The sequence below is a fragment of the Colius striatus genome, chromosome Z, assembly GCF_028858725.1.
Source record: "Colius striatus isolate bColStr4 chromosome Z, bColStr4.1.hap1, whole genome shotgun sequence".
NCBI classification, from domain to species: domain Eukaryota; kingdom Metazoa; phylum Chordata; class Aves; order Coliiformes; family Coliidae; genus Colius; species Colius striatus.
Window position 1 is genome coordinate 72,159,087 of NC_084790.1, and position 272,734 is coordinate 72,431,820.

Sequence of the window (272,734 nt, forward strand, 5' to 3'; positions counted from 1 at the left end):
GAATCCAGGGATCTGGGAAGCAATAACCCCATGCACCAGCACAGGTTGGGGATTGACCTGCATAGAGCAGCTCTATGGAGAGAGACCTGGAAGTGCTGGTTGGTAATAAACTAACCATGAGCCAGCAATGTGACCTTGTGGCCAAGAAGGCCAATGGCATCCTGGGATGCATCAAGAAGAAAATGGCCAGCAGCTTGAGGAAGGTTCCGCTCCCCCTCTACTCTGCCCTGGTGAGGCCTCATCTGGAGTCCTGTGTCCAGTTCTGGGCTCCTCAGCTCAAGAGGGACAGAGAACTTCTCAAGAGAGTCCAGCACAGGGCCACCAACTTGATCAGGGGACTGAAGCATCTTCCTTATGAGGAAAGGCTGTGGGGACTGGGGCTATTTAGTCTACAAAAGAGGAGACTGAGGGGGGATCTCATTAATATTTACAAATATCTAAATGGTGAGTGTGAGGAAGCTGGAGCATCTCGTTTTTCTATTGTATCAAGCAACAGCATAAGGTCTAATGGGATGAAGCTGGAACACAAAAAGTTCCATTTAAATATAAAAAAAAGCTATTTAACTGTTCAGATGATGGAGTAGTGGCACAGGCTGCCCAGGGAGGGTATGGAGTCTCCTTCCTTGGAGGTCTTCAAGACCCACCTGGACATGATACTGTGTGACCTAATCTAGGTGAACCTACTTCTGCAAGGGGTTTGGACTAGATAATCTCTAAAGCTGTCTTCCAGTCCCTAGCATTCTATGACTCTATGGGCACAGGCTGCATATAAGAGAAAGGGCTCATGACACCAGGGCTCCTTTCTCCAATAGGTCTTTGCACACAACAGTCTGAGACAAGATCAGACACCTACACCTCATCAGAGCTGGACTTGAGGGCAGCTAAACAAGTTAGTATGGGCAGGGGAGGAGGACATATATGAGGTTCAGTATCATAAACAGGTGGAGATGGTGGAGAGGCAGTCTCTGTCAGCCACAACCTCCTTCATCATCTGTGAAATGCTGCAGATGCTACCAATGCTCAATCCACTTTTCCCATGGCCAGTCCTTGTCTTCTTAGGACTATCATACTGTCTGGAGCAGAGAGGCAAGATTAAAATTCTGAAACATCGCACAGGCTTCTGAAAAATTACTTCGCCCTCTCCCAGCCTTCAGACATGTATTTGTTGACTGCAAAATTTGTTCTGCCACCAGGGCAAACCCCAGCTTTGCTATTACAGGCAGGAAGGAGTAACTTTGCACACCTTTGTGAGCAGCACTGTGTTGGCTTTGCTGGGCCTCAGTCCAAACCTTTCCCTCCCCTGTTCCCACCTTAATACTTTGTCCCATCCACTTACCGCCACATTCCTTCCCTTCTCTTCCCTGACCTTGCTTCCAAATCTGGAGGAGGAAAGGCAGATCCTTACTCAGTCTGGTTCTTTGCAGTAGACATCATGGTGGGGAGTAGCCTGGGAAGTTGCAGAGCAGCAAGTTACAGCCAATGCATATGACAAACAGTAGCCAAATTGTACCCACATGTGTAGACATCCTCACCTGAGCTGCAGAGGATGTTTTTGCATACCATCATGGCTCTGATCGTGGCAGCTCAGGGAAGTGCATCCACATCAGCAAAGGAGAGAAAACTCCTCTGCAGTACTCTGTGTATCACCAAGGATGACCTAGAGAATTGTTTAACACTCCTCTACTGCCACTTGGAGAATGCATCCACATCTTAATGGGGATGGGAAAGTCAGAGTAAAAGCCTGTCTTATTTTTTCAGACTACGGTGGTTTATAGGCTTGAATTCATGAGACCTGAAGAAGAGAACTGGGAATTTCCCAGACTGCATCCGAAGCACCTAAAGTCATAATGCTTTTTAACTGTCAGAGATGGGCTGAACTTCAGACAATGCGGTACAGAGGCTTCCATTCACTGCCACTCATTCATTTATTATATCTCTTCTGTCTGTGAAGCATCTGTAGTGTAGCTGGACCACTTACTCTCCACTTGCCAGGCAGTAAGTTAGCAAAGGAAGCCAATGTAGCTGATTAATGAAGTTCATTAATCTGAGAGAACATGAAACCTAGAAGAAACTTAAAAGTAAATAAACTTCACATTTATTTATTCATTTCTCCTTTATTTAGTAATAGCACCCAAAGCTGCATTATATTAACACAAGTAATAAAGCTTTCATATTTTATTCCTACCAGTGCACTTCCAAATCCAGGTGAAATGCTGGAAATAAGTAATGCTGCCATACCATCAACACAGGGTGTAGATCACAATGATACATAACTTACAAGTGAATCCTAACACAGTAAAGAGTTGTATTTTAGCTATGAAACCTGTAACCCAAGGAACTGTGGCCATTTCTAGTTCCACAAAGTACCGTAACAAAACAGTGTCTACAGGAACTGTAAAGATAAAATACTTAATCACACTTTTTGCATCACTTTATTGAATACCCCATGTTGGATGTACTACTTATAGCTATAGTGTGTGTTGGCTAGAATGCTACAGTGAGAATGTGAATTGCTTGTATTACAGAAAGGGTTATGAAATGTACGGACCTGTCTGCTTGTTTAACACAATGAAATGACAATACAATAAAACTGCACCACATGTGAATATTGTAAATGGTTAAGTTATATAGTCATTCATTCAAAAATCCAAATATTTCAACAAAAAGAAGTATATAAAATGTAGTAAAACATAAATTACATCTAAAGGTCTGTACATGATTCATCCTGCAAATAGAAGCACAAAACCAACACTTTGTACAGTATTGCTTATTTCATTCTTCTCAAAGATTAATTTTCACCAAAGAGGCAGGAAAAAACATGGTTTCACATGCAATCCAGCAGTAATTGTGGTAGATCAAGTAGGTCCATAACCCCGCACAAAACCCAACACTCTCACAATGCAGGAATATAAATGTGGAGCCCTTTTCCGTACTTGATAACCTTTATGCAATTAAAGATGGATTGTGAAGTTAGTGCACACCTACAATATCCCCTACAATATCCCCATTTTTGGTTAACAGTGTATTAAGGCTGCTTGCTGCTGAAAATACACAGCAAAGAAGGAATACTTTCATCCATAAATGCAGTCAGATGATCTCATTTGGAAGCTTCTGTCACAGTTGTTCATTGGGAATGATGAAAGCAAGCCATCCTCTCTTGTCTCATGTTGTTCCACAGGATGTTGTGGGTTCAAAATCATTTGGATAAATTCATGGTAGAAAATTCCATTGAGGGCTATTAAACAAAACAAAAACAAAGAATCCACCTCTGACTTGGGAAGTTCCTAAGCCACAAACTGATAGAGGCTGGGGAAACACCCTGGGAAAATTCTACAAGGGAAATTGCCCTTGCAGTCTTCCCTAGGCAGATACTACCAATGGCTTTTCAAGACATGCTACTGGACTGGAGGGATGCCCGTGGTCTGACTCAGCACAATCAACTCTATGTTCAGGTTCTCTACTTATCTGCTTATCAATCATAAAACAAACACGGATTGGTATTCTCAACTTGTTGTTTTTTCAGTCTCAAAAACCCAGACAACAATTTCTTGTCCTTTACATCAAAGAGATAAATACTATGAACTGAGCTGTCCATCACATCCAGGGCACTTCTTTATGCTGAGAGCAATTCTTCATCCATAGCTGGATTCCTTTCTGTGTTATTGGTTTAAGCATAATTCACTAACATCACACTCACATATCATGATTTACATGATGCGCAATGCTACTCTGCAATATGTTGCACAGCAACAGTACATAACTGATAAGCAGCTTCCCTCAAGAACTGTAGGACAGTAAAAAAAAAGATTAAACCCAGCAACTCTACACCACCTTATCTGAAAAATCTTATGGTGGCAACGGTCAACAAACCTGGTATATCGTTACTGCTGCACTTTGTATGGGTGTAGGTTTTTACGTTTTGGTTTCCCTAGAACAAAATCACTGCTATTAAGCCTAAGGATCTAGATATGCCCAGTCTCCATTCACAGAAGTGACGTGAAATTCCTAGTAATGAGGCCAAATTCCTTAGGCTTCAGATTGAATTTCTGCTTCGTCCATCTGAAGTGTGTCATTATCACCCAGCAATTCTGTTTCAGGCACAGAGCCCTCCTCTTCCTCCTCCTCCTGGACAGGATTCTGGGCAATGTCTTCTGTTCCATGGTGTGTGTCATCTGTGCCCTCTGACAGCAGGGCAGCCCGGTCGGCCACCGATGCATTGGAAGGTGCCGTGGTCACGTAGCCTGTGCTGGTGGATCCGCTCCCACTGTGGTGGGAGCCTGGTTTGGGAATGATCTGGGGAGGCAGTTGCTGAGGAGCCATTTGCATTGGAATTTGGACAGGATAAAAATTTGGCAAGTAAGCACCATAGGCAGGCATTGGCTGGTAGCCATTGACTGGAATGTAGATCTGAGGAGGTGGGACCATGGGCCTCATCTGCCCTTTCATTTGTATGAACTGCGGTTGAGGGAAAGCTGGAGTTTTTTGCTTTGGTCCAATGTACCTAGCATTGCTGATGTTGCTAACAGGGCTTGTGCTGAGAGAACTCGTTTGTGTGGTGTTGCTTGCCCCAGAGGTTTGTGCTGAGCTGTTGTAATTAGAGAGGTTTCCCCATGTTCTTAGTCTGTTGTGTATATCTTTAAATCTCGGTCTTCTGTTGGGGAATTCATTCCAACACTCCAACATCAAAGTGTATATCCATGTGGGGCAGTCATCAGGACATGGCAAAACCTGTCGGTTCCTGATCATCTCGATGACATCCTGATTAGAGTAACCACAGTAAGGCTGCAGGCCATAGCTGAAAACCTCCCACAACACAACTCCGTATGACCATATATCTGAATCAATAGAAAACTTGCCATACATGATAGCCTCAGGGGACATCCACCGGATAGGAAGAAGGGAATTTCCCATCAGTTTGTAATAGTCAGCAGCGTAAACTTCCCTGAAAAGGCCTAAATCAGATATTTTCACATTCAGTTTGTCAAACACCAACACGTTTCTAGTGGCCAAGTCCTTATGGACAATGTGGTGGCTTGAAAGATATTCCATTCCTGCAGCTATCTGAGTCACGATGTGAAAAAAGTCTGCTGGTTCCAGAGTGGATTTTACTGTCTTGTCATCATCAGTGCTGCCGACATCTGAATGGGGAGATCTCATCACCAAGAACTCGTGCAGGTCACTGTGAGAACAATAACTAAATATCATGCTTATGGGTTGTTCCTTCGTTACTATTCCCAGCAAACAAACAATGTTTGGGTGCTGTAGTCGTGATCTCATCATTGCCTCATGCTTGAATTCCTCCCGAAGTGCCAATTCTGCTTTGTCTTTAAGTGTCTTGATAGCAACGGCTTGTGTCTGTTCACCTGGTGCTGTACCAAAGAGATGTCCCTTGTAGACTTTGCCAAATCTCTCCTCTCCTAGTTCCTCCATAAACCGCACAGAGGACAGATTGATTTCTTTAAGTTTAGCCTGAAATGAAGTAAAGGAAGTCAGTCAGTAAAACATCACAATGTTTTCTAAACAACAGAAAACTCTTACTAAAGGAAAATTCCCAGCAGTTAGATGTTCCAAATGGAAGATAAATCGGGCCAAAATGACTTTTCTGTTTTTTGTATACTCACATCAGTATACTGATTTTACAGTTAAACTTGAAATGAGTTATACTATTAACAGAAGTGTAAACTGAATTACCCTGCAAGACCATGAGTATAATTATTCTTACAAAGGAGCAACCATATTTCATGCAAGCTAAATAAATAATCAGTTCAGAGTAAACCTGGCAAATAATGACGTCTGTTAACTGCAGCAGGACTTGTCTCTTGTCAGAGGTACCCACTGGAGAGCTGTTCAAAACAATGTGTGGGCACTGACTGAGGAGGTGGCAGCCTCTGGGTGAAGCAAAACATCCTTTCTAGCAGAAAGAGGAACAAAATCTCTTTCTTTCGGTTCTGCAGTAGCAGATATGCCTTTTCTCCTCCACTGCCCTCCAGAAATAGGCCCTGTCTATGTGTAGCATTACAAAGTACCACTGCTGAGAAACCTCATGATGTGATCTCTGATGAAGAGGGTGGTGGAAGAGGAATAGAAGGAAGAATCTCTCTCTGGTATGTGAATGAAATGGTGGCCAACCCAAGAATGAGAAATCCCCAGAGCCTCCCTCCTGCATCTGGCACGGAAAGCAAGGGTGTTTGTGATGACGCTCGAATGAGTCCCTCCTGACCAGCATGGGCTGGAGGAGACCCTGAACAAGCCAGATGCAGCTGGCACAGCTTTACACACAGGGCATCGCAGCAGGACAGAGCAAAGAGGCTTCAATAGGTGATCGGGAACAAGCTCTGATTTTAATGGCCAGTGAGTTGTGGACTGGACCAGATAGTTTGCAGTCCAGCTCAGACTCAGCCACTAAGCCTCCCTTTTATGACACAAAATCAGTGCAAGTTGCTACAATCGATAATATCCCATAAATACTACAGTTTCATGAACAGATGTTGCCAATTGTTCCAAACTGAGCATTGTTTTTTAGAGCTTGCATCTTGTAAGCGTTGTGATTAAAAATTCAATATTAGGTCTGAACATGATTTTAGCACAGAGATTGGTTAGTTGACCCAGAAAATTGTGTGCAGAAGTGTGATCTGTAGAGGAAAGTTCAAATCCATTTGCATTTCACTGTCCTTTGTCATACACAGCCTTAGAAATATGTTCCACCCCATCTCAACTTCCTGCTTGGTGTGGTTCAGCGAACCAGCAGACTGAGCTGGGGGATTAGACATGAAACCAGTGTGCATTCTGCTTTAAAATAAGCAAAGCCAGCCATGTCATTACCAGGACCAAAAATGAGCTGAAGGATGAAGATGGGATCAGAAATAATCATATTTCCAGGCACTGGGAAAACAGGCAGGGTGGGCATTGATGGGCAAGGACAAAAGTCATAAAATGCTTTGTCCTGAAAGCAGTTGCCCAAGGCACAGATTCCTAGATGTAGCTTGTGAATGAAAGACCCAGTTTTCACTGAAGTAGATCGCCAGCAGAGTGTGAAAATTAGACTCCTGACAACATGGCTCAATTCAAACACTGGCAACCTGAGACATTGAAAATCACAACACTTTGGAAACACACAGCCTGAGCAAATTCTGGGAAAAAAATACCTGTTTGTGTTGATTAATGAGTGGCATTTCCATGTCCTGGCTAGGAGATGCCATCAGCTGGCGGCGCTGTGGTGTAGCAGCAGACGCCTTCTGCTTATTTCTGCACATACAGACAAGGAAGAAAAGGCAGGCAATAACCAGAGGGATAGCTATGCTGGGAACGAGAATGTAGAGGATTCCCATTTTACTGTTGTCACGTGGACCTGTCAGGAACAAAAACATTCATTTTTCACAATCAGTATTTTTAATGTACTCAACAGTGCAGGAAAATAACGCTACCCAAACCCAAACAACATCCACCCCCCTGATATTATTATTAATACTGTATTTTTAACAAAAAGTAAGCTCCTACAGCTTTACAATAGAAGTTACACCACCCTCTCCCCCTTCTCCGTTACATATTTCAAATACTTTTGAATGGACATAGCGAGTATTAGTATGAAGATAAAGCTACTCCCACATTTAACGTGTTGACTGTAACAGTAGGTGGCTTACTTCATTTTATTTTTTAGGCTATCAGTTGTTGAAACTGCAGAACATAGAACAGGATATCATTGCATTATCTTGTTCAGAGAAAAGTAAGTAGTCTTCATGACTTCTTCACTATGTAAAGCAGTGTACTCAATGTAATAAACCCCAGCAAAACACTGCAGTATGACCTTCTTGCCCAACTTCAGCCACTTCACCCTTGCTTTCCCCACTTTTTACATTCACTGCTACTACTTTTGTCCAGAATAAAATAAATTGTATTTCTTTCTGAAAGATATAAAGTCCCTTTACATTACAGTGAGACATCTGTGAAAGGGTCATCAATACACTCTGTAAGAGTGCTCTCGAACCTTCCTTAAAATGCTTTTTTCTTGGTACTTAGAGATTCTGGGAAAGCATAGAGATGTCTGAAGTGTTCATTGGAACTGGCTGGGATATTTTCTGCAATCCGTGGTTTTGCTATTTGTGGCTACTGCTTCACCACAACCACATCCCAGCCTTATCTTTACACTGTGTTATGTGCAATGTAGAAATTTATTATAAATGTCAATTCATGTTATTGTAAAAAAAGTGAACTAAGTAAAAAAACCTTCATATCAATTTTGAGCCCTCTCAAATATCCAGGCAATCTGTAATGAAATCACTTTTGTCTCTTCCATAATACATCTGTTGCTTCAGGAAACATGCTTTTCTTCCTAAACAACTACAGTATTAAGTTGCTTTACCGTGTCCAAGGGCTGTTACAACTCTAACATCTCTAGAGCAAGGTCTGTACCAATACAGGGACAGGAGTGGGACAGTATTAAGGTGTGATTTGTGGTTTTCTATATCTGTTATGCGGTACAGAGTCACTAGCAGGTCATGGAGGATTCTTCTGAAAAGATGGCCTATTTCATGACCTCTCTACTTCTGCCCTTTGCAGTGTTTCCTTCCGACTATGGTGCTCTATCTCCCTCTGCAGGATCTGAAACTCTTTGCTGCCTGCAAGATGCCAAGCAGAGAGAAAGTAACATGCCACTGAACAGCATGAGCAAACCAAACACATGTGGGTGATAACTAACACCAAATCTGCTGTTTGACAAGTTAGAACAGAAACTCCAGCAGTATTGTTAATTACTATTTCCATTTAAGCATGCAATACTTAATAACAAAGTGTCATGATATCTCAGCTGCAAGCTCTGATCTCCACAAAACATCAAATGTTTACAATACAAAACAAAACAAGGGTGACGCATTACAGCAGGTAAAACATTTGAAAGCATAACCTTCTGAAGTCATTCATACTTGTAAAACAGGGAACACCCAAAATGACACAGAATTCAGGATGGTAATCAGGAAAAAAAAGAAAGAGAATACATACTACAAGAAGGTATGTCACACAGTTCCATGCGTACGTTTTTGTTCTTTGTAAAACACCAGGGCCCATCCATCTGACCTCCAGGATTTCGGCAATACGCATGTCCTCCCCCTAGCTCTGGAAACTGTGTGCTTGTCAGATCATGGTTGTGGGGACTCTGGGAGTCCCAGAGTTGGCAAGTGTGGCCAGACTTGGTAACGCTGACTGTCCCTCTGTAGTCTGCTCCAGAACCGTTGTAGCACTGATGATCTGCAACACAAGGTTTGACAAAAGGTTTCAAGCAACAACACAATAGACAATCAGCAAGACTAAAAGATTTGAAGGGCATAGGCCATATATGCAAAAAGATAGGTACTTCAAGATTTAAATGAAAGCCATGGGGTTTGAAATTTCAGTTTGTCTGGTGTCTGTGCTCTTACACTCAATTTTTTTCTGGATTCTGTCCTGGAGAATCTCAGCTATATGAATACATACACTAATATCTGGTAACTCTGAATGCAAGCTGATGCTAAGGAGTATGTATGGATGTTTAGATATGGGATCAGTTAAACTAACTTAGTGACTTGAGTTTGATTTCAGGAGAAGTCTTCAGATGCCAACAGAGTAAACTTCCTGCCACCTTTATTTCGCACAGTCTTCCTGTCTTCCTCACACTGCTTGCTTCTTAAGAGAAGTTAGTGCTGCATTTTCTAACACTGCTTGCCAATTTTCCTTTTTTCTCTCTTTAGAAAGAAGGAATTTGGGCTCTTCTCTTTAGATACATCACTTTCACATCGGATGAACTCTTACTTTTTTCTCTATGTTCATACTTTTTGAGTGTTTGTTCCCACCTAAACTGAATCATGCATTTTTTCTGTATGTTTGCAACATTTCCGTCTCCACTTTCACAAGCTCCCCTCTTCAGCCCTCAGAAACCCAGGTCTGTCAAAGCCCTTTCTCCAAACCTTCAGGGTACTTAGGCTGCAGCTGTTCCACCTGAGGGAGCACTGCTGGTTCAGAGGATAACAGACAATTTCTTGTTGGTTTTAATTCTGATTCCTTTTGCCTGATACCTCTTTTCCTGGTTGATTTGTCTCTGTCATGGTTTTCTCAGTTATTTCTGCTTCTCAGTCATACTAGATTATTGCCTTACTAGCACACAGCTAGTGTTCCATGCCTGCTGTTATGCCATGATCCTTGCTCCTAACTATGGGTTCAGACAATGAATATTGAGAGTAATCTTATCACACTTTGAACTTTAAACATCTTTAATCTCTTGGAGCTTCCTTGTTGAACATTGTAGGGGGTGGTGATTAATTGCTAGGAAACGGAGTAGGCAGAAAAAATGTCAGCACATAATTACTGTCAAAGGAACAGCCCTTCTCTTCCTGGATGCAAATATAAATTCACAGAATTATCAATGTTTTCACTCTCCTGCTTGGGTGAGGAAAGACAATGCACTCCATGCTTGATTTATGGGATTAATACTTTTGTGGATTTCCACACAGAAAGAATGATCATTACATGTTTAATGTCTTAATGGATTTTTTTCCAGTGAAGGTTCCACAATCTGTTTGAGGTTTGCTGATAGGTAAACAAAACTCACAAATAGCTGTATGATGGGACTCATCCAGAAAGGCAAGGCCTGAGCCAGAGTTGGAGGCAGACATGTGGGAACACTCTGCTGCCTCTCACAAGTCTGAGTCAAATCGGTTACATAAACACAAGAGTTGTACAGCCCAGGATGGTTGACATAACCCTTTCAGTACTAAGCAGCATCCCTTAAACTTCCTTGCCATCATAACTATATCTTACTCGGTGCAAGACTACAGTCAATATTAACATTATAAAAAGCAGTAGCATCCAGTATAGCTATACTATCTTTACCAAAAAAGAGAACTTACAAAATAATACCTCTTAGAGGCAACCTAAGGAAGTAAAAACCCCTACTTTATCCAGACTTACATCGGCTGAGTCTCTCCACGGGGATCCCGATCCTTATGCAGTTGGCAGCTTCCAAGGTGTCAGGTCGTGGGAGATCCTCACACTTAGGCAGCTGTAGTTGCATCAAGATGAGGGGGTTTGACCTAGCGATGTTGTACTCCTGTCTACATAGATCGTTCTCCAGAACTTCACATTCATCTCGGCACAGCTCCCGTGGCTTAGGGGTCCGAGAGCGCTCATCACACAGGGGGAACACAAAGTGGCAGAATGACGGTATAGCAAACTGTGAGCACTGATCGGACAGATGTGTGGAAGTGCCAATCATGGTAAATGCAGCTGGAAAGGAATAAAAACATTGCTTCAGTAGTAGTTCACTGAAAGCACGAGAGACAACATAATTGTCATATCATTTGCCTTTTACAACTTTCATTTTTTCTTAGGGGTCTGAAAGCCTACTGAGCATCAGGGAAATAAAGTTATTTCTGCTGTAAAGGAGAGCTAACAAATGCAGAAAGCAAACCCAGCATCCCAGTGTCCCTGTGATGTCTGCACAGAGCTTGTGAGACTTCATTTCTCAGGAACTTACCCAAGTGACTAGCACTGAGCTAGCTGTTGGCGCTTGACTAACTTCAACTTGGAAAGAGAAAGAGCAAATATGGGATAACACCTGCCAGAATGTTGACATGTCTTTCCAGAGTTCTTAAGTAGGTAAAATCTGAATGAGGATCACCTGGCTTCTTTCTCCTGTAGATGTTCTAATCGATAAACAAGACAGGTGTTTTTCAAGTCCTGAATGGCAAAAGGAAGTATGCCATTGGCACTTGGGAGATCGTGCTATTAATAGACATGAGAAGCCTAAGGGAGTACTTTGGGGATAAATGAACATAAACAATCTCAGCATAGTGGTCACTTTAAGATGAATGTCATAATGAATTACAAACTTAACCCTTCCCTTTAGCTATCAATATCCACACACTAGTATTTATTGGAGTTTTCTTGTGCACTATAAAGACAAATGTGCATATGTGCCGTGTATCTGGGGATTAATCAAGCTTTAAATGCAGGACCATTCACTCCCACGGAGGAAAGCATCATTTTTTTTCTCTTGTATCTAGTAACAGGACAAGGGGTAATGGGATGAAGCTGGAATACAAAAAAAGTTGCATTTAAACATAAGAAAAATCTATTTCACTGTGAGAGTGAGGTACAGGCTGCCCAGGCTGTCCAGGGAGGGTGTGGAATCTCCTTCCTTGGAGGTCTTCAAGACTCTCCTGGACACGTTCCTCTGTGACCTGATCGAGGTGGACCTGCTTCTGCAGGGGGGGTTGGACTAGATGATCTCTAAAAGTCCCTTCCAATCCTTACCATTCTATGATTCTATGATTTGTGAGGCTAGCTAGACTGCAGATTGCATTAACACACAATATAAGATGGAAATGAGCAGTCCAAGTCACTCTATAGTATATTTACAACCTACAAATCAATTATTTCCCTCTTGTCCAGCTCCCTCCTTTCAACCACCTACCTTTTGTTGCCACTTGCTATCAGAGAATCTCCTATCTCTTCCTAAACATCACAGATGTAGCAAACGGCCTCGGCTCCAGCCTTTGCTTATTTTTATACACGAATATAACTGTTTATCAGTCATGTAGAGAACACTGCATGCAAGCATGATATTATGCTTCAAATGATAGGTGTGCTTTTCCTGAAGACCAAAAAGGGAGGATGTAAAGGGGAGTAAATATGGAGGAATCAAGTGGTCACTGTCAGCTTTTTGAAATGCCACATTATTTTTGTGAAGATGTTAAGGAATTTCAATTAGCATGAGGAAAGAGTGCAGAATTCACACATGGGAGGCTCAAAAGCCTACAAGATGATGTGGTGTCATCTAAGGGGGTTATTTTTCTTAGTTAATAAACAGATAATAAACAGCACACCAAACTCATTGCTAGTCATACATATCCACAGGTCAGAGGTCAGATCCACACACTATTTACTGTTGGTCTTCCAGTGTTTCAAGTCAGGTCTCAAGTCTTTTTTTCAGAAAAGTCCTTTTTCTAACAGAAAGCTGCAGTTCTCACCTAATTACATGGCCAGGACTGAACAGCACTGGGGGCCACAAAGATAAAGGGAATATATTTCACACATCATCACTGCAAGGCAATGAAAACCGTTGAAATGAAAATTGCTGGTGGATCTTGCCTGCAACCTTACTAACCCTTCTGGTTTCCGGGCAGTAGGTGTCACCACTTCCCAGGCACAGCCTCCTCTGAAGCCCTGCACTCACAGTACAGTCCTTCCACCAGAGAGCCGTGCTTAGGGAGTGTGGGCACAAGGATGGGCCAAGTCTCAGCAGTATCTAGACAGCATATTTCTAACAAGTTACTGCAATTTTAAAAATATGTTGTCGGTTGGACAGAGAACACTCAGTCTTGCAATACTTGTTCTACATGGAAGAAGGCTTATAAGAACCAAGTACACTGCGAAAACTTCAAGGTGGTGGTTTGTGGTTTTTGGTTGGGTTTTTTTTTTTGTTTGTTTTTTTAAAAATTCATTATGAAACTAATTCATGGAGTTACATATTTAATCTTTTGAGATAGCTGAACATTTCCATACTGCTGAAAACTTTCTAAACTGGGTATAGATTATGTGATAGAAAAAAATGGTATCAGTAGATGGTATTAATGTATGATGTAATGGTAAAAGGGATTGGAATTACAACAGAGTACAGGAGAAAGGAGGGAGAGGACTGAGTTGTAACAGCACAAGAAAAAGTCAGCATCTGGATTTTGTCAATCCCAGAATCTGATCAGCATCTCAAGAACAGTAGAAAAACAACTGCCCTGGCTTTCTGTCTTGACAGTGAGCCTTTAAGGTAATATCTTCAGGTAGACAAAACTGGCATATAAAACTCTTTTTGGTAACTGGTTATGCTAAAATTACAGAGTCAATTAGTTAGCCATATCTACACAAGATGCAAATAAGCTCCTGCTGATCTGAGTTAATTTGCCATACATTATCATAAACAGTTTCCTGCATTCCATGGACTCGTTTTCTTGCTCTGCTTCTGTATATCAGAGTCACAGCTGCTAGGGTCAGCTCATCAAAGTCCAATGATGAAAATCCATGTTGATGTACAACCCACTAAAAGTCATTAAGGTTTTGGATTCGTGTTTGTCAATCTGTACCAAAAGGATGATCAGACAAAGAATCATAGGAGCAGAGCACAGGAAAGTCAACTCTTGTTTTGTATAAATTAATGTGAAAGTCAGACTCTACTGGGATTATGTAATGGGGGAGGAAACCCAAGGAAAACTCACTATATGTTTTTCAAGAAAATAAAAAACCAGAAATTTTTTATTGTGTCATAAATGATTTTTTAAAAAAAAATCTTTTCTTTGGATCCATCATGCAAAAGCTCCAGTGTAAACTACAAAAAGTCAATGCTCTGACATTTTACTGAAAGACATGGAAGAAGCTTCTACACATGACGGCAGATACTGGTCTTTCTTGCTTCAGATTTTGCTAACTGCACAAGTGGGAAACTGGCTCACCTCCTCTAAACCTTAATATAAGGATGTCTTAGTCATTGGGCAACAAAACTGAAAAAGATGATAGTACTATTTACACCTGAACTGGATACTTTGACTAATTTTTTCTGCCCTGATGCGGAGATGTAGATGCTTACCAGTAATTCGATTTTCAATTTCCCCTTGCATCTGGAGGGAGTCCACATAAATGGTCCTGTTTCCAATAATTCGTGCACATGCAATTCCCCTGTATGGCTGACAGAACCCATCTTCATGGTAATCTTCCCTGAAAAAGACAGGTTAGGATTTTATAAGCAAATCTTTGGATGTCCTTAATTAATTTTGAAAAAAAATGTATTGTTATGAAAGGAGAAAACCCCAAAAGGCTGTAAATTTGAAATGTTTCCATTCTCCACGTTCAGCTTTCTTCTCCAACTGTCTCTATGCTACTTTAGAAGTATTAATGAGGTACTCTGTAAATAGCTCATTACAGAAATAAGTAATCCAAACCCATGATTAATTTAAAAATCATATACTAATAGTAATGGGATTTGACAGATGAATCTATTAAAAATCCCTTAGACTGTGAGAGCAACATAGATCTTGTTACATGTCCCCGTGCATTTTTGGCATCTAGCTGCACCTAGTACAATTAACCAAACCGCTGGTTCTCTTCTCACACTTCTCACTCCCTTTCTTTATTTCGTGTAGCAAACAGCAGAAGAGATCTTGCCAAGCTTTAATTAAAATACAGAATATTTCTGAACTCTGGATTAGGTAAATTGAATAAAAAGTCATCAGGTTTCTAACCTTTTTTCTCTGTAGTCAGAGTCAATACCAAACTTCTCTTCCAACATGTATTTTAACACATTTTTCAATTCAATGAGGCTTTGAGCCAAATTTTAATCCCTTACATCAACATAAATGTCTTGGCATAAAAGTATTAGTCCAAAAGCTCAGTGGATCAACATATCATACATTATAATATATTATATTATAGAATAATATAATACAGAGCTGATCAATAGATCACAACTGTCTCAGCACAGAAAAGGGGCTTCAGAGTGAGAGAACTTTCAGATTTTATATCAGGTATGCCATGTGTTTCCTCTGGCACAGCACAGTCCTCGTGCTAGGATTCACTAATCTGACAAATCCACATCATGCCGTCCACTGCACAATGGACCAAAGAAGGTATAAGATTTAATCTAGAAAACCATGACTCTAGAGTAAACCTAGGACACCCAAAAGCTTAAAATAACAAACATTACAAACAAAAGCTTTTGTAACTAAACAGTCTGTTCAAAAGTGTGAGATACTTCTCCAATACCACCTACTTTTGAGGCAGTGTTTCAATACTTTCCTACACTTTGTACTTTATTCTCTTTGGGTATCAACATCTGTTTCAATCACTCATGTTCCACTTCTTTTACAAACGTATTCAACTTTCCTTAGGGTGCCACACGAGCAGGACTAGCAGGACAAAACTGTCAGTGAATACACGCATAACTTCAAATGGGCCAAAACAGCACAAAAACCTGCTGTTTGACAACAGGAAACCATGATGAGCACAGCACCCAATCCCTACGCAGTCCTGAGTGCAGCCTGTCATTTCCAATCTCTTACTCTGTCTTAGGAACCTCTGATCATTTTCTCTGCAGTCTCTTTGATTAAGCTCATCTCTTCAGGGAAATGTCACCAATATTTATTAAAGTGTAAATTCTTTGCCAGTGGAAGGTTGGTAAGTATTTTTTACACAGTGTAGTCAAAAGCTGGAACCATCCATCATTACTCAATCAGCATCTCTCCCTTTCCTCCCAGAAAGTCGATGACTTAACAGGACTCGATCCACCACACAACTGCAAAATAGACTAAGGTGGTACGAAGTGGCCTGTGTAGTCACTGTCCAGATCTGGCCTTTATTTCTACCACGATATGACTGTGAAGTATTCATACAACATTTTATTTAAAAACTCTGAAATAAGTCCTGCTTCCACAAAGATATGTAAGTTTTTTATTATGGCGGGTGAAGTAAAGGAGGAGTCTTTCAGGGTCAATTAATTCCTGCAGCAAAATTCTTTCACTCTTGTAATAAAACCTCTAATTTTGCAACAATTGCATCATGCCTGAAGGGACAAAAATATCAAGACATTTTGTCTGTGCCTGTTTTATGATCCTTGACCACCTCAATAGGAAGTCAGCAATTCCCATAAGGAGCTGAATGAATATGAAACCTCTGTTTGACCTCTTTCTCAAGAGTAAAATCATACCCCTATCCTGTAGAACAAAGTCTGCAATGTATCTAACTGAAACCGTATCTCATACTTCAACGCTCAGTGTAGGGCTCTTTTGGCAGCACAATTAAAAAAACTCGAAAAAATCTATAAAAAAAAAATCACTCTGAACAGCACAGGTTTCATGAAAAAAACCCAATGTGATCTCTTACTTCACTCAGTTTATTTGTTTATGTCAAGAACTTCTAAATACAGCTTAGATACTATATATACACACATACTCTGCCCTCTTCCATGTTATAGTCAACTGCTGATTAAACTAAACTGGATATGACCATTACCATGGATGCAAGTAAAAGTAAACAGTAACCTGATGTCAGATACTCTGACAGAAGCTGGGCTGTTATCCTACATGTGTCTTTCCCAGGTCAGGACACTCACTGAATACCATTTGACCAATACTAGTGATCAAGGAGACAAAATCACATTAGTGTTAGGAAAACAGTTGATTTCAACAAAGTTGCTGAAGTGGCAGTCTTACAGATTACTTACAGATTACTCTTTCCCTTGAATACATGTATACCCAGCACATGGTAAAACACCTACAGCAAAAACCAACCTGTGGGGAATCGGATAAAAGAGCACAACAGCAGCGTCATGCTCCGTTCAAACAGGAGTCTTTGGAACCACATGCAGCTTTGATTCGTGCTCCAAACCATATGCCAGCAATTCAGTTGCTGATCAGAGCAAGAGTTAAAAGCAGCTGAAAATAGGCAGAAATACTGACTTCAATTTCCTGCTGCTTGAGCTGTAAAGTCTGCTCTGATCAAGAACCATGGTAAAAGCAGAAATCTGACTCCACAAGAGGAATCCAGAAGAGTTCAATTTGTTTCCCTTGAAGAAATCTTACAAGCTAACCACCATAGATTCTTTTTTTTTTTTACCTTTGTTCTTTATTGTTTCTTTCTGAATGTTTCAAGATGGCATTACCTTTTCTCACTAATGATTTTCTTTCATTTTTTATGTAACTCCCCCCTCTTCCCCTCCTGCTGCTCCAAATGGAGTCATGAAGATCCATAACTATTCCTGGAGGGCAGTCTCAAAGACGGTGCACCTGGAACATGTATTTTCTCAGCATTCAGAGTGTAGGTAAGATATATACTCCTCCTGAGAGAACTCTCCTTCCAATTACTTGTCAGATGTTTGACTGGCAGTTGGATTTAAAAATAAAATCATATACAATCGCACTAAATAGACCTGTTCCTAAACCCCATCTCTTAGGAAAAATGCCATTAGTTTTCCAGACCCACAAGGTGATCTTCTGACAGAACAATAAAGACTAGCCTTTCTAATATGAAAAGTAGGAGAACCTACTATTTCAGGCATGAACAAATAAAACCAAAATACTGATATTACTTTTATGTATAACATGCGGTGTCTGTAAGATACACCAGGCTTAGCTGATATGGATACATCTTGAAGAATTAAGCACTGATACACATTTAAAAATTCCTTATCCCACAGGCACTGCACCACCAGACTACACTCAGTCTGCCTTTAGGTTTGTGGCACAAGAAATGAAGAATTAACTAATCAAGCAGTGCAGAAGAAAGATGTGAGTTCAGTGGTACAATGGTATCTAGCAACAGGACAAGGGGTAAGGGGATGAAGCTGGAACATAAAATGTTCCATTTAAATATAAGAAAAAACTATTTTACTGTGAGAGTGAGGGAGCCCTGGCACAGGCTGCCCAGTGAGGGTGTAGAGTCTCTTTCCTCGGAGGTCTTCAAGACCTGGCTGGACATGTTCCTGTGTGACCTGATCTAGCTGGAACTGCTTCTACAGGGGGTTGGATGAGATGATCTCTAAAGGTCCCTTCCAACCCCTACCATTCTGTGATTCTATGAGTGACAATTGAATCTCCTTTCACTGACAGAAATCGTTAATTTGCAGGGACAGCTGGGTCTATAAAGGAAGCACTGGAAGAACCAAGTGAATCTGAATCAGAACAAAATCCAGCATGCATGACTAGGAATCCCTGTAGATGGAGGTCACGCAAATAGATATCTGCTCTAGGAGTATGGGGAGAAATTTCTAAGTGTACTACTGCATGTGCTACAGAAATTCCTGTTTAAGTACTGCTTTAATTACATGTGTGACACTGAAAGAACACCAAACAAAAGGCTACAAAATAAAGTAATAAGCACTCTTTTCTGAATGGAAAATATGAAATGCTGAAAGAATACATCTGGGCACGATACACTCTATGATATCTATGTAACACCATTTATTGTATACAATTGTCACAGCTGAACAGTCTGAAGGGACGTATAAGACAAAAAAGTCCCAGTAAATAAAAGGCAACCTTGGAAACTGTTCAATACTAAAATCACTCTGTGAAACAGCAAACTCTAATGAGAGCTTTCAGTATATATTTGATGCCCCTGAAGACACAGTGAGTACAGACCTAGTGGTTTAGCGAAAAAACCAAGAAAACACATGAAGGCATAACAATCTTTAGCAAGGTTTCACAAAGGGGATTCTGAAAGCAGAGTTGTGAGGTACAAGGTATTTAATTGCTATCTAGATATCTTTTTTCTGATTGCATCCCACAAACTTTATTTACAAAGACAACAGAAACTTGTTGTTTTAGTCCATCTTCCTGAAAAATAGAAGAGTCAATACTGTGCATCAGCCACAAAAGGAAACTCAGAAAATTGAGAAAGAAAAGCTTTTTTTTTAAGTACATTAAAACCCCAACTAATTTAATAATATTCTACAAACAAATTTGTAATAAAATTAACAAAAATATTATTTAAAATTACAATTTGATAACTATTTATTATAATAAAATCAGATAATAGATTTCAAATTTATTCGGAGTAACACATTCTCAGCTTACATTTTACCAAAGTGTAACAAGTCATAGAATAAAACAGGATATTCCAAATATTAGTTTTTAAAAATACAGTAGAAACTTTGTTACAGAAGTTTCCCATAGGCAAACTAGGTGTAGTTAACATTTCCTATAAATTTTCCCACAACAAATAGCAAACACTAAGTTTTGACCCTCTTTCATGTTGCTCAGGGATTAAATATTTACTTGCTAAAAACTGTTAAATACTAAGAGAACATATTAAGTCTCCTCATATTCTGAGTGAAGTGGCAAACCAGCAATAAAATGCACAGAAAATTACAGTTAAACAATGACAGACAAAGGGAAAGACAAGCTATATATGCCACTGTATTTGCTATATGTAGAGAAATACATAATTTGCAACACGGTCCTTCATTTTATTGGAAAGCCTCAGTGTTCTTCTTAGTTACAGTTTGAAAATTGATGGCAGAAGCCCTGTAAAGAGGACTATTATGATTGGCAGTAAGATCAGAGAGAAAAAGACAAGCACCATATTTCAGATTACAAGTTTACTTAACCCTGTCTGTGGCTACTTCATAAAGCACATAAGTTAAAATGACCTGCAATACAAAGAACTAAAGGAATAAAGGGTTTATGTATAATCAAAGAAAGACAAATAATTCTGACTTGTGGAAAGCACTTTGTAAAGTGCTGCACTAAAGAACCAGGAATTTCTGTTTTTAACATATGTATGTATTTGTGGTTTGTTTATATTGCATCTCAAAATCAAGACTTCTTATAATCTGGTACTATAGTCTTTGCAATTTGTTACCCTTCCTCTTGACATGTACCATATCCTAATGCCAGGGAACAAACTTTACTTGCAAGGGGATCACTTTCAAAAGCTAGAATGAGTTCATATCGACAATTATTCTTTCCCTCCCACTGAAGCAAGTCACAAGAAGATCTGAGAGAAAGGAAGTGTACTACTCATACCATGCACCATATCGTATCTATAAAATTTGCCTCCTGTCAAAAACATAGTTGACTTATATTGATGCTATATTTTAATCTATATTTTAATTTATATATTATTACTTGGTAGTTTCTGGTATTTTTGTGTTTGTTTGGTTTTGTATTTATTTGCTTTTTGTACTTATTTTTTTGGTTTTGTTTGTTTTTTTGGTATTTATTTTATGTTTATATCTTTCATGAAAAAAGATATAATTCATGAAAAAAGATAAAAGATATAAAATAGATATAGCTATTTTAATTCATAGCAAAACAAGAAACTGAGTGATTTATTTTATGTTTATATCTTTCATGAAAAACATAAAATAAATCACTCAGTTTCTTGTTTTGCTATGAATTAAAATTTTTCAAGAGTGTTGTCTTTTAAAGTAGTAGTTCCAATAGGCTGTAAAATTGCTCCTTCTCATAGGCATCCTTTTTATGCACAGGAGATCAATGTAAGTTTTACTACTGACATTGACGGCAACAGGATTGGGATATAAATATTTGATGGAGGAAAAGAAAAGGATTTTTCAAAACCATTATTGCATTAACTGCTACTACTACCCATTGAAAAGGGCTGAGATAATGCCAGGTGCTCCTGACATTGCCTGTAACTTCTGCCTACATAGGGCAGAAATTTGGTAACATGCACAACTGGGCTGCAGGCTTGATTGAAGTTTCAAAACGCAGGTGTACACGAAAACCTCAAAAAAAACAACCAACCTCATGAACCATAAAACCCTCAAATCCCCACATCTGCACATCTGTGTCCTACCTCCTGAAGCCAAGGAGTCAGAGGATGGTAGTGACAACTTTACTGCTGCATCAGGCCCCTGCCTAGATGGAGCTATCCTGAGCCCCATGTCACAGAAGAAGGGCACAAACTTCATGCCCTACCTGTTTCTATGCTCTGAACAAACAGTTTAATTCTCTGACGAAAAGTTTCTCGGCAAATAACCCACCTTTCTGATACCTAAAATCATTGTTTGCACATCTTCATCTATGCCTAAAGATCAGCACCCCTGGGATATCAGAAAATACTCGTCAAAACAATTACCATCTCAGAGACAGGCTTCACTAAAATACAAGAGGAGTGTAAAAACTTCTATACACTAAACAAATGTAATAAATGGTATCAAAAAAGAAAGGGAGTGTGATGCTAAAAAAGTAAAAAACTTAACAGACAGGGTAATTTGTATGAATAGTCATAGCTCAGTTGTAGTCAATGGACCTATGACAATTTACACTCACCAGTCATACAGCCTGTGAATTTTGCTACCAGATGCTTACAGAGTGTAACAACAGACGCCAAAAGTCAGATTCCCTTACATTTAGGATACAGCTTTGACATGTATTAGCGTTTAGTTTTGTTCATTTAATCTCCATAGTACATATAAGAATCCCTTAAAAAATGTACTTAAAGTCACATTAGTTCCTTAAAAAACACATTGTGAACAGAAACTCCAGACTCATTGCCTAAGATTAGTAAAAAAAACCAATTGATCTTTGCTGATTCTGCTAAACAATGAATTTGTTAATGTTAATCATATTATTTGAGACACCATTTTAAGAGAGGTCATAGATAAAGTAATTTATTGAAATCTCATTAATCAACACAGCTGCAAATGGACTTGGTGCTTGTGACCAACCAGAGAAAAGTAACATGTTGAACAGCAACTTGTGAAAAATAACCTTACTTTTAACCTATTGCAATGATTTCCACAATAAGTTATAGAATCCATATTTTTAAACAAAAAGGGTCCAAAGTCTGTCCCTAAAATATGGTCCAAATAATATTTTAAACATGTTAAAAATTACCATGAAAGGATAATGCTTTTAATGCAAAATATTTAATTTAATTTAAATTTAATTAAAATTAAAATTTTTAAACCATTTAAATGTCAGAAAGGGAGAACACACCAATAGGCTCTAAGCACATGCCTTCATTTAATCATAAATTAAATTGTTCCCTTTACTAGGCATTGCCTTAAGTGGGTTGCAGCATTCCTAGCTGAGCTGTGACCTTGCTGAAAGATACCACAGCCAATTATTTAGTTAGATAAAGTCAACTGAAAATGGTGTTGCCTTCCTTTCTTTCAAAGAATTATTCTTCGTCACTCTTACAACATAAAATCCCAAACAGCGCTCAATAACAACGATGTAGGTAGGAACTGAATGTATAAAACTCTGGCAGGATACTCAGTACATAACACTACATGCTGATATTGATTTGATGGTATCACAGACACTCACAGTAATCACGTACAGAAGTACAGACATGTGTGGCAGGATAGCTTTTATTACAGTAACTTGGGTAAAACAGCCAAAGAAATAAAGCTAAATATGGACATCTACAACCTGAGTTTCTACAAGGAACAGAGGATTGTTCCCTGGGGTACAATCATAAACCTCCAATTACCACGTATCACTTCAGATAGATGATCTGATATTACTTCCACCTACAAACTCTCTTTCCATTTACTCAAATGTCTTTCTTGTAAATTCTCCCTGTGGTTCCATAGGTGTCAGTATGTTGGGATGAGTCAGCTGGCTATCCAAGGAAAGCTGCAGGTCTGTTTTGCTGAGTGTCAGATGTTTTTGACAGAAACACCTTTGTTACAATCAGGATTAATGAAGAATTGGGGGGGGTGGGGGGGTGGGGGGGTGGGCAGGGGAATCTTCCAAAAACTAATCTTAATTCATATGAATATGGACCTGGCCATGCAGCACTCCAGTCGCTCCCTAAAGAAATCAATGAGTCACCCACCTCAACCCTTTGAGACAAGTTTTGCCTCTCAATGTGTTATGACTATCCAATAAATTGTCTCCCTCTGACAACCCCCAAGGAAATATTGCAGAGTCAACAAGCCCAAAGAGCCTCTAACAAGCAGCTCCCCATTCCCATCACTGCCAGAGGAAAGCAAAATTCTTCACTCCTGCTGTGATACCACCCTAAGTAGGCATACACAGTTCATCTCCAAAAAGGTCTTGGAAGAGCCCGTAAGCTGAAAATGCCTTAATGCTTGCTGCTGAATCCAGGTGGCAATCAAGCTGGTTTGAGGGCAAGCATCTATCTAGAGCTACTTTAGTGGTATTAGAGAGGTGACAAAATTAGTCAGACGAAAGCAGCAGGATTTCTACATGCAGGTCAGACTGCTAAGAGTGTCTCACTGAACTGAAGAGACTGATTTCTCAACTTTAAGGAAAGCATGGTGAGGTAGGGGTAAACAAACTCACTAGGTAAATTGAGCTGTTGGGAAAAGATGAGAGGGAGGCAAAGTTTGTGTGCACATATGTAAGAAGATCACGTTTCAGTGATACTTATTGTTAGAGTCCCACCTGAAGTAATCTTTTGCCTCTTCTGTGTTATTATCAGATCTAACAAAATGAGAAATGGCACACTGATGATCTTTTTGAGGAGCATGAGAGAGGCTGCTTGAGGAGACATGCGTCTTTCAACTTAATTTTTACGGTAGCATTACCTGAAATACTTCAGATTTTAATCGTATCAAAACAGTACTAATCGAAAAGAGTAGATTTCCTTACCACATTTTATTTGTCTTTTTTTAATACAATGCCTTTTATGACTTTTAATGTTATTTAGTTTTGAATGGGAGTGTTAAAATGTTATAATTTTGTACTATATGTTCACCTTTTCTCAAGTACATGAAATTAGCCTGACCTATAATTTGTTTAGATCTTTCAAACTTCAATGGAGAATAAAAAAATTAAAAAATAGGGGAAAGTTAACCATAAAGCCATAAAAATTCAAAGGATATTTATAGTGTTGTGTTACACTATCTCATTTTGTTAAATTACCTGCTTTTCTTTAGAATAGTGTTCCTTTATCTTTGTGCCTTACTACAACATTGACCCTTTCCTTGTATGCCCTTACAGGCTATTCAGCATCCTAAGGAACTCTAATTAAACTCAATGTGGTATCAAATGCTGACAGGAAGTCTCAGGGACATATAATTGTCCTTTTGTAGGACATACAATAAATACTTCAAAAGCCATTTAAGCTACAGAATGAAGAGGAGAAGGGGAGGGAGAGAGAGAGGAAGTAAACCAAAACAAACTAAAGATTGCTGGTTACATCAGAGACATCCAACAGCTGTAGAATCTATTTTCCAACAGCTCAAGGGGCCATTATATCTTTGAATATCAATTTACATCTATCCTTAAATGGATTAACAAATGTCTTATTTCACTTGCAGCTTCTTTGGTAGTTTGATACAAATTGTTTCTACAAGCAGCCCAAACATAGTGTTGGGGTACATATTAACAAAGGCAGATTTATTTGGCTTTTCACTGTACACTGCACATCTCAAGAGTTGCACCTCACAGCTTGTCTGATACAACAGGCTGTTGGCAATCAAAAACCTAATCACTGCTCTGCACAGTAGGAAGCAGGCTGTCCCAGCACACAGGCTGAGAGTGACTTCTCCCTTGCAGAAACTATCAGCTTCCTTTAATATCAACATACAAGCTAAACTTCTAAATTTTGGAAAGCAGAACTCTTAGGAAAGAATATGTTTGCATCCTCTGGTGTACTGTATGCTGCAGCTGCACATATAAATGTGAAGTGGTAAGCATTACATTCATTACACTGTCTGATCAAACCCATTTAGAAGTGTCTTGGCAGTACTGCTGATCACAAGTGGGAAAATGTTTCCTCACATTTAACCCTAGCTTAGCTTAACTGAGAGAGCAGATACAAGTCTAATTGCTGCCTCTTCCTAAGGTATCTGTAAATCTTACTAAACAGCAGGCAAGTCCCACTCAACTGTTTTCTTGTCTTTGCAACCAGGCTTTCTCACTAAAGTAATGCAAACTAGCTGCATTACACAGTTTAAGTCTCACAGGCATTTGATTTATATCTTAGCACAAAGAAGGTAAAGTTTCCCTGGAGGTCTGTTTTTAATTATCTTTGCATATGCTTGGCTTGCTTTTGTTTTTTGGGGGCATTCTGAACAATATGGATTAGTGACCATAACAGACTGAAATAAATGATTGTTCTTTATTCTGTATTTCCTGTCTTTTCTTTGGTCTTCCTTTCTTTTGAAGGAAAGGAAAAAACTACCACCTGCAATAGTATCCCCAGATAAGCTGCAGGAATACAGACAGTTGTGTCTACTTCAAGAAGCTATGCGTACTAGTTTAATTATGCATCTGGCTTTTAAAACTAGTCATTTTTTTAAACAGATACTGAATTTCTTCTATCACTGAATAATATGAAATGCAGTAGTTTATTCATAATTTATTCACTAGTGATTTAAGTGGAAAATGTCAGCTGAAGAAATAATGTCAGATGCAAAGAAACTAGGATCTGGTGTGTTGCAAAGCAACCCAAACCACCTCAACTGCTCTTTAATTCTGCCTTGAATTAGACATATTCTGGGGGTTTTAAGAGAAAAAAGGTATTTTTTGAAACACAAAAGTAATATTATGATTAAAGTTTGATAATTTCCATTACAAAATAGAGGGTCAGATTCTTCAGAGTGTACTTTACAGCTCTAGACATACCAGGGCATAATTTTTCATTACATATTATTTGTGACACAGTACACTTACAAGCTGTACTTCATCATATCCTACCTAGCTAGAATAAAAACCATCACCATACTGAAAAATTACATTTTAAAATAGATAAGGGAAAAAGTATGTAAAATAGTTTAATGTAGCCTTGGTTTCAGTTCTCTCCTTCCTCTACAAATTTCCTGTCTCAATCTGAGTGACTGTCCAAGGATATTTAAACTAATGGACCCAGAAACACATCTGAGATCAAGGATCAAAATTCCCTGAAAGGAGGTTCAATCCCACATGAGGGAGAAATGCAGCCTTACCCCTCCCCCAACCCTAAAAGAAAAATGGAAATTGACATATTGGGGCTAGGAGGGAACTGCAGCATGTTCCATCCAGATCCCCATAGTAGATTGTTGGGGAGCCAAGAAATCTACCAAAACAAACATACAGTTGAGTGTAGCCTGGCGTGAGAAAATATGTGCCTCAGTTCCTCATTCATAAAACTGGAATAACTTTCCGTGATTCATGGAGACAGAAGGCACCCTAAACACTTTGAAATTATCTGATCCTATAATAAAGGCAAAAATCTCCAAAGGTCAGCCATCTCAATTTGAAGTACAAAACATGGGGAAATCTTGTTAATGTTTACCAAAACACGAAGGGCAAATATCAGGATGATGGAGTCAGGCTGTTCTCACTGATGTCCAATGAGACAACATGGGGCAACAGGTACAAGCTGGAACATAAGATGTTCCAAAGAAATATAGGGAAAAACTTCTTTACTGTGAGGATGACAAAGCACTGGAACAGACTGCCCAGATGGGTTGTGGAGTCTCCTTCTCTGGAGACATTCAAAACCCGCTTGGATGAGTTCTTGTGTGACCTACTCTAGGTGACCTGCTCAAGGGGGTTGGACTAGATGATCTTTCGAGGTCCCTTCACACCTTTAAGATTCTCCAATTCTGTAACTTGCTGCAATCACATATGGCAACAGAAGCACCATTAGAAATTTAATCCAGACCTCTAAAACTACAGTCCAGTGTTTTAACCACAAAGTGCTTTTTCTTCCTTGATTAAAACAGGAAACTATGACACAAAGCATGCGCTTATTCTGCAGCTTCAATATGTTACCACAAATGTCTTAGAAAAAAATACATGTACTTCAAATAGAGTCATCTCATCCAAATGTATATTTTGATGAAACAAAAGGTATGCATGTCATTCTGTTGGAGGTCCATCATTAAACACCTGGTCCTGAATAAACATTGTAACTGCTGAGTTGAGACAACTTTGTACTGGTTATAAAAACATCTGTGTATGTGAATTTTAAGATAATCTTTTATAACTTACAAGGTTAAAAGTGTTATCAGTGGCTGAACTGCAGTGAGATTAGAGTATGTGTAATGTCACCAAGAAAAAGCAGAAGATAGGAGTGGTGCTGCTGTTTGACAGTATGGAAAGCGTTCTTCATTTTTAATGTGATGTTAGGTATCTCTACTTTGCCAGAAAGATCCAGTTTACAAAACTATTTGCTTTTACACATACTGGCTTTTACCTGGAAGACACCAGATAGGGGAAGGTATTTGGCCTCATGGTGAAGTGCTCTGATGATCTACTCCTTTCCACTCTCTTTTCCAAGGGCCTATATTCCCTTTTCCAGCTAATATGGAGATTTGTCACATGACTAAAACATGCTTGGCCCCATTATGAAGCTGTACAAATTCCCATCAATCACATCATGTGGAAGGTTCCCCTTGGGGTCACAGAAGAGATATGCTTTACCTACATGGTAGAAGTCATGGGATATACAGAAAGGGAATAAATTGCCCACAAACGCCTCAGGGTTCCTTATCTGAGCTTTAACTCAGATATATTACTAGTTTTAAAAGATATTTTTGTTTCCATTGCTTGAAAGAACTATTTTTTTCTAAAACAACTTTCATTGCTTTTTTTCAATGGATTTAACATATTTACCATTGTCCCAAACTACTTGAAGACAATTGAGGCATATTATTCTCAGTGATTAATACCTCAAAGACTCATCCCCAAAGCAATGATGATTTCTACTTGACAAGTGTTTCTTCTCACTTTCTCTTTCTAAAGGTCCAGCACAGAGGCATCAATGGCTACAAACTCAGAAGTGATCTTAGTCATAGTTCAGTAAGACAAGGATAAGTTTCTTAGAAAGCCCAATTGTCCTGTGCAGTGGTCTGGAAGAAGACTTTCCACCTCCTGGCATTCTGAGCAGACTGATGAAAGGTCATCTGAGGAAAAGTGCAGCACTGGAAACATAGTCAGTTCTGTTCACCCACACTTGGCAAAGGCTGAGTTTAGAACTACCTCCTTCTGGTTGTACTCTGTTGTGCTTTTTTCACTTCCTTGAATGTCTTATCAGATTTTCCAGAAGCCCTTAGATCCAACAAACTGTCAGACATCTTCCAGCCTAAGTTCCTCTCAAGGTGACACCACTGCAGTCATAGCCTTAATGAGTAATCAAAACAGCTTCAAAACTGGCATCTACCCAAGGGTAGATGTAACTACCCTAATTCAATCTAACTGTTCAATTCAAAAGACTATAGAAATCATATAGTCTCTTAGAATGCTGTTGTCTTGTAAAAGTAACACCTCTACAAGGGAAGGCAAGGTAACAGTTTCTGCTCTCCTACTCTTAGACTCCAAGAGATCAACAACCATTGAGTATTTTTAAAGTTACACTAAAAAAACTCCATTCTCTGGTATTAGCTACCCATTTTGTTTATTTCCATGTGCTCATGCCTTTATGAACCACCAGGACATCTCTATTTAGAAGAGAAAGATTAGTAATGTTAATGATAACAGAAGGTTAATGATAACAGAAGCATTATGCAGTGAGGGAAAAGATTCAACCTGATGGCTTGGCCTCTAGGAGAACAGTCTTCTAGTAGCACAGTCCTTTGAACAGCAAAGGCTGGTCCAAGACTATTATTCTGTGTTTTGATATTACTTCCTTTGTAAATTGATTTGTACTATCTATTAATGCTTCCAGCAATTTTAACACTTTGGATAAATAAAGTACTTTGGGTAGATTGTATTTTTCTAATTTTACAAATATGGACATTCACAGAAAATAATGACCTTTACACACTCTCAAAAAAATCCACACAAGTTGAAGAATATGGATTTGGCTGAAAATTTTTACTTTGGGATTTTCATGGAAATGTCTCAACTTCACTATCTGAAGGTCGGGACCCTTTTGTGCACTGTCAAGTCTGACTGAATAATGCACATCTGATCTCTAGCAATCTTTAATCATAGATAATTTCTAGAAATCCACAGTAGAACACATGGACTGCATGAAATACCTTGTTAGATGGTATCTTTATAGGTAATGGTTTTTATCCCTTAATAATTCATTAGGCATAGTTTTAAACCAAGTTACAATGGTTTTAAGTTTCAGCACTTCCACTGAAGCATGTCTTTCTGGAAGTGTTAACACCAGGAGAAACAGCTCTCAGGTGACTCAACCACAAAAGAGATTCTGCTGTGCAGCCAGCAAATAGAAAGAACTCTTTGTTTTATGTGGACTCTTTCCAAGCAATTAGGTATTTCTTTCACCTTTTTTCCCTTTTCTCTTTTTTGGTTTGCAAATTGATCTGCATAATTTTAGTATGAAATATTCTATTTCTGAGAAGAAAAAAAAATTCTGTCAAATTTTGGCATTTTATATGAAAGACTAGTTAAGAGGCACAGAGCAGAGGAAGATGGGAACAATTGTGAGGCATAAGAAGAGGTAAAAAAAAAGAAAGACAGCATCAAAAGGAAGGATAACATCTTTGGAAAGGTGGGCAAAACCTGGTTAAGTAGGAAAGAGGAAAAAAATTAAACAGGAGAAAGCATACAATCAGGCAAAGATCTGTAATGCCTGAAGGCTCCCGGACCTCATATGATAACTCCCTCATGACTTCTCACCAGACCTTTGACCTGAGGTTGTTCTTCTCAAGTTTCAATTTTCTCTTCAATCTAGTGGTTATTAAAAAAAAAAACCAAACCAAATCTCCACTTCACCTTTTAACAGTAGGTCCAAAACAATAATAGCATGTTACTGCTTCCAAATCTATCACCAATTCAATTGGTATGAGACTGCTTTAGAGGTATCATAATCCAAATAACAGGATTGTTTTGTTTTGTTATTTCTGTTTTTAAGTTAAAGTTCAAAATATGCAAATGTTGAATAGTGACACATTCAAACCCTAGGCAAAACCAGAATGAAAGATGTCTGGGGAATCTTAACTCACTTCCACTTTAGGAGGAGGGTGTAATTAAGAAATATCTGCCACACAGTAATTAGTTTCATTTTATAAGTTGGATTTTTTTTATTTCTATTGATATCTGTGAAATATTAAGTTAGTGCTCAATACAGGAGAAGAGTCTGGGAAAACCAAAGAAATAACATTATTTGCTCAATAACAAAAAAATCAATGTGAAACTTTGTTCCCAAATTTTCAACTTGTGCTCAGGGCTTATCTCTTCCCAGTTGCTTTTGAGAACTGTTCTTTCAACTTTGGTTAGTAATCACTATGAATATTTTAGTTTGCTGTCTCTTATACCAGTCTCTGCCTCTTGATTTCATAAAAGATCGGACAGTTTCCTGATATCTCATAGTTTTTCTGCTTTGTAGAATAAATGCATAACAGTTTTCTGAATTACTGTAAGGTCTGAAGTAGGATTTCAGTGCTTACAAAAATGATCACTTCTTTTTGTGCTCTGTCATGAACAGCTGGTTTTAAACTTTAATAGTTAACCATCCTTTTTAAGGAAAATACAAGAACTTGCTAAATTCCTGAAATGTTTAAATCCTTTTAAATTAATTAACACTCTCTTTTTTTTAAATTTCACTTACAGCGGACGTCATCTACCTTGACTTCAGCAAGGCTTTTGATACTGTCTCCCATAACATACTCATCAGAAAGCTCAGGCAGTGTGGCTTGAATGAGTGGACAGTGAGGTGGATTGAGAGCTGTCTGAATGACAGAGCCCAGAGGGTGGTGATCCATGGCACAGAGTCGAGTTGGAGGCCTGTGGCCAGTGGAGTTCCACAAGGATGGGTTCTGGGGCCAGTCTTGTTCAACATCTTCATCAATGACCTGGATGAGGGGACAGAGTGTACCCTCAGCAAGTTGGCTGATGACACCAAGCTGGGAGGACTGGCTGATTCCCAGAAGGCTGTGCTGCCATTCAGCGGGATTGTGACCTGCTTGAGAGTTGGGCAGAGAGGAACCTCATGAGGTTCAATAAGGACAAGTGCAGAGTCCTGCACCTGGGAAGGAACAACCCCATGCACCAGTACAGGCTGGTGGTTAAACTGCTGAAGAGCAGCTCTGCAGAGAGAGACCTGGGAGTCCTGATTGATAATAAGCTAAATATGAGCCAGCAATGTGCGCTCGTGGCCAAGAAGGCCAGTGGCATCCTGGGATGCATCAAGAAGAGTGTGGCCAGCAGGTCAAGGGAGGTTCTTCTCCCCCTCTACTCTGCCCTGGTGAGGCCTCATCTGGAGTCCTGTGTCCACTTCTGGGCTCCTCAGTTCAAGAGGGACAGGGAAGTGCTGGAGAGAGTCCAGTACAGGGCCACCAAGATGATCAGGGGACTGGAACATCTTTCATATGAGAAAAGGCTGCGGGAACTGGGGCTGTTTAGTCTGGAGAAGAGGAGACTGAGGGGAGATCTTATTCACATTTATAAATATGTAAAGGGTAAGTGTCAGGAGGTTGGGACAACCCTTTTTTCTGTTGTATCTAGCAACGGGACAAGGGGTAATGGGATGAAGCTGGAACACAAAAAGTTCCACTTAAACATAAGAAAGAACTGTTTCACTGTTCAGGTGATGGAGCAGTGGCACAGGCTGCCCAGAGGGGTTGTGGAGTCTCCTTCCTTGGAGGTCTTCAAGATCCGCCTGGACATGTTTCTGTGTGACCTGATCTAGGTGAACCTGCTTCTGCAGGGGGGTTGGACTATATGATCTCTAAAGGTCCCTTCCAACCCCTACCATTCTATGATTCTATGATTCTGTGCACATAAAATACAAGAATATATACCATGCGGTATTATTTTAACAGTTGTAAGAAGTTTGAGAGAGGTACATGCAACATGGACAGATTAGTGGTCAGCCCATTGCAATCGTTTCAAGTGTTTCCATTAAAGCCGTTGGGAGTTTAGAGATCTCAAACACTGACCAATAATGTACTTCTCAAAAGCATCCAAGTATCTTTCTAAGAGACATTTGCATCTACTCTTATTTTTAATTAGTCCCTCACCAACACTAATTTATGCTATTAACTTAACACATTAATTGATCAGCTACAGAATCTATTTTAAGAAACTATACAATATGCAGTATTTAAATTTAACACACAAAGCAGTGATGATGAAACAGTTGATCTACTTTCATGTTGATGACCGGATCAGTAAGACAGACCAAACAACTAATACAATTCACCAAATCACCACCAAAGTCAAAATGACACTAACAAGTAGAGGCTTTACCTAGCTACTCAAAGGCCAGAATTCTAGCCTTGTTTTACCTGACTTTCCAAATTATAATAATATAATATGGGTAAATTTACAACCACAGAAACATAAGCATTTTGTCCATTCATTTTTAACCACTTTTCCAGCCCATACTTGCCCTGTAAACAATTACTGTTCAACCATCATGGCTTTGTGGTGTTTCACTTGTCCAAAATATTAAATAAGCAAAAAGTTGCTCAAGAAAATTCAATCAAACTAAAACCCACTGTAACACAGATTATCCCTGTCTGAAAAATTTTCATTCATTCCATGAGTTTTTGACCAAACTAGGTATTTTTAGCACATCCACAATGGCTTCAGACAACGTTTAATGAGTGTATGAACTAAATTCTTACAGAACAAAATTAAAATTGGTCAGGCTGTATTAAGTAATTTTCAAAAAAAGTACTTACTGAAGATTATGATTTGGGCTGTTTGTTGGACCTGTAAACATAAATGAAATAAATATTGTTGGCAAGTTTGGTTCAAGGACAACAGCAAAAAAAAAAGTCAATAATTATCTGAAGGAAACTGTCTCTTTAAGTAAGGTTTGTCTCAAGATTCTAACAAAACCCTCTGTGTTCCTGCACATAATTATATATTGCTATTCTCAAAGCCACAAATAAAGATCACATGAATCTTCTGACTGCTCAGGCAGCAACTTGAGTGGACCGAATTTTGTTAGAAAATATCTCCCATCATAAAAACACTAGCTGTTTAAAAGACAGTGTGCTATCTTGACACATCACTTACCTCTTAATAAGCCTCACCTGAGTCTTACTATCAGAGTTTATGGTATAACAAGGGCATACTCTTAACCTTTGTCACAGTGGGTCCAATACCCAGCACTTAATGAATCACTACAAACTGAACTGTGGAGTCAGCTGGTTTCATTACAAAATTAGAGAAAAGTTTTAGGAAGGCGTCTCTAGATCTTTTTTCCCGATTGCCTCAGAAGAAAACCAAATAAAAGCTTGCCTTCCAGGCTGGATGATTAAGTCTCCAAAATGAGCCACAAGTACTTCTTGAAAGGTGTGGTGTACCTTCAGCTGTCAAAGGGTAGAATTTGAGGTCAGGCTTCATGCAGCAGTACAGATGTGGTATTTCACAAGGATGAGCCAAGTATTGTGAACATCACGTAAAAAACTGCTTCTCTAGGGTTTTTTGCATTTTTTTAGTGACTGAACTCAGCAGCAGACTGAAGACTCCAGGCAACAAAACATTATCTTTTATTCACTTTATACTGGCATATCATTAAATTTTATTCTTTCCTATGTCTCTACACACATTTCCATCTGTATTTAGTTTCTAAATTGGTATCTAGTTCAACTGAGATGCTCTGTGCTGGGAAAGAACATCCAGGTAATGGCTTTATTTACTTCCTTTCATGTTGAAGATTATTCTTAAAACATCAAATCCATTTCTCATTACGCTATTGTGAAAATTAATACCTAGTCTATAAAGCAGTCTGAATAATTATAGAAGTCAGAAACTCACCGAGCCTTACAAACAACACTCCTGTGGCAGTTATCGTCTTCATCCCGTTTGAAGCCACACACTGGTAGTATCCTGTGTCTGTGGTATCAAGATCCTGTATTCTCAGACGCGAACCATAATCTGTTTTTCTGATTATGATCCGTCTTGGCTCCTGAACCACCGGAGCATCGTTTTTTAGCCATCGGACATTTGGAGATGGATTTCCTGCTACCTTGCAGTGGAGGATTGCTGTTTGCCCTTGGACTACAGTGATATTGTTTACTGGTTCCAGAAAGGTCAGGAAGTAACCTAAGAGGGTAAAAGGTCATAAAAGATCAAATTTCACTTGGGTTGTGATAAAAGACTGCCCAAAGGCACATTTTTAAGAGAGGATCTTGGAAACAGTTTCAGTTTTCTTCTGAATATATACTCAAAAAAACCCCAAACCAGCTATTCGCTGTCCTAGGGACATCATGGCATCACACTTCAATTTGTCTTCCCTGTTTGTCGGTACATAGGTATGTAGATTAGAAGTTCTAGTATGAATATCTTTACAATTTTAACTCCCTTTGTAGATACATATTCTGAAGCAATAATGACTTTTTCTGTTTAGCTTCTAGGTCTCTTGGATCATAGTTAGTGCTACAACAGGATACACCTTATTCCGTAAAAGAGTAATCCTAGTTGCAACCATATTAGAATATCATTATAATTTTACCACTTAAAATTCTTACATGATCATATGTTTGTATTAAAAATAAATAAAACTGGAACGGTTACTTTTGGATATTAATTCCACTTGACAGATATTCATCTGAAAAAAAGGACTCTGAAGATGTGCCTCATTTGTATAAATTTACCTTACAATTGAATTTTAAAGATAAGTCTCACATTCCATTTAAAGAAAGAATATCTCAAGTACAGAAGTAACATGTAATAGACATCACTTTAAAATTGATTATATGCTGACATTTTTTATATCAAGTCTTAAATAGCGCTAAATTAGACAAAGAAAGGTCTGTGTGGATATCGAGTAATCGAGTTTCACGGGTTTAGTTTTATGAATGGAAACTAAATGCACTAATTTGTGGTTTGTTGAAAGCAAAAGGCTTGTCAAGAAGTATGTGTGCTCTACTGGTGATCTCAAGTGACAAAAAAAAAAAAGGAAATAAGGAACATTGCAAAAGCTTGACAGTTGAAACTTCTGTAGGTTATTTTAAAATTTAATCTAGTCTTAGGAGTCTTGCAACTGACATACATCACATGTTGAAACCTTGAAAGCATGGTAATCATATGATTGTCAAAAGAAGTAAGAAAAGTTTCTATCTGTCACACACATATGTTTATTTTGGTGAATTTACACCATCTAGACACAGAGTATGAAAAATACTCCATATTGGAGTAAATTTTTTGTCAGTTGGATCCTAATATCATGTAACTTTGATGGATGTCCACATGTGCCATCTCCTATCAGTTAGATTATTTGGCACTTGTTTAATCACAAAATACTCTATTACTGTGCAGGAATCTAACATCAGTAATGCGATGGTCAACATTCACAGTCTAATTGATAAAATACCCTAAGAAAATTGATGCTCTGCTTTGATTTACATTTGGCATGACCGTGAAAATCAGTTCCTTTGTAACAGCTAGGGACAGCACTGAAGAGGGGAACAGTAGAAACACCAGAATATAATGAATTTGCAAAGTCGTATTTTTCTGGAAAACTGGGTTGTCCTAAGTGTGACACTGTTCTCTACCACTGGCATTTAAAAAAAAAATCTTGTTTTAATGAATAACATGAAAATACAATGTAGGCAAGCAAATTTACTAAAGTCACTAAATAGAAAATGCAGTAAACCCAAATATATATAATCTCCCCATTACATTGGAAACTTACAGGAAAATTATTTTGTCATCCTTTTCTCTTCATCAAATTATTCTATATGTAATTTTACTTTACTTTTCCATATTGTTAGTCTACATATCTTTAGTAGTCTTTTAAAAACATTTTGACAGAATACAAAAAATATTTCTTTTCAAATGTCTGATGAAAAGAAAGATTAAAAGTACATGAATGCTTTCTGCAGTGACATGCCACAATTGTAATTGTTGTGGTTTCCAGTTACATCTCATAGCTGAAGAATAAGAATTACAAGCATGTCTGGTAGGGAACAGACAAACAGTAAATTAAGCCAACAGTTTACATATATAAGCATTTCTAGCTGCTATCACAAGTTAGGAAAAGCATTTCCATGGCTATTTCACTCTAGCTCCTTATTTAGGGAAAATCACCACTTATTTTGCCATATTTTCTATATGGCAAAATATTCTCATCAGCAGCATTGAAATAGTTGACAGGAAGAAGAGAAGCAAGTTTGCATTTATTTGGAATATGTTTTAAAAAGGGTAGTTGTACTTAAAATTAAAGTTTGAATCAGAAGAATCAATTTCTGAAAAGAGGAAAAGCTGAAAAACTATTCTAATCCTAGCAAAATAATAGGGGCAATCAAGAAAATCTTGTCATGGTGTCACAGTTTGACATGACAGCCTTTTCTGGTATGGGGGAAGGGGCTGCAAAGATGGCTCCTGCAAGAAGTTGCTCACAACTCTCCCCAGCTCAGAAAAGCCTCACTTCTGGGGCTGAGCCAATTAGACGCCTCCACGATCACTTTTTAAGAAGAAGCCGGAAGGGGAGGTGTCTTCCTCCATCTTTTTTTCTTTCTTCTGACCCTTCTTCTCTTCTTCTGGCTGGTGGTGGTGCAAGGAGTAGGAACAATGAGAGAGACAACCATGCGGACTCCAAGGTCAGTGATGAAAGAGAGGAGGAGGTGTGCTGGAGCAGAGACTCCCCTGCATTCTATGGAGAGAACTGGTGAAGCTGAGGTTTATTTTCATTTCTTTAAAGACCCCCACATCAGCGGTACAGACTCATTTTGATAATGAGCCCGCATCAGGGGCAGAGACTCATTTTGCTAAAGCTGACCCCGGACCAGGGGCAGCGATTCACTTCATTAAAGGCCCCGAGCCAGGGACAGTGATTTTGGCCGGAGGAGGCCTTGTCCCGAAGGAGGGGCCCTTTATCACTATGGCCGGAGCAGGCCCTGTCCCGAGGAAGGGACCCAATATCCACAGCTGCAACTGTGGGGAGGAACCCACGACAAAGCAGCTCATTAAACTTATGCCCAGAAGAGGCCTTGTCCCGAGAGAGGGACCTTGCAACTGCAGAAACTGCAACCGCGGTGAAGAATCCACGTCAGAGATATTCACCAAGGACTGCGTCCCGTGTGAGGGAACCTGTATCGGCAGAAGCCGCAGCTGCTGGGAACAACCCACACCAGAGAAGTTTGTTAAGGACTGTGTTCCGGGGGAGGAACCCCGTGTTGGAGCAGGGGAAGAATGTCAGGAGTCATCCTCATCTGAGAAGAGAGAAGCGGCAGAGCCCATCTGTGAGAGACTGACCACATTCCCCATTCCCTGCCCCACTGAGCTGTTGCGGGGGGAGGAGGTAGAGATATCGGGAGCAGTGAGCTGGGCCCGGGAAGAAAGGAGGGATGGGGGAGGGAGATCTTAAAGTGCTGGTCGTAATTTTCTCATCATCCTACTCCCTCTTTGCTTTTATTCTGTTCTGTTTCTTGTAGAATAAACTTTTCTACTTTCCTCTCTAAGTCGAGTACTAGAGTCTGTTTTGCCCAGAACCATAATTGGCAGTGAGCCCTCCCTGCCCTTGTCTCAATCCACAACAATCTTGCTTATCTTTTTACTCCCATTTCACTGGGTCCTCCGCCATCTTAATGAGGGTGGGGGTGAATGGGGGCATCGAGCGAGAAGCTGTCGTGGTGCTGTTGTGCTAGCTGGGCCAAACCACGACACATGGTAATAGTGTTGAGCTGTTGAGTGGAAAAGGAATGAATCCATAACATTGTGAAACTGTGAAAGCACCAACTCAAGGAATAGTTCTGTCAAGACACAGATTGGATGTGTGGTCTGCAAGACAGGTGAGAAACTGGCTCAAAGGCCATACTCACAGGATGGTGCTGAATGTTTTTTACTCAGACTGGCAGCCTGTTACAAGTGGTGTTCTCCAGGGACTGATACCAAGCCTACATTTTTCAACCTCTTCACAAATGTCTTGCAAGATGAGACTGAAAGCACCCTCATCAAGTTTGCTCATGGACTAAACTACCCGATGACATGGGCAGAAGGGAAAGCCATCTTAGAGAGAGAGCAGGACAGGTTGAAAGTAGAGGCAAGAAAAAACTGCACAGAGTCTAACACGGACACTTCTAAAGTCTTGGACCTGGAGTCAGAATAACCAGAGAGCCCAGCAGAAGTTAGATCTGTGTAGCTGAGGAGCATTGTGCTAAAAGGGAGCTGGGGCTCCTGATGGACTTAATGTGAGTAAGCTGAGGTATGCTATGAGAACAAAAGCAAATCAGATCCAGGGATGCATTCACAGAGGCATAACCAGTAGAGATGGAGATGTGATCATCCAAATCTACTTAATGCTTGTCAGGCTACACCTGGAGTTCTGTGTCCAGCAATAGTACACAAAACAACACAAAAAGACTGGAGAGTATCCAAAGGAGGGCCAAGAAGATGACCTTGAAGATTCTCAGACTGGAGAATCTGTCCTATGAAAATACACTTAAAGGAGTTAAGTCAATTCTCCTTGGAGAACAGAAGGCTCAGGGGGAACTTCATCACAGTTTTCCAGTATTTAAAAAGGCATTTACAAAGAGGATGGAGACTCTGTCTTCACAAGGAGCCACATGGAGGAGACATGGGGCAATGGGTGCAAGTTGCATCCAGAGATGCTTCACCTCAATAGAGGAAGGAAATTTTTGCAATGAGAACAATCATTCACTGGAAAGTGACCTTCCCAGAGATGTGGTGAAGTCCCTATCACCAGAGGTTGTCAGAATGCAGTCAGGGTGCTAAACGATCTCATATAAATTCTCTTTCCCAATAAAGATCTGATCACATGATTTTCTGAGGTCTCTTCCCAGCTTGGGCTGTTCTGTGGTTCCATGAGTCTGTGATTCAGCAGTCATGGGGGTGGTCTGAATGTGCTTACACAAGGAAAGCAAAAGAGACAGTTTAATGTGTTTTTTTCTGAAGAAGCATGGCCACTTCTATCATGGAGCTACCACAGAGGTACAACCATCAGGCTTAGAGATGTTCCTGATTCCTAAGAATTGAAAAAGGAAGAGAAGATGCTTTCTATAAAGGTGAAGTCAATTCAAGCACTCTAAGTTGAGAACCAGGGAGTGTGGTGTTTCTACCTCTTCAATATACTTTTGGTTCTTAATACGAACTGTATGATACATCACATTGTTCTTCCACCATTGGTTAGCTTATAGCTTGCTCAAACACTTACCACTATTTCACTTTTCATGATTTAACATGAGACAAGTTGAGTCTTCACTTGGGGTAATATTCACTAGTCGTGGATATTACATTCAAATAAATTTGGATTAAAACAGATACTAAATTTACTTATTAAGATGAATGAACATTATTAACTCAAGACTAAATCTATGTTAGACCTTTTTGTTTTACCAGTTAAATCAGAGTTACCCTAGGAAGTAGTTTAATTTATAGCTTTTAAGCAACCCAAAGTATTTGATATGAATTTATGAACCAGATCTTATTAACAACTAGAATAAAACTATTACCACCAAGAGCAATGCCAATGATTTATGGGTTAATTCAGACCCAGTGTGATTAGATACACTTCCCCTGAAGTCAGTGTAAATGAATCAATTTCCTGCAGGTCAGAATTTGGCTTTAGTTCGTTATTTCTCCTGCCAATTTTACAGGCATTTTTTGCAGTCTTTTCTATTACTCTGTTATTACAAATCAAGTAATAACAGAGTAATATAACCTCCTGAACTTTGAAGCACTTGTGCTTTCTTCAAAGTTCTGCAGAGCAGCTTAGGAACAGCAGGGCAACTCACTGCCTAGCTGTTGTCTCTGTTCATACCCTGAAGTGTGTACTCTCCATCTGCTAGCATCATGTCCTCTTTGAGAAAGGGTGCTGAAGTCTGGTGTTTACACACTTCTTGAATCTGCAGTAAGTGGGCAGGCATTTGTCGTGCTACTCTGTTATTTGATGTCCACTTTAGATAACCCATAATTGCAAATCTTTCAAACAAAGTGGAAAATTTAACCACTCGAGTTCTTAAGAATGTTTTCCTTATTTAATTTCTGTGGTGGTAATTAGCAGTTACTTTTTGTGATGTACGTCACACCATACACACTGTGTGGATGCCAGTTTAATGTAGTGATTTGGGGAATAAACAGTCTCCTAGGATAAATTAAGACCTCAACCAAGTGCAAAGCAATTTTTTTTACAGTGTAGTTATCTTTCTCTCTTAATAAATATTCATTTAGACAGTTAGAGAAGAAAATGAAATGTGAAGTCATTTGAACTTGTATTAACTTATATCTTATACTTTATGTTATGCATTGGTGTACCACATTTAAAAAAAAACCCCTCTAATATCTGGTAATATTTGTTTTAATACTGACATAACCTTGAAACAAAGAATAAATATTTTCTAACAAATATTTTCATATTATAGACAATTATATTTCACTTGTGATATTGATATCAAATAGATTTTTTATATATATATATTTGACAGTATAATGGCCAGCAGTTTTCTGTGTTACAGAAATATTGTTGCAATATACTGTTTTCTACCATCTGGCTTGGTTCCAAGGCTCATTTGAAGAGAGGAAAATGTTTACTTGCCTTCAGTGACCCTTAGCTTGGCTTAAAGCACTTGAAAAGGAAAAGCTATCTGGTAGATATTTCTGCATTTGCTATAGGCAAAGATGCTCTAAATCAAATTTCTCTTTTATTATAGTTTCTTTTTAAAATGTTTTCATGGTACACACAACACGGTGTACAACTAATACTAATATTTATTCTGCTTGAACAGGGTAAAAACTGTTCTGTCAAGAAGTTATGAGAGGATAATGAAACTTAATCTTCACTTTATGTTACACTATCATACTGTACATATTTTATGAACAAGATAGCTTAAGGAAATGACTGACATGAATTCTGGCAAAGCTTTCATATTTTGAAATACATTTGTTAGGCTGCCAGAACTTCATATTTTTAAATACAATAGATTTGATATAAATATATCAAACAGAACCTCACAGAAAATCAAACCTCAGGTGACAGGTCTATTTTAGGTGTGTTGGCAAGAACATAAAAATAAACTTTTCCTATGTGTGTCAAGTTGTTGTCAAGATATGCACAAGAACAGATACTAAGCTACAAACATAAAGGGTGCAGCCATCAATGAGACCTCACATGCATATTATTTTTCTTAGTTTTATTTATATTATTCTGGCACTTAGAGGTCTAAGTTATTGGCTCAAACCATATGTGCTATTCTTGGCATAAACAAAATACAAAATGATTGCTCTGTTTCTGTTATTGTAAGATCTTATCCGTGATTTTAAAGTTCATTCTAAAAAATTATTTTAAACCTCTTTAGGTACTTTAGATCAAGTTAATACTGGCCTAGCTGTTTTTGAGTTTTGTTTTCTATTGTTTTTTTTGGTTTGTTGTTCCTTTTCCCCTGTATGACATTTAAAAATAATTATGCATTCATGATTTTCAAACAAGTTTCATAATATTCTCCATGAATAGTTATTATTAAAAACTTGTGACTTCTTATTTCAGAACATTAAAATCTGTTTCAAATATTGAATCTCATGACATGGGAAGACACCATCACACTTTCTCTCCAAATTCAGAAATTAAAGCAAAAGGAGTTTAAATAGCTTTCCAAATACACAAATGGACTAAGTGGTAATATGTGTGATACCATACTGAGTTTCACATCTTTATCTGTTCCTGAGATAATGGGAATATGAGATAATGAGATAATTTCCATTTTTGTGGAAGAGTCAATTCCCTTTTCTTCCTGCACCTTTGACTCATAAATTACTTGATACTTGAACATACAATATTCTCTTCAGAAGAAGTAGTAATAATCATATAAAAGGTTTATCACCTTTTAGAATATGAATTTCCTGATAAGACATATATACATATTTAAACATCTTTAGATCCAAAGGTCAAAAAAGTCCATAAACACATCAGTATTGAAGAACACACTATAACTTACAGCAGTGTTGGCTTTAGATACTCAAAATTTAAAATCAAGTCTCCCCAAAAAAGGAAACATTTTGTTTGCATAAGAGCATACAACCAAAGCATTTTGCCCTTCATGTCATACAATTTTCCAACGTTCAAAACTAAAAATGTGCATAATATGATTTATTTAGAAAGTTATATGGGAATGGGTTTTTTTTCCTCTTATCCTCTTGTTTGTTTGGATTTTTTTTCTTCCTCCCCATATTTATTTTTGTTTTCAAATAACTCTTTGATCACTTTCTTAGATAGAAATAAAAGACTATGATCTCTCTCACCATAATTCTCAAATGACAACCATCTGCAATGGAGTTTTAAGATTACTCTAATTTTACATCCAACACAAAAGGGTTTTTTGGGAAAATCATAGAATCATAGGTTTGGAAGAGAGCTTTAGAGATCATCTAGTCTAACCCCCCTGCAGAAGCAGGTTCACCTAGATCAGGTCACACAGAAACATGTCCAGGCGGATCTTGAAGACCTCCAAGGAAGGAGACTCCACACCTTCCCTGGGCAGCCTGTGCCAGGGCTCCCTCACCTGAACAGTGAAACAGTTTTTTATTATATTTAAATGGAACTTTTTGTGTTCCAGCTTCATCCCATTACCCCTTGTCTCATTGCTAGATACAACAGAAAAAAGGGATGTCCCAACTTCCTGACACTTACTCTTTACATATTTATGAATGTTAATAAGATCTCCCCTCAGTCTCCTCTTCTCCAGACTAAACAGCCCCAGTTCCTGCAGCCTTTCCTCATAAGGAAGATGCTCCAGTCCCCCAGTCATCCTGGTGGCCCTGTGCTGGACGTTATCCAGAAGTTCTCTGTCCATCTTGAGCTGAGGAGCCCAGAACTGGACACATCACTCCAGAGTAGAGGGGGAGCAGAACCTCCCTTGACCTGCTGGCCACACTCTTCTTCTCTGCATCCCAGGATGCCATTGGCTTTCTTGGCCATGAGGACACATTGCTAGCTCATATTCAGTTTATTATAAACCAGGACTCCCAGGCCTCTCACTGCTCTTCAGCAGGTCGACCTCTAGCCTATGCTAGTGCATGGAGTATGAATATGAGTGTTAATCATTATACATTAGTCATCACAAATTAAATGTATGAGTATTAATCTAACGATATTTCCATTAGAAGCTAAATCATAAAAACTATAATAAGATGTAATTTTTTTACATAGGAAACATACTTTAGCTTATGGAATGGCTGATTACTAACAAGAAATGTCTTGAGGAAGATAACACTGTTCCCAGATTTACTGTGTTATGAATACAGAAATTATTAGTATAAAGTGTTTATAGAATTGACAGGTTATCTATAAAGAATACAAAAAAGTTGCAGAGTATTCTGGGATCATAAAGAACCAAACACTACCGTAAGAGAAAGCAAATACGAAAGTTGCTGAAATTCAAAACATTTCTTTCAAGAGGTGTGTAAAGTAACATTTTGCTGTAAGTACAAGAGTTTATGGGTCGTGGATCATAATGTCACACATTACTAGGTGCTGGTAATCCAGTAAAATGACTATTTCCACAAGTAAATCTGGACTGGAAATACACTGAGAAATAACATTCTAATAGAGACAGAAGATTGAAGTCTAAGACTCATGATTTCTTACATAGTCCATTTTCCTATATACAAAGCTATTTTCCCAGTTCTCCACACCTCTGATTTGCTTAATCACAATATGAAGACGAGTGATCCATAACATACTGGTACCAGGTTAGGAAATGCAAGGTGTGCTGGCAGTTCTCCCAAACTACAGCGTTACATACTGCCACGTAATATCTCCAGATAAACTCATGCAGAAACCACAGTTATGGGAGAGGCTTGAGGCATCACATCTCTTGAAACAACCCAACTGACTCAGTGTCTCAGCTACTACAGGATGCCTTTACACATGCGTTTCTTTAACTATTAACGTGTATTGCTGTAACATTCTCAACCACCAGATATCATTTATGATGTAAGATTTCGCTGACAGATAATGTACGCAAGAGTTGGCATTATACTCTTTAATACCTTCCCTAGGCCTGTTTTAAGAGTACAAGACTGTGAGCAGTAAGCCTTTCTGTGACGATGCACCAACAGTCCTCAGTACCAAAGAAAAACATGTTTTCAGCTTATGCCACAATTTTTGCATTTATGTGTTGTTAATAGGTACGTTCCTTTTCTCCTCTGGGTTTCAGAAAGGAAAGATCCCTGTTGGCTTTCTCTTGGCTAACCCTCTGCTGTAGTGAGAGAGAGAACATACTCCACTCTTTCCTCAGCAACACCAGCAGCAAAAGCCGAGTGTGGAAAGCTAGATAGAGAGCAGCTAAGACCTGGCAGGTAGTGAGCCTGTTTCCAGAGAGCAGCATAGAGTGGTGACTCTTCTGCTTCTGGCACAGGGGAAAGAGACTTTTTTTCAGGAACCAGGGGAGGTTTGTTATAGTGTTTGTCACAAAACAGAAAGACATTAAGAGATGCTCAGCTGAAATCAAGATTAGGAAAAGGATCATCTTTGCAAAGTCTCATTGAACTGGGAGATTTTCTTTCAAATCTTTTACTTTTATTACAAAGCAAACCTAACTGCTTCTACAGCAAAAGCTCACTGTTCTGTTCTGCAGAAGAACACTATTCAGAGTCAGTACTATTATAGTGGTTATCTCACTTATAGGAAATAGGAAAATAAATTATCCACAAAACCCTAGCTGAGTCATGGTTAGCTTCACTTGTTAGAGAAGACTTGCAACTTTTAAAAAGTGCACGTTGTGAATAACACGTTGTTTATTTTTTTTTTCTGTGGAACCAGAATCATTCTTCAAGATTTCTGGAGGATTTTGAGAAGAGGGTGACCAATTCAGTACTTCTACAGTCGTTTTAACTTTGTGCACTAGTAAAGCCTGTTTGCTATTATTTTCAAGCCTGATGTCAGTCTAGTGTACAATCAGAAAAAAAGAATGGAGATCTTAAATAGACCAGAAAAACTAACGTTTCTCAAGGAAGTTAAGAAATTCAACATGCTGGAAGAAGCTGAAGGACTCTTACTACCAGTCTCAACAGTATGCACAAACTCTGGAGCAGAAGTGTCCAACAGTTTTTTTGAAACAAAACCTGCTACTTTGCTATAATGCAGAAACATATGGGTTAGCATCTGAAACAAAGAAATAAAATTTCAACCAAGGAATTTTTTGCTTATTTTTAGAGTTTTGTAGCCACAAAAATAAAAAGGGAGCAAAAGGAGGTATTTCCAGACCAGGCATCCTGGAAACTAGAAACTGATTCTATACCAATGAGTCATATAAGAACAAGGGTCTCTTTTTTTTTTTTTTTCAGAAGGAAATACAAAATCCTTATGATGTAGAAACGTTTGAGATGTGATTAATTACTTCCTTAGACAGGTACTGCCTGTGGCCCTAAAAAAAAGGGAAATAACTGCAACTTCTTTCTTAGCAAGAATTTAACCAAGTAATGTGACATCAAAAAACACATTTTCTTTTATGTCTGTAGCCTCAAAAGCTCAGACATAACAAAAGAGTAAAATGGGACCAACTTGCCAAGTAAACAAGTCTGTCAGAAGCTGTTAAAGATTAAACATAGAACTTTATCCATCAAAACTAGTGAGTACGTGAGTGTGTAGCGAATATAACTGTAGTATACAGTACTGATGACAGGAATGACTGTTACCAAAATTTATGTCCATAACAGAGGACAAAGTTTAATCCTCTCAAATAACTTGGGAGCTTCAGGAAGTAGAAAAAGTTGAGGGGTGCACCAAATTTTCCTCCCAAATGGGAGGGACACAATCCCACACTGATTATCAGTTGAACTGTGGTTAGTTATGCAAACATAAACAAATACATTTTATCCAATTTAGGATAGAAGTTAATGGAGGAGTTCAGGGGAAAAAAAAAAAAAAAGGCTTCTAATAAGCATAGTCAAGGTAAGAAAATTGTTATTCAGATGAAGCCCAAAAAGTCTTACATGACGTTGAATATCTATAAGAACAAAGACTATATTCCAAGGTACTCTCAAAATTTCTGTTTCTCTTAATGAGAAGCTCCAAGAACATCTGACCATCTGACCACCTCAGAGCTTCATAGCCTTCAAAACATGCTCATCTTACTAAAAATGCTATTGGTATAGCCAAAACCAGTCTGAGTTCTTCATGCTAAAAAGATTATCTGTCAGTTTTTCTAAGCATAATGGTTGACTTCACTACAACAATACATCCATATTCTAAGCGTAAGGGTTGACTTTACTACAACAATACATCCATATAAAGAAAAAAATCCATACAAGTGAGAAGACAGGGTAGAACACTGAAAAATATCCTTCTCTAGGAAGTTGTCCCAGATTGTAATTGCAGTCTCAATTTGCAGTAAATATATGCATTTTCAGATTCAAGAACAGCAGTTCCATCTATAGTTTAAGTGATCATAAAAATTTATACTAACAAGTTACTAGACATTCTGTCATTACAGTCCATTTCAAAGTATAGTCATTAATAATCAGAGCTACTTAAAAAGTAAGCATTCTTCTGTTGCCATGAGCTAGACCTAATTATCTCAAATGAAACGTACTTAGAGATAACAATACTTAAGATTAATCTATAGATGCCAGTGAGGCATTGTACAAAATTAAATCATTTTCATGGCACTAACATGACACAAATATGCTAGGAAGGTAATAAGAGCCCTCTGTGTTTGGGTCAAACATCCAATCCCTCAGTGTGGGGTGACTGGAACATGCTTAAAAATTAATTTTTATAGACTTCTGTAACCTTGTTATCCCCACTTGGAATGAGAAGTATTGTCACACAAGGCTGCCTTTCTTACAGATTTGTATTCAGAGGTAAATCACGTGAACTTATAATAACAGGATTTTGCTGGTTCTTTCTAAAATATGCTTATATTTGGGTAGGTGGGAAGAATACTAATTTTACCTTTAGGTGTTGGGATTGGTCTCTCCAGTCCATCTGCATGACCTAAGGGGTCATTTGAATCTGGAATTTCCATTTCACCTAAGAAGAAAAAAAAAGACTTTGTTAAATTGAGTTTCTGGGTTAATCTTTCTCTTAAACAGCATTGTGAATTCCACAGACTCATTCGGTCCAGATAGTGGTTCCAGAGTAGCACACTAGAAACGTCTACTAACAAGGTCAGGATTTATCCATCACAGATTGGAACACTTTACAGTAATTGGCAAATACAGGCAGCATCAAAACTGCTTTCTAGTTCTTACCAGAATGTAATTCATACAGTTTTAAAAAGAACAGAAACTTTTCCTGAAAGTAGTGCTGGCCCTGCAAATTAAGCAGTACCCCAGTTTCATTGACAATCTCTGCTACAAATTGGTATAAAATTTCTTTTGAAGTTACATTACAGTAATTCAGATTCTATTTCCAGAGGTCAGACTCATCATCTCTACTAAATTTCTTAACCTTTTCTCAGCAACAAAATCTCCAAGAAATGAATGCAATAACCACTAGCCAAGTATTTCAAAGACTGATAAAAGATACAGACCTCTTTCTGTGTGCCCTCCTTGTTCATATCTAACATATATCAGAACAAGCTAAAACAATATTTAGCCAGCATTTGCTGCAGCTAGCAGACAGTACCTTACATGTTCCTTTGCTTTTGCAGGCCTTAAAAAACCTTGACCATTATAAAATAGCGTCCACCTGTCTGCTCTCCCTTTTGAAAGTACGATGCTGTGAGGAACAGACCTGAACTTACAAATCAGTAAAGCTATAGGGATGTTTTTACTAAAACAACTTTTCCAAATTACATCTCCTATATTTTTATTTACTTTCAGTCACACAAATTCCTTATCATCTTGGCATACCACAAAGACAGCAGGCAAACCTAAGGCCATCAAAATCTAAAGTGAAAGATATGGGTTTTGTTGTAGATTTGCTAGGGGTGTCCATGGTAATGTTTTGGGTAAAATAAAACTGATTGCAAGTCACAATAATGAAACACAATTGACCCCATCCCTATCTTTCACCACATTATAAAAAAAGAAAATAACCAAGACAGTGGTTATTTTTTTTCCTCTTTATGTTTTTTATCCATTACTTGTAACTGAAGTTTTAGCTAATTTGACTTAAATACTACCAGGTGAAACACAGAATTCAGAGACATGCTATACCTCAGGCTGGGTCCTGAAAGCATTTGTGTTGCCACCTTATCACTACGTCTTCATGTCCCACTGCTTGAGATTCCTAGCCTGGTAGAACTGCTGTCAGTAGCTCCCTGTGAATTGTGCGCTTATTCCCAGACTCCTCCCTCAATCAGACGATGATGACAGCAATCCTGTACCCCTAGCAAGACATTCTTTCAAATTGGAACAGCTAAAGTTTGGGCAGACATCACCTGCTGCCACTTTCATCACTGGCCAATGGAAATGACATAGTCCTCATCTGCAGACTGAAGAAATTGTAACAGGTGGCCAAGGTGGTAGCATCTACATTGCCATTGTAAATCCTGCTCCACTGTGACTTCACACCCTTGAGGACGTGATGCAGGCTCAGTGCCTGATTTTCAACTGTACAGACGTTTTGTTTCTTTGTTTGATTCAGAGTGAATGCTGGATAGGGATATTCTGTCAAAATTTCAGCAGAGATACATGACATCTAATTTTTACCAAGAAGCAGCAAAACAAATTCTCCTTTTTTTTTTTTTTTATTGTGCTTGACCTGCTCCATGTTGTATGGGATTATAAAACATGACAGCAACATCTACCAGACACAGAGAAAATAAATCCTCAAACATCTGCACTTACCTTGTCCTGGTGATCATAACCCACCAGTATTCAAAGGATGGAACATTATTGTAAAATTCATCTTAGTGATGCTTGGTTGCTTATCCCTTAGATCTCTAGGCTTCAAACTGCCCAAGATCCAGTTGGCATTTTTGCCTTAACAGCCAAAAGATTTTCAGCTTTAAAATAGTTGTTTAAATTTCTTCAGTATTTTTTTAGGATTCATCAACAGGAAAAAAACATTGAAAGCTCACATAAATCAACAGTTCCTCCTTCCCAGAATCCTACCTCTCAATCTTTTTAAAGTTTTTCAAAACAAAGATGAAAAGAAACAAAAGCATTTGCTGATCTGAATAGTTGTATTCTGTATGTTTATGTCTGGAAAATACATTAATCTCCAGATGCGCTTTGCTAGAGAACAATTATGAACCATGGGCACTACCCACCAGTAACGTCTCCATAATCAAGTAAAGTTATAATTGAAAATTCTTTCTGTACTTTGTAAATTGCAAATACAAAACAGATCTGTCCCTTAAACTTGCATTTCTGAAAGAAATGTGTCTTTTCCGTGATATGCAAAATGTAACTTCAACCACATTTATTATAAATTCCAAGTTTTGACTGTAAAGTTTATTTACCATGACTGAGAACCCACAAAAAAGGTTATTATAAACATAAAAAAATTAAGGTTTTTTTACACCATGCTTTTGGATCAGATGACCAACACATCACTACAATCACTTTTCCTCTTGAGTTAGAGTTTAAAAATTGCACAGTCACAAACTTAAAGGAAAGAGTATTCCTATTGAATATTATTCTCAGTGCTTTCTGATTTTACATTAATACTTTAGAACATTTTCCCTGCTAGGAGTAAATCTATGATATCTTCTTCAATTGATACTAATAATTGTTTTCTTCAATTCCTCTCACTGTAGTGCAGATTCACCCCTGATTTCTGCACTTTTATTTTTCCTTGAAGACCCCTACACAACTATTCTCCTGTCTACATTCAATTTTTAATTTATGTCACTTTTCCCACTTTTGTTATTCATTATTTCAGTAAGGTTATTCTGTTTTGCTTTTCTTCTTTCTGTGTCTTTTCCTAGCAGCATGTTTACACTTTTTTTTCCACTGCCCAAAGGGAAGAAAAATCAACAAGGTAATTTTAGGTGTTCAATTTTCAGTCAGTCTTGATGAGTAAGCAGCTACTGCTAGAAAAGATATAATTGTACATTTAACTGAATATAAATCTAAACATTTCAGTTTTTATTTTAATGCAACAAGGAAATTAGATAGTCACATCTTTTTTTTTTTCTGTTACAAACAGAGCATTTTCATAAAATGACAAGAACAAGGTAGACTTTCAAAACAGAAAACTAGTACAACAACAGCAACCTACAAAACAATTGTTAGTATAAATTGGTAAGAAGATAAATGCTCAATATTTGAACCTTACATGTGACGTTATCAACTGACACTGGCAAGTAGTGCTCTAACTAGCATGATACTACATAAATATATAGCTAATTGAAGACAAATTAATCATTATAGCAACTCGATGAACATTTCCACAGCAGGCTGGACAACTGTGCAGATATGCACACGAAAAGAGCTGCCCAGGCTTGTGAAGTCCAAGCCTGAGAGACTTCTTGGCAGAGACCTTTGAGTGGCCCAGATGTTACTAGAACAGAAACAGCTAAAGGCTACACATCCTATCAAACTCTCTAAAGAAAATGAAGTAGACAGGAAATGGGACTAAAGACGGACTGAGAATAATGGAGGCAAATGGAAAGATGTCTACATATGAAAGCTTATTCTTAACACAATTTTTTTCAGAACTGACTACAGACTACCAAGGATAAAAATCTTGTATTCAGAATAGTTCAGTCAAAATCTAGTTCCTTTCTCATAATTGGTAAGAAAAGCAAATCCAGTAATGAGTAGTACCCATTACAGGGTACTTCCAGGAAATGAATAAAAAACTGAAAGCATTATTATGATGCTATGTAAATCTATGACTTGCTCTCATATACTGAACATTGCATGCTATTGAGAGCCTCTTGTCTTGAAAAGGGTACTGAAGAGTTGGAAGCATTTCACAGAAAAGCAGTAATGATAATTAAGGTTATAAGTCAGGTTTCATACAGCTGCTAGGATTTGTTACTCTGGGAAGGAAATAGCAGAAGTCAGTAACAGTAAATGTTTATGGAATCAAGTTAAAGAGGATGGACCAATCTCTCAGTAAAAAAAAAAAAAAGTCAATATGAGGAGAAAAACAGCCAAAAAAAAGAGAAAAAAAGTAAGCTTTCTCAAACAAGATGTAGTCAGGCTGTGGAAGAGTTCACATGGGCTACAGGTGAGAAAGGGCAAATTCAATACATTCAAGAATAATCCTATATAGGCAAAGAAGTCCCTGAGTTCAAAAGATCTGCTAGGTAAATACCCAGCATAATGTAGTATATGTACACCAGGCCTCTTCTTACATTTTTATTTCAGTATCTCTGTTTTGCTTACCATCAGGGCCAAGACACAGAGTTGCCATGTATTTCTCATCTGCTCCAGTATGGTTACTCTCGTATTTTTCACTTGCTTCTGTTCTCTACTCAGATTTTAAATGTATCATGGCTTATTTCTAAACACCCACGTCTTCAATTTACATTTGCAGGGACAATGTCAGGTAGAAAATATCATCAGTATCTGTCTTCCTTGCCCACTGCATGACCAGACAACTTCAACATAAACAGAATTCAGTCTGAATGCAACTGCCAGTACAGTACAAGGCACATGCCAGATGTGCCACACGTCAGTCCCTTCAGGAATACCCTTCTTTTCAAGGTATTCTTACCAATCAAGTAAAATGCACATGGCTCTAAATAGTACCTCTTTTAAACTACTCACCCATACAAAAATGATTTTTTAACTTTTCAGGGGAATAAAAGAAGCTATATCAAATGAAGGAAAAGCCAAAAGAGAAATTATATTTAAAGGCAGTGTGTCGTATTTCTTATGTACAAAATACAGTCAGGGTTTTTTTTTTTTCTTATTGTAGCAAATTGCAGCAAGGAAACAAGCACTATAGAAAATCCTTTTCCAAATGGAATAGAAATAATTGTTGCCTCTTATGTCAATTCCCTTCTGAAAATATGAGGAAGACTTGTTTACCAACAAGGTTAGGCAGAGGTAGCCCTACTGCTCAGTTTTGAGCACCAATGACCAAAAAAACACACAAGAAAACATGCTTTATTATTGAGATAGGAATGCCCTTTCCGATGTTCAAAAAAGAAATTGTCCAGCTGATCACATTGTCAACTCACAAGGCCTACATCATTCAACACAGAAGACCTAAATTTTTCCCTCTGAAATGGTTATGACTTCACAGATCATTCATTACTTGGGAGGTATTTGTAATAAACAGATTTCAACGCTCATGGCCATAAGCAGACATCAAAATAATGCACTAATCTTCATCAAAAAGCTAGTCAAAAAGAGGTAGTTATCATAACTGATACCAGGGATAAACCAAGGCCTCAGCCTCACAGAGGAAGAGAATAACAAAGTCAAGTATTTTCAACCAAAGTGGGACTGAGTAATTTACAGTTAAGGGCTGGCTGATGCAAAGCCATGCAATGTTAATAACTATCTTTCAGTTCTGGCAGAGAGTAGATGAGATCTTAAAAGATAGAAATTGCACAAATAGTTCTTATTATTCATTAAAAAGGGTAAAAAGGAGTGCCAGAGAATTATAGACCCATCGGCTTAACTTCAATTCCTGGAAAAAGAATGGAACAAAGAGGTTATTTTTAAGCATTTACAATAAAGCACAGGGATGAGTAATAACTGATATCGAAGCCAACATTGACTTGGCTTACATGGATTAGAATTGAACATAAGTCAACAATCTCAAGCTATTGCAAACAAGACAAACATCATACCAGGGCACATAAAACAGTGGTAATCCTTCCAGCCTAGTCAATGCTAGTACAGTCCTGGAGTGCTCTCTTCAGTTTTTTGTGTTCTGTTTCAAGATGGATGTGAGTAAAACTGAACAACCAGTCAATGCTAGTACAGTCCTGGAGTGTTCTCTTCAGTTTTTTGTGTTCTGTTTCAAGATGGATGTGTGTAAAACTGAACAACTACCAACAGTGCCACAAGAATGGCCTACAAAACACAGCTAACAAAAAATGACTACTCTGACTGCTTCGTCTGGAGGAGATTAGGCATGGACTGAGAGATAGCATTTTTTTCAAACACACAGGTCTCAGTGAATGAAATTTTCAACTGTGGCAGATTAGGCAAGCATCTATTGCATATGATACTGCACAGACCCAGCTACTGATTCTTCTCCGAGGGTGAAACAAGACCTCTTATGATCTTTTCTCATCTCAGGATTCTATGAGAAAAACAACCATCCTTCTACCACTGTATGTTGAGTTCCAAAACTTAAAAATAAATTCTTCAACACTAACAATTGCACATAGCTACAATTAGGGAAACTGCAAATTTTTGGTCAGCCATTCCTTCTACTCATCAATAAACCTGCTTCTGGAGCTGAAACTATTTTCAGATTCAAACAGCAATATCCAGCCTTTGCTTCCTGCTCCTGTAGCCTTTGACTCAGGGTCTAACTTTCTTCCAATAACATAAAAACTTCCAAACCTTCTCTCTTCAGCCTAATACCCTCTAATGTTCTGTTCTTTTCTTCATAAAACTTTGTTGACCTTCTGTCAATTACTAACCTCTGGAGCTCTAAACAAAGGGCTCACTGTACGCTTTGATTCAGCTGCCAATCTGATTACTTTAGCTGGGGGAGGCTGGCTGCTTGGGTTGCTGAATCAGAGCCTTTCATTGAAATTTCTCTTTTCTAACATCTGCAGCCCCTGGCAACCAGTTGCAGAGTGGGCTTGGCAGACCTGTAAAGGGTGATGAATGGTCTACAAAAGATGCAGTTTGCAGCATAAAATTAGTGCACCTCTTTCATAGTGATGTCAGATTAGAACCTCCTCAGCACAGGCTGCTTAACTGCTGCAGCTTCACACAAAAATGGGTGAAGGTGGGGTAAAGAATTTGTACTTTTTGTTGCAGTTGCTCTGTTCGTACAAGTGGGAAGTCTGAAAGACTCTTCTATCAGCTCGCAAAGCCTGCTATTCAGAGGATATTATGTTAACTAGTTAACTTTCTTCTTTAGCCTTCCAAAATTCTTTAAAATTACTTCCTACTAAATTCTTAGTAATAAAAAGCTCTCACTACGAGACCATTAGAAAAGGAGTAAGCTTTTCTAAGCCTGCTCTGGTGTAGTGTCAAATTTACTTTAAATTTACATTTAAAGTAAAACTAACACTAGACTACAAGTCACAGAACCTTCGGAGTGCTGGTAGAAAACACAGACAAGAAGCCTTTTACAAGAGCCACGGTTAAGCTATATAGAATAAATTTCCACAGTTTATAAGCATTCCTTATTGGAGCAAATTTCTTGCTGCATTAGTGTGAATTTCACTCTCTTTAGATTTTTTTTTTTCCTATTCTACCTGGTATCTATATTAAAAAGTCTTGAATTCAGTATCAGGAAAAACATTCTGTTGCAAAACATAGGAACTTCACCAGACAACAAAGTCAGACTTGAGGTTTATGATCTGTAGCAATGAAAAGAGCTTCATTACTTGTTTTGGATAGAAAATATATAATTGATTTACAAACATTAGAAACAAACACAAATGTTAAATCACCTTCATTATGCATGGTGAGACCACATTTTTCATACACGTCTTCATGATGCATCCCAGGATGCCATTGGCCTTCTTGGCCAGGAGAGCACATTACTGGCTCATGTTTACTTTATTATCAATCAGATCTTCCTTATTTAAGACCACAATCCTTATTAACCTGCCACTAAATCATTCTAAAGGACAACAAAAGAAAGCCGTTGGCCATCAGTACATAACTTCAGAGAATGAATGATTCTTGATTCCCAATGAAAAGGAATCTCCCAAACAGGAAAAATGTATATTGAAGATGCAGTTTATCTTCTTAGTCATCAGCCAGACACCTCACCAAATACTATGAAGTCAGTGTGAAATGAACTAAGTCAGATTAAGTCTTTTAAAATATTATTATCAATGATTCAAATGGAGATCTCAAGGAATACTTTGATTTATTTAAATGCCTTATACTGTTAATGCATATTTACATTAACCAAACAGCTGCAATTTTCAACTGCACTGTCAGTCATTCCCCTTTCATTGTACAACCCTCATAATTGAGTTTATCCATTAAGTAACTTAAATTCTTTCTCCTGCAACTCAGATTTGCCACTTAAGACAAGAATTCAGAATTGTTAGTAAGATGATTTCATTCACATAGGAATCCTTATTAGCAACTGGCACAGCATTACAGTAAAACAGCACTCCATGGCAAAGATGGTACTCATTTTAAGACCCCATTTTCAATGCAGAACCAAGTTCTGAACGTGATAAACTTTTGATTACAAATTATTCTATCTATTCATAGTAAAAATACTTTTTTTATAAAGTTACAATAAAGTCCAGCTCCTCTTGTTTCACAACAGTGCATGGAGATCATTAAATAGGAACCCAGTCTACATAGAGGAATATCCAAATCCTATTTTCAACTCTTAGGACTTCCTGCAAAGTCCTCGCCAAGTCACCTTAGGCCAGATTGCTAAAAATATTTGATGCCAAAAGATGCAGACAGATGTCTACCAGGCTTTTCAAAAGCATTTGGGCACCCAAATCTCACCTTTGCAGTAAATACCCCTTAATCTTTTGTACCTTTTGTGCCCAGGGGGTGAGAAGGGGAAAGGTTAGCTCACTGATGTGGTTCCCAGTGCAGCTGCAAGAGTGAGTGAATACAAGGAAAGGAGCAGCACGGAAGCAAGAAGCTGGGGCAGAGAAAAGACAGGAGGGAATGTTTTAATGACTGATTTACGTCAGTTTCAACTGGTGATGGAATTCCAGACTTATCCATACACACTACACACACTCTAATCTGCAGAGGGCTAGCATTGCTCCTAGCAAAGAAAGGCAAAGAAATAAAGCATTATTTGGAAACAAATTAAGGTGCAATCATGCTAATAAAATGGTCCTGAATGTTTAATACATAAGAATGAATTCCACAGTATTTACAGTGTAAAATACTTGAGGCTTTTAAAACCACAAATGCATTTCAATACCATTTCTAATTTGGCAACAATGGAACTAGGTCTACTAGCTATAACAAGCATAGTTTTTCTGTACAACTATATTTTGAGCAGTCCAACTCAATATACTGAGCATAAAAAAGACTTGAAACATAAAAAAACCACAAGTCGTTCTGGATTTCACAACAAATGGTCTTTGTTGGTAATGCATGATGCTGAAAAAAAGTTAAAAAAAAAAAAGTAAAGTAATTGTGGGTACATTCCAAAGCTCTTCACCACCTCTTCTGTAAAATCACAGTTTAAACACAACCAATAGAGGCTGTGAACACACCTGCAGTAGCTCAAAGAACACCAAGCAACACGGTAATTATCCATGGCATTATTACATGATTGATTATTTTACTGCTTCGGGCTGTGAAAACAAAATAGTCTCAACCAAAAGGTTGAAAATAGTCATGATTTATGAGTATAACACTCCATCAACTGGGATAAACAACTATTTTCACAGTCCTCTTTTTTTCTGAAAAATAATTTAGAATCCAAAAATGCCAGTCCTGTCTGCAGCCTTAGGCTCAAATCTTGAAGACTGCAATTCAGAAAAACACTCCCAGTCAGACAGAGGTTTGAAAATGGGCTTATTTCTAAGTACACTCTTAAATGCTTTCCTATATTTGAAACAAAATAACAACATTAATCTCCCCTAGTCTAGGTGGTAATATAAAAACAGCCTAGATCCAACTGAGTGTAACAAAATATGGTGGAGGCTGCTATTTTACCTATCCTAATGGTTATTCTAACTGGGTTGACAAGTACAGGTAGTTGAACTACTGTAAAAAAAAAAAAAAAAGCTTCCTATAGTCTGTTTAGTTTTCACTCACTAATAAAATACTCTTTGTATTTCAAAAGAAGGAACTGTAGCACCAGTCTTGGAAGATTAGAGTGGTTACAGCCAGCCACTCTGCTCTCCGGAAAAGAGTGAGAGTAAATAGCATGTCTATACTATTACACATTAAAGTAACACTTTAATGCTTGAAAAGAGATGGGATATTATTTCCTTAAACTCTTCTCAAAAACAATAATAAAGAAAGAATAGAGTCCTGAGGTGGAAAACAGAGTAAGTAGAGTGCTTCCAGATGTGGATACATGCTGTTTTCAGTGGGTGGACAACGAAAAAAGAAAAGAAAATCTGGCCAGTCTCACTGACATTAGTGAACACAGTTGCTTCCAAATGACAAAACAATGCACAGGAGGCCCTTTCTGTAACATCTGTCCATATGCAAAGCAAGGAGCAGCTTTCCTAACCCAGCAGTGTAGGCTCAAAACACTTTGCAGTTTCTACCCAACTGCGACAGACTTCCTCCAGACAGGCAAAGATTTCTTTGAGCTCCCAACATCCTATCCTCAATATCCAGTTTAATAATTGTAACAGATGCTAATCATAGGATCAGTCAACGATTTTATTATGTTTTTATTTCATCAGCAATTTTTAAGGCTGCCATTTTAATGAGCTCTGAAAGCAACACTTGAGTAGTGTACTTTCAAAGTTGCATCTTCCCACTGAGAAGCTCTGAATCCTGCATGTAGAAAATCCTGTTTTGCAAACTCTATACTTTCCTACATTTACGTTCCTGTGATGGCAGGATTGACATAGTTCACTACATGGGCCAGTTTTGCTTCTACACCATCAAAAATAGCGTGGCTGTAAAACACCTGTTTTCAGGATATATAAGGAAGAAACAACACATACAATCTAATTTTAGATTGCAAGGTTAACTCATGGTGTTCAGCCAAGAACTCATTCTCACTTAGATATCAAACAAATCTTGTCTAACAGCTGAGATTTCATAGATGTATTTTTAAAAAAGCAAAGAAAGATGCCATTGGGTCACTATACCATGTCCTCTATCACTCCTGTAGCCCCCCCACTAGCAAAACCTGACCCAGACAAAACCGCTACAGAGTGATAGCCTCTTATTTATAACAAATATAACAAAAAGCTCACATCTGTGAGTAAACTACTGAACTTATAATCACAGATAAGAAGGGAACAAGCTGTGTGGAACCTGCAGCATCTACTGCTGGAAAATTGATTGGTTCCATCCTGAAGTGCAAAGCACACAAAAGCCAACAGCTACTTGAACATGCTGGCCTCCGTTCTTAAAACTACTGAGCCATATGCAGATCCTTTAGTTTTGGGATTGAAAAAAGGTTGTCTTTAAAGGAAGAAGAATGCTTTTCATAATGAGAATTAAAATTGAGACATACTTGTACTCTGTTTTCATGCATTTTATTATGATTCAACATTTCAAAATATACATAGCAGGTATTCTGCTCAGATCCAAATGTTACTTTTATATTTAATACATTCTCTTGCAACCACTGTTTGCTTAACCAAAGTGGACAGCTGTGGTTTTCATTATCCTTAAGCAAACATTTGAACAGGTATTACTTACTTGTGTTACACTTTACCATAAAGTTTTGCTAGCAAAAGCCAACTGTGCCAATCTAAACGTCCTCACATCTGAACTTTTTGTAACAAGCATGAGCAGTCGCCAAATAAATTTTTCCAAGTGTATAAGCACTTGCCTTTCTTTCATTTTACTTACAAGCAACTTTAAAACTGCTTTAGCTTCAAAGTATAGAAGAAGACCATAATGTCCAGTAAGAGGAGAGGATGGTAGGACCAGAATATATTTGTATGCACAGCAATCAAAGCAGCCATTATAGCATTAACAATTAGCATGATTTTAGGTACTTGAAGGAATCTAAGACTTTAGTCAATCATGAAGCTTCCATGGAAATGTCCAATGTTGTGTGAGGTACATGGAAACAACATATGCTCAGTTGGCACTTAGTGCACAACAGAAAGACAGAAACCGCGAAGATTAACAGGTAACTTTTTAATTGCAAGTGCTCTTATTTATTCTCAATGCTGCACGTATTCTAAAATACCAACTGGTTTTCCTTTAGTTTTAAAAAAGAAGCAGAATCAAATATTTCCATCCTAGTTTGTACATGCAGTCAAACTACTTTCCCTGCACTATGAGAATTTCCCAGGTTTGGCTGGTACAGAGCCCATCAGATAATTATCATCTTGTTCTGCACTATTGCACAGGCTATGATCTGTGGTATTTGGCACAGCACCATATTCAGAGAGAGAACTGCCAGAAATGGAGAAGACAGCGGTTTGAGCTTAGCATGAATGGATCAAGAGCTCAATTAAGATTGAAAGGAACCAAGCTGCAGGTGTGACAGCGTCATGATCAGTCAAAGCAGAGTGGAGAATGGAAACTCACAACAGTACAAGACAGCTAGATGCCAAGAGGACTTCAAAACTGACTGCACTTCTTATTAGTTGTCTGACCATTCTGCTGACCACACCAGTCAACATTAACATAGGCAAACAGTTTGTTTGTCATCAAAAGTATAGGTTTTCTGTTATGAAGTAAGCACAGTTCTTTGAGTTTTACCTGACAAAGCTTCACATCAATAGAAATAGTTATCTGATGGCTGCTGGAAGGCTCAGCTTCATTTTTAGTAAATACCATTTATATGACAAAAAGACTACCATGAAAATTCACAACCATTAGCTATCTTTGCCAGCAGTCAGAGAGACGCAATAACTGAAGTGGTCAGAGGACTGGGAAAGTTTATTATTTCTACCATCCATTTCATGAAAAGAGAGCTTTTTCTTCTCTATTACTATCAGACATTACAGTCTTCATGTTTACCTTTTAAAAATGTGGGTTATTTACAATTTTTCTCTTTTTTTTTTGTAGCATCCAATCATTTCCTCCTTACTCTTTGAGGGTATTTCAGAATCTATATTTTCCTATATTAAAATTCAACTACAGCCAAACTTTTAAATCTTAGCAGAGTACCTGCATTAGGTTGCAGTTACTGTGTTACTAAAGGCAGGGGAGGTTATCTTTCCTTGTATGTATGCATGTTCCCATGCTTCTGGAAAACACTGAGGGAAGTCTACTCAAAGCACCAAGTGATATGTTAAACACAATCTAACCATTAGCTGTCTGCTGTGGCACTGAAGAAATGCATCTTTGAAATGACTGGAGTGGTTATTAGCATGAGCTGCACTTTCTATCACCAGACATGAAATTAAGAGTACACTGGGAAAAACTTTCTCTGGATCTTCTACTACATCCACTACTTGCTGCCTCTCAGGTTTCCAACATGAAAGAGACCTGGTGATTTACAGTCTGGCTATATAGTGTAGATAAGATCTGGTCAGAGATCTAAAACAAAACAAAGAACTCTGTATTACTCTTGGAATGGCTTCTCAAATATTTAAAAGTACTATGACCCAGAAACCCAGCCAATTAACATATTGCCCTCAACCTTGTCAGTCTTGGCTGGTCTGTTTTTCTCTCCTCTGTCTCTATATTCTGTCTTCTATATATTAATCTGCAATATATAATCTCACTTATTTGACAAAGTAAGTACTGTACAGATAAGAGGTTATTATCTGCTCTGCTCTGTACTTTGCTGTCCATAAGAATCTCCTGACTGTGCAATACAGCACAGACATTATTTTTACTACTATGACTGTTCAGAGGGAAAATATCATTAGATATGTCTATTAAGATGCCCCCTAGGAAAATGAAAGTACCTGAAACACATTCTAAAAATATTTCTGGATTATTTATTGAATAAAATTAGAAATAATTTGCATTTTCTCATACTTGGAAACTAGTGAACAGTAAATACATTTATTCCTCAAAAAGGCAAATTCTATATGTATTTATAAACATACCTATCACCACTAAAACTAAAAGCCAGTCAAACTGCTAATTCAGGAAACCTTAGTTATAACATAAGGTAAATGAACTTGGTTTTTCCTTATTCTTCCCTCACTAACACAACATGTATCAGACTTCATAACAGAGAGCAGCACTGGTAAACTTGAACATGATAATAGGATGTGTCAATCTAAATATAATAAATTAAGAGTAAAAAAAAATATATTGTGCCTACACAGGAAACAAAACTAGCTGTGCTACAACATATACATCTTTCTCCTATTTTTCTCCTATTCTGCACAAAAAATGCAATTTCTCACTCTAAAACATGTAAAAGAGTCTAAATTTCACAGCCCATGCAGAAATTGAAAGAGAAGTCAACTGAGTATCTGGCACTTCAATTCTCGCATGCTTACAGTTGCTAATAGAAATTTGAGAAAAGAATAATAATAGACAGAGTTCTTTTCCAGGAACAAGTCTACAAAGTAGCAAAAGTAAAATTAAATTATAATGACATAGAAAGAGATTCATAGACTGCAAAAAAAGTCAGCTTTTAATAACATATATCCTTGCCACAGGACAACAACTCAACTTTCAGTAGTCAAAGAAGGTTTAAACTCCCCTAGCATATAATCCACCTTTCTACCTACCACCTTTCATGATACAAAGGGTATTGCACGCTATCAGTCACCTAGTTTGGCAGGACTTTGTGAAACTAACTCATAAGCAAAAGACGCAATGTATATACTGTATTATATTACTGTAATAAGGCTTTTAAGTAGACTTGAAGTGACCTTTTTGGCCCAAGTCATAAAACGCTAATTCTTAGTGGACTTAGAATTTATGGTAAAATTTGGCTCAAGCAACACCTCTTGCTGTTTTATTTAGTAGAGCAGACTATATCACATTCTGATTTATTGCATTCTGATTGCTGTGCCTTTAATTTGTTTTTTAAAACATATTTATAATAGTGCTATTAATACAGCTCCAGTACAATTACAACAAGCCAGTTAATAATCAGTTTCATATGCATTTTGTTTTTACAATAAAGAATCTAACAGTCAACATCAATCTCAAAGTGCTAGCACATCAACTGCAACCATCAGTTAAGCTAGCGTAAGATCCAATTGTGTCAGTTCACTGCAAAATTGTTTAATGAGGTATGTTGAGCAAAATCATTTACAGACTACAAGTATTACTGAAATTCTGCATTTTTTCCACATTACAGTAACTAAGCATTTGAAAGAAGCTGCTTAGGTGTAGTAATGTTTAATACAAGAATAACAAAGTATGACGAAGCCTTTATTTTAACTTGACATTTTCCTACACAGGCTTTCTAGCCAAGATTTGCAACAGAAAGATCTCAGAGAGTCAAGTACAGGTTGGCAAACATCAGTGGGAACAAAGCCTTTAATTACTACTCATCCCACTTCAGTCAACTAGAATGTAAAAAAGACTGATTAAATTAAGACTTGCTTGGAGAATTGTAATTCAGTATGAACTATTCAATTCAGCATTTCTTCATCCTTTTTTTGTAGTATTAGACACTGCAAATTTCTGAGAGTTTCTGCTATTTCAGTAGTGGGAAATCTCAACAATAAAAAGTATAACCTATTTGAAGACTCAAGGATAGAAACAAATAGGTTTATGTCATAAACTCATGTGTTAATCCATTGCTATACCGTGTGTCTACAGAACTATGTCTTTGGGATAGGAGAATAAAGTGTTACACTAGTTGTACAAGCAAAAGCCCTTTAAAATTTGAAGTAATTTAAAAAATTCAAATACAACTAGAAAAAGATGCATTAGGAAAAAAAAATTCTTTCAAAGTTTCAAAAGCATGTGTATTTATATTCCCTTTCAAATTCTGTTGGCCAGAAGTGATTAAGACTTAAATGTTTACAAGCACCACACAGTTGAAAATGTGGGCTTTTTTAGTACTTTCTACACCTAAGAAAGTGTTCAGGGTTTTGTTAGTAATGTTTTTTTTCTCTTCTTCGTCATGGGGAGAATAGGAGCACTAATTAGCATCCATGCATTCACCTCAAGCTGCAGCTTGTCAGGAAACACAGTGTTGTAATTGTTTCACCTTTAAGTCTTGATTTCATTCCAGATAAATGAAGACAAAAACGCCTTACGTCATGCTTTCACCTGTGATCCCCTAGCTACAGTTGAGATCATTAGACATTTTTATATGCATCAAAATTATTAAGAAATTCAAATAATGAAAGTAATTCCCGGGACCAGTTCCTTAGAAGGTGCCACACTAACACACACATTGGGTAACACTTTTGAATAATCTGGGAGAGTTTATGAGACACAATATACAATGCAAGAATACACAATCTTCACAACCTGTGTTATAAGGTGCATCCTGAATTCTAAAGACAGTAGAGAAGAAAGCCCAAGTGACAAGTCACTGCCTGCAGGCAGGGTAGCAATATTGCAGACATAACTCTTGGCACCTTCCACTGCCGCTGACTGGAGCTGCAGCTTCCTGAGGCAGCCTACAGAAGGCTTCCCAACAGCAGATGTAAGGGAGAGACATTGTACCAGATAGATTTGTCTCTTCTGTGTGTACCCTCCTAAGGCTTACTGCTGTTGGAAACACAACATTGAAAGAGCCATGGTGATCATCACTTTGTCCACTGCTTATGCAAAGAAGCTCTGAAGTTGCTACTTAAAATTCAGTAGTACTTGCAAAATCCCTGATACTGCTAGAATTAAGACAGACATTAATAAGCTTAGTGTTTTCTTCCCACTTGTATTTCTCCACTTAGGTGTGCTTTTCCTAGAGAGGTGAACACCTAGGCAACAAACCTTACACTGACAAACACAGGTTGACAGTCTATTCAGACACAGCAGAGTTGCTTACTGTGAGACATGACACTGATGTTTTGCAATAAATTTAAGTTTCAGTAGTCTAATTAAAATAGATAGAATTTGGGGTTTTTTGTTTAAAAAAATGCACATTTATGGAGGAACACACCCCCAGCATCACCTCCTGTAAACTAACAGAGCTTCTCACTGTGTTTCAAAACAGGCAACTAAGAAGAGCACCATGCTTTAATTCTGTATCTTCACTCAGTAACGTAGCATGGCATCTGGGTAGTTGATGATTGCTTGTGCTTTCATATTCTCAGACTAACTGATAGTATAGACTACAGTGTTTCTGTAAATATTCTGGACAACAGCCATAAAATATGAACCATTCTCTGTTTACTTAAAAAATTCCCTGAATCAAGGATACATTTCACCTTGGTGTGCTTATGGTCAATCTACTCCCTCTCTTTCCGTCCAACCAGCTTTCCCTCTTTTTCTCCCCCCTTCTCCCTCACCCCAAGGAAAGTTCCTAACTCTCTCCATGTCTTCACTCATTTAAACTAAAGGATTTGTGCAAATGCTAGCGAAAATATTTAAATTTGCTGGGTTACAGTTAGGTCTTTAAATGTTATGTTCTCACCAAAACTGAACGAATTTCTGAGGTGTTGGTTAAGACATTTTCCACTGTACTTCTCTGAATTTACAGGTGTGTGGTTACTTTAGGATAGAGGGGAGAACTGAGCTGCTTCTATTTCCTTCTTTAGACATGCGGACTCAATGGCTCAGATCCAAAGATCTTGCACCTTTTCAGCTAGCTAAGCGTAAGAAAGAGTAAACATTTTAGATTATGATCTAATTAAGATCTCACTTAAGCTTCTGACTCAACCAGCTTTTTGTATTGAATTAACTTTAAATCTTAACCTTCGGAATAAATAAATTTCTTCCCCCCCCCCCCCCCCATATTCTTCTTCTCAGTTTTATGCAGAGGTGTTTACAGCCAGACTTCTCTCGACTGTTGACTCATCACTATCATGCAATACAGCACTATGCTCTGTTTACAGCATTGCAAAGCTTAAGACATTTTGTGGATTTTTTTTTCTGCCAGATGTTGCCCTATTCAAAATTTGTACACAGCAAAAGAAATATAACAGTGAAGTCCTGCCTTTTGGCAGAATGACAAAATAGACATACATTAAATGTCAGCTTTCCCGAGTTTACATCACTCACACCCCTCAAGTCTACAAGGACCTACAAATTACAGCTGTCAAAGTTTTTGCATAACCTAAACTTTCAGCTCTAGAGAACCCTTACTTGTCTACATTTATTTATACTCTTGGTAATGGAGTGGTTCATTATTTATACTAGCTGTTTAAACAGTAACTGGGTTGTTTTAGGAATTGTGCATTTGTGCAGAGATGGGGTATGCATTTCATGAATCGGAAGAAAATCAATGTTCAGTGACAAAAGTAACTTGGCTTAAATGTGTATAATTGTAACAGTGAAAATATTTTTCCCTAAAATCTTTTGCAATAATTTTGCAAGCAAACAATGTAGGTTAAGTTACTTCTCACATCTACTAGTCCTGCTGATTGACTGTTAGGATTTAATGTTGCTAAATCTATAAACAGATATTGCTACATTTTCAAGCTTCCTTTCATTTTTAAAAATGTGTAACTTCGCTCATATGTAAACAGCAGCTCTGGAGACGTCTTATGGGACACTTATTACCTACATACTAAAGAATCTCCTTACTGAACTTAAAACCGAGACTGGTACTGTGCAGACTTTCAAAAATAAAAATGAGCTAACCTTTTCAAATAAGGATTCTTTTGATCTTGGAGATTCATAGCATCCACAGAGGTAGCAGGAACTGTTGCATCTCTTATCGCCAGCATTTTGAATGCGTGTTTCCTTTCAAAACTGACTACAGTCAGGCAGGCAATTGGAAACCTGGCCTGTGTATGAATGACAGACAGCCTGCAGTATACTGCAGAGAGTCTTAACATAGGTAGGATTATGCTGTATGTGCATAAATATGCACACAGTAAATATTTAATGAGTATTTTTTTTCTCTCTTTAGTCCTATTCCTTCAGTAACTTTGAAGCACATAGCTTTCAAGACATATTCAACAACACAGAAATACAAAAAAAAACAGGAAATGAGTTTAAAAAGTTCATAAAACAGCATCCCGGATCCCACATTTGAGATTTAAAAGACATTTAAGAAAGAAGTTAAGAGTTCTATGCTGAAACATTGGTAGTGACCATATACCTAGCACAAAGGTGAGTGTTTATGACCTTGGTGAGATGGGATTTCCATTTCTTTTAATGAGCCAAGACATCAGGTCTGAACTCTTAACGCATGCTTACACAGAAGCTGCCCCTGGGACAATACGTCTGTTTCTACAGAAGCAAAGGAAAGTAGGTGTGGAGAAGAGGTGGGGGGAGAGGGGATGGGAACTTGGAGAAAGATCTGCATAACTAGATCAAAGACAATGATGGTTTCTGCAGTGTAGCGGACCTTTGGGCCAGAAAGGACAGGAAGAAAGAACAACAAGGAAGTTTTCACCGGGAGTCGCTGCTGACTCCCATATTTCCCAGCCCTGGGTAGCACTGTATGCATTTTTGTTCCAAAGACTCAGACTATTAGAAGCTCTGGTCGCCAAAAAATACTCATTTTTAACTTACTGTCTATGGAACAATGGCTCTTGCTCACAGAAAACTGGGGTTTTTTTCAGAGACATTTCAATTTTGAGTTTGATGAGATGGCAGAAATGCATGTTGTTCCATCTTCTCTGTCATAACATTCAATACTAGCAAAGACAGTAAATTCAAAGTTCCAACTATACAAGAAATGATACATGGTATTTAAAGGCATCTTGTTTACTCCTGTTATTCACTATTTCTTTGTTAAGTAAACAGACACGTTTCAGACCTTAAACACGTGTGGGCCACAAAGTTAAAACTCTGCCTTACCACAACTGAGAAGCATGCTGTGGTGTTTAGCCCAAAGTTCTCAAAGCAGGCAGGTCTATTGCCTGGTGAGTTAAGAAGGGCCTATTTGCTAGCTGGATGATCCACCACACTCTTTGTCAAGCAGCATGTACTGCAACTTCTCTCTGGAAAACCAAACAATAAAAGTGAGGGAACTTCCAGATGGGGTGAGTGAAAAGGAGGAAGGTAAAGTGGAAGCTGGGAGACTAGAGAAGTCTTCAGAAGGGAATGAGGTGCTGCAGAACTCTAGGAGAAAAGCTTAAATGTTGTGGTATACCTGTAGAGAGAGAAGAGATCCCAGTGGGGAAAAACAGAAAGCCAGCTGGTAAATGAAGTAGAATACCTACCCACATGTCTAATATAAGCATAACCTCTTTTAACCTTATCATCTAAACATATAGTTTTGGCCTATGTGGTCTCCGTAATATAAACTCACTCTCACAGATCAGAAAAGTAAAAGGTAAAAGTAATCCATGTCTTGGAAAGATCTTTAGAAGATCTATGAAAAAGGGTTAAAAAGGAAAATCCATGGTATTTGAAATATAATTTGATGTCTCAATTAGAAAGCCATCAATGGATTAGACAACCTCAAGTGCATAACTACCTTGCTCAAGGACACTCATAATATGAAGTGGTACATTGCTTTATTTTTAATCCCAGACTGAAAAGATCAAGTTTGCATAAGCACTAGCATTGACTTTATTTTTAGAAGCATATACTAATAGCTTAGCTTACAGGCAAGAATGAGAGATGTTTGGGTAAAATACCTTTTTAACTACAAGAATAATTAAATGTTGGATGGCTAATTCTTTTCCCAGAGCTTTTCAATTTCTTAATTAATATCTAGGAAAAGCTATTGGCTGCAACTCATTTGTTGCAGCTGTGAAGTGCTGCAAAGTGCTACACTGAAGTCATTTCATTAACTGCTTTTTTTGAAAGAACAGATTACAAGCCAACTCTATAAAGTCTGTCAACCTCCTGGTAGTGTATGTGAGGAAACAGAAGCCAACCCAAAGCCTCTTCAGTCACTGTTTCTAAGCACAGACTGACAGTAACAGAACCAAAACCAGAGGACTGGGAAAGTGTACATGGTTTATATCTAATCTATTAGCCTTTATCACCAGGAAATTTAATCTGCACATACAATGAATTATGCCCCTGTCAGAGTACTTGTGTAGGTATCTGCCTAAGCTTCATGTAGGTTTTTATCTGTAATGTACAAGCTCATAAGACCTATGTAACCCAGTTTCTCCGTCATTAGAATAATGAAGCTTCTGTCATTATGGAAGAAGAGAACATAACTTTGGAAAAAACAGACATACAGGTAACTATGGGTGTTTACAGTCTTGCTTGTGCTGCACAATCAAAGTGCCAGCACAGAGCAGAAAGCCCCAAGGATTTTAAAGAAGTAAAAATCTTTGATTCTTAGCAGCCTATACTTTTCACTTAACATGCTAAGGTATCAAGTAGATGAGAGAGCTCTGACTGATGTAAGAAACAGGATATTAAAGACAGGTGTCTACTCTTCAACCAGTCCAGATTTTTAATGCTATGTATGCTAGTTTCTTTGTGAAAAAGTACTACAGATCTTCATCATTCATTATAATGACTGTTTAGTCCAAATAGTAATTTCATTTGAAAAAGAACATTATAATAAGTAAGTAGTACATTTTAACCTCATAGCAACACGTCTCAAAGCATCTTCTTTCATTAATATGATTTGTCATTTTACAAAAATGTATAGTAAGGCCGTTTACATTCTACACAGAGCTAGAATGTAGGACTTGAAACAGGACACTCAACATTTAAGATAAAATATGTACATTTCGATTCTGAATGAGGCATTAAATCAGCCAAAACTTGCTTCTGACAGGCTAGTGATGAATTATAGGATTTTCAGTAATCCTCCAATAAACAAAGCAAACCCTGTTCTTCATGCAGAAACTGCTGGCTAAATCACACATGACATAGATCTGGTATTCTTGCTGGAAAGATATTACCTTGATTGTTAGACAGTCTTCTAGAAACACTTCATTTTCTAGCTTCTCTCTATGTAGATAAACAGTTTAAAAGAAAAATTGTGTGATCGAAATCATAAACATACAAAAAACCTTGCCTAGCAATGTATATCTTGACAGAGTTTCCCATGCTCCCAATCAAAGGAGAAGAATACTTTCAAAAATATGCTTGGAAGGAAGAAGTATTACATGATGCTGAAATTATTTTGCAAAAGAAAATGAAGCCTGTCATCCATCTCCAACAGGCTGTAAAGATGCCTAACATAAAAATCGATTGTCACCTGTAAGAGGTAGAGTTCTGCATGGGACTTGGAATAAGACCTGCCATGCAATGGTAAATTCCCCTTATGTTTGGCAGGGAAACTATCATCTTGCACTATATGGCAAAAATTGTGTACACAAGGTCACAAACACATTCCTTGATGAAACATATCTGTTTCAAACAAACTTGTGGAGCAAAAATTCAGTGTATGTACCACTCTTTACTTTAAAGTGAAAGTTTTCCACATCAGAAATTGTTCACAGAGTAATTTCAACTAAAGCATCTCTTCTTACTCTTGAACAAAACAGTTAACTTGTATAACTAGATGGTTAACAGAATGAAATTACATCACGCCCCCAGTATCTGCTTTGGAAGTGATGAGCAAAAAACTCTGTTTAGCAAAGTAGGAAAATATGTCAAGTCTCTACCAAATTTCCTTTCTTAAAACAGCTAGATTCTCAGATACAAGCAAGATTGATAAAAATGAAAGATTTTTTAATACCTGGCTTTCAGATCTTGCTCTATTTAAAGATACGCTTCTTTTCAAAGTCAATATTTATATTTAAATATGAAATTATTATATCCTGTGCAAAATACTAATGTACTAAACATGACTAATTTCAACTACAAAGTTATTCAATAATAGTGAAAGTGTTCATGAAAAATCAAATCTCTTAAGAAGCAGAAGATAAAGGCAAAGCAACTAGAGCTGGAATAAGCCAAAATGTTAAACCAGCGTTTCAGAGAAAGAGCCTATTCTGCAGGTGCATAGTATTTGCTTCATTCCAAACTTCAATTACTTCATTCAAAGCTGAAAAACCAACTGGGATTTTAAAAGCCAGAAGACCTTATTTTCTTCTTGCAATCCATGAATAAAAATGAGGTGAAAGGCTGAGATCCAGTTTTAAAATCCTGAAGCCCACAGTAACGAGAAACAATCAGTTCAATTCACTACTATAGATAAAATTATATTTACTCAGTCAATATATTTCAAATTTAAAACTTTTTTAAAGTTGTTTGTTCTTCCATATTCATGTTAAAGAGATTTTACTTTACTATTTTCCAAGGTTTGTTTAATGAACAAACATCATGACCACACGTAATGAGTGCTCACACTAACATTTTGTAAATTTTGTGAAAATGAAAAACATAATAAAGGTATATTAAACCACACTATTGGTAAAACATATTACCCTGTTAGAAAAATGGGATATCAGTAAAATACTTATGAATGTTAAAACTGTTTTAATTGTCAAAGACAACCAACATTTCCTCACGAAAAATCCACAACCAAACAAAGGATTAAAAGAAGATTGGAAACAATGATTTTCCTATTTTCCAACTTAAATTATAGTCAGAACTATTTAAATTATTTTAATTTTTTTCTACCCTGCTCTTCTTTGTGTAGAATCTGGAGGAAAAGGGAGATCAGTTGCAGTCCTTGGAAACAACTTAGTTGCTTTACTAAGCACATTTGAAGTTTCTTTCTTAGTAGCAGGAGAGTTCGGATGCAAAGCTGAAACTGCTGTTGAAAAAGAGCACAAAATTTTAGTTTTCTCTTTATAAAATCAAAGTTCTGTGGTAAAGAGCTGACAGTGTTGTTTGCTGGTTGGCACCACACTTTCCTATTATCTGAAGTTTAAAAAAATATACAAATATGTTATTTCTGGTCCAAGCAAATTTCCTCCCTTTCTCATAGCACAGAAGCAGTATTTTCCCCTTCACCTTTTAATAGCAAAGTACAGTCAGTTTCTGTGGGAAAGAATAGAAGGAACTCCTCCTCAAAATAGGAGGCATCAACCTACTCTGTCTGAGGCCAGAGAATGTCATTGCTTTAAAGTCTCAAGGTGAAAGCATAATTATCATTTTGATAGATGACAACACCTCCATAATTACTGAGAGTACAGTGAGAAAACGTCATCAAGTTGCTCTCAATGAAGTCTTTATAAATTTATTTTCACTTTCTCATGAGACAGAAATAAACAGGATGTTGAAAGAGTCCATTTAGGCTACAAGGTGGTGGTTCCTGCACTGGTCAAGTTGCGCAGATGATGTCAGACCACTTCAAATCCCTAATAGAGGCCAGGTGTCTGGTGCAGTCTGCACTCAGATTCAAAGAATTTGTTATTAAACAATGTTGTTAAACAAGTTGAAGAAAATTTCATGCAAAATAAAGATATAATTTAATGTTACCTCTTTTTTTTTATCAACAGAAGCAGAACTAGCTCAGCCAGCTTTGTAATTACCTAAAAACTCGTACCACTGGCTCAGTTAATTTGATGCATCTCTGATCCCAGTTTGAAGGTCTATAGTGTAATCAGGTGGTTTCATCATTTAAGCAAAATCTAAATTGTTTAAGAATGAAAATAGCAGGCTGTGATATAACTTAGGTGTTCTGAAGCAAAATCACAGTACTAAGGTACTGTTTTTTCCCCTATCGCTCTGCCAATTTCCCTCCCCAAGAGTGACTTCCTTGCTAATACTGCTTCCCATAAAATTCAAACCTATTTTTTTCTTATATTGTTATTGACATATGTTTAACAAGAGGTTTTCCTCTCACTTTTGATCATAGCACTGCAAATAGCATGTGATATTACATAATTTATTAAAAATATTACTACTTCCACTGAACATCTTCCAACTCTTTTTTAAAATTGAGTATTGTTATGAAGAAAATCCATTCAGACAGATACCTGGTGATGCAGAAGAAGAAACACTGTAGGTATATCATATAGATATATTGTTGGGTTATAAATATATATAACATACATAATTGTTTATTACAATCATATAAGTATAAATTTTAACAACTCTTTCATTTATCAGAGAAAAGCAAACAACTTATTTTGTGAAACTCAATTTGCGCACAAATCATAATCAGTTACATGAAAGGTATGAAGCTGATCCAATTTAGCTATGCTTATATAACTTTGAAGTTGTCTGAGCTTTGATACCAGTAAAAATGCGGCAAAATGGATAAAACTGGCCTGTTGTAAACACATTTGTATCCGTGATCTCCTCAGGTATAGGTGTGGCCCCACAGACATTCTGGTTGTCAGTGGGCAGTCATCCGTGTCCTCCAGCTGTTTGCTCACCAGATCATCAAAAGAGAAACTGAGGACATAAGAACTGTATTGAACACAAACATAGTCTGATAGCAGTTAAAATTATTCTTTTGATTAGCTTTTTGGCATTCCAAGACATTTTTCAGCACCAATATGAGACCTCCATGCACACTCAAACGGCTCTCACTACTCTCAATATCAGGCACTTTGCAGACACAGCACAGCATCAAACATTAACCTTTACTCTGTCAGGAGATGGGTCAGTGGTAAAGATTGTACTTGGCAGATGAAGGAAAGAAAGAACATAGCAAAGATCTGAGTGCTGCTCTCTGTGGACTCCAACTGCTCACCTGCTCCCCCCAAAGCTTCCTGTCCACTCAAAACCATCTTTCCCTTCATCTTCCTTTACGGGACTCTTTGGCCCATCACAGGCTGAAGGCTGAGCAGGTGAAATATCTAAACCAGTAAACTCAGGCTTTAGACTAGGGTTCGAAGACCAAGAACTTTAGGCAATGTAAGAGCTTCACTCCCCCATTCACAATCAGTACCATGCATGGTAGCTACCTACACCATAGGGTTTCAGAAGTTGTAAAGACTGTGTAATAGTCAAAAATCTAATCAATTTGCTGGAGAAGCAGTTGTCCAGTCATTCCCCAGAACATCTTAATGGTCATAGCACTGAAGAGTTAGTGGTAGGTGAAAAGATATCTGACCTAAAATCATTTAACTGAACATAGCTGTTTGGAGTACTGGTACATGCAAGTGAACAAACAACAGTTTTCTTTCCTGGTACCCAGAGAGGGATTCTTTTCCTTCAGTATCCATCAGAGAACAGTATAAATGGTTTTCAGTTAGGCCATAAAAAGGACATAAGCAGCAGCAGTACCTGGGAACACAGAGGTGAGAAGGGCAAAATCACCTCCAGCTCAGTACAAAAGAAATGAGCCCTACACACTCAGTTCTGAAGTACAGCAAAATGTTTGTTAAACACATATCAGAAGTAATAGCAATATTGTCTTGATACCTGAATGTATGTACTCAGAGCAGCTAAAGCCAGCTAATGGTGGTTACATTTAAGACAATAAGAGTTCTTCCACCATTCCCAGATAAAACAAGTCACTTTGGACCTGAAATAAAAATATCTGTGACATGTTATTCCAATTAATATGGTTAATCATCTCTTTATTTTAAATGTGTTACTTTTCTGCATTATCATTGCCAAACATGGCTACACATGTCCCACAGTTGTGGACAGTGTCCACAACTCATGTCATGCTGGTCTAACAGTCATGAGCCAACACACTTCAATTTTCAATGTTTTCCCAAGCACCTAAGTACTAATCATATAAACCCTGCAGCATCGTAACTATGCAGTAGCTACAATATAATTATAATTATACTGACCAAATAGAGACAGTTCTGGGGAAGAAAAGGAATGGCAAAGAAACATTAGTAAGCAATAAACCAGAAATACTGGACTCAGCAACTTCAGTGCAACACGCAGTATCTATCATCTTCTGACATTCAAGCAGAATATACAATAGTAGTACAGAAGACTTAATTCAATCGATTTTAAATACACTCAGTTCAACGTATTTAACATGTATTCAGAGTATTTGCTTAAGCAGATACTACATAGAAAAGAAAAATATTAAGAGATAAAAGTGAAAAGTTGAACCTTGCTAAAGTTACCATTGCAAAAGCTAAAGGATGGATTTTGAAAAGAAGTCACCATCCCTAAACTCTTTCATAGAACATTTTCTTCACACCTGCTGAGTATTGGGCATATAGGAATCTTACCACAAAGATTTTATTGCCAATTGTATGATTGTAAGTGTGCATCTGTGTATAATGCAACAATTACAAAAGCAAAACAATAGCTTTAGGGAATTACATCAATCAAACTCTTATAAGATACTATTTACTAAGGATACACTTGAAGCTCATAGGGTCTACATGTAATAACCCAGTGTGAAATAATTGGTTTTCTAAAATGAATACAAATTTTATACTGTCCATGTCTGAGATACACCAGAGAGAAGTAAGTTAGATAGTGTGTTAGATGAGGTTAAGAACTCACGCACTGCCTCCATTCCTGCATCGATTTCTGAGGGCTGGATGACCCAATGATGCTGTGCAATACGGACTTATTGTACAGCATCATTAGTGCCACTAGTCTCTCTCTGATTTGTATTTTTTATTTATGTTTCTATAATTTGAACAAACCTTTTTCCAAATTCTTGAAACCTCTCTCTTTAGCACATATAACTAATAATTAGAAACTTTGTAAACTTTAACACTATCACCTCAGGAAATTTCCATCAACAAAGGAAAGAGTTGTAGTGGTAAAAATGTATTTTCACTGACATTCAACAATTTTAGAAGATTTAGTAGAGATCTTTTGAAAATATTTCATAGTTTAATAGATGAACATATTCTAAAAAGTATCAATCTAGCTAAACAAAAAAGTCATTAAACATTTATTCTGTTATTTTATCTTTTAATTAGAGTTTTCAGCACATTTTTCTCATTTGTTTTCTAAAGACTTAACAAAACATGAATCTTACACTACCTCTGTGAGTTGAAGGCAAACAAATCAGCTCTCATGCTCCTAAGCAAACATTTCCAGAGAGCTCCTCTCAAACATACATTAGAAACGTTCTTCAGAAGCCAAAGGCAAGTCCCTAGAGTCACATGAGGAAAAGACAGACTTGTCATGCCATTAATCCATCTCCTTCTCCTTACTTCATTAGCTATGTCTCAGAAACAGTGATTTAATTAAATTTGCAGTGCCCATCAGCAATAGTTGTGGACTTCGGTGGAAAAGGGACCTTGAGTTAAAGAAAAAGTAATGGAAAATATATGTCATCATATTGAGGACTTTCAGTTCTGTTCCATACCCCTGTTAGCAGAATTGCCTGAAACAAAGAAAACCAATGGCTCTACATGGCAAGTAGGTGAGGGCTTGAGCAGAGTCAAGTGAATATAGAGACAGTGCTTTAAGAAAATCCTTCTGGGAAAGTGGAGTTTTTTGCTCAGCTGGTGACTTAGTCATCCCAGAGACATCTCCTGTTCCACTGCATTCAGACGGGGGATATTTGACAAGAAGAGCTCAATTCCTGCAGTGAAGAGTAGAATTCAGTTGCCATCATTTACAGGGACCAAAAAGAAGTCCTTCTAGACCAACCAACTGAGGCCAGGGCCAGGTCTGTGAGGCTTATCTCTTTCTTATCAGCTGCTGGAGACACAGTATGAACGCCCAACAAAAGGCAGACAAATCCCATCAGAAATGAAGGATACTGGAGCCAGGTCTTGAATAAGGAACAATAGTTAAAGATCATCGTGTAACTCAAAATAATTATGTAAGATCTGAGAAGATGCTGGGGTCAGGAAAACAGAGGTAGAGCCTACAGATGCAGAAGACCACTCCTCTTACTTGTGAACCCCCAGCTAGTAGGTTAAAGGGATGTCTCACACTTACTCAATGGATATGCCCTGCTCTTAAAATATGTCTATATACTATGTTGTGGCCCCATTTTCCAGTACTCTGTCAACTTTTCCAGTACTCTGTCAACTATCTGCGACCTTATGCAATTACAGAAATCCAGAACACATTTGTAAGGCAAGCACAAGCCACGCCATCACAAAATGTCGCTCAGAGATGCAGAAAAGTTCTTTTAGACTTTTATATCCAAAATTTGGATTGTAAGACAGAGGATAGCTGTCTAATGCAACTATTTTTCACTAGCTTTTGGGTCTGTTCTGCTTCCATAAAGCTGTGAAAAAATACACTATGTATGCTTTCTTCCCTCATTTCTCTTGTTTCCTATATTAAATGCTTTTTAAAACAAAATAAATAAAGGTGGTGAGAGGAAGGCAGAAAAAGGTAAAAGTAGAAAGAAGTACCCAAAATACTGTAGTCCACCAAGAAAACAACTGTCTCACAATAAACCTGGACTAGTACCAGCTGAAGGGTTAAAAAATTGGTTTCTAGCCTTACTTTTATAAAACAGATGTTCCACACAAGATTAAACAGGAGCTAAAGCGAGGGGGTAGGCAGAGAATCAACTTTGGTGGAATATGGAATTTTTAAAGGCATTTCCTTCTCCCTAAGAGCCAAAAGCTGTGATCACTTAAGTCTTTGCTTTTCTAAATACATATTAATTTTGTAGCTTTTGCCAAACTAAATGAATCCAGTCTTTGAAAACTTAAAAAAAAAAAAAAAAATCATAATTTTCTCAGTCATACTTGAAGTCTGACCTCTTTCAAAGAATGTCAACAAAAATGTATATGAATTTCTCCCTTTACAATGAACTCCTCTTAGCTGTTCAGATGCAACAGTAAGTTAGTGTTATAGATCTTAATTTTACTCAATAATCTGGAAAACAGGCATTCATTTATTTTGGAATGATCCTCTATAATTCTTATTCTGCTTTTTCTTATTGTTGTTGAGTTGGACACTCCTGTGCTGGTTTATTTTTCACTTGCCATAGACAATATCAAGTAATGATAATATAGCTGTTGGCCCTGGAATTCAAATTCTGCTTAGCAGTATAGAATAATATTAATATATTTAATAAAATACTTTTTAAAACTGGAATTGGGAATGTTTTTCTTAATGAATAACTTACAGTTGATCATGTTTTCAAAGAACATTCTGATTTTCCAGGTAGGCAAATATTTGATATACCTTACTCTTCCTTTATGTGAAGTCCTGAATGGAAGCAAAAATGATTCAGGAACATGGATTCCCAAATCAGATATTTCTTTCACTCCTTAAGAGTTATAAATATCTTTTGAAATCAGATTACGTTAAAAATGTTTTACAAAACCCACGTATGTTGGACATGTTAAAAAATCAGAATGTTTTTACTTCCCAAATGAGAGTGTAGCTCAGAAGGGCTTGCATTACAAACAGGAGAAATTTCTCATCCACTGCAACAGTTATACATCTGCTGAACTCCATGAACTATGGAAGTAGAAGGAAAATGAAAAATCGATTTCACCAAAAAAAGTTTCACAAAAGCTTTTTTTGTTGCTTAAGTTTCAGACTAATCTACTTCTATATATGCACATTGTACATCAACAGTATTTTCGCACTACACTTTCCTACCTCCAACTTCATGCCATTTACATATAAGAAAAACAATCTTGAAAACCATTTTTACCAGGCACAAAGGAAGGCAGGTGGGAAATGAAAACAGCAGAACACCGATAAATTATGAGTGAAGTGGTAAAAAATTCCTGTTTGGCTAGGCCTCACATTTATGTGTGTGTTAACAGTGTTCACTGTAGAAATGACCTTTATTAAACTATCAATACCAGTCAACTAGACTGCAACGACAAAAAAAAACAGCCAATTGAGTTAAATAGTCTGAAGAAAAGGACATACTTAGGCATTCAAAACATCCAAAATTAAAGTAGTGTTAGATGATCCCCTTTCAGTACTGATCGGGATCCTCACAGAGCTGAGAATTCCTGATGCAGATGCCACATATGCAGAGGAATAAAGTCGTGCATTAATTCGTGGTTTTACCACAGGAAACATCCAGGAAGACAAACAGGAATTTCTTTTTTGCAGTGTGTATTGCAATGTCCAATCTTTTTTCTGGCAGCTTTCTCAGCTCACTTTAATTCCAAACACTAACAGAACAAAAATTACTGTTTATTGTTTTCCCTTAGTCATTGGCCTAGAAATTATGCTTCCATTTGCTTTTTAGCCAATATTTGCTGTGTGTTGAGAATTTCAGTTGTGTCCCAAGCTCCTGTTTCAAAAATGCAGTGTTTTATCTGTTTTACAAGCTTAAATAGAAATGATATTTGGTTTTGTTTTTTTCTGTTCTATGCCTGATTTGTTTAATCAGTGTATATCTAATGGTAAAAGTCAAAATAAACATAAGAAAATTTATCACATTCTCAGTAAATTGAGTAAATTGTGTCTTCTTGAAGGCTGGACAGTCCAGCACTCCAATAAAAGCTCTGTTACACTACAACAGCTTCCAACATGTTTTTTTAATACAAACTTTTATCAGAAACTAAGGTTCTGAAGCTACTGAGGAACTTCCTGGCAATAAACAGTAAATCATTGCAATTATAAATAATAGCAGTGATTAATAAAATGAATTTAAATAACCACTATGGACTTGGCAATATATGACTCACTAAAGGTCCTGATACTGTAGTGCTGATTCAAACACTGTAGGAAAAATAAGTACAAAGCACAGACTGGACATATAGTGAAAAAAAACGTTCTTAACCTCAGATATTCCTATGGCTTAAAATGATGTGCTTTCCAGAGCTTTTGAAACGTGAGCATACTCTGCAAACAGACGCTATTTGACTGCAGTAGAAATAAGTACCAAGCCTAAAGCAATGATCTAACTTGGCCCATACACACAACAGGGAAACTTTCAAAGTTCTTCTCTTAGGAAAGCTGGCAGTATAAAGCCAGGATTTCTGTGAGTTATCTTAATACCTACAGACACAGTTGTATTCTCTTCTTTCCAAGCTCTTGCATGCCATTTTTCTTTCAGTCCCTCAAACTTGTAGGAAATGTGTCCTCCACTATGTCATGTGCATCACACACAGAATTAATAATAACAGCAAGCAGAAGCAAAACACAATTCATAGACCATTCGTATTTCTGACTGGAAATGTTGCATCACATCTTCAGCAAAACAAGAAACATACTACTTACTTTTTAGCTATACAGAAAATCAATGATAGCCCAAAAAATACCAGATTTTTCTGTAGAGATAAAATAAAATGGCCCTCACTGAAACAACGGCTTGAATCTCTCTCTCAAAACCCTTCTTGCTGTTAAGCATATGAAAGTAACTTTGTACTTTCTGGTGATGACAGAGGTAGCTGAACACGTGCCAAATACCATTAAGAGTTGTCTCAAAATCTCCAGTCCTCCTGAGATTTCAGAAGTAGTTCTCTAGACAAGAAAAGACTTTGTGAAGCTGGAGTGTTGCTCATGACAGTACATCAAATTCTGGTCACTTGGTTAAAAAATACTCATTGGTAAAGGACCATGATATTTTCCCAAAAATGAATGAAAATGGTATTCATAATTGAACATCACTAAAAATAGTCACATTCCATTTTCAACAGTGATGTTGGAAAGGAATCATAATTATACATTTTTATTGTACTCATCAGTTTACATTTTAACTTTTTTTTTGGGGTGGGGGGAGACAGGAACGGGGACGGGACACACACACACATCCCTCCCCCCCAAAATCCCACAATCAAAAAAACCCAGTCCTTGCACAGTGGATAAACATGAACACAACTAGAAATTCGACAGCTTTTTTTTTCTCTTCTTTAAACATTATCCTTTTGGAGGAGAAAGCAAATTCTGTGTTCAATACTTTAAGGCTATAAGACGTCAGAGCCCTGCTCTGCAGAGGCACTGATAGATGATAAAAACTAAAAGTAGCTTTTTTAATTCCTAGCAAGGTAAGAGTGTTTTAACAATCTGTTCCCTATATTATAAACTATTTTCATTGAAATATTTTGGGGTGCTCACTGTCTGCAGAGCAGCTGTATTTTGTCACAGTTTGATGAAGCAGACCTGCTTTGACAGGGAACAGGGTTACTAAGGGCTGTCATTCATATATGCTGAACCAGAGCAGGGGATCAGTCACTTCCGGAGCCCATGCCTTACTCTTTATAAATATTCCCATATGGTTGCAATTAGTGGGCTATTCTGGCAGCAAAGGTTATTGAAGGCTGCTTTCCAGACACAGGGATTTTTTTTCCTTCCCTTTGCACAACTAAGACTCAATCTTAGCATGTTTAATAACAACACAGCCAAACAGTAGGCTCCTGTACATATGTATCAAAACCCACCTTAAATGGAAGAGTTTCTGCATTGCCTTGCAAAATATTGGATGTGCTGCAGGTCTAGAGGGCTGCAGAATGTAATTTTGTAGCTTTTAGCAACCTTTGACAAGCAACAGAAGCCTTGCAAGGCACAAATTTCTGAAATCTGGTTTTAGCTGCTCTAGTATTTAGAGTGTGCTGAATATTGGGAAGGATTCAATCCCTGCTGGTCTGAAATTTCAGTGCAATAACGGTTTAATTAAGAAATTAAGTTAGCTAAGAATTCCCTTCCAATGCCTGTAAGTATTTACCCAATTAATGCACTATCAGTTGCATCTCAATAAATTAATTTGTGCATGACAGAGTTGCAACCTACATGATACTGAAGGAAATCATCATGGCTTTCAGGAACATGTGACATGACATACCACGCACACATCAAAATAGCACATTTATGTTTGCTCTTTCATATCTGATACTAACTTGGGTACCAACCTAACTGCCTAAATCTCAAAATTACAAGTATAGAATCATGATTGGAGAGAGATTGGAATGAAATCCAACCCCCCTGCTGAACAGAATCATCTGCTCGTTTCATGAACTACAGCTCATTTTATGAACAATAGTGGAACAACTGTACATAGCAAATATCCTCAACTAGATACACCACTGAGGACTATTCACCATACGCCACTACAATGCTAGAAAATATGTTGGCTTCAGGACTAGCATTGCATGAAGAAATATAGCAAGACTAAGTAACTTGGTAAACAATGCTTGCACTTCAGTAGATTCTCTTGATTGCTCATTGAATTTAAAACTGTAGTGCTTACTGTGAAACCCTTGGATACAAAAAGGAAAAAAATAAACAAAGTGCAGAGTAAAGTGGGTCCAAGAGAAAGGTATTTTGAGACTAGTAATTCCCTAACCAGACCATCCTTTATGGTCTATGTGGCTCATGAACTCAAAGTAAAGTAAGCATTGAAGTTGTAGTATAAAATGTGGATTCTGCAATGTAATCTAGCCAGGTGACTCTGACACCTTCATGATACTGTCCTGGGATGGCCAAGGGCATTCAAAGAGCACAATAAACCTAACTTCTGCTACTAACATAAGCCACTATTTCTTGTCCAAGTAATTTTATTGTTAAAGTCTACCTGTTCATTGCATTACAGAAAAAGGCACCTGTGTCAGTACTAGACATCAGATGCACAGTCAATAGTAGCAGAAATTAACTCACATAATTTTCTTTGTAGTAAGAACAACTTAAATACAAAAAAAACCCCTGCCATTTTAATTTCTTATGGAAATTGGAGAGAATGTAAAATACATCAGACTGGGAAACACTATGCTGGTGCAGCTACTGAAGTCAGGACAAGTCCAACACCTTTCATCCTTCTACATACAAACTAGACTAGCAACGTGTAACCATAATCTAGATTGTTCTTATACAGCATCCTGATACATTGTGTTTTAAAAAAGATCAGGAGAAAACACAGTCAAAAGAATTGACATTGCAAAAGGGCTTTCACACTGAGTTGCAATCAGTAAGACTATTCACAAGACTAAATACAACACATGATGAATTAGACTTTAAGTTAAGAAAATGTCAGGATTAGCTAAAACAGAGAAAGGAGGAATCAAGTGAGGAATCAAAAATCATATAGTCTTCAAGGAACATAGTACGCCATGTTGGTACTTTTAAAAGTCTGTTTAAAGGGAAAAGTATTAGATGATTCTCAGATTCCAAAGCTACACATAAACCATAACCAATTGCATTCAAGAAAGGAAATAAGTTTCATTCAAAAATCAAATGCAATCTAATATTTCCAGTACTGAGTCAAATATAGATGTAACTTTACAAGATAATTTGATTTCATTATATTTTTACCATTTGGAAATGAAACAGTCTGATAGCAGCTTCCAGGAATTTGACATAATTAAAGCCAGACACAATCAGAACCAGGATTTGGACATTAGCCCAAAGTATAGGTGAAATTTTGCTCAGATCTGCCCTTCAAGATCATGTCCAATACTTATATTAAGATGAACAGATCTGAATAGAAACCTAAGGACATTAAATTGTTGTTAATGATGTTTAGTGTTGCAAATGAAAACCAAAACTAATACTTGGATTACATAAGGAAGGAAAACAAAAGAGAATCAAAATGAGATCCTTACATATACTGCTTGAAAATGTCAACGTTTATCAGTTATTTACAGCCCTAGAGTATGAAAATGGAGAAGTATCTATACTATATAGAGGGGTGAAAATCTGTATTGCTGGTTCAGCATAGATTTATATTCTTCTGCATCCACTCTATTGTGAACCACAGAAAGACTACAAATCATTTCACCATTGTCCAGGAAAGTAGTGGAAAATTCCTGTCTCAATTTTTTCCAATCACCAGCGTCTCTGTTTAAACACAGCAGTTCCCTTTATAAGCAGATACTGCAGTTTCACATTGTTACAACATGCTGACCTCCAATGTCAGTTGTTCTCCAGATATTACAAGACTCACTGGAATCCACCACAGTATCTCATTCACAGTTCCTTCATAGTGAAGGAGTGCTTGTAAATATCAAGGAACAAGCAAGCAGACAAAAAATAATAGGCATGGCCAATAGCACGATTGCAAGGCATACTCTGCATTTATTTTGAATTTCCCATCTGAGATTCAGTTATGGTCTTCAGTGGTATTTGTCACCTATGATTCACACTTCCTAAGAGATGTAAATATGTAACATCCATCATTCATCTCTCTGACAACAGAAAATTATTACATAAAATGTTTTATACTAGAGTATTTATCCAGCTCAGTTTTATGAGTTTCAAGAAATGGAACCACCATGAGAAACTATTTATGACAGTGTCAGAAATCTTTTGCTGATACAGTACATTACGTTAACAATTTAAAAGGAAAAAAAAGAGCTTCCTTAAGTTTACTGACATTTATCTTTTTACCATACCCCTTACTATCAGTGATGCTTACGCTGTGTACTTCTCTGTTTGCATCTTTCCGTGTCATCAGCACTTCCTCAAAACTCTCACTTCTAGCCAATCCTCTTCATGTACACACATTCACGGTCTATTTTTGGCATTTTTCTCCAAGCTCCTTTTAGTTCAATAATATCTATCTATTAATGGAAAATTAACATCTGCAACAACCTAGCAAAATATTTCCCATTTCACAGCAAAGATTGTTTTGCACAAAACTGGTTATGTGCAGGCTACACCTTTTCAAGCTTGTTCAGTCACTTCATATTCAGACACCACGCTGTCTTAAACAATCTTTATGTCCCCTGACCTGATCCCTTTTTCTCAGTATGTCTATGGTAGCCGCACATCTGTTTATCCAGCCCTGCTAAGATTTGAATCAAGCAGCTAACTGTCTTAAAAATAACCCAGGAAAAGGGGAAATTAAAAGGTTTTCTTAACGTTAATCAATTTTCCAATCCAGTTCACTACAGGAGTACACATCCTGTCATATCAGTTGGTTGATGGACTCTAAAGATTTTAACAAGCAGGAAAAACCAATGGCTGCAGTGCAGAACAGCATTGCCAGAAAAGGATATGGCCATGAAACTGCATGTTCTTCCCAGGAAGAGTATCTTGCCAGAGTGCCTTGAACTGCACTTCATCGCCTGCCCTGAGAGCCCTGTGCTGTGATGAAGTGCAAAGAAACACTCATTGGTGTGAGACACAGGCGAAATCAGGTGAGAGGGTCTATTTTTATTCTGTATTCCAAATAAAGCAATGTATATCTGTCTTTAAAAGTAGAACCAGGCAGTATATTTTTGCCATCTGTGAAGTTAGCATAAAGATTTCAACCCTTCCTCTCCTCAGAACATTTTCCTGTCACTTCAGCTATGCTCACACAAGTAAGACTATTGATATGATGGCTTAGAAACATCCCAGCCTTTAGAAAAGAGAGTCTTCATTTAAAATATCTTTCAATAACTATGATCTTCAAAATAAAACAAAAACTTTGAAGGGAATAAATACTTCCCATGGATTCATTGAAATAGGTATATGTTAACTGGGATCCAGTTGTCTATACATTGTGTTGGATAAAGCAAACTTCTGACAAAGATTATCTTTTCCAGTGACAAGACACCAAAACTATAATAAATCACATTGCTTTTATTAACATTGTGTTAATAAAAGAGAACCTAGACTGAGAAAAGCCTGAGAATCCCCACCTCTTCACTTTTCTGTCATCATTGTAAAGTTAAAGGAGCAACCTGAAGAAACACAAAATGCAAATTTACTCCCAGAAGTTCCAGTTATACATACTGTCCTTTGGGACATGACCAGTTGCCCTCTCCCTCTCCACCTCATGCTCTCTCTCCAATGGGAAGGCAGCTACCCTGTTCACACTGGCCACTCAAGCCTCTCGTTCCTTATGCTGGACTTCTCTCTTCCCTTTAACAACTCACTAGCCACTATACTCTCCCTTTATGTTGTCTCTTTCTGTTTTGATATCACTCTTTGCAATACCCTGTTCTGGATTCTCATAGATTCTTGACTACAGTGCCCTAACACTAATTCTTCCTCATGGTCTGTGGTCCTTTCTCCACAGCATTCAAAATGAAGATCAATATTGAGAGACAACTTAATCATCCTCATATCCTTACCAGGGTCTTCGTAAATAGATATTAGTTCCAAAAGAGGTAATTAAAAGTAAATTTGAACAAATACTGATTTTACATCTTGCAGTGGGACCAAATGCCTTGCTTTAGTCAGACATACAATCCAGTAATATCCAAAGCAGAGATATAATAAATGTTCAAAGATAAATGACTACATTACATGAACTGGCAGCTTGAAGAAAAAACAGACATCAACTTAATGAAACACATATAAAAGATTGATTAAAAGACTATGTTCTTCAGTTTCAATCTAAGTACAGCATATGGAAATCACTTACCCTCTATGTAGTAAAGGCATGAAATACATCCTCATATTCCCAGAGACCAAAGAATATTATGGAAAGTTTTGTGATTTTTCACAAGGAAGCAGTTTATATCACAAAAGTGTCTGTGCTGCTTGTAAAACCTTTTATGTATTATTTGAAAGGCAAACACTGTGAGCCTAACACTGTGGCACTGAATCATCCAGTACAGATCTAATGTACCATACTGCTGACAATTTTGGATAAAAAAGACTACAAAAGCTTCATTACTGGTCCTGCAAAGATAGTTTTATCACTTTCTTTTGTGCTTCTTGTCCCATGTTTTGACAGCGCTCTTAAGAAAATATTAAAGATCTCACAGTATGTGGCTCCATACCCATGCCTCACAATCCTGGCTTTTCTAGGATAATATTTGCCTTAATATAGTAAGTGAAAATTCAGTTTGCAGTTTTGGCAGTTACCCACACTCTAGGCACTTTCCTTATATTCTCTAGAGGATGGGGGAAAGGAAAACACCTGTTCAAGAAATAGCAGATTGAGTCATTGAAGCACTATCTCTAGAGACAAAACAAAGGTAATGCAACAGTGCATCAAAACCCTTATCATAATCAAATTTATTTTGGTAATTATTACTGTTCTTCTTCCTTTTCTGAACGGGAGGAATGATACAGAAGCCTTACAATTACCCTTGCTATACAAACTTGGATAACATAGGAAAGGGAAGCTGTGTTTCCTCTATAATTTGGATTTATCTTTGTCTTTATAGGATGCCAGACATGAAAAGCTAAGTGCAATGTAATGACAAGCAGAACAAGAACCTTGGCAGTGTTAGCTTAGTGGTTAGACTCAATGATCTTAAAGGTCTTTTCCAACCAAAATGTTTCTATGATTCTACTTCAGCTTTACTTGATAATTTGGGGAAACAGCTTTCTCTTAGTAAGGCTTATGTGACTGATAAGTCCTATACTGAGCAGAAGGGAAAACATTGAGATACTTCTGAAATTTCTATACTTAACACACAAGAGGAATCAGGCAGGTGGAAGTATATCAATAGGTAAATAAAAATCAGTAAGCAGAAGATGGAAAGCAAGGGGAATGTCCTAATATGAACAAGAAAGGTATGCAAAAGAAGTAACTGACAGATTGTACCTTTATATAGCTAGAATTTAGACCAGTACCTCATTAATAGACAAGGCTTCAGAGAAGTTTCTTAAAGAAAGAATAACTAATATGCACATAAATTGCCAACAAAACAAATTGCAACATAAGATCTATAATAATTCTACCTGTTTTACCCAATAGTCTTCTCTAATGACAACACTGATTTTAAAGACAGTATAGTCTAGCTCAGCTGAAGTAAAACATTTGATATGTGGAAATATACACTGTGTCAGATGAATGATATGCCAAAAAAGAAATGGCAGTAAGTACTGACAAAATAAGTTTCAGACTGACAGGATACCATTAGAATGGTCCAACACTGACTGGTGCTTGGACCAATTTCCTTAATATTTTTACTGATAATGCTGGAACGAATATCAGAAGTTTGATGGTGAAGAGACTTAATCACAAGGGATAGCGATGTTACTGTAAAATGCATACAAAGATCTTGAGGTCGGGATCAGAAAAACTTAATGAATCAACATCAAAATGATGATGTCGTGGAGTTAGGGACTAACATAAAATTCTCTAATATACTGCGAGTTTATCATTTAATTGAGGTGAAGATGGGTCTAAATACACTAATAGAACACAGACGTGAAACAGGAAAATAAAATACTTAAATACATCAGGTAAGACACTGCAACACCACAAAATATAACTCATACAGAACCTTGAATTAATATCACATGTATTAGAAAATGAAAGAGAAAACAGGATACGGAAAAAGGAACTGAAAACCAGTACTCACAGAACAAATGGAAACAAGGTTCGTCACCCATAGTGAAATCGAGTCAAAGAGAATTCATGTCTGCTTTCCATGGAAAGTTCAAGGAAAGTAAGCCCAGAATGAAAAATAACTTCTTGCACAAAAGTAAATAGATGTAAATAAGCAGTGGATAAACTTATGTTCAAAAGTGAAGATTCTTACCTGTTAAAGTAATCAAGTTCCTGGAACAGCCTTTCCAATAGGAGTAGTAGAAGCAAGAAAACATTAGCTGTTTTTCATAGAGAGTTAGATAAGTTTAAGAAAGTGCCTATATGGCACAGTGCCTTCAACAGAAGAAAGCTGCTCAGTGAAGCAGAAGGTTTCTTACAGTCCTTGGAAACCTGTTTTTTTCCCCATGGGTTGAACAGCTCATAAAGAATTTGGACTTCCACTCCTTCCAGCTGATTCCTGTTACAACTTATTGGCTGTGAAAAAGGAGTCCCTGAAACAGTGCAGAATATGACCACCAAGAGCCATAGTGATTAACACCAGAACGAGGGGGAAATAAGAAGTCAGTAACGTGTTTTGCACTTCATCCTACAGATGTGGGCTGGCTCAAGCAGGATATATCCCAGATGGATCTTGCCTGACAGAGAAAGTGACAGGCATGTCACTCCAGCCATAAGGTTTTGTCTTGACTAAGTTTCACGTGAGACTCTGGAAAAAATACTGGTCCACAAACAGCATCAGAGGAATACAACAAGCAACAGAGGGAAATGTGATTGCCTCTTTTAACACCAACAATGTTACATCAGCTTAACTGCAACATCAAATCTAAATGTGTGTCGACTGAGCTAATTCCATCCAATACCAGCTTGGGTGGCTCTGTTTAATGCTTATAGAACTGGATCTCTGGGGAGTATTGTCTGGAGACACCTAACCACTGCTCCAAAAAGTCACAGCTCAGTCCACCTGAAGTTATTAGTTGATCTTAGTACTGTTGGTACAGATCTAGCTACAGTGAAGACACACTTGCAGATGAAAATCCTTGGCTGGGTGTGACAGATTTGGGCCACAGGGGTGAAAGAGTTAAAGATGAAGAGCTCTTGTGGCTCTCAAACATCACCTTTTTTTTTTTTTTTTAATTTCTGTTGGGCCACAGCAACATTAAACCACCACTCCAGAGCACACATATCACAGTTTTTAGTATTGTAGTAAACCCTGTATATAGCGCCTTTTTCTGTCTAAAACCATGCAGCTTACTTTTCAGTTACATGCATCACCTAGTTTTTAAGTCCAGCTATCAAATCAGTGGGCTTCTCAAAAAGAATTACTCTTCCTTTTCCCCTTCTCCACTTTTTCACACATTGTTTTGACAAGAGACAATTTCTGAATTGAAAAGAAAGTGATTCCAAAATTAAATAAAACATTTCTCCCTAGTCCCGTACTTCATAAAGGCATAAACCTTCAGATGTAGCATGAGGGTTTACCTAAAATTTCCATTTCTCTTTACTCCCACAAGGCTCAAGATAAACAGTACCCTAATAAAAGTTGATAGCATGGGCTCTGTTCAAGTGAAACCACTTTATAACTTGACCAAGTGTGTTCTCTGCCAGGAAATGATTGCTTTTCCAGTTCAACCCAAGAATGTTGCTCTGCCTTATGTCTGCTGGCAACAACTTCTCTGTTTATGGGTGGGCTAAAAAAGGAGGACTCAAAGGCTAAGTTTAGGCCTCAGATAATGTTGCTAGGATTAAGATTTGGTCCTAGATTTTACCATACGTATCATACTGGTTTGCAAGTATGAGTAGTCAAACAAGAAAGGTACCATAACATATTACACAATATAGTAAACTTTTGTTTTTCCTCTCATACTTGCTCACTAAATCTCCATTCAAATAAAAATTAGATCTACAATAAAGAAACCACAAGCAGGTATGAGTACATCATGTTAATACTATCACATACAGTCCTGTCAAAGACACTCTACCCTCAGTGATTTCTTGAAAGTCCTTTTGCCTTACTGCAGAAGATCCTTCCTGATCAATGCAATACAAAACCAGTGCTGTAAGTGGTAAATGTCTTGCAGTATACCACAGCACTACCCATTAATGGAGAAAAGGAAATTGGTTCCTCCCAAAAGAGAAAGACATTCAAGCTACTAGAGAGGTACTGTTGCAGGACACCATGTAGCACTTTCACTGGGAAGACTTGTCATTGTAACCCATGGCTAACATTTCCTGCACCTCTGTCACAGAGACCAAAAACTAAATTCAAACCATTCCCTTAGCCCACACCCAAAAGCAAAGTGCTTCACCATTTAGATCCATACTTCAAATGCATTCATGGGAATTTCCCAGGCTTGAGGAATTATTAAAGAGTTAAAGAGTTACCCTTCACACACTGAAATTTTCTGTAATCATCGAACAGTCTAGATTATAAACTGGATTGTGCTATGATTGTTCTAGTTATACATTGACTTCTTCACTTGGAGAAAAACTGTATATTTTTTTGGAACAAAATCCTGTTGCCAGTAACAGTGCCTAGAGTTGAAGAATTTTACTTTAGTTAATTTATTGCCATGCAATACAAATCTCTAATCACTATTTAGAGCTTTGAGAAAAAGGATATAAACTATTAAGCAAACACTTACATAAAGAAATATTATCTTCCTTCCTCTGCCTCAATTTACCTAATTTTCACCACAGATTAAACTCAATCCATGCACATGGTGCTGGTGAGGTGACAGGTAGTACAGGAGGTTGAAGTGGTGCTCATAGTGGATTTTACGTGCTACCCTGTGTTTAGGATTTCTACTATCACACACTTAATAGTTTGCTGTGGCTTCACACAGTGCTTTCTACCCTTCTGTTCTCTGATGCCCCTACCACATCATGGGCCACCTGTGGGCTGCTGTCCCTCAGGGCTCTTCCTGGCCTGGGCTGCCTGTGGGATGTGATCTTTTAGGGATGTCCAGCGCAATTGTGGTCCACCCACAGTTGCCCCAAGAGTGGTCCTGCATCACTGTTGCTTCTTCCTTCTTACAGCTTGTAACACATCTGTGTTTAACCTACTCTCCCTGCCTCAGTAGAGAACATCTTTAACACTAGATTAGAGGAGTTAATGCCACTAACAGTCTGTATGTATTTTCATTAGAGACCCTTCAGAGCAGAACTATTTCAGCAGGAAAAGGCAGAACTGGAAGAACAGTGACAGATGAAAGTCACCCCACAATGCAGCTACATTAAATTTAGATTGATACATCTAAGCCAGAAGGGTAGAGGAGAAGGAAAACAAGTTAAATGAGCTTCCACAAAGAGCAAATTGTGAACATCTAAAGTGAAATGTCCCTATTGCTATCAGGAAAATAGTTTTCTCACAGAACCTCTTATATACAAGGTATAATTGTTAAATAACTACATGGAAGTAAGGCTTACTTTCACACTCTGAGCAAAAAAAAATCCCAACACTAAGCATAATTACAGACCTTTCAACAACTTCCAATAGCTTCAGCAGGAAAAGCTGAATCCAATGAACAAGCTCTTCAAGTCACACTTTCGACTGTTCATAGATAAAGCTGATGTGCAAGTCTGTCCCTGGAAAGAAGCACTTCCTACAGCCTAATACAGCTGCAGAAAGACATGTAAAACTGTACTTCATTAAAAATTTACCCAGAACTAAGAACTATTAGAACTAGCCCAGAGCTGTACTAAATCAAAAAGGACCATTATGCCAAATCTGTATGAAGATATAGAATTGATCTGGTTTATGACAATTGTGTTTACAATGACATAGCAGCAGAAAAAAAACCCTGGATTCTTGAAGTATTAACACAAAGAATGTAACAGACATTTGGGAGATGAATGTCTAACACACAATCCAAACAAACATCAGCCTTCTTAAATTGATACTTGGAGACCTTCATTTAGTTTAAACAGTTTACTTCCAAGTCCTTCTGCTTTACTCAACTTAGTAATACAGACTACTCCTGAGAAACCGCCCTCATACAGGCTTAGGAGGACTTTTTTTTTTAAATCAAACTCTTCTTGGACACACTTCTGTCAGTATCTTGTCTCAGTTGTCGTTGAAAATTTTTATTTGTTTGCAACATAATGCTTCTTATCGCAAATGAAGAACAGTGAAAATGGGTAAAAAGATTAATTTGTAGATGCAGAAATATTAGTCTTAACCTAAGGAGCTCAGGACTTAGTAGTAGACAATAGATAGACTATAAAAATAGCTTCAGAGAAAGGAAGATAGAGACCTAAGGAAGAATAAATGTCAGGGGAATTGTATTTTTCTAGTAGGCTTTACATACAGGGTAACTCGGCAAAATGAAATGGGAGTCTCATACAAAGGACACAAATACGTCAAAAAGCATACTTGAGGGGGAGAGAAAACAGCAGAGTGGTAATATAAAAGTGAGATTTTAGCAACAGGAAGATAAAATCAGAAGAAATAACATCTCTGGTGCATGAAGGCTTTTTAAAATTAAGAGAATATTCAACTTTGTTTGTTTTTAAAAGCCACACAAAGGTCTCAGGAAAAGATGGAACTATATAATTCTAAGGTCGGTATCTTACAGAGAAAATGTGGCAGTGTCCCTGGAATGTGATGTGGAGGAGGACCAGAAAAAATTTAAAGCTAAAATTGGAGACAGGAAAGAGAAGGGAGAAGAGAAAGACAGTGTGAAGATAAATTACAAGGTCTTAAGAAGGAAAAATGAGGCCTTAGACAGTTGAAAAGGTCAGCAGGTTAACCCTAAGAGACATCAGAAACTCCTTTCTGGGAACAGGCAATCTGATCTGATGACCATACCATTAATACTGGAGAACAAAAATACTTTGAAAATAGGTACGTTTTTTATCCAGACAAATAAGTTAGTATTTCAATAGTATTTAAACATAGACTTTGGAGGTATGAGGACTTTTAGTTTAATCATTTTTTTAAAAGCCATTGACATTGTGACTAGGTTACTTGTTGAAAAAGTGGACGTTACTGCTTCAGATCTACCCACACTTGAGTCACAGGCAACTTCAGTGAAGTACGAATTAGTATACAAGCCTGGTTTTATATGCATCCCGTCTCTAATTTCAGCTTCTTACTGATACATCACTAGAGCCTGCTGGTTGTGGCAGTAAAGCATCACATGTATGCAGCTCTGATTTCTGCAGCAAGTAATTGTGTAAAGATTTTGCTGCCTGTACATCTAAAAGACTTCTCAAAAGTGGAAGGAACAATAATTAACATCTCCTGCAAGAGTATGTATATGCCATATTAATGACTAGGTAGTCATCATGCTCATGTACTCCTCTCACCTAAAGGATGCTCAGCTTCCTCAGGTGCATCATTCTACGAAAGCAGATTATTATCTCTCAAATTAATGAGTATAGAACTATTCCCAAGGTAAAAATTTGTGCTCAGCCTGAGCAATATCCTGAGGATGATCAGATTCATATTTCAGCCAACAACATAGTAAAAATCCAACTATGTCACAGAGGCCATAAACACTAGCCTATGAGCCACTACTCAAAGTATAGGAAGGAAAGTAGAAAAGAAAAAAAAAATACCATGATTGGAAGAAAAACCCATCCAATACATTTGCTGAAGTATTGCCTGTGCGTTTGAGAGAGTCCAAAGAAGTGCAATGAAGCTTACGAGGAGGGGCTGAGGGAGCTGGGGGTATTCACTCTGGAGCAGAGGAGGCCGAGGGGGAGACCTTATTGCTCTCTACAACTACCTGCAAGGAAGTTTTGGTGAGGTGATGGTCAGTTTGGTTCCCCAAGTAACGAGCGAGATTACAAGAGGAGAGGGCACCAGGGGAAATTTAGATTGGAGATTCTAAACTTCTTCACTGAAAGGGTTATCGGGCTTTAGTACAGGCTACTGAGGTAAGTGGCTGAGTCACTATCCCTGGAAGTATTTAAAAAACACGTAGATGTGACACATAGGGAGATAGTTTAATGGTGGTCATGGCAGTGTTTAGTCTTAATGATCTCAGTGGACTCAGTGATCTTAAAACTCTTGACTAAGTTCTTGTTAAATCTTGCTAAAAAACATATGGATTTCAGAAAGGTACATTTCTTATTCCTTTCCTGATAGAAAATAAAAAAATATCCATTGTTCTGAAATTAAGAAACTATCCCCAAATCCATTCTTTTTTTCAATTCTAGCATGCCTTATTTAAATCTACTTAGAAATGATAGTTCCACTGGTGAAATTAATTTCTGGATGAATTTAAAATTCTGATTTACACTGCTCTCAGTAGTTGAGTGGGAGTTTAATGCAAAGAAAAATCATAAGCCCATTTACCAACTCTTAAACACCATTTCTAAAACTGTCACATGAGGTCATGTAGTTTATTGTATTCAGATCTAAATACAAGAGTAATCTCTTTGATAGAACTTTCCCACACAATGGCATATTAACACAAGTAAGAAAAGTCAAATGAAAACAGTAAAGAAGGAGACGGTAAAGAAATATGATGGAAATACCACACACATCACTTGACATGATTCATAATTACTTCACCTGTGGGACAACAATTAGCTACCAGATAATAGGCACCACTTTGGGACCTATAATACACTGATGGACAATTGGCTCTTTTGTAGGGTGGAGTGCATTTGTATCAAAGAACTGATTTGGGAAGCATAAGGTACAGAATGCATTCTCTGTTTTCCAGACAGTGTACACTGAAGTACATCCACTACCTTCAGCAAGGCTTTATGCAAAACTCATACAGCCTCAGGATCTGTTCTGGACACAGATCATCCTCAATAATCTCTCCAATCAGAGTCTTACTGTTAAGCTGTAACACAGAGATGTCCAAGACATGTTTATGACAGGATCACAGATTAAGCCTCTGAACACACATCATTAAGCAGCACTGAAAGAAAATATGACCTTTGCTTTTCTTACTAAGGCAGATTTCTTAAAAGAGATAAGCAAATTCTTGAAAAAAGCCTAGGACAAAACCAGTTTATCTTCCTACGCAAAAATACTGTTTGTACTACAGTAGCTAAATTATTTCTCCAGAGTTTTTTAGTAATGCCTGTTGATGCTTAGAAGCAGAAACTTAAAACTCGTAATAGGACTCAAGTTTGTGTGGGATACCATTTCACAAATTTAAAATAAGAACCAGAGCAACACTAATTCATAACAACATCAAGCAATTGAACAACAGTTAATTTATATGTCTTTAAATGTCAACTATTTCAAGATATGTGATGTAAGCCTTCCACCAATATCTGTTTTCCAGTATTTCCTGGTCCCTGGGCCAGATATTCCATAAATAATCAGGTCTCAAACAAAATAAAGCCCTATAATAAGACCCTGTAAATCTAAATTCTTAGTTGCAAACAAACTAAAGTAGAAAATTTTTTTTTCCTATTTTTGGGGTTTTTTTTTTCTTCCTTTCTAAAAAGGTAACAAACATCGTAATCTGGGACAAAAGAAAAAACTTTTTTTTTAAATCTTTAAAAAATTCTTTTTTAAAGCATGAGACTCAGATAAAAATTTCAGTCATGTTACAGTAACATAAAAAAACCCTCATATTCCTAAAACTCTTTTTATTGTGGTGAGAGGATATGAAAGAGACTAAATGTGTGAATAATTTTTAAAACTTGACTTACTGTAAACAGCTTATTATAATTTCATGATCCTCCATAATGAGGCCCTTCTCCTGAAATATCTGTTCACAATGCAAAATTAATAAAAGCAACTGTTTGCAAGATTGAGACCTAAATTATTCCAACAACTTTTTGTACTGTTAGTTACATTCATGTTTACATCTTTATATCATAAAGGTTTTCAGAACCGAGTAATAAGAAAAAAAAACAACAGTAAAAAGGAAAGAACTCACACAAAATGGTTATTTACACATACCATACCAATAGCTGCTAAATTTAACTTTCTATTGATAACTTCCATCTGTACCAGTCAAAAGTAAAAACACAAGCAATCCAGAATGAAGTAATTACATATCTGGCAAAAGGATTCAAGTCACCCATAACCCGGTAGAAAGTATTCAAGAAGAGTTGCCTTTTGAATTAAATCTATTTTTTTTAAAAAAACAGACTTTTGCTTGAAGGAAAATGTGGAATCCTTAATAGAAAATCCCTTTTATCCTTCTCCCATAGAAACGTGGATGATTTTAAAATGTTTCTTCATTCTACCTCTTCTCACTAACTAAAGTTGAGAAACACAACACCTAAAACTAAGATGGAAACTGCTACCTCATTTCTGTCTCCTTCCTGTCATTGGTCTGTGACTGCCAGGTTTTGCACATGTTCAGCAGAGCTGTACAGTATGAAGAGGAGACTCACTAGGTATTAGGGCACTCTTGCCACAATAATAGACCCCACTTGATGCACAACCTACAGCAAGCTATGGGCTTCTTTCCTTTAAGAGGCAATTACCATTTGTGAATCACCACAAAGAACTGAAGAAACACCCTAATTCCTCTTTCTCATCTAAAATAGATTGGTTCCGGGTGGACTAGGGGAATGATGTAGCAACATTAAGTACCTTCAGGATACAGGGATTTATTCTTCTGTTTGTCTTGTAAAGGAGGCAAGAAAAAGGTAAGCATCACTGCTCTCCACACTTCATTTGTACCTGTGCAAGAGCAGAAAATATTCTTGAACTTGCGTTCAAGATATAAATATTTAACTTTAAAAATGCACAGCCCTCTGGAAAGATAAAATATACTTTTCTGTAGCACGAGAAAAATTATTTAACTGTAAAAATTCTACAGTAAAACTGTCTGGCTGATATAGCTAATTCCACTACACTTTGAGGGTTTTTTCCCATGTAGATTGTAAAACTGTTGCCTGAATCTTTCTTTATGGTGATGCGCACTCTATCAGCAGCAAGGATTTAAGCATGGCTGTATTCTAAACTTTAAGAGAAAAGTGCTTGTGACTTTCTTTACAGATCAGGGGACATTGTAATTGAATTGTTTAGTTCTTAGAGTGATAAAAGATGTCTATGAGACAACACAGCACAGTGGCTAGTATACAAGCCAGCATGGCATTGCTCACATTGGTGGTGGGGGAAAGCAACTGGAAGGCTTCCCTTGCCCACGGCCATCACAGCTGCCTAGGGTGTTTCTGTATGGCACTGCAAGAGGTTGTGCTTTGCGGGCATGTAATCATAGCCTTGTTCCCTCACACTGGTAAGGAACATAAAACCTGTTGTTCTGAGCTCAGGCTATGCCTGAAAGCCAAGTCAGGAGACGAATTTTGTTCCTGCTGCCCACCAGACATTTATTGACTACCTGGTAATAAGTAAAAGCTGGATCAAACATTAAAGGCAGTTGGGTTATATGGATGTAGTTGTAACAAAATGCACCATTCTCAATAGCACACAAAATGCAGAGTCTGTTTCTCAAACTATATCCAGACCTAATTTACAGAGCTGAAAGATATATGATGGGATGCACATATGTGTTTTGGTGGGGGGTGAAGTGTTTCTGAATGGATGTAGTTGTGTATGTAGGGTGGGTTTGTGTGTGGGTCGGTATGTGCACAGGGGTATAGAAGAATATTTGCAGATATGTATGTGCAAGTATGTGTGGGTATAGGGGCACATGACTATAGGATTGTACATGTTGAAGTCCCTGGGAAGTGACATATGTGTCAGGTGCATGTGTGTGTAGGTGCATACATGTGAAACTACACGTAGGTTTGTACAAGTGTGTGATGGGATTTGTGTGCAGTGTTGCACAGGTGCACAGGAATGTAGGTGAGTGTGTGTGGAGTGTGTAACAGGGTGTGTGCAGAGGTCTGTGTTTCTGTGTCTGGCCAGGGGTGTGTAGGAAACTTGTCCCTCTGTAAGTATCTAGTTGTTGAGTGTCATAGAGAGGGTGTAGCTGTGTAAATGTGTGCAGGTGGGGAAGTATAGGGCTGTGAATTTGTGCAGAAGTTTGTCCTGATGAGTCCTTGTAGGTAAGTGTGCAGATGTGTGTAAATGTGTTTGTGTATGTGTGTGTGTGTGTGTGTACATGCACAACATAATCCAACATATGCAACATAGTGCACAGAATGCAGACTTTTCAATACAAGAGTTCAAGGAAGCCCTTTTGACCTAACTTAACACTGATTTAAAGTTAAATTAAAGTTTATTGTGGTTTCTGTGCATTTTACTTTACTAAAATCTGGAGAATTAAGTATGCATTTGGAGAAGCAGTGAGTATACAAGCTGAATGTTCACAGATTATCTGTCCATTGACTTACTCAATTCCACAAGAAAACTGTGAGCAGTAAATTTTTTTGAGTCTTCATAGTCATAGTCTTCATAGCCCTGGTGTCTCTAGTTTGGTGTGCTGTATAAGTCGTAGGTTTATCCAGAAAGGAGGATCCTCTACATTTTCCCACACTGATGTCATTTTATAGCTCAGTATTTTGTAATATATTATCACGTTCAAGGGAGACCATGCTTTCTGAGAAACTGTCACGTTGTTGTGTCTTCTATCACGTAACTGAGACCCCACTATAAAATAGGTTAAACTATGCTTGTCACCATTAATACACAGTAAAATAAATACCTGCATTTTAATTCACCTGATGCTACAATTAAACCTCATTTTCAGGCTTCAAACATGGTGACTGTGCTGTAACTCTCAGCAGCTACTTCTATTTGCATCGCTTTGGGAATTATCAAAACATATACACATCTTAATCAAAAAGTGCAAAGAATTATGGACCTGAGTGTGACATGGCAGAAAATTCACCCTATCTTGCTTTATCCTGTAAAAGTTTCCTGTTGTCAGGAAGTTGCTGTTAAGTCATGACAAGAACAAGGACAGGGTATTTACCACAGATCATACGTAGCCACTTCAACTAGGGTTACTTCATAGGTTTATCTCAAAGAGTTCTAGGTGCAAAAACATCTACTCTGCAAGAAGTACAATGTTGTGAAATCTCCACACTATACAAACTCCAAATGCTCTCTAATAAAGACACAGAAATTAGACATTCTTTTATACGTGTGACATCTAGACATAAAAATATTAACTAGTCAGTTTTCCCATGTTGCTGATTTTCTCACTACTGAGCAATGGCAAGTGTTCTAAAGTAAATAGTGCATATATATTCTATTTTGCCTTACATTGAGGATCATGGATCTGATAACCTGAAATAGAGCAAAGGCTTACTCAAGATCATTTTTTCTTAATTGACACCCAGCCTTCACAAGGGTTTGTTTAATGACAAACAAGGAAATGAAGCAACGAAACATCCATAAGGCAATTTTGATGAAATAAAGAAACATAGGAACATAAGGACACTCCAGACCTTCTAAATCAATAATGGAGGAAAGGGCAGATAAGCATCACTCCTCCCTTTTACAAATGTGCTTCTCTAGACAAGCATTGTTTATGAGATTATGTCTCCAAGCTTGAGGGAAAAATAAAACTTCAATAGGAATACAAAGAACTCCTCTTTATTCTTGTCAAAATGTTCTTATTCTTCAGCCCCATGAATGAACAGTTACAATGGGTGTTAAGAAATGAATTGTTTACAGTGAAGACTAACAGATCTAACGCTGAAAAAAAGGATATCAGTAGATAACACTGCAACTGCTTTCACATGGGAGGTAGGTAGCAACTGCATACCCACAGAAGGTTTTTTTTCATCAGAAAGTGAAATTTTCAAGTTAGAAATGTAAGATATATATTTTTAAATAACATGAATTACTATCTCTCTGAAATCACTTATTCCAAAGAATTTTAAAACCACACATTGTTGAGAAGAATTCTTTATTTTCTCATCACTCTGGTACACACCATGCAGCTCCTGACACACTCTTATCCTTGCTGTGGAAGAGCTTAAAATGTGTTACATGTTTTTCAGTCAAAAAGGAAAGCTACAAATTCTTAGCTGAGGAAAACAACTAAGAGTTACTGCTGAACACACCTGAAACCCTGAAACCCATGCAATTGTCACCACCGAGGCACCAATCAGGTACATTCTAATAGGAAAGGCAAGACTGTGTCAAACAGAGGACCCACCTCCTCAAGTACTCAGTTTGCCGTTATGTTCTAAGGCAATTGTCTTGAAAAAAGTGTTAAAAAATAGAGGGTGAGTTTATAATATAGTCTCTTCAATGTATACTCACACCTTTTAGCTGCCCACGTTTCCTTAGCCAAAGGTGGTTTCTTGTAACAGCTTCTGGAAATTCTAACGATCCCTTACCATGCAGGCCTGGAACATGACTTATTCCACTTAATATCTTTGAGAGATAATTGTAAGAAAGACACGCACAACTGGCCACATTGCTGCATCAGATCAAAGGATCATTTAAGCCCAGTGTCCTGTCTCCAAGAACAGCTCAAACCACATTCGTATTTGACACTTTCTCTTAATAGTATCCCAGCCTCAAACTCTTTGGAAGCACAGAAAGTTCCTCAGCTGCATATATGCTCAGTAACTCTCAACAGGTATCTCTTCCGTGATCTTGGCCCCTTGAAACAACATGCTTTAGCAATTAGTTCCACACCTCTATTCCTAGATGCATGAAGACTCATCTCTTACTTGCTCTGAATTGATTCCTAACAGCTTTATTTGATGCTTCTTAGATATTGAGCTTGGAATGAACCACTGTACCTTATAAAAAGTGAAATATGGACATGAAAACTTTCAGGAAGAAAAATAAAAATCAATAAAGTGGATACGTGACCAATGCCATCTTGGTACTATAATTACAGAAATCGTAACTCTACATTTTTTTTGCAAATGTTCACAAATATCACATTCTCAAACAAAAGATGTGTATAAAAGATGACGCCACTTTTGCTATGTGCTCTACAACAGCACTTCACTAAAATTAGAGAGAAGATGAGGTGTCTTTATGTGCTTTGAAATGAAAACTAGATTAACTTCTGTTTCAGCAGAGAGGAAAATCTAGTAGCTAAATCCTGGGCAGACAGTCAAGAAATATATTAAAAGATAGATATAGGAAAGACACATTGTACAGGACCTTGATGATATCCGTACTTCTCAAGAGCAAAGCATACCTCAAAACCCATAATGATTCATATATGGAATAAATATCTTAAAACTTTAATTTAATAAAATATCAAGTAATTTTTAAGGGGAAAAAAAGAAACAAAAGCCCTCCCCCCTTTTGGACTGATTCCTGGCGCCACTGGTTGAGCAAGGAACCACAAATATAGCATATTTACAGCAAGTTTTCCAGACTGTGCTGCAAGAGCCAAGAACCTTCTCTGTAAACTGAGGCCTCAATGCACCCCACACACTTCACATTGCAGCTATGTGCATTTAATAAAGCTTCACATTCACGTTTTTATTTTTCTCGTTACATTGTTTATATTACTCTGCATTAATTTCCTCTTTGTAAAATCCCCTAAACTCCTCATAAAACTGTCTTAAAAAGATGTAAAATGATCCAGCTTTGAGATCAAGGAAGAGAAATGAGGCCATTTTTCACTAGAGATGTAAAGAACAGAAAAGAAAAAAATGTTATCACTGATTGCTGTATGCAGCTTGCCAGCAGATATAATTGTGGACAGACAGCAGATATAATAAATCCCGCATTCCAGGATTTGTCCCAAAATGGTACAGGATGGTATTTGAGAAAAGGCATCTATAGTTGTATTTTATTCTAAGCATAGAAATATAAATATGCATGATCTTCATGAAAGTTTAACTGGAATAGTGAAATAATTTAGAACCTAAATTTGATAAACTTCTCAAGTTTGAAAATTGAGTAGAACATTGGTAGCTCTGAAGATGTATTTCTGTTCAACCTGAGACAAAGACAAACCTAGGTAAAGTGTAAGTAAGTAACGAGTTGAAAATTAACTGCTATAATCAAAAATCAAGGCGAAAAACCTTAAAACTTAGATGTATCATAAAGGAATATACAGAGGCAATACTGTTCAAATTGCTATTTCATATAGAGCTCTATCCTTGAGTCCCTATTCTCATAAATCTTCTATAGTTGAAAAAAAAAAAAAAGGAAAGGAAAAAAAGCTTAGTCTGATGACAAGCCCATTTGGCATGAGATCCTATAAATATTGCAAAGTTTCCATTTCTTTCTCTTTAAAAAAGGGACAAATATAGTCCATTTGTGTTCCTATTTAAGTAATCACTTCCAGGTTCCATACAGATCCATCCCCTTGAGTAAGACTCAAAGTCTGTTATTACGAGCAGAAAGAATAAAACTGCCCTTTGGCTGAAGTATTATTTGTGTGCAGTTAAGACTTTTGGATTTTTACCACTTCCCTTCTTGGCTTACATTTTTCCACCCATCCCTACTTGCATACATACCGGACCTTAAACTTCTGCCAAACAACCTCCCTCCAAAGAGCACATCGGGGAGAGGAAAAAAGAGCAGTAAAAAAAACCCAAAAAACACAGTTTTGCTTTCCAATGTTGTGTAACAAATAAGCCACAGAAGGCCTTTGAGTCAGCAGAAAACAGCAGGAGAATTACTGTTTATCCCCTAGAAATATTCTATCTCTGCCCAGAAGGGAAGCTAGCTCAACCACTGGACTTCTACCTATGCTGCTCTGGCTTCAGTGATTCTCCTTAGATGGCAAGTCACCATATGAGTGAAAATCATACCCCAGAAAACTGTTCATTGAAAACTTCTCATAGGACACAAGCCATTCAATTTGAACCATGGCAGATAATCAAAAGACAATATTCACTCAAATAAATGACTATTAAATTCCTATCTTTTGCCTCCATGCTGACTCACACTAACTCATGCTGTTAGGTTCTGAAACTATAATTGTTTACAGGAAATGAAGATACCATTTTTAAAATGGAGTTCACTCTAGATTTGTAGTTTTCTGGATTTCTAGTTTTTTCAAAACTAATGGTGTTGCACACCTCCACTTTTGAATAATCAACAGGACATACTCTAAGGAGGCCTGAGTTTTGACAGAGAGAACTCAGCAATTTCATAAAATTGAGTTTCTTTGAAATGTTCCTATCTGAGTATTAAAAATAACTAGATTTTTTAATTAAAAAAAAAAAATTCTAAAGGCCATAGGAGAGACAATGGGGAGAAAAACAACAGCATGCCGAACATCTGAGAAATAAGGAGAATAAACAGGAAGAACTTTCAAATCTTTGGGATCAACAAAAATTACCACTGAACTCACATCACAAAAAATGGGGATAAATCACAGGAGTAGAAAAAGTGCAAAGAACTTGCTGATGAAATAGACCAGGGTGAAAAAAATAAGATAAGATCTTGTATTGTAAATTGAGAATGCATACACTTGCTCTGAAGTTCAGGAAAAGTTAAGAAGAAGACTTTTAAATATCTCTGAGGGACTATAAAATGTGAAGAGGAAGGACAGACATGTATTGCTGCAGATCAGATACAGATCACTCAATCAGAGAAAAAAAATACATAATGATTTTCCATTAAGTAACTAATAGAGGTATCCAAATAAGAGACTGGACAGTAATGGGAACTTGATCAAGAAATCCACAGACAAAGTAGAGAACATCTAAAAAAGAATAAATTCCAGACAGTTCAATAAGAGTTTTGGGAAGATTTCTTAGGTGAGGTTGATTTATATACAACTCTAATAAAAGCAGAGATGGGTCAAGAAACAGAAAACTAATCACTGGTCACAAAATCATAAGTTGTTTATTCTGTGAAAAAAAAGAAACAAGGTTGACAGATCAAAACAAAAAAAAAACCCAAATGCCTGATAAAATAACAAATGTTATATTCAGAAAAGGATATAATAACATGTTAATACTGGTAAAAAGAAGTGAAGAGAGAATTTGTCACAACACAGAATAAATGAGAAGCACAGCAAGGGACCAGTGCAGCTGTGTAAGGGCCTCTTTGTAATCAGGAAATATAGAAGGATTTTTTTTTAAATCCTAGAAATAAGGATCTATGAGGAATTATTAGTCATAATAAAAAGGAATTACAGAAACACATATGGGTAAAATCAGAAAGGCCAAAGCATGCAATGAGTTACAGTCAGAATGGATACAAAAGACAGTAAAAACATGTTCTCTATAAACCATATGTTTCAAGAAAATATCAAAAGTAAGGTCTGTACTTAACTGGGAAAGAAAACAAACTAAAGAAGAAAGAGGCCGAAGCTGTCTTCCCAAACATGTTTTTTAAAATTGATTAATTGTGACTTGAGCTTAAACGGCCATAAGCTTGAATGGAGGTAGAACAAGCAAATGGTGTATAAACTGAAGTTACTATTTGGATCATCATCAGGGTCTGATCTGTGATCCTCTATCCTACCAAATGCCTCTCATCATACTCTTTCTCAAGGAACTTTCAGATACAGGCATTGTCTCCAGGTTCCCACCTCGTACGATGGATATGTCATCCCAAGGCAGGACCACATTTGTGCATGCAAGATTAGATGATCAACAGCTGTTTGTCTGTAGGCTTATGCCACTGTCAGAACTGGGCAGGCGTGTCTGAATGGCAATCATGCAATAGATCTTGACTAGCTGCAGCTTCTGACCTCTTCAAAATAGGGAACTGGAACATAGCCGAAAAGGTTAGTTAGATGGGCTCATAATAACTAAAAAAATCCACCTGCAGAATAATTCATAGAATCATAGAATGATAGGGTTAGAAGGGACCTTTAGAGATCATCTAGTTCAACCTCCCTGCAGAAGTAGGTTCACCTCGATCAGGTCACATAGGAATGTGTCCAGGCAGGTCTTGAAGACCTCCAAGGAGGGAGACATCACAGCCTTCCTAGGCAGCCTGTGCCAGGGCTCCCTCACCTGAACAGTAAAATAGTTTTTTCTTATGTTTAAAGGGAACTTTTCGTGTTCCAGTTTCATCCTGTTACCCAGAAACATTTGATATGTGAAATTTAATAACACTTAAAAACTACAATAGTACAAAATGAACCTGATTCTGCAGGGGGGTTGGACTAGATGATCTCTAAAGGTCCCTTCCAACCCCTACCATTCTATGATTCTGTGAAATGAGGAAAAACTACTCAGGTTGCCATACAGGAGAAAAACTTATAGCTGCTGCAGATAACAAAAAAATAGGCTGTGGATGGTTATAACTTAAAGCCCAAGAAAATCTTATTGGGACTATGATACTGAGATACCAGAGAGGATTATTTTGCTCTACTAGATAATGATGAGGACTGGAAATAATTATTCTGATGACAAAGTGCCAAGGTCATTGTTGAACTTTGGCCGTCACTGACAAAACTATCAACAGACAGTTCCAAAAGCAACAGGAAACATTAGTCATAAAGAAAAATTGTGCAATCAGGTTTAAGCGTAAAAAGACATAGGTAAGCATTTGTCCAATATACAAAATGTTGTTATAAAGAACAGGGAGCATCTGTTTTAATTTCTAGTACACGATAAAGGAGAAATCAGTTTAATTTGCAGCACAGAGGATTTGAGTTAGAAACCAGGAGAAAATGATCTTATTCTGAGGGTAGGTAAGCAAAGAAATACGCAATATATTCACTGCAGATTTTAAGAAGGATAAACATCTGTCAGATCTGTCTTGAAGTACAAATAGCCTGCTTTACAGCATGAACTTGAACAGCACCACTTCTTGTTCAAACATTTTTTCCCAAACCTTTAACTTACTTCATTGTGTTTTTTATCCCACAACTGAAATACCTGCAAGGAACTGACACTTTTTTGTTTATTTGTTTTAATTTTAAAAGAAAGTGTTTAAGCTCCTGATATTTTAAAGTTCACTCTTAAAAAGTTCCTTCCTTGAAAATTCCTAGATAATTATTATAACAATCTCCTCTCTCCAGGTAGATACAAGCTCAATAGAAATGAAATAGCTACCAAGGTTATCTTGAAGTTGGTGGGAGAGGAAGGAGAAAAGACACAGATAAAACTTGCCGGACACAAAGTAACCATCCTATGGGTGAAAGAAAGGTAAAATTAAGATAACAGAATAGGACTGAGCTCTAGCTAATTCAAGGGACTTGTAGTACTGGCAGGTCCGAGGTACCATTCCCCAGGTCCTGGAGGAAAGCACACACACAAAGTAAGTTTTCATTCAAAGGACACAAGCAAAGCAATGAGTAAAACTTCTTTGTGTGGCCTAAGTAGACATAAAGCAAAAACAACAGAACAAGTAAGGAGAACCTGGATTTCATTCTTTTCATGTTTGAAGCCAATAATCTTCTTCTAAAGCCCTTCCTGATTTAACATGTTTCAATTTGGCTTTAACAACTGTTAAAGAGGTGCTGTCAAGAGATGTCTTCTCCAATAAACAATACTTTGTTGTCTCATCCACTCCCTCTTCCTACCTAAAAGAGCAAAACTAATAAGCATTGTCACCTCTAGATACCCACTGAGTCTAGAATAGACTTGAAGACGTACTGGCAGAAGATGAAAGTAAATTCTGATCACAGTCCAGAGGCTGATTTAATGTGGGAGAAGGAGATAATTAGGTGCGTCAGTTCCTGAATTTAGTTTTTTTCTGTTCATCTTTGCACTGGAAAACTGGTGAAGATGGAAATCTTTTAAAGATGAGTAAATATACTGCGAAACAAGTTTAAGCACATGAGCCAAATTTCAGAAAACATATTTAGCCTCAAAATGGAGAAAGGTGAAAACACTACTAAGTGTCTTCTTACCAAAAAATGTAAGGGCACAATATTACTACCTCTAATATTTTACAGAATAATTTTTCCACTAATGAATACAGATGATTGACCAAGACAACGCAAACCAGTAGTAAAGCAGAAATATAGTGTGTTTTTCTTCTCTGTAGGTAGTTATAAATTTGCAACGTTAGATGTTATGTAATTAAATAACCAAATGTTAACATCTGAAAGCACTTAACCTACACTCATATTAATAAGCGTGATTCTGATGTTTTACTTCCCTCCCCAAACAATGTTAAATAACCAGAATAAATTAACTTTGACTACAGCACAAATTCTGTGGTCATTAACTCAGGCATTATCTTCAAAAAAAAAGGTTAAACCTGAGCCTATTTCTGTTCTGTCTTACCGTCCTGTTAACTGCAGTGCTCTTTCATCAGTACTATTCTATTAAACTACCTGTTTTGTAGATCAGATTCCTCCACAATCTAGTTTAAAATTTTGATATTTTCCATAGTAACAACAAAATATATCATCAACTCTAAGAAAAACGCAGTCCCAGAAGTAAATCAATCTGTTTCAGTTTCTGAACTGAAATTAGCTTTAGGTGACTTTCAGTTAGAATTATTAATCTCAATTTAAACCTCCACGAAAAATTTGCCATGCTGCTAAGAAGCTTCTTCGAAGTGATTCAAACAGAAAGAAATCCATACACTCCTCTGCTCCCACAGCATGCTTTCTGCACATATACTTGATCGTTGGGTGGTCCAGCTACACGATAGCAGATTCACAACTGTCTGGAAAGTGGACAGCCAGAATGGAGAGGACATGACCTGACTCCTACCATTCACTATTTTTAATACCTTTTATTTGCCCCAGTTGCTGACATAACTTTTGTAATGCTTTCCCATAGTCTTCTTTGGGAAAAAAATGAGATTTCTAAAGAGGGCATATATCTCAGTCTGAAAACACTTCATTGAAAGCAGATTGATTTCTAAGAAACACAGGTTGAAACACAAACCTTGTATAAATCTGAGGACAGGAACTTTTCTTCCTGCTTGAAAATTTTTTATTATTCTCATATGAACAGCTACCCACCCTTCATCCATTTAATATTTAATGTCTGTAGGATAATTTCAATACAGATCTCATTTCTTATGAAGGAAAAGTTCTGTAGGGAAATGATACTCTTCATCAGGGTGGGGTGGAGGGGGGGATGGGGGGATGTTACATGGAAATAATAATTAAGTTTTGCTTTGTTTCAAGTTACTGGCTGTTAGCCCAAATTTGCTCCCCACTGAATTTGTCAAAGTGTGTAACTGTCTCACTGCCGTGAGCACTTAATAAACATTGGAATAATTACCCTCTGCAGTGAGGGTAACCCTGAAATTATGACATACTCTTTTCCCTCCTCCAACATGAATCCCTTACTTATCTGATCATTTTGCCTGCTTAGAGGTGATTACATCATAAAGTTCCTGTTCCAAACCACAGAGTCCCTGCTAGACAGTGTGTAAGCATAATCCCCTTCTTAAGAAAGAAATTAACTCTGCAGACTGATTATGCATTGTAAAAAATCAGAACAAATTGGGACTTCTTTCAAATTGTCTCTATATTTAGTACCCACACATTTTTAGCTTTCTCATTTTTTGATGCTGTAAGGATGAAAAAGGTTGCTAAGAATGTCCACTACAATAATTGTGCTATAAAAGAATTATGCCAACAAAAGAACATAAATAAGTAATCCAACCTTAAAAATCCACATTCTTCAGCCAAACTACCTAATCATGAAAGTGTATACAGCCATATGAATGTTACTGTTAGGCAGAGATGCTATAAGTGGCTACTCTGCCACTTGTCTTGGCTTCTGTAGCCACCTCAAGACGGGTAGGAATTGAAGACACCTATGTCTCACCAGAAAAGATTCTCCTCTCTGCAGCAAAGAGCCAGAGAAGTGAAGAAGACATCAAACAGGTTTTCCAGTCCTGGCAACAAACAGGTTTATGGTGAACTGTGGAATTCCACAGCCCATAGGACAGAAACCACATTCAGAAGACTCTGGCAGAACATCTATGGGAAGAAGACAACTTTTCAGAGGGAATTATAGTTGTCAGAGACAACTATTCAGAGGGAATCAGTCTACTAGGTTATGAGAAACACTGAACAAGGGATATAGGAGGAAGAAAAAAGTAAGACTTATCATCCTATCCACCTCCTTCCAGAACCTCATTCACATCTGAGCAAAAGGTATAATAGAATAACAATTGTTTTCATATATATTATGAAAAGTCCAAACAGTGTTTCCATTTACTTATTTTGTTCTCATTTCTATGTCAAATGGTACTCTACTGTAATGGGAAGAAGAAAGTTATCTTTCTAACCACCTTTGAACATAACCAAGCTCCTTTGTTGTTGTTGTTGTTAGGAGATTTATGTCCTTACAGATAGATGAGTGAAAGATGTGCCAGAAGAGAGTTTTTTCTTTCCAAATTGACTTACTGTATGTGATTGTGACAGTGACTGAGAAAACACATTCAAAAAGAAACCCCAAATCTTTAATTTGAACATGTGAAGATAAAGACTACCAGCAGGATACTACCTCTCATTGTTGAAGAACCAGTTATATCAATATACAACCTGAGTAGCCCTCAATGGGTCAGAGTTCCTTTGATGTTGACAGAAATCTGCCTTTCAATTAGTTTACAAGAAGGGAAGCACCAATAATGCCATTGCAAATCCCAAGCCAAAACCTCGTGACAGTATATGAACTCTTTGCTAAATGTAGAATAGATGAACTTTAAAAGAAAGTTATCTATATCATGGAATCTTTCAGTCAAATTGGTAACTAATGTTTACTTATCATTTATGACACCTGACAACGAATAATAAAATTCTGCACACGTTGGGGAGAAAGGAGGGGGGAAAGAAAAAAAAAGTAGTATTATTTAATGACAGAAGTCTTAAAAATCCTAATGACACTTCTGATCTGTAAATTTTGAAGAGAATTTAACAAGAACAACAACAAATCAATTTTAAAAGAGTTGGAAGTCAAGAACAGGTTTGCTTAAGTCGTCCCATTTTTATATTAATTATGACTCCTCTGTGAGCAGTCTCATAAGAGGCATTGCTGCATTCCAGTGTTATTGCCTCATTGATTTCTAAAGCAATGTGCTCAGTTTACATTCCAGTTCTGCAAATTTGACTTGAAACTCAATCATCAATCTGAGATACTGCCTCATTTTATAAAAATCAAAATGGGCAAAATTCTGCCATAAGTGATACTTCAGAAAATGTATTATCTCCGTCAGCATAGCAGACATTGCACTGCTGCCTTGTCAGTAACCAGGTGAAAGACGACCCATAGTGAAAAAAGATAAAATCAACTCAGACAGATCACAGAATTACAAGTTTAGTATGGTATTGCTATCATCTGTGCATATTTCAGTGTGTTAGATGTCTTCTATCTTTAGCTGAAACACCAACATACCCAACTCTTAACTGAAGTTCACCAGTTTGTCTCATTTGCCATGCTGCAAATGGAGCCACTGACATGATTATAGATTGCTTACAGGACACTAAATTCAGTCGGGTTCTCTCAGACTGATTTCACTAGCAATACATGCTAAACTGGATGACTTCACACAAAACAGACAGGGAATGTCAACATGTTCAGTTCCTTGAATCTCCCTGGCAGAAGGTAGCTGAAGATAATAGTACACAGTGCAGATACCTAAATTATTTCTCCGTGCAAAATATATAGCAAATTCTGTGCTTAATAAAGAAAATGTCCATGTCCCTTAATTTTTTTAAAAAGTAGATTATGATACCTACAAAATTTCTGCATTTTATACTATTCCAGGTTAATGGCTTGGAAGCTGGTGTGTAACATCTGCTTGGCAATCAGCATAAACACTAAATCAAATGGGCCAACTGAAAAAAAAATTGTTATTTTCCAACTGTTGTTTTCCTATACTGATAACATTTCTGTATTCATGAGAACAGGAATAATTACTAAATATATTATTGTTATTGCTTTTATTTGGCAGATTTTTCCCAATCTAAAAGTAGTGTGCTAGCACTGGTCAACATCACATCTTTTTTTTTTTTTTTTCTCTAGATATCTAGCTAACCAGATGGCGAAACAGAGTTCTCTGTCTAAGAACAAACACAGTTCCTAACATGTGAAAGACGAGAATATGAGACTGTCCCATTCCATGGTCAGAAGAGATGGTTGTCACTGCCTCGACCATCTCTGATAGATTTTTAGAGATGATGTGACAGTTGTACAACTGCAATTAAATTCTTATATGTGCAACTAGATCAGTTCATCTTACCTCCAAACAAGACTCAATCGTATACCTTCTCAGGAGCAATTTCAACTTAAAATAGTAATAGTTTGCTGCTACTGTTATATGAAAAGCTGAGATGTATCAAGAGTCTTATCTAAAACTGAAGATAGAGTTTCAACAATCTTGAGGAAACACTTTTTATCTCATCCATACTTTTTGGACAAACTCTCCTGATCTGGTCATGAATTGGGAACTGGAATGTCCCTTCATTACATGTGTAACAAACACCTATGACAGAGTACAAAGGGCAACAACTAAGAGAGAAGTATCAACATCAGTCCTTACAACTGGGCTTGAAGTACTTTGTTTCAAATGCCTAAAGATCCAGACTGGCACATTCACAAGTAGACACACAGCTTGTTATATCTTAAAGTAATTTTAGGGCGATGCTTACAATATGATCTCAGACTCAATCTGCAGTTTCTAATAAATTAGCTCATATTATGTTGAGAAACATCGTGTAGTCTTCACAATATTAGGAATCCATAAAACCATGACAGACTAACAGTCCTTCATAGTGTAGGCCAGAATGCTTCTAACACTAGATGCAAATACATACAAAGAGAGCAAAAGCAGATCAGATTTATCTGTTTGTATTTGTGTTTTCATGAACTATAATTACAAAAAATCACAGACTCTCAAGTGCTGGAAGAGACCTCGAAAGATCATCTAGTTCAACTTCCCTTCCAGAGCAGGGCCTCCTAGAGTAGGTCACACAGGAACCCATCCAGGTGGGTTTTGAATGTCTCCAGAGAAGGAGACTCTACAACCCATCTGGGCAGTCTGTTCCAGTGCTCCGTTACTCTGACAGTAAAGAAAGTCTTACTTGTATTTCTTTGGAACCTCTTATGTTCCAGCTTGGAACCACTGCCCCTTGTCTTAAAACTGGACATCACTGAGAATGACCTGGCTCCATCCTCCTGACACTCACCATTTACTTATTAATTAATGAGATTACCCCTCAATTTCCTCTTCTCCAAGCTGAAGAGCCCCAGCTCCCTAAGCCTTTCATCATAAGGGACCACTCCCTTCATCATCTTAGTGTCCCTGTGCTGAAATCTCTGCAGCAGCTCCCTGTCCTTCTTGAACTGAAGGGCCCAGAACTGGACACAATATTCCAAATGTGGTCTCATGACAAATCTGCATTCAAAAGTACTTTAAAATCTGTAATTTATTCAAATTGTCCCTGATTTGATACTTGGAGACAGTTTTTCTTGAGCAGAACTAGAACTTGAGTTGAAACTTTAAGAAACATCAAGACACAAATTATTTTCTGTTACCATAACAAATTATATTCAGCTACAAAAGTTCTATTACAGTTTGTCAGATTAAAAGTGGGTAGACTGTTTTCCCAGAAAGACTGAATAATCCAATAGTGACGAGCTTGTATTTTCTTTTCACTGTTTAATGTTCTCTTCTAAATTTCTATCTGTTGTGTTATTGCCTGGAAGTAATTTCAAATAGGTGAGAGCTGACAGCAACACTGGAGTTTTCTCTGCCAAAAGTGTACATTAAAAAAACAAAACAAAACAAAACCAATAAAAAAAGAGCAAGTTATTCTATTTAAATCAGACTCTAAGGCACCACAAGAAGGAACCCTTTATAAATCAAGGGCACACTGTATACAGTAATTCACTTACAGTACTGAAGAGAGATGTTGTTAAAATCTACTAATCCTTTTTTGGCATGAACTGCAAACAGGCAAGATAGTTTACAAATGCAGGTTATAAGTACTGTTGCTAGACCTGCCATTCCTGTGATCTCAGGCAACCTCTGAAGCATGTTGCTTAGTTTCTGAAAAGCTTAAACATGCTTCCTCCACCCCCACAGCCTTAGCTCTGGACAGTTGAATCGTTCTCACAGCAGATAAATCTTTCTGACTGCTGATTATTCTGACGGGAGAAAAAAGGCACTGTGTGTGACAGGGTCTCTTTTGTTTCATTACAGGCACAACAATCTGTTTTCCATTGAAGAGAGTTTTTAGTTCTCCATCCACAACATTTTTCTTTAATTATGATAAAAGACAGTAACTTAATCAGGCATAAATCCTGTTCAAGCGAACATAAGAAAATAAGGGGGTTAACTTTGGAGGCAAAAAGTTAGACATGTGACCTCTTAATTGCAACTCTAGATAATACACCAGTAAAGCACTGACAAGTGAAAAATTGTTCGTTCCTCAGATTTGCACTAGTATCACTAGAAAAAAAATCATTAAAGAAACACAGTCACATTTATTTTAATTACATGCTTTGCCTAGAATGTAACAATTCAGTTACAAAACCATCTTAACTTTTACTCCAACAGCATACCCATATGCACAGCTGCTCCCACAGCAAAACATTTTCTTTGTAATACGCTGTTTATTTCAGAAACTCAGGAGACCAGCACCTCAATTTGCCAAACAAGCTGGGAAAAAAAATTAAGAGGTTGGGACTGATACCAGAAAGGAAAGGCACTACTTTCATTGCTGGGCTACCTGACACATCTAAGCACAGGAGAGACATGAAGACAAGGATCAGTATCCTCAGAGTGCAATTAGTATTCTCATTGACTGTCAAGTCCAGGAACTGGCACAACAAATTGCAGTTTTAACTCAGTTTAGTTGTTGGAACCAAAACTCATCTTGACCAGATAAATGCAGCAGAACTGGTTGTCAATAGGCTGGCTGTAGTTTAATCCACTCCCAAGAAGCATATACAAGCAGGACCTCTCCTCCACCCATCTTCTCAGGGAGCTGAATGTGCCAATATCCCAAATGACTTGCCTCTTAGAAAACTGGAAACGGCGGAAGAAGAGTGAGACTATGGATGCAGTGGAGAGGATGCACTAGCAGACTTATGTGTGAGGGAGCCTAGAAAAAGGGACAGGTGAAGGCATAAGATGTTCTTAGACATGAACAGAGACAGTAGAAAGAAAATTGAGGAATTAAGTTTGGGAGTCAATGGAAATGTGGACAGGGCATTCAAAATGTGTTCTAACTGAACAGGTATTGAGTCTTCCTGAGCAGACAAGACCAGAGGCAGTTTGTTAGCCCTGAGGACAGCTGACACAGCATGGGTTGTGCACACATACCTGCAATCTCTCGTCCTCCAAAGAAGCTGGGAACATGCCTTGCCACATGCTTCTCCTCTACATTTTACTTCGGCACTGACAGAATTACTTACAGGCTAAAGGTATGGCAGAAAGCATTGTCTGGAGGCTGACATCCCAGCTTCAACCTAGATTCTGTTTATAGTAAGGATGTAGCTCAAGCTACTGGAGTGAAAAAGATGACAGACATTTGGGAAAGGCAATAGGGACAAAAATTTTGCCATTAAAGATAAGCTAACGGAGTCATAGGAAGTCCCTTAAACATGGAGGAATGGGAGGATCAGACACAAAGATCTCAGTGGGCAGAAAGTGGATTGCATAGGTCTATGCCACAAGGACAGTGTGCAGATCCTGCACACAAGTGCTCCATTCCTCCCACAAGTAGCAGTAGCTGCCATTACCAATAACGAGGTCCATCAGTCATCACAAATGAGCTTCCCCACTGAGTCTTTCCAGTACTGTCTGGTTAATAGTTAATACTTTCTTCCCATTACTAGCACCAAGATAGTTTTTAAGACTGCAACATAACTACATGAAAAAGACAGGTTTGGTGAATTGGTTAAAGACATTTCTTTGGTTACTAAAGCTAAAGCTGCTTTTTAAAGCTGAATAAAATGTGGACATTCAAACTACAGACGTCAAAAGGAAGAGAAATCTCTTGGGTTGTTTTGTTGGGGTTTTTTTTGGACAGTCTGGAGTGCATTATTTCAGGCAGTGTGGAACTGCCTCTGGCTATAGTTACAGAGTATACTTTAAATGAAAACCAGTGTTGGTCTGCATAATATTTTGTGCACCTGGGGAAAATATTTATCCAAGGAACAGCTATATCTGTGGCCACTAAATATGTTGAGGACTCACTTGTATTATGTTAATGGAATCTTTGAAAGTACTAGCAGACATCTATTGTGTTTAAGCTAACATCTCATCCAAAATTCATGAACAAAACTTAGCAAAGGAAATATAATATTGGATTTGCAACTAGGATAGGCACACAATGTGGTCAAATTTGCTACACAATTATTCTCATATTATGTATTTGCAATATGATTTTCACAATGACAACTTAAGATTTACATGCCACACATGTCTAATTAGTTTTTCTCTCTAATTAGTTTTTGCAACTTCAAAATGTAAGCATACACGTAGAGGTTTAGTATCTTTAATATAAATCTGCTCTTTTAAAAAGTCATATACAGACACACACACCAATGTTTTATCCAGAATAAACATTCATGGTATGCCATACCAGCTTTGCAGAAATTCAACATCCAAATGCTGGACTTTTAGGGTATGTGATGCTGTGCAAAATCAAGAGTAGAACCAGCAGTGCGTTCTTATCAAGAAAACAGACATATTAACATACCAACATTGTAATTTATATGGAAAGCTTAAACCTACAAACAAACATACACTCATATGCTACCATTTAGTCCAGATCTCTCCCTGTTCATATCAGTGTGCTCCTGCAGTTAACTACTAGATTATCTGAGACACTGGGGCAATTTTAGTTAATGCAAACTAAATCTCAACTATTTTAGAGTACAGATTGCTATCTATTTTTCTTTCCAGGAATAAAATAAAAGATAACAGCCACTTCAAATACATCCAGAGCTAAATTACAGTTTACATTCTCAATCCCATCACATGTTAAAAGAGTTCTCTTTGTAAAATAACTCTACTGAAGAACATCTCTATTGCAGGAGTGCATTTAGGTACCTTCCTAATCCTGAGATAATTAAAATCTGCTAAAGTAGTAAGGAATTACGTCTGTAAAGAGTTTATTGAAAAAAATACTCTCTTCATTCTGAATGGAATCTATAAAGTTTCCATTGATATACCCAAGCATTTTTCCTAACCAAGTAAAAGTATTTCTTCCTAACAAAAGTAAAAGCAGAATTGTTGATGAATTCACAATTTACCCACTGGAGCACAGCTGCCTCAAGCCACGTCAAAAAGCATCCTCAGCACATCATCAGCACTGTGCTTTTCTTTAGCCAAACACTCCTTGGAGTAACTGCGTTTTGAAAGCACTCAGACTATAAATTACCTCCGGCAAATCAACTTTCATTTTGTCTTCTAATGGAAGAAGACCAGAGACTCCACTCAAAATTACATTAGAAAGTATTTCTTGTCCCCCAGTGACCATATTGCCTGGACTATGCCAAATCCAGTAGCCATCCTTTACTATTGAAGACCAGCAATTCTTGTTACATAGATAAACCAAACTGACACAGACGAAAATTGCAGTGGCCACCTGGAAAAGTGGTCTAACAATGACTCTGAAGCGAAAACCATCATAAAGTCTATTAAAAACATGCCATGCATGTGGGGGACAAATTTGAAAATAAAAATCGTACTTATGTCTGAGGAGAACTGGAACAGAAGCAGGTCTACTCTAAGATCATCTTAATGGGCATGTAACTTTCCAACACATGTAATGTTAGGAATGAAAAAGCTGTCTAACTTAATTATCTAAAATCATTTTACAACTGTATACACAACTAACTGAAACACATCGTCTGTCCCAGAAATTACACTGTCATGAGAATACAAAATTGTATTTAATGCAAATCTCAGTTCTAATTTATAAAAAATTGTGTAAGCTATTAAATTTATAGAAATCATTTCAGACCAGTGCATCTTGAAGTATTTTCTCCATTTAGATATAGTCAGAGTTGTTTTTAAAAGCCCAAAGTAAACCAAACGTGGAATACTAGACCTTGGTTTATTTTTTTAAGGTGACTTTTTTGGACAATGATTCACCAAGAAGTAGTTTTCAATATGAGGGAGGTGCAGGGCTAGACATTGTATCCTTTTTTCAGTTCCATTCACTGAATTTACATTACTGGATCACAAATGAAATAATTAAATGTAAAACCTGATAGATAAAAGAAATATTTTGTCCCTATACTTGATTTTCCACATAACAGGATGAAGATCACATAATTACTTTTACAAAAAAACCCAAGAGTATGTTGGCTTCTAACAGAAAAGTGGTATTATAGCATCTAAATGTACAGTAATAAGTGAGGAGAAGATGCCAGTGAACACTCTTTGATAACTCACGAGGCTAAACAAGTATTAGCAGACTAACACAGCAGACACATGGAAATATCAAACTCCACACTGTCTTGCCACCACATCCATTGAACAGAAGCTGTGTATCCATACGATGTAATTATTTTACAGGAATGCTGCAGAAAGAACAAGAACTGTAAAGTGAGAGTGAACAGGATATTCACTTCTTAACCAGCTAACCTGACCTCTCAATTCTGCATGAAGACACCAGATAGGTAGCTAAGTTAGTGATTTAACAGCCAAGAAGTTGATCCAGCCACTTTCTGAGAAAACTGTCAGCCATCAGATTTATCAGATATCAGGTGTTTTTACCTGAAACATCACTATAGCAGAGCCTGATGCATAAAAAGTGCTATTTACAGCACACAGATGAAATACTAGATTTAAAGCAAAAAGGAGCAATAGCTAAAAACCGGCAAATCTGAACCAGTAGTTACTGAGGATATGTTCTCAAAAACAGTCAGGAGTTAAATGCTTTTGACCATATCTAATGTTTTAATTATCCAACCTCTTTGAAACATATTCCTATAACTGTTTCTGAAATGTCAGCTAAGAACCACCCAATATTAACAGATTGTTTAATTATTTCTCCATATAAATTCCTGTGTGCCACCTTTTGAATTTGTTGCTTGATTTGTCGAGAAGAAATAATAAAGATTACAATAACATTTAAATCTGGTACTACTCTTGCTTCTTGAGAAGTTGTTGAATTAGAAGTAAGCAAAGATTTTTTTTTTTTTTTAATGCTTTAACAATCCATTTGGCAGATGAAATAAGTCTTGATTGTTGGCAGTGAGAAACACACTCAGAAATGTGTGGTTGGACCAAAAAAGTCACTTCTAAGTAAAATAATGGAAAACATAAACCCACCATCCAAAAAACGCAACCAAGAAAGAAAAACAGGCGTCTTTCTCTTAAACCGGTGAATCATATATATCTTCAGTCCTGGAGATTCTTTAAATCAATTTAAAAAGGAAGACTTACCTATATCTTATCCAAGTATGGAAAATATGATGTCATTTGGCTTTTTATTGAAGCTATATTCCTTAATTTTAAAGTCCATTATCTGTTCCTTCTTCCACTTTCAAAATGACATCCTCATGGTTGCAAAGATAACATTCAAAAGAACAAATGCTGTGTTTTCATCCCAAATTCACAGCTAGTGTAATACAGTATTAGAAGTCTGAGTAAGTTTATAATTGCTGTCTGCAACCTCACAGGCAGTAAAACTACCATGAATCAAACTTATAAAAGCTGCAAAGAAGTGTGAAATTAAGAGCTCAAGTTTTATCTAAGGAGAAACACCCAAAAGATGAAGTCTGGAGCAGTAAGGTTTTTTTCTGCATGATATCATCAGAATTCCACATGAACCAGAGACATATGACGAGTTGTACAACTTTACACTCAGATGAATACACAGTTTCTCCCCAAAAACCTACAGCCACAAGTACTGTTTACAGTTTTTCTAGGAAACCAACATCCAATAGAAGTGACCAAATCATATGGAAACACATGGAATAGAAACACATGAGGCTTACGGGAGAGAGAAAGAAGAAATCGCCATCTCTCACAGCCACCCTTCAAAATGTGTCTTCTGCACCTTCAGATACATAAGGGAGATTCCCCATCAAACTCAACCCATTCAGCTTTTCACAGATGCAATTCAAGATTTCTCTTGAACTGCACATAAAGAAAATGGATTTGAAGTACAAGCTGGCTGTTCCTGCTCTTTGTTAGGCTTTCAAGACTGAGTTGCTCTTCTGGGGAAAAAAGAAATCCAAACAAACAAACAAAAAACCCCAAACCCAACAAACAAAAAAGTGTCAATACCCAAAAAACACACACCACAAGCAAAAAACCTTATTACTTGATTCTCATTAGATGCAGGAATGATAAGCCCTATGGCAATCACATCAGATAGGCAATTTTTTTTTGTATTTATAGTTGTAGTCCACAGGTGTTCAGAAAGAAATGTTCATATAAAAAAAAATCAGTAGTGTGGTGGAGGGCTGAGGAATTAAAGAAATAGACACCATAGAAGAATACAATGCCAACTGATTCAGTGTAACTTTCAAAAACCATTAACTCATATTGGGGAACAAATTTATAAATTCTTTAATAAAGAAAACACTGCATATCTATACAAATATACTCCTTGCTTCATCTTCTGCTATGAAAGCAGACCCCTATTATTACAAATTCAACAAGCTAAATTTACATCAGAATACATATCAGGTGAACAAATTAAAAAAATGAAGATAAAAGAAAGATTTGGTATAAAGCATTATTTTAAATATAGTCAAGATGTTAGTTATAAGTGACAAAATCACAAGCACCCTTATTGTTCCTTCAGATGACTGTATGCAGCAGTTTCTGAAACATTGTTCCCTTCATTTCTTCAGTGCTGCTCCTGCTTGTCTTCCCAACTTAGTTGTCAGACTGACTTAGGTAGTCAGCATATGTATATTCAGAATTGAAGCTAATGCCAGACTCATTATTAACTTATTTCTCTGTATGTAGGTCTCTCACTAAATGAATTTAACTTTTTTTTTATACCATACTTGGGCATTTTTCTACCATACTCAGGTGATTGCCTTTTTTTTTTTCTTCACTTATCTGTGTATTCTCTTTTCCCTGAAATAATTGTAATGTCTTTCAAATACCATGTGATATTCCGATCTTGTAACTTTTAACGTATTTCTTTCATCTTGAAATATTTTTTATTATCAGTTCAATATGAACTGTTATGAAATATTTAACATGAAGTAATATTTTATTACACTTTGCACTACATTTGTATCATGTTGGCAAGTATTCCTAAATATGAACACTGTGGAGGTAAATACATGCTTGCGATCTTCCATGTGTACATGGGAAAATGTGGTAGGTACAGATGGTTAGAAGAAAACAGTTTGATATTTTGAAATCTAGAAGTTGCAAAATGAAGGAAAATAAAAATCATTAAAACTGCAAGTATTCTCTGTGTGTAAAATCTTGCTGAAGCTTTTACAGTCATGCAGCTAGACTTTCAAGAGAACAAGCAATTTTTGTCAAGTACTTAAAACCAACACATTTAACTAGTCTCAGCCCAATAAAAATAAAATTCTTGTGCAAGTAAACACTGTATGAAAAAATAACACACATTGTTTTCCTAAACTGTGTTCAAAACCAGGCTGGCAGTTTTATGTTAGAAAATATCTTAATACCCCAAGACATTTGCATCATGATTTCTGTGACTTCATAGGATCTCAGTTTAAAGAAATGAAATGTTTTCAACAAGTTTTTAAAATATTGTACACATGGAAGATTGTAAGTACATTTGTTACCTTCATCTCAGACAGCATTTAAAACAAAAAGACATTACAAAAACTTGTGCTCTTTTCAGTTGATACAGTAATTGCATGCAAACTACAGGAGGTTTATAAATTCATTTTCCCAGACCCAGTTAATTTTCTGAAATAGCCTGCAAGGTGTAGCAGAGCTTTCCAGGAATGCACCTTCTAACTCCATTTCCTGTTGTATTTTAAACCCTGCCAAATGAACATTTCAAAGCAGAACATAGAACGTTAGCATGTGACTAAAGTCTTCCAAAATCACAAAAGCTGACATGATAATTTTGAAATGAGATGTGGGGTTTTTTTGATTGAAGAAATATGGATTATGATATCCAAGAGGGTCTAAGAAATAATTCTAGTAGTATTGCAGCCCCTGTAGAATTTGCTTTTAATTTCCATAAAATGTTGGTATTGAAATAAAGTACAACTGCTCCTGTAATTGTCTTCCTATTACTTTGCTCCTTCTAATTCTTGGAGTGAAACAGGACTTGAAGAAACTTCCTTTAAATACTGTTTGCTGCATGCTTCAGATGGAGGGAGATTTTGAGCCCTCCTTGCAAAGGGATGCCTGACCCAGTCCTCTTCAGTGGAGCCAACACAGAGCTCTGCCATTGACCCAAGAGGATGCAGAGCCCCAGGCTGGCCTCCTCCAGGCTCAGCACCCAGCATCCAGTGACTTCACAAGCCAGTGCTTCTTGGCTGGCCCTGTAACTCGCGGCCTATGACTCATAAGCTGTAACAACAGCACCACACTGTATCAGTCAACCTTGTTCCTGACCCCCTACTCTGTCCTGGTGTGGCCACATCTGGAGTACTGTGTCTGATTTTGGAATTCCTAGCTCAAGAATGATGATAGAGAACTTCTGTAGACAGTCCAGAGGAAGGAAACCAAGATGATTAGGGGAGCAGAATGTCTCTCTGATGAGGAAACTGTGTGGGACTTGGGTCTGTTTAGCCTGCAGAACACTGAGCAGCCACCTCAGAAATGCTTAAAAGTACCTAAAAGGTGAGTGTCAAGAGGATGAGGCTACTCTTTTTCTCTTCTTTCTGTAGTGCCCAGAGACGGGACAAGGGGTAATGGACACAAGCTGGAAGAAAGGAAGTTCTACTTGAATATGGGGAAAAACTTCTTTCCTGTGAGGGAGCCCTTGCATTGGCTGTCCAGAGAGGTTGTGGAGTCTCCTTCTCTGCAGATTTTCAAAATCTGCATAGACATGCTCCTGTGCCACCTGATCAAGGTGAATCTGTTGTAGCAGGGGGGTTGTACTTCATGATTTCTAGAGGTCCCTTCCAATACCTGGCATTCTGTGATTGTGTTCCTTTGGTCCATTAAATAAGCAACACAAAGAACAACTAAAAACTCTGATTTCAGTGGCATTGTTTGACAAATGATCTGAAAAAGATATCTGAGGTGCCTACAAGGTATTTGCAGTGAGAATGTACTAGCAGTTCTCCAACGGCATCTGCCATTCTTGGACATGTCATAATTGCTATATACAGAAAAAGAAAAAAAGTTTTTGGCCACACAGTACCAGTGAGCAATAACTGTCCCTGTTGTACAGCTGTCAGCAACAGCTTCTGAAACTGACAGCATTTTCTCTCAAAAAGGCAACACAAAAAAAATAATAGCTCAAAATCATGCACACCGTGATTCTGCAATGTGTGAGACTCCCTTCCTAATAAAATAACTAAACACCTGCATTTATACAGCTAGGAAAAGAAAATTCCATATTATCATTTGCTTTACCAGTACCATTTCCTCCAGAAACCTGTAAACTCACTGGGAGAAGCAACATAGATGGACTGTATTTCGAAAACTTGGTTTTCTGAGTGATTGTGAGATGAAAGTTGCACTTGGATCTTTGATTCATTGAGTAACATTTGCATGAGTCAAATGTATGAATGCAAGAAGCTGTTATGCTTCAGAGGCACAGACACAGAGCAGTCTTCAAGGCACACAAAAATAGAAGGAAATTACATAGGCTGACATGAACATATAACTAACTTCTGCAAGTAACAGACTTGACTTAACTGAGTGTATTGGCTATCTTAGTCAGAAAGATAACATGCAAAAAGCATTTAACTGGTTGGGGGGGGGGGTCCCCATGTTATGCTATTTTCTCAGGAATACATACTTTTCCCAAGACTTTTAACAACGGTCTTTTATTTGGCAAAAAAAAGAAAGAACATCCAGAGATCTAAATATCTGATTCTGGACTTGCTGCAACCCTTCTGAATGATTGTCACAAAATTTAGTATTTTTTGTAGTGAATAAAAATGCCTTCACGTTTTTGTTGGTTTTGGTTTGGTTGGGTTGGAGTGGGTGGACAGTGTTGGGTTTAAGAGATCTTTTTAAGTTGGTCGTTACCTGTACTTAAGAAACAAATTTTAAATGAAGGGAAAAAAAATGTCCATAATTGTTACAAAATTGAATGCAGATGTCAAATCAGAGCTAACACTTCTATTGTAATCACAGGTCAGTGCTAGTTCTCTTAAGTTTCCTATGAAAAGTATGTTTCTCATGACTCCTTTTAAAGAGACACTTATTTCTAACACCTGCTTTCGTTCTACACACAGACTGAAGTGTGTGATTACTACTGAGAACGTATGATTACAAAAAATTTAACACTTACTTTCAGATGGTCCCCATATTTCCCTCACCCATTCCAGTCATCTCCATTGCCATGTATTTTTCATGTAAGAAGCAAAGAAATATCACACCATATTATTTCAAGATTGTTTAAATTATGTTACCTTGGAAGTATGCCTCTTTTTAAAAAAAAAAAAAAACAGTTATTTTAATACCTCTGCAATTCTGTTTTTCTTTAGACTTATAATTGATCAAACCAAAATAATTCTCTGTCCAAATCTGCATTCTTTTAATAATTTTCCCATTCTTTCATTATCATCCTAAAATACTGCACTCTTACAATGTGGAATTCTTTAATCAGTTCTGACACGCACCTACTTTTTACTTGGCCCAACCTCAGCAAACACAGTCGTGCTCTACCACACATCATTTCTCTCCACAACCTCTCTTTTCCTTTGGGTAACATACTTCATTTCAAAACATACCTTTTGCTACAAAGCAAGAATCCAGGTTTCTGTAAGAGTAAATTAGAAGCTGAATAATTAATCCACAAGCAGAATTCTGGTTTAATTCACAAATACTGTTCTCATTCCATCTGAATTTTGGCCAAACCAGATGCAAAACTTAGCTTCAGTCTGCCTAATCAATTGCCATTACTGAAATCTTCATTTTTTTAAAAAGAGACTTAAACTTGAGACTAATGTTCCAGGATCAATGATTCTTCAGGTTCATCAACTCTTATGTGGTATTTAACAATTACAAAATAAATATGTAAAACACCAAGTCATAGAATCATAGAATCAGAGAAGTCAAAATATTAAATCTGCTACAACTATCACCATTTGGGAACTCAGCCCAACACCACCAGAATTATGCTAGAGAACAGACAGATAATTTACAAGACCACACAAAGGAGGAAGCAAAAGATACATATATACTTTTCTAATAATAAGTTGCAGAAGCATATCCTTTCAGAGAGCAAGGCTTCTGCCATCAAAAAAACACCCCAAATCGGAGAACAGGGATACTTAAAACTATCTATAGGTTTCCTAGGACAATAGGTTTGATTCAAAAACGATAGAGTTACCCTACCACCTGCTTTAGATAAAGTGTCACTAGTGTTAATAACATACTAAATGATGTGCAGTTTTGGGGGTCTGCTTTTCATTCATCATGCTGAAACGCTGCAGATGAAACTTTAACTTCATGTCACAGCTCTCTTTCTTGAGAAGAATATTGACTGTACATCTCATCTGGTTTGTACACAGAGTTCTCATAATTAACGGAAATGTCTTCTTCAACCATCTCCTCCTCTTTCTGGAAAGCCGTTCCACTGCAGGAGAGACAGCATCAACTAGTTCTAGGAGTGGGAGGAGGTGTTGTAGTGGGTCTGGGACGATAGTGATTTTCCACAGCAGCTCCTGCAGTGCTGTGCTTACTGTTGATATCAATATTATGACTACCGCTTGCACAACATCAGGGCTGTCCCTCCAGCATTCCTTCCCCCACCTTCACCAATAGCTGTGAGTGGGCATGATCTTGGGAGGGACTATGGCCAGGACAGCTGACCCAGGCTGACCAAGGAGATATTCCATACCATATGACGTCAGCTCAGTAATATAAACTGGGGGAGAGGAGCAGGAAGGGGAGGCGAGATTCATTTCTGGCCTTCCCAAAGCAACCGCTACGCGTACTGAAGCCCTGCTTCTCGGGAGGTGGCCGGACATCGCTGCTGATGGGAAGTAGAGAGTAACAGCTTATCTGCTTCTGCTTTGCTTCCCGCACGCGCGGCTTTGCTGCTTATTTATTAAACTGCTTTTATCTCAACCCACGAGACTCCCATCTTATTTTCTCCCCTTCCCTGGCTTGCTGAGGAGGTGGGGGATAAAGCGGTGTGGTGGGCACCTGGCATCCAGCCAGGCTCAAACTACCACAGGTGTATAGACACTGGAAGAAAGCTTCCCCTGTAAACTGTGCTGAAGACTACGGTGAGGCAGCTGTGCCCCTGCAGTCCATGGAGGCCACCGGGGCACAGAGATCTACTCACAGACCATGGAGGACCACACGCCGGAGCGAATGGATGTCTGAAGTAGGCTGTGACTCTGTGGGAAGCCCACACTGGTCCAAGTTCCTGGCAGGACCTGGGAACTCGTGAAGAGAAGAATACACACTGGATCAGGTTTGAAGTCACGACCTGTTTGATCCTGTGAGGGCCTCAGGCTGGAGCAATCAGATCCTGAGGGACTGTTTTCCCCATGGTTGACCCGTGTTGGGGCAGGGTGTGAAGAACAGCACCCCATGGGAAGGCCCCATGGGAAGGCCCCATGTCAGAGCAGTTCATGAGGAACTACAGCCCATGGGAAGGATCTAAGTGGAAAAAGTTCATGAAGGACCATCTCCCATGGGAGAGACCTCACACTACAGCAGTGGGAAGTGTGATGAGGCCACCAGCTAAGAAGCAGTGGCAAAGTTCTTCTATAATGAAGTGACCATAACCTCCACCCTCCTGTGCTGCTGGGAGGGAAGGAGGGAGAGTCCCAGAAAGAAGGGAGGGTGGGGGGAGGTGTTTTAAGATTCAGTTTTATTTATTATTTTCCCTACTCTGTTCTGTTTTCTCATTAATAAGTCAAAACTTTTCTCCCCAGGCTGAGTCAATTTTGCCCATGACGCTGACTGCTGAGGAATCTCCCTGTCCTCATCTCAACTCGTGAACCTTGTGTTGTTTTTCTCTCTCCTCTGTCCAGTTTAGGAGGGGAGTGATAGAACGACTTGGTGGGCATCTGACACCCAGTCAGGGGTAATTTACCACAGTAAGAACAGCCCGAGACAACTGCTTTGGTGGCAGGAGTACCAGCGAAATAAACAAACAAACAAATAAATAAGGAACATAAAGTACTATCAACCAACTACAAAGAAATTAAGCTTATCGCTTCTTTAGGAAGTTGTACAGGAACAGAATATGACATGACCCTGGGCGTTATTCCACGGCAGCACTCCAGTTTGGAACACATAAACAACCCATACCTTCAGCAGGTCACATGTTGGGAGCTCAAGAAGAAAAAAACTGGTTGCAACATCACTTGGAACTGAAGAGTTTTAGAGAGTACTGCAAAATGAAATGCATGTTCCTAGATGTGAATACAAAATATGCTATTAATCCTTCCTTTCTTTACACCAGACCATCTTTATGGTTATACTAGACAAATTTACACAGGAGCTCCAAATTTCACAAACAATGCATCTGTAATCCTATTTCTGTATAACAACAATTTTAAAAATACATATACTTGACATTTTCATACAGTCACACTGGGCACCAAATTTACACAGGAGTTTAAATGTTTCCAAACAATGTATCCATAATTCTATTTCTGTCTTACAATAATTTTTAAAATAGACATATCTGAAATCTTCACAAGGTCTTAATCCACCCATGAGTAGTCTTGCTGTTTAGAAAAAAAGTGGCATACTTGACAAGACAATGAGTCTACTCAGACTAACATGTACTTAACACATTGCTCCTGTGATGCAGAGCCAAGAGAATAAATTTAATAATCCCCTTAAGAATTTTTAGACATCTATAAATTAGATGCCTCATATACAATTGTATTTTTAGCTGTGTTTTTCCAACAAAAAATATGTGAAACACAAGAGAAAACTAAATCCTTTTGCCAAGACTTTGGAGCCTCAAGCCCTTAAAGCATGTGGCTAATGTGCTTAGGACCATATGAGAAAAAGATAACATGCATTAGCCACAGGAATGAGCACACACATCTTATGAATAATGCAACAAACAGGTAAAATTAACATCACAAGCTGTTGACAGGCCAGGCAGAAACTCCCTACAGGCAACTGGGACTGAAATGAGGAACTCTTTATTTTTGAGTGTCTCATATCCTTCCCGTCCAAATTCATATTCCTCAAGACAAACTGGCAACCGCACAGTGCCGTGTAAAGTTGGTACTTCACTTGCACATTAGACACAGTAGCTGGCTGAACAAACATAGTAATGTTGAGTCAGCATTTCAGACAGCCTTGTCAGACCGGGACACATTCATCACTTTTTTTTAACCAAGTAAGATTTGCACAAGAATAGAAGACAGGGTTGACTGCTCTTTACAAAGACAGCATTACTTGTAACATTTTGCAAAATAAAGTAGCTTTCATATTTGGCTTGACAAACTTTAGTCTGATGCCTAACAGAAATCACTTTTGATCACAGCCTTTCCACCAGTAAATGACATGTTATGGGTTCTCATTAAGAAAATTAAAATAATGGTGTCTTTATTGACTACTCAAGGCAAAAAGCAATCTTCTTGTCAATATTAGTAAACAACTGTAAATACTTAGGAACCTAAGAAAAAAGGGATTATTTTTTTTCATTCCATTACATAATCTTCTCTGGGCATATGTCCACATGAGTGGATGGAAGGCAGAGATGGGGGACAGAATGAGGCCCCCTTTGTACAAGGGGAAATGGTGCAAGACCTGCTGTTCCACCTTTACACATGCAAGTAGAATGGAATCCACCCAAGGGTGCTCAGGGAGCTGGCAGAAGTGCTCGCTGGGCATTCTCCATCATCTACCAGCAATCTTGGCTCACTGGGGAGGTCCCAGCAGACTGGAGGATGGCAAATGTGACATCCATCTGCAAGAAAGTTCAGAAGGAGGATCCCAGGAACTACAGGCCCGTCAGCCTGACCTCAGTATTGGAGAAGATTATGGAGCAGATCATCCTGAGTGCCACTGTGAGGCACATACAGGATATGCAAGGGTTCAGGCCAGGCAACATGGCTTCATGAAGGACAGGTCCTGTTAGACCAATCTGATCTCCATCTATGACAAGATGACCCATGTAGTGGATGAGGGAAAGGCTGTGGATGTGGTCTTCCTGGACTTCAGTAAGGCCTTTGACATAGTCTTCCACAGCATTCTTCTGGAGAAACTGGCTGTCCATGGCTTGAATCCTACTCTGATCTGGGTGCAAACCTGCTGGGTGGTTGAGCCCAGAGACTTGTAGTGATTAGAGTTAAATCCAGTTGGTGGTCATTCACCAGTGGTGTTCCCCAGGGCTCAGTGCTGGGGTCTATTCTGTTTAATATCTTTATCGATGACCTGGATGAGGGGATTGAGTGCATCCTCAGTAAGTTTGCTGATGACACTAAGCTGAGCAGGAGTGTAAACTCTCCCTCTTCAGAGGGACCTTGGCAGGCTGGAGAGATGGGCCGAGGCCAACTGCATGAGATTTAACAAGGCCAAGTGTCAGGTCCTGCACTTGGGCCACAACAACCCCAGGTAATGGTACAGGCGTTGGGCAGAGTGACTGAAAAGCTTTCTGGCAGAAAAGTATCTGGGAGTGTAAATTGACAGCCAGCTGAACACAAGCCAGCATGGTGCCCAAGTGGCCAAGAAGGCCAATGGCATCCTGGTTTGTATCAGAAATAGTGTGGACAGCAGAGTCAAGGAAGTCATTGTTCCCTTGTACTGGTGAGGTCACAACTCGAATACTGTGTTCAGTTCTGGACCACTCATTACAAGAAGGACATTGAAGTACTGAAGTGTGTCCAGAGACGGGTAATGAATCTGGTGAAGGATCTAGAGAACAGGTCTCATAAGGAGTGGCATGAGGACCTGGGAATGCTGAGTCTTTTCCAACCTCAATGATCAAGGCATACTTCAATTATTTTGTTTAGAAAAATCTTTAAGACTTTGTTTGCTTTGTTGTCATAGGTAACATTTTTTTTTCACTCAGATTAAAGATAAACCTTATGGCTCTTGTTCAGATAAGCTGTCAAAATTCCAAGCCTGATGTTTGAGCTTGATCGGTAGGACCTGCTAAAGGACTTGGATATATCATTTTCTTGTGCTACTAACTTTTTCTAAAGGGTTTATAACAAAACAAATGTAAATAAAGGCAAGAATAAAAGCTCTATTATATTTACTCTGAAGAACATGAATCTTGCTAAAAATCCTAACTGGAACATCATTAATGCAGAGCAAGAAAACTTAAAATGCATAAAAACATAAAACACAACAGAAATTTAAATTTTTTGAATAGGTTATCATCATGGATAAAACACAGAAAACCTACCAATATTAAGTAAAAAAAAAGTTTTTCTGTTCCTATAAACACCTCTTGTACTACAGTCATAATGGATTAAGCAAACTATGCTCCGAAACATGTCTTCCTGTAGCATTTAAATCCCAGAAGAGTTTGGTCTCTGGTACTCAGTGAATCATCACTGACTCCAAACATCTATCTTGAAGATCAAATTTTGCTTCCACATTTTGACAACAAGCTTTTTTACTTTGTTTTTTAGCCACCATGACTGAACTGAAAAGACTGAAATAAGCTCATATTGTCCTTCAATGAGTATGTACCCGATAAATTAACAGCAAAGCTCCTTATACTAGATGAAATATGTTGTACAATGACTGCCACGAAGATTTTGCACAGTTCAAGATTTGCTTTCCACTTAAGAGGGAAAATACATTAATATTGAAGTGTTATTTTCAAACAAGATGAAGTAACACTATGGGGATTGTTGGAGTAAAATATATCAGGCTGTGGTTGAAACTGTAAAGGGCTAGCAATCTCACAGACTATCCATAGCTCATCACTTACAGAAATGTAAACCTATTTGTCACAACAAACACATCAACTTTTCCATGTTCTGAACCTAAGCCGAATTACACTTCTATTGCAGAATGATAAAGGTTGAATATACCTTTCAAACAGCTCCCATGGGCCACCGGTTACCATGGACTTTAGTGTTATCTACTGACACAGGAAATCTCCATGTGGGTGTTGCATCATGCACTCTTTGGGCAAGCGGTTTCTCTCCTTGTTGGGCACAGATTCTGCAGTCAAATCATCAGACACTGCAGTACATAATGCCCTAGAGAGCTGCATCAAGTACACAACCACAGAGGCAGACTGTGAGGTGCTCAGCTTCAACTGTGTAGGTTTTGAAAGCAAGGTGATTGTCATGACCTAAAGGTTCAGGTAGACCTTCAGAAGAACCCAGAGGAGTCCCATGACACACCCATGCATTAAGCATACTTGACACATGTCTACCTACATTCTCTTTTTCCATTTCCAAGTGATCCTCAGAATAATAAAAAAAAAAACAACCAAAAAAAACCCAAAACACCCAGACTCCATTTAGACCTAATTCTAGAAAACCACAAATCTACTTCATTCCCTCTTGACCATATCAGCACGTGTGCTGCCTCATTAACTTCATCAACTACGCTCTAACCAAGAGATGACAGAAGACTCTTATGCTTCAAAAGCATCTATTTCAGTATATGTACTCCTAAAACCAAGACAATACTCATGGAAACAGTAAACGTCTGACAAAATTATGGTAGCTGACCTGCCAGAAGTCAAGTAGTTCTAAATGTTTTCCTTGGAGGCTTTTTTTAGAAGATAAAGAGCTGTCACATTGACATCTAAACATTCCCATGTTCTCACAACTTCAATAACAACACTAATAACTGATCTGTAATCATTAAAAAAAAAAAAAAACTTTAAAAAAAAATATCTGTCTCCACATCACAGGTGATGTCAGCAGAGCAAGCAATATAACTAGTTCACCCCAAGTAAAACTCAGCCTGAAAAAACAATCAGATAGTGTCACAGTAACCTGAGAACCCCAGGAAATGCCAGAGTTGTCAGGCCACCACCTTCTCAGTAACATTTACCCCAGATTAGAAACTGGATACACCAGGTCAGTAGTTGGCAACACTCCCAGGCTCAAACGATGGCCAGTCAAACAAGAGAGAAGGGTACTCTTCCACCTCCTGCACTACTAACAAGAGGGCCTGAGAGTCTCTGGAGAACCAAAACAGCACTTCACAGAAAAATGACAAGTTATGCTTTTACCTTCTGTAGAGTACTGCATTTCTCAGCAAAATAATTTCCTCAAAATTAACAAAGAAGTCTTCTCTTTAAAATGCTTTGCTTCAAGGCAGTGGGTAACTTGATCTACTGCTATGGAATGTGCTTCACTGAAATTAGAAATTGCAGCTGGGAGTTCATTAAGACTGGAGCAATCTGATTACCGAGGTGATAAGAACCTCACAATAATTCTGTTGCTACTTATCTTTTAAGTGTTGAGCGCATAACTGGCTGGCTGGATGAGGGAAGAGCAGTGGATGTCATCTACCTTGATTTCAGCAAGGCTTTTGACACCATCTCCCATTACATCCTCATCAGAAAGCTCAGGCAGTGTGGACTGGATGAGTGAATGGTGAGGTGGATCGAGAACTGGCTGAATGACAGAGCCCAGAGGGTGGTGATCAATGGCACAGAGTCGAGTTGGAGGCCTGTGGCCAGTGGAGCTCCACAGGAATGGCTTCTGGGGCCAGTCTTGTTCAGCATCTTCATCAATGACCTGGATGAGGGGACAGAGTGCTCAGCAAGTTGGCTGATGACACCAAGCTGGGAGGACTGGCTGATTCCCCAGAAGGCTGTGCTGCCATTCAGCGGGATCTCGACTGGCTTGAGAGTTGGGCAGAGAGGAACTTCATGAGGTTCAACAAGGACAAGTGCAGAGTCCTGCATCTGGGAAGGAACAACCCCCTGCACCAGTACAGGCTGGGAGTCAAACTGCTGGAGAACAGCTCTGCAGAGAGAGACCTGGGAGTCCTGATTGATAATAAACTAACCATGAGCCAGCAATGTGCCCTCGTGGCCAAGAAGGCCAATGGCATCCTGGATGCATCAAGAAGAGTGTGGCCAGCAGATTGAGGGAGGTTTTTCTCCCCCTCTACTCTGCCTTGGTGAGGCCTCATCTGGAGTCCTGTGCCCAGTTCTGGGCTCCACAGCTCAAGAGGGACAGGGAACTGCTGGAGACAGCCAGGAGCAGGGCCACTAGGATGACCAGGGGACTGGAACATCTTTCATAAGAGGAAAGGCTGTGGGAACTGGGGCTGTTTAGTCTGGAGAAGAGGAGACTGAGGGGGGCTCTTATTAATATTTACAAATATCTAAATGGTGGTGTCAAGAGGCTGGGACATCCCTTTTTTCTATTGTATCTAGCAACAGGATAAGGGGTAATGGGATGAAGCTGGAACATAAAAAGTTCCATTTAAATATAAGAAAAAACTATTTCATTGTGAGGGTGATGCAACCCTGGCAACAGGCTGCCCAGGGCAGGTGTGGAGTCTCCTTCCTTGGAGGTCTTCAAGACCCACCTGGATATGTTCCTATATGTCCTGATCTACATAGACCTACTTCTGCAGGGCAGTTGGACTAGATGATTGGTCCCTTCCAATCCTACCATTCTATGATCTCTTCATAATGATTGGGATGGGGGAAGGTGGTGGAAGACAGAGCATCAATAAATGGTCAGTAAAGCTTTGACTAACAGATTTTCATGGAACAAGAAATACAGCTGTTTCTAAATCAGATTACAGTGTAAAAAAATCCTTTGCTCACTTACTTCCCTTTCTTTCCCAACCTTGAAGATGGCCCACTGCTACAAGAGCTCCATCCCCACACATCACGATAAACAGTCACACAGTCAAACGTAGACATCCTGTATGTGTTTATTTTAATCAATCTGTATTTTTTACACAAATGTCCAACCCCTATAAGGACACAGATTCACTGGAAGATGATGTGATCTCTGTCTGCCTCATGGGGAATGAATGGTCTGCAGAACACCTTGTGGCTGTGAGCACCCTGAGTCTCCAGAGCACAGAACTTGATGTACATCTCCATTTCTTCCCTACCCAAGCGCCCAAGTATCTCTCCAAAGGAAACTAAGTATGTAGGACCAGTGCATGACCAGTCTCATTCTGACATAGAATCAGAACACCCTGGCATGTATATTGAGAGACAAGAATGAGGAGGCATGTCTTCAAATGTATCTGTCCACAACATAGAACAGATTATCATTAAAGACACTAATGTAAAAAGAAAAAGGCATGAAACTAACTGACTAAAAAAAAATTCAAATAACCTTAACTAAGAACAGTCCTTTTTTATTTACAGAAACTAAGATGTCAAATTTAACTTCAGGTGAGGCTATAAAGCTTTTTTGGAACAGAGATTCTCCTGAAATGCCGTTTTACAGAGACATATTGTGCCAGTATACTTCAAGTTAAATATTTACTAGACACTTGAGAGCTACAAGACACTAACGTAACTTATATTCTCTACAAAAATCACACACATAGAATAAAAGTCAATCAAACCATTCTTCTGAAAAGCAGAAGTATCAGGATCATCAGAAGGGAAAAAAAAAGATAAAAAACCAAGATTCTAATTTACTTTTCAAAATGAAATAAAATCAACAGAAAACTCCCACTCCTGTTCTTAAGGAAGGACTAGTAGTTGAAATCTATCACATTGAATCAATTTGAAAACTTTTTTTTTTTTTACAGAATTGCTAGTAATTTTTTCCCAACCAAGCTGAAATTATCACCTAGTATCAAATTGGCAGGAAATAACGTGTAACAAAAATAACATTTTTGAAATTCCACTAGCTATGTAGAAATTTTTGGCTTTTGGATAAAAGCATAGTATCTAATAGAGACTACACATAAAACAGAATTCATAGAATTACAGGACAGATTTACATGAAAGCATGCATGATTAATTCTTTTAAGTATTACTATGATGTCAAAAACTCCTGACTTATAAAAAAAATAACATAAAACTCTTACTTATTCAAATGGGAAAATAATTTGTACTAAATCTCAGTGAAATTTACAGGAATGGTACCAGCTCAGGTGTAGTTTTTGGCATATACAGATCTGTGTTTTGGGGTAAACTACCTTCACTGAAGCAGAACTGGAAGCCAAGTCTTTATCTCACACAAGCTGATTGAGGAGACAGGAGCATTATTCTGGTAAACTTAAAAGCTAGCTTTTGACGAGTGAAAGCAGGCTGCTGGAGGAAGGGAAGGGCAGGAGAGGTAGACAGGACTACATTAAAATGTCACCAGGCTGAGCAGTTCTGCTAGGCAGAATGTATGTACACATTGACCTTCTGCCTTAAAATCACCTGTTTGTCATCACAAGGGCATCAGTGGGGCATGGGAATACATCTTCTTAGCTAAATCTGAAACATGTACAGCACCAAGAATAGTTATCAGAGAAGCAAATACTAAACCATACTTGAGAATCTAGCTCATGAATGAATATGAGCATACCCAGTGAGAGGTTGGGAACAGTCTTACTGCAAAACAGACCATTCCTTCTCCAAGAGGAGAGGATCAAGGCTTGTGAGTATGAAGAGTTTGCATCATGGTATTGAAATGTGGAGCTGAAAATGGAGGAACGGGATGCCCAGACAGAATGCATTAGGACAACCAGGTACACAGGCTGGTGAAATCCTTGAGGCAGAGGGAGCCAGTACATCACAGGCCACTTGCACCCACCACAGTTCACCACCTCACTGGAGAAACTAGCCACCCATACAGGCATGGACCATGCAGGTACAGCCAGCTACAGGGCTGTGGGCATCATTCGCACCCTGCCCCACATGGGAGACAGACACAACATCACCTCTTCAAGGAAGAGTGCAATTTGGACAAGGTGTTCAGGAATTGCTGTGAGGACAGCAAGCAAAACCCAGACAAAACTGGGATGGTCACTTTCCCCTCTCTGCAAGGCAGCTCACTGGCGTCAGTGCATGGCTCAGTAGGTGCAATTCACCTTCTGCTTCCTCGGCAGCTACTCCCAGGCAACGCCCACAGCATGGGGAGAAGCATTTCAAATCCTCACATCTCATCTCACAACCTACCTCTTCAACCTTTCTGGTTTATATAACACAGATGTCAGTCCAGCAAAAAAGAGGCATCAATCAGAAATAATCTGGATGGCAGCTAAAGCATTATAACACACGGAAAGACTGAAGGGCAGGCACCCAGGCTATGCAGGCAAAAGACTCCTCCAAATTTAAAACAAATTTGTCAAGCATTTGCACCTTCATACAACATGAACAAACTTTCCACTCAGCATTTTGCAAGCTTCACAAGAGATAAATTCAAGCAGCATGACTCCTTGTTATCATTACAAAATCAAACATAAATACAGTCAATTAACAGACCACAGGCTTCAGCACAGCACTTCCATCTCAGCAAAAGTTGAGCAGTTTTGAATTTCTGTAACATCTCTTGTCACCCTTCGATAACTGAATGTGCTGTTGAGGCCAGCAGAGAAACACAGAGCATCATCCATGGAGGCCTCAGAGCCATGAAATAATTTCACTTTTGAAATGTGCTTAAATAATATTTCAGTGTGAAGAAACAGACATCTTTACTGTGCACTACATTCCTGCCATTCCAACCTGTCCACAGGTTCCTATTCATGTTCTCTTTCCTCTGTATACAGAAAGCCTTCTTTCTCGAAGGACACATTGCCCAGGGAAATTTCAGAGCATACTACATTTTCAGAGAACATGCTTGGAAGTTTAAATTATTGAAAATATACTATCTTTTAAGAAAGAAATTAAAAAAAAAAAAAGAGCAGGAGAGAGACATAGACCAGATGGTGTGGGAGGTAACTCAAAACAGCATAAGGGTTATTAAATTGCATACACTTGGAACCATTAACTGGCCGACAATCATGAAGACATGTTTCCAAGTCTGAATATTCAGGGCTAAAATTCTAGGACTAAAACTAGCAGCAAAATCAATATCAAAATAATGACACTGTAAATTTAATGGGGCAAGGGGGAGGGGGGAAGAAGAGATAATTTATTTGGTGTTTAATTTATGTTTACCACAGTTACAACTGTATATTTGAACCGAGCCATCTTTCTGATGGGAGAATACAAACACTGACTTCTAGGTAGGGTATAGTTCTCTACCAAAAATATTCTTCTTGTACATGGTGTCACAACAAAAGAAAAAGCCACAAAGAATACATCAGAATTTCAAAAGCATATGCATTTTCCAATGAAAGATGCAGATACACTATAATTCTGAAAAGGGAATCATAAATTTAATAAGCAACTTTAAACATCCAAGTTAGAAAATTGTGGACAAACTGCATAGCATACCAGCATAAATGTTTCCCAAATTTGCAAAACACAGCATAAATTACAACAGGTAATGTTTACTGGAATGCAAAAAATTAGTTTTTCCCTTTTGCTCTTACACTCTGAACTGCATAACTTTAACACTATCCTCTGATAACAGAAAAAAGGGAGAAAAAAATCTCATATGAAAGGTTGAGCACTAAAGTAATACACCTGAACCATTATCAAATTTGTGAACCATTCAAAGAAACAGATAGGCTAGGAGGCCATTTGCCTAAGTTATATAAGGCAAACAGAATGGCACCTTGGTTCTTGAGGTTAGACAACACTTTAACAACCCTTTCTGAAATGCAGTTAAAGCATACAATGCAAATAAAAGAAATCACAGAAGGATATAGGTTGCCTGTTAAAGGGAAAGGGCTTAGGGTAGGTATTGTTAGTAATTACAGCTATATAACCTCATCTTCAAAGCATTAAGCAAAGAGAATTCTCAACTCCCCACTGACTCAGAGTAGTGTTCCTATTATGCATAGAGAGACATTAAAGTCTGAATGGCAACCTCAGGCTGTCAAGTCCGTCCACATGAACCCAAGCAATAAAGGCAGAAGTTTGGCTCACACTTTATTTTAATTCAACTATTCAACAAATTTGTATGATTCTGGCAAGGTCATAAAAAAGGAAAGACACTGTAAAACAGAACTGCTGAAAGAAATGAACAATGTTTTAGTAAAATATGTTTTTTTCTTTAGGTCCTTAACTTAAAAGGCAGAGTAGTCATAGGGCAAGATGTTCAAGGCTGAGAGGAAAGCTTTTAATATCTCAGGCCTCTAAAACCAAAAGGCAGATGAGAAACAATGTATATTTTCAATATTTCATTTATTTTCTGCCAAAAATCCAAGAAGCTGTGGGAAAAGGCAAGGTTAAGAGACTGCCTTAGAATTCAGGCCATCTTTAAGCTTCTAGAAATCAGATTATATTTCTGCTGTCAGTCGTAACCAACTGATTTGTGTAAGAAAAGGTGTCTGGGAAAGGGAATCTGAAATAATGCTCTGAAGAATATTTATCATATAATGTTCTTAGCCCTGCTCTAAGCAGGGCCTGGAGCTCTTCCAACCTTAATTATCCCAGATGGCACATATTTCCACTTCCTTTGTCTGCTCAGTGTCCAGCCTAACTAATACTCTATTGTTTTAACTTTCTGTCATTTCTTTCACTATCAGATTTAGTCACTAGTTCATCTCACAACTGAACATCTGCCTCTTCAGGTTGATCACCACTGTAAATCCAACCTGTCAAGAATAATCTTACATGTGGCAATTGGCCAGGCTATGCATTTGAGTACTCTCTCAGAAAGACTTTCCTCAACAGATTTTAGCTTTAGATTTTGGATCCACAAGCCTCACACTGATGGGTGAACCTAAGACCAAGAGGTATAGAACAATTCACACTATTAAACTAAGCCAGAGAAATATCCATTTAGAAAAACTATCAAACTTCAGAGCAGCCTGCACATACCCTACACATATCTGCCAGGATAGCAGAACTTAAGAGGCACAAAGCCAAAATTTTAAACTCTTTCATTTCAGTTTGTCTGAATTTAGAGTCAAAAAGGAATCTCTGTTCTTTTAGTAATCTAGAATACTTTACTTTTCTGATTTACACTTACAAAAAAACAAATAATGAATGGTTATAAACTGTAATCAAGTAACACAAACAATAGCATTTAGGCACCTCTTAACTAAATGTTAATAGGAAGACAAACAACAGGTCTTTTGAAACCAAATAATAAGCAATTGCAAAGACATAGAAAAGTCCAAGATTAAGTTAATTCCTGTATCCTGATTAGCAGCCAGAGGAATGTTATTTACCACATCTATATTGCTTCAAGGGGAGGCTAGTTTGCTTGAACATAGACTTTCTAATCTAAAACATCTTCAGCAACTAGAAACATCATCTGTCAAGTCTAAGAGACTCTAAATTTAATCTTGGTTTTAATGTTTATTAACATCCTCAGTGTGACTTCTTTGACTGTAATAGAATCAGGCCAACTTAGAACAGCTGAAGACAGGCATTATACTTTTTGCAGTATTGCCTTGTAGCCTGTACATTCTGTAGAATGTATTGCCCTGTAGAATGTACAGTCTGTACATTCTGCAACCATATAAACAGAATAAAGGATGAGAGGAGAGAAACCAATTGCAGACAAGATGCCCTGGTAGTGTATGGCATTCCTTCTGTAGTCAACAGTATGCAAAATTCTACTTGGAGAAGACAAATTGGCCTACCACTTCCTTTAAAGATGTGCATGCACTTCCTCCTGTAAATTAAAAAAACATTACACACACTTACTGTGAGCAAGCTTGTATCTTCACAGCTACCAGGTGCTGCTTCCTTTTGACAGTCACAGGATGATGCCTGGATAACATTTTATCTTTCCAGTCCAATAATGCTCTTGACTGCTCGATATCTTCTGTCAGAACAAATTCTTGCCCCTATGCCCATAAAAATTTCAACTTCTTCCCAAGCCTGAAACTCTGTCCTCCACAGAAAGACTTTAGAAGCTTTCTTTTTACTGAGTGAATGATGACATATTGAAATAATGGAATCACGAAGGTCAAGTACTTTAACTTCACCTTTGTGAGGATGCCAAGAAAAAAAAGTAGCTTTGCCAAATTTGCATTTTCCTGTTCCCCAAAGTATGTCAAGTAACTATTTCTGTATCTTCCAAATCACTTGATGTATCGACTTGAAAAACACTTTTTCTCTAAACATATACTACATCTATATGTTAACAACGATTCCATAATTCTTCTGTTTTCCAACTGTACATGTACATTTTTGTATTTTCTAATAAATCTATTTTAACCAGAGAAGATCTTAGACTCCATGATTTCAGAAAAATTGTTCATTTTTTTCCAGCTGTAACACATCTACTTTTCTCTGTGCTTCTGCAGGGGAGTTGGATTAGATGATCTCTAAAGGTTCCTTCCAACCCTTACCATTCTATTATTCTATGACTGTTTTAACCTGCAAACAGACTTTTATATGTCTCTTTACAGTACTGGTTAGTATTGACTTATTGATGACCCTGCTCTAGGAATCCAGTAAGTTTTTGCTATTTATGCTATGTTATCTGTCCTCTTTTTTAACCAGTAATCATGCAGAATGAACTATGGCAGCCAGCCAAAGTTACTTAAATACAGGAGGGTACACACATGCCAACACACACACACACACACACACACACACAGACACTCTCTATCCAGGTAAAATATTATTGTATATTCACCAACAGAATCTTATGTCATCACTGTCCAAAGAAACATAAGAAAAACTATTTTATTGTTCAGGTGAGGGAGCCCTGGCACAGGCTGCCAAGGCAGGGTGTGGAGTCTCCCTCCGTGGAGATCTTCAAGACGTGCCTGGACATGTTCCTGTGGAACCTGATCTAGGTGCTTCTGCTTCTGCAGGTGGGTTGGACTAGATGATCTCTAAAGGTCTCTTCCAACCCTTAACATTCTGAGACTCTACAATACAGGAGGTAGAGAATGTCTGCAGAACAGCACTGCTCCTCACCAATTCAGAATACCATTACATGAAAGACAGATGAATATCTGTTCTCACCTACTCCAGATTTACATAGCACCGCTTTAGTAATTGCTAGACTCCTATACAGACAGAGGCTTCTAACTTGTCATACAATCTGTATACATGTGTGAACTTTGCTAGCCACTGGCAAAACTGCTTTATTTGTGGCACTACGTGATACTTAGGACAGTGTTGGCCATTTAAGATAACTGGTTTACAAGTGAAACAAGATGCAAAACATGTTTTGAAAAACAATTATTTTAAAGTTCACCTCAGTAGATTTTCCAAAAATAGTTTTGTAGGGTATTAGTTGAGAACAACTCATAATTCATGTACCTCTTTCACTGCCCATTCTTGTGGAGACACAGGCAAGCTTGGCTTTAGATAGAAAAGGTTCACTCATACTGCCAGGTCAATAAAACTGTATAGTAAACTAGAAACCATCGTAATGAGAAAACATGCTTAAATAATCTGGGAAAATAAAAACCAGAAAATATTCCTGAAGATATCTTCTCAGTCACAACAAACAAGTGAAATCATAAAACAAGAATGGAGATCAAAGCAAGTGTTTTACTCTACACAAAGGTCTGTCCACCTAGACCAAGACAGAAAAAGGGACTCTACAGAAATGGCTGTTCAGTAAACTAAGTTCAAGTAAAATCAAGCCTCTGAGAATCCAATAAAAATATTTCTGCAGAGCTGGGCTCTGTCTCTCTAGAGTGAATTAAACAGGACCAATGAACTAATGACACAGTTCACTAATTACTTACCATGTAATCTGTATCACAAAATGCAATACATCACAAATCATGCCCAATAAAGTCTGCTGATATGCAACTGGGAAGAGAAAGAGCTCATGTAACATTTTTTGAGAACACGTTAAGAGATACAGAAGCAAATCACTAGTGGTTAATAGGTACAACTGAAATCACAGACAATGCTGTCTTTAAAACTTTTGATGGTGAAACAGTGGTGCACACAGAATTCCCTTAAAAACAACTTTATTTGCATTGAATGTCTGGGGAACACCTAGAACATGAAGGCTTCTACTGCTTGGATCTTAACTACTACATCTGTAATCATGTTAAACACAAAAAAAAACTGTGCAAAAATGAGGGATGTGTCTTCTGACAACACTGTTGCTACATGACAGGCAACACACTCCCAAGGGAATACCACAAATGCCAGCTTCAAATACTTACAGGGTTTTAGCACATTATTTGGCAATTCAGTCAAATGAGTCTTGAGTACTGAAAAAATCAGCTCAGGAATAGGTTCTTAAGTCTTCAGCTGTATTTTACAGTCTACTTGGAGAATAAAACCATGAATTTAACTTGGTTTGTAAAACCAAAATTTTCCTTCCTTTGATAGCTACTTGAAATACTAATTTATCCAAAATGCTTTTCCTATAATAGAGGTAAAGTTTTGAGCAGTTCCAGATAGTCTACATATTTAAGTTAGAGGGTTACTAAAAGATTAAAATTGTTGCATTTAATTTCAACATATAATTTGAAGCTAAACTACTTTATTTGCTAGTTAAATAACATTTTGCCGCACTCCAGGGACTAAACTCTCTAACAGAGCAGAGATGCCTTACCACTTCATAAATATATTGTTAACAGCCAAACTGTAACCTACCTAAGACACTTCATCATGAAACAGAACATTAAATCAACTAAACTCCATTTTCTTGAAGTAGCAACACAAACTGTAGCCTTTTCAAGAAGGGAGGAGAACCCTAATGGTGGAGGCATAATGACTAATGGTATAAATGAAAGTACTGGGTTTTTTTCTCTTGGGACTCAAGAAGGATCCTTTCCAAATTATAGTTTTAAATTAAAGACATTTGGAGGTCTGAATTCTTGGTCCCCTTTCGACATTCATCCAAATCCCTAAACCACTACATATTTAGAAAAACTTGGCATTCTCTGCACAGAAAAGCCCAGGACTGACCTAACTGCCTCAGAATTGCCAAAGAGAGTGGTTTCATCAGTTCAAAAAGGAAAGCAAAAATCGTTAGGAAAAACAACACAGGAAAAAAAACAAAAAACAAACACAAAGGGGTTGCATTTTCAGTATCTCATAACTGTCATTATTAAATTACCTTAAGACAAAATGCATATTTTCCTAAATAAGCAGAGTCCACTGTTGTTTCTACACTATCATGGCTTTCAAGTGAAAGGATCTGTTGATAACTTCCTTCGTGTCTCTATTCACCCTGAATGTTTCAAACTGGGCAAGGTATTCGAAGTATTCAACCACTGCAGCAGACAGAGCTTCACCTCCCTTCTTTTTCTTAAGTAAAACTTGATGTACAAGTTAGAAAGACGTGAACATAGCTTACCTAAAATGTTATGAAGAAACAAGAAGTAACCACAGTATAGGGCAGGACTTTCCTAAGCACACTGTGGTGTTGTGTTCGGTACTCATACCCCAGCCACCTGGGCAAGGCAGCAATAGTAGTTTCTATTTCTCTGCCAGTCTGCTCTCATGAGTAGGTTAACTCTGCAATGGCTGAAAAACTAGCTGGATGGCGAGGCCCAGACAATTATAGTGAGCGGAGTTGAATCCAGTTGGTGGCCAGTCACCACTGGGGTTGCCCAGGGATTGGTTGGCTCTCTGGATTGGTTGTCTGACCTCCTGACACCCATCATTTAGACATTTGTAAATATTAATAAGATCCTCCCTCAGTCTCCTCTTCTCCAGACTAAACAGCCCCGTCCTGCAGCCTTTCCTCATAAGGAAGCTGCTCCAGTCCCCTGATCATCTTGATGTCCCTGCACTGGACTCTCTCCAGAAATTATCTATCCCTCTTGAGCTAGACACAGCTGAAAAAGGTTCAAAGTTCAACAAGGCCAAGTGCCAGGTCCTGCACTTGGGCCACAACAACTCCAGGCAATGTTACAGGCTTGGGGCAGAGTGGCTCAAAAGTTGTCATATGGAAAAGAATCTGGGCATGTTAATTGACAGTCAACTGAACATGAACCAGCAGTGTGCCCAGGTGGGCAAGAAGTCCAATAGCATCCTGTCTTGTATCAGAAACAGTGTGGCCAGTAGGACCAATGAGGTGATTGTTCCCTTGATTTGGCACTGGTGAGGCCGTATCTCAATACTGTGTGCAATCCTGGGCCCCTCACTACAAGAAGGGCGTTGAGGTGCTGGAGCACGTCCAGAGATGGGCAACAAAGCTAGTGAAGGATCTAGATAATGGGTCTTATGAGGAGCAGCTGAGGGAATTGAGGATGTTTAGCCTAGAGGACACTAAGAAGAGACATGATCATTTTCTAAACTACCTGAAAGGGAGCTGTAGTGAGGTGTGGGTCGATTTCTTTTCTCCAGTAACGAATAATAGAACACAGGTTTAAGTTGCACCAGGGGAGGTTTAGATTGGCCATCAGGAAAAACTTTTTCATTGAGAGGGTTTTTAAGCATTGGAACGAGCTGCCCAGGGAGGTGGTGGAGTCACCATTTCTAGAGGTATGCAAACGATGCATAGGTGAAGTACTGAGGGATATGGTTTAGCTTAGTAATAGGCCTCTCAGTGTGAGGTTAGTGGTTGGACCCAATGACTTTAAAATCCTTTTTCCACTGTAACAATTCTATGATTCTACAGCATATACATGAAATCCTTACATAATGGGAAAAAAAAAATAGCCATAAAAAAGTGTCAACATGAAATAAAATCATAGGGGCAAAAAAGTAAAATGAAGGAAAAGAGTCAGAGTTACAGGAACTGAGACAACCCCTGTAGAGACAATGACAGGTGCACATATTTATTCTTCCATTGTGTCCACAACTGTAAGCCCATAACTTATATCAGATTTTAATTAGTTAAAGTTGAAATTATATCATATGCTCCCAAAAGTACAGCAATTTTAGTTAATTGACTTGGAACATGCAACTACTCACACAATAAGATTTTAAAGGGAAAAAAAAGCAGGAACATATTAAACAGTATGAGATTAATGGATACTATTTTAATCAGTTAAATTGAAACAGATGATATTAAGAAAAAAAAAAAAAGAGAAACTACCATTCACAAAAATTTTTCTATGAACTTTGTCTGAACTCAGAAAATAAAAAACTCAACTGAATCATCTTTGAAAATAGTCAGGTCTGACCTCTGCCTTTCAAAATGATGAATCTCAATTTCCAGTACAGTATGGTAACATAACTTACTAGAGTTACAGAAAGAAAAATTATTTAAGAAGAAACCACAGAAGCAGAGAGTTAGACAAGAGTTTCTGCTGAGGAGTTTGGCTCTAAAGGACTGTAACATGACAGTCCTCCACTGAATGATGGCAAGAAGCTGAGAAGCAAGTGGGAAATGAAGGTAACAATTAGTTTGGGGAGGAACTATCCAAGATGATTTTCTCATAGGTAAAACATGACAAAATCATATAAAGGTGAATGACAAGTCATTGGAAAACTGTAATGAGAGTTAACTGTCAGTGGTTAACTGATACAATAGAGGTCCATAAATTTCAGTGCTATGGATACTTCCCTTAGTGAATCACACAGGCAACATCAAGGCTTTAGGTTTTGCTAACATTCTGATCTTGACAAATGAAATAAAATGTCAGAAAAAAATGGTGTGGAGTGGCTGGGAAGAAAGATGAGTGAAGACAGTTTTGTCCCTAAACTATTACATTCATACCAAATGAGGACTTGGCAACAATTCTACATGACAAATCTGAATTAAATCAGAACTTGAGCAATGCCATCCTGCCACAAAATAGTCAGACATCACTTAGGAAAATAAAACCCACGTCATCTGGTAAATATAGGAAACAATTTTCCTTTAGCCAGTGCTGGTGCAGTCTGAGCTGGAATATGTCAGTTTTGGTTAGCACACTTCAAGAAAGATGTTTTGAAGTAAGCCCAGTGAGGAGGAATGAGAACAGAAAACATGATGTCAGAAGAAAGGCTGAGAAAACGGGAGAGGAAAGGGTGCTCAAGGAGAGATGTCTACAAGGAAATAAAACAATTTTTAAAAACCGTTTCAAAGTTTGAGGAACTGTTTTGGAAGTCAGAAAAGAAAAAATAAAGTACAATTACAGAGAGCAAAGGAATGAACTGCAAGAGGAAGCAACAAACTTGAATTGGAATGAAGAGCAAGTAAGCACTCAGCCTGCGTGCTTGCCTGTGGAAGTCACTGAAACTCTTTCTGTTACCTCTTTGAGAATAGTTATGCCAGGTACAGGTGATTCTCTCTTGAAAAAGAGATAATCTGACCTCTAGAGGTCCTTTACAATCCTTTTTCCTCCAAATCACACTGTGATTACAGAAGATCTTGAGCCATCTACAAAATTGAAGAATTTCTACAGAGCCTAACACTGCAGCACTGACATTTGATTTCTCTTTATTTCTAGAAATGATAAATCACATGCCAATGGCTGTCACAAAAAACTATGACTTCTCAAGTATTTCACTGATCACTAAAACTTGTCTACTGGACAAAGTTACTATATCTAATTTACTTTGTGGCTTCATATCAAACTACTACATTCTAATAACTACCTCTTCAGACATCTTAAGTGTTCAGTAAATGTGAGGTAATACTTTCCACTTTTTGTCATTTTAAAAATGTGCTGGAAGTTGACACTTTTGCTTTTTTAAGTCCTTTCCTGTGTTAATACATACTCCACAAGTTCCAGAATAAAAAATGCTCCTAGCTTTAAATTTTGCCTTTAGGTTACAATACAGGGCAACTTCTGAAATCTGCCTTTCCTAACTCTCATACTCCTGTCTTTGACTGGCATGATCATCTTCAAACCATTTTCTATGCTTGATATATTCTTAAACAACACGTTGACAAAAATATGTGCATTTTTGTCAAGAGTAACATTATCCAAAATATACATCTCCAGATATAAAATTGAAAAAGAAGTGTTTGGGTTTTTTTTCCTTCTTGCTTTGAAAATCATAGTATCATAAACTTTTTAACAGTTAGATTCTCTGTTACTTCTGCTAGGGAACAGATTTCTGAATTGTGTTTCTACATTGACACAGAGACAACAAGATAAGCGTGAGATCAGCTCCAGTTTTAGAAAAACAGGTTGAATTACCATCTACAATTTCAGGTATTAATATTCAGATTCACTGAGTTTGCAGAACCAAGCATAAAGAACAGACTCAGTCTCTGAATATATTTATTAGCTACTGCTGGAAATACTTTTTTAAAAAAATCAATTTGTTGGGTTAAATTGCTTCCAGGCAGAGCTATGAAGCACAGCTATTTTTAAAATTAAAACAACAGTAGATATATTTTCCTTATGTAGGTTTGGTTTAGATTCTGTTCAAGTTTGTAATTTTATCTACATAATATTGCTTTCCCCTTTGTAAGGGATTCTGGTCTATCATGAAAGAAGTCATCATTAACCACCACTATAACTATGATTTTTAAAAAAACTTACTGTTTAAGCTCACCCTTCAGCTATTGAGATCCTTGGGTACCACAATTTCTGTTTCCCATTCCTCAGTAAAGGAATTTCTTATAATTCTCTGGTTTCTCTCTCTTAGACTCTTTCCCTTTCTTGCTTTTCAACTTTATGAAAAACAAGTTTCACATCTGTTCTAGAGAAGAGTGATTTGTGTTTCTCAACAGAAAGTTCTAAGATTTAAAAGAACCACTACAGCTAAATGCTACAAGATCCTTGTTCTTTTCAACTTTGAATAGCAGACCAAAAGCTTTGAGAGATCCTTAGAACCTTAGCAAAACTCTACTTTTTTCCACTTCTTTGTTTATTGTATCAAAAAATCTCTATTGTTTTATTTTGTTTATATACACATATAATAGACATTTCATTTCAAAAGATCATTCATTCTTACCTAGTACAATGTGATACAAAACTCATCAGAACCCTTAAATTCAGCCTAAGCAATAACTGCTGGAGGTTCAGCTGCTTAGAGTCCACCAGAAATGAGAAAGAGCATTTGAGGTGAGAACAACAACCTGACAACTAATGAAACACTTTTTTGCAGACCAGATTTTTGAAGCAGGTGAGATTTTTTTTTTTTTTTAAACCTCACACACTCAGTTTAGCTCTGCAGAATCCAAATCTTGGTCATCAGTAATAACAATATTGTGAAAGTGTGTCTAAAATGTCATCTACACAATTATGTTAATATTTCTACATAGCACATCTTCTATCTCCAAGAGTAAGATCTCACAGCAATTTAAGCTCCTTTGTGCTAGGGCTGCCATATGCTTCCCCTCTCAGGCCTCCAGACACCCAGGTCTGGCCTCTTCCCTGTGCTGGTGCTCCTGGGTACAGACGAGAAGTCAATTCAGGCAGCCTAGACAGCACTGAGTTGGATTTTGCAGTGTTAGTTTTTGTCTAGTCAGCTCTCTGATATAGAGTTTGCGTAGCTTTATGTTACTTGGCAATTACACCTTGAGGCAGACATACCCCAAGGCAACTTTTAATAAAGAAAAATGCTTCTCCAACGTATCAGAAAAATGTGAAAACTTATACACATTTAGAATTCCAACAGAACTGACACTGCCTGAAATAAAAGAGTACATGATATCATATTTGGGTTACCTCTGTTTGCATATCCTTCAGTTGTTTTTTTTATGCTTTGGTTTTTCTTGAAAGAGATAAAAGTTTACTATATACCAAAACGTGACTGACAAGTTATTAGCTCTAGTATTGGGATTTTCCCACAACAGGATTCTGCCATGCCACTTTTCTAAACTAGAAACAGCCACACTAAAATAATTTGTTAACTTATCTCCCAGAATAAGCAGTCTCTCATATTTAAACACTCAGGATGAAATCTCAGCATTCTGCATGTTGCACAACTTCTTGCTAAAACTTTACTAAGATCAAGTAAACAGAAAATTTTATACAATGCCAGGGCCTCCTAAGTTTTCAAGCAGTTTTGTTTATTAACGGCTCATATAAGGGACTCACAACCCATTTTAAAGTAACTCAGCTGCTGTATTCCTGGGCTGTCAAGTAATACCATTATCTTTTTTTTCTTCCTCATTTTCTGGCCTTTCTTTATTCAGCAAGATTTTTGATACACTCATAAGAGTATTTTTTCATACAAATCCAGACAATTCCAATGATTGTTTCTAGAACTGTCTTTCTTCACTTTTTTAAACTTTCAGAGATGCCTCATTCTTCCAGTGTCATTCATTTGCTCTACATCCCAAACCAGTGAGGTCCCACTATACCACCTTCATGTGGAATTTATCCTCTCTTTATACAACCACTCAAGTTATTCTACTTATATACAAATAACACGGAAAAAAAAATATGTTAAGGTATTTAACTACCAAAAGCAAGAAAAATCATTTATAGGAGTCACTTTATCTTGAAGTAATGCTTACCAGATGAACTGTTAAATGAACAGCCCAGAGCAGCATTGGTAAGGACAACGGGCAATAATCTGGAGGTACAGAATTAAACATTTATGCTGCTCGTGTAAAAGAAAGTGTCCAAACAGGACAATTAGAAGAGAGAAATCTAAGATCAATAGAGTTTTCATAGAGAAGGCAATATACAATTGGGGATTCCTCTTTCAAGCAAGAATATGAAACGTGTGTTTACTTCTTCTCTTCACAAGTTCACATCACCTCAAGTGGAAGTATCAAATCTAAAAGTTACTTAGACACACGTTTCCCATGTGAAATCAATGGAGAGCTCAGTGACAAAATATCTATTGGGATTCAACCCAATTTCCTGACTGCACTGATCACAATTCTAAAGCAAGACACTGGGTAAACTGAGGTCCAAAACGCTTCCTCATTGGTTTCATTTTGCTATTCCTGCAAGTGATACCCTCAACAATGTTAGAGGTTGGAAAGAACCACTACAGATCATCTAGTCCAATCCTCTTGCTAAATCAGGTTCTCCTAGATCAGGTCACACAGGAACGCATACAGGCATGTTTTGAAAACCTCCAGAGAAGGAGACTCCACACCCTCCCTGGGCAGTCTGTGCCAGGACTCCCTCACCCTTAGAGTAAAGAAGTTTTTCCTTGTGTTTAAGTGGAACTGTTTGTGTTCCAGCTTTTGTTCATTACCCCTAGTCCTAAAATATCTTATCTCTTTTCATTGTCTTGTCTCTTAGGCTAGGATTCTAGACAGTAAGGAAAGATGGTTAATCTTCAAGTGCCACTTCCTCTAAGCCCAAGATCGGTGTATCTCCAAGAGTAAAAAAGTCAGATAAAGTAGCTAAGAGGCCTGCACAGATGAACAGGGGGTTACTGGAACAACTCAAATGGAAAAAAGAAGTCTATGCAGTGTGAAAAAAAGAGGCTAGTTGCTTGAGAAGAGTATACAAATATCATCAGAGTATGCAGGGATGAAACAAGGAAAGCTAAGAACCTCTTGGAACTGAATCTGGCAAAGCATGTAAAGGAGAGAGCTGGTCAGTCTCCAAGACCAGGATCGCTGTGTCCCAACACGCCAGAAAGGAGGAAAAGGGTCAACTCAGACAGAAAGTAGCCATCTATGGCCATCTATGTTTCCACCTCTCTATGAGAGGTGGAAACAGGAGCTAACTTCTTGGGAAGAGTGTAGGAACATTGTCAGGGTGCAACTAGGAAGGCTAAAGTCCTTCTAGAATGAAATTTAGCCAGGGAAGTCAAGGACAGCAATAAGGCATTTTTCAAGTACGTCAGCAGCAGAAGGATGACGAGCGGGAAAGTGGGCCCGCTGCTAAACACTGAGGGTGCCCTGGTATCTGAGGATGGAGAGAAGGCTGAAGTACTGAATGCCTTCTTTGCTTCAGCCTTTATGGCCAAGGCTGACCCTCGGGAAGCCCAGTCCAGCAAGGATAACAGGATGGCCAGGACAGAAGAGGAGTTGCCTTGGGTGGAAGAGGAAGAGGTTAAAGACTTGTTGGACAAGATTAAGGCTCATAAGTCAATGGGTCCTGATGGGATGCATCCTAGAGTGCTGAGAGAGCTGGCTGATGTGATTGCTAAGCCTCTCTCCATCATCTTTGAACAATCATGAAGGACAGGCAAGGTACCTGAGGACCGGAGAAAGGCCAATGTCAAAAAGGGCAGGAAGGACTACCCAGGGAACTACAGGCCAGTCAGCCTCACCTCCATCCCTGGAAAGGTAGTGGAACAACTCATCCTGAATGTAGTCACTAAACACATGAAGGAATAGGTGGTTATCAGAGGGAGTTGACATGAACTCACCAAGGGGAAATCCTGCTTGACCAACCTGACAGCCTTCTACGAGTGCTTAACCGGCTGGCTAAATGAGGGGAGAGCAGTGGGTGTCATCTACCTTATCAGCAAGGCTTTTGACACCATCTCCCACAACATTCTCATCAGAAAGCTCAGGCAGTGTGGCTTGGATGAGTGGACAGTGAGGTGGATCAAGAGCTGTCTGAATGACAGAACCCAGAGGGTGGTGATCAATGGCATAGAATTGACTTGAAGGCCTGTGGCCTGTGCAGTGCCACAGGGATGGGTTCTGGAGCCAGTCTTGTTCAACATCTTCATCAACGACCTGGAGAGTGTACCCTCAGCAAGTTGGCTGATGACACCAAACTGGGAGGACTGGCTGATTCCCCAGAAGGCTGTGCTGCCATTCAGCGGGATCTGGACCGACTTGAGAGCTGGACAGAGAAAAACCTCATGAGGTTCAACAAGGGCAAGTGCAGAGTCCTGTGTCTGGGAAGGAACAGCTCCATGCACCAGCACATGCTGGGGGTTGACCTGCTGGAGAGCAGCTCTGTGAAGTCTCGGGAGTCTTGGTTGATAATAAACTAACCATGAGCCAGCAATGTGTCCTCATGGCCAAGAAGGCCAATAGCATTCTGGGATGCATCAAGAAGAGTGTGGCCAGCAGGTCAACAGAGGTTCTTCTCCCTCTCTACTCTGCCCTGTTGAGATCTCAGCTGGAGTTGCAGACTCCTCAGCTCAAGAGGGACAGAGAACTTCTGGAGAGAGTCTAGCGCAGGGACACCAAGATAATCAGGGGACTGGAACATCTTTCTTAAGAGGAAAGGCTGTGTGACCTGAGACTATTCAGCCTAGAAAAGAGAAGACTGAGGGGAGGATCTTACAACACTTATCAATTTGTAAAAGGTAAATGTCCAGAGGTTGGGGCTAGTCTTTTTTCTGCAGTGTCCAATGTTAGGGGAAGTGGGAAGTCAGTGTCCAATGTCAGGCACAAGCTGGAACACAAGAAGTTCCTCTTGAACCTGAGGAAAAATGTCTTGTGGGAGTGGCAGAGTACTGGCACAGGCTGTCCAGGAAGGATATGGAGCTTCCTTCTCTCTCGACACATTCCTGTGCAATCTGATGAAGGTGAACCTGCTTTAGCAGGCAGTGGATTGGATGATCTCTGGAGGTCCCTTCAAACCCCTACCATTCTGTGATTCTGTGTTCGTGGTAGTTCTCTGTTCATCTCTGCCCACACATTCTTTCTACTCCTGCAGAAGCCTTTTTGCCCTATGGTAACTTTCCAGCAGTAAGCTTGCCAATTTAACTAAATAAACAAAAGGCTTCAGGTGCCCATAAAACTGTACTCTCAAAACCAATCAACCTTCAGGGGATGTCAGTTGGCCCTGCACAGGATTCAAGAAGAAAGAGGTACATAGGACCACGCTAATTCTTCACACACCTACTGAAGCAGTAATACTTTTATCCCTCCTCTCCCTTTGGCTATTGTGTATCACACCCATCAGAGACAGGTATGCATTGTGACAGTTTATGTAGCAAAATCAGAAAGCATCCCTACGGACACAGACAAATTCAATCAGGAGGCAACAGTATAACCCCTTTGTTTCACAAGTCAGCGCACACCATCGATACATGTGCAAAACAGCTCATGCAGATAGGCACAAACTAAATTAAAACCAGCTCAGAAGGATAGAACTGTCTGTAAGATACCCACCATTCTTCAACAGGCCTTGCAAACTATTTAAGACCAGCGCTACTGCCCTGAGAGCTGGCTAAGCCTAAGATAGGTGGAATAAATCTACTGTTCCTCATCATAATAACAGTGTACCACTAGTGAAATGCATTTCTGCTGCCTTTTCTCCTTTTCACTGAAGTTACGATGCAGATGTTTGGGTTCTTAAATGAAAACTTTTGTCCACTGCCAGTTAAATGACAAAGTCATACTTTATAGTTGACTTTTTTGAAAGTCTTTTACTGCCAACAGAAAACTCACATCCAGCTATTCTTCATTTCAAAACTAGCCAGCATTGCTTGGATAAGAAAGTGGAAATCCTTTCCTAAACTAGCCGAGGAGGACAAATTGATGTAAAAAGAAATCATGTTGGTTGTGAGTCAAGTCTGTGGAGAACACCAGAAGAACCACCTAGCAGGATGTTTGCAAATGAATACTGGTGCATGGCAAAGGCTTGTAAAAAAATCAAAGGCAAAAAAAAGCTGGTAAGGGATGTTTCACTTTAAACTACTAACAGGTTTAGACAAAACCAAGAGGAAAGGCAATAATTTAAGTTAAAGGATTGTTTGTCCTGAATAGATACTAGCAATACTGCAGCAGCCTGCAGAAAGAGTAACAATTAAAAGCAGGATTAATAAACAATGCATCTTCTTTCAGTGGAGCAAAATACCTACATTCCTTTTCTTTGAAGCTTTAACTACCTTGTAGTCACTGTATTAGAAGACTGGAGGACTTGCATACTTTCCAGAAGTGCTGAGCCTAATGACAACTTCCTTTACAAAGCAACAGCCTCACAATGAATAAACAAAACTTAAATAGCAAGCCATCCTTTGCAGACTACATAGTGACAGATGCTATAAATTAGAAGGAATACTGTAAGTAGCATTTCTTCCCTCTGAGCAACCGCACAACGAAACACAGAACATCTATGGAAAGATTTATGTATTAAAACTAAAGGAAGTTTGTTCAACATTCTTCTCTTTGCTGGTAATGTCCAAAATAATACAAAGAGGCTCTTCAAAATAAATTATCTTAATCAAAGATATTATTAAAAACTTCATATGCTGATTGCTTCTAGTTGACATTTTTATTGAACATAAAACATGAATTTAAGACTCTGAAGATGAGCCACCAAGAGGACTCCACAAGTCTTTGATATAGGAGACTTAGTAGTTAAACAAAAATGAATATTTACTACCCTTCTTTCCCTTTACATTTCATTCTCATTGGCTAGCGGGTTAAGACTGACAGTTTTCTAATTAGAGGTCAAATATATTTCCATGCCAATGACAGTGTGACCTTACACAAAGTGCAGTGAGTTTAGGGGGAAAAAAAAAAAAAAAAAAAATAATCTGCTCTGATCAGCTCTCCTGCAAACAACTGGAAGTTCTCTAAACAGGATTAATTAACTGGTCCTTTTCTTTCTGAATCTTGCATTTCTATGCTGTTTACAGCACAGAAAGGAGATTAAGGAGAAAACTGCAATTCCATTACAAATGCTTAACATAATCAGCACACTCAAGCAAAAAAAACCCATTCAGTGGCAACCCTTGACCCAAGGATAAACTTCACCATTAAACTACCTAATGATTTAATTAATGCTAGAAAACATTTGATTAAGGTTTGATCTAAATCTAGTTAAGGTAGTCAATGTCATTTGTGAAAAGTTATGTGAAGACTTCATGTCTTGGAAGCCACATTGACTTTTTACTAGGTGACCTACGTACAACTTACAGAGCTGAATTTCATTTATTAAAGTCAAGAGGGAGCTATAGCAAAATCTCATGCAACTGTAAAGATTCAAGCATTTTCAACTTTTTGCAGTTAGGCATTTAGAGGCATTCACAAGGAATCTGTACCAGTACTCATTTCTCCACTAACGTTATAGTCTTAAGAAATTAGGGGTTTGTCATTATAAAATTAGGTGAAAATTTACAAACTTGAGGGCTTTCAAAATCATAGCACTGCATCGTTATGTTTTTGTTGCCAGACATACAAGATATTCTGCGTACTATGCTAGCAAGGTGAGTGTTAATTTCAGGTCGATCAAGAGCTTCTTACTATTTAATGGTAAGGGGGCAAAAGTCGATAAGCCAAGGGCATCACCAGTTTCAAGAAACGACCATCCAACTTTCTGTTGCCTCTCCTTTGGTACTCTTGTAAAGCAAAAGGCTGAAACAACGTTTTTAAAATTAAGTGTTTAAATGAAGAGTAGGTCAGTGCAGACTCTGTTTGCCATTAAGCAAGTCTAATTAAACAGAAGAATACCACTTAACAACATCAGCGCGGAAGTATTTATTGCTGTGATTAAGAGCTCTCAATCATTGTGGTGTACCCTCAGCAAAGAAAATGGAGTCTCGAACTTCATGCGTCTCGTGGTACAGCGAGCCCACGCTTTCCACAGGTGGCTGCGATGAGCGTCACAAGCTCGTTTACTGAGCGGCGTTGAAAGAAATAACAACACTAATAAAAGGAAAATCTCCAAATCCTCTTTCAATGGTAGTTTGTGATTCTATACCGCCTCACCGAACCCGAAATGTCCCCTTATGCCGGCGCAGACAGCCGCGGCACTGCCCAGGAACGAGGAGCGCACACGAGGCCCGGCGCTCCGCCAAGCAGCCCAAGGCCCGGAGTGGGCAGCCGTGGAGGGGGCAGGGGCACTAGCGCCCGTGCTCGCGGGGTGCACCGGGGGCAGGGAAGGAAGGAAGGAAGAAAGGAAGGAAGGAAAGCAGTCTCACGACACCCTTGCCGCCTCTCTCCCACTGCGTCCGAAAAACCAGATCCAGCTGCTCAGGGGGGTTGGGGGGGAGGGGGGAAGGGAAGAAAGCGTCGGGGACGGGGACTGAAAGTCCCGCATCTCCTTTCACACCCCGCAGAGGCAGATGTCATCCTCCCCGAGGCTCTGAGAGTAGGCACTGTCTTCGCCTAGCTTCTCACCCCCCGGCCTCTATCCACCCGGCCGGGAGATCCCCGGAGCCCGGGACCCCGCAGGAGGGGCAGGGCGCGCAATTTGTTAGCGGGACCCCCTTCAAAGGGAGCAATAAAGGAACTAGGAAAAATAAACGCGACGGGAACTGACCCTAGATCCGCGAGCTGTTAGCGGCTCGCCTCCTGCGCTCCCCCCGGAAAACCCCCAGACCTCGGGCTTTCTGCTGACCCTCTGCCTTCACGGTAATGCAACAAATGGCAAGACCTCGGACCTCAGAGCTGAATAACAGGAAATATAGGCATCTGTCACCTCCCGGGGAGAGGTAAATGGATTAGCGAAAGCAACAAAGGCAAGAAAAGCCCTTTCAAACGTGCGATTGATTAACAAGTCCCCTCTAATCTGCACCATCGCCGTTTTTCCTTAAAGACATCATCGGTCTCCTCCTTTACTTCGGTGCAGTTCAGTGAAAGCCAGGCAAGGCGGGGGAGGCAGGGGCTGCCTGCCCGGCGCGCACAGCACGGGAAGGGTTACAAATCTGGCATGAAAGTGGTGCTGCCTGTCACCTCCTCCCTCGGTCCCCGGGCAAAGCGCCCCGGGAAGGGGCTGGTGAGCAAGGTTTATCTACTGTGGAGGGAGAGAGGGCAATTTTCCAGAGAATGGTTTCACGAAAGATCAAAGAGCCAAATCTGGGCAGCTCCTACCTCCCCGGTACATTTCTCGTCCCAGGGAAAACGAAAACTTTAAACCTGTCGTTTTTTCTGCTCTGAAAGCACGACGCATCTTAAGGGGAAGGAAAAATGGGGAGGGAAAAAAAAAAAAAAGGATGAAAAAGTTTTTTACAGGAACTGTAACTCCCCACACTCTCCCCCGGGTCCCTGTGCAGCTCGGTGCTCGCCTCGGAGATGCCACACAAAAGGGCAACTCCGCGGCGGCCGCACCGCAGCTGCCACGGTGCAAAGTCAGATGTTAATTAGGGCAGTTTATTCAATTCTAAAAACAATCGCGGAGATCGTCGAATCGAGTCTTAAGTGTTTCCTGAGTCCAAAGGCTCCTGCGTCTCCCAGAGTCGGCCAGGTACACAGAGGGAATGGGATCCTCTAAAGCTCAGCACACAGAAAGAGACCCCGCTGAGCTTCCATCAGCTGCAAGCACGGCGGCTGCTCCCTTGCCCACTCAACTTTAATCTACCCCTCCTCCGCCTTCCTCCTGGTTCCTGCTGAGATTCTGGCAACACTCAACGGCCCAAATAATAACACATTATTATAACCATTCCGAGGGGAGGGCTGGAGGGCGGGCGGAGTGAAGGAGGAGACTCCGCGCACTGCTATCCTCTCTCGCCAACAACAAAACCCCCAACTTTTCCTTTGTTTTCTCCTTCGTTCCCCCTCCCCCCGTAGTCGCCACCAACCAGCGTCGGAGCACCGAACTGGCCGAGGTGAGGCCCGAAGAGTCCTCCGCCCAAACGGGGCAGGGGTGCCAGGATGCTCTCGGCGAAAAAATCTTTTGGTGATCCTTCCCCTTCTCAGCTCAGCCATCGCTGCTGCTCTCGTCTACTGCCAACTCCCGCCCCCTCGTAAAATTAAAAAGAAAAAAAAAAACAACCCCACACAAAAAAGCCGCACAAAAAGCACGCAACATCAGGTTTTCATTTTGCTAAGAAAAAAAAAAAAAAAAAAAGACCAGCAAGAAAGAAGAAGAAAAAAAAAAGTAACCAACACCATCGACCGGCTGGGGATGCTGGCGGCCCCGCCGGTTCCAAACGGATAGGCTCCGCTCTAGAAACGCGCGCAACTTTCCCCGCCTGCGCTCTCCCCGAAAGCCAGCAGCGTCCCCCGTGCCCCAGGCGCGAGCGCCGGTCCTTACCTGCGGCGCGGAGGCGGAGGAGCGCGGCGGCAGCCAGCAGGGCCAGGAGCCGCCCGGCCGCCCGCCGCTCCGCCGCCCCGGGGTGCATTCTGCCGCCCGCCTGCCCGCCCGCCGCCGCGGCTGGCAGCCCGCGGGGAGCAGCGCACACGGCCCGAGAGCGATCGGCTGCTGCTGCCGAAGCTGCTGCCGAGGGGGTTCGGAGCTGCCGCAAACTTCTCCTCAGCACTGCCGCTGCGCTCCCGCTAACGGACTGTCCCTGACTGTGGGCGGAGGAAACCGCTCTCCTTTCCCCTCCTCCTCCTCCCCCAGCTTCCCAACGTCACCCCGGACAAACCCGACACATGGGAGGGGAGAGGCGCTGAGGGGTGGACGGGGCTGGGACGGTCCCTGCGCTGCTGCACCCTCTGCCGGGGGCAGCCCCCGCCTCCGCCGCAGGGGTCCCACACCCGACCTTCCCAGTCTTACGTGGGTGGGGAGGGTCCTCGACGACCCCCCAGGAACAGTAGTGCCAGGGCACCCACCGAAAGGTGAACCCTTCCAACAAGAAGCCTCAGGAGCCTCCACGCATCCTCGGAAAAATCCCTAGTGAAACCAAAAATACAGGGGCAGGGGACACATGGGCCAAACAGACCACTGCTGCTCTCCCCTGCCTCCTCCCTCCCAGCTCCACAGTCTACGCCTTATTTGCACCCACGCGGCATGAAATGATCGGAAACAGTTACTCCTGCCCCCAAAACTACCAGCACGCAGCCCCGCAGCGCGAACGCCTAAGAAGCAAGGACCACCACCACTGGAATATCCCTCTACGTCCTCTAGCGCTTGTCTCCTGTTAGACTGCCAGAACTAAATCTTACTTTCTGTCTTTATCAGGCAGAAAACTATTCCGCTCCCACTAAAGCTTCAAAATACTTTGAAGTTATTCACTGCTAGAAAGAAGGTCATTCCAAGTAGAATGTAAATACTATTTTAAAAATTATTTTTAGTTTCTGTTTGAGATTTTTTCAGCTCAAAGAACTCAATACTCTAAGATCTTAAGCACAGAACTGTGAGCAGGCAGCTGTTAACTACATCATCCCAGTTCTAAGAACATCTGAATATCTGCTGTGCTTTAAAAATTATAATTTAACTGCAAACTTAATCAGATGTCGTCTCTATAAATGCAGCCATCCTATTGTTTTAGACTTAATTTCTGATGACTTGATGCTGAATAGTGCTGAACACATACAAATCCCTGAAAGTTCTTTCCCAAATCAAGCTCCAAACACAAAATAGTTTCAGTGAAATTTAGTTTCAATTAAATTTACTTCTTGTTGTAAACAAAGGTAAACACTACAACACAGTCTTTCTCCCATTTTTGCTTTTGCGACCTGTTTCTTTCCTCTCAGCTCTCCAGTTCCATCTTGAAAATTCTTCTGGCACCTAAGGATGACAAAGGGAGGTCCTGATCCCTCTTTAGCAGGAGTGTAGGACTGACTGAATTAATTTTCTTGCCATCACAACACCACATTTTATAATCCCTTTCATAAACATATGAATCAATGTAAAATAGTAAGGTTCTTTTTTATAAGCTCCACTCTTTGGATGAAAGGCTGCTCCAGACCTTTCCTCTTTGATGCTTAGAAACCTACTTCTAATTTCTAGCCTATATATATTCACAACCAATTTATACTCCTTATCTCTTGCACCACTATTATCCTTTCACATAAATACCTTCCCACTTCCACTCTCCATGTTACAAAATGATCAAAGCCACACCTCGACCTTTATTTTGTTACAGTAAAAAAAGCCTAAATTTTACATTTTTTTCTGAAATTACCAGTTCTGCATTCCCTGACCACCATAATCCTTTTTCTGGCCACTTTACTTACTCTCCTCACTCCCCCATGTATTTTTGGTAGTCTGATTTACTCTTTCTGCAGACAAGTGACTCAAGCTTGGCATAGTGTTGAAGATGTTTTCTCTGCTAGAGCACTGCTACTTTTCTTTCTGTGCCGAAAAGACTGATCCATGGTGATAATTACAGTATCCTTCTAGTTATAGATGCTCTATGATGATCTACAAAACCTAGATCCTCCCCTTCTTTTCCATTTCCAGTGTATACCTAATAGCAGAGAACTGTATAAGAGTTCTACATGTCTGGCCTCACAAATCTCCACCACTACCACCGCTTTGTTTTGTTTTTTTTTAATGTCCAGTCATCAAGACGAGTTCTTTCTGTAAGATATCCTGCTCCATCTTTTACCAAGAATACCTCTTGGCTCTGCATCAGAAAAAAAAAAAAAAAAGACATTAGCTGCCCATGGGTAAGATATTTTTTGAATACATTAAACTAATATTAAATATCAGAGATCAATAGTGAAGAGCATCTCTCCACCTAAGAGTCTGCAATTCAAAAATTCTCATTTTCTTCTCTTGAGCCAACTGATCATCCACCTTAAATCTGTCAAGGAATACCCATAAGCTCCAACTTAACCCACAACCTCCCATACAGAGGGAAGGAAATATTCATACAATGTTCATCTCAAGTCCAATTGTATGAGATCTGGGATGCCCTTAGTTTTGAAAATCACTGAAAGGAAGCTAGTAAGGTCACTTGACAGAACATCTCTTTAGTAAATAAGTTTTATTCCATTAACTTTCATGATGTTTTTCTTTTCTTCCAAATTCCATTCCAGAGCTTTGTAAATTCCCAAGGCAAAACTAGTAGATCTGTGAGTATCAAGATGACTTTTTCTTAGTCTTCATGACTGTTATCTACAGAGCCTAACAAAGCCTCGATCTCTGGGGAAATGGATAAGATGACACAGCTACATGAGGTAGTACAGGAAGTGTATGCAGCACGATCCAAAGATAATAAAAAGACTATACTCTCACATCTGCTTCCTTCCAAAAGGATTCTTACCATTGACTGCAACTAGTCACTGTGTTTGTTACTTTACAGTTACATGATACCACACATTCTTCAGGAGAATACATGGGAGAGGTGGAAAAAAAAAGACAAAAAAAAGTGGAACTGGACCTGCAGTTGAATGTGGTCCTTCTCCTTTCCTCCATTTTTATTTCATTTCACAATTCTGGCAATATCTACTCTTTGATTGTGATGATAAACACACTTCTTAATAGGTGATTGCTGTGCAGTTGCTAAGCTGCAGCAGCAGCAGAAGGGAGTGAGAATGTGAAAACAACATCTCCACAGACACCAAGGTCAGTAGAGAAGGGGGGGGAGGAGGCACATAGACACTGGACATAGATTCTAATGTGACCATGGTGAGGCAGCTGTGCCCCTGCAGCCCACGGAGGCCACTGGGAAGCGGAGATCCACTCACAGCCCATGGAGGATCCCACACTGGAGTGAGTGGATGCCTGAAGGAGGCTGTGACTCCACTGGGAAGCCCACATTGGATCAAGTTCCTGGCAGGACCTGTGAGCTTGTGGTGAGACAGGAGCCCACGCCAGAGCAGATTTGCTGTCAAGATTTGTGATCCTGTGAGAGACTCAGGCTGGAGCAGTTGGTACCTGAAGGACTGTTCTCCTGGTGAGTAACCCATGTTGGGACAAGATGTGAGGAGCTGCCCCTGTGAGAAGCCCCATGCTGGAGCAGTTAATGAGGAACTGTAGCCCACGGGAAGGACTAAGTGTTGAAGAAGTTCTTGAAGAACTGTCTCCTGTGGGGAGGAAACCCACAGTGTAGCAGTGGGAAGTGTGAGGAGGCCTCCCCCTGAGAAAAAAGAGCAGCACAGTCCACCTGTAATGAACTGACCACAACCCACAACCCCCATCCCCTGCACTGATGGGTGGGAAGGAAAGAGTGTCCTGGGAAGAGGGAGGGATGGGAAGAGGTGTTTTAAGGTTAAGTTTTATTTCTTATCTCCCTGTTCTGATTGTTCATTAATAAAGCAAAACTTTTTCTCCCCAAGTTGAGTCCATTTTGCTCAGGACACTAATTGCTGAGTGATCTCCCTGTCCTTATCTTGGCACACAAACCTCTTGTTATATTTTTCTCTCCCCTGTGCAGTTTAAGAGGTTGTGTAACACTATGACTTGGTGGGCGTCTGGCACCCAACCAAGGCTAAATCACTACAGTCATGAGACTAGTGGTCTAATGTAGAGTAATAGATGAACTAAGCTCCAAGAAGTGTGCCCAAGAAACTAAAGCAGAGACAGTGCTGTGACTCTGATGTAAAAGTTTAATTGGTTAAAGCCTGTAGCAGTTACCTGCCTAAAATCTTACAAACTCTGAGTCTATGTTCCACTGGAGGTTATGATTGTTCAGCTGTGTTTCTTACCTTCCAAATACACGAGAGGAATAAACTTGCTTGCATAAATTAGTCCATGTTTTGTATAAATCTCTCAAGAAATAATATTTTGCTTTTTTTTTCCTCTGATGTTTTCAAAAAAAATCTCACAGAATATCTAGCCTAGAGAAGTGAAGGCTGAGAGATGTGGTCATTTTCTGCAGCTATAGTGAGGTGGGTGTTGATCTCTTCTCTCTAGTCATGAATGATAGGACCTGAGGAAACGAATTCAAGTTGTGCCAGGGAAGGTTTAGGTTGGACATTAGGAAAAACTTTTCCATTGAGAGAGTTTTTCAGCATTGGAACAGGCTGCCCAGGGAGGTAGTGGAGTCATCATTCTGAAGATATTTAAAAGATGCATAGAGGAGTTTCTGAGGAATATGTTTTACTTTAGTGATGGGCCTGGCAGTGTGAAGTTAGTGGTTTGACTTTATGACCTTAAAGGTCTTTTCCAAGCATAATGATTCTTATTTTATAACTAGGATATGGTTCCAAATATTTTTTGCATTTGGGAATAAATTAATATTTGATTGAAGCTTCAGTTGTGAATTATTGTTCTGGCTTAGCAGGAGAAACTGGTTATATTATGAAGGCTAAACTACTAGACCAATTTAGCTATTAAGAATTCAAGTGCCTTTCACAGCCACAAATTATTTTGCCACTGACTACAGAAACTGCCATTTCATATTTCACATTTGCAGGGAGGATCATTTGGCAGAATTGAGATGAAGTAACTGCAGCAAAGAACTGCAGTACAAATTCTTGCTCTGCACTGTAGAAAAATACGTACAGCAGGCAAAGAAGCATGGGCAACTGCACAGATCTTCTGAGTTTGTTCACTCATGTGAGCCATTGGAGTGCTTACTTGCATTCTGCAGCATATGGTCCCAAACTGTTTTGACCCTATATGACAAGGAAAAAGCTGTGCATGTATTTGTTTGCATGACCATATGGTACATGCCTGATAGCAGTAGTCGAGAGCAGCGGGCAAAGCTGCAAGTCAGCCTGTGAACTTACTTGGAAATCCCTCACAGAATTTGGATAGATTCCCTTTGTCATATGTGTCTGCTTTCACAATAAATATAACAAAAGTAACTACAGAAAATGTAAGATCCGATGTGGTTCAAACTTCAAGGTCTTAGTTTTCCTATAACTAAGTTTTAATTGACAATACTATCATTGTTCAAAAAATTAATTCCACACCTGGTCTTTCTACTCCTATGATGAAAGCAACACAGAAAACATCATTGCATGTGTTACCCACGTGCTTCACTTTGCAGGATCATCTCTTGGGCTTCTTTCTGCAGTGGTAAAATACATCTCACAGAATTCCGCTCTTGGTCAAAACTGAAAAGGAGATTTTGGCATCCAAAATAGGATTCAGACAGGTTTCAGACATCCAAGTTTGAATTTCTAATCCCCAAATACACCTCTTTAATCTCGAACACCTCATTAGCTGTCTCCTGTTTGGTGTAAACATTCCTTGCACATACAGGTATTTCTACATTGCCAGAGCTGCCACAGCCATTGCAACCAAATGCCCAGTTCCACAGAGGTCCACAAACTCCCCTGGCATAATGCTTGAGGCGCTTGACAACCCATGTCTGATTCTGACCACTCAAACAGATTTAGTTGCTGTCTTATGACAAGCACAGCTTGAAAGGAAACTGTGGTGATAGTACTCAGTGTTGCACATTGGTCCAGCAAACACCAGTTGAACATATAAAGAGCTGGGCTCTTGACCTTTCCCAACATTTACGTCCTCAGGGAGTGGCCTGGCCACAGTGCACTAAGCAGAAGAGTGGGACATGTTCTACCCCTCTTACTGAGGCTGTGCCGTTACCTGTAAACAAACATGAGAGTCTTGGGAGGTAACTGAGAAGGCACATGGGAAAGCCCAGCTGTGTGTCCTGGGTACTGAGCAAGCTGTAGGCAGTCTATGAGGCTGATCATGCTGATCAGATAGTGTATCACTGAATAAAACCAAAAATAGTTGTAGACCAGCCTCTCAGAGAACTGCGTGTTCACAGTCTAACTGCGCAGTGCTGATTTTTTTTTTTTAAATGAAACTTGTGACTGTTGAAATAAAAAACAAATTAAAAATACTCATCAGAAACATTTTCCTCTACTGGAAGCAAAATAGCATCTGGTTTTCATCTACACTTTCAGATCATTAGGCTTTAAATAGACATGACATTTACATACATATATGTATATTCAAACTGCCACAACAAATATTTTGAAAGAAATATTTTACCTCTAGAAGGTAAAGCCCATTTCTAAATGGCTTCAGGAGTCATCTCCCTTCTCACTTTTGTTTCCAGCCCTACACATGCATACGTATCAAGCAGTATCACCGCAGAACTCGGACCACCACAGAATAAATAATTCTGACAAGTATTCACATCCTCAACACTCTTTTAAATAAAGATGACCATCAAGGGTATTTCTCCTGTCTAGAGTCACAGGAAATAATAAAAACAGCTTTTCATGTATTTCCTAAGTTAGGAAAACACTCAAAAAAAGAGCTGATTCCCCTAACTTATAAAGTCATACTCTCCCAATGGTCTGAACAACATACAGCATCTTCAGACTGATGACTTCTCAATCCTCTCAGTCTTAAACACTGAAATGGAGAGAAAGCTGCATCCCTCTTCTCCATCCGTTATTCCTGCACATAAAATAATTAGGGAAATACTTACTGAAAGCAGAATCTCAACAGAATTTAGGTTTCTATTATATAAACTACATCAGAATATGAACGTCTAAATTAATTTAGTTTAGAGCTAAACTAATCCTTGAATTTGTTATTATACTAAAGTACAATCTTGGCATTTAGTCTCTCTCACATACTCCAAAAAATAAAACCAATGTTCTTTTTGCATGCAATTTTTTTTATCATGTGTTGTTAGTTGTACTGAAGTGCTTATGTGTATTTATGTGAGCCATCACCATGGCACTAGAACACTATGGTTTTGGAAATAACAATGACCAATTAAAATTTTAACTATGTAACTTATGTAAACTCCAAAACAAGTTCTGTCTGTCAAGCTGGCACATCAACATTCAAATATTTGATGGGTTTCAAAGTGGAAAAAAAAAAAAGGTGTCTATATGCCCTTAACACGCTAAGTTACTTAATAAGTTTATATAGAACTATAAATCCGTTGCCCAGGCTCTCAGTATTAGGATCTATGTTAAGTACTGCAGTTTTACAAGGCAACACTAAAACAACAACATTCTCCTAGTGCAGCAGACATAGAAATGCCAGTGGATGTGGTCACCAGGGAATGGTATGCTATGAAGAATAAAATTACAGTTCAGTTTCAACATGCATCAGATCTTTGCAAATCACTTCAAAACAGTATTGTTTTATTTTGAAAGATCATCGTCTAGACATGAGGTGTCAGAAGAAACACCGAACTGAACCAAAAGTTTAAAAGGCAGCACTCAACTGCTACTGACTACAGAGAATTCTCTTTTGAGAACCAGATGTACATGCCAGTGTCTGAAGAACACTTATGAGGGAAATTGGAAGAGGGGAAAAAAGAAAAGGTGAGGAATTTTTTGTGTATGATAATAGATTTTTGCTTTGGACTGGAGTTTTGTGGGGTTATGGTCTTGGTGGTGCTTTTTAAAGCCAACCTTAGCTAGAGAACAAGTAATCTTCAATATTGGCACATGAGGATTCAAGGCCACAAACAGGAATCAGAAATTGTATGCTCTGTTCCCAAGAGCATTTCAAAGCAGTCTGGATGGGAGGCATCTCATTATAAGCTTGGAAAAAGTGCCTGAAAGAATGCCTTGGATTTAGGAGGGAAAAAAGCAAAATCCTAAAATCCAAACACAAAGTTGAGAAAGAAGTAAAAACTGGTAGAAAACTAGAAGCAGTCAGCACAAGCTATTATTTCTTATGTCACAGACAAAGTTTCTTGCAACTCCTCTGCCTTGCTGCCCCTAAGTTCAGGGGTAGATATGGTGGACACACATAAAAGATGAAGAGCAACCATAGGAACACTTCAAAGATCACACAGAAACAATAGTGGGAACACCAATACAGCTAAAATCCATGCTATGTGTCTGTGTTCCGTGGCACAGAGAAAGTGACCACTGTTGGGTCTCAGCATATCTTCCCAGTGTTTTGCCTTTGGTCTAGAACACCAAGGAAGACAGTGTGCCACACTTTTCCCTTCTTTCATCCACAGTCTGAACTTTAAGACTTATGAAAGCTCAGGCTATCGAATATTAAAATGTTAGGGATAGTGAAAGTGAACAATTTATTCTACAGCATTCACAGAGCATTATGCTTAAAGAATGGGAAACTGCGGGAGTGACATGGACCTGATTAGGTGTATGAGAATGAATAAAACTGCCTAACACACACACACACAAAACTAGTCAATAGTATAGACAGAAACTTCAACTGAAGTACAGCAAAGAAAGGTGTGATTACATTGGATTCTACTTCTGAAACATTCCAAAGTCTGCATAAAACCTTTTCTCCCCAGAGAGATTTATAAAGCCAGCTGAAAAGAAAGAATGAGGTTCCCAGTTCCCATATTGATCCTTGAGGTTCTTCTTCTATTAAAAGTAGCTTAGCGCTAATAAGTAAAATTACTTCAAAATACTTTTTTCTTATATACAAGGTTTCATTGTGTCTGAATTGTCTAGCAAATTAGTTTGATCTTGCAGTGCTGATATTATATAGTATTTTTTCCTTCTTTGTTTCACTATCTCTTTGTCTTATAAATACATACTTTATAAAAATTAGAAAAGTTAGACACTTCCATTTCAATTAAAGATACTCTCTACCTCTCATCATTCCCTTTACTGGAACAATCCAAACAGTTAATTGCTACACAACTACAAAAAAATGAGTCTATGTTTTTTTTTGTCGCACTTTTAGAACTTTTGTCTTCATTAGAGTGGATTTTTAAATGTCTAGTTATTTAATCTCTTTTGTGCAGTTATGATCTTTAAATTCAACATGTATAAAAACCTCATCTAAATATATTTTGCCCTTCAAGATCTTATCATCGTCCCTCTTACATTCTACGCCTTTCATTCACAAACGAGACGCAAATAGATTGGAGACTAACAATAATTAGAAAGATGATTCATGTTTTGTCTTAGGTTTAAATTGCAAGCTCAGTCTGATCTGCCAAGGCAGATAAGTATTCAACTCAGCCTAGGGGCAGATTAGGTAACTATCCTGAGTGACAAGGACTTATCTCCATACACAACACAGAAAAGGGACGGAAGGCAAGCACACTGTTTCACCTTTCATTAGAGAACCTAAGTTTTGTACCAAGTCAGCTACTTCGCTGGCACTACATCATCTTCAGGAATTGTCTGAGAATATATATACTTACTGATTTGAGTTTCATTTATGCAACTGAACTTCTGTCTAATCTGAGGCTCTGCTTACAGGGATCAGTACCCTCTGGCATCAGTCAGCATTACCCACTGAGAGTAAACAGCCGAGTGTGGATTATCAGATCAGTCACTACTGTTGTCCCCCAGCAGCTGTAATCTGACCAAGATAAAACGTGAGAGAAAACTTAGTTTGGTTTCTATTCTGTTCAGAAATTGCTGAACCAGAGGTTTTGAAGGAGGTTTATCTCACTTGCATAACATCAGCTGCTGTGCTACACAAGTATCTACCTGCTTTTTGTGAAAGCCTCTTAAATGAACACTTCTTGATACCTTTCTTTCCCAACCAACCATAGCAGCAGCAGCCATCAACTTCTTACAACAAATCTCTAATTAAATTAAACAGCACAATTAAATTAGACTCAGATGCTCTGAGCTATTGCACAGACTTGATGATATCTGAGAAACCAGTGTCATTTTTGTGGAGAAGAGTTCATCTAAAAAGCCCCAGCATGTGCCAGTTGCTGCCTTGTGCAACAGCTAACATTGTGCAATGCTGGCCCGGCAAAACTTGTCCCCGAGCACAACTGTCCTCTGTCAGGTTCTCAGCAACTACTGAGCAGCATGAAAATCAATCCAGCTATGAAAAATAGGAAGTGGAGAAATGGCACAGCTCATTTCCAACTCTGAGCTCAAGCACCTTGAGAATATCAAGGATAAATGGGGAAGTCTGAACAGCACTTTTTCTCTTGCCTGTAAGTTGTGGATAATAAGGAGAGCAAATACAAGGGAGGAGAATATTTTTTTCTATCTCTATGTTGGTTCTGAAGTACTCAGTGTTTAATAGCAGTTAAGTCAGACAACAAAACAGAAAAGCTGTTCTTCAGTCTGTAACATTAAACAACGGTGGTCTAGACTTTGCCTTTCCACACTTACAATATTTTTAACTCATCAGGAAGTAGGAAAAGACAGCATAGATAATTGTACTTTTGAGAGGGCAGCAGATCAATCAGAAGACATTGTTATATTGTGACTTACAGTGTATGGGGCTGCTTGCACTGAAACGAACAAGAACAGAGTAAACTGCTTCTGAGCCACACACTGCGTTACAAACAAACAAAAAAAATCACGCCTAAATAAATACATCTGGGTGGAAATAAACACTTTCTCCACTTTAAAATGGGAGGAAAAAAATGGATTTTTTTTTTTTCTGCAGAACTGTTGGCAGAGGGGTCCACTGTGAAACCACCACGATGCTAACATCCTTGAGGAAGTTTCTTTGTGAACAAGAGCTTGAGTTCCTTGAACAGGGAGACTGGATATTATGTACATGTATATTTTATTAATGGTGTACTACAGACATGGTTTTATACTGATGTGTGTACATTATTGAAATAACCTTACACAATCTTCTAATGCAACAAACCACCAGTATCCCAACCCCAGATTTTTTTGTTTAAATTCTATGGAAAAATTGCCATTAAAGTACAAGCAGATGACAAAACTAGCAGTGCTATAAGGAGAAGATAACACAGAGTTCTGCATATGTTCACTCTACTTTCAGTTTCTGTTTCCGTTAATATTCTCAGGCAATAAAATTCCAATAAAAATTTAGCCAAAATACAAATGTATTCCTCATAAGCAAGATGACTGAGTCAATGATAATGCTTCTCCTGGAATATTTTTTTTGTTGTTTACTTTTAGTTTACACTTTCAATACTTTAAATAGCAGAAAAGCAGCAACTGTTACTAGGAATTCCAGGCCAAAAACTAACAAAAAAAATCTTGTCTTTGGTAGTGATGGAGCACTGTGAGGTTTAAGACCTTAAAGTTAGCCTTCCTGTTACCTACAATAAACTCCATGGGGTTCATTTAGTTTATTTAGCACTATATGAGATTGCTGGCTGCATGACAGAGCCCAGACGGTGGTGATCAATGGCACAGAGTCGAGTTGGAGACCTGTAGCGTTCCACGGGGATCAGTTCTGGAGCCAGTCTTGTTCAGCATCTTCATCAATGACCTGGTTGAGGGGACAGAGTGTACCCACAGCAAGTTGGCTGATGACACCAAGCTGGGAGGACTGGTTGATTCCCCAGAAGGCTGTGCTGCCATTCAGCAGCATCTTGACTGACTGGAGAGTTGGGCAGAGAGGAACCTCCTGAGCTTCAACAAGGACAAGTGCAGAGTCCTGCATCTGGGAACAACCCCACGCACCAGTACAGGCTGGGGGTTGAACAGCTGGAGAGCAGCTCTGCAGAGAGAGACCTGAGAGTTCTGATTGATAATAAACTGAACATGAGCCAGTAATGTGGCCTTGTGCCCAAGATGGCCAATGGCATCCTGGATGCATCAAGAGGAGTGTGGCCAGCAGGTCAAGGGAGGTTCTTCTTCCTCTCTACTCTGCCCTGGTGAGGCCTCATCTGGAGTCCTGTGTCCAGTTCTGGGTTCCCCAGCTCAAGAGGGACAGGGAAGTGCTGGAGAGAGTCCAGTGCAGGGCCATCAAGATGATCAGGGGAATGGAACATCTTCCTTGTGAGGAAAGGCTGCAGGAACTGGGGCTGTTTAGTCTACAAAAGAGGAGACTGAGGGCAGATCTTATTAACATTTATAAATATCTAAACGGTGGGTGTCAGAAGGTTGGGACATCTCTTCTTTCTATAGTAGCTAGCAACAGGACAAGTGGTAATGGGATGAAGCTGGAACACAAAGTTCCACTTAAACATAAGAAAAAACTATTTCACTGTGAGGGTGACGGAGCAGTGGAACAGACTGCCCAGAGGGGTTGTGGAGTCTCCTTCCTGAGAAGGAAGCCATAGCTTTTTCAACTTTCATTCATAGACTCACAGGATCATAAAATGGTAGAGTAAAAGAGTTTTTCATTACATTTAAATGGAACTTTTTGTGTTCCAGCTTCATCCCATTACCCCTTGTCCTGTTGCTCTACAACAGAAAGATGTCCCAACCTCTTGACATTCATCATTTAGATATTTGTAAATATTAATATGATCCCCCCTCAGTCTCCTCTTTTGTAGACTAAACAGCCCCAGTTCCCGCAGTCTTTCTTCTTATGAAAGATGTTCCATACCCCTGATCATCTTGTTGGCACTGTGCTGGACTCTCTCCAGCACTTCCCTGTCCCTCTTGAGCTGAGGAATCATAGAGGAGTTCAGAACTGGACACAGTATCCCAGATGAGGTCTCACCAGGGCAGAGGAGAGGGGGAGAAGAACCTCCCTTGACCTGCTGGCCACACTCTTCTTGATGCATCCCAGGATGCCATTGGCCTTCTTGGCCATGAGGGCACATTGCTGGCTCATGTTCAGTTTATTATCAATCAGAACTCCCAGGTCTCTCTCTGCAGAGCTGCTCTTCAGCAGGTCAATCCCCAGCCTGTGCTGGTGCATGGGGTTGTTCCTTTCCAGGTGCAGGACTCTGCACTTGTCCTTGTTGAAGCTCAGGAGGTTCCTCTCTGCCCAACTCTCAAGCCGGTTGAGATCCCACTGAATGGCAGCACAGCCTTCTGGGGAATCAGCCAGTCCTCCCAGTTTGGTGTCATCAGGGAACTTGCTGAGGTTACACTCTGTCCCCTCATCCAGGTCATTGATGAAGATGTTGAACAAGACTGGCCCCAGAAGCCATCCCTGTGGAACTCCACTGGCCACAGGCCTCCAACTCGACTCTGTGCCATTGATCACCACCCTCTGGGCTCTGTCGTTCACCCAGCTCTCGATCCACCTCTCCATCGAGTCATCCAATCTACACTATCTGAGCTTTCTGATGAGGATGTAATGGGAGACGGTGTAAAAAGCCTTGCTGAAGTCAAGGTAGATGACATTTGCATTAGTGGAAGTCACATACATGCATCAGTGGCAGGATAAACTCTAAAATAATCCATTTAAATATAAAAAAGCAGATCTAAAGACAGATTTCTATCAGTGCATTTTGTATGACTATGCAAGAATTTTAATTTGATCCACACTCAGCAGGAGTGCCTGTTATTCAAACCATGTGGCATCCCCTTGGTACGCAGAGTATAATACTGCCGCTGTCAGCATTTGCTTTAAAATCTGATGAAATATATTACAAAGAAGATTTGAACAATCATAACTAAAATTTGTTGAGGAGACTTGAAACAAAAGATTGAATGAAGTTGAAAAGTTATGGAAACAATAAAATCTGAAATGTTTTAAAAAGATACTCAGTATCCACATCGGAACTATTCTACAACCTTCTTCACAAATTTTAATCCGACATGTCTAACAAAAGTAATAACACTAAGTTTTATATAAACAAAAACATGCATACCTTCCAACAAAGGGATTAAGCTTTACATTTAAACTTTTCCAGGACTACAATACATAGGAAAAATTGTTGCAATCTGATGGCATTGATCTTTGAGATAAAAAAAGCACAGCCAATTAGGAAAATTCCCAATACACATCTGTTGATCTTTCACTATTTTCCCTTCTAAAGAGTATATTTTACATTAACATTTATACTATGTAATTCTACTGGTTTTACTCCATCTAGCTTTATTTGTTCTTATTAAACCTTAGGAGACGGTCTTCTGATGGAAATACATACACTGATAACCATAACCTTCAAAACCTGACGTGTTTAAACTTAAAGCTTTACTGTCAATGTGGCTATAATTTGGTATTTACACAGGTCTGTCAGAAGTTATGGAGTTCAGACAAAATAGTTGTTTCCCAAAGACCTCTAAAGCTTTAATTATGTGGCACACAGGCGGAAGACACAAGAGCTGAAAATAAAGATCTATGTCACAATAAATACTTTTGTACTACACAACTTACTGGTTCAGAGGTTTTCAAAATCTCATGGAAACGTTAACATATGCCAACCAAAGTGAAAGAAGCTGTGTTAACAACTGTTTAGAGGTGAAGAAACTAAAACCATGAGGAGATTGACCAAAATTTTATAGAAATTGTGTCAGCATGGGAAATAAAAGCTGTACCTGAGATCACGATATGGAAATTCATACCACTGACTTTCAGGTCTTCATGTAAAAATCCTTCCATTCTAATCGAGCAGTGAAGTCTTCTCTGAAAAATTTTGCTTGCATTACTTCTAACATTTTGAGAGCCAAAAAGTGATGTGGAAGCCTAAGAGCAAACCTTAGTATTTAACATAGTTTCCAAACACAGAAGAAGGAGGTTTCAGACAATAAGATGTGTTTTGCATTGCTTACAGTGACAGTGACATATAGAAATAAGATGAGCACTACACAATCTGAGTGTTAAAGCTGTCTGGTGTTGAGTCCTTTGCATGTTTAAGACCAAGATGTTCAACAGAAAGTATGCTCAATTGTTCTGCTGGAAAAAGAAAAACATATCTGAATTGTGTCTTTGAGACTTTATTAGACTGACTGACATGCCCTTACTTATTTCTTCTTCTATCTTCAGCATAGCCACTTGTACTTGTCCAGTCTGTGGACAAGTGTATGGAGAGGTACACAAAAGAAATATATCAAAATAGAAAACCCAAATATCTTCCTCTGTTTTAACTAGTACACATTTTCTTTCGATTCAGAGCCCTCAAGAAGCTAGGGTGCTGATGGTGGAAGTTGCTCTTTAGTTTTGTTTAAATCACAAGGACTGGGAAGAAACTACAGCTGAAGCCATAGTTTGGATATAAATAATGACTCAGACAACTGTTTTTTATTTTCATTTTTGTTTTCACTGACTGAGAATGTAAATGGAACTTTAGTGCTATTGTACTTTGTTCTCTCTCTCTGTGAAAATGTGTTATGCATTAAATTGCATGGATAAACTAGAACAGCTCCAAATATCGCCCTTCAGGTTTTGTGTAACACAAGAGCCAAGGAAAGATAGAGAATGTGTTTTTATGACCAACAGATGGTGTAGCTGGTATCATAGATGATTTTATGTCAAGGGGTCATAGGTTCACCCTCCATCTGGAACCTTCTCAGATCTGCTGTGTAGCTAAATGATTAAAGAAGATATTGGGTCAAAAACACAACTACCTGCCTGAGGGTAAAAGTATTGTTTTCTTGATCTAGCTGTTATACCACAGTTGCCTCCCATATTACAGTTCTGAAGTCAACCAACACAGCAGTTAATACTAACAGGATTCAACATAATATTCAACAGCAACTTGCTCATAGCCTTCAAGATTCAAGAGTAACTTTTGATTAATCTCATAAGTCTAGTTTTGCTTATTTGAGTGAAAAGCTATTCTAACCCATATTAATAAATAGTTGCAACAGGCCAAAACCCAAGGAAAAGGAAACAAGTAACCTGGGTAGACCCTTAAAAGTTCAGTCAGACAAGACAGCTTAAAGTCTCCCAATCACAATTAGACACATTGGTGTTCCAACGGTAAAAAAGTAACATTAATATCCAAAACAATTGGTCTTTGATCCAGGTTCTGGATTAGGATCAGAACGGCAACACAAATGCTCTGATCCTACAGCTTTTAGGGTTATAAATGGCTTACCTTGCTAAAAAGGGTGTACAGGCAGATCAAAACCAGTAATTTATAGACACCACGAGGTGACCAGTTTCCCTTATTGGGGGAGTATTAGCAGTAACAAATGCATGAAGTCAGTGGAATCATAACTTCAATGGAAATAAATACTCTCAAGAGGTAGGGATTCTCCATACTCTTACTGTTATTATTGTTATTACATGATGCATCAAACTTAACTGGGAGGTATCCCAGTTAAAGTGCTCTCTGAAGTACTGATGCCAGAGAGCTTATCTAGCTAAACAGTGAAAACAAGTAGAATGTTTCTGTAGAAAAAGGTTACCATGTAAGTTACCACAGTTTTATGCAGTTTTATGCCACAAGGCATCCTGTTACTCTTCGCAGTCTCTGGGTAGCAGTAGTCCTATGGCAGACAGAAACAGGGGTGCAGGACAATGACACAGGTTTGAGCCAAATGCTTTCCACTTCTGCATTTCTCATGCTTGTATGTTACAGACAACACTGTCAAGCTCTTTCAAAATTCTCCCTCAAGGATTCTCCCATATTAATGAAAACCCTGGTATTTGTACTTAAAATAAACTTTAGCACAAATTAAAGGCTACATAGATTGGCTTGTCTTCAAAATTGAAACACAAACCCTGTAATTCTAAGTGAACATGAATGTGAAGAAAACAACATGTGATCTCATTGCTAACTTTAAAAGTTTTTCTTTCCCTGTATGACTGAACTGACAGCCTGTCAAGTCTGCAAACACTTGCTTAAGATTTCCGTGACAAACCTACATACCTGAGGCTCAGCTTCAAAAATTAAAGTTTCAGCTGGTGATAACATACAAGATTATGTGCTTCCCTAAGTAAAATGTACTTCCACATCTGCCATCAGAAAACAGTGACTCCATTAACAGCAGGTGAAGTTTTAACTGCACTTTCTTCAAGCGTAGGGGGTCATTCGTATTCTAAATGTTTACTGGTATACAAAAAACATGAGAAACAAGTGAGGGAAAATGAAGACACATTTTCTCTCTTACATGCACAAATCCCCTAAATTTCTATTTTAATTACCAGAAGCAGTGAAATATTTTCCTTTAACAAAGGAAACATTCTGTCTGTTCCAGAGCACTTTTTCTAATCAAAGTAATAACATGTATTTCCATTCATCTCTGAATTGAGACATTTCAAGTGGATGCAGGATTTATGAAAATGAGTAACTGCAACTGACCACACCAAAATATTTCTGCCAGCTGCAGAGCACATTGCTTTGCTATTTGTGTGCCTCTAACTGGGAAAAAACATCATCAACATAATTTTCAGCAGGCAAGAAAACAAGTTTGTTAATTTAACTACTTCTATGTGAATTTATGTAGGCCTGTCTTCATGGGTCTATCATATCCCATTACTGCACAGGAACATCCCACAGTTTTACACCGTTCTCGGAAAAACGTCTATACTGAAAACACTTCACAAAAACAAATAGGCAGAGAATAAATAGGCAAGAAACAAGGTCATACATCCTAAGCCTGTTGTGAAAGTGTGATGCTTCTATGCTCTCTGAGAAGCCTAGCTTATTCTTGCATGAACTTCAGGAATTAATTCATAGTGGCAAGGCAGAGGAAAATTTCACAGGAAAAGTGACAATGACACAATAGGATCCACATCTGGATCTTCCAAGAAAACCTGAAAATTAAGCCCTTTTTACCTCTAGGTTCTTTGGGTAAACTGATGAGCACCTAAATTTATCCATTGGTCTAGAAGTTGTTGCAGCATCACCTGTAACACAGATGTTTCTAACTTTGCCATTAATGCCTGTCAAAAGCAATAGCATGATGTCTGAGGAGGGCACAGGATTAACCAATAGCCTTTTGGGCTATGTTCTACTGAAGAGACATACAGTAGCTAGAACAGCCTGCTTCCACAGTTAGATGCTCTTCTTCCACTTGTCTCCTCATCAATACCACTTTAAGGGACAATAAACAAACACACAAACCTGCCTACTAGTAGCTTAAGACTCTTCTGTGAGTACTCCTGTTTTCTGGAAATAAAGGGCTGTGTCAGTCTCTTCGGTTCCCAAATAAGATACTCAAAAGTTGAATAGATTTGGCATTGTGCAAGTTTCATGCTGCCCATCAACAGTTTCACAGTAAACTACCCTAAAGGTATACATTGCTGCTGTTTTTCCATCCGTGACAAGAACTCCTTCACTCATGAGTTCTACACCTTTCTTCTGTACTGCTGCTGCATAGACCATCTCTGTGGCCAATGCAGCATACAGATGCTTAACTTTTCAACTTAAGGGCCGGAGTAGCCAAAACTTGTTCAAACCTTGCCACCATTTCTTAGCTCTGCTCAGAAGTTTTAAGAGGTTGGGTTTTTTTTTCATCTATCTGTTTACAATTCCTTCCTTAGCCCAGCATGTATTTATAGAAAGATGTACAGAGACATAATAAATTCCCTTTGTTATTGTATATCAAATTCTTCCCCGAAGCACCAAAGGGTATGTAAAACTTCATCCACTTGCTTGTTTCTATGATTTTGCACTTGTATGTAATTTTGCTGCAGGGTTCACCACTGTCACTTTTATTTGCTTGCAAACAAAAACAGTTTCTGATACACAACAATTTCCAGTGCTCAGAACCAAGCTCACCATTTTCCAACACGTATTGTTACTCCTTTAACTTGGGTGGAACAACACAGGTGAGCAATGATTCTGGTAGCAATTAAGTTCTGTAACCTAGTCTCATTACTAATGATAGCTGGGATCCTGCTGTCTTATCTTCTCCACTGCAGCACTTTGTATTCCTATAGCTTGTTACTCTTAACCAGCACTTAATCACAGAATCATGGAATGGTTTAGACTGGAAGAAATCTTAAAGATCATCTGGTTCCAAACCCCCTGCCATGGGCAGGAACATCTTCCACTAGGCATGGCTGCTCAAAGCCCCATCCAACCTTGCCTTGAACATTGCCAGGAATGGGAAAAACCTCTTGAGACAACCTGTTCCTGTGCCTCACCATCCTTGTCCATTTTCCCTTGTCCTGTCACTACTTACCCTTGTAAGAAGTCCCTGTCTGGTTTCCTTGCAGACTTCCTTTAGGTCCTGGCAGGATGTGTCCCTGCAGCCTGCCCTTCTCCATGCTGAACTTCGCTATTCTGCTGCCTTCACTTTGTAACATTCAAAAAATGTTTCCATTTTTTACTTGTAATGCCAGCATGTCTGACACTGCAGCTGTGATATCTTATTTGCACTTAATTCCATGGTTTCAAACAGTAAAAACTTACTAAAATGGCAAAACTGGCCTTCTGTACAGAGGTGATCACTGACAAGAGTTATTATGTATTTCTACACACTCCTACTTATGCTCATACCTCAAGTACATGTGCATTGTGAATTGAACAGCATTCCTCAGCTCTATGCAGCAAAAACAGATAGGCACCAGAACTAGATTGAAACCAAGTCATGTTTTCAATGGAATCCTCCCCTAATAAATCCAATTCATTTTATCATTATATTAAACTCCCAATATCATGCAAATCCCTTGCCTCCTGTCGGTCAGACAACAGCAACTTGCCTCCACATTTAGGAAATGTGGACATAATCACTAAAACAATGTCTTCTGTGTACCAAACGTTCACCACTTAAGTAATTTTCAAGGAATTAACAATGGGTTTTTTTGGTGGCTATCCTGGAAAACAGGGAAAAAAAGCAGGAAGATGACTAGAAAACAGAGGTAGAGAAAATAGTAAAAGCTTCAAGAAACAAAAGTTCTGATCTTTTAAAATCCTTAAATATTTTAAAATTCTTAAGACAGCACTTTAGGAATAGTCAATTAAAGTACTTAAAATTATTACTGAAGTTTGAAAACCAACACATTTCAGTAAAACAATCTGCATACAGTAATGCCTATGGCTTAACTTCTTCCATGTAGTTCTTTTATTCATGAAGAAGACAGGAATATTATTATTGCAAATGCTGACTTCTGTTTGCTGGTAACTCTATGTGTGCACATGGACCATGGAAATCTACAGATGGATCAAACTTGGATCTACAGTCTTTTACCAATAAACTGTTCCATCTGAACAGTTGTAATTAAGAATTCAGCTACTAAAGTATTCCATGATACCAAGTACTTTAAAGACCACTTAAATACACCCAGATTTTAAACCTAAACGTTGCCTAGAAAGGTAAGGAGTACTATAGTCTGTTTAGACTCTAACTAAAGCTTACATTCACAACTGACACCAAGGCAAAGCTTTACTCAGTACAAACACGACAAACACAACAGAAGCTAGCTTCTTAAAAAAACATCATCCTAGACAAAGGTAAACCAAAGAAGTTAATATTTGATATTTCAGCAATTAACTTCACATAGCAGCCATTTCATTATCTTGTTTTAGAAAATAATTTATCAGAAAAAGCCCAAACCACTGAAAACTGATAGTCAAAAGTGCCTCTTGCATCACTGTGAAGTGCTGCTGTTCTGTAACCTTTTGCATCACCTCTCTATAGCATCAGTCTAACATGTACTTGCTGTAATGCACTTAATGCTTATGCTTGCATTCACCCCATCATGTCCTGTGACACTTTGGTAATCAAAGGGCTTGGTCCAAAAGAAACCCCATTGCACAGGTACCAAAAATTGTTGCCATTTCCTGTCTTGAGATATGATCATAGAACTACAGAACAGCCTAGGTTGGAAAGGACCTTGAGAACTTTTTGTGAGAAAGGGAGCCTAGATGAGATTGACCAGCACCCTGCCCAGTCTTGATTTGAAAACTCCTGTGATGAGGACTCCACTATAACCCAGGGGAGGTTGTTTTCCAGTGACTGTCTGTTCTTCTCCGCGTAAAGTATTTTTATGTCAAAGTAAAACCTTTCCTGGCCTAACTGTACCTATTGCCCTTCTCTAAGTGGCTCCCTGTGAAGGGAGCACCTCTGCCCTCTTCATAGATGCCCTTTAAGTACTGGAAAACTATGATGCAGTCTCCTCAAGCCTTCGTTTCTCCAAGGAGAAGAGACTTGAATCCTTCAGTCCTCCTTCCAGCCCTTTGGAGATCTTCGTGGCCCTCCCTTGGACCCCTTCCAGCATGTCCTCATCTTTCTGAAATTGTGAGGACCAGAAATGGACACAGGACTCCACACGCACTCTGACAAGCACTTAGCAGAGTGGGAGATTATCATCTTCTCACTTTTGGCCTGCATCAAACAAAAATTAATCACTGGATTATACATTTCCAATTTTACTTAAGTTTTTTTCTCTGACTCCAATACTTCCTGCTTTTTGCCAACATTGGGTCCCCTGGAAAATGTAGCTACGTTATCCAAAGAGCATGCAAAGACTGGTCTAACACCTCCAATAGCAGAGGTAAACAGAGACATCTTATCCATGTAACACAGAGGGCAAAAATGTGGTATTTTCTTCCACAAATGTCTTTCAAAGCTGAAGCATATTTCATCTGGACTCAAGAGTGTGTTGACACATCAGAAATTCTATACTGAGTCACTGCAAAACTTTATCTGGCCAGTGTCTAGTTTCCAATAGCAGTTTTCCATAAGTATCTGCTACCTAAGTATTGTAAATTGGTGACATAGAGAACTGCCCTTCCATGATCTTCCCTGGGCTTTCCTTCCACCAGTCTGCAGCTTTGCTGATTTATTAGTTCATGTGACTTTTATTATGCATATTTTGCAATGACCTAGCACACACTGGACAGGAAATTAAAATCTGAAAAAAATCCGTCAACAGCAAGACAGAGTAAGTCCATTATCTTATTAGCATGAAAACTGCCAAAGAATATAAAATCACAACAAGAAATGTTATCCATACACTTCCTTTTATTAGGACACTGAAAGAGTTTAGTGTACAAATGCTTTGTGTTAGTTGCAAGTATTTCCTCTGTTTAAACATTTACAGCTCATATACACTTTTTGAGTCATCTCAGGATGCAAGACACTCTTGTGGTAGCAACTTCATAGATCAGTGAATGCCAAAACTCCACAATCCCGTTTAAAATAATAATAAAGTCCAGATGGACTGATAAAAAGGAGACAGTATGCTATTCTGTTCAGTGACTGAGATCACATTTCAAAAGTGAAAAAAAAATTAAAATCAACATTATTTAGCCATATCTCTCCTTTCTTAATACTCTCCTTATGCATTTCATCAACCCAATGAATGATTACTGTAATAACCAGAAAAGGCATCTGTAGGTTCTCCTATAAAAATAATGAACCTACAGAAGTAACAATCAATTATTTTTAATTATTCAAGGAAAACAGATACCCTTAAGAATATATATATATATTCTTTTTATATATGTGAAAAAGAATATATATAATACATATATTCTATCACAAAGACATGTTTGTTCAAGCTAAAATACCTTCAAAGCATAAATTCTTACCAGTTCATCCCAGCCCTCACACATTGCAAACGATTGCTCTCACCAGGACAATTAAAAAAAATGGCACTTTATTACTATTAAAATATACTCCTTCTCAACTAGCAGATATGAATCTTCAGTAAAATAAATTAAAAAAAAATTCTTTTATCACTATTTAGTATCCTGGTACTTCCACTCAGCTGAAATTCTGTTCCAAATACCTGTCAGGGCAAAATATGTAAATAAGTTGAATAAAAGTTAAGAATCTAGATATTTATTTTCAATACAAACTTTGAAGTTCAGGATGAGGCCCTTACATGTTTGATTCACCTCACAGTATCCTGCTGCTTTCCATTTATTCACCAAGACCTCAGCTTAGCCCCTACACCTGAAGAAAGCGATGAAAAAGTTCTACTTCATCCAAACATAATCACAAAGCAACTAAAACAGGTTTGTTCATAAATTTATCAGCCTAGAGCACTGAGAATATTAGGCACTTTAACAGGGTCCTGATTTTTTAATGTCAGAAGTTTAACCAGAATCACCTGTTCTGTCCCTAACCCCAAGCATCATTTCCCTTCACAAGAGTCACCCTTCCCTTCATATCTTCTTGCCATGTCTGAGACATTTATCAAAAAAGCCAAAATGAAGAGAGCCAGATGTGCTTAAACTGACCAGGGATATCTCTCTTCACCACCTACATCTCCTAAGTGTCTTAATTTCTCAGAGACAATCTATATAACCTGTCTGTAACACACACAATGTAACAGTACCCTAAGGTAGTCACTTTAGTGTGATCTGAATGCTTCTTTTCTACATGCTCGTAAACAACCAAAATGGGCAAAGGCAGTTGCTCTAATGCTGTTCTATTGCTGGGCATGTGCATTCCAAAACAAGCAGATGACAGTATCTCTTAGCAGCATACTTAAATTTTTATTTCATTAGAACTACTCAGTCACTGCTTTGAAATTGCCAGAAATTTCACCATGCTTCCTGACAATTTAGGTGTTATTACCAAAAAGGAAAAATAAAAGCAACAAAACAAACCCATGTGTCTGAAGAACGTTGCTCATTCTCAAAAGTGCATTAAAAAAACAAATTCCCCCTATTTGCAGTCAACTTAAACCAAAATGCAAGTAGTTACAGATTCTGCAAGTATTTTAGTGCTAAGTGGCAATTTGCTTATCTTCACAGTTTTACCTTCAACTCTGAAACCATTTATTATGCTGCAGGGGAATCAAAGAACCTCATTTGTTCCCATCTTATACATCAAATACTTGAGTTTATGTGAATATTTAGGTTTCAATTGTGAAATCAAAAACAGCTCAAAAGCTCAAAGCATAGTGGTAAGTTTTAATTTCCATTTCCCACAATCTCTGAGGGTCTTGAGAAAGTTGACTGTTCTACATTCCAGTTCCAATCTCTGAAATAGCTCTCTTCCCCACATTTTTTCTCTTTTAAATTGTTGGCTTCCCACAGGCTTTTACTCAAAATTAGAGCAAAATGGAAGTGTCAGGGAAAGCGGAATACTCTTTCATATTAGGATAAGGGTTCCTCTAAGGTAACAGAAAGAGGCAACACAGACTACGCTCATCTGACTCAGAACACTCAACAAAACACAATTGATTGTGCTACAAAAATCTAACCATATACAAGACAGTAAAAATCTGAACCAAACAATTAGCTTTCCATTTAAACAATGACAGTTCTCAAAAATGGTCCCATAGTCCTTGTAGCAGCAACCAAAAAGGCACATAAGTATAAAACAACCCAGAATACAGATCAGGCAGAATACAAAATTTTAAAATGGGCATTCTTAAAGCAAACCCTGAAATATAAGCTATAGTTTTTATTTTACAAAAAGGTACACCTTACTGCCATCCTTCTTTCCTGATTTCCTCTGACTGGTGTAAAGTGTCCATCCATGTAGCACCTGTCTGTGCTTTAGAACTACACAGGGATTTTATGTGCAGGTGTTGAGTTGTTTCAGTAGTATTTGTACTATTTATACTCTTAGCAGCTGAGAGTCTTCCCGTCTAGAGATGAAGATAGAGTTTTATCTAGAGATAAAACAACACACACCACTTTTCAGTGCTTCAGAGCACTTTGACTGTTTCAGTTTTCATGCTGCACATGAATCCCCTTCAGGAGTGGTGCACAGTTCCCCTTCCTGAACACAGAAATACAGCAGTTTCACCATTCAGAGGTTTCAGTTCAGATGTTTTAAAAGTTAATAATACCAAAATCCTTACCCATAATTATTAAACATGCATAAAGTTACCTATGAAATGCAGGAAGCAGAGAGTATTTAATCTGACTTTATCTTTTAGATCGTGGAATTCTCTGGCCAGACATTCTTAAAAACTGGCTTTCAAAAATGGTTAGGGAAAGATATACACAAAAGAGAACTGAAGTTCCTCCTATAATTCAATAATAAATGATGTAATATAGCACAAAATTGTCTCTTAATGTGGCATTTTCTCCCTTTTGTCAGTATTAGGAACAGCCTACCTTCACTCAGGGGCAGGAAGGTATAATTATTTGAAATTTCTTTAAATAAAGTTCCTACACTCTGAGGGTATGCAGAGAAAACAACACATTTTACATGTTTTTAGGGAAAAAAGAATGTTCATATACATCTTTTAAACATTTATACATTGAAGAAATAAATTTAAAACTTAAGATGCAACTTATGACAGTCTTGTATGAAACAGTGATATCCCCTTCTAAGAAATGGTTAGCAAACATCACAGTTTAAATTGCAAGTAGACTGTGTCATTCACCAGTTACCAAATGCAGCATTCTTTCCCTCATTGCATTTGTACCATTCTAGAACAATTCTGTTAGTCAGGTTTCAATGCCATCAGTGGAAGAATTTGAATATCTAAAGTGAAGTCACTATACAGTGTAAATCAGTTATTCTGATCACTTGAGAAAAGAATCCAAAAAGCAGTCTAATTCAGTACAGACTGTGCAGCTTCCTTCAGGAGTGATGCAGCTTTGTCCAGTTCTTGTTCTGTTTGTTCCACTGTTATCACTACTCGAATACTAGAAAAAACACAAGCCCAGAACACACAGAGTAAATGTTACTCCTTGCTTTTAGCTTTAGATTTATCTTGAACTAATTTCAACACATTAAGATCATTGTCTCTACAGAAATTACTATGAATTAAAATTCAACCAGACAAAAGACTAAAGCGAATTTACCAGACTGCTTTTTTTCTCCCCTCGATACACAACAGAAATTTTATGCGTATCTTTTTCAATTCTGCAGATGTGTAGCTCACAGAAACATGCCTGGTAACAGACACTGAGATTCAGGTAGCTTTGATAGGGTTAGGTATTAACTAATACTAATACTTTGAGGTATTAGTATCCTGTAACAGTCACTGAAAATACACCTCAAAATGAATCACAGAATGGTATGGAAAGGACCTCTAGAGATCATCTAGTCCAATTCCCCTGCTAAAGCAGGATCACCCTGACCAGTTCACTCAGGAACATGTTCAGACAAGTTTGGAAATTTGCAGAGAAGGAGATTCCACAAACTCTCAGGAGAGCCTGTGGCAGGGCTCCCTCACTCTTACAGTAAATTAAGCCTTTCCCATTTTTTTTTTTACAGGGCCAACTATTTAATCCAGTCGACTGAACATTATCTCTTTTCATACAATGGTGAGGTTGAGTCATATCCAAGAAAGAGGAACAATGTATCGGCTTTCTACTAACCTGGGGGGTGGAAGACATTTTTCCTCTTTCTCCAGATAGCGGGCCTGGGTTAACGCAATGCCACTACTCATGCACTACAAATAAAAGAAAACACAGCAGTTGTCAATCTGGGAATGACTGATGGCATATCCCTTTGATCACCAAATACATATAACTAACTTTTATGAGTTTGGTATCAGAATAATTAAGTTATTTCCTAAACGCAGGTTTTGAAGGGTGTGAAAAATCATCTCTAATTTTAATACAGAACAAACATGTTAAACAAGTTAGTGTGTAGCTTCTTTAGCTTTCATCTCCAAGTAGTTAAACCAAAATGCTGTATTAAGTTGGCTATTAAATAATATTTAAGTATATTTTCAAGGAATTCAACTTCAGGTTTTCTTTTTTGTTCTGTAGTCTTGTTTACTTGCCATCTCAAACAGAGAACTTCCTCATTAACATTCATCTCCTTCATATGGGAAAAAGATAATCAATGTATATTGAAGATAAAAAAGAAAGATGACATACGAAACATGAGATTCTTCACACAAACAAGCAAGTTCATGGACTCAAACTAAGAAAATTACAGAAAACTAGACCTCAAATTGTTAAAACACACAATAACTCTGTCCAAATGAGAGCCTTTATTCTCATAAACATCATAAAATTTTTCTAAGCTCTTGAGTTTAACTTGAGTTTTTAAGTACATAACAAGAAATAATTCTTAAGTAAAAGGTCTTATATTTTTATCCAGTCCTATATACATAAACAAACATTCTCAGGAAGAACTGGTTAGATGTTCTATAACATAGCCCTACCTTTGGCAAAGAAACTGACTTTCTTAGAGCATTCCTGCAAGACATTCCAACAAGTTACCCAACAGGCCTCCCCACACATATGCACTTCATTCATTATTCACATTCAAAAGGCAATAATATATTTTAATTGCTATGGAGACACTTACATAATCCACAACTCTTTTGAGTAACTTCACATCATTTTCTCGAGACCCACAGCTTTCTTCCAACTGTAGGTGCAATGCTGGAGAAAAAGATTCTCCCACTACTTTTAAGCCAGAAATCCTAAAACAAACAAAAAGCATTTAATGCACATCCTACTTGAACACACATGTTACAGTTCCAGACGCTAAATGCTTCCCCTTTCTAGGTGGCAAGTGAGAAGAGAGGGACATTTCACTTTACTGGTACCAATTCAGACAAAACATATGAGTATTTCAGCTTAGAATAGGTAAAGATAACAAAACTTATCAAGTTAATGTCTTTCCTAAGGAGTTTCAGCAAGTTTGCATAACAAAAGTGACTCTTCCATTAACAAAAAGGAGAAATTCAGATATTTTGAAAATATTCTTATGAAGATGTTGGAGAAATGTTAGCATTAGGTCTGCCATGTTACCGATAAAAAAAACCAGCCAGCTAAGTCAAGTCTTTGGATTCTTTATTGAGAAATAAAATAATAATAAAACCTTACTCACTTATGTGATAAGAAGAAACAAGAGTTATTTCTTTGGCAAGACGTCTGATTTTTCCTGTAGAAAATCTTTACACCACCATCTATCATTTAGAAGCAGCTCATCTAAAACTAGTTGTATTACTAGAATTGCTCCCACATCAGTATGTGGGGATAGTTGTGAATTGGGTTCCTAGAATTTGATTGAATGATCAACATTTGGTTGTCACTGTCCTGAGATATAATATCATTATATTCAGGACTGAGTTACTCCTCTCAAAAAACCTGTATCCAACACCCACGCAAGACCTCTGGTCTTCAGAACTACAGGTCCCATAAACACATGCCTACCATCATCTGTAATTTTGATTTTCTGAATTTGATAAGCTTGCTGCATACACATATTAAGTTTATACTCTCATTTTCTAATAAGTTTTTCATTTATACAAAGTTCAAGACCCAGACCAGAAATCCATAAACACTAGAGCTGAGGCCCATAGGAGAGAGAACTGGCACTACAAACACACTGAATCAATTACAACCTTGGGAAAAAAAATACACTCCAATATGGAAAACATCTTGCATGACTTCTAAAAATGCTATTTCAATTCATAGTTCATTCCAGAAAGACAAAGCAAACTGATATTCTTCTTCAGCCACAAAACTGCAAATATTCTGGTGTCACTCACCTACACTTGCAAGCTAACCAAACACAGGCAATTTCTTTAATACAGAAGCACATACACTGCATTTGTCTCACTACTGCACATATATCTAGGGATCAGCAAATGCTCTACAAGTAGAGGGATGAGAACAGTCAGATAAAGTTTCGCTGTCATTCAAATCTATTTCCTGGAGAACAGAGTTTAAGACAAACTACAAAAACAATCAGGTTTTGCTTAGAGAGCATTAGTCCTAATAATAAAATAGACCTAACTCTTTAATTGAAACAGATAATTATAAAGTATTTACCTCCAAAGAGTAAACAAGAAAAGATGAGTAGGAAGCAAGCTTTGTATCACTTCCATCCAAACTCAGACTTTGACTGAATAACATGCTTTGTACTTGGTATATATTTCCTCATAGGCTGCTGACAAGTTTGAAACTTGATCTTCATCTTACAGTTTTATGTCAGTGACAACTGTAGTAAACTGAACTACACAATTCATCTTGCCCAACTATTTGAAGACACTTAGGAGTTCAACATGAGGTCTTCTGATGGCAATACTTTAACTTTACATGAAAGTATTAACTGTGTTTCTGAGCCTCTGCCAAATTAAGATTCAACAAGTATTTGAAAATCCAATGCATGCACACTAGCTTTCCTGATATCAGGATTCAGTTTCCAAAGAAATGCTGGGAAAGTTTCAAACAAATGTACAGCTTCTACAAAAAGAGAGAAGTCTGAAAGAAAATGCAATTTTGAAGCAACAAAAGAACAAAACTTACCTCCTGAACAACAATGCTACTTTTAAGGCTCGTTCTATATCAGTAGTAAATTAAGTACCCCTTGGACTGTTTTCTGACCCTGTGGTGAATGCATATGCAATGACTCACATCCATACTTTTAAAAATCTGAGTCTCCACATCAGGGTGGCCACATCTAAACTGACCATCTAGAAGTTCTGAACTGCATCTAGAAGTCCTTTCAAAGAGTGCTGCTTGGCCTTGGCCAAAGCCATGCCACAGATCAACAATTTGACAGTGCAGACAATGGAGATCCAGTGTGTAGGAATGCTTCCTGATGTTTTGTGACCAGTATGGAGGCAGAACTTCAGAACTCCTTGCACACAGCTCTCCAACACCCCAGCTATGATGCTGGGCTGCTAAAACGAGGGACAGGATTAGTCTCTTGGCAGTAGGGAATACTGTGTGGCCAGGCAGTCTTGAATGCCATAAGCATTTCTATCCATTTTTGCCAACAAAAAACTAAAATGAGGTCGTACTATTAAATGTCTAGTTTCTCTGGAAGGGGAAAATATTAAAAATAAATCTGCTCTTCCAAAACGAAGACTTCCTTTATTGCAAAATTCTCAGGCAGATGTAGGATATGCAATAAATCACAGAATCATAGAATAGTAGGAGCTGGAATGGACCTTCATCTAGTCCAACCCCCCTGCAGAAGCAGGACCACCTATATCAGGTCGCATAGCAACATGTCCAGGTGGGTCCTGAAGACCCCCAAGGAAGGAGACTCCACTGCTTGTTCCACTGCTCCCTCACCCTCACAGTGAAATACTTTTTTCTTATGTTTAAGTAGAACTTTTTGTGTTCCAGCTTCATCCCATTACCCCTTGTCCTGTTGCAAGCTACTATAGAAAAAAGGGATATCCCAACCTCCCGACACTCACCCTTTAGATATTTATAAATGTTAATAATATCTCCCCTCAATTTCCTCTTCTCCAGACTAAACAGCCCCAGTTCCCGCAGCCTTTCCTCGTATGAAAGATGTTCCATTCCCCTGATCATCTTGGTGGCCCTGCGCTGGACTCTCTCCAGCACTGCCCTGTCCCTCTTGAGCTGAGGAGCCCAGAACTGGGCACAGGACTCCAGATGAGGCCTCACCAGGGCAGAGGAGAGGGGGAGAAGAACCTCCCTTGACCTGCTGGCCACACTCCTCTTGATGCATCACAGGATGCCATTGGCCATCTTGGCCACAAGGGCACATTGCTGGCTCACGGTTAGTTTATTATCAATCAGGATTCCCAGGTCTCTCTGCAGAGCTGCTCTTCAGCAGTTCGACCCCCAGCCTGTGCTGGTGCATGGGGTTCTTCCTCCCTAGATGCAGGAATCTGCACTTGTCCTTGTTGAACCTCAGGAGGTTCCTCTCTGCCCAATTCTCAAGTCAGTTGCGCTTGATTGGGCATAAATAATGAACTGTTTAAGTGACACCACTTACTACTGCCATGCTTTTCAAAAAAAAAAAAAAAAAAGCAAAATTCTGTTTCATTCATCCTGTCTCACTGCCACAGAGATTCTTTTATTTACCAAGACTCGAGAGATTTTTAAATATAGGACAAAAATTTACTTGATTGTTAAGAAAATTAAGAATATTTTTATGTTAATCATCTCTTACTGCATTTTCTTATGCTTTATAAACTGTCAGAGACAATAACAAATCAGTTCTATTCAAGATTCAGAAGAATTCTTCCACATCCTCCACAAATCAGCACATGGCTGATAGCCAGGACAGGAATATTGCCACTCATTGCTCTGGCTTACAACACTGCAATTCACGTGCTGTAGCCCATATAAAGACCAACATTTTTTTTGAATACTAAATCTTGTCCTGGTCCTTACATACCAAATCCTAAACATCGTGGGTTAGTCATACTTTGTCCAAAAGAAAGACTTCCTTTACTTTTAATTTGTTCCTCTCACTCTGTTTTATTTTAAGAAAGGAGGAAAGCTGTGTATTCTTCCACACTTTGTGTACAGTCTTACACTCTTAAACCAACAGTTCCACTTTATCATAGTGAGAGTATCACAACGAATTGAAGCAGCCACAGTTAAAGCAGGGAAAATAAATGCCTTTAACATAACACCATTCAAAAAACCCTTCTTTTTCTGAAAACTTTCCCTTTTCTTTGAACCATCACACACTTTTTTCTAGTGGGGTTACTAATTTAAAAAAAATTAAAATACTGGACCCTGCAAATATTACTTCAAATCATCTCCTGATATTGCTTCATCCAACTGTTAGGATAGTTTTCCTGCTACAATGCTGCCTAGTTCCCTGGTGGTGTTAAATCTTTCAAGTTCTTTCCCACTATTACCTACAAGAACTAACATACCTATTCTGCACATAAATAGTCTTAAATAGTCTTTAATTTTAATTTTTCAGTACCAAAACCTGTCAGGAAAAAGACAATTACTCAGTATAGCCATCTTTTATAATAGGGTGGTATGGGAAATTTTAAACACAATTCTGATTTTTCAGATAAATTCTGGCCATTTTCTACATGCCACCCGAATAATATTTCTACTACATATTGCACTTGAACGTTAAATAGTAAGAACAATATTTTATAAAAGGTGATTGCAAAGTGTACCTGCCAAGCTACATCCCAAATGCTTTTACTTGTTTGTTTGTTTTTTTTTTCTTCAAAATGCTTAGCAACTCTTCGTGCCATTGAAAGCTATCACACTCTCCTAAAGACTTAAATGTGTAAGGAGTTCTTCACTAGCATTAAGGTATAACCTCATTTCATTACCTGTAAAGGGATTTTAAAAACTTAGGACTGTTTCTTAGTAGCATAACAGACAGATAGAAAAGGATGACTTTCGTCCTTCAATACATACATAACCTAGTGTACATACCTCAGTCTAAGCATCTGCAAAACCAGAAACAGATTTGAGAAAGAGGAGTTCTTTCAAGTTGGCATTGTAACGTATGGATAAAGCAACCACAGTCAAACCCAACATGCACTTACCCCTGCAAAGCTTTGTGAATTTGTTCGCATTTAGCATGGAGAGTCCGAAAAATGTCTACACACATAAAAAAAACACAAAACCCAATCATCTTAGATATCCTGTTTCTATTTCACATTTCTGTAACCCTAAGATTTCAGAAAAAGCATTTGAAAGGAAAAGTACGATATACACATCTCTTGGAATAAATACTAAGCCTCTTTACTACTCTTTATAATGTTCCTGATACTCATTTCTGCCAGGAAATGACAGGCTCTTAAGATTTGACAAATGCATTACTTCCCTTTATCTCATTACTCCAGCTGCATTTTTTCACATTCATATGGAAAGGATGACACGAACACTTGGTAATGGGATTGAAATGGCAGGTCCAACTTATTTATATCTATAAAATATCCACAGCCATGCAGACTTCACTCCTTGGTCCTTTCACCAACTCACTCTGGATTCCTCAACAGGAAACTTTTACTCCTGTATCTGCAAGCCTTAGTTCTTTTCCTGGTAAAGGTTAACCCTCAACTACATCTAACAGTTCCATAACTTATTATTTTCTTGCTTTTGTTCTGAGGACTAGGTATATGCTACTTAGGAGATTTTATTTATATGTGGCAAATTATATACTGCATCTCTCTGCAGATATCCTCCCATCCATTAACACTAATGAAGGTTAAAAAATAAACCATATAGATTTGGACAATTTTTCCTTATTATATGCCTCTCACCTCCTTCCCTCCCTGTGGAAAAAAGTCAATCTTTCTTAGGTTCTAGCAACAAAGTCAATTCTCTGACTCTTAAAGCACAAAGTCTTGCTTGTAAGTTTATCCAAATTCCCTGTACTTGATCCTAACAAAGCTGTAAGTGTTTGCACCATGATCATTCTTGAGATTCTTGCCTGGATGCTTACTTGGAGAAGAAAAAAACAACAAAAAAAATCAGGTAGTGCAACTGGAAAGTGTTGTTCAGTCCTGAGGAATTACATTTCCATTTGTTTCTGTTTTATCTTCCCTTCCTATATTTGTCTTGAAGGAATTTGTTCAAGGATGAAGCATATCACTAGTCTATTAAACAAAATAATAATTTTTCATCTGCTTAGCGAAAACCATCTATTTCCCTCCCAGCCTCAAATCATTTGCTCATTTTCAGCTGGAAGAAGGAAAGATGAGGAAACACTGAAGAGCAGGATGCAAAATTATATATGAGAAAAACTCCTCCACACATATAAATTAATTAGCTGAAAAAGATAGAAGACTTAAAAGGGTAAGGAATAAAGTAGGGAGAAGAAGTACTTAGCATTTTTAGGTGAAGAAAGACTGAAGAATAAATCTTCCTGAATTAAGTACCTGGATTATCTTCCATAATATTCAGAGCCTCTATAGCAGCAGCAGCTAGCAAAGGAGGCAGGGATGCAGAAAAGCAGTAGCCTTGACCAGATAATCGCTGTGCAAAAAAAAGAAAAAGCACTTTTCTGTTTATTGCAGTACAGGCAATGGTTTAGAAATTAATTATCATAATCAATCTCTCCTCCACACTTACATGTTCATAGAAGGATTTTAAAGTATGTCTCCAGTCACCTACAGCATTTCACAGAACAATACTGTTTCTGTGTAGAATCAAATGTTGCAAAATAATTTGTATCATAACATTCCTTGCAAACCTGATACTAGTAACTAACTCTCATTTCTAAGTAACTATCACCAGAGTACTGTATAGAATAGCCAATGGTATCCTGGGGCGTATTAGAAGAGGTGTGGGCGAGAGAGGTTCTCCTCTCCCTGTACTCTGCCTTCGTGAGACTGCATTTGGAATATTGTGTCCAGTTCTGGGCCTCCCGGTTCAGGAAGGACAGGGAGCTGCTGGAGAGAGTTCAACGCAGGGCCACAAAGATGATGAAGGTAGTGGAGCATCTCCCTTATGATGACAGGCTGAGGGAGCTGAGGCTCTTCAGCTTGGAGAAGACTGAGGGGTGATCTCATTAATGTTTACAAGTATGTAAAGGGCAGGAGGATGGAGCCAGGCTGTTCTCAGTGATGTCCAATGATAGGACAAGGGGTAACAGGTACAAGCTGGAACACAAGAGGTTCCAAAGAAACATAAGGAAAAACTTCTTGACTGTAAGGGTGATGGAGCACTGGAATGGGCTGCCCAGAAGGGCTGTGGAGTCTTCTCCTTTGAAGACATTCAAAACCCACCTGGACACATTCCGGTGTGACCTACTCTAGGTGGTCCTGTTCTGGCAGGGGGGTTAGACTAAATGATCTTTCAAGGTCCCTTCCAGTCTTTCATGTTCTGTGATTCTGTGAAAATAAGACCTGGCTTACCTGATGGTCAATAATAAAAGATCTTCCACAGCAAAATCCTCCAATAGAAGCCAGTGAATTTTCCATATTTGCACTAATGAGATCTATATCATCAATCTGCCAGTTAAATTAACAGGTTATTAAAGAGATATTTTGGATTACATAAGGACTATCTAGAAGATAAATCTTTTGAAAATATATCTTGTTCCATATTAGCATAAATACTACAGAGGATCCACCAAACTATCACATATTAAAGCAACAATGAAAATATCAACTTTAAGCAATACAGAAGGACTTTAAAAACTGAGATTTGTGTATCTGTAGATAATTTACTTAGGATCACTCTCTTCCAGGCATTGCAATGGGAAGAACATAAAAAATAAGGTATGTAGACACTATTAACAGTTCCTCAAAGCACTCAGTGTGAGTATGTCCTTTAATGTGGTCTCACTGCAGTCAGCAGGGCTTAGAGTATGATTAAAGTTGAGCATAAGCCTAGTTAAATTAGAATTTGGACTTCAGAGACACAGTTGTCTTATTTCACTTGTAAGTTGCAAGTATATTTTTTGACAGGCTCTGTAACGCATGCTTATGACAATTGTTGCAAATTCCCATTCTGAACAGACCAAACTGAAAGGTTATATTCAGAAAATAATTTAAAACAGAAGGCAATTAATCAGATGGCAGTAGCACAGTTTGTTTCCTTTTATTTTGTCTTTTCTACATTTGGTATTAAAATGATGAAAGTAAAAACAATAGGAGATAGAGGAAAATAGAATTTGGAATTTTGCTTCCAAGCTTAGCTCAGACACTGCTGGAATGTAGTGAGAGATGCTACACACTGTAAGACACAGAGCAACCAAAAAAGCAACCAAAGGACCACTTCTTCCTTCTCCAGCTCAGGTGGCTCTGGCAACAACCAACCATGAGAACAATGATCTGGATTTCCAAACTAATCCACAGTTGAACAAACATCAAAAAGGTAGACTTAGTTTGGCTTAATATGTCAGTAAAGTAGTAAGACAATATCTTTGAAATGATCATCAAACGCTTAATTCTATTTTTTCCCCACATGAGTAAAAGGCAATGGAGCAAAGTGACTATATACTGAGAAGATTTTTTTTTTTTACTTATACTTATCCATCAAATACTTAGTATGACACTTAAGTGCATGTGGCTGGAAAATACTGCAATAATGATCTCACTAAGTGTCCAAAAGAGGATGAAATTATGCACTTTAAAAACTTTCTTATCTTTCTCACTGAAGTAAAATTATTTCAGGTCAGCAGGTGAAAGAAAAATCTAAAGATCTGAATGCTTTAAGACTAATAAAAGTATGTTTACATTTACATAATACGCTACTAAACATTGTTAATGATATAAATATGAGAAGTCAATCATGCAATTCATTTCTGTACAAGTCTTCTGTTCACAACAGAACTCACAAAAAATGGCACTTACATTTATTCCAAAGTGTTCAGTAATTCCTCTTCCGTGTTCTCCAAGGACTCCAAAGGAAAGGCTCTCCTCCAAAAATATTCTAACTTTGTATTTATACTTCAATTTTACCTAAAACAGAGCAAGTGACATAAAATCTAAGTCAAGTCCATGAAAATTTGGTAATAAAATGGGTGAGGAGGATTAAAAGACAGACAAGGACAGTATCCTGAATACCGCAAAAGTGTCAGTTCTAGAAGAGTGGTGTTCTGTCATTAAGATATTTTAAGCACCTTCCAAATTCTTCCACCCTGCAAGACCAGGGCAAATTTCAAAAATGTTCACATACCAAAAATAAATTTGATTAAAAAAAAAAAAATCACAGCATTTCTTCCATTAACTACTGCAATATAGCCTGCATACAAAGCCAATTTATGCTGAATAGCAAATGTTTTCCTCGGATTAAGTGTTTACAACAGCTGTGTGAGGGTTTCTTTGAAATGTCTTTTTTTTAGATATAAGTGAGTTTAAAAATTTAGCATCACCCAGCATAGCTGAAAACACAGTCTATTTTACAGGTTAAAAACTAAGACAATAACTAGATATCTGTTTTCAGGTCTCATTATATCTAGCTTCTGAATCCTAATTCTGTTTTAAAATAATGCAAGATTTGAGATAACCAAAACCCTGCATACAGAGCTTTTTCTAGGTAGGCTTGACTATGTGATACTACTGTTTCTTCAGACACAAGTTTTCATATGTAGAGTTTAAAAGGCAAACTGAAACCACTTACCAACTCTGGAAGAGGGCAAACATCTCCTGTGTTCATGTACAATCCTTCCACTACAATAAATCTTCGAGTCACACGGGCCTTGCGAGGATTCTTGAGAGACAGATTTGGTTTCAGTTCATGTCAATTGCTACTAACAATAAATGCACTGAAGATTTTTTTGATAGGGAAGGACAATAATGGGAAGGGAAGGAAGATAATGTCTCTTTTCAAGTAAGCTTTTACTTTAAACTTAGTATTTAAAACAAAAAGTTTAAATTCCTCGTTGGACTGCTTTTTATTTTGTAAAAGCTTTAAAATACTCTTACACAAGATTTAATATGCCTTGTTTAGCAACAAATTGTAACTAATCCCTTTGATCATTATGAATAAAAAACAATGTAACTACAGAACAAATACTACCAGTCTTAATCTCTGTTATATTCATAATTAGTCTGAGGCTTTTCAGCAAGTGGTTTGTGCACCAAGATTGCCAATGTGGCACAAACCTCTCACAAGTACTGTTTTCATAAAACGCAGTCCCAAAGCCTTTTAACATTCAAGCTACAGTCTCCTCCTCCTGTCTCTGACAATTCAGGCCACAAGAGTAACCTGCACCGGTTTCTGTTCAAACTTCAATGATGCAATTTGAGTTTTGTTGTTTTAAAATGCCATTCCCCTGTTTACTTCAGATCTTATTGATATCGTCTGATCACGGATATTAGGTCACACTTCTTACCTTTACCAGTTCCTGTAAAAATATTCAGAAAACATCTATTTGACTCTTCTGAGTGGTAGGTATCAAAACTAGGTACAGTCCCTTTGAGATGTTGGATCTCTTAACCATTCCAGTGGTTAAAATCTACCTCTGTCTAGTCAAGATGTCATACCTATACACACCTGGTCTGTATTAAGGTCTCGGCCACCAACTTTGTCTTCACACTCAGCTAGCTACATTATGATACTTTAACCTAGTACCTAAATTAAAGCACTCTGATCTAACAAAGCAAATGTGTTACACAAATCACATAACTAATCTGTCAATAGCATTTAAAACCTCATCTAAATGTTGACAAAGTGTTTTTTCCATGAAGGTATGTTAGTTAGTGTGTTGTCTATAAATTTGCTATTAATCAGATTTGCAGTTAATCAGATTTAGACTGATGTTGAGACGACTGGCTTACAATTATAAGCTTTATCGATGTGTTAACACAAAATCAGCTTTCTTCCACTTGTTTGTAACTTTCCAGCTTCTGTGAACAAAACAAGTAACAGTGACAGCTCTTTAGCTGTCTTTCAAAATTCATTTAACCAAGTTAGCTGTATGTGCTCATTTCAGTAGCTGCTTTTGGACACCCTTTTGTATCATTATCAGAATGAGAAGCAGCCCATCAAACCAACCCAAACTTTTAAAGAGACAGAACATCTCAAAAGTTGAGTGCAAGACAGGAGAAGAGTCTAAGAGACAGAAAAAAAAAATATCATATTGATTCTACAAATAAAGGGTCAGGACTAGCTGCCTCTGTGTTCATTCTACAGTGTGGCATTTGAACTGACAATTTACTAGCATAATTTGTTAGGTAAATGCAGTTACACAAATTTCTAAAAGTGATAAAACTTCTGTAATATTATTTTCAAAAAATAAAATCTCACACTTCAGTCACCTGCCCATAAAGATATCCCCTCACTAGCAACACCCATAAGCTCACTTCCAGTAGTTACACAGAAAAATACACTTTAAAAAAAAAAATCTTAATTACATAAGCAACATTAACTGCTTGATAGAGGTTTATGAAAAGCAAAAAACTACCTACAAGCATTCTAGTCATTCAACTACACAATCTAGTAAAAAATGCATGGGAGGTGGCACAGAAGAGTACAAGTATTTCTTGAATGGAATGGTACCTTTTGATCTTCATTCTCTTGTTCTTTCAACAGTCGTTCAAGGTCAGCCATATCATTATGCTTAAATAACTTGATGTTACTACGAGATGCTTGCAATCCCTTCTGAATAGCAAAGCAGGCAGCTTCATCTCTGTAAATACAGCAAGCCTTCTAAGTTTGAACAGTTGTTAAATCAAGTGCAAATAAAGGTGGCTATTAGGACTGTCCTGCTTTTGAAGAGGTATCAGCACTTACGTGTCATTACAACTGGATTTATTAGAGCACCATATATTTTATTTACATTTTGAAAACTCCTTTCCAAAGCTTCAGCTTTCCTATGTGCTACAGCTACTAGAAGTAAGACAACAGCTGCTTTCCTGAAGTATACATTGGTCCTTTTGTTTGCACGTGAGCATAGCATTTCATGGACTGGGTACTATGGTAATCACTCAAAAAACTTATCTATTTGCTCTGGATCTTAGAAAAAAAGACACAAAGATGTCTCTGTAACATTTGTGGTGTTATAAAAATCTGCTTTTTAATAGCCTTTGGGAATTTCTCTCTGTGTCCAAAGAACTATCTGCCATTTTTAAGCGCTGGAGAAGCCAGTCCTTGAGAATAATGGCATATGCAATTCCATGGCTGCCAGAGTATTTTTTTTTTAAATGGCAACTACATAAAGCCTGATGCACAAAATAAATGCAGTAATTTCTATGAAGTTGCTTTTAAATATAGTGAGAACTTTTGTCAGTGAGAAGATGAAACTATACAAAATGACAGCATATCCTGGATTTATTAATCTTGAATAACATGCACAATCTTGGTTATCTCAAAAACGCTGATCTGGAAAATGTTCAAAGATGGCTGAAAAACATAGAATCACAGAGTCAGAATGGTAGGGGTTGGAAGGGACCTCCAGAGATCATCTTGCCCAATCCCCCTGTGGAAGCAGGTTCACCTAGATCAGGTGACACATGAATGCATCCAGGTGGGTTTTGAAGACCTCCAGAGAAGGAGACACCACACCCTCCCTAGGTAGTTGTCATGGTTTAGCAAGGAGCAGCTTTTGCTTGGTAACATGGGGAGTGGGTTGCAGTGAAGACCCGGTAAGAGGTTCTTGGACTCTCCCCTGGCTCCTGGGTTCAGACTCACCACCGGCCCAGCTGGGCCAATCTGCCACCTCTGCCATCACTATTTAGGGATGGGAATTTGAAGTGCTTGGGAGGAGGTGTAAGAGTGATACAAGATGGAGGCAACCATGCAGACCCCAGAGTCAGAGAAGGAGGAAGGAAGGAGCGCCACACCAGAGACCCTTCTGCAAGCCGTGGTGAGAATGCAGCTGTGCCCCTGCAACCCATGGAGAGCCATGGCAGGACTGAGAGCCACCAGCAGCTCCGTGTGAGTGCACCCGGATAGGCAGAGACTGTGTGAGGAGGGAGCCATGGCACAGGTTGTGCTGGAGTGCCTGCAGGCCGCAGAGCAGACCCACGAGAGGCAGAGAGGAGCTGCAGCCTTTGGGATGAACACACATCAGAGCGGCCTGTGCAGGGCGCTGGGTGTGTGAGGGACCCTGCAGAGGAGCAGGGAGGGCCAGCATGGAGCCCACCTGCCCTGAGGAGAGACAACCGGCAGAAGCTATCAGTAATAGACTGACTGAAACTCCCATTTTCTGCCTCTCTGAGCCATTCAGCGGGGGAGAAGATAAAGACACTGGGATCAGGGCTCAGAGCCCAGGAAGAGGGGAGGTGTGGCAAGAAGGTGTTCTTAAAGGTCTGGTTGTGCTCTTCATCGTTGTACCATTCTGTGTTGATTTGTGTTGGTTACGTTTTGGGGTTTTATGCTTATGCTTTAGTTGGTGTTGTGTTTAATTATTTTCTGTTTTCTTCCCCAAGCCGAGTAGCCCGGTCTGTTTTGATCTGGACCATAGGAAGCAATTAAGCCCTCCCTGCCTTTTGGCAATTCTCAGGTCTTTGGTACTTGAGGCTAATGGTGGTCTTTTGTCCCCTGATGGGTCTAAACCATGACAGCAGCCTGTACCAGGGTTTCCTCACCCTTACAGGTTTTCCTTATGTTTAAATAGAACTTTTTGGTTTTCAGCTTCTTTCCATTACCTCTTGGTCTATCACTGGATACCATCAAAAAAAGGGATGTCCCAACCTCTTGACATCCACCATTTAGATATTTGTAACTATGAATGAGATCCTCATCAGTCTCCTCTTCTCTAGACTAAACAGCCCCAGTTCCTGCAGCCTTTCCTTATAAGGGGAGATGCTCCAGTTCCCTGATCATCTTGGTAGCCCTGCACTGGACCTCTTGAGCTGGAGAGCCCAGAACTGGACACAGGACTCCAGATGAGGCCTCACCAGGACAGAGTAGAACCTCCCTTGACCTGCTGGCCACACTCTTCTTGATGCATCCCAGAATGCTATTGGCATTCTTGGACACGAGGGCACATTGCTGGCTCATGTTCAAGTTTACTATCGACCAGGACTCCCAGGTCTCTCTCTGCAGAGCTGCTCTCCAGCAGATTAGTCCCCAGCTGGTACTGGTGCATGGGGTTGTTCCTCCCCAGGTGCAGGACTGCACTTCTCCTTGTTAAACCTCTTGAGATTCCTCTCTGCCCAACTCTCAAGCCAGTCAAGGTCTCACTAAATAGTAGCACAAATGATCAAATATATGCAAGAACTTCTGTAAAAGAAGTCAAACAGGCTGGAGACGAATGAAGAAACTTTCTGGCAGACAAATACAAACGCATCAGTTTGCTGCAGCTTAATGTCAGCAGACAGATAGGCTCCAAAGAGCCATTCACTCATGCACTCGATTGAGAACATACACCAGGTCACTGATTAAAAATCAAATTCAATAGTTGAAATTAGTAGGTGTTACATCCAAAGCAGGCTTCAGAGTTTTTCTTAAAACAGGAAGGTTTAAGAAATACCCACCAACTCCTACTAAATCCAAATCCCTTCCTCTGGCTCTGAAAGTTTTCAGTATTGGTACGGTGTTCCTCCTGGATTTTACTCTTCCCTACACAAATTCTGACTGACTGTAGTGGGTCTGGGATGGTAGTGATTTTCAACAGCAGCTCCTGCAGTGCTGTGCTTACTGTTGATATCAATATTATGACTACTGCTTGCACAGCGTCAGGGCTGTCCCTCCAGCATTCCTTCCCCCACCTTCACCAATAGCTGTGGGTGGGCATGATCTTGGGAGGGACTATGGCCAGGACAGCTGACCCAGGCTGACCAAGGAGATATTCCATACCATATGACGTCAGCTCAGTAATATAAACTGGGGGAGAGGAGCAGGAAGGGGAGGCGAGATTCATTTCTGGCCCTCCCAAAGCAACCGCTACGCGTACTGAAGCCCTGCTTCTCGGGAGGTGGCCGGACATCGCTGCTGATGGGAAGCAGAGAGTAACAGCTTTATCTGCTTTTGCTTTGCTTCCCGCAGGCGCGGCTTTGCTGCTTCTTTATTAAACTGCTTTTATCTCAACCCACGAGACTCCCACCTTATTTTCTCCCCTTCCCTGGCTTGCTGAGGAGGTGGGGGATAGAGTGGTGTGGTGGGCACCTGGCATCCATCCAGGCTCAAACTACCACACTGACTACTCTCAGTGAGCAGATACTGGGCTTGATGAATCCTCAGTCAGACCCTGCACGTCTGTTCTTGTGTTATTTTAGTATGTAACAATATTTGTATAACTAATTGACTGTAAATATGGATGAGGGGAACAACTGTCCTACAAGAAAGCTGAAAAGCCAGCACTAAACAGGAGAATAGCAAATATTGTTGTACTGTTTAAGAAGAAAAGTAGGTATTAGACTTCTGTTAGCTCTTGTATGCACAAGGTTGGGCTTTGGTTTTTGTTTTGTTTTGTTTTTCCAGTTCAGTGCCCAAATCTTCTCTTCCATGATAAAAGCAGTAACTGATTTTATTTGGACTATTTGGCAAAGAAAAGACCGGAGCTTTGTACAACAAAATACTTGATCAAAACCAGTAATTTTCTTAATATAGTTAACTTAATATGATTAACAATAATGAAAAAGAAAAACTGAAAGGAAAACTCTTTCACCTGGAACTTCACAAGTAGAAAACAATACTTACACAAACACAATGTCCCCTCTTTTTGAATATGCAGGAATAGCACTGGCAATGGTTGCAAATCCATAGGAGTATATAATAGCTTCCTCTGTCCTCATGAATTTTGCTAGTCGTTCTTCTAATTCTAAATGCACATCTATTTGAGAGAGAAAGTGAAAAGATCTTTAATAATTTACTTGCTTTCCTGTCAGAAAGCCTATCATTGCTTTTAGCAATTGTAGTAAACAAATGCTTTTTCTTTTTTAAAGAATAAGTTTAACATTCATTTGTAAGAACGGTGTTAAATAACTTGTCAAACATCATCTGTAACCAGTCTAGCCTTAAACTGGCAAGTAACCCCATATAAATCACAAGTTTTTCTATCTATCAAAGTATTTATGTCATGTGGTTCTCTCAAGTTCTTATGCGTTAGTAATTAAAACTTACTTGCGATTAGACTACAAGTAAATGACACAGTGTTCCTGGACTGTTACTAGAGATCACAGCTATTACAGTCAGACAACAAATTTCTATATCACTTATAGCAATTAATGAGGTCCTGCTGGTTGACTGTTAGTTCTTCCAAGCTGATGCTTCCACTTCATAGAGCACAGCTATCACTGTAACAAAAAACTGCTCTCCTTAAGCTGCACACGCATACCATTGTCTGAATGCACTTCAGCCAACTGAAAAGATTACCATCGCCATGCCAGACTACTCACCCTTACCTTGAATTGACAAACAAAATCATTTCCTGAAACAATTTAGTCAAAGTGACCCATGTTAGAAGCAAAACACCACTAAACCAAAAGATTAAGAAGGGCAATGGTGAGTGGATTGTTGCTGCAGAAAGGTGACCACAGTGTCAAATATTGTGCCTAATCAAAATAATCTGTATCAGACTTGTATTAAATATGACAAGCACTCAGAGAGACCTAGAACAGGCTCTCCTTCTCTAAAGTTTTCAGAAATAGAGATAATAATTTATTTAATACATTTTCTAATACAGACTTTAAGTAGCCTTTTTACAGAATCTTTGTATCTTTTTCCTTATTGTTAGATGGACTTGGGAATTAATAAAACAATCTTCAGTCAGTCTTCAAAACAGGATGGATTAGCATTGTTTCAATTACTAAACAAAGAGCTCACAAGAGATTCTTTTCTGGCAGCAAGCACCTAAAAAGAGGCTGGTCACACGGCACTTAAAATGCACGATATAAACAACATTCAGCTAAAAACATTCCTTCTTGCAATCATGCCAATAGAAAGTAAGACATCAGAAGAAACAAGGATTGAACTTGTGGTTTGAGTGAGCAGGTATTAAAACTTAATGGGGAAAAAAAGTTTTGGTTGAGTGTACAAGATCACCTACATCCTCTAACTAAAAAAAACTTGAAAAGATAAGACCATAATAGCTAAAAGCAAAAACCTGTATGCTCCTCTGCTGAGTAACAACCATCACACTGAGCAAGAGCTAGGTAATTGCCAGTGATAATAAGCTAATTAATATAATCAGATTTGTGTTAATGAAAATACATTTACAAGCCTAGTAAAATTTGCAAAGATTAAGAATTTGCATACACCATACGTGAATTTTATACATCATTCCACAAGGGAACAAATGCTTTGTATAATTGTGAGGCTGAAAAACTTAAGACACTATTAATGCTTCACTACCATTCCACTACAATAAAAACCAGAATACTATCTGACTCTCTTTTATTGCAATGATTTGCTTTAGTCTGTTTATTTCACTTAGATTAGCCTAGCTTAAATGAAAGCTGCAAACACTCCCTGAAGTACATTAGCAGAGAGGACAATATGATCGAAACAGCTTTCTACAGAACTATGAAACCTTAATAAAGCTTTTAACACCCACAACTGCTATACAGTGGCAGTTTAGTGCCTTGCACGTGCTTGGATCAGCTTTTATATATTTTATCAGGCAGTCAGTCCTGATAGTTGTACTTAAGTTGTTGGCTGCTAGGCAATGAAAAATAGCCTTAGACAAAATACACCACCATAAAAGTGATATACCCCTCTGCTGTCAAGATTCATTTATGTATGAATGTACTAATATTTCAAGCTTATGATAGCCTAAAGGCATGGATGTAATTTTCAGGGATACAGCACAAAGCAAAAATGTCTTAGTAGGGACTTACTAAACCTAAGAAATTCCTTCAAACCAGCAGAGATTTTCGTAAAAAATAAATTATAACATCTACATTTCCAAACAGAGATCTCTAATATTGATATAAAATATCAGCCCCTAAGAGGAGACAGTTGAGAGTGTCAACAACTGACAATTATCAATTGAATACTATATAGTTAAGTAAGAAAATTACATAGTTCTGGACACAATATGACTTGTTTGTCAAAGTCATAGCACAGAAAAATCTGTGTGACAAGTTTGAGGCATACAACATTACCGATGCAAAAAGGTTTTTTATCAGACACTTATAATTCCAAAACACTCAAATATTTAAAGACAAGGCAAAATGGGAAGACATTTTGGGATGCAACAAGAATAGTGGCTGTCCATCTCAATTTTTAAAACAATTTTCCATTACTTCATCTCTAAAAGACGGTATGTCAAATAGGTGAGTATAAGATAATTTATTCACTACTGTTGTCATGCAGCAATGCCAGAGATTATATCCCTTGCTTTGTGAAATGGAACATTTGCCCCCAAAAAATCAGAAGCCAATGAACAGCAACCAAATGAAATGCAAAAGCTGTACAGTTTGGATCTCAGAATCAGACCTCTGAAGATTGCAGGAAACAATCCAAAGAATGTCTCACTCAGAGGAAATCAAGTTTTAATCAGTCTGACAAACAATTACTAGAAAGATGCAAAATAAAAGATTTAACAAAATTTAAGATCAGGCTTGACTTAAAAGACAGGAAAAATTAGCCTGTAAGTTTCTTTGGTGGTTTTGAGGAAAAAAAACCCCTAAAACCAAAAGCAGCAGCCTATATGAACTCCAACAGATTACAGCTGAACTGTCATCAGTGATGGAATGCAGTAATGGGCTTCTAGGAAGCTCATCAATATAACTGTATTTCCAAGCTAATGAACAATGTCTAAGATTGACATCTAAGACTCACCTTCATTCTGATATATAGACTTATAACAAATCAAAACATGTACAGCAACCAGTTAATCACCTAAAAGAACTAACTTGATTAACAGAGAAAAGTTCGAGTTTGGTTTAAATTCAAGTCAAGGCTATAAAAAGCTAGCTCTATGTAATCGTTTGAGTACAAACATGCTGTGAATTCCACCACCTCTGGAGAGAGATCAGAAAGTTTACAAGTTGATGAGTCAATGGTTTTAGCCTGCAACTGTGTAGCTATTCATGCATTACACCTGTTTGGGTCAGAAAATCTCTTAATTACAATATTAAAATTACCAGTAAAGAAAAACTTCTTTAGTATAAAGATAATGCCATAGTGAGAATGATTATTAACGCTTTTCTCTATGACAAATATTATTACTAAACTATTATTACTAAAATTATTACTAAACTTTAATAATAATCTTTATCATATAAATCAGGCTGCCCCCTTGTGGTACGCTTAGAAAAATTATTAATTTTACTTAAATTCACCATGCATGTTTATTTTCCCTTTCTACTCTGGCAAGAACTACAACTCTCCTCAAAGGCCAATATCAGAAAGCATAAGAAAGCACATTAAATTAGTAAGAAACAAAGCTATCAATAAGAAACGCTACCAATCCTTTACAATTTCTGTAAGATGTGTATTATAAGGGAAGTGTTCTTCACAGTGATAGAAACAATTTGCTGCTTATATATAGGATTATTTTGGCTGATTTACCAAACCAGTCTGAACACCTTGAAAGGCAGATCAAAGAAAGTTACTCACCAAAAGTACCATAGAATCCTCTAGGTCCACAAGTGCCTACACCATATTTCTTCAGAGATGCCTGTGCTGCACTCTTTAACAGAAAGAATTACTTGACGTATTTACTCCAATACTAGATCTCTAACTCTTCTATATGCTTCATATTGACAATTTTATACCAATGTACACAAGCCAGTTCTCATATCACAAAACATGACCTGCTTTAGAGAAAGTACTATAACATACTGAATTCTATGATGGAATTCCACATCAAAACTACTTTAGACAAATGTTTAAGCATCATACATTTTATTCTAGTGATTAAGGCCATCAGATATTAATTTAACTTGATAATCACCTCGTATACAGTTAAGTACACCAGACTAAAGTAGTGAAGTCTTTAGTAAAAAGACAAACTTATGTAGCACAAAGTGATAAGTTTTATAATCGTTCTTGCTGCTTTACAAGTACACTTCTTTGATAAAGGCTGTGCTTTCTGGAGTAACTTTTAATTTCAAGATAATATAAAAAGTAAAAGAGGAACAATCACAAATACATTAACTGGAAGAACTCACCTTAACTTTTTCATTATCCAGAAGTCCAAGAAAGTTAAATGATGCAAAGTTTATACATTCCTTGCCATTCACAGTGATTATATGGGTGGGGGGACTGGAAAAAAAATTACAAACATTGTTATGGATGAAGAGTTGCCACTACTGTGAATGGTCAAACAATACATGAGTTTTGTTTTTTCAACAGTAAAAGGCACACAGTTTTTTCAAGATAACCTCCTTCCACTACTGCCTTTGCAGCTGCCAAATCAATATTAAAGTTCTATGTCAAGTCAAAAACATACTACCATACTCAGCAAAAATATGCATTCCTGTAGTTAAATAAAGCAATTGTAAATACCTGCTGAGATATTTGGTTTAATGATTCCTTGATAAAAACTTAATTCATTCAAAGATATCTCCTGAAGAGATAGCTAAAGTTTCTCCCTTAGAAGGAAAGTGGTATCTACTGGAATGAAGGAATATTACAAATAAAAAAGAAATTTCATTGCTACTTAGTTCCACAGTAAAAACAAATTTAAACCCAATGTTTATGTCATCCAGAAAACTCATAATACCTATACTGTACTGATTAGGGCTCCTGAAATATAGGCACTATTTGTAAGCAGACAAAAATATTGTAGAGACCTATCATCTGTTTTCCCATTCTGCTTAACCTGTAATGGTTTCAGTAATGCATGTAATAAGGAAACATAAAAAGTGTGAAAACATCCAGTATTAACAAATGAATAGGAGCACAATATATATGAAGCAAAGAGTAGTGCAATTTTCTGCCCTAAAAAAAAAAGTTGTTTCGGGATAAACAGTTATCATAGCATTGAAGAGAAAAATATCTACTACCTCTAGAAACACAAGCATAACATCTGTGTGCTGCAATCCCGTTTTGGCAGTTTAGACTTCAATACTACAAAGTTAAATTTCAATTAATCGCTCAGTGTTGAGAAGTCTCCAAGACAAGACAAACACAAAACCTTGGGATCTCAACTGTGATATTTGACAATAGATATATGCACTCTTCCTTAAACACAATAGTTTCAACAAGCTTTACCCATGTGGAAACAAGCACCAAGAAATTTTCAGAAGCAAAATTAAACAGGGCTGCATAAATGTGAAATGCATGTGCACAGCTGCTCAGGATCTGGTTGCTGATAATATCTCAGTGGGTACATTTGGTGTACAAAGCAAATGAACTTTAAGCTATTCACTACAGGTTAAGAAAAACAGTGAACTGCCTGGATTTCACTTGAAGTCCATTATTTTGTTTTCTATCTGTTCAATTTAAAAATTAAGCACATGCTGCTTTAAACAAGCAGTTGCAAAACTTACAAAACAGCTTCAGAAAGCTTTCTACAACACAGTACACGTGCACACATTTTCATCATTGTCATTCCATGATGTTAAACTGACAAAAGTTGAACCTGAGCCCACAAAGGAGCAGTCATGCATGAGTGCAGTGTATCTTCTGTGCAGTAGCAGCATTACGCAAGTGTGCAGTAAGCTGTCTTGGGGAACTGACTAGCATTAAAAATATTCTTGGAATAGTTCCTCTGTCTTGTGCATCAACAGGCTGTAGCAAATATTGTAAATCCTATCAAGTCAAACAACTACTGAGGCTTGCAGATATTCACAAAAACAGAACTATACCTATGCCTTTTGGCACTAACATGAGGTTCAGTGTATTTGCAGCATATCATTAAATTTGGTAAACTTAACAACAATTTACACCCACAGCTCCAACTCTCAAACCTAGAAGATACACAAAGCTGCATCCCTCGTGAAAACATAGCCACACTTTGCTATCTTGAATTTTACCCAGTCTTTTAAAATAAGGCTTGCTGTTTGACAGAACACACTCACAGTACAGCTTGTTCCAGTGAATAATCACATTCAAAACATGGATGCTATTAGTACCATAAAACACTCCCTGCAAAGTAAAAAATAACAAGTCTTTGCAAAAGAAAAACAGTGAAGTACTTAATTTGTCTATAGTTTCACGTATGTCTTCTCCTAACGTAACAGTTTAAGTATCCCGGTTAGAGACAACAGTTACGAGATACTGAGTCATCTAGAGCTGAAATTCAATAAAAATATAACTTCAAGCTATATTAAAATAACACAGCAAGAAAGCAATATTGCAATCAAGTCATTCAAGAAACTGTGTCTTTTGAGAACTGAAAGTACCTCTCCATTATCTCTACAGTGTTGCATACACTGAAAAATCAGTCTTCTTAGAAGACAATAAAAGCCAGATCATAGTGCCTTCCTATTTTAAAAGCAAAACAAGAATCAGCATGAAAATTCCACAGACATGCTGTTTTTAGAGAATAGGTTCACATTTGCCAAATGAGATCTTGTACAGCTAAACTATCTTGCATAGATTAGTTCGTATAAAGGCTAGTGCAAGAAGTAAATAATTTCTGAACAGTGATTTAGCTATCACAGGTAACTTCACTATTGATTCAAGACGGGCCACTTTCTTTGTCTGGACAAGTCTTTGAATTATTTGCTTTACTTATCATTTGGCAATTTTATTGGGATTATTCAAGTGTTCAGCAGAAAGGAGCACATTAATACAAAGCAAAAATTGCTGTGTGTATTGAAGGCCAAAAGACCATCTCTTCAGTAGTAAATTCAGATGTGCTACCTAAAAATGGAATTAATTTACAAAAAGTTTTAAGGAGAAGGAAATGCTTAGTTAGAAATATGCTCAAAAATATAGACAGCAAGTATTTGAATTGAAATAAAAAATGAAATTTATTTTTGGTTACATTTACCCTGAAACAATGTTGTAGTTGAGAGCTGGGTGATCTTTTGGTACAGGTGGTACAAGAGGCTCTGGCTGCCATTCTTCAATCAACTCTTCTTTTTCCTGAAGAAGAGAAAAGAAACTGCTCAAAAAAGGACTTCCATTAGAAAAGATATTTATCACTAATAGAAAGTTGGTAACAGTTGTATGACAAACAACATGTTGCCACCTTTCCAAGATACTTAGAATTGATATTATCTCAGTATGTTCAACTAAGGCTATGCGTTCTTCAAAGGGAAGGAGATGTAAAGAAAGATAGCCCAGTTGGGCCTATGTGTTTAAGATCTCACAGTATGATATTCAGGAGAGGAGATGTAACTTCATGTCTCTGTCAAATTTCAACCAATACTATTACATTCAATCTATTAATGATGAAAAATCTCCTCTACAGCATATGTAACTGTGTATAAATGACACAATAATTTCAAATAAAATTGTCCCACTTTACTCTCATCTTCATCTGTGCTGTTTAAACAATTGTGGCATTAAAACACTTAGTGAAGTAACACAAAGAGAGCAGAAAAATTGCTAAAAGCTCATGAAGTTGTAACAAAGCTACAAAACTATGTATGCTCACTTAATCATAGTGGAATACTGAACACACAATAATTTTCAAACTATCTGGAAAACCAATGTTAGATGACTTTCTAAAGGACACATAGTGGACTAGCACAGCAGTGCATGAGACTGGTTTCACAACTAGCAACAACTCAGGCTACTTACAAAATCATACTTCATATCATGAAAGCAAAACCTTCATGAGGGATAATTTCTAGTACAGCAAGAGACACCAGATAATGTATTTGTTAACACACTAAGTTTGAATGGTAAGACTACAATGGGGTTTTACTTCTCTATTCTTTCAAAAAGCAGCAGAATATTACACGTTACTTACTTCAATACCAAAATATAAACGCTGCAATTATTTTTTTTAAATGCCACAGTAGTATCTTTTTCTATTTTCACACTGTCCAAATACACCTTTCAAAGCTTCCAAAGTAAAAAAACCAAATTATAATATGAAACAATCAAAAGAAAGCTCTATGCAACAATACAATTAGTATCATGCATTTCCACCACTTTCCCTAAGCTAACATTTCCAGGTATATCCAGTGCATTAATTACTATCCCAGGAGTTCCATAAAAGTCTCCTTCAAAACACAAATGGAAATTTAAATAGCCCTGTATTACAGTCCAGCAAGGACAACAGAATGGCCAGGACCGCAGAGGACTTGCCTTGGGTGGAAGAGGAAGAGGTTAAAGACTTGTTGGACAAGTTTAAGGCTCCTAGTCAATGGGTTCTGATGGGATGCATCCTAGAGTGCTGAGAGAGCTGGCTGATGTGATTGCTAAGCCTCTCTCCATCATCTTTGAACAATCATGGAGGACAGGCAAAGTGCCTGAGGACTGCAGAAAGGCCAATGTCACTCCCATCTTCAAAAAAGGGCAAGAAGGATGACCTAGGAAACTACAGGCCAGTCAGTCTCACCTCCATCCCTGAAAGGTGATGGAACAACTCATCCTGAATGTTATCACTGAACATATGAACATATGATATGCTTATCAGGAGGTTGGGACATCCCTCTTTTCTATAGTAGATAGTAACAGGACAAGGGGTAATGAGATTAAGCTGGAACACAAAAAGTTCCACTTAAACATAAGAAAAAAGTATTTCACGGTGAGAATGACGGAGCAGTGGCACAGGCTGCCATGGGGGTTGTGGAGTCTCCTTCCCTGGACGTCTTCAAGATCCGCCTGGACATGTTCCTATGCGACCTGATCTAGGTTGTCCTGCTTCTGCAGGGGGGTTGGACTAGATGATCTCTAAAGGTCCCTTCCAACCCCTACCATTCTATGATTCTATGAAAGCAATTAAGTAGAGGGTTTTATTAATCTAGATTGTACTAGTGCCATTTATTCCATGTCAGATAGCAGATTTTAATGCTTCAGTTTTAAAAAAAATCCAAACAGATAACTGAGCACCAGAGAATACAACAACAACTATTCAGTACTGCATTCTATCAACTAATCTCATGTTTAATGTGACTCAGCAAATACTTCAAGAACCCTACAAGAGAAGATTACCGTTTTGACATGTCTTAAATACTAACACACAACACATTACCAAAATAGTGGAAAAGCACTACCCAAATTCTGGTTAATCTCATAGTGGAACCACAACCACAATGCTCCATCCTGGTCTCAGGACAAGTTCCAGTGTGCATCTCTATCATATTGCTATTTGGAAAAAGAAAAAAAGAAGAAAAAAAAAAGAAACTTTGACGACATAATTTAACACTAAGTGTGCTGACCCACAGCACTGCCAGCCAGCAGCTGCTACAGTACAGTCACAGAATCACACAAAAACAGAGAATCTTAAGGTTTGGAAGGGACCAAGTCCAACCCTCCCTGTAGGACCATCTACAGTAGGTCACACAGGAGTTTGTCCACATGGGTTTTGAATGTCTCAAGGAGACTCCACAACCCATCTGGGCAGCCCCTTTCAGTGCTCTGTCATCCTCACAGCTTCTTTGGAACCTCTTACGTTCCAGTTTGTACCCACTGCCCCTTGTCCTATCATTGGACATAACTGAGAAGAGCCTAGCTCCATCCTCCTGACACCCACCCTTGTAGTCTTGTATTTGTAAACGTTAATAAGGTCACTCCTCAGTCTCTTCTCTACAAGCCAAAGAGCCCCAGCTCCCTCAGCATTTCATCGTAAGGGAGATGTTCCACTCCCTTAACCATCTTTGTGGCCCTGCAGTGAACTCTCTCCAGCAGCTCTGTCCTTCTTGAATTGAGGGGCCCAGAACTGGACACAACATTCCAGATGTGTTCCCATGAGGGTAGAGGTGGAGGAGAACCTCTCTTGATCTCTAATCACTCTCCTGCTAATACACCCCAGGATACCATTGGCCTTCTTGGCCACAAGGGCACACTGCAGGCTCATGGTCACCCTGCTGTCCATCAGGACCTACAGGTCCCTTTCTCCTATACTACTTTTTTAACAGGTCATTCCCCAACCAGTACTGAAACGTCCTCTCCCGTTCACACTTTCCTGTTCCTTGTGTTGTCATAGGCAGTTACAAAACCCAATAATAACCTTGTTCAGAAAAAATTATCCAGATTAAAAATAACTTATCAAAAGCAGGATGGATATATAGCTGAACGAGATCCCACAACAAAATAGTCCCCACGTAGATTGGTTGATGCTACTGGGAAACTACATCTTGAGTTACAGTTGCCCACTAGTACCTCATACCTTCTCACAAGAGTTGAAAAAGACTTCTGAAAATCAGAAGGCAGGATGTAAGCTCATGTAGCCTTTACTCTGCTCCTGCAACTGTTGAGGCCAAAAGGCCCCAAATCCATGACATACAGTGCTGCTTAGATCAATAGCTTTGTGTTCATTTTAGAGCACAGGACGGGGTGAGTTTTTCTTGTTTTGGCTGTTTCTTGTTTTAATTTGCAAGCAGAATAAATCAAGTAAGATGTGGAACAGCCTGTCAGTTATGGAAGGGTAAATACAAAAAGTGTTAGATGACATGAAATACCTAAAGGGGAAGTAAGAAACATGATGGTTCTACTGTTTAAGACCTGGATGCAAAGAACATTTGAACAGCTTTATATAACAGTTCAAAGGCTGGGCAGGCAATGTAATATACCTTTTTTTTTTTTTCCAACAGGGCAGGCACAAGCACATACTTAGTGCAAAAAATTACACTGAAAGCTAAAAGTACAAAATACCAGCAAGCAGTTTAGCAACTGAATACATAAATTCAATTAGAATATTTTTGCCATGGAGTCTACCAGAAATAAAAATGGTGTTTATAGAAGGACATTGTAACTACAATAAATTAGCAGAACACAATTGCAGTTGAGATCTGTGAACAGAAAGACAATGACCAATTCCTAATTAGTAATTCTCTTCCCCTTTCATACTAAGTTGCAAAATTTTCCATTCTTCCCTTTGAAATGTTGCAGCACATAAACTAAGAACACAGGTGACAGATCAGATGTGACAATGTCCTCAATTTTTTTGCTTAATACAAAATAAAAAACATAGGAAACAGCCAATCCTCATTTCAAACAACATCATTTCACTAACTGTAGCTCACTTTCATTCTCTTTGTTCGCTATATGGCATTTTGATTATAATGGTCTTAGGAACAAAAAGGACACACAATCTTCACATCTTACAAGGCAGTAGTTTAGCAAAAGTTTCTGTGATAGAAGTTCCTGTATTATGGTGAGTGATTGGAGATATGGTGATTAAAGTAAGTACCAATCTCAACTTAAAATGGTTATCCACTCTGCAGATGGGACAGTCCATACCCTTTCCTACTTCTGTTCACCAAATATCTCGGTACACTGTGCTATCCCACTGACATTTCAGGGTAAACATGACCATCACTCTCTGACCAAAAAGAGAGAACAGAAGCATGCCTTCATACAGTGACCCCACATTCAGAGCAGCCCATTTGTCTTCTGTCTCCTAAATAGGTACCAAATTTCAGATCAATAACAAGAATAAAAATGTTAATTTTCTAACATACAGGGAAACTAGGTTTTAATTAAAAATATACTGTACGTAGTTAATTAACTTATCTTTCCTCAGTTGACTGAAATTATCCCCTTGGTCACAAGAACAAACTAAAAACTTCCAGTTTCCACTCTTTTGAGCTGTAGCATACGTGAACGCATCTCTCAGCTCTTCCTCTTTCTCTTAGATTTTACTTATGTCTATATAAATTAATTATAAAAATATAAATAATGTAGCTTTTTAATGACTATCATACAATACAAATTAAAATACGTTAACATGTTTACATTTTAAAATAAGTTAACACACATATATATGTATCTGGATCTATAAATACATTAAATAGACTTAAAATTTTTATGTATGAAAATATATATTATCTAAATATATATCTATATACATACACATAAACAAAATGGGTTTGGATGGCTGTATTTTGTTGGTTACATTTTTTACTTTTAAAAGGCCCAAAAACCTTCACGAAGAAAAATGTTTGAGTGTAAACACATCTAACACAAATTTACATCAGTTGCCTTGTTGACCAAGGTTTTTAAGAAAATGTACCAATTATGTTAATGAAAACGGTTCTCAACTTGCAACAGTATTTTGAAATAGTTTCATACATGCATCTGAGTCAAAGATTAATAGTACTATGGTTTTTTTGCTGGCCACCAAAAGACATATCTTTAATTTCACAGTATTTATAGACTCACATCAGCATGGCATAAACTGGCACAAACAATGGGCACACTAGTCTGTCTCTTTCAAACTACAATATTTACGAGAATCTTTAGCTACACAGGGAGTCTTGGCTCAAAATGACTGAAAATCTCTCTGTTGTTCCCTACAGAACAACACTTGATCAATCGGAATGTTTTTCTTGCCAGAGAGAGCTCTTATGGCCTACAGTATTTCTCAGCCATGCATTAAACATTTGTCTCTGACAGGAACTCTCCAGCCTCCTAGTGCTCTAATGAAACTCTTCCCATGCTATTACTTCAGTGAATAATTCAAAACTAAAGCAAACTACTATTCCTCATATCCATACACCTTAACATGCGGCCCCTAGTAAGACTTCAGAGATTGAGAGAAAAGATCAGTAACAATCATCACAGAGTGAAAGACATACACTTGGAGGGCATCTTCCATTCACACAATGGTTAGTGGCCGAAGAATGAGCTTGCAGCTAAATGATGCCATGCAATCTCTAAGTTACCACTGAACATATGAAGGAAAAGATGGTTATCGAGGGAGTCAACATGGATTCACCAAGGGGAAATCCTTCTTGACCAACCTAAGAGCCTTCTATGAGTGCATAACCAGCTGGCTAGATGAAGGGAAAACAGCAGATGTCATCTATCTTGACTTCAGTAGGGCTTTTGACACTGTCTCCCATTACGTCCTCATCAGAAAGCTCAGGCAGTGTGGGTTGGATGAGTGGACAGTGAGGTGGATCGAGAGCTGGCTGAACGACAGAGCCCAGAGGATGGTGATCAATGGCACAGAGTTGAGTGGGAGGCCTGTGGCCAGTGGTGTTCCACAGGGATCGGTTCTGGGGCCAGTCTTGTTCAACATCATCAACAACCTGGATGAGGGGACAGAGTGTACCCTCAGCAAGTTGGCTGATGACACCAAGCTGGGAGGACTGGTTGATTCACCAGAAGGCTGTGCTGCCATTCAGTGGGATCTCGACCAGCTTGACAGTTGGACATAGAGGAACCTCCTGAGGTTCAACAAGGACAAGTGCAGAGTCCTGCATCTAGGGAGGAAGAACCCCATGCACCAGTACAGGCTGGGAGGCTGGAGAGCAGCTCTGCAGAGAGGTATCTGGGAGTGCTGGTTGATAATAAGCTAAATATGAGCCATCAATGTTCCCTCGTGACCATGAAGGCCAATGGCAGCCTGGGATGCATCAAGAAGAATGTGGCCAGCAGGTCAAGGGAGGTTCTGCTCCCCCTCTCCTCTGAGCTGGTGAGGCCTCATCTGGAGTCCTGTGTCCAGTTCTGGGCTCCTCAGCTCAAGAGGGACAGGGAAGTGCTGGAGAGAGTCCAGCACAGGGCCACCAAGATGATCAGGGGACTGGAACAAGGCTGAGGGAACTGTGGCTGTTTAGTCTGGAGAAGAGGACACTGAGGGGGGGATCTCATTAATATATACAAATGGTGAATATCAGGAGGTTGGGGCATACCTTTTGCCTATAGTATCTGCCAACTGGATAAGGGGTAATGGGATGAAGCTGGAACACAAAAAGTTCCATTTAAACATAAACAAAAACTCTTTTACTGTTCAGATGATGGAGCCCTGACACAGGCTGCCCAGGGAGTGCATCTCCCTCCTTGGAGGTCTTCAAGACCTGTCCGGACATGTGCCTGTGGAATCTCATCTAGGTGGATCTGCTTCTTCAGGGGGGTTGGACTTGAGGATCTGTAAAAGTCCCTTCCAATCCCTACCATTCATTGATCTCCCCCAGCCTGCTCCAGTCCTCAGGGGCACTTCGTTGCTTTTCTATAGATTTCATTTTGGTGAAAAGCTCACAAGAATTTATACATCTACCAGCTGATCTGGCCACCAACTTGTCTGTACTTCATAAAATCCCAAACTATCAGGAACTTAACAGTCACAGAGAAGTACTTCACCTGTTAAGTTGATGATTTGGAAGATTTTATTATTTTGGAATAGAACCAATAGGAACACCTACAAATACTGTGATTAAAGGATGACAGTCAGTCAGTTGAAAGCTGATTCCTCCACACTGGATTTTGTAGCACTCTTTCTACATATTTGACTAAATCCAGAAACCACCTCTGAGGTAGATTTCTTCACTCTTTTAGAAGTATGACTTTTAAGTGCATTAGATTGTACAACAGATTATTCTCCTCTGGTTCTCCAGGACAGACTGGTCCTGACAAACCCCATTAAGATGGCTGCGCAATAGTGGTATTCTTCAGTAATATTTAATACAGAGCCAGGTGTGCTCTGGCAGCATCCCCAACAATTATCCACAGTGAACCTCCAAGTATCACTACATGAGCACTTGCCATAAATGTAGCCTCAACTCCACTGCCTGAGCTGGCCTAACTCCAGCACCTGTACCTAAGAACCTAGTATTTCTTCCTGGTGTGGTGGAGACTGGACACCACAGCATGAATTAAACTAGAAGAAATCAGAAGGCGAACTGTCAGTCTCAGGGATGATTAGCTGTTATGTTGCTACATGCACCTCAAAATGCAAACAGAAGCCTGGCTGTGTGGAGATCTCATACTGCATACACCAGACTGTACTGGGTTTGCCTGGGATGGTAGATTTTCTTCACAGCAGCTTGTATGGTGCTGTGTTTTAGACCCATGACCAAAAAAATACTTACAACACACTAATGACACAACAAAGCTCCTTCTGAACAGTGTTTGCAGTCTCAGGGTTTTCTGTTTCTCCTTCTGTCACCATAGAGAAAAGACTGGTGGGTTCACAAGGGGTTGAGTTGGAGACACAACCAAGAAGACAACTCAACTAACTAGATACTCTATACCACATAATGTCACGATCAGCAATAAATGGAAAAAAGAGAGAGTATAGGGAAGTTAGACATCTTCTGCTAGGCAACTGCCTGGGTAGTGGTCCACGCATGGGAGGTCGTGAGCAACTGCCTTCGCATAACCTGTCTTGTTCCCCTCTTCAACTTCCACTTTATGGAAATTAATTAACAATTTTATCTTTATTCACAAGTTTGCTTGGTTTTACCCTTCCTTTCCTCTTCCTCTGTCCCCCTGGAGGTGGGGGATAAAGTGAGCAAGCTGCTGTGTGGTGTTTAGCTGCCTGCTGGGGTTAATCCACAACACAGACCAGTAGACTTCAAAAATTTTATAAAATCTTTGAAGTTTTAGTGAAGATTAAGGTAGTTTAGCATGTTCTTGGCATGGGGCCTTTAATGAAGTGAATCTCTGTCTCTGGCACGGGGTTCTTTGCCACAGTTGCAGCTTCTGCAGATACAGGAAAGTCTCCCTTGGGACTTGGCCTCTTCTGGGCATAAGTTTAATGAGCTGCTTTGTCGTGGGTTCCTTCCCACAGTTACAGCTGTGAACATGGGGTTCCTTCCATGGGACACAGTCTTCTCTGGTCATAATTTTAATTAAGAAAATCATTGCCCCTGGTTCAGGGTCTGTAGTGAAGTGATTGGGTCCCTCCCATGGGACACTGCCTCCTCCAGCCATAGTCACTGTTCTTGGCATGGGGCCTTTAATGAAGCGAACCTCTGTCTCTGGCACGGTGTTCTCAGCAAAATGAGTCGCTGCCCTTGGTCCAGAGTCAGCTTTGGCAAAATGAGTCGCTGGCCCTGATCTGTAGTCATTACCAAAATGAGTCTCTACCGCTGATATGGGGTCTTTAAAGAAGTGAAAACAAATTACTGCTTCACCAGCTCTCTCTGTAGAATGCTCCAGCATGCCTCCTCCTCTCTTTTCTCACTGACCCTGGAGTCCACATAGTTGTTTCTCTCACTCTTCCTATTCCTTGCACCACTACCAGCCGAAGAAGAAGAAGGGACAGAAGAAGGAAGAAACAGGAAGAAGAAGGAGGAAGAAGCTTCCTCTTCCAGCTTCTTCTTAAGAAGTGATTGCGGAGGCATCTAATTGGCTCATAACAGAAGTGGGTCTGGCTCAGAGCTGGGGAGAGTTTTGAGCAACTTCTTACTGGAGCCATCTTTACAGCCCCTTCCCCCTTACCAGAAAAGGCTGTCATGTCAAACCAGGACACTCAATAAACCACAAATGTCATCAGAAGTATCACAGCAATAATGTATCTGCATGCTTCTATTCTTCAGAAAGCTTGCACTGCTGTCCTGACAGTGAACTTTACTATCAGTCATCCTGAAAAAGCAAGACTGTTATTAAGCATGAGCCATTTCCAAATATTTCTCCCTCTTTTGACTTCCTTCTAAACTCCTGATTCCACTGGCTAGCAGCAGACCACCTACACATGCAATCTTCCAGCTGCTCATTGCCCTGACTTAAGATAGCATGTACCAGCGTTTCAGATTTGTCTGAGTACTTTCTTAAACACCTCAGCTTCAGTAAAATGGTCTGTTAGTGAATGAAGCAAATGACCTGCAACTGGATGATAATATTGCAGAAGAACATAGAAGCACAAAATAAGGATTACACTCAGATAAGGAAGAAATTGGTTTCAGCTTTTTCAGGTCACCAGTTATGCAGGAGTAGCAAAGAGCCTTTTCCCAACATCTACTGCAGCGAGGACAAATCTTTCAAAAGAAAACAAGTTATCCTCCAAAGTGCCAGAGATCAAAACCATTTGATGCAGGAAAACTCTATTATATGAACTGAATATCAAAGTTATTGAATGGACAATCAGGGCTACTTGGTCAATCTGAACATTCAGTACTTCACCACACTGGACTTCCCCTTGAGTTCACTCTTCCTGTCTTCTTACCAGAGGCAGCAAACATCAAGAATTCCAGAATCAATGCAAATCCTTCCAAGCACAAAACTGAACTGGTCTTTCTTGATTCTTACTCAGCAAACTTCTTGCTTCCTACTCAGCTAACTTCTTGCCTCCAATATTAAATGGCTCTAATAAATATATGCTACAGTGTTCCCTAGAATACTTCAAGTTCATTGCGTAAGTATTCCCCCAAAGAGAACCCTGCCTGGTTTGCTCACTTTTACAGCCTTGTGCTTATAGTCCCTGCATCATGTTCACTGATGTATTACACTGAGCCCACACATTAAACATCAATCCTTAGTGAGGACAAGATTGAAAAGCATGCAAGAGCATGATTCAGATGGGAATGGCAAGGTAAAATACCCAAAAATCTGTTTCATAAACCTTCCACAGTACCATGAAGAAATTCCAGTGTTTTATCCCATTCATAAAATATACTATTCCTCTGAAACTCTAGCAATCTAAGCTTGTTAATTACATGAGACTGCAGGTTGCTCAGATAAACCTGGCTGTCAAACTGCAATACCTTGCTATGGTTCACCTTTGACAAAAATGACTGTGTCCTTTTTAACCTCACTAATTTCCCATTCAAAGAGTGTATCCAACCATCCTTTGAACACATTCAATGGCATTGTCTGACATTACTGCAGCAAGCTCAACTACAGACTATGTCTCTGACAAACTGGTCAAGGGACATCTGCAAAACAAACTCTGTATCAATCCTGCTAGTCTCCAGCTAGAAGTGATGGAGAAATTCCCATCTTCATAATTATTACACAGTTTCAGGCTTTATTTTGAGACAAATACACTGCAAAAAAAGAAAATCACGGCTAAACTACATTGCTAAGCCTTCTGGAACCCACTTAATGCTGTAAACTCTCAGAAGTTATTACAGATACCACATGTACAGACTGATCATTTTCCTACTCTCTACATTGTTACAGTTCATTTTTAGTGGTTGTTTTTCAGTACAGCTTCCATCTTTAAAACAAAGCCATCCATTAAGTACAGCTAATGCTGGCTTTTTGTAGCTTAGCACAGTGACATCAGTTCTTTTATACATCTCAGACTCTGAAACACAGTGCTACTTTTAATAATATGAGCTGAAGTGTCTAAGCAACAAGTGGTTTCTCAGTCCAAAGAGAGCATATCCTTTGAAATGCTAAGGAAAAACAGCAGAGTTTGTGAAGCAGCAGTGGCTGAACAATCAAATATATAATTACCAATAAACTGTTCTCTAAAGAAAAATATTTTTCCATTATACCTTAGGTGTTAGGTCAGATCGTTCTTGAAGCTTGTACGTCTTGGAGAAAAGAAGTCTGATGATCCATAGAATTAAAATCCCTTCTAAAATGAGATGGTAAGCAGGCGCCTGAAAACAAAAGCACAAAAATAAGTCTACACAGAATTGTGTACGTATCAGTGTGACACTATGCAACAGTATCACTATACTAGTACATTCAGAAAAAAAAATCAGCTGATATGTGTTTGTAAGTAAGTAAAAGTTATACCTATATGAAAGTGGATTGCTTTACAACTACTACTTGTAGCTGCCAACTTGAGTTTGAATGGGTTTATTCTATTGTCAATAAACAAAGCACACTCTAAACTGATATGTGGTTTCAGTGCCACACATGAATAATAAACTGAATATTGACAGTAGAGGCAGAGAAGCTGTACAGGTTGTACCAGTAGCTGTGAAGCCAAAAGCTTTCACAACACCCAGAAGTCTCCTGAGGGCTTGAAGGTCTGTGTCATCTGTACACACCCATTTCATCCCTACGTTCTTATAACTTAATAGCGCACCAGCAGTAACAGCTACTATGATTTGCAAAGAAATTTAATGCGTTTGTCATAGCTTATTTTTATTAGTTTCACAGGCACTCTGAGCAGATATAACCCAACACAGTCACCAGAAGCAGTTTTTCCCATGTGTCACTGACTTTCTTGTATCATGGTAATATTTAGAAAACACATATAGCAAATGAGAACAGAGAATTGACCCACGTTAGTTTCTTTAGGCACTCGGGAAAGAAGAAAGTCAGTTTTCTCTGACAACACAGTTTAAAGTATATCTGGAGTTATGCCATCAGCATTTGACACCTAGTTTTAATGATGGGTTTAGCTATTCCATTTCAGAAAGGCTCTAGTTGTCTACTATTCTTAGAAAACTCAATATGTATACACACTAGTGTACTCCCTCAAGTCCATGGAAGAGCTCCTATGCATCAAGGTTTTCTGGCGGGATTTGACCTGCCAACAAAGGAAGTGGAATGCACCAAACATTGAGAAACTAAAGGAAAATGAAGGCAAGTTTTTGAAAACAGTAAGGAGCTCTATGGCACAATGAATAATGATTCTGTCTTCTATAGAGTACTTTTCAGTTCACTAAAGATATTAATAATACATACGTACACTATGACATCTAAAGAACACATAGTACATTAGAGGTACACACACACTACTTCCTCATGCTTTTCAGTGTCCACAGTTATCCTGATATCAGCTCACCAGACTGTGCTACCAGCTTCAATAGCTAAGCACTTCTGGTTTTGTATTGTGTGCCCTAGCACAAATTCTTAAAAAGTTACCCACCTTTGCCACAGCAAGGCAGAGAAACAGACTGCGGATACACCAACACTGCCTATCATCAGGACATCCTTTCTAACGTCATGAAAGAAAAGCCTGGATATAAACATGTCATGCTGATCCACTCCACGAGAGAACTCAAGCACAAACATTCAAAAGTTGTTTCTTACTTTGTAAGTAACACTCGCAAGTTACAAACCCTGACCCTGAAGAGCACCGCAAATCTTACTAAGGCTCGTACTCTGGAGCATACCTTAGATGTAGCTTTATCAACTTAGAGAAAGACTTAAGTTCAATGCATGAGCACGGCGCACGTACATATACACGTTCACAGGCTGGCCGGCGCAGCCTCACGCGGGCGGGGCCGTCGCACCGCCGGCGCCTCACGCCGCGCAACTGAAGCGAAGCGCGGCGCGGCCCGGCCCTGCCGGCCGCCGGCCCTCCGCCGTCGCAGGGCGAGGCTCACCGGTTGCCAGCCTAGCGGTAGGCCCGGCTCTACCCTCCTGCTCCCTGCGTCTAAACCATCGGCTCAGGGACAAGGCGCCCTCACACCCACCGCCCAAGGCCCCGTCCGACCTGACGCGACGCAAGTCTCTTCGGCACATCCCCCACCCCCAAACCCCGGAGGCCGATCAGCACCACGAGCCCGCGCCTCGGGCCGCACCTCGTAGAAGGCCTGCACCATCTCCACCAACACCCACTGCTGCCCTATGGCCGCCATCGCCGCGCCCGCCCGCTTCCTCTTCTAGGGCCGGCCGGGCGTCGCTGCGCCGCCGTACGCTGCCGTCAGGGGCGGGCCCACGGCCGCCAGAGCGCGCCCACTTTGGCCTGGCTAGGGCAGGGCAGGCGGCGGCGCCGCTGTTTTAGAGCCGGTCACGGCATCTGGTAGAGAAACGTGTTTTCTGGCCGTGCGCCGGGTTGCCCCGGGCGCCGGCGGGCGGCACGGTGCGGTTCTGCTGCCCGACGTCGTCAAAAACTGTCGCTTTCCTTGGCGGCCCCGAGCAGTGAGCGAGGCCTTACTGGGAAGGTGCGCGTCTCTTTGTTGAAGAAGTGAAATTAACTGTAAACTGAATAAAAATAGAAACCTGTCGTGTGGGTGTGTCCTGCCTCCGAGCATTTAACACCGAGCCCTCTTCCTTGAACCTTCTGGCGTACATAACCTCGGTGTCACCTCCGCACCCATGGGCTTTGGCCCTACTCCACCGCAGGCTGCAGCTGGCTGAGGGGCAAAGTCTGGTGTGCTGGTACCTCATTGGCATGTGTTGCACTTGCTGCCTCTGCACCTGTAACCGATGGCTTTGATGCTGTAAGAAACAGTTGTTCGGGTAACTGGCTAATGAACTAAACAGCAAAAGCAAAGCCAGAGTATAGTGAAAATAAGAGTGATGTAAGAAGCGAAATACAGGTTTCAGTGTATTTCTGAATTGAGCAGCCGTAAAAGCTGAACATTAGTGGGGAGAGAGAAACTCCATGGAGAAAAAGGGGTAATGGTGAAGGTCTTGCATGGGTGCACCTCGGTACAGGGAGTCCCTGTGGAAAGCTGTATAGAACCTGAGTGGCTGCCTAAAACTGTGGAGAGGAAGAGTGTGAAAGGACTTTGCTTAGGAAGTGAGATAGCATTTGATGGAAAGGCAGCAGAGGACATTCATTGCTGCTAAAGGAGGTGTTTGGGAGCTGCCTCACTAAACCTAAACACTTGTGGAGGGCTCCTTAGGGTCTTCTGGGGGAGCACTGTGGAGCTGTAGTCTTTGGGCCTTCACTCTGTAGTTTTCACAGTGGTTACAGGAGATGAACCTGGTGCAGCAGTTGATGAAAAAGATGATGGTGAAAACCTCGGGTGCCATGCTTAACTACAAGCAAACGGTAAGTTACAGTTTTACAATAGTGGATGGTTAAAATTAGTGAACCCTGCTTTCAAGGTGACTGAAATGCATAAGAGTTAATCTTCTCCATGAGTTTCTGAGCTTAATGATACACTTGTCAAATTCCAGGCTCTGCACAGTAAAGTGAAAACAAATATGGTTTGGGGCTATCTGAAAAGTCAAGAGACAGATGATAAATGTCCTTTTTGTTTTTTAGCTACAAGAGTTATTTTGTTCACTATTCAATACTTCTGTAGCTGTCTTGTGCGGGAGAGGAGTCTTGAGCTCTTGGGATATGGCTACTACTACCAACCTCAAAGAATGTGTCTGGTATGCATTGCAGTCCCAAATTGCTCCCAGAAGAGTGGGTCACATTAGTTGACTCGATGGACTGTAGATTAAGTTACACCTCTGCTCTCAACATCAGATTCTGTCTTGCAGTGTTTAACATACATGTGTACTGTTGGTAGACTAAGAACTTGATTTTGTGAAACACTGGATGAATTGTTTCCAGCTTGAATTGCAGTGAAGTTAATAATGTACTAATGAGGAATTCTTCTGGCAGTGAATTTGGAGTTCCTGGTCTGGATTATCATAGGGCTTGGTCTCTCATAATAATGAGCCTGTCCCTATTGTTGAGCAGTTTTATTGTTCCAACATAAGGCAACTGCTGCTAATTGCTTAAGGCTGCTATATGTCTGACTGAAAAAAGAAGGGAAATTGAAGGGTAGAAGTCCTTTGCAATGTCATTTTACAACTGGGAGGAAAGGGGAGAGGAGAAACATCTTGAGTCTGTCTGAATGTAAAGTTCTGACCAAAGCTATTGAGATAGTGCCCTATGGAAATTTCTGCCTTGGAAGTGTCAAATTTTGTCATCTTCTTCAATACCCTCCAGTTGCACAGTATTCCTAAATTGTGCTTTTTATGGACTTTCCTTGCCAACCTACTCATTTACCACACCTTGCTCTGAATTTCCAGCTTAGTTCCCCTAGGTCAGTGCTGGCATGCCAGAAAAATGGGACTTGATATGGCAATGAGGAATTTCATTTTGCTTAAATATCACAAGGATAGCTGGTACAAGTTATATTCCGTCCAATTTCTTCTACTAGCTCTTTCTCTGGCTTCTTTATTCTTAGTCCATCAAGTATGAAAAATGTTAGGAACTAGAAGTGGAAGTGAAGGATTGATGGCCACTATCTTTCTGCACTCTTGGGTCTGACCTCCAACTCCTTTCAGCATGGTTCTGTATCACATAGGAAGCAAGGAGAATGGCAGTAGGTAGTGATGTACAACTGTGAAGGGATGCTGGTAGTTATTGCCATCCCACTCACATTGCTGTGTCGGAGGTACACATATGAAGGGGACAGTGGGAAAATAAACATGAGAAGTGGTGAGAATAGGTCTTGAGAGTCATTCACTACCCCCTGTCTTTTCTAACCACATGCACACAAGGGAGATGATGGTTGAGGAGATTAGGGACATAGGGAGTCTTTGCAACCATACGTATTCTGAGTGGTGAAAGCCTAGCTTATATTATTGTGTTTTCAGTATGCACAGTTGTAACTAGTTGCCTCTGTGGCTACTCTCAAAAAATAATAATAAAAAAATGAAGCATTGGGAAATCAATACTAGCAAGGATAATAGCAGGACACTACTAGCTAGTTCTCTTTAGTTTTTATGATCTTGAAACCTGATACTCAACCAAGATGATGCTCGCAGCAAGCAAAGAAAATGTCCAACCTCAATTGGAAGTTGAGTGTTAATCCCAAAAATTGTATCCCAGCTCATAGTGAGAAACAGAAGTATGTTGCAAGAGTACCATGCAAGTGCCAAGAAGAACTTGAATATCAAGTCCTGTATTCACAAGGCAAGTGGTTGCACAGGCTAAATTTAGTCTTATCTCAAGCCATGCACCACTGTATTTTGGAAATGTGCTTAATCCTGCTTCTGTAATGAATTATCTCTGGATTAATTTCACCAGCAGAAACCTGTCTTAGTTCTGCCTGGGAAGTATCTGGAGATCACAAGCTTTGATGCAAGCTTGGTGTAGGGATACAGGTACCTACTGGTTAGCGATCTTGCTATCCCAAACTGTACCATGACATACAGTGGGAATAAAATTTGACCTCAACTGTTTGACATTAATAACTATTGTGATCACGTAAGAATGTCCAAACTCCTCTTCTGAAAGTGTTTTTGGCTAAAAGTGGACCTTTGGAACAAGAAATGGACCTACTACAAAGTTGGAACAAGAAGCGAACGTATGACAGAGATGGCAGCAGTCTGTCTCCTCCTTATACTTCTTTTAAGTGCCTGTTCACCAGGTGGGCTTGGCAGCACTGGATTAAGCACCTAAGTTTCCAATACATGGCCAAACTGTCTTAAAATGGAATTGACATCAGATAGACCAGGTTCTGCGATGACTAAACAAAACTTGTATTAGAAACTTCTTAGAGCTGCTCGGACAGGGTGCTGAGACTAATAACATATGCCTTGTGGTTGCATAAAGGTCATGCTGATTTGTACAGGTCCCTCTGTTTCTACATTCCTGTTATCCTCTACCCATCTTGCATAAAAATGGGATCTCCAATGAATGCCTTTATAACAATGAACAGTGGGATCACAATTTGCAAGTCATTCTGATGCACAGAGCCTTAGATGTTGCAAGGAAGCACAAAAGTGTAATATATGCAGACTTAACATAGTTGCAACTAGGTACCTTAAAAAAGAGTCTATTACAAAAAATAAACTAGCATGAAGCTGCCCATTTAAATTTGTGAGGATAGCAGTATTCATTGAGTCTTGGAGGTAAGAATTTGATTCTAGTCAGTTATTGGAATATTTTGAAGTAAGATAATTCAGTCCATTTTTTTAAAATGGAGCAATATGTACTGTAGATTACATTTGCCTGCAAAGGGTAGGCAGGTGAATAGGCAATTACACAGTCATGATGTTATAGTTAGGTGCCTAACTCCTACTTTAGGTTCAAAAGAGATCTGTCAGAGCCTGTGAAAGATTGTGTCCGGATCAGAGATAACCTCTTCGCTGCACTGGACTGTGACTGTAAGTATTCCCCAAAATTTCAGTTTTAGAGTGTGATCCAGATGCAATGGACCTTGTGGGAATAGTGTGTGCTGGATTAAAAGCCTCATTTTTAAGGTTAAAATGGCAATTTTCTCATCTTGATACAAAGAAATGCAATAGATACCTGTCTTCCAGCACCATGGATCAAGTACCACAAGCCCTATTTGTACTCTTAAATTTCAATGCATGTTAAATCTATTCAGATAGACTATCGTATTAAAAGGTTAACAACACATTTATCCTCCTTATTCTTCCACAGTTAATTGCCCACAATTCATGTTTCTGATGAAAAGTACAAAAGAACTATTGAACTTTTTCAGGCTTGAAACATTGCAGATCTCAGATCAAAACTGGGATGAAGTTGTGCTTTGTGCAGTTGTTAGTTTTATTTGCCATAGGAGAAATCTTGACATACTCTTTCCAGGAGCTTTGAGAGCAAGTTGAGTTGTCTGTGAGAACATAACCTTTGTTTTTCTCCTTAGAGACTGGGTTTCTTCAATACGATCTGCAGCATAGTCAGTACTCTCAGCAACTTCATTGTGCTGACTGTAGCAAGCATTGATTACTAATGCTTTCATTGCTGTGCCACCCTCTACAGATGTTGTTGGAGCTTTTTTCTGTTTGTTTGGGTTTTCCTTTGGTTCGGTTCCTTTACTGTTTAAGTGATTCTGCATTTTATTGGCAACAGCATAGTTTGCAGCCTGTGGTTGTAAAGTTCTTACTAGCATACCTGGGTTTAGAAATAAGAGACTTCAGGTAGCGTTAGCAAAGTAGTGAGAAGCTTGAAAAGTTGTCAGCATTTTAATGATTTTCACCATGGAGTTTGCTCCCTTGAAGATACATTTGTAAAACTGCCTGTTAAAAGATGCAACTAAATTTCAACCACAAAACCATAGAAAAACAGGAAGCTCACTGTTCTTGCCAATCTACTGGAGCACAGAAAGGCACTGTACTCTTTACAGATTCATGTAACACATACCAGAACACAAGCTGAAATGGTTATAGGTAAAATGTGTGTGCATGTGTTGGCAGAGCTAGTCAAGTCTGACAGGCAACACCTTGCATATGTTTCCTACCCAGAGAGTTGCAACATAACTGCTGCAAATTCAGAACAGATGTGTCTGAAAACATTTTTTAATTGATGAAACAGTGCTTTTTCAGGCTCTACAATTCTTACCTGGCTTTTAAACTGTATGGTTTTACCTGTGTAAGGCCTGAGTAAAAACACAGTTTCCAATTCAGCTGCTGTTTAATAGTCAATTAGTGGAATACAAACTGAATTCCCTATTATTAAGCATCCATACTCAGCCCAGATGTTTCACAAATCTAAGTGATTGTAAGCAGTTGACATCTAAAAGATAAAATAAACTGGGTCAAAAGATAATACCAGGAAATAAAGTGACTGAGAACCACTCCACACAAGGTAACTATTGAAATATATCTTTCAATGGGACCTGAACAGTAGAATTGAACAAGTAATTGAGACAATACAGTTGTCTTGTCAATGAGTGAATGTTAGCGGCTTTATAAGACAGGCTTCGATTTTATGACACCTCTGAAAGTCTAAGTGAAAGTCTGCTGGAATCAAAGAAGAGAGTAACATGTTTTCTGAAGCTTTTGAGAATTTCCCAGTGCACTTTTCAGCATTAATAAACAGTTACTGGTTTTGGAGCTTTGCTTCTTAAGATATTTGCACTGGAAGATAAACCTACAGCATGCAATGGCTTATGTTGGCTGCTGAAGCTAGCGTACAGTTTAGAGTGAAAAAACTGGCACAACTTAGCTTGTGCTCCATCTCAATATTCTCATTATTGTTCCTGATTATTGTAATATGTTTTTCCCTTCTCTTGAAGGAAATTACTGCAATTTTGTGGCTATAATGGTTGGATATTTAAATATAAATTCCCATTTATACCATTGTTCAACTTTAGAATTCATATGAAAATCAGGATAGCCCATGTCTTAGAACTATCTTCTGAGAAATGCGGTGGACTGGAGCTTGCTTAGCTTGTGCCTTTTTGGTTTGGAAAAGAAGTAAAGCAGTTTTTAATTGCTGTTTCTTCTTTGTGACTTTTATTTTTATATTCTAACTTGTTATTTAAAAAGATGACACTAGTCTTAATATGTAAGATCATAAAGCAGCTTAATATCAGTTGGCCCTTGCTTATACATAGTAATGAAATGAAACAGCTTCCTAAAAATTCTAATTTATTTTTCCACAAGACACAGAGGAACAAACATGCTCATTACCTGGGCAATTTTCAAATAGAGAACTATGTGAGATGAGAGAGTAAGCTTACTCTCTCATCTCACCTTGATGGTGGGGATTGGGGGGGAAGCAATCTGGAGAAAAATCTGGTAAATTCGTCATTCTTACTAAGTTTCTGTGCAAAGGAGCTGAGAAAATTTATCAGCTCTGATGCTTGCTGTCAAAAGCAGGAAGTAATCCAATCACTTTTTATCCTGGTAGATTTGCTGTGTTTTTCAATTATAACACATTTACTTTTTGTCAAAAAGAGTGAAACATTGACAACATTTAGAGGTACTTCTAAACAAATCGTAGTTCCTTTTGTACTTAGGAGGTAAAATGTCTTGGTCTGATACTTTGGATTGTGATTGTATTTATACAGATAGAAAAGGAAACCATTAAGTAGATTCTGCATTGCTTTTTCCTTCAGTACTTCCTTGAACTTCTATGGTCAGGTTTCTGATGCTGTAACATTACCTGTGTTTCCTTCTGCTCTGAGCACAGCTGGTGAAACAATGATCATACATTGTTAAATTGCCCAACAGTCTTATCATGGAATGGGTGGCTTGTGCAACAGGAGTTTTTACAGTCATTTCAGATTTCAGGGCTTTTTGTGTAGGGATCTCATCAGGAAGTGAGTGAGACAATAAGAATTTGGAGTTGTGGTACCAGCATTCCCAGACGCATTTCTTTATTCCATATGGAGAAACAAATGTGTAAAAACCATTTACAAAATTACAGTACATTTTCCAAGTGATTTTCCTGTTGAATATTTTAACCAAAATTGGACATGTGTGGCTGCAGAAACAAGGCCGCCTTTTACCCTCTTAACCACATTTGTATTGCCTCATAGAGAAACTTGAGCAAAACTTCTGTACCAGATTGTTGTCCCTAAGACAGCAAAAGTTCATTGGAGGGTTTGAAAGAGCGTTGTTATTGGTGAGATCCTGACACTCCTCCACCAAAGCAATTTTTGGTGAGTGGTTTAAGTTTCTGTAATTCCACTGAAGCAGCTCTAACAGTGGCTATTTGCTATAACTGATTCAGTAGGAACAGGAGTAATCCTCTTAGAAGAGCTGTAGCATTCTGGTATCCAATGGAATGAACTTATTCTTACTTGAGGTGGTACACACTTGGAAATGAATTTTGCTACAGTCAGAAATGCAGAGTCAAGTACAAGACACTAAATAAGACATTTTCCAATTTATTTTGCTTGTTTTCTGATTTAGGTTTCTAATCTGCCAAAAACCCAAGAGCTGAGAACTGTATATCTAGGTGCCCAATTACAAAACCCAAATTCTGTGTTAGAGAGGAAATGTATTGAAATCCCAGCTATGAAATCCCTGTAGAGTATCTTTTATAGATTGACTCATGACTTTTGTGGTAAATTCGCAAAGTCAACTAAGAATAATTATCCCAAATGCCTCTGTTTGAAAGCATAAAGTGGAAACTGAATTGAGATTTGCAGAATTTTCATTCTTTCTCTTGATCTTTCGGTCTTGCATTTTTGAAAACATAGAAGCAGCATATTTTTCAGATTCTCAGACGTTTTTGGAAATAGATGAAGTAAAAAAATGCCGTTCAGCATATGAAAACACAGTGTAATTTTGCAACTGCTAGCCTTTGTTACAAGTGCAAAGTGATGGGCACAAGGGGACATCTGCTGCCAGCAAGAGGCAGTGCACTCAACAGTTCATGCAGTAGTGTTGCAGGAAAGTGGAAATAACAGAGGTCATTATGCTTACCTTACACATTTATGCCGGACTCCAGGAAAGATCTGAAAATTTGTGCATGTCCTTGCTTTTGTGTGTAAGGAGAGGGCAGCAAGAAGGAAAACCAGCTCTTACCACTTAATTTATTTGCTTCAGAGCTGTAAGAAGGGCTTATGCACTCAGATGCTTTCAGCAGCAATTTGAAGTGATGTTTATGTTCTTTGGTATAACTGTTGTGGTCCCTAAAAAGCTCTTATATGAAACAATCCTCATCTGGAGTACCATGTCCAGTTTTGGTTTCCCCAGTTCAAGAGGAACAGGAAACTTCTGGAGAGAGTCCAGTGCAGGGCCACCAAGATGATCAGGGGACTGGAGCATTTTCCTCATGAGGAAAGGCTGCTAGAACTGGGACTGGAGAGTGTAGATAAGGGAAGATATCAACAGTTACAAGTGCTTAAAAGGTGTTTGTAAAGAGGATGGGGCAGCACTTTTTTCTGTTGTCTCCAGTAACAAGACAAGGAGTGATGGACAAAAGCTGGAACACAAAAAGTTCCTCTAAAACGTAAGGAAAAACTACTTTACCATAAGAGTGAGGGAACAGGCTGCCCAGGAGGGCTATGGAATCAACTTCTCTAGAGGTTTTCAAAACTCACATGGATGTATTACTGTATGACCTAATCTGGGTAGACCTGCTTGAGCAGGGGGGTTGGACTAGATGGTTAAAAGGCAATGAATACAATGAACGCTTCTTAAATCTGTTTGATCTGGAAAGGGCATTGTCAGGGCAATTGTTGGAGGGATTTTAGATTTGCAACACTGTTGTTTCACTGGAAAAAGGATGTATTATTTATTCCTGGCACCTTGTCTGTTTGTAGTTTCAGATGAAACAGTTACGTTAATTTTCAATTTTGAAAAATCTGTACCGTGATGTCTATTATTAGACAGGTACTGAAACTTCTTTCAGATATCCATTTTTCTTTGTTAATGATATTTACTCTTGGGAGCAGGGGCTATTGAAGTAAATTTCTCATCAGTAAGTGTATTCTTATTAATAAAGGCATTTAACCTAAAAGTCAAGAGACAAGTTACTGTAAAGACAAAACAAGACACTAAAAATAATTGTTTTGCTCATATCTACCATAAGGATTTTTCAAATAATATCTTCCCAGTGTAACATATCATCAGTGTGTTCACTGTCACAATTGTAACAGCATTTCATGTACCTCACTGATGAAAATGTAGTGGCAATCAGGATCTCTTTAAGCTTAGCTAGTTAAAGTAGTTTCAGAGTCAGCTGAAGAAAATAGTCACAGGGATCAGAAAAAAAAGTGAAAACGATAGCAGTGCTCTGAACTATACGGGTTGGCTCTATTTTTGAAAAAAAACCCCATCAACCCAAAACCTACAAAACAGTGTAGAAGTTTCAAGACACCACCCACCACCCTTCTTTGCTAGATGTTGGTCTTGGATGGCAGCTGTGATTAACTGTATTTTTTCCTGTGTAAGTAAGATGATTCATGAATGACAGAAAGAAGTTGCACACACCACAGATTTGGACTACTGTAAAAACTATACATAGATCTTAACCTTGATACTGCTCAAAAATTGAACATGTCACTACTTGGTGCATTGCAACAAGTAACCAGAACGCTGAGGTAATTGTGTGTCTCTGGATTTCCACATGAAACTCAGGGCATTGATGTTTGATCTCTGACACTCCTATGGGTGGGGATAAGGCCATCTCCCACCCACAGGATAATACTGTATTTGCACTGAGGAGCCTTTTGAGGTGTGCTCTGCCACCCACAAAGGGAACATTGCTGACTCAGTGGTGTTTGTCAGGCAGAGTCTGGATGAGTTTCCCTTTTTTGGAGCCAAAGGCCTCATAAGTTAATTTTCCGCAAGTGATACAAAAAACCCCCAAACCCTGAACAACAAAAGCAAATCCTCTTAAAAATAGAATTCTTTCCAGAACATTCCCTCCCTGGGGGAGGGATGAGAATGCAAACAACATATGGTAGATGTTATCCATGCTGTTTTAAGCCACAGCAGGAGCTCAGGATCTGTTGAGTGACAACACACAAGCAATAGAAAGGCAGTCTTCTCCAGGTGATTTCTGAGGGGAGTTGCAAGGTGTTGAAATGGAAAGAAGCACGGATGTTGCACAAAGCTTTCATGCTGGGGTTTCCTTTCCTTTTTTCCTCTTTCATGTGAGGTAATTCTTTTGATGCACATTCTAGCCAAGGAATTAATAAAACGTTTTATTTGGATGAGGAAAAGTGGAAGAAAAAAATTGCATTTGCCAGATCTCAGTTTTGGTAATGAGTGGGGACCAGAATGAAAACCAAGCCATTATGTAATTCCAGGCCCAGTTTTCAGAGTTAGATGATCAAGACAGATTTCCATTCTTATGAAACATGCTTTATGTGTTCTCAATACAGCAAACATGAATGTCCTAAAGCAATAAATGTCCCAAACCCATCATCTTTTTATTTTGATCAGATTGACAATTACATTGTAATGTCAAGAATGATTTTTCTGTAATAGTTTAAAATTAAAAGAACTCATTGAGAGAGGAAGATTAAGCCTTGAAAGGATTAAAGGCTGACAACTTTTCACTAGAAAAATAGCATTCCTGTATCTGACACACTGTCCTACATTCTTCCTGTGGCTAGTAATTAATTCTAGACTGTCCTGCTGTGAGGCATGTTATCTTAACCATGAGGCCTTCCCTCCTTCAGTGTTTCTGCTTTTTGATGATCACCTTTCACCCTCTCAGGTTTAACACCAATGTCTTATGACGGCTTGCTTCCCAGATAAAAGCTTATTTTGCATATACGTGTCTTCTAGCACACTAATTGCTTTTTTCCGTGACTTCCTGAGAAACATTAGCCAAGGATGTTTTGAGCAATTTCTGCAGTTAGTCATGCTGTGAGGAACACTGGTCTGCCTCTATTTTCTCGTTTAGAAGTGGTACAAGTATGTCTGACCCAATGCTTCCTAAAAGGGTCAGGTTATATCAGTGCTAATCTCATCATTATTACAAATGTTTTGTGGTTGTGCAGGTGCTTCTAAACAACATTGTGTAAAAAGAACAGTGTAAAGTAGTAATATTCCATTATCAGAAGGTGTGAGTAGAAGTGGCAACCCTTCCTTAAACATTATGTAATTTGGAACCAAGCTAGAGGATTTGGAGAACCTGTCCCGGCCATTGGGAAGTCCTGTGCACTGTGTTTACTCACAGGTGAAGTCTCCAAAGGATTGCTTCGCAGGGCTTCAGCTTTGTAATAAAAACTCAGCAAGTTAGAATGACTCGCGTTTGTCCTTGTGCGGAAACATCTGGCTCATCATCCTCCAAGTTGAATTCTGCTCAAATCTGGCCAGGACTTAGAGAGGAATCCAAAGGTGTATTTTAGTCTTTGTGGTCTCTAATCATATATTTCTCAACTAATCAGTGTCCACTGATGGCTCCTAAAAAGTTGCTACTATCAGCAAACACAATTCTGTAGGGTCTGTCTTACAGGTCAACTATTGTCTGGAGCCTGTTACCCAGGCCTTGGCATATCAGAGTATGAGATTTCCTTGTACAGTTACCAAGTGTACATACACAGATCAGTCAGGGAACAGGAGGTGCACCTGTTTCCTTACCCACCTCAACTATCCTGAGTAGTCCAATTGGAAAATTCAGTTGTCTGAAGTATTTATTTGTAGTGCTGACTCTGTAGGAAATAATCTCAAGTTTTTATTTAAAAACGGGGGGCTCAAATTTGTTTAGAAACTTATATCTTCAAATTTAACATCAATCCTGATGTAAATGTTTCTGGATTTAAGTTGAACTAAGTTGAATTGATATCCCTTGACACTGTAGCATAAGCTTGAGCCAAACTATGTTTGAATTTAGTCCTGCAGATATTTTTTTCATGCTGTGGAGTACTACTGTAGGTAGGAATATCAACAGAAACTTCTAGAGTGCCCATCTAAAGTATGTCTGGGACAGAACAAAAAGGTGTCCCATTCTTACAGAATTGTATAGCTTGCTTCTCTAGGCCCTAGTTTCCCATAAGTACTTTTTTCTGTACACAAAATCCATGCGTCTTCTTTGCACAGAACTTTGTACAGCTGCCTGGTCATAAGAGGAATCTGCAAAATTCAAGGAGCAAGGACCTTCATACAAACACAAAACCACCACATTGCCCCCATTAACTCCCCCAGCATGTCATCCTCTGCACCGTGCCAGCAAAGTGCATTTCTGCTACTTAGGCAGCTACTGCACTGCACTGTGACAGCTACTGTTATGGAGAGCAGCCCGTCTGTCTCCCACACTCTATTTAATTGTATTCAGCTGTTGCCACATTTGGTCCCTTAGATTGCTAGCTGTTTGGGGCAAGGATCGGCTGGTAGGCCTATTGCCTAGTTACAGTATCAGAACAGGCAATTCACAATGAGGAACTATTGTAATATACTGCATTGCAGAAACATAGCAAGGGAAAAGTGCTGAAGGATTAGCTATTTACAGATGTTCTTGACCAGCAGGACAGGTTATACAGTTGTGTGCATTTGCACCTCTGAATGAGTTTCTGTCTTGAAAGTCCTGAGTTGGGACTTCAATTGATATAAACCTTTCACTGCGGTGCCCAAAAAGAGTTTCCAAAAGCTGTTGGTCTGCCTTATCTTTCCAAGTTTAAGGGCTGTCAATTAAGAAAGTCAGTATACTCTAAGAAGGTGCATTTTGTTGTGAAGTGAAACCTCATTTTCTAACTCACTCTTTTCCCACTCTTGTTGATCTGTCTTTTTCTGAACATCTGAGAAACTCACCAAATATTATACAAATAAATTGTTATAGGGAGAACTCCAAGTGTTTGTTAAGTCATCTAAATCACTTAAGTCCTCATAAAAATTTTTATCCTGCCAACATGGTCAGAAATATCAGGTATGTGTGCTATAGCAGAACTGGTCATCACCCCCTTCTCTGTGCCCTCAGTTGAGAATGCACACCTAGCTGCTGCTGGACCAGCTTTCGGTAGCCTTTACTTCCTGGACTGAAAACTGGCAGTTCATTCCTCAATCCAAGTATGTATTTCAGTCAAGTACTGACACATGGGAGTCATGTTCAGTTTAGCTATTCTACTGAAGTTTGGACTACCAGTGGTCATAAGTGAACACCCACTTATGTAGTAAATTACTAAAATGAAGAATGAAGTAGCTGAAAAACTAGAAAGGCTTATGCTACTCAGCCTAATCTAAACTCCATCATGATTTCAGGACCTGACAAGGTTGAGAAGTCTCAAGTAAAATGAGTAGGTGATTGTGCAATATTTCTTCTGAGTTTTGAAGCCTCTCTTGAAAACTTATGCAAGGAAAGATTTAATTGGAAAATTATGATCTAATGACATTGCTACCTCCTATTTCTATGGTTACTTCTCAGCTTAAAGGAAAAGAAATGTTACTGATAAGTAATAACATACATTTGCATTGAGAGTTGATATTCCAGTCTTACAAGCTTTCTAGCTTGATGATTCAAATCTGATAAAACCTTGCACAGTTCACAGCAGCAGTAAATTAGCTCTTTCTCTTTTTTTTGTGGGGTTATATTTCTTCTTATTACCCAGTCTACTTCAAATGTATTTAAAAACTATATTATTATTATTAGATTGATCCAGTCCTGCCAGAGAAATAAACTAGAATTATCAGACCTAAACAGAGCTATATACTCTTAGTTCCAGTCACTCAAATTCTCTCTCTCTTTTTTCTTCCTCTTACTACTCACTCTTGCAAAACAACAATTTGACTTAATTGCGTTAGGATTAATGGAAGGATATTTCTGTAAAATTGATGTGGTAAATTTTTTTTTGCCACTGGAGGGCAGATTTGCCCTATAAAGTGTGCCATAGTGCTCCAGGAATTTTTCCAGAGCGTGCAGGGAGGCAACTAGAAAGGCTAAAGCCATTCTAGAATTAAATCTAGCCAGGAATGTTAAGGAAAGTAATAAGGTGTTTTTCAGGTGTATTGGCAGTTAAAGGAAGATTAGGAGGAATATGGGCCCGCTGCTGAACACAGAGGGTGCCTTGGTGACCAAGGATGCAGAGAAGGCCGAAGTACTAAGTGCATTCTTTGCTTCAGTCTTTACAACCAAGGCTGGCCCTCAGGAAGCCCAGTCCAGCAAGGATAACAGGATGGCCTGGACAGCAGAGGACTCACCTTGGGTGGAAGAGGAAGAGGTTAAAGACTCGTTGGCCAGGCTTAATGCTCATAAGTCAATGGATCCTGATGGGATGCATCCAAGAGTACTGAGGGAACTGGCTGATGTGTTTGCTAAGACTCTCTCCATCATTTTTGAGCAATCATGGAGGACAGGTGAGGTGCCTGAAGACTGAAGAAAGGCCAATGTCACACCAGTCTTCAAAAAGGGCAAGAAGGATGACCTGGGAAACTGCAGGCCAGTCAGCCTCACCTCCATCCCTGGAAAGGTGATGGAACAACTCATCCTGAATGTAGTCACTAAACATATGAAGGAAAAGATGGTTATCAGGGGAAGTCAACATGGATTCACCAAAGGGAAATCCTGTTTGACCAACCTGATAGCCTTCTATGAGTCCATAACCAGCTGGCTAGATGAGGGGAGAGCAGCAGATGTGACTTGACTTCATCAAGGCTTTTGACACTGTCTCCCATAATATCCTCATCAGAAAGCTCAGGCAGTGTGGATTGAAGGAGTGGACAGTAAGGTAGATCAAGAACTGGCTAAATGATAGAGCCCAGAGGGTGGTGATCAATGGCACAGAATTGAGTTAGAGGCCTGTGGACAGTGCAGTTCCACAGGGATGGATTCTGGGGCCAGTCTTGTTCAGTATCTTCATCAATTATCTGGATGAGGGGACAGAGTATACTCCCAGCAAGTTCCCTGATGATGCCAAACTGGGAGGACTGGCTCATTCCCCAGAAGGCTGATCCCAGATCAGTGGGATCTCAAACAGCTGGAGAGTTGGGCAGAGAGGAACCTTCTGAAGTTCAACAAGGATAAGTACAGAGTCCTGCATCTGGGAAGGAACAGCCCCATGCAGGAGGACAGGCTGGGGTTCGATCTACTGGAGAGCAGCACTGCAGAGAGAGACCGGGGAGTCCTGGTCAACAACAAACTGAACATGAGCCAGCAGTGTGCCCTCAAGGACAAGAAGACCAATAGCATCCGGGAATGCATCAAGAACAGTGTGGCCAGCAGGTCAAGGGAGGTTCTGCTTCCACTGTCCTCTGCCTTGGTGAGGCCTCATCTGGAGTCCTGTGTCCAGTTCTGGGCTCCTCAGCTCAAGAGGGACAGAGAACATCTGGAGAGAGACCAGCGCAGGGCCACCAAGATGATAAGGGGTCTGGAACATCTTCCTTGTGAGGAAAGGCTGAGGGAATTGGGCTGTTTAGTCCATAGAAGAGGAGATTGAGGGGGGATCTCATAAATATTTCCAGATATCTAAATAATGGGTGTCAGGTGGTCGGGGCATCACTTTTTTCTCTTGTATCTAGCAATGGGACAAGGGGTAATTTAAAAATAAAGGAAAAACTTCTTTACTGTGAGGGTGATGGAGCCTTGGTACAGGCTGCCCAGAGAGGTTGTGGAGTCTCCTTCTCTGGAGGTTTCCAAAATCCACCTGGATGTGTTCCTGTGGAACCTCATCTGGTGGACCTACTTTTGCAGGGAGGTTGGACTAGATGATCTCTAAAGGTCCTTTCCAACCCGTACTGTTCTATGATTCTATAGTCTCTTTACCAGAGATGTCAAAGGGCTGGGAATAGCATCCTGTAAATAAAACTTTCAGATAGAATCACCTGTCACTATCCATGTATAACTGTTTTCTGTGCAAATGGACTTTAGACTCTTCCCTGACTATTATAAATTACTTCTTTCAGAAACTGTAATGATTAAAAATTGTGCACATGTGAGGACTTCAGTAGAACTTTACATTTCTGTTCATGTTAGCCTGAAATTCAGTGAAAAACAGAATGTTCATTTATACTATTTTAAGAACAATAACCTGGTAAATGTTGTATGAACTGACAGAAACTGATCAGCTTAAATTTGTTTATGCCTAATTCTCAAATCTTTCACTCTCTTAAATCAGCTTTCCTATCCTTGGACACGCCATTAAGCTGTATTTAGAGCAACCTGGGAACACCTCTTGGCTATTGAGGTACCGCAAAGTATGAGGGATTGGTGAGGCTTTCATAAAATGTTTTCAGCCTTTCTGGCTATCTAATTGGAACAAAGATTTTTGCAAATCCAAAAAAGGGCAGGTCGGAAATTCTGTTTGTTGTCTAAACACAGCACAAAACTGTTATACTTGGAGTAAATCCCAAGTCTGTTAAAATCAGTAGTTGTGCCAATTCTTTGATAAAATAGGTGTAATCCCAGATTTCACTGTTGGGAAAATATTCTTACACCTGTTGATACATCTCTTAATTGAGGTTATTTAATAGATATCAAAAGTGGTATCAGGAGCTTAAAGGTTTTTTTCTTCCTTCACTAGCATACATTATGGAGGAAAAAGTGGTCCTGAACAAGATCACTGTTTCAGTGTAACAACCAAGCTTCATCAGCCAACAGTGAGATATCCTATCCATTATTCTATACATGCAGCACCTATTCTTCACATGGAATTGTTGACTGAGTTAGAAGCATGACTTGTATGTGTGTGATAATACACTGCAGGATGTTTGAAGAATTTCAACAGTGATGTTTTTTTCTTCAAGTTTCTTCATTGTACTCTGCAAACTCAAATACACATATGTCTGGTAAAAGGCAGTATTACAGCTCTGAAGATTTGAAAAAATATAACTATCACAGGGACAGAATGTTTTAAATCTCCTATCATCTCAGTTAGCATCACCTTATAGATTTTAAGAAGCAAACAGAGAGTCTAGCCTGTGTTCCAGTTGTGTAGCTATTTGTGAGCTGTGGTTTAAATAGTAAGAAGAAGAAAAATTTCAAAACAAATTTTAGTCATCTGTGAGTTATGTGATAGATCTTCTCTTTGAGGAGACTGAGAGAAACATTTGTTTCACTCAGTCTTGTTAAACACAAAAAATGGGTTAACATTCTTACAAGTTCTCAGCCTTGTGCTCGTTCTGTGTTTTGGATGAAGCTATCATGGCAGACCAATTTAACTTGAGATATGTGAAACAGGACTAGAGAAAACAAATTCACATCCTCAGAAAGTATTAACTATAAAATCTTATGTAACTCAGATAGCTTGCTGCTGCACCACATTCATATTCCCAACTGTACTGTCATTATTATTGCCTTTGGGTTATCCACTTACTACTGGAGAACATAGAAGCTGACTGGGAACAAAAGGTGTATCCTTGTACTGCCCAGGAAGATATGCTTTGTTGGCTGCTGTACAATAAATAGCAATTATATTAGTGCTGTTTAAATATCATACCTTACATGATGTTCTAATAGCTTTTTAAGTAGGGTAGAAGGCTACCGTGAGTAACAGAACAGACTGGTAAGATCTCTTCAGCAGTTCAGAAAGGTGACAAGAATCATAGGATATGTCTCAGTCTTGTCACATGAGGTGCAGTAAAATGATATCTCATTTACTTTCTTTCTAAACCATCAAAGAGTGTGATCTAGCTAACACCTGAGAGGTTTAAATAGACTAGCTGATATCAATGTTCCTATCAAGCAATTTCTCCACCTGTGACTAGGATCTGATTATTCTATAACCAGCACTGTCCTCCCACAATAATAACCCTTGCTGATGTCAGCTAGGATTCACTGAGGCGAGAACTGGTGTCCTCAACAGCTGCTGCCAGAACTCATGGAGCAACTCATGGGGTAACTACTCTTTCTCCTGTAACACAACTACATCATTATAAACATTAAGGAAGGAGACCAGCTTCAGCAAAATTTATGCCCGTTATGTCTAACTTAACCACATTAAATTACATATTATAACTTTGGTTACTTGCCCTACACACAGCCCTCACTACAAGTATGTCAGAAGAGACTGGTAGTTTGCATTAATCTTGTGCCAAAGCTGATCAAGCTGGTCCGAAGTGCAGCTTATTCATCAGAAAGTTGCCCTGAAATGCTTATAACAATAGAAAGTCTGTTTTATGTAGGTCAAAAATGTTATTTAACAAATTAACGTCTCTTTGTGCACCAACAAAATGGGGTCTGTGGTGCTGAGTAGGCTGCACATTGCTGAGCTTAATTGTAGTTACAGCATGTGCAACTGCCATTTCTTCCCTGCTTTACCATTAATCATGAGAGTGGGACCAAGAGAGACAGTGCTGTCTGATTAGAGGCTTCATAATTGTAATTCTGTTTATGGCTATCAACACAGTAGGAAGTTCCAATTTCTTGTATTACAATAATAAAAAAAGCAAAACAAAACACAGCTTCTTCCTGACTTACACCATCCAGCTGAATTTTCCAGTGTTTCCTACTTTGCAGAAGCGTAAGACTTAGGATAATAGTTTTACTTCTGATGACATCATACAGCATTTTTTTAAGTCTGTTGGAAGTCAGGATACATCTTCTATGATTGACAGACCAATGTCAGTCTAGATCAATTGACTATTTAGATACACACATTTACTGATAAAAGTATGCTGTTTTGCAGATTGATGCTAAATGCTAAAATGCAATGCTTCATGGAAAGTGATCTGACCACTCTTCCCTCTATTCCGTTTGCTACTTCTGTATTCCTCCTTAGTTCAGTTTTTGTCCTCAGATGAGCTTAGAATGGAAATGCCAAGCTCAGACACCCACAGATTTTGGAGAAACATATCTCTAACTAGAGAGAAGCTTCTGATCATTGCAGGAAAGTGTGATTTCTTCCCATAGTGTCAACTCTTGCTATTGCAGTATAATCTTTGAGATTCACAGGAAAAACAGTAGAGGCTATTTTAAACTTTGCAAGTTATGCATGAGCTATCATCCAGCGACCTAGTTCCAGCTACGAACAGTCTTGAAGGATTTCCTGTTCTTTCTGATTCTTTCTGCTTTTGCTATGTACAAGAAATTATTAGGAATATGTCATAGCATTGACATTGTGCTTCTCCCTGATGATGTATAGCTGAACACCGTGAAACAGGATGTTCTGAGCCTCCTAATAACAGCAATTCAAAATTACATCCCTGGCTTTCCTCATGGAGTAGTATCTTCAGATAATATCTTAAGAGTATCTTCAAGCAGTAATTAATATTAAGATAATCAAACTGAGACAACTTGAGGTATTTCTACTGTTAAAAAGCCAAACTGCAATGCAACATATTAGCATACAATTTATGGGAATGTTAATTAGATACAATGTATCAGAGATATTCAAATTTAATCAGAATAGGTGAACTTTAGTTAATACGGCTTATGCAGGTTCTTTGGGTTGGGTGAAGGTTGTCATTTGTGTTTATTTCTTAAACTAGAGAGGACTATAGTAAAAAGTAAGCCTTTTTTGCTGGCCCTATGAAGGCCTTCGGTCCTCAAACATAGTGAATATCTGCGTATTGATATAGTGCAATGCTTCATTACTTTTTTTTTAACCTTATGTTAATGTTAGATAGAGGAAAGTCTGCCTTGTATGTGATGCTGCTTTTAACTGCAATTAAGTTACAGCAATTAACACATTAGCCTGGAACTCAGGAGTCTCAGGTCTAATTCTCAGCACAGCTGCATACTTATATGTGTGTCAATCTCATTTTCCTCTTAAGGAAGTGCACATAATTTCACTTCCCTGGGGAGTTATGTCACATGACTTTGAGGAACTCATGTGCTAAATGAGCAGCAAAGATATTTGACATTGGCTAGGCAATTTAAATATCTGCACAGAAAAGTTAGAAGAGGCAAGATCATTATTCTCTCTTTACTTTGAAATTATTTAAGTACATTGAAACAAGCCTCTTATATTGTCAGAAGAAAAACATCCACAGAGGATATCTTTTCTGCAAGCTGTCTTAGTATTCATAGTATACAAAAAGAAAATTGTAGTTGTGTTTATCTGATGTACCAGTATATTTTTACAGTGTTTTTCGAAGAGTAACATCAGACTTTCTAGAGAATATGTCTACAATGTTTCTATCTCAGGACAATTTAAAACAAACTTAAACAAGTACTATTATCTGCTATTACTAGCAGTCATATTCATAGCACGCTTTGATTCACTTCACCATTTACTTCTTTATGTAAGCTTAAAATGATATGTTTTTTGCTGAAAGCAGAATCTAGGCCATTGTGTTTTTTCTATTCCTTAAACAATTGCATAGTATCAAAGTTATTTCGTACTTTCTTCAGAGATGATGTCATGGTCTTTTTCCTTTGAAGCCAATGGAAGAGTTATTTTCCAATCAGTAAGATATTTAAAAAGCACTATGAACTTCCTTTCAAACAATTCCAGTTTGTCTATATAACCTGTCTATTCTTTTTTTTCACTTGTAAAACACACGAGATATACAATATTTAGTGTTGAGTAACAGTACTTTTCTAGAAATGCATTAAATTTTTAAAGTGTAGTAGAAGACTGATTGCATGCAATAAAAAAGCCTTCTGTCTACTGTGGTTCACTCATAACTTTAAAACTTGAAAGTTTGCTTTTTACGTCTTCTAGACATGTCCTTTACCTCCACATGTTGCAGAGCCAATTCTGCTTTGTATTTCCTAGGTCACTTATTCCAGAGGAGACCTTGGAGGAACAGCAAGTCCCTACACAGATCTGGAAAATTCACCATAAACTTGTATTCAGTCTCCTAAATAAAGTCTGCAAAATGAAAATGAAATGGTTAAGACCTATGCATTGTTAATGATTCACAATCATGATTCATTTACACACACCTGGGAAGAAGAAGAGAAATCCTATTCTCTGAACTCACTTGAACCAGAGATCGGAAAGGTTTTGGTTTTCTGGAGAATCCACGGCTGTATGCTTTAACTCTTTATTGCATTTAAAATAAGACTGAAACATAATTAACAGTAAAATCCAGAGCCATCTTCATCTGCAAGCAATCTAAAACTAGAACATGCATTCAAGAGACACACTGGTTCCAGTGGTGTGGACTGTGTATGGAAGTGAACTGGGAAGCCCGGTATGAAATGTCCACTCCAAGATTATTTAATGTGTAATGTTGGGGGTTTATAGCAAACTGCAGCATTAGCCCATCAGAAAGCTGGGTTGTCTTCTGCCATTGTGATAGTGAAGTCCACCTCTGCCAGGACTTTATGACTGTCAAAAAAAAAAAAAAAAAGTCTTCTCAGACTTACTTAGCTCTTGTGCTAAGTATGGATGGCAAATTCATGAGACCCAGCCCAGCAACACACCCTGAATTATATACCAAACCAGGATGTGCACTGTAGCTGTCAGTGGGGAAGAGGATGCAGACAACTCAAAAGCAGTGAAGCTGCTATGGGTTGCTGATGGTTTTTACTCCTACTAGAATGTGGTATTGGTGAAATGTATAATTAAGAAGAGATTCGGGACCAGATCGCTCTCTGTAGTTCTTGGAACATAACCTGGGCAAGTTGAATGCAGAGCATTTTTCTTCCTTCTTGTCTGGTGCTGACACAAAGCAAGGGAAAATTAGTTTTATTGCTGGAAGAAACCACTAGAAAGCTCATGACTGTTGTCTAATAATGATTGTGAGAAGCCCTAGATTATGATTCCTGTTTCAACTCTGGTTTTGGTTTGTTTAGTTTATTTTCTTCTGTTTCTAGAAATGTCTGGTCCAAAATGAAGTTTTAGTGATAAATTCGGCCATGCCAGACAGACTGGGCTTGAAGACATGCCAGAGCCTTGATGTGTATCAGAGAAACCATGAACTGAGTTTTGGTTGTCAGCTATTACAGAAAAAACAATAGGATCATCCTTGTGTCCTCTAGCCTACTGCTTTGAGAAACTATCAAATGTATGGTTTTACTTCATTGTGAAGCTGGAGGACCTCCTCCTTTCTTGGTTGCCAAATATATGTGGATTTTTTTGGCAGCCTTCCATCCTATGTTGGTTTTGAAAGGGTACTTGGCTGAAATTGAAGCTTGTCTTGCAGTAGTATCTAATTAGTCTTTGTCCCTTGAAGATTAAGATTAAAAACTATCTCAGGTTTAAGACACAATTGATACACAGTGATGACAAAACACTCCGTGAGAATACTATGAATTTTGGTACAAATCTGTGAGAAATTCACTATTCTTATTAAGTCTGCAGGGGCAGTAACTAGTAAAGCAAACCTAACTATCCCACTGTTGAACATCCTGTGTTCAGCTTGTGCTGATGAGTCAAGCTCTTTTCCTACACAGAATGAAGTCAGGATTATTAGCTGAACTGCACATGTCCTTTCCCATCAGGCAAGGCAAAGTACCGTAAGTACTGTTTAATGCACTATCCACAGTCTAAAATACTGCAAACAACATGGCTGTCTGTCTATCCCTTATTTATCCTAGCCAAACCACATGAAAAGCTAACTGAAATGCTGCATTGAGTTATTCTCAAATCATGTCACTATTATGTTATAGCACCATCTCAACAAAGATGACTCTGCATTTTTAATGGTGAAATAATTCCCTAAATTGTAACTTAGCTATGGAAAGTGACATAGGTTGTCCAGAAATTACAGTGGGAGGCAGGAGGAGAGAGGAGTGATGCAACTACTCATCTTACTCAGATTTATCACTGTTTTTTTTGTTTTGTTTTGTTTTGCCATTCTCCTAAGATGTTTCCAGTAAGCAAAACACTAGGTACTTCAGTTGCCAGTGTGTAAACCTGATGCCAGTGGCTTCAGCCTCCATCTTCTCAAAAACTCTGAGGCCAATAGCCAGCTGCTGATCTTGGTGACAAGCCTGTGAACCCAGAAGGTTTCTGTCAGCCACAGTGAAGCCATTCCAGATAAACCTTGTTTTAACAGTTGGGAATCTGGCCTCCTTACTGTTTCTTTTTACTGTAGTACTTGTGGGGAAAGGAAACAAAAATTGAGAAAATTCTTGTCTGACTAGAATAATTTCCTTAGTTGCCTGTTGCCTCGTTTATGTATATGTAACAGGACCCATTTCTTTGCCTCAGATATAGAACTTCAGTGATACTGACTGATGCCAGAGAAGGGCAGAATTAATCTCAGACTTTATTAATTACTTTCTTCTAAAAAGAGGTTTTTCTTAAGGATTATTTAATCCAGTCAGATGAAAATGCTTGATAATTCGGTTTATATAATGCTTCTTTTCCCCACAAAAAAAAAAAATCTCTCACACACACGTGTTCATATGGACTTTCTAGGCATTTGGCTGTCTCAAGAACTTGTAGCAAAGTTAATACTAAGATTATGTGTCATCTTTTTTTAAAAAAACAGCCTCAGTTTATTCAACTATCAAGTAAATTCAATGCAAAATCTAATGCATGGGCGTTTTAGGGCTTGTGTTTATGCAGGTTCTGTACCGGTCTGGCATCATGCTAGTTGAGTAATTGATGCAGACAATGGTTTAAAAGTGCTTCTCCTCCACATCCATTGATTTGATTTGCATAGAACTGGAGCTATTACTGGAATATAAGAAACTGAAAATGCTGAACTTTAGTGCTTAGTTTTTATTTGCATTCCGTGCATGCGTTATGTGTAGGGTTACAGTAAAATTTTGCATACAAATGACAAATACTGTGTTTTCAATGTGGTTGCAATATTGAGATACAAACTATGTGATTATGCAGGTGCTGTAAAACAAAATAAAACCCCCCCAAACCTCGTATAGTTACTTTGAAAGGCTATATAACAATTGAAAATCTCTACTGGAAGTTGGGGGACATTATCCTATCCTTTCTTTCATCCATGCATCCATGACTTACTAGGTTTTGGCAATTTCTTCCCCTACCCACCACCCTTCTGTTATACATGGAAATTTTGTATTTATAATGAATGATTTTTCAGATTGTTTGCTGCTTTTTAAAATCTTTTCTCAGGATTTTTAGGACTTAATGTTTTCACTGCTACGTTCTCAACCTTCATCAAGAAATAGAATTGAAAGCAGCATTCTATGTTCTCATTGCTCTTTAATTTGTTTTATCTAATTTTCCCATAAGAATATAAAAAGCCTAGCTGACAGTTATCTATGAGCTGTAACTTGTAAAATAAGATCTATAGAACCTTGAAAATTATTTCTAATTTGCAAGAGTTTATGAGTTTCATCTGTGTCTTGTGGATTGTCAAAATCCTAGTACTATTCCCACTGGGGAAATTTGCAGAAGATGTAGCCCAGTTATGCAAAAGGCTTTTTTTTTCCCCTTTAGTAATATAAATAGCTTAAGAAGAAAATTTCTGTAGTGATGTCTTTAACACCAACAAAGAAAATGTGTTTTTCTGCCTGTACTTCCCTGTGTTTACAGTTCTTGACATTTTAAATTATATATTTCAGGGCATAACTATAATATGTGGGAATAATGCATAAACATTGTAGAAAGTTAGGTCTTTGAACTCAGCTCTATGATGTGGTGTAAAAGTGCTTCAGCCATTTTGCAAGTTAATATGGAGTATTTTGTCCTCTATGTTCATAGTTTAAATACTGAAAGGGTTTTCTTTTTGCCTGTAGGAAAATTATTAATAAGCTATTTCCATTCAATAGAATGTAATATTTTCATACTGGGTCACAGTGGAGTTATATCAGTTTGGGCTGTCTTACCTGAAATTTTTGAAATAATTGTTTCAGAAACCAGTTGCATTTCCTGTAAATCATCTCAAATTATCTCTACAACCACCAGTTAATTTAAATTATCTTAGCCAACAGGCTTCATGGATTCCCAGTTCCTTTCCTTAGTCTCTTCACAGTCATTCTATAAAAGACATAACTAGAGCTACCCTTCAGTTAGTCTTACCCAAAACTTTTGATAAACTGAGGAGCTTTGCTTGTGCTACAACTATGAGAACGCAGTTAACTACTTTTTTATACAGCTATGCTTATAAAAAGCTCTGCTTAAATCAATTTTAGCACATATTTTGACTCTTATGCAAAAGTATGTATAGTCTTACAAGTTGTGATCTTGAACCTGACTAGAAGTAAACTTTTCTTGATATATAATGTACTGCTCCTGACTTAGAATCGTACATCATGTGTACTTACTGTTTCTAGAAAGAGATTTTTTTTCCTTAAATAAATAACCCTAAATTTTAGAAATGTAAAACATAAAAATAAAAATTAAGATAGGAAGAGAAAAAACGTGAAAAACCTCCAAAGCTAGTGTCCCAGAAGGTCCTATTACAAGCAGGAAATCTAAATAGAAGATCTTATAGCAAGTTGTTGTAACTGTTTAGCGATTTAGATGCTTATCTAAACTTAGTTCTACTAGACATGCTTGTCTCCAACCAATATTATATTCTATCTCTGCAATGTATCTGTTAGACACTCAGATTGGACCTTAGGAAAAGGTTCTCCACTGAAAGAGTGGTTGGTCACTGGAACAGGATTCCCAGGGAACTGGTCCCAGCACCAGGCCTGTCAGAATTCGAGGACACTGTTTGGACAATGTTCTTAGCCACACAATTTATTGTCAATCCTGCAAGGAGCAGGGAATTGATGATCCTTAAAGGTCCCTTCCAACTTAAGGTATTCTATGATTCTATAAGTAACATTGATCCAAGGTAAAGATGCTGTGTTTATCAAGTAACTTGAATAAAAAATGGTCTTTAACTTACTTGTAATCTTTTTGATGGAGTATGAACTCATTGTTCAGCTATGTTTTTTCCTTTCTGTAATTTAAGGCAGCAAAATACTTAACCACACACCTAAGCATAAATCTCTGCATCTCTCAATATCTTCTCCTCTCCTCTACTCTGCCCTTGTGAGACCACATCTGGAATATTCTTGGCCTCTCAGTGTAAGAAGGACAGGGAGCTGCTGGAGAGAGTTCAGCACAAAGATAATGAAGGGAGTGGAGCATCTCCCTTACGATGAAAGGCTGAGGGAGCTGGGGCTGTTTAGCTTGAGGGAGACTGGAGGAGTGATCTCATTAATGTTTGCAAATATGTAAAGGGCAAGTGTCAGGAGGATGGACCCAGGCCCTTCACAATGATGGCCAATGATAGGCCTTTGCAAACTTGTATTTTACCCAGTTAGGAAACCACTTTAATGCTTTGGATTCAAAGGTAGATGATTTATTTAGTGGTTTCACACTGAGCTTAGCCCAGAACTAAGCTTAAGGAATAAAAAAAGGAAAGAGTAAATATGAAGCCCTTGAACCGAAACCGCTTTATGGTTACTAAACAGTGAAACCAATAGGTAAGAAATGCCTCTTACCTGAATCCATTTGTGGCAAGAGAATCCCTAGATGCCTTGCATATCTCCTCTGCCTGTGCCCCATGCCATTGTCATTGCTACCGAAAAGACAACTTTCTTGCTCTTAAGAAGTATCAGCCAAAAGCCTCAAAGTGTGTTTGTGCAGCAGCACTGGTATTCTACATACTGCTGCATATAATGGGAAGTATCAACCTTATGCTGAAACTCATACATGGGAAGCACAGCCATGTGTCTCAGTAGCACCTAAAAACCCCACAATACAAAAACCCCATCCATAGCACATCCCTTTCAAGAAATTCCATTTCCATCAAATACCAGGTAATCTTGATATATTAGCATCTGTGTTTACACACAGTTGTGTACACACCTTTACTCCCAAGTGTGATCTGGTGGTTTACATTGATGTGTCTCACTTCTTGGTAACTATAATGAAGCTCCTGTTGGATACCAGCTAATTGGAATGTCATCTATTTTTCAGATAAGAAATCAGAAAAATAAAATACTAAAACATAATGCTGATTTTTTTATAGGCCTATGCCATGATCCAAGCTCAGCCAGAAATGAAGCACCATGCAGCCCCTTGCTCACCCAACTCCCTTCCCTTCCGCAGGATAGCAGAGACCCCAGCAAGATGGAAGGAGAAAAGATAACTAAGGGCCTTGTGGATCGAGACAAGGGCAGGGAGGGCTCACTGCCAGTTATGATTCTGGCCAACAGACTCAACTACTTGACTCAGAGGAGAAAACAAGAACAGCTTAATCTACTACCAACTAGAAACAGAACAGATAGAAGGCAAAATCAGAACAGAGTAATAAGAAAAATACAACCAGCACTGTAAGATCTGCTTCCCCAACATGTTACCTCTTCCTAGACTGAGCTCCCTGCTCCCAATATCTCTGCCTCCTCCCTCCTTAACGGCACAGGGGGATAGGGAATGAAAGATGTGATCAGTCACTCACAGATAGTTTCTGCCCCTTCTCTCTTCTCAGAGGAGCAGGACTCTTTGCATTCTTCCCCTGCTCCAACATGAGATCCCTCCCACAGGATACAGTCCCTAACAAAACTCTCTGATGTGAGCCCTTCTCGAAGGCTGCAGCTCCTTACAAACTCCTGCAGCGTGAGACTCCTCTGTGACAGCACAACTTCAGGCATATTCTACTCCAATGCTGCCCCTCCACAGAGTCACAGCCCCTCTGGGCACAGCCACCACCCTCAGTGTGGGGTCCTCCACGAGCTGCCAATGAATCTCAGCTCCACCATTGCCCTCCATGGGTTGCAGGGGGACAACCCCTGTCTTATGGGATGCAGGGTCATCTCTGCTCCAGCACACCTCCTCCCTTCTTCCTTCACTGACCTTGGAGTCCACATTTTCAGTTCTGTCTTTTCCTGTTCCTTCCACCACCTCACAGAAAAGAAGGAAGAACCCTCCTCTTCTGGCTTCTTATTCTTAAAAAATGATCACAGAGGCACTCAATTGGCTCAGCCCCAGATGTGAGTCTGTCAAAGACCTGGGGAAGAATTTGATCAGTGTCTTACAGGGACCAGCATTATGGCCCCTTCCTCATTACCAGAAATGTCTCTACATGAACCAATGACAGCCTGGCCAACTCTTCTTATTTTAGATACAATTCTCAGTATCACACAAGGTAGTGTTCTACTACAGGAGAAAATCTGTTAGTATTGTATGGGGAAAAAACCCAACCTCTTTGCGCCTTTCTCAGTCTGATCAGGAGAAAAAAAGATTCTTTACAAGGACTATTTTGTTTTTACTATGAACTCTCGTAAGCAATAGTTTAGAAATTTGGCAGTCTCCCATGAGCAATGAAACAGTAGAGGTGGTTGCTTTGTTATACACACTTTGAAAGGGTAAAAAGTAGATTTTCCTTAAATAAATCACTCTGCGCCTTGTACTTATATTGATGTCTAAGCAACATGGGTGGGAATCAGATCAGGGATTTTGTTTCTCACACTATATATGGTATACAATGACAAAAATGTAGAACATTTCTATTCCTGGCAAAGCATGTCTACTTAGTGTGATGGAGCACAGAGCTTCAGATTCCCCTTGAATGAGCTTAGGCCTTACAATCAGAAATTAATTGTCTACTGCTGGAATATTAATTACTTTCAATAAACACTTTTTAAATGGAAGTTTAAAAGAAATTTGATTAAACTATACTAAGTCTTTGTCTGAAAAGAGTGAGTTTTTTTAAAACAGGGAATATATTTTTTCAAACTGAGTGCAGAATTGTGAATTGGGAAATAAATCTCCAACTGTCAAAAGGCCGAGCTTTTGAGTCTGATAAACGAATACTCTGTTGAAGTTGCTGCTGTAACAGACAAATTGGTAGAAATCAGGCCAAACAAGTATTCTGTGAACTATATGTCCCAAAAGATGTAATGAGGAGAAAAAAAAAACCTGGAAAAGAGGTGCAAAAGAGAAGACTAATATTATCTTGGCTGGAGTGGTGAGAAGATTACTGACTTGAAATATTCCTGAACAACTTGGTTTAAATTTGAGACAACTTGCTAGGAAAGACCATACCACACGTGAAAATAGACTTCCAGCACATACATATGCATTTTCTTATGGTTCATACACTTCTCTTTAAGTAAAGTGTATGTTAATTTAAGTCAAGCAAATGTAGATATCCTCAATCAGCCTGCTCAAACGTCAGCTGCGGCTATAGCATGGTTAAATCTCATAGTCAAGTATCTTGGACATCTCTCCTCTGTACCAGAATAGGGTGGTAGTCCAACTTATGAATCGGTAAAGACATTGATGACTGAACAGGATTTAATTTTGAAATAGGTTTGGGATATATTTTATCACCAAAACACATTGCAAAATACCTGAAGGGTGCTGGAGTTGCGTTTCTACCCCAAAGTAAGCGAAAGTTACCTTCTTTGTAACTGTTCCCAAAACACAAGGGGCTGACAAATTTTTTAGGGGAGTGAAAGTAAAGGGAGAAGAATCTTTTATAGGTATACATCCTTCACATAGGCCCAATACCATAACCTTGCTGTTTACTTGTTGTGGAGAGAAAACCAGCATGTGACCAGGCTCCTGGGGAGATAAAGAGCAGTCTGATTTAGTCCATTTTTGAGCTGCACAGGGCAATAGAGTAAGGGTACTGACCTAGCAATTTGAGGGAAAAAAACCCCCACATAGCTCTCATGTTTCCTCATAATGCAAAAATCTCAGATGTGCTTTCCTTGTCTTGTTGATTGAGTCTTGAGAGTGATATATCTCTGCTTACTTTGGCTTTGAGTTGTGTTACATAGTAAGCTGTGGACTGTGATAAATGAATTCTGTTGTAAAGGAAAGGAAACACTTGTTATTAAAAAAACAAAACATTTTTTTAAGATACACTTGCCTTCTCATTAGAATCGCAAATTGTGGTTATTTATAGACATGTTATTGTCTAACATTGTTGTCTGAAAACTTGGTCACCCAGTGTCCAGGCACCAATGCACATGCAGAGCATAGCTGTTTTATTATGTGACTGTGCATGCATGGGTGCCTGTCTCATGACAGCACACTCAGTGTCTCAAGACAGTGATCATTTATACACCAAACATTAATACGTTTAATGCCTCAATACAGACATATTGTTATTCTATTGTGTGACTGAAATTTCTCCTCTGGGGTGCAAATTAGCATATGTGCCTTGTCTGCTTTCCCCACCTTCATCTTTGGAGATGATGCTGTATTTGGAGTTGATGGTCCATGGGTCAGTGGTCATGATCTCCCTCTCTGGGCTTTCCTTTTGCCTATTTTCTTCTTGTTTTGGGAGACCTAAGAAGTTTATTGTGGTTTACTAACCCAGCTACTGATTATTGATTCTAAGCTTCTGCTTTTTGACAGACAGACACAGTGGCACATTGTTTCAAGATTAATTCTGTGAATTTCTTAATGTTAACAAAATTAATCTTTAACCTATAACATTTCAATAACATGGCTGTCAGAAGCTGGAAAGCCAATTCTAGAGCTAGGTTTTGTTTCAGTCATTAATAAGCAATAAAAATGCCAAGTGTACTTTGGGGTAGTTATTTAAAGAAATTAATTTCTGAAACAAGAGGCATAAGACTAATAATTTGAACTGCAAGAGAAGTGTAAGAACCTGTGAGAAATTAGCTCTCTGGAGTATTTTGATGCTCCTTTTGGACAAATGAGCTTTTACTAGAAAGTTAATTTCTACTTTTACTGCAATATATGTGAACTTTACTTGGACCTTGTGGTGCATTACTAATACTTGTCTTTGAGGCCCAGAGAGCAGGAGAAGAATTGGTTAAGCTGATTCTGCTTCTCTTCTTCATGCTATTTTTTGTGTGTGTGTGAGAGATATGATTGAATTTGTTTTTAAGTCTTTCCCATCTTAAATGGTTGTACCAGCTTTCTTTTCACAGGTGCATCTTACGCTGTAGTTCTCATACAGCATCCTCAATTTTCCAGCAGTTAACTGTTTGTGTTGTCTTTGCTCATCCACAATGATGATTTTACTGCCAATTACTATTATCTGTTGCTGCCTGAATTCTTGCTGTGTGGCATGCTGCTTCTATGGATTCATTCCTTCCTAATGGACGTACTGTAAAAATCACCAGCAGCTGGAATGAAGCAGTAAAAAAAGACTGCCAGGACGGAAACTAGTAGGTGACTATACATATGGAAAGCAACTACAGAATAGATAATGAGTATAAAGTTTCTGTTTGAAGTGACTGATTGGTTTGTTTGCAGGTTTTTTTTCTTAACTTCTACAATGAATAGTTAATGTCAGAGAAAAGGCATTTGTTTTATCAAGATCATACCCGGTTAATGACTACATTTCCTCCAGTCTGTTGGTTTTCAACAGAGTCCTGTCTTACTCCTTCTGTTAAATCTCTGGCGTGAGAGATCCTGAATGAGGCAGAATGTGAGTACAAGTAGTACAATGAGGCTGTGATGTTTCTTGAAGATTTGGTTAAGTCTTTATGGCAGATAAAGAGCTGTAGTTGCCTGTTTGCTTCAGATAAATCACCCATCCTGACATCCCATGAGACAGTTAACTTCTTTCCTGATAGATTGCCTGCACTAAGTTTTGCAGGTGGGTAGCAGTGGATTGGATAGTCAGTTGACTGCATCACTTGTACAGCCATTTCGATTTGTATCCAGATTTCTGAAACAATTGAATAACTGTATATCAAATGCAATTGAATTAAAATTGTTCATATTTAGTCATATAAGCATGCATAAACATGACTCAAGTTATTCACTGCCTTTAGAAGAAGTGGTAGTTGTCAACGAAATGGAAAAAGTCAACTAGTCAGACTTTTAGAGGTAGTATTTTACTAAAATGCCAATTAAAAAAATCTTTTTCTATTTAGGGGCTACTTTCTCTAAGCAGATGGTTCATGTTAGGTTAGGGAGTTCACCATAGCTGCCAAGTTTAATAAAAGTCAGTGTAATATTTGTTTAACCGATGAAGTTGAAAACTCCAAATTATAATGTCAGTTGGAAAACGTTATTGGACAAAAGCCTGACTTGCTGCAGGCTTTAGATAAGCATGAAGGAGATGAAATCAATGGTATCTATGAATCTATATCTGAGTTGTAAAGTCTTAAATTACTACTGAAAAGACATAAACTTTAAAAACTTCAGCTGGCTCAGATGTTGAGCCTCAACCAGTTGTACTTTTTAAGTATAGATCTATTAGTAATCATAAGTTCATATAACGGTAGGTGTTGGAAGAGGCCTCTAGAGATCACCTAATCCAACCCTCCTGCCAAAGCAGGTCCATCTAGATCAAGTCATTAAGGAACACATCCAGGCAGTTTTGGAAACTTCCAGACAAGAAGACTCCACAACCTCTCTGGGCAGCCTCTGCCAGGGCTCCCTCACGCTTACAGTAAGGAACTTTTTGTGTTCCAGCATTTTTCCATTATTCCTTGTCCAGTCATGAAATACAACAGCAAAAAATGATGCCCTAACCTCCTGGCACCCACCATTTAGATATTTGTAAATATTTTCCCTTCAGTCTTTACTTTTGCAGGCTAAACAGCCCCAGTTCCCTCAGCCTTTCCTCACAAGGAAGATGTTCCAGTCCCCTTATCATCTTGGTGGCCCTGCGCTGGACTGTCTCCAGAAGTTTTTTGTCCCTCTTTTGAGGGGAGCACAGAACTGGACACATGACTCCAGATGAGGCCTCATCAGGGTAGAGGAGAGGGGAAGAAGAACCTTCCTTGACCTGCTGGCCACACTCTTCTTGATGCATCCCAGGCTGCCATTGGCCTTCTTGGCCACAAGGGCACATTGCTGCCTCATGTTCAGTTTATTATCGACCAGGATTCCCAGGTGTCTCTCTGCAGAGCTGCTCTCCAGCAGATTGATCCCCAGCCTGTCCTGGTGCATGGGGATTGTTCCTCCCCAGATGCAGGACTCTGCACTTGTCCTTGTTGAACCTCAGGAGGTTCCTCTCTGCCCAACTCTCAAGCCAGTTGAGATCCCACTGAATGGCAGCACAGCCTTCTGGGGAATCAGTCAGTCCTCCCAGTTTGGTGTCATCAGCCAACTTGCTGAGGGTACACTCTGTCCCCTCATGCAGGTCTTTGATGAAGATGTTGAACAAGACTGGCCCCTGAACTGATACCTGTGGAACTCCACTGGCCACAGGCCTCCAACTCAACTCTGTGCCATTTGATCACCACTCTCTGGGCTCTGTCTTTCAGACAGCTCTCGATCCACCTCACTGTCCACTCATCCAAGCCACACTGCCTGAGTTTTCTGATGGGAGACGGTGCCTAAAGCCTTGCCACAGGTCTTCCCTCATCTAGCCAGCCAGTTATGTCCTCATAGAAGGCTGTCAGGTTGATGAAACAGGATTTCCCTTTGGTGACTCCGTGTTGAATCTCCCTGATAACCATCTTTTCCTTTGTATGTTCAGTGATACCATTCAGGATGAGTTGTTCCATCACTTTTCCAGGGATGGAGGTGAGGCTGACCGGCCTGTAGTTTCCTGGGTCGTCCTTCCCGCCCTTTTTGAACACTGGAGTGACATTGGCCTTTCTCCAGTCCTCAGGCACCTCTCCTGTCCTCCATGATTGTTCAAAAATGATGGAGAGAGGCTTAGCAAACACATCAGCCAGTTGCCTCAGCACTCTTGGATGAATCCCATCAGGACCCGTTGACTTACGAATCTTAAGCTTGGCCAACATGTCGTCAACCTCTTCCACCCAGGACAAATTCTCTGCTGTCCTGGCCATCCTACTATCCTTGCTGGATTAGACTTCCCGATGGCTGGCCTTGGCTGTAAAGACTGACGCAAAGAAGAACTTTCATTGCAGCTAGCATTTTACTGTTTACTGGTAGGCTTAGTTATGAAAGTTTGCTTGCTTTTCCCTACAGACTCATTTTCTCAGCTCTGCATGGGGAAATTCTGTCACTCTCTCATTGGTAATGTCCAGTGTTTGTATTTTTAAACCTAAATCTTTTTTAGTTTCAATATGACTTACTTTCAAAAGAAAAGAAAAAAAAAACCCACAAACTTCTTGCACTACTTAATAGAACTTTATAAATTCAAAGGCCTTTTTGAACAGTGAAATGTACCTCTCCCTAGCAAGCTATTCAGTTCTTTCAGCTTGAAAAGTTTGACACTAATGTTAGGAACATTATTTTCTAGATTATTTTTGTTAAGTAAAATACCATTCTTAAAATAGTGGTAACCCATTTAATCCATCATAATTCAGAAGAAATGAGAAAGTTAGTAAAAGTTTGCCTTGAATCTCGCCCCTTCCCACAACACTACAGGCATTTTACAGTATGTTGTAATTTAAAACAAAAAAAATACTCTTTTTCTGTGCTCTATTTCTTTCTTGTTCTTACAAATTGAAGACTAGAGTCCATATACTGACCTGTATTTTAGAGGCCAAAGAACTGGCACAGGTTTGGTAACTTGGTTAGAAAGCTAAAGTGCAGACAATTTAAAATTAATCTAATTTTTCTTTCTTAAATGAGGCTAAACATCTCTCCAATAGAAAGAAAGCTTCCTTTCCACTATCAGAGGAGAGAATAGAGCAGGACCACTGCTTGTCTTACAAATTTTCAAAATCTTTTATTTTCCCACCTAGTTGTACATGAAGGGAATTTTGAGTGTGATCTTTCCTTGGAGGCCAGAGAGAGAAAGGAAAAGTGCTGACAGGTTGCCTGTAGGTCACAATAGTGAGACCACTCCCAGTAGTTTTACCCTTAAATGCAAACATGTTGTAGGAATCCTTGTGGAAGCAAAACCAGACGAATAACCCTTGTAACCCTTTTCTCTCACTCCTTCCAGCACTGTAGCATTCAATTCAGTATTCCTTGTGCCAGTCAGAACACCTGTCCTGATCTACCTCTCCAGCACCACCACACACTCCCTCCCTGATGGCCTTTACAGCATGCCCAGGATGGTTTGGACTCAAATTGCTTTGACTGGGGCTGTAACTACCAAAGAAATTTTAAAAAAGAGACGGAGGGATGCTTTTCAAGTATTCTCTTTTATAAGCAACTGGGTTATGGCTTGACTTTAGCTCAGCTGTATAGCAGCATAGTAAAGGGAAATGGTCTGTAAGGAAAGATTATGCATATTTAGACCTGTTTAGATTTGATTTTTTATTTAGTCTATTTACATTGATTTTAATGACACTTAAGGGGCTGTAAATTTTTTGAGGACACAAATGCTGGAGCTTTGTAGAACAAAGTTTTATCACCCTACAAAAGAAATGATTGGTTAGCAGTATTACTTAGAAGATGTTAGACAGTGTTACTTTGGGAATAAGTATCTCATGCTGTTTAAAAGTTATGGAGTTCTATTACAATTAATCTAACATGGCTGTAGACATCCTGACAAAAGGAAGACAAGTAGTATCTATTTGTTTCTGTGACAGTGGGTAGTCTCTACATCACTAGAAGTGGTTTATATGAATAAGTGCAACATTATTCACTGCTCTTCAGTTAATTGGTAAGCCATGCTGTTGTTTCTCATCCCTGCATAGATAAAACCCTTATAGCAAGACCATTTAATAGCATGAAATTGATATTATAAAACTATTTGTCCTCTAAACTTGATGATTTGTACCTTCAGCATCACCTAACAATGTGGAAAGTGTGAATGTGGCTGAGATAAATCTTAATTAAGCATCTCAAATATGCTGAGGTTTATTCTGTCTCATAGTTCCACATGTATTCTCCTATCCAAATGCCAGAGTGCTTTCTAGAACGTGAGGCAAAAATGAAATAAAGTCCTGTTCAGTAGCTTTAAATAAGAGTCCAAATGGGACCTGGTTTTCTGATGTATATGTGTGCAAACACTGGGATGCAAGCATAAACCACAGTTTTATAGATTGCCGCCCTTCACCCTAACTGCTAATGGTGTACCACAGCATTCCTGGGCAGGAAGCAGCTCTGTGGATTACAGCCTACTAGTGGAAACACTCTGGGACCAAATTGTTTCATAGCAAATGTCCTAAAAATTACAGAAAGTAGACTTTAAGGGTACATGCAAGGTAGAAGAAAAAAATCAGTCTGAAGTTGTATGCATGGTGTCAATTAAAAGCTTAATTGAATGTTAATGTTAGTTAACGTTAGTGAATGCTATGTCAGTTAAATATTGCTACGGAAAAGCCAACCAAAGACATGCGAATATTCTTCAGCTTTTAACTGTAGAATGAGAAGAAATAATCTCTGATTACATAACATAGCATTTGGTGATATATTCAATTCTCTGGTTTCCTTAGTCAGTTCCTTTAACAGTAAAATTAACCTTGTCAGCTCTTTTTAAACTACCATTGTGTATATTGTGATTTTTGACAGTAGATTGTAAAATACACCTGTAAGACAGCTACAGATAAATATTCCTATAAATATTTAGCAATAACATTTCAACTTGAGGGACAGACCTAGATAAGATGACCAGATTATACCTACAACAAACTACATAGTGCAGTTCTGAGGAACTTGTCAATATGTTTGGCTTCTTTAGCAGAAATTGCTATGAAATAAGCTTAGGGGGATAGGTATTGAAAGTGTGTATCACTCTGTAACCAGTGTGAGTTGAATAGACTGAGCAAGATTTCTGAGCTGCAAAACCTGCAATCTGGTGGCTGCAAATAGTCTCCCAAATGATCTGAGCAGAATGATGAAAGACTGAATAAGCCATGAAAGTTAATGAAACATCAGCCCTGGGAGTAATAAATTTACTTTTGACTAGCTGTGGTAGGTTGACCTTGTCTGGCTGCCAGGTGCCCACTGAGATGCTCTATCACTCCCCCTTCTCAGCAGGACAGTGGGAGGGAAAATAGATGAAAAAAAGCTTCACAGGTTAAGGTAAAGGTGGTTTAATAAAGTAAAAGCACAGACTGTGTACACAAGCAAAGGAAAGCAAAAGATTTATTCTCTACTTCCCATCATCAGGCAATATCAACTGAAACAGGTCCTCAAAACGCATAGTGGTTGTTCCAGAAAATAAACACCATAGTAACAAATACTACTTACACCTTTAGCTTGTATTGCTGAGCAAACCTCATATGGTACAGAAGATCTCTTTGGTCAATTTTCATCAGCTGCCCTGCTTGTATCCCCTCCCAGACTCTTGCCCACCCCTAGCCTACTGGCCTTTGAGGATGGGGGATGGATGGATGTTAATTCCATCCCCAGATGGAACATCCAGAACCTATACAGCAGCTGTACATGAGCAGTAGTGAGTCAGTGGTGAGAGTTTTGTTTTGATTAGTTTTGTTTTAGTTTTCACCTTCCTAGTTTTGTGAAAGATGAATTCTCTTAGGTAACAAGATGAATTAGATTCTTAGACAATCCAAAAATTAATTTAAGCCTATAAAATCAATGCACCTTTAAAAGAGGGTTGGAGGGATGGTGATAGGTACCAATGCAAAGTATTAATTGAAAATTACGTTTCATATGTGCATTACTTGTAGTAGTATAGTTCTGTAACAGGCTGCAGTATAGGGAAGAATGAGTAGATCAATTTCCTGGAGTCAAACATGCCACATTGTAACTGAGCAAGCTCTGTTATTTGTCTGAGAGTAACTGCAAGAGCACATGGAAATAAGAGTGGAGAGATACGTTATGTAATGGAATGATACCTCAACCAAACTGGTATCTAGTTGTACAAGCACCGTACTGCTCATGTGCATGGATACTGAAATAATCTCCAAGCAAGACAAATGCAGCTTGCATTCAGCACACCAGGACCACAATGTGTGCTGGGGTCCAGAGCTGTAGAGAAACCTTCCAGCTGGTGGGAGGGCAGGGTCAAGCCAAAAATGCTGACAAAAGTGATGTCAGTGATCTGCATGTTTTTTCTATAGAAAATGCAAGAGTAGGGGAAAAAGAAATAGAGTATCTGGAAGAGACTGCAAAGTAAAGGGAAGCAAAATATTATCTAACGTGAAAAACATGTGTAGAGTACCTAGTTTAATATTTCACATAGCAGCTTCCCAACTTGTGCCCAGAGCATAGCCATTTTGATCTCTCACGGAGACACAAAGGTTTTTTACAGTTTTTCTCTCTAGGAGCTGTCAAATTGACCTTAATGAACTCCGTTAGCTACTCCTTGCCCCACACAGAGTTATATTCTCTGACATGTGACCCTCTACAATCACGTTGAGCCAAAAAAGTTTGGAAAACACTATGGTCTGAATTCACTGACTACCCTGTTCTCCAACAGAGCAAGCAAATGCATATCATAAAGATGAACAGTGTGCCTTTTTACCCTGCTCTCTTTAGCTCCAGTGAGCAGAACAGGACATAGCCTGTTAATTTTTTTCGTCAGATCAATCAGTCTTTTGATGTGTAATGTTACCTTCTTGCACCAGTAGTGAATTGCTTTAATGGGAATGAAAGCCAGAGCTGCTGATGCCAGTTCTGCTGACATGAATGCGGATGAATGAGGGGCCTTCAGATCAACTGGTTACCCATGGGATATACAGGGAAGAGTGGATGTTATGGTCACAACAGCAAGGGTTATTGTTATGCAGGGCAGCAGTTAGTGCTCTACCTGTATGAAAACATAAAGTCACAATTCCTAAAGAGATAGCAGCATTGAGATGTGTCTCTCAACACCCTCTCTGCTACAAGTGCTCTCACACTCTGAACACCCCGATACATCCTGAAAGACTGAAGTGACCGATACCATCTAAGCTGTCATCAGAGATAAGACTGTAATACCAATCAGTCTGATTCTTTGCAATTCTCTAGACATGCCTAAGGAAAGATGTACTGTCTTCCTACATCAATAACGTGAAAAACAATGTTCCGTACAAAGAAATGCTGCAAAGACATTGTGGTAGTTTATTTCTGGTGAGCAGTGTTGCTGTTATCCCAGCAGAGGGAAATCTGGAGGCATTGTCCAAGCAGACTTAGTTTTGCAGAAGTAAAACCAACTTGCAGTCATAAACATACAGGAATCAGTTAGTGAAGGCCTTTCTTTTTTGTTATATAACTGTGGACAATTATTAACTGATGTTATGGCTTAGAATTCATTAGAAGATGTTTTTTAAGCTGTAGTCACAAGAATAAGATCTGAGGCATTAAATGAATGAATGATTTTTTTTTCTGTTAAAAAAATAAGTTAATTTTTGTAAATTGTTTAAACTTTCAAGTTCTGGATAGAAACAAAATGCATTGTTTGTGATGATTTTCTTCTTCCTTAGGTATTTTTTGTGTAACAAAAGTAGTTAACATCTTCACAGAAAAACAAAGAAGATATACTTTAAAGTATTAAAGGATTTACTGAAAGGGATACATGCTACTTAATGAAAAGTCTACTGGTGTTTAACAGAAAGTTCTGTCCTTTACATTAAAAAGTGAAACAGTGAGAGGGAAATGATAGTAACATAGACGTAGCTGTACTGGCAAAATTATATGTGATAATGTAAAAGCTTTTTGTTCTTGTTTTCATTGCTCATCTTCTGCAGAGACAAGAGGCCAATGTAATGGTACCTCCATAAGGGGAGTCTGCTGACCCACCTGTATTGGCTAGTGACAGGAACTTCAGATGCTTGAGTGATGTTTACATGATAGAAGTCTGCAAAGTAAAACTGATCATGATAAAACCAGAGATTGATGGCTAGTCATGAGAATGAGTAAGAGCTTTATTATTCTTGAATGCATTAGGAATGGAACAGAAATCAGCACTACAGAGTGGCTTAAGATTAATTTGGTCCCATATTCTAAAGAGATGAAAAACTCTGGTAAAATCTGCCAGCAGCAAGCCAGAATTATTCTAAAGTGATAGGAAGTAAAACATTTGCAGAAGCAGACAACCACAGACTCCTACCCAATTTACTGAGCAAGTCTCTGGCTTTTGAAGCCCTTGCCACAGAACTTCACCCCAGAATTTGAAATTTCATTTTAATACTGCTATTTCTGAAAAGGAAGCTTAAATATGTGTAAAACCAGACCAAATACACACTGTCACTTAAAGCCCAGGAACACTGACTCACCATCACAAGGAACTTCAGCTCCAGTGGTTGATTTCTCTTCCTCCTTCCAGCCTTCACCAGGGGCCATTGTCCCCTGCACTGAAGGAACCGCAAACAAGAACATGTATCAGCTCCTTACTCGCCTCAGTTCATAATAGAAGCTAAGGTCATCAGCAATTTGTACACATCAGTCTGGAAGCAATGACAGGACTGTAAAGAATGTGCCATCCTCACTGTGGAAGTCTGTGGATATATGACCTCAGAGTAATGATACTGCTTTTTATTTACTTATTTAATAGTTACTTATTTAATAGTTAATTTTAATCTTAGTCAGTTCTTTGGTCTGTGTCTCAAAATTCACAGCCACCAAAACTGTGAGAGTACGTGGCAGGGGGAAGAGGCCAGAAGAGCAGAAGAACTGCTTGTACTGACTTTATTAGGAAATTCTATGATTTTATGAAATGTCTGTATCTCCCTAGCTAGCAGCAGGACCAGGGACAGTGTTGACTGTGGAGGACAGGAGCTGCTTCTGTGAACTGCAGCTGAGCCTACTGCAAGAATGGTTAAACAATGTCTGTTTAGTCAGTGTGGGAATTCCATTATTCATCTCAAGCATTAACTCAGCAGTCCACTGCAATTTGTGTCTCTAGTCAGCTGTTCTGCAGAATACCATGTTAATTTTTCTATCTCCATTCACATGTGCTTTCTTAGGTGTTAAACTGTTTCCATTTATATTGAACTGTGTGGTTTTGAGCACCAGAAATCTTTAGGATTTCTGTGTTTTGAAGTCCCTGTCATCAGTACATAAATCTGCCCTGAGCTAAAACTCTAAATGAAAAAATACACCACTGAAACAAATCCCATCCTTGTTTACTTCCTTTTAAAAAATAGGGAACTCCAATTTTAAAAGTATCTGAGTTTCTATCCTGTAATACTTGGGTGACTTTTAATCTTCTTAGGCAGTCTGACTTTAGTCCTGAGACCTTGAACCTTGGTTAATACAGAAAAACTTTGTTACATAGTCCTCTACAGAATCCTACAGATTCCTATAACCTGTGTATCTAAGAGGTTTGTCATGTAAACAGTAAGGTCCTTTTACACAGAGATGCCCTTTTCCAGGTACCTGTGACCTGGCCCTCATAGCAGGGCATACTGCATTGTACTCATATAGAACTGAGGATGAACACAAACAACTCCTGGCTTAGCATATATGTCAAGCAGATATATTGCTTATGTTAATTACTGCTCCACACTGTATAGTTGATGACATGTACAAATTCTATGCAACTACTCCTGAGAAACATGCTGTCTCTGCATCACCTGTGGGAGATCTATGAAGTTATTAAAAAATGGGCTACATGTGGGTCAGGGGACAGCAAGGATTTTACACCTACTGAGAAATCCATTGGCAGGCTAAGTCAGCGTAGTGTCAATTCTTTGTGCCAATGTCAGAGTCTTTTGGGTAAAACAGTGCTTACACCACATGTGTTGGCAGGAAACAAGCTATCTTGCTGTGTGGTAATACCACAAAAATGATCTAGAATGTCTACTTCAGGATACAGAAGTGAGATAGCAAGCCTTCCTAACTGACAGTGCTGCCTAGAGCTTTGATTTATCTGTACAAGGAAAGAGAGCAGTGTTAGCACTAACACATATATGTGGTTTCACAAGATAACTCTTCCCTGATCATGACAAAGACTTTATCAGATCAGCAATTCAATCCTATCTGCCAGTGCCAGGTCAGCAGGTTAATTGGAAATTTGTGTCTGGTTTGAGGAATCAGGAAAAGTAGAGTGGTGTCTCACAGGTCTGTATTTGTAAGACAGAAGTATGTTGAGGTCAGTAAGTCAAAGGGCTAAGAGAAGCATCCCCAAATTCAATTCATGTGTCAGCAGAACATTGTTACTGTTTAGTATTTTGAGATTTACTGCCAATAGGAAACTCCTGAAGCAAAGACCCCTGGGGCTTGTGGTTGTATTATTTTACACAGCATAACAATACTTTCTGTAGCTTTTATCACTTTTCTGCCTCGAGCCAGCAAACTGCAGCTCTGGGAGATTTGCTTCCTCAGAATGATTTGTGACAGGGCATTTGAGCTGTAGATGCTCGGAAGCCATGAAGAGAGTGATCTATATCAAGGCGGAACCAAAGGAAAAGGGTTTGCTTGGGCAGACATCTCATTCTCTAGCTTTCCTCCAGCTGCTGCTACTGTTATCCCAATAGCATGCAAACTGACAGGTTCCTTCCACACAGTGATTTGCTGCTCCCATAGCCATTACAGCATGGAATTCACTGTTTCTGACATACCTTCTCCAGATGTTCCTTTGCAAGAGCCTTCCTTTGGTGCTACTGGTGGTTCAGTCTTTAGTGGAATGATTGAAATGTGTATACTTTTGGAAAGGCATATGGAATGATGGTCCAGGCAGTCCCATGGTGGTAAAAAAAGTCAATGTGTGACTAAAACTCAGTTCATATATTGTGATCTTGCTTATACCACACAACACAGTAATGCTTCCAAATTTTTGTCTCTCTTCCATTAAATTTTAGTTGTGCTTACCAGCTTTTAAGGTGAAAATTTTGAAAATTTTAAATGTACTTTAAGCCTACATCTTTAAATTTATCTTCCTCGTTCTGTATGGGTTATTACCTTTAGGTATCTTTGACACCATGAGGCAGATACCACAAATTGTTTGGGGATTAAACACATTCATGTTGATATGCGAAGTCTTCTTTGCTACCAAGCTTCCTGCCTCATGCTAGGCTAAACACTTTAATCAAGAAGTGCAAGGAAGGAAAAAAATTCCTGTGGTGTACGCAAAAACTAACTGATGGTTTAAGTCAGGTGCTTTTTCACTCTGTATTTACACTTGTTACAAAGCCTTACTCAGTTTTCTGTCTGTAGCACTTCTGCTCTTCAGAGCAGTAGCCACATGGAAGAATGTTTACAATACATATTCCATGTCGTGACACAACTTCTTTTTCAATAACTGAACATGGAAAAAGATGTAATTCTTGTTACCCGATGAGCATGCTCTGTAGCTTTCCTTTGTTTTGCAGTAAAGCTGTTTCCTGTTCCCTCAATGTTTTGTTAAGTCAGCAGTTTCTTCTAATCCTTAAGATCTTGTGTCATATTTGATTAGCAGAAAGGAAAACTGATTTAATTCTGTTTAATAGAATTTTCTCTAAGTTCTATGTACAGAAGAAAAGGATCATGAACTAGATCTTTCGAGGTCCCCTCCAGCCCTTGAGATTCTGTGACTGTCGGAAACCTCTATTCAGGGCTATGTAATAAACTTACTGCCAAAAATCATCTCTCAGTTCTTGGAAGATTGTGTACACCAGGTGACAAGACTAAATGTCTGTTGTGGTAAAATATAATTAATGTCACAATTTTATCTTTCATGCTGAAAGTAAATGCTCAATTTAATTTTTAATAGTGCTGCTGGGAATTCACAGTAAGAAAAGACTTTTTCATTTTTTTGAAAAACATCACTATTATCTCACCTGTTGCTCATGATTTTAACCCAGAATGTTGATATTTTTGGCCATAAAGGTAAATTACTCCATTATTGCCTGGTTTCTCTGACCCATATCCTGTTTATTATTCCGTTGCCACATAGGAACCAGACAGCAAGACAGCTGATTCCTCAGGAATTCTATCTTCACCAAATGCCACAGGGCCATTGTCAATAATGCAGCAAATCTAGTAACTTGTATGTATCCCAAGACTTAGAGCAGCTTTTTTGATGTTGGGGAAGTGCAAATTTTTCAATAGTCTCTGAATTGTATCTAATGAAATTAGAGAAAGAGGTCCAGGCTCTTCTCAGTGATGTCCAATGACAGGACAAAGGGCAATGCGTATAAGCTGGAACATAAGAAGTTCCAAAGAAACACAAGGAAAAATTTCTTCACTGTGAGGGTGATGGAGCCCTGGCACAGGCTGCCCAGATGGGTTGTTGAGTCTCCTTCTCTGAGGGCATTCAAAACCCACCTGGATAAGTTCCCGTGTGACCTGCTCTAGGTGGTCCTGCTCTGGCAGAGGGATTGGATTAGGTGATTTTTGAGGTCCCTTCCAATCCTAGAGATTGTGTGATCTGTGGTTTTTTTGATTTTTTTTTTCTCTTTAATCTTAGAGATTTGGAAGAAAGCTGATGTATTGAATATGCAACACTTTGTGAATGACGTAATACAATACTTTAGAATAAACTGTGATAGCCTTCATGACCTCTTTGCCTCTCTAGTTGCTAAGAATGTCCCTGGCAATTTTGAAATGTGTACGTTCCTGTATGCATTTGTGTATAGTCAGGCACATATTTGAACATATGGAGAAGCTTGTATTTCAGCAGCCTACTCCTTGTACTTTAATCAGGCATTTTTAACATGAGTGGAAAGTATTTCTTTGTAGACATGGGAGTAAGAAATCTACTGTTTGGAGTTGCCTTATTTTGCTGACTGAGAGGTTCAGCATTAGACAGATTTGCTTCAGCCAGTGACAAACTTGCCGGTCAACAGGACAGCTGACTTCAGCTGCAGAATAAATAAAACCTTTATTAACATTTTTCTGCCTTTCTGTACATATGCTTCATGATTTGTGTAAAATCTACTCTCTGTTGAGCCTTTCTTCAGCCTTAGGACTTATGAAATGCCAACACCCTCATTTAGTCTCCTTGTAGCAAAAACTCCTTACTGGTAACATTTATGCATTTTATTTATACAAGGATGGCTCTATCTGAGCTAGGCAAAAATCACCTTTTCTTTTAGAAAAAGTGTGTGAGAAGGACAGAATTGCTTTTGATGCCTCTAAGAGGAGGGTGATGCACTTGAACTCTTGATGTAGTAAAGGGAGTGGCAAAATAAAGTATGTTTGGTTCATTTACTATGAGGATAGCCTAGCTCCGTTATGTAGCAGCGTAAGAAAAAACATACAAAAACATTCTATGTAAGATGAACACATGAAGCATTTTTTTGTACTCTGGGTCTACCAGAAATGAGAATAAATACTTTTGATGAAGACAGGCTATTCTAATATGAGAAAACACCTTGGAATGGAGGTTATCTCATCTAATTCTTACTTTTTCTGTAACTTTCTCCTCAGAAATAATGGGTTTCCTTTAAGTTAGCTTTTTTATTACATCAGATGCCGCCTATGATGTACTAAGTCACCGGTTTGTATTTATTTTGTTACTGTGAGTTGACTTTGGAGGGGAAAAAAAGGCTAGATTATTATCAGTTTAAAGCTTGGACTCGTACATCTTTCACCTAGAGAAAAACCTGTGGTGTTGATGGTGGATGTAAAACTTACTTATCCAGCAGTTCTAATTCAGTGTGAACATCAATTATATTCAGTGGTAGAAAAGAAAGGGAGGACAAAGCCTGTAAGCATGACATGTTTTGAGGACTCATGAAAGGAAATGTCTCGGTATGGCCTGTTGCATCCTTCACAGGACATTCTGCCACAACTTAAAGACACTGAAGTGGGGTTTTTTTTAGGGGGGGGGAGGGGCGAAAGCGTTGTGGTTTGTTTGGGTTTTTTTCCCTATTTTTGCTCTAACACCTGAAGGTAATGTTTTCTGTCTTGCTTTATTGGTTCAGATTTCCCTGGAGAGCTTGCAGTGACTACACTGATGATGCAGAGTCCACTGACTGAATGGCATCCTCAGTGTCAACTAGAGTCTCTAGGCGTAATTCCAATGCAAGAAATAGTCCAGAGTACTACATGAACGGTTTTGTAGATGTCCTAAAGCCTTTTTTCTCCCTTGAGAGTAATTTTAAAGTGTATTAATCACTTAGCAGGCATGACATTGCAGATGTAGTCTGAACATTGCTGCTAATAAACTTCTCTATCCCATGCATTGTCTGTCCTCAAGGGAAGATGTGAAATATGTGTGTTTGTAAGTCAGGACTGAAGCCTGCTCTTCTGGCAGGGTTTGAAAGTTTAGTTTGCTTAAGTTACTGAACGTTTATACATGAGCAGAGATTACAGAGGTGTACCAACCCCCTTATTAGCTTGTGACACTACGCTCTTGTATTTTGAGCTTGCTTTTAAATGGAAGAGTGGAAGAACACAGAAAAGGTTAGAATGACCTGACCTGTCCAGGAATGACCTGACTCAGCTGGCCAGATACAACCTCTTTTCCTCTGTCAGTCTTTGCCCTTCTCTTATTCCTCCACCATCTCCAAAATAGTCAGCAAGAAACAGCCTTCACTTCAAAATAACTGCCCTTTCTTAATCTGCTCTCATTTTAGAGCCAACACTGTAGTCTTCATGCTTCCATGTGGCAATGATTTTCTTGATACAGCAAGACTGATAATGAGCTTTCTAGATATTTGTTGGCAGAGGTATTGGAAGTGTAAGTGAAAAAAAAGAACCACAAAAGAAGCAAAGCAAACCATTCTCACTCTTGGGAGATAAGTATTTTTTTCTGACCCTTTTTTGACACTATGAAAGACTCCTCTGTCAGCATACTCTTACCACACTGTCCAAAAACGTCATAAAAGGTGTGCAACACTTTCAGAAGTGTCTAGAATTAGGATCCACTGGTATATGGTAACATTGGTAGCTAATTAATCCAGAGTGTATGCGGATCACTCTCACCCGTTTCTCATTGCATTTACTGCTGTCAGTCATGGAAAAGAAATGGATGGGTGCTCCAGCATGTTATCCAAAACTGCAGCAACTGAGTTCCTGTTGGTAGCAATTGTCTGCTTGCATATACATACTGTATATAAGCAGATTCCTTTCAGTCTGATGTATTGGATGAATATCTCATGAAAGACCAAAAGCCCAAGTGAAGGAGTACCAAATACAGACATGTGGTACATGAAATGTCTCATCCCCACATGCTAATGATTGCACAGTTCTCACCAAACTGCTCAATCCTAGCTCATATTGACAAAACTACTTGTATATCAACAGTTCACCCATATACGAACTACAGAGTAGTAGTCTGAGCAGCCTGACTTTCCCTGACAGCAAGAGAAGCAAATAAATGTTAAAGTATTGCCATTGGTTATTGCCTTTTTTCTGAGTCCAGATATACATGCTTGTATTGTGAACACTGGAAGTTTTTGGTGTTAGTATCTGCAGGCTGCATTCTGTCCCTCCTTTCTCTCAGCTGTCATGAGACTCCACATAACTCACCCTCAGACTTGAGCTCATAGCTGTCCTGTGAGCTTGCTGCATTATCCCTGATTTATTTGTTCTCATGCGGTATGCTGCTAGCGCACTACATCCCTAGTAAAACTCTTACCTAACAGATCAAAAGCACCAAAAGAATATAAAGGAAAATAATTGACTGTATACCTAGCAGTTTGTTTTTCAACAGGCACATTTCCATCACTGTTGCCGGTGGAAGAAGTCTGCAGCATATGAGGAAAACACCATGTTCTATACAAATGCTTGAAGTTCAGGTGCGAAAGCAGAGTTTACAATGCTATTCTCTTGTCAGTTTCCATGCTGTGTTGTGGACTTGGGAGCTCTTAACACTAGAACTTTGTGTTCTTTGCATCTTTCCTGTAGTGTCTAACCACTTCTGAAGCACTGAGAAAAACTCATCCGTGTAATATGGGTGACTAAGGCACCCATAAATTTCCACCCCTATATGCATCACTTCCTGAGACCTCCCACCTCTACAGCACATGGCACCCAAGAGAAGGTTACCAGAATGAAGTAATCAGCTGTGGAAAGAACTCTAACATCAGAAGTCAGGACATGCTTCACCAGACATCAAAGTGTACTAGTAGCTAAAATATTGCTCTTCCATACCTCTACTGAGCAGCTTTTGCCAAGTATTCATTGCTATCATGAAAAACCTGCATTATATAAGCAAGAGCCTTGGGATATGTCTTCTAGAGAATCTAATGAACCCTAGAGGATATAGTTGCTGGTAGCTGTGGTGTGAGTCTGTGTATGTAGGAGTAATCACACTTGTGGGACAGCTCACCCGTAATTGTGGTTCCAGATGTTTTGCCCATATGCTCATTCCTTATTCCTCCCCATTTTTTTTCCCTTTGTCAAAGGCTGAGAAAATACAGCATGTGCATTGCACTATGCTTTTGTGGTCATGCACAGAGGAAAAGGAAAGAGGGGCACACACCACAGGGTGCTGCAACAACACAAGGCTAAAATAGTGCCAGAGGGACGGGAGAATCATTGTGAGCAGCACATGGAGAAAAAGCAGCAAGGGCACTATCACAGCAGGGAAGTAAGGCTCGAAGAATGTAAGGTGGCAACAGTGGCAGCCTAGACAGAGCTTTGGCAGTGGGGTTAAACATGTGGGACAGCAGCATCACACAGGGACTTGAAGGGGGAGGAGGGAGAACAGGGAGAGTGGCTCTTGCTGATGCTACTGATGCAGCTCAGAGCTGCCATTCAGTCCTCAGCAGAACTTAGAAAATGCTCCTCTTCAAACATGCTTTGTGTAACACAACTTGAGGGGAAGACTGGAATTTTACCAGTGTAAGAGCCAGTAGGAGGTTGGAGCAGAAAGCAGTGGCTGTACAGATATCTTGAAGTTTGTCTTTTTAACAGACTAGTGTAATAAAACAAGTTTTATGGGCAGATGAAATGCATATGTGACATTTTTCATGTCTTAAATCTACAGTGCACACTGCTCTGCTTCCTATTTTACAGTGTGTTGTCTTTATTTTCTCTTTACCGAAGGGATCAGAGGCCTCATCTGCATGGTAAATATGCCTGGCACCTTCTGATGGTTGAAGATGTGCAGACACATGCTTAACAGGGAGTGGAGAGTTGGACTGATGGAGCAATTGCACCCCGCAGTGACATGGACACTGTTTCCAATGTTGAAGGACATGGCCAAGGCTGCAGAGGTGCACCACGCCTAGGGTAGCTCTTCCCTTTGTACCTGACCAGAGTATTCTAAGCAGTGATTGTGCTGTAAATTGGGCAGGCAGCTTTCCCTCTGCTCTCAGGATCATGGATGTGTCCACCAGAGCTGGTTTCTCCACTTAGGTTACAGCTTGGGGAAGCATGCCTGTGAGCTGTGCTGCTGTACACAGTCCACATTGAGAGGCCTGGGGGCCTCTGTTTTCCCAGTGTTGGTGGGGAGCTACAATATGTGGTGCCAGAAACCAGCTTGTCCTTGCAGAAGAGCCATGTGGGGCATGGCCAGCGCAGGGGCACACAGCCAGGAAGGCTCTGCCAGCCCCGAACACAGAGTCACTGGAGCTTTCCTGGGGGACATGGCAATGTCTGAGCAGCACAGCTGTGGCTGCTGTGGATGTGATGTGCTCCATGTGGTGCCCACTCCTCAGACATTGAGCTGTTCGTGCCGTTCCAGTACTGCGTGTCCTACGACTGCTAGGATCAGCTTTGGGGCAAGAAAGCTGGAGAGGATTGTGGTAACAAAGCACTGCAGGAAGACTTGAACTCAGGCTGGAAGCTAGTTGTGCTGTCTGACTGCTTCATATCATCTCATGTAACCTCTCTCACCAGCAGTTTAGAGACAATGAATGTTTTGAAACCCAATACCAGGCTGAAGCATAACCTGAGAACTGGGCATGCTTATGCATGTACTGTTTTATCTTGTGTACGTTCTTCTTGAACAGCATATTTCAAAACCGGTATATTTCCCGACTAGTTTAGAAGTGTCTTTTCTTCCACCTAGCCAGAATAAAGGTGGTTGCATAAAACAGCTCTTTGAATTTATTTATAGGGAAGTAACAGAAATGGAAGGTGTCCAGAACCAACAGTGGTTTTCAACAGCACTCACCAGGTCAACTATTTGCCAGGTCTAAGAGGAGGCAAGAGAAGGAGATCCAGGATTTAGCCAGACTCGTTGATGAAAGAGGATAACATTATGGTCTGAGTTAAGCATTTTCTTCTCCCTCTCCTGTACTTTTTTTTGTTACTTAGTGCTTATTTCTGAGTGCCAAATGCAGCAGAAAACATGTAGCTTTCTTCTTGGTTATATATGTTAGAACTTGTCACTGTCTTGCTCTGGGCGAGGGAGAAAAAAGGGTCTCTAGTTATTTCTTTGGTTTGGTCTTCAGAGATTTGGGACAGTCTTAAGGGACAAACATTTTCTGAAGTGGTAATTAACTTACGGCAGTAAAATCTTTCTTCTCAGTGTGTCTGATGAGAGATGGGTAGGCTGTGGGCTGTGTCTGGGCAGGAGCAAGGCTTCCAGCTATATGCAGGCAGATACAGTGCCCAGGAGATGCAGTTGCCAACAGAACACTGTTGGCACCACCAGTTAAGATTTTCAGTTTCAGGTGTATCAAAAGAGTACAGCAGTCAGTAGTGTGGCAAACATGGCACTGTGTCAAACAATAACTCTCTTTTAACAGTTGGAGGGCATGTTGGTTTCTGCTGCCTTTTTAACCTCTCTGAGTGCTCCGAGAGGGTTATCATCACAGACCTAGTCATAGCAGGTTGCTAAAATCTTGACTGCTCTGCTGAAGGGCCTGACCATGAGCAAGAGGGGTGCATCACAGTGCAGATGGTAGCAGAGGGAGAGGCATGGGTTTGCTCAGCTCAACTGAGCCAACTGTTTCAGGCTGATTGGTAGCAGAGAAGTTCAATGAGTGTTGGGGGTGTAGTGGATAAGCAGTGATACACTGGGATTGTTTCTTGTTCAGGGACCAGCCATGGGACTGCTTCAGAGACCTTTCCCCTTTGCCTCTATGTAGGCAGGTTTACCTGACCGATGCAAGCTAGTGGAGCCTGGAAAATGCAAAACTGATGATTTTTCCTTTTCAACTCACAAGAGCTGCTGCCAAAGCTTGTGTCTATTTGTGGGCTTTTATACAGAGTGCTGTGCCCAGCCTTGGAGCAGCTGGGCAGCCGCATTGTGGGTCTGGCTTTGAAGACAGCAAGACCTGGAGCCCTGAGCTCCGATGAGGATGAGATGCTGTGGTCATGATAGTGTTCTTCCACTAATCACCCTGTCTGTAAACAAAATATATAGTATGGCTTTGACACCTCTTTTCTCAGAGATAAGGACTGGAGATGGTATTACATGGGAGTGACAATGTTGTGTCATTGGGGCTGAGTAAGGGGGACTAGTGTCTGTTTATGACTAGTGTCATAAACAACCTCTCTGATCATCACATTCAGGCATACTCAGAGAGGTATTGGAACCATGGACTGGGGTTGCAGTCAGAGACCTCTGCCTCTTGCAAAGAACTACTGTACCAGATCAGGCTGTGTGAACAAAACACCAGCTGAGCAGTCTGGTGGGTAGAGCTCTCAGCTGTAGCAGGCATCACTGTGACCCCTTCTGCTCTCCTCCACCACTTTCCTTGGAGATGTTGCTAATAGGAACCATTGAAAAATAAATATCCCAAGTATTGATGCAAGTTTCTTAGTCTTTCCTCTTGTGATTTGGTGTTTCTTCCATTGTGCCAAGATATTGGAAACAGGTTTGCCTCTGGAGTAGCTTGGCACGAGACATATCTAGCTTCCCATGTCCCATCAAATGAACATATATAAAAGCTGTATCTGAAGCAAGAGGTTCTCCCTCTGTTCATGCAGCTGACCATAAGTTCTCTTACTGATGTAAATTAGAAAAGTAAAAAAAATATTGGAGTGACCTTTGTTGCGACAAATTCTCCTGTCTTGGCTTAGTTCCTGCAGTCTTTGTTCAAATAAATGATTTCACTAAAACAAATGAGGCTTTTTGATAAGACTACTATTATGAACCTTTTTACTTTTCTCAGAAGCTCTGTTTTTTCTTACCTTGTGATAATTGCTTGAAGCAGTTGAGAACTCATCTGTTACTCTGCTGCTTCCAAAGTGATCTTATCTTTCTGGGCACAGAACAAAGGCAAGAGGCAGGGCAATTAGTTTATGGGGGAAAAAAATTATTACCTGATTTATATAATTCTTAATAAAAAGTAAATCAGTTTTTTGAAGTGTCTGTTACACCCTGTGTACCTCCCTAGAAAGCTCTGAAGTGACCTTTCAATCAGTGCTACTAACTGAAGTGAGGATGAGACCTGGGATGCCAGTCGCTAGATGCAATGCTGGAAGAGCAAAACGTGGCACTGCTGTTACACTTTAGGGGATGTTATCCCCTGACTAAATATCAAAACTCTCCTAATCTTACTTCAGGAGCATCCTAAGAGATGTTTAGGTGTAATTTTCCTGTTTCTTATTTCAAACCTCACTTAAATCCTCTAGCTCCTGATGCATATTCCTAATAATCCATGGAAATGTGGCTATGATGCCATTTGTGATGGCAGGACTAAGACTGACCTCAGGTGGGAAACATGAAAACTGGTAACACATACAGTCTCAAGAAATAATTGTCAAAAGCCCAAAACCTTAATTAGCACACAGTGAAGGAATAAAAATGCAGATTATATGTTGTACCAGAAATTTTGGCAAATGGTTGTGCAAAGGAAAAAAGCATGGCAGTAAAATCCCAAACCTTTCAAATGCATTCTTAGTCTTGTAAAATTCTTTAAACTCTTTGCAGCCCTCTGATTCTGGATCCTCTTGTCCTGATTAGAAAAGGCCATTCTCATTTGCAGGTTCATTTGTGGTCAGATAATTGGACTGTAGGGTTTTTAATTGGGACACAGTCCAGAGTGCTGTGAAACCGGCTTTATCTTGGGACATTGAGATACGTAGAGCAATTGCCCATCCAGGAAGGCCAGGGCCCTCTTTCAAATTATGAAATATTTATATCAACTTTTAAAACATGATGTGAACATCAAAATTGCTAATATTGGGGTGGGAGTTATGGGCCCTATGGCACTGTTTGTTGGACAGCATTGTGGAAACTTCTGACTTACAGAGAAGCTCACATTTCGAAAGCATGTCAGTCCCATGAAGGATTTTCCTTTACGGGTGTGGGTAGCTTTCCTCTGGGAAAAATGAGCAGCTGCACATTTTTTGGTCACAGCTTTCCAAGCAGTGGCAGCGTTGATTATTGTACTGATAATCACCAGCTCCAGTTGCCCTTTACTTTAGCTGACTGCACTGGCAGAAGCCTTCTAAATGGGGGAGGGGAGGAGGAGGACCTGACTTTTGTTTGCACAGGCATTAGCTAAGCACACTTAGGAAATCTGATCCTTATCTCAGTGCGATGCTGTGTAGATTTGCACTTGGGGAGGTGGCAGTGCTGCTCGGGAATGTGATGTGAGGGTTTGCACTTGGGGAGGTGGCAGTGCTGCCTGGGAATATGATGAGAACGATTCACTCAGTTTGGGGTGAGGCGGCCGGGGTTGCCTCAGCTGCTGTGGATGTTTGTTTGAGGGAGTCTCGCCCTGACAGACCTTGGCAGCCCACACGGCAACGGAAATGGTGGCTGCAATGCCTGCAAGTGCCAGCAAAAATATCTGCGAGTCCATCATGCCAGATGGCTTTGGCAGTGTGGGCTGGGACATGACGTGCTGTGCCGTGCCGCACCGTGCCATGTGCCTCCTGCCCAGGGAAACGTGGGGCACTGGTTCTCTGAGGAGACATCCTTCTGTCTCCTTATAGCATGCGTGCCGGAGACAAACCAGGCTACTGTGCCTGTGTGGGTCAGAACAGTTTAATTTTGCTCAAAGTGTTTAGGTCTGCAAGAGGATTAAAATTCTTTCAGTGAGCAGTTATCTGGATGTAACTCTGCACTTGCAGCTTTTACAAAGCTGTTGCATTAGCCACAGTGTTTGTGTATTTCCAGTGCTCTGGTGGTGATTCAGAGAGTGAGCGAGGAAGCTTTTAAGCAAAAAGCACGGCAGTTTACTTCTCATCCAAGGACTGGGCTGGGTGCATTTTGGCAGTCTCTGAGGGAAACAGCATCTGTGTAGTTGCAGAAAGATGTAGACAGATAGAAGTGGGTGGTTCTAGTAAATAAAAAGAAATACTGGGACTTGGATCTGTAGCAGTAGTATCATCCTAATGTCATCTAGCTCCAGCAAAGGAGGTTGGAAATCGTTTTTAAGACGTCCAGGGCTGCATGGGCATCCCACACACCATCATATGTGTGTTCACATAGAGGCAAATTGTATTTAATGCAGACTTTGAAAGTTGTCGAGTCTCATTTCCCAGCTCTGTTCACCCTGCCTGTTAGGATGGATCCTGCTTACGCCAGCTGGAAACCAAATGTCTATTGCAACTTACAGAAAGAGTAAGTGGCTTGGAAGCTACTACCTAAAACAGTGAAAAATGAACAAGTCTTGCTGCACTGGGCTCTGGTTCTGAGGCCATTGCCAATGGCTCCTTCTTGAAAAGAGCACCATGGGGAACTGGCCCAGGTACAGTGCTTGAACACTGATCAAAGTTTACCCTCCTCCTCCACATGCTCTCCTTTATTTTCACTCACCCGCTGTTAATATCTGCCCTCCCCATAGTCTTCCATCCTTCCAAACCAAAGTGTTGCTTGTTGAAATGTGATTGTTGATTCCTTGTTTCCAGCTTCTGAGGTGTGGGAGGCTGCACAACACCCCTCCCTCCCTGCCTTTATCCCTGTACGCTGCTCCATGCACTATACACAGCTCTGTGAGGAGAAACTGCAGCAAGTGGAAAAAGCTGTGGAGTGCCAAAATGTACATTAGCATTAACCACCTGGAAAGTGTGCTGTTCTCCAAGGATTAAGATTCTTTGCATGTTTTTTTGCTACTGTAAAGATGATTTCCTACGGAAAACTGTTTCAGAATGGCCATTTCCCTGGTATCCACATTTTGTGAAGTCTGAGGACTTCAAAATCAATTCAAAGAAATATTAATCTTCCTCCTAAAAGTGGTATTTTAAGAA

The 272,734-nt window shown here is 38.8% G+C and overlaps 2 protein-coding genes across 2 annotated transcripts; both read right to left on the reverse strand.

The window, feature by feature from the left end:
• Window positions 1–2,713: 2,713 nt before the first annotated feature.
• Window positions 2,714–155,070, reverse strand: ROR2 (receptor tyrosine kinase like orphan receptor 2). Its single transcript, XM_062018116.1, has 9 exons — window positions 154,997–155,070; window positions 47,209–47,286; window positions 34,116–34,403; window positions 33,032–33,062; window positions 14,603–14,730; window positions 10,936–11,250; window positions 8,995–9,240; window positions 7,146–7,348; window positions 2,714–5,469 (listed from the first exon to the last, which is right to left on the reverse strand). Exons 2-9 carry the CDS (start codon window positions 47,279–47,281, stop codon window positions 4,027–4,029), a joined length of 2,727 nt encoding a protein of 908 aa, XP_061874100.1. The 5' UTR covers window positions 47,282–47,286; window positions 154,997–155,070; the 3' UTR covers window positions 2,714–4,026.
• A 21,871-nt stretch (window positions 155,071–176,941) lies between these two features.
• SPTLC1 (serine palmitoyltransferase long chain base subunit 1) lies at window positions 176,942–218,160 on the reverse strand. Its single transcript, XM_062018911.1, has 15 exons — window positions 218,081–218,160; window positions 216,092–216,199; window positions 204,799–204,893; window positions 202,028–202,121; window positions 201,474–201,546; window positions 197,610–197,742; window positions 193,524–193,653; window positions 191,643–191,732; window positions 190,874–190,981; window positions 189,431–189,526; window positions 188,453–188,549; window positions 187,115–187,169; window positions 182,179–182,296; window positions 181,236–181,309; window positions 176,942–180,557 (listed from the first exon to the last, which is right to left on the reverse strand). Exons 1-15 carry the CDS (start codon window positions 218,135–218,137, stop codon window positions 180,464–180,466), a joined length of 1,422 nt encoding a protein of 473 aa, XP_061874895.1. The 5' UTR covers window positions 218,138–218,160; the 3' UTR covers window positions 176,942–180,463.
• Between the last annotated feature and the right edge of the window lie 54,574 nt (window positions 218,161–272,734).

Bases quoted from the DNA above. Each gene is read 5' to 3' on its own strand.
- ROR2 (XM_062018116.1), bottom strand. From the start codon at position 47,281: ATGGAAATTCCAGATTCAAATGACCCCTTAGGTCATGCAGATGGACTG. The intron at 11,251-14,602 runs GTAAGCATCTAC...ATTCCTTTCCAG, and splicing joins AATTGAAAATCGAATTACTG to CTGCATTTACCATGATTGGC. The intron at 9,241-10,935 runs GTAAGTCTGGAT...CTTGTGTTGCAG, and splicing joins CGTGGAGAGACTCAGCCGAT to ATCATCAGTGCTACAACGGT.
- SPTLC1 (XM_062018911.1), bottom strand. From the start codon at position 218,137: ATGGCGGCCATAGGGCAGCAGTGGGTGTTGGTGGAGATGGTGCAGGCC. The intron at 193,654-197,609 runs GTAAGTATTGTT...CTGTATTTACAG, and splicing joins AGAGGGGACATTGTGTTTGT to AGATGAAGCTGCCTGCTTTG. The intron at 187,170-188,452 runs GTACTTAATTCA...TTATGTGTGTAG, and splicing joins TATTATGGAAGATAATCCAG to ACATTTTTCGGACTCTCCAT.